The sequence below is a fragment of the Agelaius phoeniceus genome, chromosome 10, assembly GCF_051311805.1.
Source record: "Agelaius phoeniceus isolate bAgePho1 chromosome 10, bAgePho1.hap1, whole genome shotgun sequence".
In the NCBI taxonomy this organism is placed as follows: Eukaryota; Metazoa; Chordata; class Aves; order Passeriformes; family Icteridae; genus Agelaius; species Agelaius phoeniceus.
In genome coordinates this window covers 15,685,699-15,928,471 of record NC_135274.1, presented here as the reverse complement: position 1 = coordinate 15,928,471, position 242,773 = coordinate 15,685,699, and the positions used below count along the sequence as shown (strand labels likewise).

Genomic DNA, 242,773 nt, shown 5'->3' with positions numbered 1-242,773 from the left:
AAACTGGTTTTACTGAATTAATATAAAGTGGGATCAAACTGCAGCAGTTCAAGTTAAATTTCTACATGGGTGTGGACTCCACAGTTTGGGTATATCTACAGCTAGATTATTGTATTCCTTGGCCATTAAATATTGTCAATACAGAGTGTTTTTCTTATTTTAAATTCTACCAATTTATACAAGGCCTATTCAATCTGACAGATGAAATAAAATTCTGAAATATTCTAGTGTTTGAATTTAGAGATTCAAGAACACAGAGGTGAGCATAGAATTTGGAACTTGAGTTTGGTTTTACAGGGACAAATATGAAAGTGGAATCCAGAGATGGTAATTTGAACTGGACCCTTTTCCATGGCAAATTTAGGTCTCTCTGTACCCATAGGGAGCTTTTCTTGAGAAGTTCTGGTTCCACACCCTGAATGCACAGTTTGAATTCAGAGTTAGGTCCTACCTGGCAGCCCATTGACCTTGCTGGGAGAATCATATGAACTTGCCAGTGAAGAAAGAGTCTCACAGTGCCCTAACTGGGACCTTGTGAAAATTCATTACATTCTCATGTGAAAACTCCTCATCTGAAGCCCAAAGGAACTGAGCTGGGAGTCACCAGAGTATCCCATCTGTTTGTGAGATAACATTTTCTGCTCCCACAGCAGAAGTCAGTTTTTCCTATTAGTTCTGCTTTCTGTGCTGTCTGATAGCAGGAAGAACAAAACCCAGTGAAAATTAAAAATTGAAGATAATGCAAAGTTAAACACACCTCTTTTTGATCTTCAAATTGAGTTGATGTCAAGTAAAGCTTGTTCCCTATGCACTGTCTTGCTTCTTTGTTTAATGGTGAATTGAGTGAAACTATTTGATTTGCCAGCTTGTGCAGTAAGTTGGAAAATAAAATTAATAAGTGGCAGTGTCAGAGTCACAGCGTGTAAGTGACCCCCATGAGGCACAGTCGAATCAGAAGCTCCTCACCTTTGCAGTGTCCTGTTACCCTGTGATCAGATCACTTCATAAGCTTTGTGATCCCCAAACCCCTGCTCAGGGCTGCTCCTGGCACCACAGCCCAGGCTGGGCACAGCACAGCAGGGAGGGACATCTGTGCCTCTCAGATTTTGGGGCTCTTGCTTTGGGCTCTGCACAAATCAGGGTCCAGGGAAGCAGAATTGCTCAGGACAATGAGCTCTGCTTTCCTGTCTCTCCTGGCATGTTTGGAGGAGGCAGGAGGTGCCCTGGGGAGGCCTCTGTGAGGAGCCCCTCTGGCTTGGGGCCCCAGCTGAAAGCCTGAGCAGGACACTCAGCTTGGGTTCCCACTGCTCTGCCCTCCTTGGGCCAGGGACTCAGTGAGGAGGATCCCCCAGGGGAACTCAGAGCTCTGGGAAAGGAAAGAAGGAGGCATCACTGTGGGTAGGAGACAAGCCAGGAGCTGGACCAAAGTCCTTGCTGAGGCACTGACACTAACATGGACCCACTGGTTGCTTTTCTCCCTGCAATTTTTTTAGAGCTCGAGGAATTAAAATTCATCAAAGCCCTAATTTCTGAAAATTATTAAGTCTGACATATTTTTTTCCTTCACAATGTCATTTAGTTGGACTGACCAACATGTTCCTCCTCTCCAGTGGAGGAACGTTCTTTATTCCCCTTTATCCTTGTATCCAGCTATGAGAAAGAAGGGCTGTAACCAGCTCCCTAAGGTGCAGATTGCACACAAGGGTAGCACAGCAGAACCATCCTGCTTTCTTCTACCAGCTCTGCTCAGTATTTAAACAGAGTTATTTAGTTCCCACGGGAGAATTGTGCTAGAATAGAGAAAGGCACAGCATGCAGCTATTATTGGGGCAGTGATTGTAATGAGCATGGAAAATGGAACAATATATAACCTATTCTTAATAGACTCTTGGGAGGGTTATCCTCTGCTATTCCTCTGATCCCATATCCAGAATTTTTATTTTTTTTTAATAATTGATAATGCCTTGTTTTTTTATTATTTGTATTGCTCAGTAAACATTAATGGCATTTTCCACAGATGGATTATCCCTGTGTCTGCACCAGGAGTATTTTAAATAAAGCAAACCCCCTTGTTTCTTTTCATGCAATTGTTTGATGAGAGAGCCTGTCCTTTCCAGAAAGGACACTTGACCATGGAAGGTCAAATTTTTCTGCACTGAAACTGCAGTTGTGGCAGCTGGGAATGCTCTGGAGTCTGTGTGAGCTCCCTGTGTCATCACCACAATTCATGGTGAATGCTATGGTGAGATGGAGCCATGCTGGCCTAGACCTCCTCTACCATTGAGAAGGTGCCTGAACTCCAAGAGGGAGGCAGGCTGGGAAGATGTCCAACTTTCTGTGCTTGCAGCACTTCATTATGCAACTCTCATGAACAGAAATCCTCTGTCCTGGAATGGGAGTTATTAAGCTTTAACTTTGTGGTCACAAATGTATCAGCAGGTTTGAGATCTTCATGCTCTTAAACGTGATGCTAAGAATGTATCAGCCTGGCTATGGGATTTTTTGGGGGATTTTTTTCCCCCAGTAATAAAGGTGTGTGAAGAACATGGGGAAATTGAAGGGTGCCCATGACTGTAGCTCAGCAGCTGAAGCAGAGCAGTCAAGCTTAACTCCATGCAGGTGAGGAGGATGGGAGCCTTGATGCCTTCTGCTCCATGGAAACAGCCTTCCATCCACTTGAAGGCTGAAGCATTGCTGGTGGGAGAGGGAAATGGGAATGCCATGGAAACATCTCTGCTTCACGAAGGAAGTGCAGTGCTGTTTCTTTTGGTTTTACTCCTAGGTGTGTGCAGTGGGTCATCCCACAGCAGCAACTAAACATTTTGTTTCAGTTTTGGGAGAGAAATCTCTCCCTGAAGACACTCACTTGTGTCTTTTCTTGGTTTTTATTTTGTTGATGCAGTGACATACAAACTGATCCTTGCCATCTAGGACCAGGGATACACTATGCCCCAATTCATAGAGATTTAGTGCTGGACATGTTTTGGGGCCAACATCTCCCCCATGTTAAAAGTATTTTATTGCACGCCCATTAGTAAAGGTTGGGTTTATGTGCTTTAACTAATGAGAATTCTATGCCTTCTTTGTTTTAGGAAGTGTCATCCTCAAGATGTTTTTTCATGCCTATCACGCGCCCAGGCTGAGCCTGGCTGGCGAGGAACCAGGCAGGATGGCGCTCTTTGGCTCCTGCTAGTCCTGCTCAGCCTTGGGTGCTCACAGCATCTCCTCCCCAGCGTTGCTCAGGGTGTGGCAATGATACCTTTCTGGGGCAGGAGCTCTCCTGCTGCACAACCAGTGCAGTTTAAGATACAAAGGTGTAAAGTGAAGCCCGTGACAGCTTGAGGGATTGCGTGGGCCTTTATCAGCCAGAACCTCTCTGAGCGCAAACACAGAAATGTTGTTGACAGACAACTTTCATAAATTGCTTTGTTGAGTGTCAGCTTCACTTCACAGCACATTGTCACATGCCAGTGCTGACACTTGTGGCAGAACTTGCTGGCGCAGTATGGCATGCTTGTCTGTAGCTTTTTCTGCATTTTCTTCTTAGGAAAATCCTTATGATCCAAACTGGAGCCATTTTATCAGGTTTTGTCCTTGATGCATGGGTGAGAGGGGATGTTTTGCACAGTGTGTACAGCCAGACCCATGCCAACATCACAATTAAAAACGGGGTGAAACAAAATGAATGCTTTAAGTGTACTCATATTTCTGTGATATATTTTCTGCTGCTGGATTTCTAATGCTCAAAATCTTTTATAGGAGCATCTGTTTCTCAGAGAGCAAAGGTTTGCTGCAGCCTTACCAGAGTTAACAGTAGCTATGGGCCAGGTTAGAAGAAAACATCTTTCTTTTTTATCATTTACTTCTCTGTGCTAGGTGTTTGCCCAAAGCCATGCCATCATGGCAAGGAAATTTGTCCTGCTAGCATCACATAGAGCCAGACAAGGGTTGTGGTCACTATAATGTTAAACTGAGTCACAAAACCTCCTAAATGGTTGCTGTATGTGTGGCTAAAGAAAGAAAAAAAGAAACATCACTCATCAAGACTTTAACACCAAGCAAGAAGAGTGAGAAGCTATGAAGAGACTGTAAGAACTTCAAAGTAAGCAAAAAAATTCTCTGTGGATTCCCTTTTTCCCTGAAAATTGGGAAGCAGCAGATGGAAAATCAACAAAACCCACATCACCTCCTTGAGATAAGGCCTGGGGACAGAGCTTGCAAGGCACTTGAGTAACAAAAATGCATGAAGCTCTACATGGTATCTACAAGCTGTGGATCCCCTGGATTTTCCCAGGCACCTGGAGGGTGTTGGGTTACCTGGAGCCAAGCAGTTCCCAGTCAGCAGCTGGTGCAGGTGGACACTGTGCAGCTGGGCTCTGCAGCCTCACTGGAGTTTGGGCTATCCTGATGTCAGGAGTCCCTTGCATTACACCACAAGCCGACTTTTGCAGCTTCCCAGAGGTCAGGAAAAAGCCCAGTATTTCCTCAGGGTTTTTATCATGGTTTATGCCATAGTATGTGGCTCATGGTTAAGAAGGGAGCAAGGAGAGCCAGTGCTTAATTTCAGCACATGGCAGAAGATCTGCTCCGAGGTGGTGCAGACACTGGGTGAGGGCAGGAGCAGTTGGCTCTCCCTGTGGGCAAACTCAGTGAGTGTCACATGAGAGTGATTAGCTCAAACACCATGGAACAAAGAAGCAGATTATTTTGACATTCAGGCCTGAATATGGCACTTCCAGGGATTCTTGTGATGGATGATTTGGCCAAAGACTATTAACAAGGCAAAAGCCCAGTGGGGGAAGTAGCAAGTGAGTCCAACAATGGAAAAATTAGCACATGGTAGGACTGGGTCTGCTGTTGCCCACAGCTTTTTGGGGCTTAGGCCAAGGGTATTCTGCACATAAGGCCACAGTAATTTTTAGTCTCATGTTGGAGCTGCTCTAGATGACATCAATGCCCTTGGCTAGCTGCCATGGCAGGGTGCAGAAGAGGCTGGTGGTATCAAGGTGTGTTGAGGGTGTTCCATTCTGTGCTGGTGCTGGGCTTTCCCTCCACTAGAGCAGCTGGAAAACCTGTGCTTAGTGCCCAAACCATGGTCTGGTGTTTGGTGACTCACACAGTTCAGGATCCTGCTAGCTCAACATATTGGCCTTGAGACGTCATTTCTTTGAGTGTACATGTCTCCAGTGATCCTTTAATTTGGGGTGCTCTCTAGTGTGTGAGGGAGATGAAATGTAGGCAGTGAATTACATCAGATGGGGCAGCTGGGTGTGTGCTCCCAAGCTGAACATGTGTTAGTGACCTTGCTGCAGTGTTGTGGGGCTGGAGGGCAGCAGGAACTCGCTCTGACATGATGTGTAGCACAGGGGGGTGCCTGCTGCAGGTGCAGCATTGGACAGCAGAGCTGTGGCAAGAGGCTTTTATTTCAAGGTTTTAGCTTTTCCAAAACACAAAAGGACATGCTGGAAATTCATTCCTTCATGCTGATCCTGGGAATCTTCCATAACCTTGAGCTCTGGCTGTCTCTTTGCTCACCGAGCCCTGACGCGCCCCAACATCTCCTCGTGTGTGGGGAGGCTCTGGGGCAGATGTGGCTTTGCAGGAGCACCATGGCCAGCCCTGGCACAGCCCTGGCACTGCCAGCAGCAGCTCTGCCTGTGTGGCTGCCAGCCAGCTGAGGCACTGGCTGGGATGGCACAGGTGCCTCCACAACTGAGGTGGTATTTGGAATTTCACAGGTGCCCGTTATGAGCGATGCAAACGCCCATCCAGCCTGTACCTGCAAGGCTTTCCTTGTGTATAAAGAACTGTTCTGTTCCCTCTCCAGGCCCTTGGGTGATGGCTTTTTCCTCTTGTTTTCACCCCTTGCAGGACCTGTGCCCATGGCTGAGCAGCAAAGGCTTCCCAGGCCCCTCATCCAGGGCAGTGCCTGTTTTTGTCACAGCAGCTCCAGCACTGCTGCTGCTGCTGGTGCCCAAAGTGCCAGAGATGAGTCAGTGAGTGTGATCTGCAACAGGGCACCAGCCCAGCCTGCCCTGCTTCAGTCCCACCCAGCAGCGAGGGTTCACTGCTGACCCCCACCCACACGGAGAGAAAGCACCAGACAGGGAGAGCCTTGCCAGTCCCCACTAAAGCCCTGGTTGCTGCCTGGGCTCAGCACTGGGCATCCTTCACCCCACTGCCCTCCTGCTGGCCTTTTCCCATTTGGGAACTCATTACCTCTGAAGTGCTGCTCCAGCATCTGCAGCCCTGGCACTGCAGGTGCCAGGGACTCATTCCCACACCCAAATCCAGGCTGCTGCAGCATCTCAGGGCCTCAGACCATCAGAGTGGTAAGGCTGGGGACTGGAGGGGGTTTGCAGCCTCTGCTTTGAACATCTGTGGTATGTGTGGAGCCAGAACATTTAGGGAGACCCCAGCTGCTAGAAGGAAATGTCCTCACCTTGGCACAACTGGACAGGCACCACCACCCCTGTTCCTCTACACCTGCTCCCTCCTAGGCACACCCCATCCCCACATCCCTCTTTCCATTGCTCAAGTCCTGTTACCCTCTCATACAGCACATGCCTTACTATTTCCATCTGACAGCAAGGATTTCAGCAGCATTTCTTGATCTGTTTCATATTTTAAAGCAAGCAGCTATCCCTCCTGCCCTTTATCTCCTAACTCTACCCTAATAAATATGATTGCTTCATCCTGTGAGACCTGAAAACCCATTTCTGAAATTCCCCTGGCAACTAATACAGTAAAACAAGCATATAAATAATTATGATAAAAAGGCATAAAATGCCAGACTTGGGTCAAATATACTCAGGGAGTGACATTAGCAACAAATAACTACGCAGGGTTTGAATGTAGATGGAAAAGGCTGAATAAAGAGTAGCTACTTCATTGCCCATAACTGCCAGGCTCCTAATTCGGGCAGGCCATATTTTACTGATAGCAGAGAAAACACAGTCATAATGTACCCCTACCTTTCCTGCTTTATGAAAAATCCCATCCATCCCCAGGGAAGCAAGGATGTAAAAAATAGCAGTGTGAACGTGAGGTGAAAGGATAAGACAGAAAGCACAGTCACAGGATGTAATTCCCATGTGTTTGTTGCACATCATATGCTAAGTTCAATTTTCCAAAAGCTTTGTTTTATTTTTAAAGGTAACATCTTTATTATTATTATTATTATTATATTTATTAGTTATTATTATTATTATTATGCAGAGATGAGATTTTTCCCCCTTTGATCACAGAGCAAACAGTTTGCTTTTGAAAATGTTAATGGAGTCCTGATTTAAAACATTTTTTCTTCACTTTTTTGTTGTTGTTGTTGTTTTTTAAAACGTTGCAACAGGCAGGATCTGGGTTTCGATTTTCTCGTCCTACACAAAGAAAGATTCTGGAGTTCACACTCCAAGCCACTACCGGTAGGTCCTGCCTTGCCCAGTTGTCATCATCTCAGTGTGGTTTCGCCAGGTGGGGTGGGTAGGTGGGTGGGAGGGGAGGAGTTGGAAGAAGGGAGGGTATTTGTCAGCTATGTCGAGTCTTGGTTAACAACTTTGCCTCCATTCATGGTTGGTGTCCCTGAACTTTTCCTTGAGCGTCCTTGTTTTTCTCCAATTTCATGCAGCGATGGCTCTCTGTACATGCACACTGCAAACACAAGAGACTCCCGTTAACAGCCCTGAAGTCACAGACAGTCATGACCATAACAAATTATTTCTTTGTACATGATGCTGGATTCCAGCCCCATTGCAAACACACACACACACACTCTTACAAAACCCCAACTGACCCAGCAGCAGATCGTGTTACCAAGCAGGAACTGTTTACTTGCCCTTGCTGCCATTTGCTTCTGTCTCTGTATTCTTTCAAAGGCAGAAACAGCAGATTGACTGCTCACAGATAAATCTTTCTAGGTTTTATGTGCTTTATAGCTTTTTCATGTTACATTCATGTATATAAAATAAACATTTTAGCTCACAGAGCCATGTACTACCTTGAGATGCTGATTACCATCTAACAACAGGTTCAAGAATGACCTGGTTCCCAGCCCTTGACCTGCAACCAAAGCCCTTGAGAGACCTGAATCAAAACTACACCTGCAGCTGAGCCATGAAGGCTTTCTGGGTGTTGAGCTGTGGATCTGAAGTGGTGACTGAAGCCTATTTGCCTCCATCAGCCAAGATCTGCTCTCGGCACTTCCTATTTATTCCTCAGTAAATCAAGCCAGCCAGCCAAGGTCAGGGCTGTGAGCAGACACATGGGATGAGTTCAGTGACAGCAAGTCAGGAGCTGTCCCAGCTTTCTGTTGTCGCCTGGCAGCACCTGAGAACAGGGTGGCTGGAGGGCACCTTCTCTCCAGACCCTGGCTATGCAGTTTGTGTCCTATAAAAATGCACTTGCTGGAGCCCAGACAGCCGGAGGAGGCAACGTCTGCCCAAGGCATGGCTCATCCCCACGTCCTGGGCAGGACAATCATTTATCCAGCTCACCATGTGGACTAAGTCCTCACGGCTGTCCTCGTGCCATGTGAGGTGTGCCAGAGCAGGGGCACGAGCTGTTCACACCAAGGAGAGCATCTCTGATGAGCTCACTGCAAATGTGGCAGGGTGCAAATGAGATTGAAAGAGTGAGGCATCTCAAGGGCAGGCACAGTGGAGTTGAGAACATAAGGCAGGTCCAGACTGCAAATGTCATGTCCAGATCTTTGCAAAAATTAGGAAATGAAGAAATTATTATGTACTGCTTCATTTTGTGAAGTCATCACATCACAAACAATGGCACAGAGCTCCAACACAGGATAGAGCCTATCAGGGTTTGGTTCTGGGTAATCAACAAGAATAAAACTTTAAAAATTATCTGAAGAAATGAAAAAAACCACCCCATGTACAAAAAGGCAATGTAAGTGTTTGTATCTATCGTTTCCCTTGATTTGCAAATAAATCCCAGCAATTAGAGGCAGGCTGAAAATGACATTATTGCTCTGTGCTTTTACTCCTGACTAGATAAACAGTTACAGCACTGTGCAACAATACAGGACAAAGATAAAGTGCAGTCAACTGTGTATTAATAGGAGAGATATTGAATTGAATATATGAGCAGTGAAAAAATATTACTTTTCCCATAGCATATTTTTCATGCAAGGCTTTCAAAGCAGTTGAAACACACACACACACACACACACACACACACACACTGGTCCTCCCAGCAAGGCTGAAAGGAGGTATTGCTCTGCAAACTGTTACTGCTACTGGAGCCATTTTTCTTCATGAAAATTAGAGAAAAAATAAAAAAGAGAAAATGAAGGAGTTGTCCCATGGGTGTGGGCCAGGGTGAGCTGTGTCAGGACTGCCCATCAGGTCCAGACAATGGCTGCTGTCTGCATGCTGCAAGGACAATGTGTAACACAGCAGCAACAGATGGAAATAGGGCTCTCACATCCCCTTTTAGTCCTGAGCTGCCCCTCACACCTTGGGGAGGATCACTCAACAACATGGTGATGGTGAATTTGCCTGTTGTGGCGAAGTACCCAATAAAATCTCAAAGTATGGAATGGTTAACAACAGAGGAAAACCCATGCCCTTGTGATTTCTTAGCCTGAGCTGCAGAGTCTTTGGATAGCACTGAGGGTGTGCTTCACTGCTGTGACTCACCTTATTCTCAGATATGATGTTTGCCCAGCAGAATTATGTATTTGTGCCAGTGCTGTCCCAGTGCCCCTGACATTCCATACACAAAGTTTTGTCTCAAGTGCACTGTTGCCTTCATCCTGACCTCTCCGGTCCCAGGCTGGAGCTGGAGGGACCTCAATGAGTTCTTCCCCCAGAACCAAGCTCATCTCACTCACACCCATCCCCAGTAAGCCATCAGGCTGGGCCAGATGCTGAACCACAAGGACTGAGCCCAGGTGAATGCTGCAGCAGCACCATGGCATGCTGCCTTTCCTCAACTCCCTGCCTCTCACCACAGCCTTTGGCAAAAACCTTGAGCTGCCAACAAGGCCCACAGAGTAATGAATATAAACCAGGCTACTGAAGTAAACAACGTTTGCAGCTACAAATGAAGGAAACTCTGTACCTGGCAAGCAAATAGGGCAGGAATTATAAGTTTTATCTTCCAGTCTAGTGCAGGATACCAATACTGATGTGGGGCATCATGTGAAGGCTGGTCACACTGAGCTTTTCAGACAGAGCTGTCAAAGCCTCTGTACCAGACAGGCTGTGCCAACAGCCCATGCCAGAAAATCTTTAGCAGTATAGGACAAGCATATTTCAGTATTTAGATACACCTGTAGAATCAGTGCACGCAGTACTTACATGGCATCATGCACAGGAGATGCCTGGACATTCTCCTACTCAAGAGGCTTTGCACATGTGCTGAGCTGTGGCCATGGCTCAACAGGGGCTGTAAACCCCCTGCACTGTGGCACACAGGTGTGCACACCTGCACCTGCACAGGGCTTCAAGGACAGCCCAACATGTTGTGCACCACAGGCTCCTGGACTGCAGCTTGTTCCTCTTTGCACTGAGGAATTCTGAGCGTGACTCACGCAGGGAGATGTTAGTCATGGACCGGGAGGGGGTGTTTGCAAACGGACCCGTGTGAGTGCCCAGATCTTCACAGCTTTGAAAGTACATCACTGGGCTCCAGGACCTGCAGCACTCACTGGAGGTCTCTTTGGGATCCCTCTGTGTGTATGTGTGTGTAGACACACTTCCCTGTCACCTGCACTGAGGTAAAGCAGCAGCAGTGTGACAGTCATGCCCGGACAGCTGGGAGGTCTGCTGGAGCACACAGCACAAGGAGCTTTGGAAGGATGAGCAATTCAGCTAGAACAAGAGTTCCCTCCCTGCTTTGCCTTGCTTCTCCCACCCACCCACACCCACACACCTAGCCAAATACAGCCCTTAATGTCTAGAAACCAAGCTAATGCTTTGGAGTTTCAATCAGATAATCAGCTCCTATGCCCCAGATTCCAATCAACACATCCATATTCATGCTTTAATTGGAAAGTGCTGTTAGCTTGATCTGCTGAAGAGCTGCAAGCATTAACAGAAGGGGGTGAATGCAGTGGAGCTGTGCCCATGTCTGGTTCTTGGGGCTTTTGATTCCCTGCTCCCTTGTGAAGCAGCAGTGCCTGCCACTCACAGGCACAAGGGAAAAATTTGCACTAAGATCAAATCAAAATTAGGAAGGAGACTGAGGGTACAAGTGAGGAGGACGGGGGTGGCAGGGACCATACTTCCTGAAGGCAAAGGCGTGGAAGGGGCTGCCTGTCACCCAGAACAGCTCAAACTCTTGCCTACATGCTGGCACAGGATCACACTCTCATTTCTGCTTCCCAGACACGGCACTGGCACATCACCCACACGATGACACTGAAATCACCCCGGGCATCAGGGACTGCCTGAGTTTGGGAAGCATCGTTTTGTGTCCTGACCCCAGCATTTCTCACTTGGCATCACTGCAAGTTGAGGAGGTTCAGGGGATGCAACAAACTCCCTTTCCTTTCTCTAGAATATGGCAAAAAGCTTATTAAGCACATTAGATATTTCCCATCTATCCATCTTCACTCTGTGTCTTTCCTTGTCTCAGACCCTTGTGAGTCAGGAGGAACCAAAACTTTTTTAAGCTGCTGTTCAGCAGGTGGGCAGCCCTGCAAGATCACCATGTGCCCGATGGTGCTGGGCTGGATCTGGGCAGGGCTGGAAGCATATTCTCTGGTAGGATGCAGGCTCCTGCAGGCTCCTTACCTGCACAGATACCACAGCTCTGGGTGTTGGTATCTGCCCGAGTGGCTCTATTTGCCAATGCTTTGGTGCAGGGAATTAACTGCCTGAGCAGCAGCACTCAGGGGCACCAGGGAGTGAGTGATTAGGCACCCTCATTTTCTGCCTCTAATTACTGTGTTCTAAATCCCAGCTGATGCATTTCAGAGGCATGTGAGCTCATGTCTATCTGGAGTGAAGATAGACATGTGAAATGTGAAGGATGTTGCCAGGTGGAATCACACTTTGTTCAGATAAGAAAGGCAGCTCAGGATGGCAAAAAGCCAAGCAAAATCATGGTTAAAATACATCACATTTGCCATCTAATAAGATAATCAAGAGTCTGATAGATGAACAAGTGAGTTACTGTGGCATAGAAAAAATACCAAAGCCTTCCCACCTGGAAGACAGACCCAAGAGAGGAGCAGTGTTAGCAAAGACTTAGAGTGTGGAGATTTTGAGGTTTGATTTTTTAAGAATACTTTTTAGGATGTTGGGAAACTAACATTTTATATGGGCAGGTAGTAACAGGACAAGGGAGAACGGTTTTAAATTAAAAAATGAGAGATTTAGGTTAGACATTAGGGAGAAATTCTTCTCTATGAGGGCAGTGAGGCACTCCCACAGGTTGCCCAGAGAAGCTGTTGATGCCCCATACCTGGAAGTGCCCAAGGCAAGCCTGGATGAGGTCTTGAACAGCCTGATCTGGGGAGGGTGGCATCTCTCCCCACAGCAGGGGTTTGGGACTAGATGTTAAGGTCCCTTCCAACCCAAGACTTCCTATGATTTATGTATTAAGGTGATAACCTTTGAAGCATTTTCACAAGGCCTACTGCATTTTTCTGGTCAACAGTCTTGTACTTTACAACATCTGAGGACTCTGCCTTAACAAAACTTGGATGTTATTTCCCTGAGGAATGACACTGGGAAGGATCTGTCTGCTTGAATACTCATCAGTGGTGATAAATGGATCCAGAATAGTCATTAAGAGGTCACCTTTGTATCTGAGACATGCTCACATCATGAGGGCTGAGGTGCCATAAATTCAGAGTTAGGGACTGCTCTGCTGACTTGGAGGAAGTTTTCTGCTTCTGTGGCCAGATTTGCTGCCCTAAATGTCTTCTAGTTTGGGCCAGGAGAGAAAGGAAATGTAACTCTTTGGGAGAGTTAAATTTGGAAAATATGTCTTCAAGAAGAAGGAAATATGAATAACAGAGCACATCCACTGTAAGCATCTGATAATATTCCTACTTAAATGACTGGAAACTTCTCACATTGAGATAGACTTGGATATTTAGAAGAACAAAAGGCACTATGGATGGTAGGATTGTTCCAGCACTTATCATTACAGACATTTAAAGAGACTGAAATTCCTCTAAAAGATTGCTTGTTGTCCAAATGACAATTATACTCAAGCTCATTTCTTGTGCAGTCTAGTTCAATCTTGATGTCTTCCCTTTAGGGTTCATTTAGCTCGAATAATCAGCGATCAGAAATAAAAATATCAAAAGAAATGTGTTGCGTATGTGTGTTTTGAAGCAAAGCTGGCACCACACAGTCCATCAACTGCTGCCTACCAGGCTGTTTGCCTTGGCTTTGCCTGTGCACAGATGGGAGAAGAACTTAACGTCTCCCCTGTTATTACTTAGTAAGTTTTTTGTGCTTTCATATTGATTAAGCTTAATCTTATTTCCAAAAACAAACAAATCCTACCTACACTAAACTAAAAAAAAGTCCTACCAACCAAAACCCAAAACTTTTCCAGTTGGTATCTATTGAATTTTGTACAAAATACCTCCAGCATCCTGCCAATCTACATGAGTCAAAACACTGTGAGTGTTTAGCACAGCAGAAAGCTGTAGCTGCTAAAAGCCATAGATAACACACATCCATACATAGATGCCACTGTGTATATATGCATATGTGCTCCCATGAGTATTTAGAAATTATCTGGGAGGATGTTTCTTATTTACGTGTAAGTTTACTGTCCATTTGCAATTTCAAGGAGACTTCTGAATTCAGAGAGCAGGATGAAGCAATGGAAATCAAATGAGCTTAGGGAGCAATCTGAGCTTTTTTCTATTTCCATTCCCTGTGAACCCTTTCTTTACTCAACTGCTGCAAAATTTTTCTGTATATCAGAAACAGCTGGGAAGTTTCATCTCAGATATAACTGCTATTGAGTGGTAGGTGAAGTGATTCCTAGCAATGGATGTGGCAGTTCTTCCCAGGAGGAGCAGATTCCTCCTTGCTCACATTCCTGTGTCAGCCATCACGGGACAGGGCTAATGCTGGTGGTGATATCCAGCAACAGGAAACCTGGGGGTGTGACTGTGGATGGAAGCTGTGTCCTGAATAAGCAGCAAAGCCCACACACTGGGGCAAGCCACAGCATTCTGCAGAACTGACACACAAATACAGCAGGAGAGTGCTTTGAGTATTTCATTGGAGTCATAACAAAGAGAAAGAAGCTGTTAAAGCAGGGTAGAAATTGCCCCTTTTCTGTAACATCTCTGCTTGCAAGCTCTGCTCCTGGGGACTTTGATGGATGCGGTGCAGAGAAGTCACGTGGAGATGAGCAGGTTTTACTCCAACCCTCCCCACAAGCCTCTGCTACCTACAATGAATCTCAGGCTTGGGAACAGAGTCCTCCGTCTGGAGTCCCAGTCCCAGACAGCTGAATGCTTTGGGAAGCTGACACGTGCCTTGGCTTGGGAGACTGCCAGCTCTTTGATGCAGCAGCGCTCACAAAGCCTGACTGCAAAGCATGTGGAGGAGGGAAGGAGTGGAGGAGCCCTTAATTTGGCTGCCAAGTTCCCAAGCGCTCGCTGCTCGGGAGGTTATGTGACAGCTGTGATTGAGGCAAGTGTGGGAGGATGCAACTGCGGGAAAGGGAAGCTCTCGGGCTGGGCTGGGTTATTCAAAATGAAAGCCAGAGCGGCTTTTGCTGAAATGAGATCTCTGCTGTGGGTCAGGCAGCTTTGTTAAGGCAAGGCTTTCCACAAGGAGAGCCACAGCAATGGCCTAGTTTAATGAATGCAGAAGGAAACTATTGAGCTGTTCAGCAGACACCATGCATGCTAGATTAAAAAAAGAAGCCTGGATTCAAAGGATCCCACTGATCAGTGCCAACGCCCAGCCAGGCAGGGAAGAAATACCAGAAGGAGGTGGAAACCCAGCTGTGAAAGCTGGTGCTGGTAAAAGACTGTCCTCGTGGTCAAGGCAAGAGAGAAGCTGGTGACCAACCCCATGCCTGAAGCAGGCCCTGTTCCTTAGCAACACACCAGGGCTTAGGGTACCAATCCCACTAATGCCTCAGATAAACAACAAAGGGCTCCTGGCTGCAGAGAAGCTGTTGAAAACAAGCACATGACAAGCAGCTCAGGCCATTCTCTGCTCTTTCAACATTTCCATTTCCTGTGCAAAGCCCACAGATACTCAAGGAATGCTGCACTGAATTTCTCTAATGCTTTGCTTCAGATGGCCTTTTCCTTACACTCACAACTTCCCACCCCTGAGCTGGGAAGCTTTTACAAAGGCCACTGCTGTGTGGAGTGAGCTGTGGCCCCCACCACTTGTGAGTGGTACCTGTTAGGGGAGCATCAGTTCAAGCCTTCTCCCACAGCCAACATGAGGAGCACAGAGGGAGCACAGAACTGTGCAGCCAAGGCCAGCTCCAGGCTACTGTGTCCTTGAAGGAGACAAATGGCAGGACAAAGATGGGGTCAGAAAAGCATACCTAGTTTGGGGATCAAAAAGTAGTGCTTTTCCCAAGCAAGAGATAAAAGTGCTGTTTCCAGAATCAAGTTAGTACCTGTTAAGTACTAGGCTTACCACACTACCTCTCCATTTATTAGGGGCCATCCCACAAAAAGCAAAATGTCCTGGCAGGAGCCTGAGGCACACTTCAGAGAGTGTACAGGCATCTGCAGGAGGGCAGAACTTCAGCTCCATGACTTTCACTGAAGCCTCACCCTGTGATGAAGACAGATGGCATGACAGCATCCCATCTAACTTTGGACAACAACTCTACCCCCCAGTGACTAACTAGGATGTCTTTACAGATGAGGAAAAACAGATTTAATCTCAGGGTAGACATAAAAAGAACATCCACAGCTGTGCTGGTAGGACCCATTTTTCTTCTCTTACTATGAATGGAGTGCCAAAGTCTAAAATCAGGTGAGATTAATTCCGTCTCTACTGACTCTATATGGGACTGGAAATCTACTGAAATACACTGGCAAAATCCTCTGAGAAGACAACATTATGACCACTGCAGCATCACATTCCTTTGGAACTGCTGCTGCTTTTCTTTATCAGTAATTTCTTGTGTTGCTGGGATTTTAAATTCATCCTTTAGCAGCACCTCAAAGGTAAGAAACCCCTTTGAGGCTAGAAGGAAAACAGAGCTAACAGGGCAGCCCAGCACTTACCTGAAGTGCTACAAACACTTCTTCTTGCTTTCTGGTCTTGAAGCCCAACACCCGCACCCAGGAAACCCCAACTGTGAAGTTGTTACCTCCCCCTACCCAAACCCCACTGAGGGAGAAAGTGGGCAGATTCCATACCTTCAATGGGTTTGGGTACAAAATGTGATGAGGGTTTGGTTTTTTTCACTCGGTTTCCCTTCATAATTTGACCTTCTTTATTGAGTCCCAGGAACCACGCTCGTCCCGATTCCTGCTGCCGGTACAGCGTGGAAGAATAAATAACGTAGTAGTTTTCAAAGACAGATTCTTTAAATTTGCACTCTGGTGTGAAAACATCCTGCAGTAAGAGAGAGATAGAAGAAGAAAAAGCAATGGAAGAATTAATAATCACTGATCTTCTAAATTAGGCATCACTGAGTGATCCACAACGGTCACGCATTGCAGTTAGCAACAGAAAACAACAGGCATCAGCAGCGCCGGCTCCAGCAGTAACACCCATCTAGACAACTCCCAGCTGAAAGGCAAGGCTGTCCTTCCCTGGCAGAGCTGTGGTTTGCAAAACAGCCTACAGTGAACAGGCATGAAAAATGTGCAGGAAAAGTCAGAAATTTGCCAGGATTTAGACTTTAATACTAAGCAAGAGAAAGAAAAAGAGAGCTGAGAAGCAGACGCAGCCTTGCTGTTCCTGATGCCTTCCCCTGGCTTTGCTCATACCTTCTCTGATGGGCAAATGTACAATGCTTGTTGTCTAAAATATTGAGGTTTCTTCAAATTCTTAGAGGCAAAAGGCAGTTTATTGAACTATTTAAGAGGATTCAAAGAAATGAGAATACAAAAGCAAGTAAACCATTTAATTTCAAAAGTGGTGAGGAAATGCTTGCACAAAGCCTAGAAATCTTTCAATAAAGAGAAAGAAGTAATTTTCAAGATTTCTGGCCTAAGTATTTCTGCAGGTACCAAGAAGCATTTCCACACCTGGCCTGGAGCAGAGCACATATGGATCTGTCCAGGACATGCCCTAAGCCTGTGATGGCTGTGGGAGTGGCTGTGCCACTGCCACTTTCCCTTGCTTTGCCTGAAGTCTCCAGGACGAAACTACACTCAGCTATGGACTGGTACTTGTTATGTCACAGTATTCAATATTTTCAGAACAGAGAAACATTAAACCTCTTCTAAAAGATCTGGCTGGCCAGGGGATTCTGTAACAGTGAGCTCCCCAACCTTCAGTCAGTCACATGTGGTTGTTAGTGGGTTGGGTTTTGTTCCCAGACTTTGAGCAGAAGACCTATCCTGGCCAAACAAATTCTTCCACTAATTTTCTAAAAAACATTATTGTAAAATAAGTTCAAGCCACAATGAAAATTCATTTTCTGAATCAAAACTGCTTCAGCAAAAAAATCCCTGCTTACAGGTCCCAGACAAGGCATTTCTGAGGCCTGTGAGTGAAGGCAGATGCTTCTACAGGCAAGTGATGCTCCCTCCCAAACCTCAGCCACTCCCAAGTCTTTGGGAGCTTCTCCAGCCTTGCCAATGCAAAACCCATGACCAACATTGAGCAAAGCATCTGGAGTAATGCCACGTGTTTACTGCAGACCTTGTTTAAGAGCAAACATTCTGAACATTCAGCAACATTCAGGAACGTGTTCCCAAGTGATCTGGGGGTTATATAAAGTGATGCTGGTGTGACAATAAATCCAGTGTGCAACAGACCCGCAGAGACTGGCAGGCCTGAAGCACAGCAGAAGATAAAGCACAGCAGAAAGCACAGAGCTGTGCTGCACATGTGAATTTTGCATCAATCATTAGCACCACACAGGTAAAAATACCATCAGCAAAACGGGACATTTTGCCTTATCTGAGGGAGTCCTTTGTGCCAGAGAAATAAATATTTTTAAAAGAGAGTGAAACAAGTTAAGAGAGATCTAGATGACTTAGAGCACTATAAAATGGTGTTTGAAGTAGCTTCCCAAAAGAGCAGTGTTTAAGTGTTCCTTAATCTGCCCTTTATCTCCAGGCTTTGGCTTGCCTGGGAAGGCACAGCTCACCTGGGAGCTGGGTTTGCAGGAGCTGCCTCTGAACTGCTGGCTCGGGGGCACTCCCTGGCACCAGGCCCAGCCAGGCAGCAGCTCTCAAACCAAACTGGACAACTCAATCCCATTTCCCATGCCTTCATTACCCCATCAGTAAAAGCTGATCACGAAAATTCCCTTTAGGGGGACTAAAAAGTTGGTGGGCTGTGAAAGATAGCTCCCAACTTGACTTAAAACATGGAACTACGACTATTTTCAATGAAGAAGAAATATAAAAGCTAATATAGAAAAGAAAAGCTAACAAAGAAAAGGAAAAAAGATATTTTAATTAGAAGTTATTGCAAGTTAAGTTTTCAGCTCAATATCTATTTTAAAATTACTGCAGTGTAATATTTTATGACATGCAGCAGTAGTTCATAAAAGCAGATGCTGTATTGTATACCCACTTGTACCAATTACCTCACAAAATTCTTATATTATTTTAAAGTAAATGCATGTAAAGACATCAAAATAATGAAGATTTTAAGAAAATAAAGAAAAATCTATTGATTTCCTTTAAATGTTTACGCTCCCCCACAAGCAAACAAAAGCATCCCATTTGTTTTGTGAGCTGGCTGGTTGATTCCTCATCTCCCATAAGTCAGTGGAAACAGCACTTCAGGATTTGAACCATGGCAACACTACTATGAAATACCCCAGCTCTGTCCACTCAGCAGACAACAGACTGCCCAATAACAAAGCAGTTTGTAGCAGCCATTGCTGTACAGACAGAAATCTGAGATAACAAAAGGAATTTTTAAAAAATCGCTGACCTATTCACCAGACCTCTGGGTCATGCACAATTTAGGGGTTTTTTATTTGTTTGGTTTTGTTTATAAGATAAATTCACTGTTCATGAAATGTGCTAGATGGGGAGACCCGGAGTCCAATAGTTTCTCTTTATCTCAGATAAAGAGTGGGTAAACACAACAAAGGGATCCTCAGGCTGTGACCCCCACGTGCTTCTGACAGGACATAAGGACACCCTGCCCCAGAGGTAATGCTATGGTAAAGGCCTGGGGTCATGAGCACCACCTCACTTCCTCACTTGCTGCAGGGACCTTTGAAAACAGGGTTATAATGAGTCCCACTCAAGTAATTTTCCAACTCTCTCCTTGATTGAAATAGCATGACCAGGTAGAAGACAGTGAGAGGACAGATGCCTTCTATCTTTTAATCACCAGTCATGTTCAGTCTTTAAACAAAGAAATAAACAGTGACTCCATTTTCTGCACAAAGTCCACAGAGGTCCCCTGTCAGGACTGTCATGAACTCAGCTCATTCAGAAAGCCCATCAGTTCTTCTCATTAAAGAGTATGCTTGTGATTTGTAGAAAAAAAAGATTCAATTTAATTGAATGTGAAATATGTCTCTGACTGAATTATTTTTGCATACAAAGTAAATAAATACATTTATTTGTTTACCAGTTGGAGATTTAGAGCCTGAGGTATTTTGTTAAGTGTCTACAGATATTACTGAAAGTGGCTTGGAAAAACAGTTCTTTTTTAAATTATTAAATTAAAAACTTGTATGAAATATTTGCAAAAAAGCCCATTAGTTATTTACATGCAAAATTATTAGCATCTGCTTGCAACTTGTATTTTGCATCTCAGTCCAGTCCCTTTGAACAAAAGACAATTGTATTAAGAAGAGTAATTAGATTTGCTTTGAAAAAACAAACATAGTTCTGGTTTGTGCTAACTGTAGTTTTACTGGAAATTTCACAGTCCAAAAAAAAAACCCCAACACAGAAGCTATCACACAGAAAAAAGGGAGATCACATTCAATGACAGCTGGAATCAAGAGGAGCTAAATGGATGCATCTGCCATTGGGGGGGATTTGGTGTGTCAGACCTGCTCAGGGAGGGTCTGAGGTACCACAGATTGCCCCAGAAGCTATTTCTGGGTTAGAAAACCAACATGTTTCATATATCCTTGATCCCAGTAGTGTCTCCTGCCATCTGTAGATGGAAATATGGATGTGACTTCCAGGCACAAGCCAATCTCTGCATCACTTGAGCTAGTTTGGTTCTTCTGGGAGATGTTGGGAATGTCTGGGCCCATCTATCCCTCACCACAGCACAGACTGGCAATAGTTTGTGAGAGGGCAGATTTTTTTTTCTAATCCACCTCAGCTGTGACCTGGCCTGGTCAGGTAGATCTAACCCAAACTCTTTAAACACAGTAAGTTTGACTGGACCCTCCTCTGCATTTCTGTAAAGCAGAAGCACTGCTGTCAGACCTGTAGGCAGGAAGCTGCAGGGCATGCAGCGATGCACTGACAGCCTCAGAGATCTCAGCTTCTTCAATAAATGCCAACCCAACAGTGCTGTAGCCCTGGTGCAATCACAGAGCTGCCAGGACAGGGGACAGCCCTGGTGCTGCTCAAGAAAACAGTGCCAGCCCCTGGCATACCAGCCTGGGAGCATCCCTGCCACTGAGCATCCTCAGCCAGGAGGGGCAAAAAAAAGGGTCCTCAGAAAGTAACAGCATGGAGCATCTGGGTTCTGATCACGAGAGCCAGCAATCTGCTCCCCAGAAGCCCCTGGTGTCCCCAGATCATGGCAGAAATGGTGACAGGTTTCCATATGCAATGCTCAGGGAAAGCCAGCAGGACACTGTCACAGGCTGCTGTTGTATTCAAACCCAGCTGCTCACTCAGCGTCCCCCCAGATTGGGCAGCTTTGTTCATACTGCTCACCATTTCCCTACAAACATTCCCAAAATTGTCAGATAAATAAAGATATCTTTTTTTTTTTTTTAAGATCTCCTTTTGTTATAACCCAATGGAGAACAGCAAATACACACATACACAAGCAAACCTAATGACTTAATAAATTTAGTCACTGAAACTAGCAACAATAAAAGAAAAAACCCATTCCGCAAGTAGTTTGTGCCACAGTTTAGGAAAGGGATGTTAATTATGAGTGTTGAAATATCTAACTAACACACTCCCAGAGTAACAGTTTTCCTTTGTTTACAGCACTTATGGGTTTCTCTTTTACATTCTGCACAATTACTGAGCCAGACCTTCAGATGGGATAAAAGCACTAAACTGCACCATAGTCTATGGCATGGCAAGGCTTCCCTCCCAGAGAATCTGGCTCAGGATACTTACTGATGTTAGTGTTAATACTTAAGAGGTCATCAACTCATTTAAAACATATTAAGTAGGAATCATAAATATCAGCAAAGCTATCAGCAGTGGCACTTCACTGTTGTTGTGGAGGCAGAGCATGGAATGATCGGATGGTGTTCACTTGTCTGTGTAAGCACTGTTCCATGCCAGGGAAAAGGGTGGCACTAGAGAAGAGCATCTGTTTTATGGTGCTCTTTACCCAGTAAAGCCCATTCTACATTCCCCACTGACCTCAGTTAAGGCAGGGTTTCATCAACACTCCTCTGAGGCTAACAGCGCTGAGAAATTCAGCATTGAAATCAATATGGATGTGCAAGACACCGGATTCCTCAAGACATTTGGGCTTCCAGATGAAATGCAAATGCCCAACTCCCATTTAAACCCCTGCATAGCTCAGAGAGTATATTTTTGAATATTGGGGAATTTGTGACCACAAACCTCATACGACAGCACTTGATCCTGGCATACTCTGATTGCCAGGACAGGTCTTTAACCACAGAGGTTCCATTTGCAGGATGAGCCCTGAGCAGATCCCAGCAGCACTGCCACAGGCAGAGATGCCTTGCACAGAGTCCAGTGCAGTTCAGTGCCCACCTGTCTCTGTGTACCTTCTCCCCTGACCTAGGGTTGCATCTGTCTGGAAATGCTTTAAAATAAGCATTTTGTAGCTGAGCTCTCTCTTGGCATGTGATCAAGAACCGCAAATGTGCATCCAAACTTTACATCTCATCACATCTTTGTCCAGATGGCAGGTGATATTCTACTCTTCACACTCCACTCTTCCTCCCCCTTCTAGCTCTGTAAGAGATTGGTGACAAGTCTTCTTGGTGGCCTTTTAGAAGTAGGAGAGAGCAGATACATTTTAAAATAACAAGCTGCTACATGGGAGTGTACAGTGAAGCAATATGGTATCTGAAAGCATTCTGACTCCGCCTGGACCATCTGTGGGCTGGAGGGAACACATTTTCAAATAAATCATCATCCATGCAGGTCTGTTCTTCAGCTCTTGGAGATGGGAAGCAGCATTAGCAAGTCACCTAACTTACTGCCTCTGAAAATTTAACTAAAGGGCTATCTGCCCTCACTTTTGTGGGAACTCTCTGTGCTCAAGGTAAATAATTGTTCAGCTAACTTCCCTTTAAAACACCCACACAAGAAGTGGAGCGCAGATCTGCTAAGTCTTGTGAGCTGACTCAATATTCCTAGACAGGCAAAAAAACCCAAGTGCAGGACAAGCCTCTGTAATTAGGCTGCTGGTCTTTATATGCAGACAAAGGTTGTCCTCAAGCACCTTTTAATGTTCAAGGACTGATTAAATGATTCACGTCACCACCACTGAGGAATGCTGGAGACAAAGGTGTGATTGCAGCATGGACATGCCCAAGGTGTCCTGCAGCAGCAAGGACATCTGCCCACAGAGCAAAGCACACAGCAGAGTATTGACCAAAACCAGTAAGTTCTGCCAGACACAGAGCTCTGTTCCACCCCAGATAAACCAGTTACCTCAACCAGTGAGCACACACAGACCCACACAAGCCATGCTCTCCCTTTGGCTACAAAGCAAATGAGTTTTGGGGATCCTAATCCTGACCTATCCATCCCACCAGAGCTCAGTATTGTGTTCTTTTGCTTTCAGCTCCTGGCCTGCCTATTGTGCAGGCACATTCTCACCAAATACCTCATAAAGTGCCCAAATTCACTGCATTGGCCTTTGGTGAGCTGCTCACACAATCCTCACAGGAGCACAGCTTAATGATTGCTGACAAGAACATAACTGGGGATGACTCTTCCAGCCAGGCTGCTCACTTCCATGTTTCCCTGGAGAGCCCAGGGGGACTGGATGAGAGAACAGGCTCTGTCAGTCAGCTCTGGGTACCAATGACTGCACAGCTCCGTGGGCAGTGGGACCTGCAGAAGGCAGCACATCGAGCTGCTCACCCATGTGGCAACTGTGCAAGGCACATATTCTGCTCTTTGCTTCACTTTTTCTTAATGATGGACTTCAATGGTTGGACAGAGTAAATTTTCATCCCTTCTTTTTAAAATATAAGGTATATTTAGAATTTACTTGATTGATTTGGTTTTTAATTTTGGATCTTGTTTCAAGCTGGAATTTTAAAGCCTCTGAAAGTTTGGACTGCTATGAACTGGAGTAGTGATCACAGCACAGCTCACTCGTGTGGCACTTGGCCCACCCAGAGCAGCACTGCTCTTCCAGGAAAGCAACTGCTTCCCACAAAAGGGGTGTTTCCTAACACCATTGTCCCTGGAATTGCATTCCTGGCAGCCTGGGGATCTGGTGACACCCCAGGATAATTTCTAACCGGGAATCCCAACTCATCTATTGTCTTCTCTACATTCTGTTTTCCTGACAAAGTGTCTGAAATTGCTAACAATGTTATCAACTCTGCTTACTCCAAAACACCATCCAGAAATACATTTTTGCTTTCAGACATAATGATCATGAGACAAGATGGCACTAGATGAAGATATGTTAGTTGCATACAAGAAGAACAGATTTCCTAAATTAGCATCGTACTGCCTCATCTGCTACAGCCTGAAATAACTATAAAGAAAAATAATAATGTAAGAACCCTAGAAACACAGCCAGATGGGATGCTCTGAACCTATGAGCTCTGTTTCTTGGCATCCATCTGAATCTGAGCACATGGCAGAATAAATTGATTTATTGCCTTTGGTTATGTTTGTGATCCTCCTATTTTTATTATTGTTGATAATAATTACAATGGATAAACTAAAGTATTGGCTATGCATTTATAAACATAAGATTATTTTCTTCTGATAGTCAAAGGAAATCTTATAGTGGAAAATAAGCAGTCAATATTGGGTTTATCATGTTATTATCGATATGAAAATCATCCTCAAGGGTTCACAACAGAGTATAAATAAATGCCTTGACAGGAGGAGAGGGTAGACCTCATCATTCCTACATTTTTATGCTGAGGTCCTGAGCACTGAAAGACCAGACAGCTGGCTACGTGGTCTGCAAACAGGAGGTGTCAGTGAATGGAAAAACAAATTTCAACCAAGTTCCAGTTCAGTTTCTTAGGCTAACACCCTCTCTTTCTGACATAAATGAAATAATGCAATTATAACAATGTCAGCAATACAAGGACTGAGAATGAGCCCCAGCCCTTGTAAAGAATAGTCTTAGAAATATTTTATGGTTTTTAACACGCAGACAAAACTGCCCTGTTCTCACCCCATGGTACAGCCTGCACAGAGTGCAGGTCTGAGGGAAGAAAATGGCCTCAACCCAATTTTCTGTGTAGCTCATTTTTTCTGTGTAATTCATCGTCATGTGGGCAGAAGATAAGAGGACTTGCCAAGGAGCTCACCAGGCCTATTACAGCCCTGAGATGCTGATGTGCTGAGATAGCCTCTCTGCTTTGACTCTTAAATTCAAACTGTGAGACTCCCTGGAAACACACTGTCTTTCCTAATGCTGGAAAGATCTCTCCTGCATTAAACCAGTTTCAGAGCTGTCATGACCAGGGCTGGAAATTCAATTTCTTTGCTGTTGAAACATCCATTTTGAAAATGAGTGGTGCTAGATTATTAATATTTTGACAGTTTACTGACAGATTGGCTACAACTGGGCAATTAACAGAAAGTCCTGTGGTCTAGAGCATCAACTGGGGCTGGGGTGAGCTGGTGTTGGACCAGCAGGTTTTTGCAACCAAGATGAAATGTTACCAAGTGTGACAACTCATGTGGCTTTTCCCACCCCCTGTACCCAGTGCTGCAGCGCCTACACAGTGAGAAGGAAAGGTTCACAGAATATTCTTGGGAGGAGGCCAGCTCTGCTGCCCACTGGGAGAGCCAAGGGGAACCCTCTGACATCTGTGCCCCAGCAATATTTCTGCTGACAAAGCCAGCAAAAAAAGTCCATGGTGCTCCCTTAATATCTGCCAGGGTGACACTCAGGTGACACATCACACCCCTCTGCTCATCACCCCAACCCCCAGTGAAGGGAGGTAGGTGCTATAAAGGAAGACTGTGGCAGGCATGCAGGCACATTTCTGTAGCTTTTAGACATTTATTCACTGGTTTTCTGAGAATTAAGAAAATCAACCAACTGTGCTGTGACAGAATTTCCATCCACATATTGACCACAGTATCTATGCACAGCTTGAATGAGCTGACAAATCTCACAGCCCAAAACAACTTCACAGACAATACTGGGCTTATTAGTACCTTGAATGGATTTCCATGGTATGTATGTGCTGACAACCTGACTTGTTCTTTTCCTGTTAGTTTCCTTTTGATGTGAAATAACCCATGGACAATGCACAAACATTTTGAATGGACCCACACTATGGCACAGCTCAGACCTGACTGTTCCAGTGTATGCAGCCAGCTGACCCATCATGGCTGATGCTCTGCTTCCCAGGAATCAGACAGATGGAAGTATATCATAAGGGATTTTGCAGCAGTGGTTGTAGTGAAATTTTTCACTCTGTTGCACGCTTTGCTAGAGAACACAGATTAGCTTTGGCACCTGATCCTGTTCAGAAGCCAACTAATGACTTCAACTTCCAAACTAAGATAATATAGTCACTCTAGAGAGAGTAATATAACACACTAACTCTATTTGGCACAATGCACAGTAAAGCAGGAGACCATTTTATTGTGGGACTAGTATACAGAAGACCGTGCAAATGTCTTTAAATTATATGACTCAAAAATCAACAGAGCAATCCAGAGTTAAAAATTACTGCTTTTTCTTTGTAGCTACTTATTGCAGCATACAAGCTCAGTGAGATTCAGGGTTTCCAATTAGATCTGAAGGCATTTGATTGTTTTACATAGACTGTGTTTGCACTGCAGGACCAAATGCATAGAGTGAATGTGTTGGTGCCAAGGGCTGGCGCTGTAGACATTTAAGGATAGGTTCAGTCTGGTCTAGCTGCCACCTGGTCCCATGGTCTGACTATCTAGTATTTTAGGGACACTCCCAAACAGAACCCTTCAGTTTAGTTTCACCTAAAAGTGAAGCTAGTTTAGTTTAGCTTCACCTAGAAGGGAAGCTAGTTAGCACAGCCTGAACCACTCTGTGGTGCAAACCAAAGAGCTGCATGTGAAGGTGACTGGAGGGATTTTTCCAAAAGTGCAATCCTGGTCTAACTAAAGCACTAATCCCAGAGATAGCTGGAATAGTTGGCTTACTGCAATGGGGTATAATAAAATAGGCATGTGATGATGTGAAATGTCAATGCTCCTAAAAGGAGCTAAGGGCCCTGTATGCCCTCTGGAAAACAGAGATGTGAGCAGCCTGCTGTCACCTGGGTGGGGGCTGTACACAAGGTCCTCTTCTGCCATGTGGAGTTTACATTTCAGATTGTACTTTTATAATCTCAAATGCCTCAGCCACACTGGATGTAGTAACACAAAGCTTTCCAAACAGCACTTACCACCAACACCCACAAACAGCTACACTGGCCACAGTACCAACACAGCAGTTGCTAAGCCTGCTTATCTGAAATCAGTACCTGGCTTGCAGAAAGCCTGGAGTTTATTACATGTCACAGCTGGACTCTTCTGAGGTGTGAAAATATTTTCCTTAGCATGATAAATTTTAAAGAAATCTTATTTATATGTTTCAGCAAACATACTGAAGGGGAAAGAAATCTCAGAGTTGTTCTGACTATATCACTAGAGAAGAAACATGTTATTCCTGTTTTCTTCTGTGCTATTACAGAAATGGGAGAGGGAAAAAGGCCCCACTGAACCAAAAAAGCCCCACAAAAGAGAAACCATTTGCTCATGGGCATAACAGTCCTTTTCTTTCTTACCATTTGCAATATTTCTTAGTTTCCATCTGTTTTCATCAGTACTAAGCCCTGAATCACTAGTACAGCAACAGGAACACAATTGGATCCTCTAAGAATCACTAAAGCTGGACTAAATATTCTGTTCTAGGAATAAGTACTGATTCATGAATGTTTGTATTAAAATTGATATGATCACTTCCATAACAACAGAGATGAAGGCAGAGATGAGAAGTCCTGTGGAAAAATAACTTGTGGTGCTGGCAGAAACCCACAAAGATAACCTGTGCTAAGTGTCTGATTTAACTCAGCCAAAGGCAGGGACTTCATGGAGAAGAATGATCTGGCAAAACTACAACAACCTGTTCATACTAATGGACCTGAACAGTCACTTCTGCCCACACAATCTATGGCATTTGGGGTCAACAACAGCCAAGGTGTCCCAGGCTATCCTGTCACAAACAGTGTAGCCATGAACAATCATCACCATACGGCACAACAAGAAAGGATCTGGAAGGTGAAAACCTGTGAAGCAAAAATTCAATCAGGCAAGTGGTAGAATGCTTATCAAAGCACTGGGTTTTATTTACTAGTCCCACACTACTGCATCTCAACTGACCCGAGCAAAGCATATTAGCAAACTGCTAATTCACAAATACATGCAAGTGCACTTAGAGGATCACACAAAAAGTAAGAGCACCATGGGGATCATTTAACTTAGAAGAGGGCAGTAAAAAATATGAGGCAACTAAGGCACAAAAGAAAAATAATGAGAGTTATGAGATTTTGCTTTTTAAGCTGGTCATTAAAAAAATAAACTTTCAACTGACAAAGATGCATTTAAAAGTCTGCTTTCTAAATTTAACTTCAATATTGAAAAGTCTTGGGTTTTGTTCTTTTGTTTTTTTTCGTTAGCATACATTTGATAAAAAACCAAGGCGTGATAATCCTGGCGCTACACATTTTCAAAAGCAATTCTTTAGCTGCAGCCTCTTCAGAGGGTGCAGATAACATTTGCATGGATACAAAGCCTTTGCAGAAAGAATGTTCCTTAAGGGCAGAACTGGCTGTAGGGTTTAATATTGTAAGAACTGAGACTCAAAATCAGCAGCATCCACATTAATAGCCATTAAATTATTTATTCATATCAGGCTCTGGAAGGCAGTAGATAGACTAGGTTGTTCTGAAGGGCTCAACTCCCATAAACTTTGTTGCATCACTTACTTACCTTTTTAAGGAACATAAATTCATTATTACAAGTTTTGGCACACATTAATGCCTTTGGCTCCTTCTTTCCATGATTTTGTGAATGGGGAGAAAAGTCTGTGCACCAAGTAATGTCCATCCATATCCAGGAAGCAGATGCCATAGTGCAGCACAATCCATGCTCCAATGCAGCAGGACAGAGAGGGTGCAGTGTGGAAGAGGCTCCCTGAATTTTTTCTCTCCTTAACTATAAAACAACAGCTCTCAACAAAGCTCCGTCTACAACCTCCCAATTTCTTTCCCTCACAAATTGTGTGATCCAAAAAATACTACAAAGCTGTTTTGAAATATACCTGCTTCAATAGTTGTCACTTTTTGATTTCCTGCCAAAATCTAGCCCAAAGTCCCTATGGACACAGACCATCAGGTTCAGGGGTCAGGGGTCTCGAGGGACTCCTGTGGAAAAGCTCTGCCAGGAAGGCAAGGAGGCTCTTCAAATGATCCAAATGCCTGCAGCCCTCCAGCCAGCCACAACCTCACTGCTGGCTGCCTCACAACCATGGGAAAAGCCATCTGAAAAGCATCACATACATCTTGTGAGGGCAGAGGGACAAGCAGCAGGACCACAAAAACACTGACCTGGGCTGCTAAAGTTACCAACAAGGTGGTACTCTGCACTAAAGAAGTTCTCGGCCTTTTTTCACCCCCACTTATGTCCTGAGCCCTACTGCTGACCTTGATCCATTTAATTACATCCATAACCAAATTACACTGTAGCAGAATGCAATTATGCAATCAAGTAATGAGCTATGGTTTCACTCTTGGTCTTGTATGCAAAGCCACCTTTGAAGAGGGCGATGAAAGAAGAGATTATTGTAAAAGGACAGCACAGCCCCATGTACTAATTACTGGTCATGATGCAGGGGACAATGTCTGCTGGCAACATTGATCCATCAGCTGCTTTTAATGGGCAGCTGAAACCCTCCTCTGTGCTGCAGCCTCACAGCCAGAGCTATGGGTTTCATCCTGACACCAGACATGCTCACGACAGGCACGCTATGTGACAGCCCTCCACACCTCTGCAGCCACCAGCCTCTTCAAACACGCTTATTAAAACTGACTAAAGAACTGCTGCACTGCTGGCCACTAACAGATTGGCAGCCTAGCTGTGGCCAGCAATAGCACCAAGGGAAAGGTGTAAGAACAGGGAAAATGCAGTGAAAGCTCTTCCTTGCTCTTGGCAGTGGGGAGCTTGTGCCTGCTGGGTCCAGCAAGGGTGTCCTGGTGCTTAGGCAAAGCACCCAGCCTCCTGTGGGACTGCAGAAGTGTGGCAGGCACCCTGTGTTCAGAGCTGGGTGTGGGAGCTGATGGAGATCTCCAAGGAGAGACAAGAAGGACCTGAGCCAGGAGAGGCTTCAGTGAAACATCAGAGAATAGAGGATTCCTGGTGGGGCTAGCTTGGAAGAGCAGCTCTAGGATTGCACTCTGCTGCCCAGTTCAGTGCCTGTCAGTCTCAGCCCATGGAGAATTCACCATTGTTGATATTTCAAGGTGTTTGGGAGGAAATGGCAAAAGAAAACCTGATATTTTAAGGAAATAAGAAACTGTCAAAACCAATTCTGACCCTCATAGTTGTCTGTGTCATGCCATACTCACATTTACACAGAAGAAGGATCAAATCCATAATGTTACAAGCAAGAGTGAAGGTCTTTCCCTGTAGGTAAACAAATGGTGCCTAGAAGCAGAGCAACTGAGTATTTCCATTTATCCCACTCACACAAGGATCCAACAAGAAAGTCCCACTGTGGTGAGGAGGTAATGGACTAAGAGAAACGAGGTCAGTTGCATAAGATCCTTGAAAAGGCTGTGTCAGAGTCAGGATCTGAATTTTTTGAATCCTAGCTTTCACTGTAAAAGCTTTCCTCTACTGCATTCAGGACAGAACAGGGAAATACTGGTGTGCCAGACAGAGCAGGATCCACTACCCAAAAGCTGCACTCCACATCACCTTCTCAGCCCAAGATCCCTGGCACAGAGGCACTACATTGCTGTGCCCCATCTTTTCTCTCTCTAGCAGGAGTAGCACAACGTTTGGGAAAGTGAAAGTCACTCAGCAGTGATGCCGAGCACACGCACATCAAAAAGCCCCAAAAGGTCTCTGGAAATGAATTCACATCAAAAAGCCCCAAAAGGTCTCTGGAAATGAATTCCCTATCAGCAGCAGCAGCAGCTTCTCCCTTTGCAGAGATAAATAGCTTTTTATGCATGCAGTATATGTGCTAGCATGTACTCTCCAGCTGACAGTGTTCAGCCTCCAGTGTAACTTGTCAAAGCCTGATCTGCTTTCTCTTTATCACTGTGGCAAACTCCTGAACACCGTGTGCTCCAAGCAGTGGGCTGCTGTCCCTGCAGGCAACACAATGAAGCACACTGCCATGCTTGCTGCTGCATTCTGACACAGGCTTCTCCTGGTGATCAAAAGCCAAAACAGAGCCAGATGCAGCTCACAGCTCCACCAGCACACTCTCTCTAACCTGTGGATCCTCAAAAGGCTCTGAGATGGGATGCTGTGACATGCACTGACTTCATGTGAAGAAACCAGAAAAAGTGATGACAGGTGGGGTGGCCACAACGCTTCAAGGGCCTCTTCCAGTTAAGTTCTAACTGTGCAATTTCTCACTGTTCATTTTGAATTGAATAGGATCAGCCCATCCCAGCCTGAATCATTCAGGAAGCAAATTCCCCCAGTACTAAACTGCTTGCCACCCCTTTGCACTGCTAGCACAAAGGTCAGATCTGTGCAGATAGTGACTAGAATACTGCAGGATTAGGAAAATTTGTGGCCAGATACTCAGAAATTGCTGAAAGCAAAGAGTTGATGCAAATCTGATGACCAGGGAAAAGCTGGGGATTCCTGAAGTGTATCAGGCAATCCCTCAGCTCCAGTAACCATTTGAAAGCTGAAGGTGTGCACTCAGGGACAGAGCACTGGGGAGATGTGTTGGCATTCACAGGCCATGCAGAACAACTGCACTGACTGCACTTTTGGGAGAAATATGCTGGGGACAGCAGGGAAGCACAGGGATTTCATCTTCATCATATCTGACAACAGCCCTTTCAGGGATGACTCTGCAGAGTGTTTCTTAGGGCAGTCTGGATTGAGAGAGGGATGTGCTCTCTCCCATGCTTTTCAGGATGCTAATTTACTCTAGAATCCCCAAACAACTTGTCTCCTTTAGTCTCACAGTATGGGCAATGCCACGTCATACCTACTTCTTCCCTTTCCTTTAATTCATAACTTAAAATATTTTTCTTCCTCATCCCACTCCTCCTTCTTTATTCTCCGATGCTTTATTCCACCACAGTAAGGTTTTGTTTCTGAGACACAGTTTTAGAGAATTGGGATAATCTAGAAATCCAGCTACTCTGATGAGTCCTTCAGGCACAAGTCACAGGCACTATGCCCTATAAACACTCTCCCCCTCCATTTCAACTTCAATTGACTGAAGCAACTTCTTTTTGGCAACTTCCAACCTACAAAAACGTGAGATAGGAACAGGACTTTTCAAGCATAATGAGAAAGAGACATATTGTTCTCCCATGGGAAACACTGCTGGCATGATAGAGCAAGGACATACCAGCAGCAAGGCCTCTGTCAGCATCTCAACCCAGCACAGGGAGCCTGAGTCCAGCAGTCAGCAAGCCATCTTGAGGAACTGCACACTTGAAATTCAAGTTCCATGCAACTGATTTCAGCACATTGACTGCCCTCTCTCTGCTGCAGTCCTGGATCATCACACAGAGCAATGACAGATAAAGGCCCCTTGGCTGGCAGCCGAATCCCACACCACAACACTAGAACTAGGAGCTGTGAACTGCTCCAGTCTGGGCTAACAGGGCATCTTGTGCCCACCATGGGATGGCACAGAGGTCTCCCATCCCTCCCTTGCTCTCACATGTGTAGTTCATGGTACATAAACAGACTTTATCACCACATCTTACCATGAAATTATTTGTGATAATAGCAGAAATTTGGGAAATAGCCTCTGCAGAAACAGATATTCAGGCTCTGCTCAAGCCACCTTGAGAAGCAGCAGGGATCCTCCTGGGGATCCTCCACAGCCCTGATCCCCCTGCAGGCGAGCAGGGTGGCCCTGCAGCGATGCCATCCCGGCTGCCCTGCGGGATGTGGGAGCGCTCGTCACACTGTGCTCATCCATTCCTGTCACTCCCCCACGGGAAACAGGAACACACACAGCAGGCACAGACACTCAGCATGTCCCAGTGCATCAGTACTGTACAGGTGCTGCAGGAAAAGGCTCGGTCACTTCAACACATGCTGTATTTTAAATATTCTAAGCTGATTTGTATATATTGTGCTGCCTACACATGTGCAGCTGCTGCTTGCATGGGATTTCTGCTGGAAATCCCACCCTGGATGAAACCTCAGCATTGGTCAAACCTCTCTCCTTCTTCTTGGGAGAAATTTCAGTGCAGAAAAGGAGTGTCTTGTCCTGCTGCCTCACTTCTGCATCCAAGAACCTCTTGGTCTACACCTCAACTTTTCCAAACCTTCTGTATGCCATCCTTGCAGCAGCTGGGAAGTGGTGCAGAGATGTGGCTCCTGTCCAAACACATGACAGTTTATTGTTGTTGCTGTCAACTCAACACTTGAAAATAATCCAAACAGCAACAGCAAGCAACCTTAGCCAAACAGGTTAATTTCCATGAAAAAGCTGTTTCCAAGGAAGGAGTAGAGGCAGCACTCAGTGACTGATTGCTGGGAGCAGCCATAGGCAGAAATTCATCCCCCAAGTGTGTCACCAGGACTGGAAGGGGTTTGCACAGAACTGCCCCAGTGCAAGGAGCTGTCACTGCTATGAGGAGACAAGGAAAGAGGAGAGGAGCAGAGCTCACATGCTGTGGCCTGGCTGCTCTCCTTTGCAGTGTGCCCTGATGGCAACCCTGGAGCTGGGAGAGCACTGTGGGCAGTCTCAGCTCACAAAGAGGAGACAATCAGAAACTGAAACACAAACAAACCTCAAGCCTCCCTTCTGCTAGAAGATAATCCCTCTGGTTTGGCCATGTGGAATTGCATACATGGCCCCACAGCAAGTGTACACAGGGAGCAGCAAAAGCATTTTTTTCTCTTAGTAGGAAACTGCTGTCATATAATCACTCCCTCAGCTACTGGCTTTATGATGTCTTTAGCCTAAAAATGCAACAACAGATACACGAAATGTGCTTGAAACACTCTAGGCAGCAGAGGTATCTCCTCCCTTCTGTTTATCTCCTATTTAAGAGCAGGTCACTAGGGAATTTCAGTAACTTCTGCTCATCAATCCCTACCTTATCCAAACAGCAGTCTTCCCAAGACAGCCACACTGAGCCTAGACCTTGCCCTCAGCAATGACAACATTACCACTGTTGAGAGAAAGGAAGAGAGAAAAAACCCCTAACAGAGTTTGGGGTCCAGCAAATGCATTCAGATTCTTGTTTGACATCTGTCCTCTCAACTAAAACAGATATAGCCATATAGTGGAAAACCAAAAAATCTGGGCAGGGCCTGGAATACACAAGAGAGGAAGGAGTTTGGCTGGTAGAGAGAGCCTCATGTCACAGCAGGGTGACTCTGTGACAAAACAGGGGCCCTGACAGCTTAGGGAGAAAGGCATGTTTTTAAAAGAGGCTATCTGCACAGACAGCAATTTGGTGTCAGTGGGTTACATGGTTTGTGCTTTCTAGGTTTGATTTTGTCCAAATCCATATACTCATTGAGAGGACCAAAGTGGTGCTGCAGCTTGTTCTGCCTGTGAGATTTCATTGCAGTGTGCTTGGCTCCTCGGCACTTGGAGGCACAGAAACCAGGACCAGACTCTCCAGGAATTTACAATGTCAGTCATCCCTCCTGCATGTGAGGCAGTATTTAGGGCAATGATCCAGGGTCTGAATATTTTATTCATATTATGGAAAAAATATTGATGTGAATTGGAAGGGTCATCAGGGACCACATGGGATTTGGAATGTTCACCTTGGTCTGATGGTGCCTATGCAAAGTTGCAGTCTGGTATTGGATGAAGACAGCTGAGGTTTTTCTTGGAAGGCTTTCACTTCTACCAGGGAGAGGACTGGTTGTGCCTGGCAGCAGGATTTCCCTGCTGTTCTGTCAATACAGATATAATATTAATTTCAATCTTCTGTGTCTTCAAAGAAGACAAATACACAACCCACAGATTGCTAAAACTTTTCTGATCTCCTCTGACCTTTAAGATCCCTTGATGAAACTTTGCTTTGTATTTTAAATGCTGCTTTTATATTGATGAACCTTCCCTTCCACCTAGTGAAAATCCTTTAGGCATTCAGAGGATTGGAGATCAGCTGTTTGGACAGGTGACAAATCCATTTCTCCTAAGCCAATATTTTTCATATTGAGAGTCACCAAGCAATGGCAGTAAGAGTGAAACAAGATGAGAGCTGGAGATATCAGCCTGGCTCCCAGCTGATTTCCTGAGTGTCCTGCCAGCCCAAATGTGCTCTGGTGCTTGATTAATTTAAATTGAGAGTTTCTGAAAACAAAAGGTGTCACACTCAGCTTCTAATCAGAGCGCAAAGGTCCCACGACTGCTCAGCAGGCAGTGAACGCCCAGCTTCACTGCAAGATTTTCATTCCTCCAGGATCTTCTGCCAGCAACAATATTTTCACTGTGTGGCTCTTTAAACTGAGACAAACAACCTCAACAGCAGGGTAAAAAACCTCTCACAACTGTGGCTCTGAAGTAATTACTCCAGGGACCTCTGTGCTGTGACAGCCCTGCTCAGGCACAGCCCTTGCAGCTGGTTTCTCCTGAGGGATGGAGCCTGGCCCTGAGTATTCTGCTGCTCCTTCCAGCTACTTCCCAGGGCATCTCTACCTGTCTGAGTTTCATCCAGATTTGGGAAGATGAACTTTTCTTTATCCTGCATGTTCCTGGCTCCAGGCTATCCAGCTACCATGAAAATACAAACCAGTGGCTAACAGAAATGGTTATTACTAAAAGGTTTCTTGCTACATTACTTTTTCTACAGACTCTCATTTTACATCCAAACAGCCACCTTTCCAATGCATGCATGCACACTCAGTAAGCTATGAAAGTACAACTTTATTACCACGGATTTACCTCAAAGGGCAAAACTGAGCCAAAAATCAATTCAGGTTTGCTGACAAAAAGCAAAATGCTAATACTGGTGTTAGGAAATCAAAATGTCATTCCTTAGCACCTGCATGAATATTAATAATTTCATTTTTTATGTAACATTTTTGTTTCTTTTGATTCACAGCTACTTTGCAGAGCAGCTTAAACCTTTCTAAGGTTGGCCTCAAACCAATGAATGCCCTTTTCTGTGCCAGATGTGCTTTCAGGTTTGAGGGTCAGAGGCCTTTTGCATTAAAATTAATTGACTTTGAGTGGCTCTTTTAATTTTGTCATCAGTAATAACCCTAAGGTTTAGTGGCTTCAGATCTGTATGTGTCGTATCACAGTGGACGGTCACAAGTGGAAACTTGGCCCTGCATTTTTAAACTTCAAATCATCTGTCTTTTGTACTTTAATTACTGTCACAGCCAGGCTGTACCAGAGCACAGTACATGCTTGGATGCCCATCTCCCAAAGTAGATATTTAGCAGTTTCAACATGCAGTTCACTCACTTGCCCAGGAGATGAAACAGCTCTGGCACCTTAGCTCCAGCTGAGCATCAAAAGGGAATTAGGCACCTAAGTCATTTAAGCATGTCTGTAAATCCTATAAAGCTTCTGTAAGCATCTTTCCCCATCCAAATACTATTGGAAATCTGTGTTGTAATGTAGATGCAAAGTAGAGGATGCATAAAGATCTATAAGTACTCTTAACTATTAGTGCTATTAAGACTTACATGAAGACTTACAAGTGGCTATGCTGTTCTATACACAGGGCTCATTAAAAATAACAGGATGTGGGATGAGGCTGGAGTTCTAATGCAACAAAAAACATACAGCAAACAAATTTCTGTGTGCAAAATTGGATTGTAATTATTATCCTGTCCCAAACCATAGGAAAATCTTCAGCCTCATCTAAGAAACCAATGAGACTCCAGGAGAGCCAGCTCACAGAAGCACTAAACATTTGCAGCTATCTTTTTGCCTGGTCCTGATGGCCCTGCAGCAAGAGCTGGGAGCACATCATCTCTGCAGTGGAGACATTAAACTTGGCTGTGCTCGCTCTCACCATTTGAACTCTTTCAAGGGGAAATGTGCTGCTGTGATTAACTGGGGTTATTAACAGTGCTCAATGACTTGTAATGCCATTGGTACTCAAACAGGTCTCAAAAAGTGGAAGAAGAGGAATTGAACAGAATTAAAATACACAGAGTGCCTACAGCCTGCCATCCCAGGTCAGTGACGTGCCTGCGCCTACAGCCTGCTATGTATATATAGAAATTAATTCACTGACTGCAGATGCACAAGATGAGCATGGAATACCATTCCAAATGTCTTTGCTTAGAAGACATTCAAGCAGTCAAGCATCATTTTAATGTGGAAATACTGCTGTCATATAAATCACTGACTTCAGGGCCAGGAGTATCTCTATAGATCTCAAATCTATTGATCTGCTCTGAGGTAGCAGCATATATACCAAACCCCACACTTATAGATACTTCCCTGACATGGTCTTGATGCCTCTGTGCCCCACTTAACCCTCTCTCTTCTACAAAAAAAACAAAGGTAAATGCACTCCATCCTCCCAGTATTTAATCTTTTTTGCATCTAAACAATATTGTTTTCCTCCTAGCCTTTTTTTTTTTTCCAAGCTTTCCTGCCATTTTCCTAAGAACAGTACCCAGAACTGGCTCCAGTCTTTCACCTGAGAAGCAGAATAACAACCCTTCCTCCCAATGATATCCATTCAGAGCCAGACTGAAAAGCACTTTTTTATAAAAAGATTCCCAAGCAGTCTTGACTCGTGTTCAATTTGTGGTCCGCTGTAAGTTCCTGGTTTTTTCCCGCAGTGTTGCTGCCTTCCATATTTTTCATGCTTTATCTGTGCACTTAAGTCTTCTTTCTAGAGTGTAACTCCTAAGAAACTTCTCTTTACTGAATTCTGCTCTATTGATTTTGAGTACTTCTCCAATGTATCAAGATGATACTTTAATTCAGGCTATATCCTTAAAGTGAATCCCAATTTGGCACAAACCACATATTTTTTCTAGGAGTACAGTCTCCTATCACATACACCATTAATGAAAATGTTGGCTTAAATCAAACTCAACACAAACTGCTCAAGACTCCTCAGAGTCTGTCCCCCATTTAACTGCAATACACTTCTGTGCAGAGCAACTACTTTAATTATATGTCCTCCCACCTTATGTTAAGTTAATCTAGCCCCCCTTCATCCAGGGGTGGGAGCTCCTTGTGGAGAATTCTCACAGGGTTCACTGATACCACAGGTCATGGCATTCTCATTCCTTCACTCTGGCCTGTTAGTCAGACAGCTGCTCTGGCTCAGAGGGCAGGTTTGAAATGAAATGCTGTAGCATCTCCCATGCTTTACTAATGCAAGTCCACAGTCCTGGAAGAAGCACCATCACCTTGCACCCTGACAGCAGCTACTGCATAGATGCAGTGGGTCCAAGAGAGCCTAAGGCCAGGGTTTCCCAAACTTACATGCTTTTCAGATATATAACTCCTTTCTGTTCAGAAATACAGGTTTAGGCAGTTAATAATGGTAACTGGAATGTGGAAAAATCAGGGTAAGTCTATAAAAATTGGACAGACTTTCATGCAGCTAATTCTTTATACAGTGCTTTTTTTCCTCTGCTCTTCAGCTGCTGCTATTTCCCCTTGGAACAGACCCTTTGTGTCCTTGCTTTCTCTTGCTTTTTTCTAACCCATCTTCAGTTAAATCTTCCCAGTTCTGCTCTCCTTTGAGAGAAGGTTTGAAAGCTGCCTAGCTAAGTGATTTGCTCAAAGTGCTCTGTTTGACAGAGGTGGGCTATGAGAGCTGGGAGGAAGGGCAAGCCCCGAGGGGAAGCAGCAAGCAGGTCTTTGGAACCAGTTCAGATTTTGTTAATGAGCCTGGCAGGTAAATGGAAGGAGCCAAAAGCCTATTTGGCTTATCAGCAAGGACCCTTTCTCACCTCTACTTAATTAGCTTCTATTGATTTTCAGGATAAGAAAAATTTCTGTGAGATTCTGAACAATTTTAGGGGACATGCTAGACTGATGAGAAATTTGGATTCTTCCCCACTCATCATCTAAGATTCCTCTATTTGCATTTTTTTCTCTCCTTGGCTCAAGTTTCACATTTTTCCAGGGCTGAAGGCACAGGTGGCAAGCAGAATGACTGGAGGCAGCAGAGAGAGACCATGCTCTTGAGAGCTGTGTAACAAGAGTCTGGGTGAGTTTCAAGCCCATGCAACAGGCAGTAAATTTGTGTGCCCAGTCCATCCAGGTCTGTTGATGGACTCATGTCCAAATTGCTGTGGCAAAGTCAGGCTGCTGAGCCTGCAGAGCCCCTGTCCCCCTCTCCTGGGCTGTGAAAGGTGCTCCTGTGGCTCTGTCACACCATCACAATTAGCTGTGTGTTTCTTCAAGTCCTTGAAATAACCCAAGTGTCACAGTGTCACAGTGAAGCCCAGTGGGGATGGCTTTAGAGCAAGCATGGCCTGGGTTATAGATCAGGGATTTAAGAGGATGCAAGGCCTGCCAGGATAGTTTTGGAGGACTGCACAAGGATTGAAAGAAACCACACCTGTCTTGCTCCTTCCTCTGTTCTGCCTCCTGGAGAGCTGTCACTACCCCAACACCCTGGGGGGAATCACATTGTTGACTCCAGAAAATAGCCTGGCAGTAAGTTACCATGCATCCAGTGCAAACAGCTGGGGAAACTGGGACAGGGAATGCCACAGAGAGCAAAATTCAACAACACACTAAAGGGAAGGGTTGGCAGATTACCTCAATCCTATCTGCTGGAGAGTATTTTTTTGTCTACTCTGAATGGACAAACTACGGGATGAGATGGGAATACTGGGAGTTGACCCAGTCTGGTAGTTGCTGTGCTTTGGCTTTTTACTAACACAAGAAAGCTGATTCTGGCTGTGTTTGCCATACTAATGATGAGAGAGGCACCACAAATGACTGAGTTTTGTGAACTCCAAAGCAAAGATTGATATACAGTAACAAAAACTAAAAAGACAAAAGAGGAAGCTGACAAGACATGCTCTGTTCATTTACTTGCCACGAGTAGTTTGGTTTTTAATTATGCATGCCACTGCCTCACAGGGTGCTGGGGATCATTTCACCACAGCTTATTCTGGAAAGTAATTTAATTCTCAGTAACAGGAATCCTCACTGCTTCTCTGCTATGGCTGCTAAATCCTCATTTTGAGACTGAAACAGGAACTATCCCTGGCATGCAAGTGGACAGGCCCTGTGGAAGTCAGGGAAACACATACAGGGGCTGCATGGTGCTCACATGTGCTCTCACACAGTGAGCTACCTATTAGTCACAAGGGCTGTAAATCCAATTAATTGATCAAAACAACTTCAGCCACTAAAATTTTTCCTTTTTAAATGCACTAAAACATGTATTTGCACAGGCAAACATATATTACAATGTCTCTCAACAGAGGTCTTGCAGACGTAAGCAGTAGATGAATTATACCAATAAACCTAAGATGGCAGTGCTGCAAACTGAGGGCCCTGCAGTCAGAGAGGAGAGCAGGGATCCTGCTTCTCACCTTCCTCAATCTGAGTCTTCAGCTGGGCCAGCAGTGCCTGGTGCAAGGCACTGACTGTCTGGGCAGAACAGAAGGAAAAGCATGCCCTTTGAGCTTTTGATGATTTTTATCATTATCTGCAACTAATATTTGGGTTCTGTTGAGATCAAGAGTATATTGATTACTGAATCAAGGGCAGGAGAAAAACAGAAAAATAATTTCAAAAATCTAGTGACATGATAATTTCAAATCACTTCCACTGGGAGCTGTGCTAATGAAAGATGGTGCAACCAGCCGTGCAGAGCTCAGCTCAGTATTGATCCTGACAGATCAGAAAATCCTTTTCATGTCTAAAAGGGCACAAACTGTCAAAACCATCAAGGACTTCTTCATATTGTATTTCCCCATTTTAATTTGCCGACGGGGATTCCCAGTTAATATCTATATTGGATATAGACAAGTCCAGATATAGATAATTTTTTTGCATGCAAGTTCTTTTACTATACATCTTTTACTATATATTACTGAGCTGCCACATCAGATATGACCGAGGGGTTTCCAATAAAACCTCCCCTCTCAGAGCAGCACAAGCTGCTTCAGAGAGTGTGTAAGTGCTCCCACCAAGGCATTAAAGGTGTAACTTGCCTCGATAAAAATTACCTCTGTAGCCCCAAAATTTAAAGATTGGATTAAATAAAAAGTCACTGAATCAATTCACCTCCTGGGGAAGCCAAATCCACAGCTGTAGCATTTTTTGAACCTCCATGTCCTACCACAAAGCAGTTCATTGCAGAAAAGGAGATTGAACTGATGCATAAAAAGGTAATAGACTTTTAAGTAATAGAAGGGAAGATAATGTGGCCTATAAAGGGCCATCATAAAAAATGTCACACACCGATCAAGGATGGAAAATGACACTGGCACGTCTGCCCTGACATGTTGCAGCTACAAGGACAAATAAACAACAACAACAAAAAAAAGTGAAGAAATGTTACCACTCCATCAGACCCTGCCATTTGTGTCCACAGGACTGTGACATGGCTCCATGTGGATATCCCCCCTGCAAGGAAGCCCTGATCCTCCTGCAAACATGAGGCTGTGTCTGGGAGGTTCTCCCGAGCATGAGTGGGACGGCTGGATTAACCTCGAGCAGCACGTTTGATGTGCATGGAAACCCTGCCAAGGCAGCCTGTCACTTATTAAGAACATTTGTCAAGGTTGTTAAACAACCTTGACAACAAACCCAGAGGCAGCAGCAGCAGAAGGGGGCCTCCAACACTCCCTGAATCTGCTTTATTAAATGTAGTTTCATTTGATTCTAACATCAAATGAACTGGCTGTGATCTCTCCCATCTGAGGGCTAATAGGAAGGGTTTCAGAATCACAGCCTACACAGGTGGCTGGATGTCTCCCATGAGAAATCTTCCAAAATCCTCCCTGGAAAACACCTACACATACTAGCAGGGCACTGTGTTTATTCACAGTGCCTCCAACTCTCCCCCTCTGGCCTTCCATGAGTGGAACAGGGGCTGTGCAAGGAAGATTCTCCATTCCTTTGCAGCCCATCCATCAGCAGTTGAGGACAGGCCAAGGGCAGGTCCCCAGATGTGCTCTCCAGGTTGGAAGCAGCCAGGATGGATTAACTTGCCAAGGAGGGAGGTCATACATGGGAAGGCCTGAAGTGCATTCTCTGTGACTGTGCACCTGCCTTCCTGTCCCCATCCTCACCACAGCTACAGCCAGCCCTGCCTGCCTGAGAAAGGAGGCTTTGTGTCTGACCTGGGGACCTCCACAGTACATTGAGAACACCTCATGTTCTCAAACAGTTCTTTGGTGAATCTAAAGAATGATAAATAAGCAAAGTGTAGCATAGCCTAAAAAAATTCTAAAGCTTAAAAGGAACTTCTACCATTGAGAAGTGCTTCATGAAAATGAAAATATCTGTGCATTGTGCAGGGTTCTGGTGGGACGTCTGTGGTGTGGGTCTGGGCCTCCATGCTCTCCCAGGTTTGTGTTCTCCAGCAGAGACTGCCACCCCAATCTCATCAGCTGTCCCCAAACTCTCATGCTCATGTGACACCAAGAGCTCCACGGACCAGAATGATTTTCCTACCACCCTTTATCACATTGCTATTTGAAGTCTGGAAATCAGCTCCATGACAGGCAGGACAACCCCACACAGGGAGGGGATCATGGAGATGCTCTGGGCAAAGACCTAAGCTGACCTACTGCCTGGAAGATGGGGAGAGAAAAATGGGAGATGAAAACAGTCCTGACCATGAGAGTAACTGGAAATCAGTCCCAAAGGATTGTCCTAATGTATCACACAGCTCCTTCTCAACACAGATTGTTAACTGAGATGATATTTTTGGTTACTTTTCCTTCCTTTTTTTCCACTTAGCAAACAGCTGCTCGCAGTACCTGTTAAGAGGAGGCTTTTCCCAGCTTTACTTACCCTTTCATGTTCTATTACAAACCTGTCACCAGCAAATAAGGAATGGTTAGCTACCCACTGACACTCAGGAAGACTAGGACTCAACACATATGTGATATAGAATAGATGAAGCAATCATTTCCCTCCAGCAATATAGGGTAAGCTGAGAGTTAATTAATTCACAATTCATAAAAATGTTTGCAGTGTCTGGATACATTCAGCTATATTTTATTAGGGATTAATAAATATTGTAAAACAGGAGGCTGTCATTGGTTTAATTAAGAAAAATATTGGTATTGTGTTAGTCCACATACACAGAGTTGAGCTGTACTTCTACAAAATTCTGGGCATTAGTGTGGATTATGGCTTGCTTTATGAACTCAGTTCTGTTCACTTGCATATGCCTGTCCTTGTTTCTCCTCTCAAATACAGCCTGAATGGAACCATTTTCATCAACCACAGACAAGGAAATCAATGTAATATAGAATGTGTGTGAATGGTGACTGAGGAATTGTGTATTTTATGAACAGAAGAGGCGGATGTATTTTTCTAGATAAAGGATCTGTCTGTGTTTGGAACATCCTGTTTGGGAAAGAACAAGAGCCACTAAATAATATTCAGTCAAAATGTTCTGAGCTTTGGTTTGCATTTATATAAAAATATTGTTTCTTTATGCAAAGTTTGAACGTGATGTCTCATTTATATCCTCTGTAGTCATAAAATTAACACTGTTATTGTGGCTTTTGGCATCTTCTATTATGTCCTTTAAATTTCATCTTTTACAGAAACATTTTGTAGGACTCTGAGCGGATATTCTGTATTTAATAAAAGTCAATGACATAGTTATTTGTAATCATGAAAAGCAGACATGAAGAACACGATGTGTACCCTAACCCACCATTTGTTTCTAGGACACTGATGCCTCACTAGAAGTGAGATCAAAGCACATTATGTCTGCATTCCCCACTCTGAGACACACTCTTTACTCATTTCTGCCCAGTTAAACCACTGTGGTGGTCAGTGGGTAATCCACAGCCTCCATCAACCAGAGGTCAGATGGCAAGGGGAACCAGCTGGCTTTTCTTAGATTTGTGGCCATCATTCTTGAAGACTTCACACATGCCAAGTTTCACCCTGGCAGGGAACACCAACACCTGTATGCAGACAGGTGTAGATCCACCACAGAGCAGAAAGGCCTCTAGGAGAAGTGGGACAGAAATCACGACCTTCAACCAAGCTTAACAGGCAACCTAGTATAAAAAAACCTGCAGAACCCTTCTCACAATGCACACAGGGCTAAAAATAAGAGAGATTATGGACTTCTGAGGGCTTTTCCATCCCCAGCCACTCTGAAGATCAAAGGCTGAGCTATCTCCTCCCTGGGCAGGAAGAGGAACAATGTTCATGTTAGTGATGAATCAGCCATGAAAAGAGATACTGTTCTGTTTTGCTGACCTTTATTACGTATGTATGAGGGGAATATGCAGGATGAAAAATTATTCTTCTTGACATACAACTAAATAACTATCTTTGTGTTTAAAAAGTTTTTGTTTTCTTTATGCCTTTAAGCTTGGACAATTTAAAACTAGCCAGAGTGTATCACAACTGGAAAATGTTCCTGCAATGTGTGATGAATCTAAAACAACATTGTGCACGTCCAATTGCCAGAATTTTAGGGGTGGCTTCAAGAGAGACCTGCAAAAACAGGTGCTACACACCTGGGCCAAAATGCTGCAGAAATCTCAGGGCACAGTATATGGGGAGTTCCCATTCACATGCTACAAATGAGAACTCTACAAATTCTGTATAGCAGCAGCTCTGCAGAACCAAAGCATCTCTCTCAGCTTACACTTGATCACTATCACTATAATGGAACAGCAGCTCTTTAAACAGCCTTCACATTCTCCAAGAACTCACATTCCAGAGCAGACTCCTGTCTGCTCACTTCCCCCTCACATTTCAAATCCAGGAGCATGAGCTGAGTACAGATGTGTGCAAGCCAGCTGCTCCAGTTTTGGGGGGTGTTGAAGGATGACCACATGAAATGTGAATTTCCATCTCTCAGAAGTGCAAGTGAAGCTCACACCGAAGGGAGAAGCAGGAGGGCCCTTCCCATCTGACCAGAGTGCAAAAGCCATAGTGGTTCCACAGGAGGCCCCACCCCATGTGCTGGGGGACAGGGATGGTGTGAAGGCCAGGTGGAGTCAGGTACAGCACAGAGCAGACACACAACCAGGACAGGTAGTGGGTCCCTACTAAGATCGTTTGGGGCAAGATTTTTCCCACATATTAAGTAAAACAAGCTCTTTACATCTCTTCATCCACAAGTCCATAGTAGTTTGATACACTCCTTGAGCTCTGAACGTCTCCTTTAACAAGGAGACTCTAAATCCAAGGACTGGATCAAGCCTCAGGACGAGAACTGAATCACTGATGATCCAAACTAACTTCTTTTACCCATTTGAGGTCATCAAACCTTTTTTCTCTTCCATTTTGTCCATTCACTTGAATGTTTTATATAACTCTCATTTCACCAAGTGGGAGTTCTAGGCTCTTTATGACTTCTTTTTAATCTTGTATTTTAAATAGGAAAGTAGTTTTAATGGAGAACTGGGATTCTTGGTTAGCAGGGATGAGAAGGAATAGAGCACCCAGAGGGGCTGCTAAGATGGCAATGCAGGGAGCAAGCACACGTCCCATCCCAAAGGAGCAATCACTGGCAGTAATTCTGGGGACTTCCAGTAATTCTGGGGACTTCAGGAGTAGTAAAATGTCTCCTGAGACCTCTATGAAAATTACAGGAAATCTGCTGTTATTTGGGCAGTGGCATTAACATGTATGGCATCACACACATGTACAAAGAGACACAGGACCCAATCTACAGTTTATCCTGCCCCAAGGCAGGGAGGGGAGCTGGCTGCCCTCCAGGCTAAGCAAGAGGAACTGGTGGGGTGGTGTAGGCCCATGCCAACACTTGCTGTGTGCCAAAGGCATGGCCAGCCCACCACACCAGGACATGGCAAGTGTCCTGCTGCTGGGACAGCACTTCACTCTGCCACTTGGCTTAACCTTGGAGGGAGAGGGAGCCCCATGTTGAAGAGAGAAAAGTCTACTGCAACAGCTTCTGCAGTAAAGAAAGGCAATTTCAAATAATAAATAACTTCTGCAAATTGTGTGCCACTTCAGTGATGCTCTTCTTGGTAATTTATACCAGGTACTGTTCACAGGGTGATGAAAGATTAACAGCTCCAGTTTATTGAGGCCAGACTTCAGGATGTGCTATTTGCCTCTCCAGGCACCAGCCGCAGCCATAACTAGGGAAGACAACATTGTTCCTCCAGAACAGTCAACATGTTTTTGTTTTTCAGTGTTTCTATCTCAGCCTTGACTTTAGAGTCTTAGTGCACAACACTGTCCCTTCCTAATACCATCTGACAACTGGATCTGCAGATAAAACTGGCTATCTTTTTTTTCCACAAGTACAATGAAAATATAGGAAGTTCCCTTTATTCTCCAGTTTTCATGGGGGAAAAAAAAGTCTTGAAATAGCCAAGGATGAGTAGCTAAGGGAAGAAGAGGAAAGTAATCCCAAAGAGTATTCCAAACTGCATTGTTTAAACTTTACATTTCCTTGACATGAAAACCCAGAAAAAACCCATTGAGCTAGTTTTCTTTATTGGCAGCTTAAAATTGATTTCAGACTAATTCTCTATATGTAAATGAAGTAATTAAAATCTCCAGTTCATTGCAGTTAGTCTTTTATTGTATTTTTCTAATAAGCCAAGTCTTTGAGTCCAGCAAGAGGAAGAGGTGATAGATAGAAAAGATGAAGGAGTTTTATGCTTCAAATGCTTCACTAAAGTATCTCAAACAAACTGAGGTACAATGAGATCCAACTATAAATCCTCAGCCACATCTCAAAGGAGTATGATCTAAATTAGTTTAGTAGCTCTTTTTCCATCCAAAAATTTTGCTTCTACCTTTCTTTCACCTTTCTCTTCAGCCTTAAGAAATATAAAATGTTGCACAAGATTTAGTTGCAGTAATTCTTTGGATCCAAAGAGGTGGTGGATGCTAAACAATCAAGACACAAGACAGTGGGACTGAACCAACAGCCTTGCTAGGAAAAGTTTCTTCTGGAAATGTCTGGAATGTTCTCAGTTCAAAGCAGGATGAGATATTGATGTATTAAGCAGTCAAAAAGAAATCAGGAAGGGGAGAAATGAAAGTGGAATCTGTCATAGCAGAAAGGACATTTTCAATCAAATCATAATGTTATGACATAACAATGTCAAAATGAAAACTTTGTTTCACTTCATCTAATTGAAATATTGTAACATCTCATCAATTTGTCATTCTCCCTTTGAAAAAGCCTGGTTCTGTGAAACTCAGATTTCCCAACTAGAAAATGTATTAGATAAAAGTGTTGAAGTAGCTGCCTGCACCACTACTCAGACCTGTGGCTTGCCCTGAACGCAGCTTCACACGGCACTGGTGCCCGTAACCTTCAGATTGTTTCAGTTCTCATGGGCCTGTTTAAACTGCAAGCTTAAAATAGGTTCTTGCACTTTTACAGCATCTTTTGTCCCAACATTCCTCATAAATGACACACTGAAATGCATCCCTGCTGGCTGGAACACCACAGGAACACATACTTGCATCTATGGTGTGGTCACTCAGGCCATTTGCAGTTGAAGTGCCAGCTGATCAGAAGCATGTTGAACATTTATGTAAGCTGGGACAACAGGGCATCTGTTTTCATCATATCCAGGATAACAGAATTATATTCTGTGAATATGTTGTATTCTATTTGTGTCCCTTACTAAACCCAAGGCTGCCTGTAAAACGAATGGAGCCTGTGTTAATATTGTATGACACAGAACATTAACGACACAGAGAACAATTTCAGTGTATCCTATACAGAATGATTCGGAGATAAAGTTCTCAAAAGCCAGTCTGGCAAATACAACATCCTTTTAGTGTGTATTGTAAAAGGGCAATAAATTACAAACATCAATATGGATAGTAGAAATCGGAGCCTGTGGGGCAATCTTGCACTGAATTAAAACAAATATCTCCTTGACTACAGCTGAGGGAAACAGCAGTGGCATCATATTTCATTTTAATAGACTGCAGAGAGGTTTGCCTGGGGAGAAATCAAAGTGACTTGATTATCCCATCGTGTTAACTAACATCTTATCACACTCAGGCTCTGTCCCTAAACCAATTTAAAACCCTGCCATAAGAGGCTTTCAAAATGGAGATCTGGGCTAAAAAGCATTCAGAATAACCCCTCTGCTTTCACCCTTCATCCCATGCGTTATAAACAGAGTCCAGGTAGCTTTAGGTTCTGTAGCAGAAAGAGGGCAGAGGAAAGGCAGTAAAACAAGGTATATTAATGCAGGCCCTGATGCTGCCAGCCTGAATTCAATCAAAATTCTGTTGCTCGGGATCCTGGGAGGACCTGGCTGCAGAGTTTGACCAAAGTTCTGTCCAGAACCCTGCAACATCTTTGATTAAAGCTCTCCACCACCTCCTCCCAATGCTTTTGTTTTGTGTCTTCTGACTTCCCTTGCCCTCTGGGCCAATTGCAAACCGAGAGCAGAAAATGGACTTGGGCAACCTCTCTGCTGCTCACTTGCCTGCTGCACTGATAAACCACTCTGCCTTGTAGTTCTCAGTGTGACTGGGATTCACAAGGTAGTGCAGCTGCACAGACTGGGCTGGTTTCTCCAGGGGCCCGATGCACCTTTGCAGCAGGAGCAAAGGAAGAACTCTGCTTCCCCTGTGTGCTCAGCTGGCCATCAGAAGCAGATATCCATGAAGGAGCAGCTCACTGTTCTTCAGTGGAACTCCCCATGCCATTCAGTTTTGATACATTTGTACAGCAAAACCCAAGGAAGAGTTTTGTGATGACGAGAAGCAGTAAAAAAAGATATTGCTAAAAAAAATAGCATTTGACAATCAGCTTTAGAGGACAAAAGATAAGTGTTATGGGTTGATATTTCCCTTCAAGAGGGAAAAAAAGAAATAAGGAGAGAGAAAGCTTGACACTCAGACACTGAGATTTTTCATACCCTACAATCTAAAACTCAAGAAATGAGCTTCTTCTCACAAATTAACATCTTCACTTGTCTATTTTTTCCCCCAGAAAAATTTCACTTTGCCTTTTTCAGACAGCTCGGCTCCTTTTGCCACCTGCAGCAGGGAAGGCCAAATGCATGGCTAGTCCTGACTTTGAGGGAGCAGGAGGGAGCCAGGGCACAGGTGGTTCCTCCATGCCACATCCTGTCAGCTCATGTACAGAAAAGACAGGATATGTGCCAGCTTCCATCACCATCTTTCTATACATCTATTTTGGTTCTTATGCAGCACTCATAACCATGACAACTGCCTGCCCAAACTATCAGACATATGCAGAAGCTGTCTGGTTGTCTTGGCAGCGATGTTCCCAAAGTGGAGACCAAGAAGGAAGGAGAGCCCAGGCTGAACTCCCCAAAATGCCCTGCACACCTCAGCCCATTTAACAAGGAAAGTGAGTGGAAACAGCTCTGCTTTTCCCACTGATGTTACCCCACTGTAACACTGGGTCCCTGTGGCAAGAAGCAGGTCATGAGCTACCGTCACAGCAAAGCACTTCCAACACTTCTGTGCAGCCTTAGTTCAGCTATCACCATGCCCAGGATGACTCATGGAATCTCCTTCTTGCAGAATGTTTTGGAAAATACGGGAGCAGGCCAGGACCGAGGTCTCTCAACAGTAATTGGAAATGGAGAAGTACCCTATATTAGGTCACATCCTGATCTCTAGCAGTTAGTGAATGCCTTAAAGCTCAAATCATTTTCATAGTATCTCGTGATAAGTCACTGAGGAGTCCATAGCTCTTTCTTACTCCAGCTCATAAGCTGAAGATGGACTTGCAGAAGAGTCTGAAACATTCTCCCTGCAGCCTTAGACTGCTCCTCAACTGCTGAAAACTCACAGTCCCTTCTCTTTGCTACAGCCATTGCCCCTCTTCTACTACCACATTTTCACACAGATCCTATTGGAACATCAAAACTCATATTAAGTCAATGTTTCCTATTCGAAGGCAAAACAAAGGCAACTCAATAAACTGTCGAGAAACTGAGCAAGGAAAGTTGTACATGACTAGGAGGGATAAATTTGTTTGGTCCCACACTTTCTCTTCCATCTATTGAGCAAGGACAGGCTAAACTGACATATGGGCTCCAGGACTGATTGGTTCAATACACTTGAGAAGAGGACATAGGTATGCAGGAGGACACCTGCTGGGGATGGATTTCTTCTACTCCTGGCATCATCACTGAGAGAAGTGAGAAATTCTATCTTGCAAGCCTTAGATGGACTTGATAAATGGCCTGGAGTTGCTATCCTGGATGTTCTCAGTTAGATTTGCTGGCACAGCCTATGCTGTCAGGGAGGACATTTTGAAAATGGGATGGTGATCCATCAGTTTGGCACTGCCACAAATTTTGCTCAAATCCGAGCTGGGAGGTGGAAGAGTGGGCCAGGCGACGAGGCTGAGGTGTGACAGTGCTGGGACTGCCCGCTCACAGCACGGGTTTTGCTGCACACACATCCTGGGAGCTGCTCTCCACTCTGTGATTACCTTCAGACCCTTCTGAATACAGAACAGACCCAGGGCATTAAGTACCAGGGTACTCCTGCTGTTCTGCACTCTCTTAGGTCCCATTTATCTAATGGTGCTCATCCGTGCAGTGCTGATGCCTCAGAATTACATTGCATTACTGAATTTTGCTGTTGTAGGTGAAACTATTATTAAGGTTGTCTGACAAATCCCGTGATAACACCGTTTTCACACGCTTCTAACTTTGCCAAGTTTTAACCATTAAACTGATAATTTCAACTATTTCAAGATGAATTCACCTGGAAACTTTCAGTGATGACAGCTCAGACATTTACAGGAAAAAATATAAGAAAAATATGTTAATTCTGGTGAAGTTTTCCCGCAGAAACATCCCTCATCCTCATTCTTCAGAGTAAAGAATATTCACCCAAGCTTTAGCTAAGCTGATGATCTGTGAAAATGAGCAGTTCACACATGAGTACAGGGGAGATGTGCTATAGTTCAAGAGCTGTTATTTCCTACTGATTCTGTCCAAACTGAATGCATTCCAGTGAACAAATTCCTGGCAATTTCAACTCTGGATGGCTACAGGCTGTGCCAGGACTGCTTTGAATTGACAGCAGAGAGATTTCTTTTCATCTATCTTCTCTGCTGGATCCTGACAAAATGGATGAGTTGGCCAATTTGAATACAAATGAGAGAAAGTTGGACCACCAACCAGAGAGACAAAAGGAAATGTGGGAAAAGGAAGAAGGCAGGAGGCAAGCTGGGACTGAATGGGCACTGATCAATAAAAGGAGACTAAGATTAATCAATTTCAGAGAGTAAACTGAAGGAAGAATTAGTACAGACTCCTAAGGACAAGACATCAGACCAGTGGACAGGCAGGAAGGGAAGACCACTGTCTCCCTTACTCCATGGACCACTGATGCTTTCCATGAACTTGAGCACTTTCCTCAGGAGACACCCAAACAACCCCATCCCCAATACACCCTTCTTTCTCCCTGGTGGTCTTGGGGACTTGTTCCAACTCATGATCCACTGGATATTTATTTACATAAAGTGGAAGCATGTAACCTAAGTACCAGGTCCCAAACTCTGCTGTTTCACAGGATCTGCTTGGAGATGCAAGTCTGGATGCTCTCAGTAAACAAGGATCTACCTGATCCTGGTAATGAGCAACCCAACAAGTAGGGGAACACTCTCATGTGCTTCTCCTCAAGATTTTGGTTTTAATCTAGCCTTGTAAAATATTTTTTCATATCAGGTAAAATAAGAAATGCAGCGTGAATTCTCATCAATTCACAGAACAGCAACAGATATTGAAGATGAGAGCGACACATCTTGAAAATTAATATCTATTCACCTTCAAGAATGACAGTGAGCCCTTACACAAGCTTCTGGGGAGGAAGTCCAGAATCCACACACTGCTCGCCCACCCATAAAAGCAAGCCCATCACTCCTACTCACAATTCAGGACCTTACCAAGGGAACATCACTACAAACAGCTTCCTCTGGCACAGCAAATTTTGCCATCCAACCCCTTACACACTCCCAACACAGAAATGAACTGCAGAATACTCCCAGCTGAGCTCAACATCATGTTTTCTGCATTTTCTGTCTTCCCTGGCTCTTTTCCTACACAATTAACTCACCAGGTGGATATATTAGCAAGAGGAAGAAAAACAAACCAAGCTGACTTAAGTACAGTAAGTAGAGCAGGAAATCGGTACCCATAAGCTCAGCAACTTGCAGAATATTAATCACCAAGCCACAAGTGAGACAAAAACATCATAAACATCTGCATTTCTCAGCAAAGAGTGAGGGAGCCACAGAAGATGCAAAGAGATGAGCAAGTGATTAACTGCGTTTAGCTTTGGGGAAAATGAAGCACTGTTCTTGGCAAAGGTGTGCCACAGGCACAAAGGGCACTCACTGGGCACCCAGGTGTGTCCAGGAGACAGCCAGGGCATGGCTGGAGAAAGCCCCTTAGTGATACATTAACCACAGGAAAACACCTTCAGCCATTTACAGAGGCTTCCATTTCAGCGGCCTTTGGTAGCACCATGATCCATGGTTTATAATTTCATTGCTTTTGCCTATTCTAATTCACAGGCAGCATCCTACAGAGGCACATTTATAAACACTTTTCAATTTTCCAAGGGAATACTTACAGGGTTTTGGTCATTTATAATTTGCTTCTCTCAATGTCATTAATAAATTACTTCCATTTAAAAACCAATCTCACCATAACTGGACTTTTGGCAATAAAAAATGACTGTTCTAAGACAGAGGTAAATTACTAGAGGGAAAGTACCCTCCGAGTTCACCACTGCCCTGTTCCTGGCAATATCTCATCATTTCTTTCACAAGTTCATCAAGTTTCACTTTTAAATGAGTTATTGGATTGGATTCACTGCCAGGCAGTGACCATTTGCTCTTGTGCCAGCTTTGGCTTTCAGCATAAACACTGCTGGTATTTACCCCATTGTGGTAATTTATACAACAATTATAATGCATTTTCATCTTCCATTTGGGGACTAAACAAATGTGTTGAAAGCAGATTATATTAAAAGATTCTCTGAACTTGCTCAGCTCAACCTTTTTTAATACACCTAATTCACACACAAATAAGACTGAGTGTCTGTGGTGATTCTTTTAGCATTCCAGTATGTGTTCAGCTCTCTATGGCTGATCTGTGCCTATTACAACTTGTGTGGTGATTTGGCATTTTCTGGGTTGCATTCCCTTACTGGTTCACAGTTTTACAGCAAACTTAAGTCTGCAAATTCTTATTACTAGACCAAATTCTTTAATATTTATTTAACACAACAACTTCTTGCGTCACTGATGCTTCACCAACTCCAGCCCCCCAGAATTAATCCAGTGTTTCCTACACAGTGCTCCAGCTGCCCACAGCAGTGACAGCATCTCCCAGACCTGGCTTTCCACGTGCTTCCCTCAGTTAAACTCCAGCAGCTTTGCAGCCAGGACAGGCTCACCCTGCAGCACAACCTGTTGTCAGCTCCACTGCAGGGATCCTCCCTCCCTCCCTTTGCAGTCCTCCCTTCTGCTAATCCTGCCCTTCCCAACTGCACTAGTAACACGTGTGGCATGACAGCAAAAGCTCACTGAAATCCAGACAAATCAGATTTACTGCATTCCCCCTGTCTAGGAGACCAGTAACAGAATAATCTGAACAATCTACCTTTATTAAACTCAGGTTACATTTTATCTCATTATCTCCATCGTTTGAAACAATTCTTCCCTTTCTAGATTACACTGAAGCCAAAAGGATGAGCCTCTACATGTCCATAATGTTTATTTTGCTCATTTTTAAACAAAATTTCCCATATTCCCCAGTATGAAGGATTTTTCCACATAGCCTTCATAAAATGAGCAGATGTCTGTGTGTCAACAGACTCATGATTTGGGATGTCACATCCTTCAGCAGTCTGGGGCACCATTTCCTACTTAGATGCAATTGCTTCATTCTGCTTCCTAAACACTCACTGTCTCCATCCTCTCTGGCAACAGATTAAGTGATGAAGAGCACCATTCCTTCTCTTTATATACTAGTGGCTAAACAGCATTTCAGTAATTGTTTTCCTTTCTTTGTTCTTTTTTCTCTCACTTTTTTTTTTTGATGGTCATCTCACTCCTCTCTATATTGGCAATTCTCATTTCTCCCCTATGCTTTCTGACCAAAGAGCAGTACCTTTCCTCACTGAATCACATTTTGCATTTTTATAGACTTCCTGCCTGCAAATATTTCATTTTTTATCTTTGTGGGTTTTTCTGGGTTGTTTTATATTATTATTATCATTGTTACTATTATGGGTTGTTGCTTTAAAAAAAAATCTCTTGGACTAAATGCCTCCCCTAGCAGACTTTTCCTAGGTCTGGTATATTAGTTATACAGCTTTTTACCTCTCTTACAAAGAAAAAAAAGCCAGGCCACTTTTGTATTCAAGTGCAGAGTTTTACAGCCTAGTTTGCCTTTATAACTAGCTTTCTTCACTTTTATAAAATAATAAATCTTAGTTACAATTGAATGTTTAGCCTTCCATCTAATTTAAATTGAAACAACTCACGGTCTCTCAGCTGAAGGTCACTTTCTATGTCTAAGACTTCTATAATAATCTCAATAGTTTGCAAATCTGCACTGCTTTTTCTTAGTTTAATAACTATTTGGGAAAAGAAATCCATGAATTATCACATCCTGGTAAATCTGTGCCCAGCATTACGAGCAGTATTTGTTCTCCAACATCTATTCAGAAAATGAAAATCTTTCAAAATGACATAATTTCTGATAGTTTTTATCTCACCAATAATGCGACTGAGATTTGTGGGTCTCAAATATGCCTTAATACAATGAAACACTTTTTGTGTGTGTGACTGAGTTTAACCTAGAATAATTTCATCACAAAATTACAGCCAAATCTCATTAAAGCAGGCTGACTACATATCTCTGCACCTCTGCCTTCAGCAGAGCTCATTTGAAAAAATTCTGACAGGCTGTATCCTGCTTATTCCTACTGAAAGAGGGAATTATTTTCCCAGTTAATTCCAATTAAAATAATTAAATCATGCAAGCTGTTATGCCCTAGCAAAATTCTGTATGCAGAAGTGTTACTGGTACCTTTGGCTGCTAAAACTGGGAATGGAACAGCGCTGCCAGGAGCAGAGGGAGAGGTGCCTACCCCAGGACAGACCAAAACCAAAGCCCCGTGTGCTCCTGCTGCTGGAAACCTGCTCTGAGGCTCAGGGCAAGGATTCCTGCTCCATGGCAGGGCACTGGTGCTGGAGCAAAGCAATCCAGCATCCCCTTCTCCCCCATGTTCTGCACAGCCCACTCCCATCACACCACAGAGATTCAGACTGCCTCACCCGGAGCTGCAGTGAGTAATTCTCACTTTTCCCTGGTGAAAATAGAGCTGGGCTTGTCCGTTCTGCCTTCCCAGGGAGATGAAGAAAGGAGGTGCTGAGGCACCAGCCTGAAACACGCTGCTGCATCTGTGCTGATGGGCTGCTGACAGGCTGGGACAAGTCCTTGTGCACATCCCTGCTGCTTTTTTGCAGGTTCCCTTGTGCCCTTAATGGAGAAGCTCAGTCCCCCAGAAGGGAGCAGGGGGTGTTCACAGAGCAGTCACTGCTGCCTCAAGCACCATGATGCTTTCCCAAGAAAAGTGGCACAGGAGGCAAGTAACAAACAGCAATGGAGGGGAAGAGTTAAAAACCCTAATTAATGGAGGCCACAGAGCCTGCACACAGAGCAGGCACAAGGAGATGCTCTCCACCTCCAGCCACAAACACAGCAAAAGGAAAACAACCACATTCCCCTCCCTCCCACAATGAAGTCCAAGTGTCAAAAGTCAGGAATGCAGCACATGCTGTTCCTCTAATGAGCTGGGAGAACATAAACATGGCCTGTCTACAAGCTCCTTTAACTAGTAGATTTTAAGACCAGATACACCTGTCTTAGACATCTACAATTAATCCAAAATCCAGCAGACTAGAATACATGCAGCATAAACCAGAGACAGTGCTTCCAGGAAAAGCCAACAGGTAAAAAAGCTGGGTTAAAAGAATACTGTCATTGCTGAAATGAAAAGCTGCCAAGAGATCAGAGAATGGAGCTAGGATGGAAATGCTGCCAGCATCCTTCTTGCAGGACTGCTGCAGGCTCTCATCAGATCTGTGACTGGGCTTTACAGCAAATCCCAACATCTTTTTCCAGAGAAGATGCTTAAGAAGCTTCAGGGCATTTCACTTAAGCACCTTCTACTAATAGTTAATTTGTGAGAAAGACAGTTAATTAACACACACTTGGTGGATAATAAAAGCTTTCTCCAGCTTCCAAATTACTTGTTCTTTGCAAATGAGAGGGCTTTTTCTTCTGTCACAGCAAAAACGTCCCTTTTACAGGGGTATCAAAAGAGAGGGTACTACTAAGCCCTCTCTTCCCACCCTTGGTTATGGGCCAGGTCAAAGGGACACATCCCTAGCAGTGTAAGGACAGTGATTTCCATCACCTACCTGTATTTATATTCACTACACACCTGGAAAGCTCCATTTTCCAGCTCAAGTCACTGAACCAGTGCACTTCCATCACCGGCTGGAACTTCCTATGTAATCTGCAGTGTTTTATGTTCACTGCTGGTTTCCTGAAAACATCCCCCTTCTTAGCCAGTACAGCACATTACATGCTCAATTTTCTCCCTTAACAAATGCCAACACCTTTTCCTCTCTTAACATATCCCCTCTAACTCAACCCTCAGCCCCAGAATTGTTTCTGTTGCCCTTCTCTGAATTCCATCCAATCTCTGACTCATAAAGGAGGATTTATTGGACAAATGATCCACTTTTAATAATGCCTTCTGCTGTATAATTTCACTGCTGAAGCTAACTCAGGCACCTTCTGTCCTGTTGGATTGTGGCTTGGAACAATCCATGACAGCACGTCTGGAAGAAATCTGCTGAAAAAACTCACAGAAGCAAAAATGTCAGATACAAAACAAGAGGCAACAGCCATACAGAAAACTTGGGTGACTGGGGGAACCTGTCAGAGGAAGAGCAGGGAGACAGAACTACTGCCTTTAGTAAGTTTTGCTCTGTATGTGGTCACAGGTCTATACACAGAAGTTAAACAATTGCAAGCCCTCAGCCTGTGACCCCTGCTCCCCTTCAACTACGTGAACAAGTGGGAACAAACCCCAAGTTGTAATAAAAACTCACAGATGGTTTCTGGAAACCTTTTAATTAACACAGCAGTTTCCAAATGAATAAGACAATTTCTCTCCCTTCTCACTGAGTAAGAGTAACAAATAAGCTCCCTTTAAAGGCAGATCATCGGGAATGTTACCACCTCCTTCTGAAACAAGAGTGCAAATTAAGTGGCAACACTTGTATTACCCATGATTGCAGGATCATCTCAGAGCTTCTGGAGTGCCTGGGAGGAGGGCTGGTGCATACCAAGGGAAGCAATGCACAAAGGAACGTGTTACTCATTAAAACAGTGAGTATTGTCCAAGAAATGGGAATGCTGCATGGACTGTGTTGGGCAGCAGGAGCTGTACCAACTCCTAGGCCACACACCCCTGGCAGCAAACATTTCTTAGCACAAAGAAACTGATTTCTCTGCCATTCAGTCTGTTCAGACTGAGTTTCTATCCTGGCAATAATGACTAATAGTCCTTGTCAGCAGTGACTGATAACATGTCCTGGATGCAGACATCAGCCAAGAGGTGGAGATTTATTAGGGTGGTATTGAGTTGGACAGAGAGGAATCTGGACGTGGAGGTGATAGGTTTTGCATGACATAATGAATCTCTTCCACAGCCCACTTTCTCATGCCCAAGTCTTCTCTGTCCTTGCTGTCACTTTCCTCCTACTTCTCACAAAGGAAACTATTAACACAAATGCAAGTATGCAAAATTTTCGGGCGCAGGAGATTTTTTTATTGTTGTTTTTTAATGGCAACCAGATTGTTCCTTCAAAACAACCAGGACTTCCAGCAAGTTAATAGCCCCAGTCTATATCTGAGTGCTTTATTAAAATTGCTGTGCCTCCCTGTTTTTTCCACCTGAAGGCTGATACTGCAATACAAAAGACATTCATGTAGCATAATGCAGAAAGAAGCCCGTATGCTCCTGAGACACTGAGCACTGATTATTAACTCTCTTTTTGATTTCTGGCTTCCCTGCTAAGTTTTAGTAGTCTTTGCAGATGGCTCTGAACCTTTCTGCTGGAATATTTATGCACTAGCTTATTGTAGCAGGTTGCTCTGCTGCTGCACTTCTTTCCCCAGGTCTGATCTCAGCAACACATTTGCATTTGCACTTTAAAGACATCTAAAGACATTGGATGGCTTTATTCTACTCTGTGGTCCCCTAGCTTCCAGAGCCAGGAAGCCACTTCAGCTGAGTCTTCCAAACCACCTCCAGAGACATCTGCAGAGACCACTAATATATACCAGGGATGCCAGGACTCAAAAAGGGAGGAAATCCCTCCAAGAAGGGAAACTCCACAACCTCCCTGAGCAGCCTGTGCCTGTGCTCAGCCACCCTCACAGTAAAATAACATTTCCTGGTGTTCAGACAGAATCTCCTGTGTTTAATTTTGTGCCCACTGCCTCCAGACCTGGAGCCAGCTGAAAATTCCAGCTCTGCCAATAAAGTTTACCCCATTGTTTCCTAGCCATTGGGCTAATGCTGCCAGCACATGCGCCATTGAGAGAAAAATCGGTATGAAACATGATGAGATAGGAAAGAGAGCTCAATAGCTAAAGCAGGAGAGCAATGACTTTTCACCATGATTCAAAGTAAATTCTCAGGTCTTCCAAAGACCTTTTCTATCCCACTGCTCCTAGACCCTCTTGGATATTGGTTTCCTTCTGCTGGGGGTCCATCTAGATGAGTATTTTGTCGTTGTTAGGGATCAGTACTGGTTGTACTGGTGCAAATTTTAAGAACACTGCTGGCAGCCCTGAATCTCCAGCAATCTGTGGTATCCTTTACAGCCATCACATATTATGTGAAGAATATCTTTTTTCTCTGTTTTAAACTTGCCAATACTCTCCTGGAAAATGTCACAGATACTCAGACAGCGAGGTTCACCCTCCTTTGAGAATTCTCAGTGGGGCTGTGCTTCCAGGGACTCACCTTGATGCTTGAGCTCATCTCCTCTCTCTTGTCTGCACACCAACCTTTATGACACTTTAACTGTCTCTAGGACCTGCTTTGTCCCACTATGTGCCTACAGCTAATTAGTTCCCTATTTGCTCTGCTCTGTCACATCACATGAAACTTTGCAGGTCCCTTCCAAACTGCTGTGAGAGGACAAGCAGTCACTCAGAATACACTATCCTCCTACAGGATGGATGAAAACCTTCCAGTCCTGGCTCAATCGCTTCATTAAAACATTGCTCTAGGTAAAAATGACTCAACCAATTTTGACAGGGGCCTCACAGCTTGCTTTCCACAGAACAGGAGGGTTCAGTCACACTTTCTATCTTGCAACTGCTTCCTCAAATACATCTGCAGGTATTCCAACACTAAAGGTGATGGGATATCCCTAGGAGAAAAGGGACAGACTGACAAAGCTACAGAGGTGCCATTTGTCTGGGCAATGAAGGTGATCTAAAAAAAAACCAAAAAAAAAAGATGAAAACATGAAAATAATTGAATGTCAGAACTTAATTAGGAGTGTATATTTCATTTAGCTGAGGTTGAAAAGGGCATGGTCATTGAATTGCTGAAGGCTGAAAACACCCAGTAACACATTTCCCCTTCTCATTTATTCACTGTAATCTACAGACCAGGTTAAATAAGTCCTCTTTTGCAATTTGGACAATTACTTTCTGCTGACTCTGCTGTCACACACTAAAGAACTATTCATTGGCTTTTATTACAGAAAAAACAGAAAAGAAACACAAAAAAACCCCAAACCCATGAAAATTACTGGTAGGAAATTTTAAAAAGGTATCTAATCAGGAAATAGCATCATTTCAGATGCTTTCAAACCATAAAAGACTGTAGAAGGGGAAAAATAAAAAATTGCAAAAACTGCAATTTTTTATTGGATTAGTGAATAATCCCTCTATTTATTGAAAAAATTGCTTCTAAATCTTTATTTTTCTCTGAATACGTATATTTGAGAAGTCAAGTCTATTGTGTCCATCATGTATTAAGCTAATACATTAATACATTAGCTGATTTATCTGAATGGGCTAGAGTCATATGTAACCCCACTTTTTCAAATGTGTAAATCTGGTTTGTGCCCTCAACATTTTTGTTACGACAGCCTCAGAGTTACAATTTACCTACCAAGCATGCACACTGTACTTGCTATGCAATTACACATTCTGAGTGTGAAAATCGCCTTTGTCCTACTCAGTGTGGATTTAGCTTTGTACAGATGACAATGTAGTTCCTCTGAGCTATTCCTCCTTCCTTCCTCCAAACATTTTTGAAAGGAAACATGGTCAATGTTCGCATTAGAACCACAAGAATACGGTCATCTGCGATGGCAGTTTTAAAAATTACACTGCAGCTTTGAGTAGTGGAAAGAAAGCAAGGAAGCAGCTGTAGCCAGGCTGCACAGAGCTCACCATGCCCCAGCAATCATTGCATCATTGGCTCCATCACTCGAGGACTCTATTTGGATGGTCAAACTCTTAAGCACAGCCATCCGTTAGCCCTGGGAAGATTAGACAGACAGATGGCTCCTACAGAGAGATGAGTTAGAAAGATGCAGGGAGGGATATTTTCATCACATGGATGCTGCCAAGTTTTGCAGAGCACAAGAGGTGCCCTGAGGTCTAGATCAAAAGCTAATCCCCCAGGATCTTCTGAAGAAAAACACTTCCTCAGTTCAGCCAAGAACTTGACCAGAGGAGTAACGACAGATACAAGATTTCCTGTTGAATTGAGGATATGCTTGTGTCCCTTATGACTTAGTTACTGTATAAGCCCCAGAGATAACCAGCTTGCACAAGATGAATATGAACAGCTCCTGGCTCCCAGTGCTAGCAATGCATGGAAATACAGCAACAGCCACTGCAGCCTTCTCTTAGGAGTGTTTTCAGTAAAAAACCCAAAGAATAAAAGTGAACACAAGAATGTACACAAGGCCACCAACTTTAAAACACAGTCAGAATGCCGGTCAGCTTTTGCTCACTTCATGTAGGTTTCAATGACTCAAGATTCAAGAGCTGCAGGAGGGAAAGTCCATCATTGATAGTTACATCAATGTTCACAGAAACTGTGAAAAACTATTAACCATGAAGCATTTTACAATTTCAAGGGACACTACTGTGAGCAGATTATACCCAAGTATTTGAAGATATGATTGATGACTACAGGCTCAAAGAAAGGGGACACTGTGAAAGTGAAGATAAATAAAAGGACATAATGACCTAAGAAGTGCATGCTGCAGACTCTCTTGTGGGGTCTTTGGAAAGATGTACAGGCTTCTCTGAGAACTGTGTGGCTGAAGCTTTTGTTGCAGAACACACAGCTCTTCATAGCTTCCTCTTGCTGCCCTCAGTACACCCACACCCCTGCTGAGTATGGCAGTCCTCTGCTGTAGAGGATAATTGATCTTTCCCAGGGAAGACCCCAGGATGGAGATGAGTTCATACCCTGCCACAGATTTCAGTGGGGTCTTACAGCTTGACTATCTTGGTCTCTTATGTTCTAGAGACTTCCAATATTCAGTACTTTTAGAGAAAACCTTGAAAACATCTCCTGGCTATAGAAAATTTCTTTCGGACAGTCTCCAAACAAACGACAAGAAAGAGAGTCCTACATGATGAGCACAAAACTGAGCTTTTGAAGTCTGTAAATAAAAGGGGAAAGAACTGCAGGGCTGGTGATTACTTTGAAATCCCACTGAAACCACAGGGAGCTGCAAGTATATACAGCACCACTGGTAATGAAGTAACTAGGTGTCAGAACAGTAATTTAGCTGAAAAAGATGGTATCTAGCTTCTGGGTTCATTCTTTCAGGTGGTGTCAGGCCAATTTGTTCCATTTTGAAGTCAGACAGTGATTTCCCTACTTCCCTGCATCATTCCCACTTGACAAACCTGAAAACTAAGTGATTCTTTTTGCCATTTCTTTTAATGAATAATAGAGCAATCTTGAATAGAAGCTGCCTCCAAACACTGCTCAGGTATTGGAACACTTCTTTAGTAGAGCAATGTGGGGCAAATAGGTCAAATAGAGACAGGATGGCTGAACTCAGAGAGAAACCTAGCTAGGTTTGGAGCAATGTCAATGCAAGCGTCAGGTGTGAGAGACTCGTGTGAGCTCATCTTTTTCAGAGCACTGATAGGAAAAGGACATGTGAAGGAGAAAATCTTCTGAGGTAAAGAACAACGTGAAAAAAACCTCATGCTGTCATGTAGTCACTCTCTTATCTACTCAAGCTCTTGCACAGTGCCCTTACCACAGCATCCAGTGCCTGTCAATCACTCACACGCTTATCTCCACTCTGTCTCCGTGGCAGCAAGAAAGGAATCTTATCTCCACCCCATAGAGGAGCAGCTGAGGCAGAGATAAGGGCTCGATCTGGTTACCTCAGCACAGGTTTCCAGTGCCATCTAAGATGTCCTGGGGCATGCATGACATGCACAGGGCTGGCAGGTAGGACACAAGTCCCAAGGGAGATCCATGGTCTTGTGGAAGGCAGGCAGGGGATGCTGGCACATTGCAGAAAGAGAGAAATGTCCAGGTTTAGACAACTGAACTGAATCATTGAGTCACGGCAAGGCATTTCTGTGACAGCAGGGAGCTGAACCCTACAAATTGTCTTAAGAGCACCCTAAGTACAAAATTCCCATCTGCCAAGAGGGACACAACATTTTTTTTAAAATGTTGACTGCAGGCCTGTTTTATTACTAAATAGTACTAGCAAGCTTTGTGTGTTTGGGAGCTAAAAAAACCAACTACTGATGTCAGGAGCTTGCAAATTGTCTTCTGGGCTGAGTATAAACATCCACCCACACCTTTTAGCCACTATCAAGAAGATCCCTATGGATCTATGGAATATGGAGTTATTCTTTGTCAAACTCAATAAAAACACAGATTGTCATACAAGGGGCCAGAATCAGTATCAGAGCGGCCTTTGTCCACCAAGCCCACAAGCCCAGACCTCATGCTGAGAGGTGAACATACTTCATTGTGGCAGTATTTACAGAAAGACACTTTCATTTTAGCTCATGGCAAATCCCTGATGACAATTTAGGAGCTCATAATGAGCTTATTGAGGAAGAATGAAAGGATGCTCAAGGTCACAGCACCCATAGGAGTGCTATCAGTCTTGACATGAACAGCAAATAAGGTTCCCAAACGACTGCCAAACCAGAAATAAGCTGTATGCAGAGAAGCTGTGCTGGCCTTGCTACAGGCTGGCATTTTGGTGCATTAGGCTGAGGACAGACTTGCAGAACTACCCCAGCAATTTGGACACTGGGCTCCCCTTTGCAGCAGCTCAGTGCACGAGGTGGTGGCGAAGCGCAGCCCTGGTTGCTGGAGCAGCTTCCTGCAGCCCCACAGGCATCCCCAGGCATCCTTTCTCTGCCTTTTGTCCCCTTTGGGTTGGACTATGGCCACGTGCCTTGCAGGTCCACATCCCAGCTGCCACCTGAAACACAGGTTTAACCAAGTAACCCCCAGGGATGAGTCTGATTTCAATCCTTCCTTCTGGGCCTCCCTCTGAAGATAAAAAAACATGCATCAGACACAATCCCCAGCCACAACAGGTACCCTCCATGGTATTCACAGCTTCAACAGTGAGCAGAATCTGATCAATGTCTTAATTTACTTAAGCCTCACAAAGACTTGAAAGAGGAGAATTATTTTTATATTATCATTCTTTTGTATGTGAAATCTGATTAGAATAATCCTGGCAAGGCAGAGTGATAAGCAAATGGAGTAGTGAAAAAATGCAGTTTTGAAGAAGGAAATTGATTTCCTTCCATCCTTCCAAATTTGAATAATAAACTTTCACAAAGACCTTCTTTGTACAAAACTCCTGGAGATGCAAGAAACTATAAAATACTCTGCTAAACCTTTAATAAATTGTCTCTCAGAGCTCCTTACAGAGATTGTTGCAGCGTGCAAGTTTGAGACATTCACACTTGGAATCCAGAGAGAAAGGCTTCTATGGGGATACAGAAATATTTTACAAACTACTTGAAATTAGCCTGTGTCATGCAAGAAGCTGAAGCTATGGGAGCCTGGGTGCTTTGCCACTAAGGAATTACAAACCAAAGATAAGAGTGGCCAACAGGCACCTTTCCCTTTTCTACACCTCTCCTTTCTTGTGTAAAAGGTGGATAATTCTCTCCTGCTTCTGGCAATCACTTTGAGCTTTCTGGTAGACAGGCCAATCTTGCTATCACATCCCAGAAAGACACAATAATTTCCAGTTTCCAAACCATTCATATTTCTAACAAATTACCATTTTTTCACCAAAATCATCAATCAGTATTAACAAAGAACATTCACAGAAAATTCATACTCCAGTGCCTCAAAAAGGAGTTGGTCTTCCACACATGCAGTGACATGAGTATGCACCCACTCACTGGACATTACCCCAAGACTGGGCAGGAGTCTCAGGGATGCTAGAATAAATACACTCATCTCAGTTTACTAATGAATACCATGAATACCAGTTGGTTTGCTCCAGGTATGTCCCAGTAGTAGTGACAGCAGACACTAAAATACATCCTTCAATATCACAGAAATTGCACTGGTCCTTCCACCATTGATTGCCTTGATATGTGATGCTTTACAGCCATGCTTCCACCACTGAAAGAGAATTTTCTGTTGAGTCCCACCCAGTCCACCTCCAAGCAAAACCACCAGTTTAGAGCTGTCCCACAGCTCTCATTAGGTCTCTGGTCATGCCTGGATGGCACAAGATGCCCTGCAGAGTGGATGACACAGTGCATAGCACTGTACCAGCACTGCAAAGCACTACTGAAGCTCTGAGAATTCCAGACAGACTGCCCAGCAATCCACCTGGATGCTATCTAGAACTCAACCTAGCTCTGAAAAACCAAGTATTTCAGCACAGTCCAAGGTGTTTTTTCTCAGTGGTCAGAGAGCTCACTCTGCTACTGTCTGCTACTGTTTTCTTTCAGCTGTCACTGTGAGTGGCACTTACTGGAGGTGGACATTGAGTTAAATGCACCCACAAGGGCCAGCCTTACATTCATCCTAGTGAGAGCAAGGGGATGTACTGAGTGCTCAATACCTCTGAAAGCAGGGCTTTAAGCTATCTGAAAATCCATGCCTGCTTTTGTTACTGCACACACTTTTCTTGCAAGACCCAGCTGTTCAGCTCCTGGGGGCATCAGCAATTACCAAGTGCTTCTTTTCAGAGCACTGCTGCAATCCTGAGCTTCTCAGGAGCAGTTTCTAATTCTCCACCTGCCATCTTGTGAAGCCGACACCGTAAACAGCCCCGGCTCCTCGGGTGGCTGAAAAAGAGATATCTGTGGAGCCCTGAGCAACTGCACTTGACATATGGTATTAAGATGTGCAAGGGAAGATGGCTGGCAAAGCACGACTCTCCTGTGGTTCTTTTGCCTGCTCCCATTATCCTCAATGATGATTGCTAGGGACATAAATGCTGAGGAGCCAGAAAAGAAATGCAATGGGAAGACAGAGGGAAAAGCAATCCCAGCCTACACAGCACACAGCTTTGAAAGCAAACTGATTTTCTCAGACACAAGATACTACACAAATATGTTGTGCTGCTGCTGATGCACCAGTTCCCTAAATGATCACAGTGATACAAAAGAAAGCTTGTGATTAAGGCAAAGTATTAGGATCAGGGACAACAGAAGGCCTAATCCAGTCTCTACACATGACCTTGGGCATATCACATCACTCCTCTATACTGTTTCCTTAGCTACATGATGAAGTTTGCCAGTTTGAGGGGAAAATTATCAGAGAGCATGGGAGAGCCCATGAGGAACTGACAGGACATCCACAGACACTTCCTGTGGACAAGATTGTGGTGAGCCTCTATGAAGATAGACAAGCAGGAGGTAAAAAAGACACGGGGTATCTCTAAGGACAGCATAGCCAGTGCTGTTTAGCAACAGCTTCTGCAGCATGCCAGGAGAATCAAGGAGAAGTGCTTTGTCCAGCCAAAATGCCCAGAGCAGTAGGAAGAGGTGCAAGAAGACAGAAGTTGCTTTGGACAAGCCAGTGTAACAGCTATGAGACCTTTTCTCCTAAGAACTAGGAGGGCAACAACCAACATTTTGGAGCCCACTTGTTGTACATGTGCACAGCACTCTCCTCCTGAGCCGGCTGGATCCCTGGCAAAGGTCCTGCTTCCAGCAGTGAGCCCTGCCCTGCTGGGAAGGAAGGGGCTCTGCAGCCCCCTAACTGGCATGGGAATAGACACAGTGCAGAGGACTGGGCTGCAGGGAACAGACAGCAGGCACCAGCTGCAGGGGGTGATGGTTCTCCTTGGCACCAAGTACAGTCCAATGCTCAAAACCCATCAGCTGCCCCAGCTCCACCACCAGCAGTTATCCAGCCTTGGGAGAAACAGGGGAACCTCTGCAGTACAGCTGAATCAACTTAGAGCAATATGGGACCATGTGGGGACTCAAGCCACCAGAAACAGAAAAGTCACTTTAAAGGCATGTCTGGCATGAGTGCATGGGCTTTGAACACTGAGCAGGAACACCAAGAACTGCCCTTCTCAACCCCTGCTTGCTTCAGATTCCTGCTGTGGGAAGCAACAGCCCAGCACAGCCACTGTGCTTGAGGGGATGTCAGAATTAAGCTAAATCTCTCTCCTCATCTCACTCTGCATGTGTCTACAAAGTTGGACATTATCTTTCTCGGTGCTTCCTCACTTAACAGCTTTGTTCAAAATCCTGAGGTTCTATTTTCTTCTCTTCTACTTCATGCTTACTATGATTTAGTGGTGGGAGAGAAAAGGCTGTGCAGGAGATTCATACTGATTTCTATCTCAGGGGGTTTTATAAAGAAGCAGATAATCTTTGTCCAGCTGCAGCCATTGCTCTGCAGTGTTCCAGACAGCAGCTGGGAGTCTGTAAGGTGTACATGCAACTTCCAAGGGCTGCTATCAATTATGCATTTGATGCACAGCCTTCAGCAGCTGAGCAAGGAAGTGTCTTATAAAGAGAAGGAAATCCTTTGGTCTTCTCAGGAGGAAAGTGGTGAGGGGACAAAGACTTACCATCATTGTGTCATGTCTAATTTATGTCAAGAGGTTGTTCACGTTTCAGAAAGCTTTTAGCATGGGGCTGGTGCATAGGTATGTGTTTGGAGGATTAGGGAGCACATTGTGAATACCAAAATACTTTCAGCTTTCTGCAATCCCCTAACTTGTAGGGAAGAGCTGCATGAAGGGCCACCACTGCTCCTCTGTACCTCAGATACCATCAGTATGTGGGAGGTGGCAGGGCACCCTCACTGTCTCCTTACTGCCTTCTCAATGGCTGAGACGTTGAAGCACCTTATTAACCTATGACTTATGTGTGTGTGTGAGGGATTTATTGATTTCACAGAGGAATGATTAATTTAATGTCATTTAAACATTTCAGGGCTTGTCAGGCTTTTCCACAGAAGAGTAGAAACCTCCACACAACAAAGTATGCAATCCTTAGTTCATCAGCAGTGAAGAAGGTTCCTTTTGTTAATCAAGCAAAAGCTGTTGAGAAGGCCACAGGCATAAGAATACATAGTTTGCATCTGCTAAGATAAATCTGCTGGTTTGGGTATGTTGTCCAAAACACACATATGTGAGAGTAAGAAGTGGTAAAGGAACAGGAGAGAGGATGACAGAACTAAGGTGAGCAGCAGAAGCTGCTGGGAAGTGTAACTAAAGAACAGCAAAACTGCTGCAAGCAAATGAAATTAGTCATGAAAGATTAAGCATGTAACCTAATTGCAGGCAGAAAGGTGATGATACACCATAAAGGGCCTAATGGGTACCAGTCCAACTATGATTACTTGGTTCTCCAGTTCTGCAAGCAGCCTAAGAACAACTGCTGGTGCAGCAGAGTGTTTCATTTCAGTTTGGTAAAGAAGCACCAAGCTGCAAGTGAATCTGAATCATTCTGTCTGGGCTCAGCCTCCAGTGAAGTGGGGATTTTCTCCTCCTATTCCTGATGCAGAAGAGGCCATGACTTTAGTACTGGAATTCTCCAAATCCCAAATTTGTCATAATCCTGCATCTGTATGATTACACCCTCTACTCCCTCCTGCACTGTGTGGGGCTGGTGGCCATCAGCCATGGCCCTTGGGTCACTAGGCACTTCTCTAAAGGGGTCCTGAGCCCACAGGCTGATGAGAATTCCTGACAGCACAGAGAGCAATGTGCAGGCAATGTGCCCTGCTCAATACCCTGCACTGTCACAGCTTCCAGGGCAGGACAAGGACCAGCTGGTGGGATGAAGGAGCTTTGTGTGTGTTTGAGCTCACATTAAAGTTAATGTGTGAAACAATCTGCTCTGCAGAATGTTGGTTAACCTAACTGGCTGCAGAGGGTTTGGGATGATTGCTAAACTGACCTGCTCTACAGAAGGTCCAGGGTGAAGCAAAGCCTCTACTGTAATAATGATTGTCTTGTGTCATCTTTCTGCCCCGAAGAACCAAGGATCTCTGAATGTGCCTGTCCCCATGGTGTTGGATGGCATAATCTCAAAACCCTGTGGGCCCCACCCTAGAACCATCCCAGAGGCAAAAAAATACCATGGAAAAAAAACCCCAAGTGTTTCAGCAGATATTAATTAATTCAAAATTTACAAGTTGACTAATATAATTAAACACCCTAGAAATAAACAACCAGCAGATCTGACACACTCAGCCATTTTCCCTTGAGGCTGTCATTTTTAGTCTCCCAGGAGGGCTGGGCATATTTTTTAAGAAGTCAGGCCCTGTGGCAGTGGCTGTGGAGGGTGAGCAGGACAGGCTCTGCCTCTGCTTCAGGCTGTGCCCTCCAAGCCCTGTCACAAGGCCAGCATGCACAGGACACAGCTTTGCAGTGCTGCTCTGGCACACCTCAGGTGCCATGAGGCCAGAGGCAGGGACCAGGTGAGGCTCAGGAGGCCCTGGAGCAGACACAGGGCTGTGTCCTGCTCTGCTGCCAGGCTGCCTCTGGGCAATGCTGCTGGCAAGGTGCCCTGAGCTCCTCCCTGCTTGCACGCAGCTCACAGCTCCTGGCACAGCCCCTCTGGCCATCCTGTGCCTCTGCAGAGCCCAGCACGCTGTCAACACCCAGCACCTCCCAACACATGGCAGCAGGGACAGCAGCACACACAGACCCCTGCCAGCCCATGCTCCCTTTCAAGGATGCATGCACTGCAAGAGAAGATGGGTAGATTTGGAGTTTCCTTGCAGCAGGGAGTGTCTCATTGAGAATGATGCCAGAAGAAGCATTTGGAGGAGGCTGGTGTTCCCCACAGCCTGTGTCTCTGCCACAGGGGTGAGCAGGGAACACAGATTCACAAAAGCACCAAGGTGCTATTCTAGCACTTCACTGAATTGCACACACACGTTTCAGGCCAGGTTCCTAAACTGTGTGCACATCTACTTCAGCAATTTCAGGAGGTTCCTGTGCCAGAAGCCAGCCCTGTATCTTGGGATCCATGGGAACAAAAGTCTCTAGTACCTGAACTGAGTTACAGTGATCCAGAGACCTCAATAAAATTATTTTTGTTTTGCAGATGCTTAGGACATTACCCTTTGACAGCTAAGCAGGGATAGTTCAGGTTCCCATCCAGGCCTTTCTGCTACAGTACCCTGCATTCCCCACTGTTTCAGCCAGTCTGTCTTGAAATAGCCCAGGGACTTGGTCTCTCTTCCTTTTCCTTGGAAAACACCATTACAATTCAATATTCCCCATTTCTGAAGTTTTCTGTCACTTGGCTCACAGTTATAATTACATGCACACAGTCAGTAAAGTTTTTTCCTTGGATTTTTTGGCCTCTCTCCCGCTTTCACCTCCAGAACTGTTAGTCACTGTTTGGAAAAGGCACACCATTTCCTAGTTTTATCCATTCTGTATTTGAGTTTGGCATTATTAGAAAAGAGATCCAAATCATTTCATTAACACACACCTGACCTCAGTCAAACATATCCTCACTCAAAACTTCCCTTGCTTCTTTTCATATCAGTGTCCTGGACTCAGGAAGGACAATATTTGTCCTCTCTCCACTACAAAATAAAATGTTAATGACAGACTGTAACCCAGGATATCTTGGAGTTTTGTCTAAGTTTCACTTCTGGAAAACATATAATAGACCAATTATTTGATAATAACTTATTGCCAAAATAGACACTGGATAAATGGCATTAAAAACAAGCAAAGCAGGCCAGAGAGTTTTAGGAAAAGGCAAATATTAGCCAGGTAGTGGAGGAAGGAGCTCAGTTACCAGCCAATCCTGCATCCCCCAGCTAGCAAAAGAATGCAGCAAAAGGGACTTCTGCTGAAAATACCTCTCCAGAAGGACACTTTGACAGCCATCTTTTGGTTTTTGCCTGCTGGGGTAAATGCTCCACTTGAACATAATTTTTGCTAAACAGGGGCTTCACTGCACACTGTCCTGTCCTCAGTCTAGACATGTGTTAGAGTTTCCTTCCAAAATCCAACTCAGACATTGCATTGCCATTGACTGTTCTGCTTTAACCTCATCATTTCCCCCACAGTGATTGATCACACACAACACACAGGACAAAACCAGGTAAGCTCTGTGCAAGGCTACTGCTGCTCTGCACCTGCTCCAAAGGCTTTGCCTACCTGCTTATCCAGGGCTAGGCCTGTCTGGCCTCAAGGAAATCAGCAAAACAAACACCATGCAGGAGATGCCAGCCTCCACTGATCCATCTCTGGTTTCTACTCTTGCCTTCGCTTCAATTTACAGCAACCCCTCCCTGATGGTGTTTTACCCTCCCTCCACACTTCAAGGGAATCATGTGGGATTAAAATGCTCCACCAAAATCTAAACATTGTGTTCTGATTTTATTAGGAATGATAAGGCAATATAAACCACTCCAAGGTTCTTTCAAAATGGGAATCTGTAATGTTTCTTTGGGGAAGTATCAAAATGAGATGAGTCAGCACCTCTGGAGCATTTTCCCCCAGTCTTCTTCCAAAATGAAATTTCAACAAAAATCATAATTCATTCCAACACTGACAGACCACTGCTCACAAGGGGAATGGCCCATCCCTGCTCCTCAGCTGGTGTTAGGCAGACCATTGCATGCTCCTGACTATCCTGTGCAACTAAGGCTAAGAGAATAATATTTTCATTGAAGCTTACTTATCCTTTATAATTTGTATTGCTATCATATAAGACAAGGTAACAGCAGCTAGGAAAGCAGGATTAGCCCCTGCTGTTACTGATTTTTTCCTCTGAAGGTCTCTTGCTTGAACAGGAAAGTCTGCTCTAACTCATTCCAGATGTGAATTCAAGGTGCAAAGCCCCTTCCTCCCTTTGGGAGCTCTACCACGGTGTTGTGCTGGGAAGTTCAGGGAATACAGTCCCTCAGCAGGATGCCAGAGGAGAAACCTGCCCCCAAAGAGCCACAGAAATGCACCATGCTGCTCTCCTCCACCTGACAAGCTGAACAACATGGATGGCAGCATCTCACCAGGGGAAAAGGGCCCACTTTATTAATGAGAGCTGTGTTTACAAGTTTCCATGCTACAAGGATGGCATGGCCAGGGTGCCTGCCAGGAGCTGTATTTTAGGAACATTCGATGCAGGGCAGGAATCTGTTCCCAGGGGCTGGCTCTTCTCAGGACTAGCTGCTTCCTTGAATATTCATTCTGTTCCCATATTTATGAAAAATTCAGGGGACAGGAGGAGCTTTTTATCTCCCAGTTAATGCCTTCATTCAGTGAGTCCCTTTAAACAGACAGTGAAGAAGAGTGGGTACTCTGAAGAGAAATTAAAGGCACATTACATCAGTCTCATGCTGTGCTTTGCCTTTGAGAGACTTCTCTGCCCCTTCACTGACCTGGCTTCCCAATGAGGCCTGTAAACTAGGGAATCCCCCCCAACAAGTGTGCTTTCTTACAAGGTTGTCAAAATGTCCAGGGTACCTGCCTGGCCTGTCTGTACTTCTGACCAAATCAACCAGCACCACTGGAGATCAAACAGGAATTAAAGAAATGGCATTGGCAGGAGCAGGTTTAACACCCCAAGCCTATCAGGGGAGAGAATGCAGTATTATTGATTCCAGCCCCTGACCTTGGAGTGATGTAAACAGGAGTGCAGCAACCCTAGAGGAGTTGTAGCAAAATAGTTATAGCATTGCAAGCAGATTAAAAATACAGTTAATATACATACTTCCCCAGATGCTTGTTCATTATTATTCAAGACATGTTTATTATGCAAAATGATAAAGCAGAAAAAAAGGAGAGGAAAAGAAAATGCAAAGAAACACTGAGCTTTTAGCATGACTGGGGTTTTCTCAATGCTGCTTAGAGTTTTTTTAATCATTCCCTTATTAGCAGAAATCTTTGAAGTGATTCAGGCTCTAATTTCAGCATTTCAAACTCATAGGTTTATACTGAAAAACCATAGTGAGCTCCTGTAAGTGACCCATTTTTTTCCTCCGTATTCTCTATCTCTGCTAGGGTTTTCTACGTCTTCCCAATAAATTATGTATCACAATTTGCCATTTCAAAAATAATTAGAACTCCAAGTTAAACAACAAGGAATATCTGAGAGCAATACATTTTCGAAGAGAAGTGTTTTGCACTTGGGGCAAAACCAATCCCAGCTGCAATGCCACTGAATTATAGATATCATCATATTGAGAGATGCACTTCCAGTGTACTTGGAGTGATTGGGTGGACCTGGGGAGACTCTACAGCCCCATGGGGAAGATCTGCTCCAGGAAAACCAGGTTTGCCTCCCAGGCAAAATACTTCACAAGCACTCCCTTTCCCATGCCCCTGTATAGGGAATAACAGAGGGAAAGCTGGGAAGCAAGGGGAGAAACTTCACAAAGTTACACAGGAGTGGAAATTAATTTGGGAGTGAAACTATTAACTCCAGACAGACAGGGGAGCATGTTCTGAGTCTTCTCCTGTTAGGATTATTCTGTAAACTCACAGGAGCAGGACAGAACCTCTTTATTCCATGTTTCTGAATCCTGTACAAAATTCAGCCCCTGGTCTCAGAGTCTTCCCATGTGCTGAGGCACTGTAAGTTATACCCACTGCCCTTCATTCATTCTGTGCAATTTTACTTTGGCTTCAAATGCTAACAGTGGATCTTCAGGAGAGTCAAGCCCCTCCCCATAACAGGTGCTGATTGATACCTTTGTGCACCCTCAGGGAATTTACAGTTGCTGTAATTCCAGGAAATCCAAACTGAACACACCAATGACTCCCCAAGCTTGCTATGCATACACTGGCTTGCATCCTACTTTCTGCAAATCAGGATGCCTCCAACTAAAGCATGATTTTCTTGTCTGCTTATCACCTAATTCCCATGTCGACCTCAGAGATAGCAATAACCTAGTCTGGCAGAAACTAAATCAGGTATCTAGTGTGAGTAAGCAATGCACAAGTCCCAAGCTGCTTCCCAAACAAAGAAGGTTTAGCATCCAATAAATTTAGGCCTCTAAAGCTGGCTAGGAATATATGGTTGGCTTCAACCCAGCCTGACACTATCCCTGCCTGAACAGATGAGGCAGGGATGAGGAAACTCAATGTGGCCAAGCCACCAGAAGATCTTGCAAGTTTCTAGGAAATGCTGTCTCACCACATTTGGCTTTAGAGGACTCTACTCAGCCCTACTTTTGTGCTAATCAACACAAGGAAGACTTTTTCCAGGGGCTGGTTATTCTAAGCCCATTCATTCAAGAGCCCATTGGCCTAAACTCAGAAGGAGCTGGCAGAAGCCATCCTTAAGACCAGGCTGATAACAGCTCTGGTTTGATCCAGGGCAGAGGATGTCAGCCAAGACCTCATCTGTCACACAGAGATTAAACATCACTAAAAACCCCACAAAACAAAACCAAAACAAACCCACAGTGATGATGTGTTCAGTTGCAGCATCAATCTGGGTTCACGAGGAGCAAAAAGACCCCAACCCAAACCAAAAACAAACAAAGAGGAAAAAAACCATTACCCTGGACAATTTTATTTGAAACTAGTCCTGGATTTGAGGGTGTTCTAAGAAGTCTTTACAGAGCTTCCACGCAGCATGGAAGGCAGCCAAGCAATTCATTTCTCAATTGGCTCATGTAAGTGAACAGTATCTGTGGGGAATGTTGACCCATTTTTTTCAGAAATCCCCCAAAAAAAGGCTAGTGAAAAAACCCAGCTACACACATAGAGAACAAAGCTGTAGTTTAGGGTCTGCTAAGCAAAGACCAGGGACAATAAGTCCCCTTGGTGTAGTCAGCAAAGAGGTCCAGGCACCATGGCCTGGGGACCCTCACCCCACAAGGAAACCTGCAGCATCCAAAAGAGACGCCTAAACAGGTTGAGCTCTTTTCAGACATATCTTCTTTCATGGCATCCTGATCTCATTCCTTGTCCTTTACAATGAGCTTGACCTATACTCCCTGCTCCTAACACACTTTATCCCCAAATTTTCTATTTTCTTGCTTTGGGGTTTGCTCACAAGCACAGTGAATTCATTGATTTACTGCTGTAAGACAAAAACAGGGCCACCAGTCATCACAAGGAAATTATCCAAAAAGGTCCATCACCCTGGAGTAGAGCATCACACATTTACTGCAAACAGAAACCTTGGATCACATTGATAAAATGAACAGTTTCACTCTTATTAGCTCAAACAGAGCTCAATGCCATCAAGCTGTGGCACGTAATGAGGTTCACTTCATTAACCACCGGCCATCACAGTGCATCCTTCCCCATCAGCCTTCCCTGATTAACCTTCCTACTCAAAACAGGCACACTTGTTGGAAATAAGCAGGCCCATTAAATCTCCCTCATTTGAATACATGTGTGATCTGGTGCCTTTTAGGATACTTGAAATGACTAACAGATGTGTTTCCTGGACAGCATGGTCCTCCTGCTGTCTACCACCTCTTGGTGTGTCCCTCCCACCCTTTATACCGTGTCTGACTATTACTAGAGAGAGAAGATTTTTCTCTGCATCTCCTCTAGTCTCTCAGCCGTCAAACATCATTTTTTCCAACTCTCTATTTCTTTTTCTCAAGACCCACACCTTTCTCTCCCCTGCACTACTTATTCAGAAAACAATGACCACTCATTGGCTGGCTGTGGCCCTATGACACACTCTGATTTCCTGCAATCCTCATTTACAGGATACTGATAGTACAAAGAGTCTCAGCACTGGGCCAGAACTGTGTTCTGCACAGCAAAAACAGGGCAAAGCATCAGTCCTGGGCCCCTGACAATGTGCCCAGAGGGACACACACGCAATAATGCAGTATCACACTGTGCTCGGTATTACCTTTAGGACTTGATAGCTTTACAAAGAGAGGAAGTTTTCATTGTTAGTAAACCAATTTAATTTATTTAGAAGCAGTCAATTATGTTTACTGGGCTATGAAAGAACAGGAAGCGTCTGGCATCCACAGAGATCCAGACTGATCTCTCTGTCTCTTCTTGACAAGCAGCCAGTTTTGAGACCTACCTCGCCAGGCATACTAACACCTCCTCTTGCTTTCTACCCTGAGCTTCTGGGGAGATAGAGCCTTGTCACAGCCCAAGGGAAAAGGGGAAATCTCAATCATGTGACCAGTATAAAACTGACCAAAGATGGAAGATAAAAGTTAGGAAAAATTGCATAGAGCAACCCAAACTGCTGTCCTTTCAGTGGTCCCATCATCATGCTCACAATACTTCTGAAGCAAAAGTGCCCAGACAAGAGCAGAATCACTGCACTGTAAATTTACACAAAGGCAGAGGAGATTAGAATCTGGCTATGCTCTGTAAAGCTATCATAACCACAGAAATGAGAAGTGTATTATTAACTATCCCTTTTTACTATGTAGAACTAGAACAAAGTTATTTGAAGCATAAAAATTCTGGCAAAGGGTTGCCATATTTAATAAATCACCGAATCAATTATTCACTGTGAAAATCAATTACTTACTTTAAATGAGAATCTTATGAATAACCTCATGCCCTTTCATGCCATCTAAGAAAGTTATAAGGGAATTAGTCGGCAAAAATTGCTGCACTTATCTTTTACGTGCATTAAAAAGACCACACAAATACAGGGAATTTCTGCCAACAGAACAGTCCAGAACCCTTTTAAGAGAGTCAGGGTACTGCTGTGGATTTACACTGCAGTCAAAAGCAGAGTATGACCCATTGGGGTACCACCTATGATCAGTTATCTGGGTGCAATTCAGAAGCAATCCCAGCGAGTCCATGCTATTTCACAAATGAGAAATCAGAATATGACCAGCCAACTCTATACAAACGCCTCAACGTGACCTACATTAAGTACATACTTAAAGGAACCGAAAATGTATCTTCACAGGTCAGGAAATACTGCCATGAATCTCCATGGAGACACTATTAAGTGAATATTGCATGGCCTTGCAGCAGCTCCCCCCGCTGCTGCTTTTAAAGGTTTGCTGATCTGTGACTGTTTTCAGCAAAAGCTGGAAGTTCCAGTGCAGTCTGCTTCCTCCCACCTACAAAAGTCCAGGAGCCCAACAGTGCAAAGTACTCACTGAGCTGTAGAGATATCCCTCAGCGTTCATGGCAACGTACAGACCTGCCTTCACCCCTTGGATTGCCACCACGCGAAGACCCACAGGAATTAGATTGAAAAGGGCTGTGGAAGGAAAAGAAAAACAAATGTTATGGACATGTCACCCTACATGGCCACTGCTGCTTTTGTCCCAGGGCTAGCCCACCCCACTCCTGCCTCTTCACAAAAGTGACTGCACTAGGATCAAGCATCCTGCTTCCAGCTACAGGGAAGGACTGCAGCCATGGAGCTGATGGTGAAAGGAAATTTTTAAAAGTACTGAGTTTGGCTGCCTCCCAAATGCCTTAACACACCCATCAGTCTGTCTGATCACTGCCTTTGCAATGCCAAGGGCTCATCCCTGCTCCCAAGCAAGAGCATTACGATGGTTTTTTGAGGGCCAGCTGAGCCAGGGCAACTGCACATAGACAGACTTTGCCTGTGGCAAATGCAACAGCACAACTCAGTTTAGCTCCCCCTGAAACACATTTAAGCCTAGTCACACTTTCCTGCATTTGCCATATGCTAGAAGAGTACGCAGACAGCAACTATGGCCAGAAGAATGCAAATTAACTTGACTGTGTGTTTGCCCATGTGATCCTGGGCTGTCAAGGGAATGAAGAAACTCAAGAAGAGATAGTGCTTCATTCTGGGACATCAGCACTGCTCCCCATTCAGGACCAGCAATGGAGAGGACAGAAGAGGACAAGATCTTCTATTATTCAGTTTTACTGCAGTCTTATTGATTAAAGCATTGCAGCCGCTTCCTCTCAGTTAATTACTTTATTGCTTGATTCCCACCCAGCAGACCCTGTATCTCATTGAAAGACTCTCCCCATGAGTATATACATTAATGTGCTGTCAGGCTTTTGCTACATTTCTAACAGCATGGGCTCAAAGAGGAGACTATTATCAGCACTGATAGACTGAGCACTGAAGCATTAGCATGGCTTTGTTTCTACTGAGCTTTATAGGACAAGAGTATTTAGATGTTGCAGGATCCCTTGTGCTTCAGCTTACAAAGAGCTAATTAGAACTCATCCCAGGAAGATGAAGATAGGGAAAGATGGGCACAGGGTCAGGCAGAAATATAAGCACACAGTGGAAATACTTCACTCAAGGTCCCTTCCTATACAACAGCCCTGAAACAAGAATATGCAATGCCACTTTGCTCAGGACATCTACCAGGTGTCTTGGCTGTACTGGTTTCAGGGTTGCCTCCAAAAGAGGATCAATAAATTCCAGTGCACATGAATGCAATTTTTTCTTCACTTAATTCCCAAGGAAGACTGATGACTCCCTTCAATGACCTGCCTAAAATGGAGACGCCTCAAGTCTAGTGAAAAACCCCTCATCTCAGTCTCTTCTTGTGCTTTTATGCACCATATTCCATAAAACATCAAAGCATGTGCTGAAGTCTTACCAAATCCAGTGCCTGTATGTGTGTTTTTGGGGGAGAATGTCAATAGATGTAAATGGAAAATGCAGTCCAGGCTGGGTATTGGTCTGTGAATAACTGGAGTCAAGGACAGTGCTACTTTGGTGATGTCCCTAGACAAGACAAACACATCCCAGAGTAACTACTCAGCATTAAAAGTGTTGCCTATCCCTTTCTCCCTACCATGAAGGTCTAAAACCTTGTGCAATTAACAAGTCTATAAGCAATTCCCCTTCCCTATTTCTTCCTCCTACTGAAAAATGGAGCATATTACTGCTAATAATGAAACAAAATGGGCATCATCATTCATTTCCTATAGCCAATTTGTCTTGCATAGGAAACTTGTGACAGACCATTCAAAGCATTCATTAGGCAGCAAGGTGATAACACCCAGAATTAGTGGTTGAGAAGTTCCACTTGGAAGCACCCACATGTTTCCAAATCTCTTTCCACCTCTACATGCAAAGGGAGCAAAGGAACAATCCTATTGTGCTGTGGTACAGTAGGAGGACCACTGCCAGTTCCCAAACTCCCTGGGACCCTGCTGCACCCACAACCATGGCACAGCATCTCCTCCTCTAATGCAGGGGAGCAAGTGGGCAGGCAAGCATAAGGACACAACACTGACAGAGGTAACTGGCAGCCAAAAGAAGTTTTAGGAAGCAATTATCTTCCTCTATTAAAAAAACCCCAGTAGTTTGGGTCAATCAAGATTCTCTAAATTCCCAGAGCAATGCCTGCACTCAAATCTAGAAATACCTTTGTAGAAGTTGATGCCTTTTACTAGCACGCTTCCAAATAAATATTTCATATTTTGAACAGATTTAAAAGCTTATAAACTTAAAAGTAAGAATGTAAAAATGGAGGGAAACCCCTCAATCAACCTCAAAATCAAGATGACTCATTTTTTGTCTTGAAAAAAAAATATCTGATTTATTTGAAACAGCAGATTTGAAAATGGGAAAGAGGACTAGCTATGGTAGAATAGAACTGCACACCAGGTGTGTTGATGTGAGAAACAGAAAATTTAAAAGATGCTTTTAAAATTGCAAATGGCACATGTTCTATGCCATCTGCAGCTTCATGGAAGGAACATGCTCTTTTTTACTTCATGGGCAAAAGGGGAAAAAACTTGAAGATGCTGAATATTTGTGCCCCTTTTCTTTCATTACATCTTACCATCTTCAACCAGTGGTATTTACACCTGACCCTACTACTTCTGGCACACTCCAGTCCTAAATGCATGAGCATATTGTCACTGGTATATTATGGTAATTTATCAGCTAAATTCTGAATGCATTATTCCCTATGGGTCTAAGTTATCTACAGAAATGGAAGAGTGAGGCAAGACCTACCATATACAAGGTGTGCTCCATATGCTGAACTTTAAACAGCAGCAAGTCAGAGGAGCTAAAGTAATTTAGAACAGGTGATTTGTTCTTGAGCAAGACATTTGTGCTGCAGGTGAATAATAAAGAACTGATGGAGGATGCAATGGGCCAGAGCAGCCTCAGTGCATGAGGTGGTAAGGATTAAGGTCCTGAGGGGAGGGAGGAAGGCTGCTGAGATGATCAAGAGGCTCTGGTGCAACACATAATGAAAGAAGAAACAGAGTGAACTGCATTTTCTTAACTCAAAGAAGGCAAAGATTCTTCTCAGAGGAACACAATGAAAGGACAAGAGGCACTAGACAAAAGCCTCAAATAGAAATGAGGTCTGGATATGAAGAAAATCCTCTACAAGGAAAATAGTGCAGCACCGGAATCTGAGAGGTTATGCGAGATTATGGAATAGCTCATTCCTAGAAATGTTTGGAAGAACTCAACAAGGCTCTGTACAGCTGAAGATAACCTAAGTGGGATGCTGGAATAAAAGCCTCTTTAACCTTTTGGTGTTTCTGGCTGGAAAGCCCCCAAAAATATCCTAGATATGCTGGGCTGTTTCCACCTAGTCAGTCCAGTTCACCTGTCCTTTCTGTACCATCCATTTGTCAAAACTTCTCAGATGTTCAGCAGGATTGTGTGGGCAGACAGGGAAGTCTACTTGCTCTTATGAAGGGGCATTACCCAGTGACAATGCAAGCACTGACAGCAGCAGTCAGCCCTGAAAGGCCATTTGAGATCACTGGAGCTGGAAGGAAAAGATGCTGCCCCAAAATGGGGCTCATACATCACAGGAGGAGCACAAACAGGGGCCACACACCATGAAAATGCACTCCAGTGGGAAGAGAACTCTTCACATATGCCAGTGGCAGTAGCCAGGGAATGTGCCCCCTTGCTTACACTGAGATGGCACGTCTCTAACAGCATGGCAGAAGGAACAGATGTCCCAAGTGCTGGCTCCTGGGAAGCTGGCTGGATGCCCATTCAAATGCCATTAGAATTTGGCTCCTGGTTTTTTTTTTTCTTTAAGTGAGAGGAGGTGGAAAATAAATGCCATTAGCTTCAAGAACATACATAAAATGGGCAACAGATAATTAATTTTAAAATTGCTTAAATATTAGCAGTTCCTCTAGCATAAATAACTGGGTTTTTATTAGAACTTTTAATTCCATCAGATATATCTGAGGGACATGGCATGTCTCATTTTAAACATTAATTTTGTCAGAGTAAACCAACCTAATGTATTCCAAGAAAATTATGCATCCTTTCACAATGCTAATTTGAATAATCAGTGTGGGGATACAGAACACAAAGCAATGTATGGAACACAGTGTTCACCAGCTGCTTAACTGTGCTAAGATGACTTCTGTGTGGAGAATAGATGGTCATCTAGGGCAGGAAGGATCCTCTTGTGGCCCTCTAGAGTGCCCTTCCCTGCTGTGGATGCAAGTTAACCAACTGCTCTTCAGGGATGGGAAAATATTATTTATCTAGTTTAGTCTTGGATGAGTTTTACTCTTGCACACACTTCTGACTGGCTGGTCAGGAATCTTCTGCAGAACCACTTCAAAACAGAAAACTGCAGTGAAGCAAGTCTGTAAGCTGTTCACTTCGACAAGTAACTTTTGACATTCTTCTGGTCAAAATTTGAGATTTTTTTTTTTTGAGGAAGAGAAAAGAAAAAAGGAAATCTGCTTTATTTTGGCACTTCCAAAGTGCAAAATGTGATTTTGTTTCAAAGCTGTAACTGGAAGCTTTGTATATTCTAAGATGTTCATTCACACTGAAGATTTATTGATGAGACCATGTGGTAAAAAGCTATGTAAAATTGAATAAAGCACAGTCCTTATTTCATTTTCAGAAGCCAAATATTATCAGGTTGGATTCTTTCCCTCTTTTGAGATCCCTTGAGATCAGAAGATGGGGAATTCTTTGGCTTCAGTCTTCTCTCAAAAACTTGCCTAAACTTTCCAGCACAGTCCCTGACTTGGAGCCAGTGGCTTGGCACACTTCAGTGAGATGCCTCCTGTCCCACCAAGCTGCTGAGGCAGGGCTGCCATCTCACCAGATAAATTTACACTCTAGAACTGTACTCAGCCCATCTATTTCCAGTTAAGAACACTGGGTGGAAACAGCTCTCAAGTACTCAGCACCTGGCCAAACTCCTCTCTGACATTTCTGGGGGATATATAAATCACAGCTCTATGGGCAATGGGGGCCCAACCTCAGCCACGGGAACTCAGGAGGTTCCCCTGCATCCACTGAGAGTGCAGCAGCTCCCTCATCTCCCCTGTCACTCTGAAATATTGCAGAACTGCTCTTACATTTCTCTGCTGTTTACCTTAATTTATCCCTGCTCCCATTTAAGCCCATTACTTTGCTGTTCAGTCCTCCATGATAGATGAGGGCAATGAATCTCTGTCATCTCTAACATATCTTCCCATATTTTTGACAAATAGGCCTCCAATGGGATTTTCTGCAGTTTAAGAACACCCCAGGTCTTCTTCCTTTAAGAAAAAGCAGCAAATACAGCCCACTGAACTCACCCCATGTGTTGGTGTCTGTCTGAGATTATCTCAAGGCCAGACTCTTTTGAAGGAGACCTCCTGAGTCTCTGAGCATAGAAGTGTGTGTGTGTGTGTCTAAGTTCAGATTCTCCTGCTCAACACATAAATCAGAAATTGCCTTACTGCAATTTTCAGTATATAATTTGTTCAATATGAGGGTATGAAAAAGGACTAAAACCTGACATTTGCATTTGATACAGGCCATGTTTCTGGTGGATGCAGCCTCTTGGGTCATTCCACAAGGGCTGTGCCAGCCACCTGCAATTTCAGTCACCATCTTCCCACAGCTCATCTCTCCTGTATGGGCCCCCAGCCCTGAGCTGCCTGCAGCAGGGCAGCCCCAGAACACAGCATGCTCCTGCTACAGCACCCTGCAGCTTCCTGGGGATGGGGTACACACCAGGGATGTGGGGCTGCAGCCACCCTGCACCTCTGTCCAAGTGCACCTTCACATGACAGGGTCAATACTGCACTCCTACAGATACCCCTCACCTGCAGCCCAGGCCCTGCCTTCCTGGAGGAATCTTCAATCCTGCCATCTTCAGTCCAGCCAGGAGCTTCTTTGAATTAGACCAAAATTTGTCTGCAAATCAAGCAGGCTCCTCCTTTCACAAAGTACATGAAGTTTGCTTCCACCAACCCTACCACACAGATTAACATTTATTCACGTCTAATAATGACTGGGAAGCCAAATTCCAAGCTGGCCAGGTTAAATACCCCTTTAGCAGTGGTACAGGGAGATCCAATCCAACATAGATAAGAAAAAGCAAGAATCCTACCCTGTTGATGCAATTTGTGGCAGCAAGGATCTGAGCTTAACTGCCCACTCAGGAACAGCACTCTGATGCCTATGAAATGCAGAGATGCTGCAGAAAATATTCTACACCCTTTTAAACCTCTTGAAGAGCTTTGGCATTGACAAACCTTCCTCTTCAAAAGGAAAATTGACTCCTGCTTTGCATGCATTTAAACCAGAATGGCTCCTGCACATGGCCATGGCTTTTAAACTGTATGGCTCTGCTGCCCTTTGTCGTCCAGCACAAACCCAATGCTTTTGAACAGGGCTTTGGAAGATGACCTCCTTTGACAAGGTCATTTGATACCCTCAGCCCTTACACCAGCCTCAAAGCACGGGACTTCAGTGAACAGCTGCTTTTCTCCAGCCTAGAAATTCCTGATGCTCACTGAAATTTTGAGGCTAAAATAGTGAAAACGATTTTCTCCTCTTCTCCTTGGAGAGAGAATTCCCCGTATCCTTTACCCACGTGGCATGTGTATAAATATAATCTCCTTTCTCTTCTGGCAGCAATTCAAATCATGGGTTTTATTCTCCACCCCACCCAGATGGCAGTTACAGAATCGGGGCAGGAGGGAAGAAGATCGGAGAGGAAACATATGAAATTATACTGGCAAGATTTAAAGGGGACGGATAGAGAGAAAAAAATATGCAGAAAACAGCTGTCTTCCTCCTAATTTGATCCTTTCAAAAATGAAGTTGCACAAGTGAGACCCACTAGGTGATGCATTTGATTGTAATTGGGTTGCAAAACAGGCTAATTTTTCTTACTGTAGTCACTGTTTTCGTCCTTGGTCCCATCAATTGTACCATCTGGGTGCATCTGCAGGAAGTATTCCTGCTGGCTGAATAACCTTGTCACAATTCCTTTCAGCTGGGGTTCTGCAAAATAAAAATAATAATTATTACCAGATATACTGAGTAGCACAAGACCCAATTTGCTTGTCCCCCATTAAGCCCTGAGTAAATGTAGAAGTGCTTGGCAGGTAAGACTGCTTTCAGTGATTCCTTTCAAGCATGGCTGTAAAATATTCACATATAATACACAGACAGGCAAATACAATTGAGATCAGATGAGCAGGTAAAATGAAATGCATACTTGGTGCAGTAGAAACAGATTATGGAACATCAATTCTCTGAAAGTTACCTACCAAATGGAAGTATTTAGACAGTTGATGCATTTAGAATATGCCACTTGTTCAGAAGAGTATTTGCTAGCACTGTTGCAAAGAACGTGCCCATTGTTTCTTATCCTCCTTCTGAAGCCAACCACCTTGCTTTTTGTATGCTTGAGGCATTATCATGCAGTGCCAGTTTTATGCCAATGAAAAGCTACTAAAATCTCTGGCATTACAGTGGTGTAAATCCAGAGCAACTGAGTGCTGAATCAGGGCTACATGTGAGTGCAACTGCATGGGATTTGGGGAGAAAAATTTGGAAAGGGACAGACACAAGATATTTCCAAAACTGACCTCTGAAGCAGTTATGGGCACCACAGACCACCTCTGTTTTAAAATCCTGCATGTTTTCCCCCTCCTAAAACATGTGCCACACACACTGGCAGATTAGAATCTTTGTCTCCAACAGGGACCTTTCCCAGCCCCTATGTATCACAAGCCAGTCATGCCCTGGCTGGCTCTTCCCTATTGCCTCTACATTTTATACCTTCCTGCTGAAGGCTAAAAGGAAAACATGAACAAAAGCAAAATCAGCTTGGACTCCACATGACAGAAGTGTGCAGCTTTACCAGCTGTCTCCTTGTCACCCTACCAATCAAACACAAACTAAGTGGTCAAAACCAAATTCAATTGCAATCATGCAAGTTTAAAAATTTCTCACAGCCATTGCTGCTGGAACACAAGTGAGCTGACTGCCTGTGAGCAGACACACTTGCTGCATGGAGGAGATCCTCATCGTGTGACAGGACTTTGTGGTTTTATGTGACCACCCTCCAAAAGTAAATAAATAAGACCCAGTTATTGCTGGCTCAATGGACAGGAAAGAATCCAGCGTAGCATACCAAAATCTCATCAGGCTCCTGCCTTTCATGCCTCTGGTGAGGCAGTTTAATAAGCCATGGTTGTTACATAACCGTGGTCACGTTGTGTGTTGATGTTCCCATCCAGAGCCCCGCTCCCGCTGCATCCCTGCACGACTCCCCTTTGGGGAACCCTCACCCTGCTCTCCTGCACTGACAGCAGCAGGCATCTCAGATGAAGACAGGCTGCAGGTGCAAGGGATTTCAGTTTCAGCAATCCCTACCCTAGCCAGGGGAGAGTCAGGTACTTTCTCACAGCTACAAAAGCCACTGAATAAATCAGATCATAAGGTTTCTGTGCTGCCTTCAAAAGGAAGTGATTTCAGTGCAGTGAGTGCTGTAGACTGCAGTCAGGCAACTCTCAATGCTGGGACAGTAAATAAGTACAATTGTACCGGTCATCTACTAAGAGCTAGTATTGGTCAAGCCAGCATATGTCAAAATGACACCTAGCAAAACACTTAGCTCATTCTTCTTATCTAAATGAAGTACCTATTTTGGTGATGTAGAAGCTTGATTTAACTTGCTCTTTGTTAGAAAAGCAGATCAAAGCTAGAGGAAATGAAAAGCTGCATTCTCAGGCACAGATGCCTACATCATCCTCCTCAAGTCTGTCCCCTTCCTCCCTTTTATCTAATACCACAATAGTAAAAGCACTAATAGGCACTCTTTGATATGAGACACCTACATTTGAGTCCCTGAATGAATCTTAGCCTTAATTTTACTCACTGGTTAAATTTTAATGTTGAAGTACTTTGCATGAAATGGAAGAGCTCCCAGAAGGAGAGACTTAGAAGATGCTCCTGCAGTCTGAGGTTTTCTGTGTGCTGGAGAAGTGGGGAGGTCTTGTGTTAAAGCTCTCTGAAGAGGAGAGGGGCGAGAAAACAACCCTGACCTTATCTCTTCTCTTTGGAAGATGACTTAGCTACAGGATAGAATCAGAACAGCACCTTTTCCTCCTTCTTAGGGATGCAAACTATATTTCAACCATGCAAATAATTTTGGAACAGGAAAATCTCTCCCACTTCTACTAAATAGCCTACCATGTAAAACACTGACCAAATCTGCTTGTTATTAATAACTTATGACATTTTCAGAGTTTATCGGAATAGCACCCAAGATCCCCTGATGCTTCCTTGCATCCTTTCTATAGATGCAAACAGTAGCACCAGAAGGCTGTAACACCATAGCAAATACAGGGTAAACCCTTTCAGGTTCCTTTCTCTTGCTGACCTGACAGACACCTGGTCAGCTTTAACAACTGCCCTCTTCATAATGCTAGCTGTTTCTGAGTCACTGCCTACCTAGGGACAAGTTGGAGGGGAAATCTTGTGTTACATGACCTGGTTTTGCTGAACTTTGAGGCTCACACCCAAACTCAAAAGTAAAACTCAAAGGGAGTGAAGCAGGGAGTTCTCAGCCATACAAAAAACCACATTCCTCTTGGCCCTAACACAGTCTGAAAGCAGCAGAGCTCCTGTCTCTCCTCACTGCACAGATCCTCTTTTGCAGGAACATCCCTGCCCACACTCATTTAGGATACCCTCTAGCAAAAAAATGCCTTTTCCAGACACCCAGGTATCAGAGAGCCTTTTGGAGACACACAGGTCTCTCCTTCCCTCATTTTTTCATTTCCTTGGGTCTCTTTCTACAGCAGAGAAGCTGCACTTTCAGGTACCTTTAGCAACCTGAACTAAACCCAGAAGCAGCCAGGGAGGTGCACAGCCAGCACCGAGTTCTCTCCTCAAGCACAAGGAGGGCTGAGCAATGGGGTGATTTGTCTCACGCAGTACAGCCATCTCTCCACCTGAACTGATCTCTCTTTGCATCCCCAAACCCCCACAGGCTGGCCAGGCCAGGTGCAAAGGGTCCCAAAACCACCAGTATCTCTCCAGTGCCTGCAAAGGAAGCAGCTCAAACACAAACAGGTGCACAGGTGACAACAGCTGCTGGAGTAGCTGCTTCCCACCAGGGAACCTCTTGTCTTATGTCTGGGCATAAAGTGAGGTACTGGGATTTGCCATTCATATAGTAAGCAGTGCTGGAGGCCTACAGACAAAATTTTAGGCGAAGACAACTTTTAACAAGGAGCAAGGATTTACTCATCTTCCCCTCTCAGTGTGGAACTATTACTGGAAGAGAAAATTGTATCATCACAGGGAATTTTGCTGCTAGCCCAGAGGTAAAATGCTGCATGTGACTTTTAAGAGACCTACTTTTGTCATATCATATATTTTAACATCACTTCTTTCCATCTACAGAGCAATTCTATCAGTCTTCCAGCACTGCTAACCCTTATGCTGCAACATTTGTTCTGAAAACCTCAGTTTATAGAAAAAAACCAGTATGTCTCCTTGTCAATTAAGGATGCTGAGACACCCTGGTAAGTCAGAACAGAAAGACAATGAAATAGACAGAACTTTTCAGGTTTGCAATAAAGAGAACGACCCTTTCCAGCAGATATTATTGACAATGCTTATTGGAGTACCAGGGGGGAAAAATACAATAAAACCCCACAACCTCTGTACTTTTGTCTGTATTTCCTTCAATGGTACTGCTCCAGGCTATATTCAATAAAGAAAGAATCAAACGGTAAAATATAGGGAAAAAATGCAGCACAGATAAACAAAAACTCTGCTATGAGCATTTTTTTTCTATAATACTTAGAATTTATCACAAAACAAACCTACTGTCTAGCCTTGGCCTTGTAAAGCAAATGGGACTCAAATCCTCTTGCTTTTAAAGGTGCAATACTGCATAACACACTTGGGATAAACCTATTCCTCCCCCTCAGGCTCCTCCATGTGCACTTCCCTTCTGCTACAGAAGCAGCTTTCCCTGCAGAAATGGAACTGAACTAACATGGACAAGACTTCAGCACCAACTTAGTGTCTCCCTAAACACAAAGTCAAGGACTTCAGAATGGATTTAAGGAAGATGTTCTTGCCCCTGCCTTAATCCTAAACTACTGACTGAACAGAAGAGATTTCCATGCAGCTTCTACTCCCAGTGCAAGACCCATGCTAGCAGGTTTCCCATGCAATATGCAAAGGGATATTTTTATCCCCACTTTATAAGCAATACTACTATACTTCAGGATGTTTACTTTAAAGATCTTGCTCTAGCTGCTCAGATACAGCTGTTGAGGGCTGAGGAGTACCGGAGAGAGCTTGGTGGACTCTCTTTATGGAGATGCAGTAAACTCAGTTCCTTCCAATGTAGCAATTCTGGAGGATGCAAGGGAAGATCATGCTCAGGAAGCACCACAATGGGGACATCAGAGTGCAGAACAGAACAATAACACAGAGCAAGAGCTAAGCTGTAACTCTCCTAGTGTGTAGCATCTGTCAGACTGGGCACTTTACCTTCAGTGAAGACACAGTTGTCACCTAGTGCCCCTTCTTAGAGCAGTCATCTGCTGACAACTCACTGAACATCCCCTGAAGGGCATCTTGCTTGGTTACCCTTTCCACAGGCCAAACTCACCACTTCTGTCTGCCCTGCTTTTAACTTTCTGAGCCCTCTGGCACAGCTGAGGCCAACTAAATCATGATCTGACTGCTAATCTTCCTGTCTCTACTTAAATGGTAATGTGATGCTGCCATTATTCACTTCTGCTGTCCTGCTGCTGAGCCTTAAAGTCATCTCAGTTCACCATGAGCTGCTGTGCTTCCTGCCTTATTATGCAGCTCCACAGTGATCTTCATCCTCCTGGGGCTTGCCAAGGACATGATAGTTGCAGGGTGCTCACATGCACTTTGTTTGATCTCCAGGGGCATGCTCACTGAAGGCCAGAGGATCATGGCTAAATCAGCTACTCTGCAGAGTCATGTCCCTCACCCTCAGGCTGCAGGCATTGCTGAAGATATCTGCTGTGTGCTATGGGGAAAAGAGCAAGAGCACTGACAGAAATATTACTATTTAATGACCTTTTCATTTCGCTCTCCTATTTAAGGTAAATAAGGAACTCACCCCTTAAATGGAAAATGGAGAACACAGAAGTATAATAACTTCCCTAATGCAGAGGAGCTATGAGGTTATGCATCAATGCAGCATTTAGCAAAGCCCCACTGAAGGCACCAACTCCTGCTTATTTCCATCAGCAAAGCAGCAGCACTCAAGCCCTGGGGGAGGACCCCTACTCTCTTATCATCACTGTAGGGTAGCTCAATTTGCTCCAAACCCTGGTCTGAAGCAGCAAAGAACAGGGCACAACACCGACTTCCAGCTGCAACTTCACTATGGAAGGCAGTCTGGTATGGTCTCATTTCTTTCAACTCACAGAATGCCCCTTCTTACAGCAACACAATGACCTGAGGCTGCAGCAAGCCAGTCCCCACTTTGCCTTGGGCTGGGAATTATAAAAGAACTCAACCACACTCACAGAAGTCACCTCAATCTGAATTCTCCAAGTCAATGGCACAGAACTCAGAGGAGCCACTTTTCAATGAACTCTTAAAAAAGATGAAGGGCTTAGTGACCTTTGAGGGATTTGAGCCACTGGCTCCAAGGATTCTTGCAATGCACAGCAATGCTCTTGGTTGGCAGGCAAGCCTCCACTTGAGGTTACTGGTGCAGAACTGCTTCTAAATCTACTTCAGAAGTTACGGTGCTGGGTGCCAGTGGTACTCAGTGTGGGTTATGGCATAAACTCTGAGGCTCATGGGGTTACTGCTCTCTGCACAGCGAGCTGTCAAACAACAGATGACTCTGCAAGCTCAGATGGGAAGCAGCGATTTTCTATCCAGCAACCTGCAATAAGGTACAAGGAAGGCACCTACTGCAGAATTTCCACAGGAGACTTGCCCATTTGTTTGCTCTCTTTCACTGCAGCTCAGTGCCTCTGTCTGGTCTGAGCACAGCAAGGCTGTGAGAGATGCCAGCAGCAGGCTCCCAGAACAGTCCCTCTGGCACCTCCTAAGGACATCGGTGTGGTGAGGGAGAAAGCAGCTCCAGCTCTCCTCTGAACCACCTCGGCATGCTGCTGACTCCCTTCTGTGCCTGTGCAACAGTTTTGCTGAGGATGTGACTGCAAACACGGGAAATGTAATACATCTCAGGAGCATATTTCACCTAAATGTTCTTCAAACATTTGTTTATTGCAATTAAACATTTTAGCCTAGAATTTACACATTCCATTATTCTTATTTTCCCCCATTCAGGCTGCAACTGTCATAATGGGAGGCTGATTTATGACTCACCTAACCAGCACCCAAATCCTTAGCACACCAAGCCCAGCATGCAAGTCAGAGCATAAACTGCTCCTAATTTACTTAGATTAACTCCGCATTTTAAGTGCCACTGCAGAAACCGCAGTTCCCCTCCCCTAAAAAGGATGGGTTCCAGAATACTCGATAAGCCAAATTTTGTAGACAGAGAAGGGCACCAAATTCCCTTCTTCAAAAGTACAGTATTAATACAGGCTTGTAATAAATCGGCACGAGAATCAGCGAGCTCCATGCAGATTACTATGGTGACAGGCAGCAGCACAGAACTTGGGGATGAAAAGCTGAGGGAGATAAATGTTGGGGTTGTTTTCCCAGCCAGGAACTGCCAAATTCTCCAGGGTGTTTGGAGTTAAGATGAAGTAATCTGACTGTCTCAAATTAAATGCATCACTATCGACATAAATTTAATGGCTCAACACACTACAATGATTCACTGAATCCACCCAAACTGGGAAGCTCAGGAGTAACACCACTTGCAGCTATGAAAGGAGCTACTGCCCTTGAAGACCCAGAGTGTTTCCTCTGGCCAAACACCCTGACTAACTCTGCCATGCAGTGACTGTGTCTGTAAGCGCTCAGCAGATGCTGCACAGGGCTGGCTGTGGCTGCACCTGCAGTCAGTCACGCTTGGAGCATCGTGAGCCACACCAGGATCCTGGAGGACACTCCAACTGTGTCATGAAGGTGTGGAGGTGGGAAATCCTGCTGCAAAGTGCTGAGCATTTTCAGCTCCCTCAGGAGTCACTCAGTGCACAGAAGTGCACAGGCAGAGGCAAGACATTTATTTCCCAGTGTCACAGTATTTTCCAGCTTCTGTCACTAAACTCAGCACAATTGTTTGGAGCTGAAGGACGGCTATTCCTTGAGGAAGCCTACAAACAGGTGGCCAGGATGGCCTGGGCAATGCTGCCTGTAGCATCCTGAGTAACAGGCAGGGAGAGGGCAAAAGAACTGCAGAGCCAAGGGAAGTGAGCGACACAGGGGAGCATTTGTGTTTATCTGGATGTCTCCTCAGGCTGCCTGCACACAGGTCCAGTCACGGTGGGTAATAACAGCTGCCCAAACATTAGGGAGCTCTGTAGCAAAGCCAGGCATCCAGCCCCACCTTGCAAAGCTGCCATGAACCCCTCTAGTTTAGGTGCAGCCATTTGGCTTAACACATCACTGAGCCTATGAGTAGAATGGAGAGATGGAAACAGACTTACTGACATCAAGATTTGCTCAGATCTATGGTTTTGGGGGCCTCAAAACAGTCAATCCCAGCTCCTTTCCCTCTGTTCTGTATGGCAGAACAAAGGCCATACCCAGCTTCAGTTTAACATGATTACAGGGATAGTGTCACCCTCCAATTACAAAGCATTCATCTGGAGAAGAAGATGGCTCTGGGACAACAGGGCTGCATGGTTCACTCGTGTATTTACTCATCTCAAGTGTGAATCCCCACCCAGGGCTAATAACTACAGAGAAACAACTGGTGTTTCCAGGATGCACTACATGTAATAATGGGCTGTGCTGGCAGGGGTGGCCTCTCTGTTTGAAGGACATGCTTCCAAAAATGACATTTCCCTAACTCAGAGGGATGATGGGCTCAAGCTGATGACAGCACCATCAGTGCAATTGCCTCCTGTCACCATCACTGAGTCACTAGAGCAGAATGGCACCTTGTAGGCAAAAAGAGCATCCACAGAAGTGATTTCCTTCCCTGAGCTGGAGCCTGCCAGGAGGAATACTAATTATCTCTCCAGCATGGAGCACAGCTGCCTGCCTGCACCCCTCCACGATGCCTGCTTTGCTCTAACCAAGATGAGTCCCTCCAGGGAAGTCTTATTTCTCACTTGTAGAGTAGGTGGAAATGATGTGATTGCACATCCACGGCATTTATGCAGGCCCTCCCATATCCAGGAATCAGCTTTACAGGGATGTTAATACAAGTCTGATGTAAGGGGCAGAGAAATTAGTCATATAAAGCATTGAAAACTAGGGGTGCCACATGGAATCACTGCTACATCTCTGTGGATGGTCTTAGGACAGCCTATGGATGTTAGAAAGTAAAGAAGTCACCCTGCATCTCACCCACTCTTCAAGAACTGGATTCCATGTGACAGCCACCTAAGGTCAACAGCTCAAGGATAATGAGGTATGAAGTTGTGGATGAGTTTTTGCAGAAGGCAAACACCAAACTAATGTACATGACACATGAGCTATCCACTCTGCACAAACACCAAGGACAAAACAGCCATCACAGCACTGCAGGGCCAAAGAAGAACCAGAAGATCACTGCAGGTGAAACAGTGGGACAAAAAGTGGATGAGACCTGATGGCCCACCTGCCACCAGGTATCCTGGCACAGAATTGCTGACTACTTCTGTGTAAAACTGTCTAGCTGAATATTTTGCTGAAAAGTTCAGAGTAAGAGCAGATAAAGCTATATACAAACTCCATCTCACTAACAGAAAAAAAGAGAGGTCTGAAAAGAGTACAAGTTTCCATTTTTTTCTTTGGACATCATATTTTCTTTGGAAATGTAATGAAAAAAATGTTAACAAAGCCAGAGATTAAATCCAAAGTTTCATTTTAAGTACAATGAAATACTGCATTGAGTCTGAATACTCTTCTCCCCAGAAACTTCTTTTCTTTGACCAGAGAACTAAGAAAACCCAATTCTTCATACAGTTCACTGCCACGTTTGTCTTTGCCTCCCCCAGGACATGGTTTATGTTGCTTTGTTGATCCAGTGTGTTTTAGCAGCAGACAAAATTTCAAAACATTTCCCTTTCAAGAGCAATTTTCTACACCTGTATTGACTCCAGCTCTGATGATAAAACCAAAGCCAGGCAGGAACAAAAGGCATACAGAAGAGATGTAATGCTGTTCCAGAATTTATGCAGGATAAGCTTTTTCAGGTAAAGGAATTAAAAAAAAATAGAAATTTAATGCAAAATAAGTTGTAGCTACAGCTCCTAAGCTGTCATTTTCCAGTACAGTTAATGCCTTGGCTACTGAAGGTTAAAGCCTGCTCATAAGTATGGATAGCAGAGCATACAAAATGTATTATTTATTTTGAGGAACACCCTGCAATTATTCCTGACATATTGTGTAATTAGCCAAAATTACAGCATATTCACCTAGAGTGAAACAGAGGAGAGCATAAATATTATGTGTGAGCCCACAGCCACTGAGCACATTTCATCTGGGTGCAGGTGTGTCTCAGGAACCCACCAAGTGTGGCACTCCCTGGCCCCCTGGGCTGTGCCAGCTCCTGAGTCAACACCCACAAAGGGGAAACATGGGGAGTAAAATCCTGATTTTCCCCATGCCAGCAATGGGAGCTCAAGAGCTGCGTGAGGATTTAACAAATGGGAACACCCACACTGCAGAGCTTTCAGGATGACTGAGCCCAAAGCTCATACCAGAGAAGAAGGGGTATATTCCCACATATGTTATGCTAAAAGAGGTGGAAAGGAGAGCTCAGAGGATGTCTGCAGAAGCTGCTTGCTTTGCTGCCTCGAGCTGACAGGAGGAGAAACTGAAAAGCAGCAATGTCATCTTTGCCATGCTTGCAGCACCTCTTGGCCTGCAGCTTCCCAGAGAGAAGGTTTCAGACAGAGCTACGTGTCAGACCCATCCTAAGGACTTGTTTGATGGCTCAGAAACCCTGGGGAATGTTGTGGCAGTGCTCTGCCATGTGAACAGTTAGGAAGATTTTATTTTGTTCTCTTGACTCCAAAATGCAATATAAAACTTCGTTTATCAGATTTCTTCCTGGTTTCCTACAGAGATGTGGTTTGGATATTAGGACATTCTGCCCAGAATTTTCTCTCTGGGAGGATGCAAAAAACAAGTTTAAGAACATCCTTCTAAGGAATGCACATCTGGAATCAGCATAGGACTGCACATCTAGACTAATCAACAGTGAGGGTCCCTTTCAGCCCTGCTGCTGGGTGACCATGACTTGGTGGCATTAGCACATTCTGTACTCCAAGTTTTTGAGAGACTCCACAATAGAGTCCCCATCTCTGCTCACCTTGAAGTGCCCCATGCAAGGCACCTCATCACTAACAGTGCTCATGTGAGCAGGGCAGACACCATCCTGCCACAGTGCTGGGATTTATGCTATTCTCAGATGCTAAATCTCTCCACTTCCCCATCAATCCAGCAGGACTGAAATACTGCAGAAACACCGAGAAGTCTCTCACACAAACAAAATATACCATGGAAACAACCACATCAAACTTCCACTCTGCTCTGAATGCCTAGAATAGTAAATTCATTAAAATAGAAAAAGGACAGAACATACTACCAACAAGCACTGAGGAGAAACTAATCACTTCAGATACTATCAGTCTCAGGGAAGGTACCTGGTCCTACCAGCACCAGCTCACACAAGTGCCCTATGTTGTCATCTTATTGCAGGGGCTCCATACTGTTGTCTCCTTATCACAAAGGTTTCCTGCTTCCTTGGTGTTTCTCATGGGCAGCTCCCAAGAGCACTGACTGTTTCTTCTTCACAAAGCAGCCAACTGACTCCAGTTGCCCTACTCAATGAGCCACCCTACTCTTTTATAGCATCTTCTTCACATTGGTCACAGCTGTGGCCTGTTAAAGTCAGGTCTGTTCCTAATCTTTGATAATTGGCCCAGCTGCAACTCCTTAGGGGTAAGATTACTTTCTACACTATCTTTATTTTTTCATATTCTATCCCCCTACAGCCCTGCATAATCACTGGATAACAACTCAGGGAAAAATTTGGGTCCCAGTGTCATTCTGCAAGCTTTAAATAGTGCCAAGTGATAACATCTTCTTTTGCTACAGTATTCCTCAAGCAATCTTACAGCATTTTCCAATGGGATGAGCACGTGAAACTCCTTTATTTAACAGGTAATGAGCCTGTGATGTGGAAGAAATTAAAGCTTGAATCAGTCGAGTTGTATTACAAGAATATTTTTTGCTCACTGCACTAGTGCAGCTTAAGCATTTCTGTAGCAGTCTGGAAGCATTTTTGACTCAAAACAGTGCTGTTACTAAATTTCAACAAATCTTATACAACACCCAAATGCATAATGAAAATGTGCTGCTTATGCCATTCTGAAATATTATACTTCAAAGAGTAAGATCATGCTAAAAATGGCCAAAATTCCACCATATGACTTGAAGTTCTTTCCTTTTGCTTTGTGAAAATATACCTTTTTTTAATCTGCATAATGATTTTAATTTTCCATTAGAGCCAAAGGTTTCCTTCAAACTAATGAAAATGCTCCAGGTGTGAGAAAGTGATCATCCACTTAGTTCCAACTAAACTCTGTTTCAAATAATGATGATGTTTTATTGCTCATCTCTCAGCACAAACACCTGATTTCGGGTATCAAGCAGCTCTCAGGACTCCAGTGAGACAGGCAGGTTCACCTGCCACCCAACTGCCATCTCAGAAGAGAGGAGAAATCAGTAAGCTCCCTCCCCAGGGATGCGTGTGCTGAGGATGACACAGTGCAGATGGAGTGAAAACAGAAAATCTGCCTCTCCAACAGGTTTCTGAACAAAGCTCCTGCTCCCCCAGCTGCCCAAGAGTACTCAGAAAGTTCTAAAACTTCACTTGGTGCTTGCTAAACATTTGAGAGCTGCTATGGGGCCGTGGCTCTAAAATCTTGGAATTTATTTAATAGAAAGTAGAGTAGAAGAAGATACAGGAAGAAAAATAGAAGAAGAAATGTTTATGGAAGCAAAGAGGGTAGGAGTGGCACAGAATGAAATTAAATGAAAGCCAAAAGAAACGTTTAGAAATATTTCAGTACTGATGCTGTGTGCCTGCCAGCAGGCAGAGCCCATACTGATGAGCACCACACCTGACTGTAAAGGCCAGTAGAAAATTACTGGTTACACCCCACGCTCTGCCAGCCCTTTTAGCCCCAGTAACAGACACTCCCTGCCAGAGTGTGATGCTGATCACCACAGAATGAGCGCAGGGAGGGCTGCAGATCGATACCAGAGGCAGCCAGTGACTCACCCCAGCTCCAGTTACAGGAGCTGTGCCAGAAAACCACCAGCTACGGAGCAGGTGGATGGTCCAGGCCCCTCACCTGCCAGCATCTGATCCCTGCATCTCCTGCAGCCCAGTGGTTCCCAAGACCCCAGGGAACCCTTCAACACCCAACCCTAAGCTGGGTGCTGGAAGCCAAAACCAGCTGTCTTTTTGCTAATTTCTACTGCTTCTCAATGTTCTGGAAAATGTGGACTGACTTTTTGCAGCCTGGCCTCATTTGCAGCAGACCCATCCACTTGATCTTTTGCAAACAGTTTTGCTTTGGGGGATGAATGAAATGTATTTATTTGGCAGCTGAGGAAACATGGGTGGCAACTGCTAAGCAAAGAAACTATCTGTGCAGCCAACAAGGGAGGAGACAGCCAACGATGCTATTCTAGATAAATATCAATTAAGTGAGCATGTTCTATTAACCCCAAGACCTCTCTTTTCTTCCTTCATTCCAATCCAAAATGCTTAAGTATCTCAAGAAAGGAACATTTGAGGGGGATTTTATCTTTATCATAACTGCAATCAGGTTTCAGCCAGGGAAGAGGCACAAGTAACAGAATTACATTGCCTCTCTGTGGTTATTTTGCCAGTTCACAGCATGTAGCTGTCCACTGGAGGTAACATATGCCCTTAACAGAGCAGGCTGCTGGAGGGAAGGTGAGACAGGAGTGCACAGAGCACTCCACAGACGCTGCTGTGGGATGTGAGAGAATGTGGGATGTGAGAGGATGTGGGATGCTCTCCACCACTGCAGTGGCTGTACCTAGCCCTGGATCTTCACCCTCACGTACAGCCCCCTCCATGAGAGGCAACCAGCCATTTTCTGACATCTATCCCTGAAGCTGCACACTCCAAACAAGAACTATTGTGCTGAAGAGGTCCCAGGAAGAAAGACAAGGAACACAGGCAGGTGACCGCATACCTGCTCCTCTCCTTTTACCACAGCTGCCCACCTTCTGGCCAGTGAAGTGCCAGAGGTCCACAGCTGAGGGTTCCTCTTCAGGAACACAGCAGGGCCAGCCAAGCACCGTTGGAAATCGAGTTTGTTTTTGTGCTTGGTAACACTGCAGGAGGAGGGGGCACCAATACAAGTCAGACGGGATTGCACAAAATTCCACCTCCCACACAAAACTTCAGGTACAACAGGTGCACATGCTGCCAAGACAGGAGAGGCGCTGCTACTGCTACCTCCCCCTTGCTGTTGAACACAGGAGCTCAACAGTCTTCCAAACTTAGAGCTCTAGAGTTGCAGAACCCCAGGCAGCATCTCCTCAGTGGGCACCCCACCACAGAGGAACAGTCACCACCTCATGACAATCCCAAAGCCACAGAGCAGACGCAGCGACACAGCTGCACAGACCCCTTCTGTGATGCTGCTGCTTCCAGCATTAACCTTCATCTCCCGGTGCAGCCCACTCCACAGGGAAAGGGCAGAGAGCAGAAATGCCCAGAGGTGCTGCATGGAGCCTCATCACACCAGCAACCAGCCACAGCTCCTCCCAGAAGACTGGAAAGGCTCAGGACTCAGGTCACCACCCTGCCTCCAGGTCTGTGGCCTTGTCTCCCTGTCACCTTTAGCCAGGGCATTCTGGAATGAACACAGGACAGAAGAGGTGTTTGACAAGTGCCAGCTTGCATCCAGGTGCATTTTCTCAGCAGCCACATAAGCTCCATCAGAGTGTCAGAAAGCCTCATTTCAGTGCTAGAACGAGCACAGTTACTTGTCTGAGCTGCAGCGTGGGGGCTGGAAAAGCCAAAGTGAGTGGTCTGCCTGAACAGTGAATCCCACAGTCGTGTTCCACAGCTCTCAAGAAAGATGCCTTCTGCTTTACCATTTTAGAAATGTGTTGTAGCTGCTATTTTCAGAGGTACTGTTAAGAAGCTGTAGCCTTACAGCCCTGTGACCATGCTGCACAAACTCAGTCCCTGCATTGACTCCCTCAAAGCACAAAACCCCAGTTCCTGCAAGCTGGATGAGAGGCACCCATGAGTGCATCCATGGTTCTCCTGCAGCTTCTAAGAGAGATGCAAAGTAAAACCAGCCTCTGGAAAGACCGAGTTATTTCAGGATTCTGCTACATGTCAGAAGAGGGCAAAGATAAAATAGGTGTAGTAGCTTCATGCTCAGAAAGGATAATACATTAACATGAAAAATCTTGTGTTAGCTGGGGAATAGAGATGAACCACATATTAAACAGGAGAACAGAGTAGACTGCAGCAAGTACAGTCCAGGTACGGAGAAGATGACTTCAGTGCAGGTCACTTCTCAAAACATTTCCAAGATCAAGACACAACAATAATGCAGTCATGGCAATGACACTATGACAAAACATACGAAAATGTATCTGTATTCAATGATTAGTCTTTATTTAAAAGTTAGTTCTTTGGAGCTGCTTTCTCTAACCTGTTCTTGTCTATGTTCTTGGTTACCTTCTGCCAAGCCATGGAGCTTGCAAATATGAAAGGGATATCAATCTCTTACATGTTTTGCTTGATAACATTCTTCCTTTGATTTTAATAACAAATCACAGCTTGGTTTCAAGTGTGCAGGAGCAGAAAAATCTCAGAAGCAATACGCACATGACTGTTCAGAAGGATAGATCAAATGAAACAAACACCTACCTGGCCACTGTGGTTCATGGTAGTCCTTTTTGGGAGGGGAAGGAAGGAAAACAGATAAGCCCAACTGCATTTGCACTTGCTCCACCACAGTGAGACTCATGATTATGTTTGTCTCTCAAACAGTCTCATCAGCTCCCATGGCAGCTCTGCTCTCCTCACTGCCCAAGTCAAGCTGATGATTGTTTTGGTTAATAGGCAATTTATCTGTTAAAATATGAAGTAACTGGTCTACTGGAATTATTCTAAATTTGTGCTGAATTCAGCAAAGCAAGTAAGGAAGAAAGAAAACCTTGTCTCCATTTTGGTATTTTTTTGGAACTCAAGCTTTTGGGTTTATATTTCAAAGGAACATTTCATTTAGAATAATACCTGAAAGTTAGAGAAAAATACACATATCAGAATCTTCTAAATGAAATTGCACCATTATCCCCCCCCCCCCCCCAAAAAAAAACCCCAACAGTTGTATCAGTCAACGATAAATTGATTTATATGGATCTTTTATGGTGAAGGGAAATAATCACTCACAAACCACTTTTTCCCCTGACTCTCCCATTTGGCCGGTGACGGAGGAATCAATCATTTGTATTGATCTAATGGTGAGCCTCTGCTGGCTAACAATTTCCACTGCTCTCACAAGCACAGCTACCCCTGAGGCCATGGGGACAGAAGATATCCATCCCTCTCAGAGCTTGGATAACTTCCACGGATTTTCTTGGCATCAAGCACACTCGGTCCAGAACTAGTCCGAAGCAGCTTACTGACTGACAAGCTCACCCATAAGCTGTGTTGGGAAGCAGGCTGGCAGCTGAGTTTTCCATGCTCTGGAGAAAGCCAGGAACCTGCAGCTCTTCCCCAGATTTTAGGCACTGAGAGCTTGGAGTTGCTATCTGACCCCAGTAATGGAGCACAGCCATGCACCATGACATCACCACACCTGCAAGTGACAAATGTGTGTGATACCAACCCCGGGGATCAACTGGGTAAAATGAAACCCATCAGCCAAGCTGTCAGCAGCAGCAGGGAGCCCCTTCCTCTCCCGGTTATGTTGGCATTCATTAGCATGGGTGGTGCAGAAGGAGCTTACAGCACTGCCCCACCAAGGAGGATGCATGCCCTCAGGGTTGTGCCCTTCCCCTTGGTGTTATCCAGGCTCATGTCTGGCTGGAGACTTGCCATCCATGCCCTCATCTCAGCTAGCACTTCTAGGAGGTCTTGCTGTCCAGGTGATGTCACATTTCCAGCCATTTCCATTCCTGTCAGCCACTTCTTAGACAGAGAACCCAGCACCAAATTCTGCAGAGGAGCAGGGAGAAGAATGTGATGGACCCCCCTTGGCTGGGCACACACCCAGACATGCATGGACACACAGAGAAGGGCTGGGATCCAGAGGGAATTCTCTCCTGCAGGGAGCAGCTATGCCCTGGGTAATGCCGCCAGCATTCGGACAGTAGCAACAAAGTGGACAAATCCCACAGGTTGGGCAGGTATTACAGCTGTTCTGAGAGCACTATTCCACAAAAGCAGGCAAGGACTATGAGCTAAAAAGGTGGTTTTTACCCTGAGCTCCAATCATCATTTTCACCCTGCATGAAATCAGAAAGGACTTTAGGATTTAAGTCGGGGAATTTAACAGCTTGCAGATGACAGACTTCTCAAATGCTTTAAATGAATCTCTGAATGAACAAAGTCCTTCTATGTCCTTCAACTAAAGTTGCCCTTATATTTTACTTATACTGCTGCAAAAATATCTACATCCATATATTTTAAGTTCCAAATCACTATTTATTATTCAAAATGAGAGATACAGCAAATGGAAAACATGGTTTAAGTTACTGCTTTTTTCCTATGTGCAAGCCATTTCCTTCACTTTGGGAGAAGCCTTTATATATCCTTAAGGAAAAGCATCTTTCCCTGGAAGAGCACAAAGTATGCACCAAACAAGGAAAAAAAGGGAATTAAAAAAACACTTTTTTTTTTCCCTGAGGTGAAAAACCTGTTTGAGAATGAGCTCTGCATTCTGAGCTGGTAACTCACCTATAAAAGCAACATCTGAGGGGATTGAGACAATGCTACACAGTGCCTGGCATTGCCTGACCCAAAGCTGCCTCAATTCAAACATGATTTCCCCAAGTAATAACACTCCTTCAGTGGGTTTCACTTGGATAAAATTTCTAGCAACCCCCTCAGATATTGTGCCTGATGCTCTAGCCTGTTTCCCTTCATGCAAGGTTGCCAAACTGCTCAGCTTTGCTGTTCAGTGGCCATGGCATGATGGAGGGTCCCCTCTACCCCAGCTCTCTGGGGTGAGCTCTGCCTGAGAAGATGGCTGGTGAAGCAACAGTGACAGCTTTCACAAACAAGCTGAACCCACCAGCCCAGGCTTTTCAGACTGCTATAAAACAGCTGAAGGAGGGACACACTTGGATGCTTTAATTCAGACACCAAGGGATGAAAGTACTTCAAGGTTCAACTCCTTGTTGGCAGGGAAGTCATATGGAGAGAGCTCCTTGTCTCATCTCCTGCACTCAACTCTTGGATCCATCACTGCCTGAGGAAGAATCCACCTCTTGAACCTGCACTGACAAGCCATGCCATACAATAATGTCTTTTGAATCCTCTATCAAGTCACTATGGTTCAGAGCAAAATATATAATTTATAGATGCACAATTGCAGCAAATGACCTGTATTAAGTCACAATAATGGGATTAAGCCCATGTGTCCAAATATTCAGTTTAGTCCACAGCACTCAGTGTCCTTATTTGGCCTATCTTAAACTAGTAAGTCATCTTGGAGCAAAATACATCCAAGAGCTCTAAAAGAACGCAGTGTGCATGTGAGACAGCTGCTTTTGCCCATTGAAAAGACAGACAAAATTAGTTCTCATTTTACAACACAGTCCCTATTGCAACCAACAAATGAGATGTTTCTGCAGTCTGTTTTCCCCAGGAGCAGATAGCTTTGATTATACAAGATATCCCTGCATGGATCTGGTTCCCCATAGCCTGCCAAAACCTCTGACTACTCAGGCCCAGTATGCGAGACTCAACTGCTCCAGGGTGCAAATTCTCCCTTCCCATACAAGAGCAGGAGTATGTCACTCTCACTTCACACAGGCTGCAAAGTGGAGCACAAGGTGCCAACCAGTGCCAAGTAACTCTGCTCACCCACGTCTTTACTGAATATTTTAGTTACAGCACTGTTTGCATATTAAAACATGTATTAAACAGCTTACTTAATCAATGTAAGCTCACACAGTTACTTTACAGAAGAAAGGAGCAAAGGGAACATGAACCTCCACCAGAGTTCTATCTGTGTAATGTGCAAGCTGCAGCTCCTCCAGTGCTGCATCCTGAGCTCAGTGGCAGCAGGGCCCAAAGTGTGGCTTGCTGGTCCCAGCATTGGGAATTAGGTCTTTGTGTCAGGTAACTGCTCCATAGCTGGAGTTGGTCTCACCTTCTGTAACATGGGAAGAATCCTCTCCATTTGGTAGAGCTTGTTGAGTGCTATAGATGAAAACCACTTTGTAAATTCAAAGTATTTTGACAGTTACTCCCCATAGTCATAGGACAAGGTCATGTTTAAAAAGATAAGGAGAGATCCCCTAGCACTCAACGAGATGTATCATCTCCAAATACAACTGTACCTCTTGAACAGGGGTGTTTCTCTCATTCCCTTCAGTGACTTGCAAACTACTGAACCAGCATATCATTAAGTACGCATAATCACTGGGGTTGTGGGTCACTGCACAATGTATGCACATTTCTTTAAACCACTTTCAATTCATTTGCATGTCATTTTCTGTGCAGAAACTGGATTCTGAAATGAGCAAGTTATCTGGGCACAATACACTCCCCTGAATAAACAATGCCAGCAGCAGACTCTCTGTAGCATGCTGCTCCTGAGCGCCCAAGACCAGGAATACAACGTATCAGTGAAATAAATCCCTTGTTAAAAGATGGATGCAGGGAACTAAAGAAGACCCAGTCCATAGCCTAGGAAACCACACTTAAGATTTTTTTTTTCATAGCAACTTAATTCCTCTGGTTGTCTGATTTTATAAGATGAATACAATACTGGTTACAAGCGATTGACTGACAGCTCTGAAGATTGAGCAGCTCTATTTTTACAACACTGAGTAGCACTGATCCTCCTTCTAAGTCAATAAAAAGATTTCCTAAAATCACTCTTGCCTGTAAGTTATCAAAAATGTTCCTCAGCATGAAAGGCCATGAAAGTTGAGGGAACTCTTAAAATTCATTGATTATTCACAGGCATTTACTGAGTCCGAGGAAGCAGAACTGGACCTGTGTAGCTGGGAGCACTGGGGTAGGACCAATAAAAAGCCTTCCCAACCACATCCTGCTGGAAGTCACTAAAACTTTCATGAGACAAAGCATCTTGAAATCTAGCTAACAGATCTACGCTTCCCAGCCCTTTCAATCCTTAGGAGACTGCACTTAATAGCAGATTAAGATGGAGAGAAAAGAGGAATATAAAAAATTACATCAGTAAGACTCCCAGTTCCCATTTTTGATCCTGCAAAGAGTGATTCCCAAGACAAAATGCCAACATTTTTTGGGCAAGAGCTGTGTTCTAGTCTTGGCTCCCAGATTAACTAATATATAGGATAGTACAGCAAGCCATCACTCCTCATAACTTGAGTAGGAAAAAAATGATAGGCAACTTTTCCCCTTTGAATATTTCAAGTCACGCTATATTTTAAGTATTTTACAGCCTCTTGTGATACCTGCTTTAAAGCAGACCATTAAAGAAATGGGTTTGCACAGCCTAACCCATGCATTGAGTCTTCAAGCATTCCTGTAACTAAGTATGGTCCCTGCCTCACAGCCTGTGAATCTGGAGCACTGACAGCAATCCAGAGTAAATATTCTTTCCCCTTTGTTTGACAACAGTGCTGACAGAAGTGGCCTTCTATGGTGAGAGGCTTTGTCCCATTTCCTTTCTTGCTCAGATAAGTCCAGGTCATGTACATCAGTCTGTAGACAATAACAACAGCCTTAGCTACCTCCAAAACCGTGGTGGAGAGTCATTACCAACAGACCTCAGCTGTGGAGAAGGGGCTTCATGAAGAGACTGATAAATAAACATAATACGAATGTTTATGGAAAACATAGGAGGATACACAGGTTAATGGTACATCCTGAATGGCTAAGTGAATGAGTATCCCCCTTTTTTAATCATTATACTGAAGAACATCTGAGAAAATTACATCTTCACCGCAGCTTCTCAAATCAGTTTCTGTTTTCTTACCTTTATGGTGACTTATAGCAGTAAAATAATAAAGCAAGACATAATTCCACTCAGAAATTATGGAGGGCCTATTCTTGTCAGGTGCTGAGTTCTCACGCCTACCAAGGACAGCTGAGAACCCAAAGCAATGCTCAGAACTAAAACTGTGGGTGGTGGGACTTCATCGTGGGAGAATGTGAGCACTAGGGTGTACACTAGGGTGAAGTTCTTCACAAGGAACCAAGACTGAGCACACACAAGGATAAAAGTATAAAAAGAAAAAAGACAAAAAGGACTACCCTAAAGAGCATTTCTAGGTCCTCACAAACTCAGTATCAGGGGTAACTGCAGCTGCCATCAAGAAAGCTTTCTAAGCTGATGAAATTCCCTGTACAACTCAGCTCTTGAAGTAGCACTTGATGGATTTAGTAATCAAATGGCCACAATTTTAACTGATCCTCAGTTTATCGATTTCCTTGTCTCCATGCAGAAAATGAGAGACTATTTAAAAAACTTATCTACGAGGAAGTGGAAAAATACAACTCTGGGTGAAGCTTCGACAGATGAAACCGCTGGGCCACTCTTTTCAGAGGACCCTCTATGCTCACGCTTCGGACAGTCGTGAAGGGACGCTGGCAGCAGGTCACTGCCCACCCATTCCATCAGACCAGGGGAGGAGATCTGCCAGGACCCAGGCCAAAGTTCAGCTCGGAGCAAGCCTCGTCCCCAGGCGGCAGCCGGCGGTGCCGGGAGCGCCCCGGGGCAGCCATCCCCGCGAAGCGGTTCCCACGGCCCCGGCCCGCCGTACTCACCCGGTCTCCTCCTCACCGGCCTTTTCCTGCCGCTGCAGAAGCGCACTTTGCTGAAGACCCCCAGGACATGCCTCTCGCATAGGGAGCGCCCGTCCTTGCTGGGGCTGGAGCGGCGCTTGGAGGCGGACACCCGGTCGCTGTTGGACTCCCTCGCTTGCCGCTTCTGCCGGATCAGCGAGCTGGCGATAGCCGCTGCCATCGCCGCTCATGGGCCCCCCGCGCCGCTCCGCTCCGGGGTGCGCCGCCCGGGCGCGCTGGGGCCGAGCCGCCGCCGCGCCCCGCGGGGACCGGGGACGGGAACGACCCGCTGAACGCGCTGCAGCCCCGAGTCCCGGCGCCGGGGAGGGCTCAGCCGGCCAGGCGGAGCAGGGCGCCCGGGCTAACAACCATGGCTGGACGCCGGACCCCGCCGCCCATGGGTCTGTCCCCGGGGAGCGCAAATCCCGGCGCGGGCGGCCGTCGGCGAGACCCCCGGCCGAACTGGTTGCGCCGCGTAGATCCGGGAGCGGCCGCCCCGCTGGCGAAGGTGTCCGCTGTGTCCAAAGGATAGGGGAACGCGGAGGATCCGCGGGTCCCTGCGGCGCGGTCCCGCTCCGCTCCGCCCGGGCGCAGGCGGCGGCGCTTCCTCCCTCCGGCCGCCCTCCGGCGAGGGGCTGTGGGATGAGTCAGAGACCCCTCGGGCCGCGGGCAGCCCCGGCCCCGGCGCGGTGGCTCCGAGGCGCTGCGCGGCAGGGCGCGCACATGGACGCGGCTCCGCGGCCGGGCTCAGGGAGAGCCGCGCTGCATTTCTGTTCGCACTCCTCCTCTTTCTCCTCTCCCCCCCTACCCACTCTGCTCTCAGAGAGGGCGGGAGGGGAAGGAAAAAGCAGCCACGGGAAAAAGCAGCAGGCCAACAAACAAATTAAAAAGAAGGCGAAAAAATTAAATTCTTAAAAAAAAAAAAAAAAAAAAAAAAAAAAAAAAAAAAAGAAGCGCCCGGCCGCGAGTGCGGGCTCACATCGCCGCAGCTCGGCGCCCCGGGCTCACAGCGCCATGGCTGGCGCAGCTTCTCCTGCCCTGCTCGCCGCCTCTGCCCCGGCACCGGCTCTCCCCGACGGCAGCAACCCACATCGTCCGGCCGACCGGGCGGCCGCCGAGCACTCGGCACCGGGGCGGCCCCGGGCCCGGCTGCCGCGGCGGGGACGGCGGCGGGAGGAGCGATGCAAGGCGGGGAGGAGGTGGAGGAGGAGAAGGGCGGGGGGGTGCGGCTGCCACTGCTGCTGCTGCTGCTCCGTGCGGGGCTCAGGATGCTCCGCGGTGCCGCCCGACGGCGGCGGGGCGAGGAGGAGCCGAGCCGCGCCCGCTTCCCGCCTGCATCCTCCTGCCCGAGCCGGGAGGGGGGAGGCGAGGAGAGGAGGGGGGAGGAGAGGGGAGGGAGGGGCCGGGGAAGCCCCCCCGGACGCCCACGCTGCGCAGGGCTGTTGCCAAGGCGGCGGGGAGCCCCGCAGCCCCGCGGCGGCCGGGCAGGAGCCGGGCTCCGGGCTTCGGGCTCAGAGAGAATTGCAGCTGCTCCCGCTCGGCCTCTTCTACGCAATCCTACGTGATCGAGGTTTGGATGAGAAATATCGCGCAGGCAAAGCGAGGCAATTGCAGCTCCGCGGCGGCTCTGCCCCTCCGCCCGGGCAGACCCGCCGCCCCCGCCGGCAGCCGGGCTTCCCCGGGACCGCAGCCCCCCGGCGGAGCCGCCTGCCACTCGTGCAGCCACCCGGCTGCCTCCCTGGCCACTGCTGTCGACGCCCGAGCACCCAGCCTCGGCAGCCGAGCGTGTCCGTGGCTTTTCCTGCCTCTCCGTGGAAGCAGAGAGAAGGGACAGCCCCGGCATCCCGAGGGCTGCCCTGCCGGGGGCCGGTTCCTCGGCCGAGGAGCGGGTGGTGGAACCGGCTGCCCCCGGCCACAGCGGTCCCACCACACACCGCCATCAGCAGGTGCTGGGCTGGCTCCCGCACGTCTCCAGCCACAAAACCGCACCGAAAAAAACTGAAGGTGGAGATACATCTCTGGTTATCCAGAGAAGTAACTGCTGCTGCACAAGGACGGTGCTCTCCGGATTTCAGGTTCAAGTAACAGGTAGCGATGGTAGCCGCCAGGTTAGTTAGGTGACGAGCAAGACCCCTAGGGGAGCGCACAGGCGTCGGGGTGGAGGGAGAGGGGATCTCGGCTGGGAAGGGAGGACACTGCTACACTTTGGCGAGTAACAATGGCAGGACGGGATTAAGCCAGTCCTGAAGGTGTAGGGGTGATGCATGTTTGCAGCTGACAAGAGCATTTTAGACCAGTTGGTAACACACCCTAGGAATTACCAGATTTAGCAAAATAATCTTTTTAACTACTTCACTTCTAAGTTCTAAAAATTTTCTGAATTCTTCACCTCTAGATTTCAGCTCTAAATTATTATAATGTATAGGGAGGAAAAGACAACTGAAACAACCACCCACTATGTCCATAATGATTAAATTCTGGCATTACTTCCTGATTTTTACTCTTAGTCTCTATGCATACCAAAACAAGGTGGAATCAGGTTCTCCAGGCTGTTGATCTCTTTTTAACTACTGCCAACTTTTTTTGAGCAGATTTCACCATCCCAATCAATAAAGATTTTTCTTCCCTTTCCTGTAGCTAAAATGCTTCAGATTTTAATTTTCTCTATCGGATTATTTCACTTGACATCAAAGAATTATTGCAGTACAAGGTACAGGCATGGCCTAAAGAAAGCTGTTTGCAATCAGAGAATCACTGTCTGAAATGCCAGTGAATTATCCAAAGCTTCATCTTCAAAGGCTATGAGCATATCTTCATATCTTCTCAAGAAACAGATTTTCCATCTATATATAAAGATACTTTTTTTGCCTGTAGTCTTCAAGTTTGGTGAAAAAATGCCAGTTTATCCACTCCACATTAGATAAGTTCCAGTTATTTTGACGTGCAACTAATTTGTTTTGTTGTGTAGCTGTAAACTCAGAGCAGCAGCTCTGCACCTAAAAATGATCATAATCAGTGATAAAGTCGGTCACAGTATTTTTTTTTTCCTGATGATTTGTGGATCTGAAAAGAGAGTTGCTGCAACTCTTAGGAAGAAAGGCTTCTCCCAGGTCTTTCCTGCTTCTGCAGTGACTGAATAAAATTAAGCCAGAGCCTGTGAAACTGAATGTAGTGTTGCATTTGCCAACATGCAGGTCTGCCTTTATCTACAGATGGCCAAGGAGTCCACAGGGTTTGGTTCTGAACACGGGCACAGTGCCATGAGCTCCTGGTGACATTCCTGACGTACATCTGCACGGGTCAAATCACACCCCAGCTTCACAAAACTTTCTGAAGAGCCCAAGCTTTTATAAACACCAAGGAAGCTCAGAGTAGTCTTGAGCTGGAGAATGGAAGGCCAGTCTCATCATGCTCCTGCACTGTCATTCTCACCAGTGAAACATTACTTTTGGTGGGCTGCCAGGTGAAACAGAAAAGCCTCCATGTTGCTTTCATCTCTAACAGTAAAAGTTCTCTCCTTCAACTTCCATTTGGGTAAACAGGGCTCAAAACATCTTCCATTTTCATCCGTATCAGCTACTCCTCTTTGAGGGTTGTGCAGCCTACACTGTTCCAAATCAACCAGCCCCTGTGAGATTCACAGGCTGCCTTCATTACTACCAATGGAAGCTGAATTGTTTGAGCAAACTGGGCCAATATGGCATTTTTCCTTAAGGAACATAATTTTAAAACATATTTTTATATAAAATAATATCTATATTATATAGTTATTATGGCAATTTTTCTGGCATGCCCCTTCTCTCTGGGCTTCCTCCTCACTTCAGTACTACTCTGCAAAGCTGCACAGTGCACCCTATGAAAAACAGAATGCAAGAGTAGCACCAATTCATAAAATAACCAAGACAGACTGTTTTGATGATATTGGAGAGATATGCCAGTGCTCCTCCTGCAGTTTGTGGAGCAAGACCCCATCTGGCACAGAGGAACGGGCAGAGGGTTAGACTCACTGTGCTCACTAAATATCCCCACCCCAAACATACAGAAGCCTCTGCATGACCAATATCAATATTTCAAGACACTACCATTTTTGAGGTTTCACTCTCTTGATAAATAAACTCTTCTGTCCTTAGTGCTGAGGTTTAAAATGAATGCCTGGCTGAATTTCAGGGCTCTGGTGACTTGAGCAGAGAAGAGATCTAGAATTGCATTCCCTTACCTTCCTAAACAGAATGATCTATCTAGGTCAAAACGGAGGTTATTGGCATCTTTCCTTAGTGAAGTGCAATAATTCCCGCAGGGTTGCTAACAGAATATCCTGTTTATTTTTCATAGAGCCTTCAAAAGCCATGGGCTGTGTTCTGTAGATTCAGTCATTAGGCATATCTCTGTTTTACTAATTCTGTACATATAGAGCTAACTACAGATACAAACATATGCAGGGGTTTTTCTGCTATTTTATCTGCAGAGCTACTGAAAATGCATACATGAAAATTAAGGAAGAGATTTACATTTAATACCACTTTAAAATGTGTGTGCACGTTGCTGTAGTTGAATGGGAAAAAAAGAAAGACTCCCATCTCTGGCCAATAATTATGAATGGCCTAATTCACCATTTTACAGCAGCATAGCAACAAATCTCTTCCAATAGGAAGGCACTGTTGAGTTTGAAAGTCTGCATGCAGACACCTCTTAAGAATTGTACCAAATTTCCACGCTGTGTAAATTACATCTAAAATGTGCATTGCCAGGGCTGCTTATTAAGCAGAATTAAGCCCATATCCATGTTTTATTAACTTTATTCTCTACAAGGTAGCCCCTTGTTGCATATCTAGCATAATTAAAATTCATGCAGCTTTGGCATTCCCCAGTCTCTCTGCGTGGGCGGACTTTTTGAAAAAAAAACCATGCCTGGGTAACCTGATAAAGAAAAGACAAGACCTTACTGCATTTTGCTCGGTTTCTGTGCAGGGTAATTCTGTTTACAATGCATGAGTTTGTATCTATGTTTGGATGCCTAATAAGAATTCACATGGCCACTTTAAATATGCTATTCAGGGAGAGAGATCTGGCCCTTGAACAGCAGCAGAGTACAAGAACTGGCCGGCTTTCTGGGCTGTTCTCGCACAGCTGAGCTTAGAGCTGACTTGGCCTTTTAATAAACACAAAAAAGCCTGCATCACCTGATTGCTATATTGAAATAATTCATTTAATGGGCCCTTCACTCCCTTTTTTGCCTTCAAAGATTCAATTAAACAAAATTTGCAACTCATCACAAGAAGTATTTATTAGTTTAGCTGGTGTCTTTCAATCCAGCTCCAGCCTGGGGAGAAGTTGGGCCTGTCTAGGTGTTAAAGTGAGGGCAGGTACACAGCTGGCACACTGCAGAATGAAACCACTACTGCAAAAGGCAGGCCACAAGAAGTACCAATACAGCAAAACCAACTGCAGCTAGAAAAATAAATAATTCTGCTAGGATTTTATAAATTCACTTTTTTTCCCCCTTTTTAAGAGAAGGTTTTCTACTTAGCAGAAGCTTTTATTTCTCCTTGTTGACTGGTTGCCTATATGAGATGCAGGCAGGGCAACACAAGAAAGCTTCACCTCACTGAAGGGAACTCAGGCTGTCTAGAAATGAAAGTGTTGTGAAGCATTTTTCTTTAAGAAGCCTCCTGTATGGATGAATAGACTTTTGTCTCCAGGGTTCTGGAAACACCTGCTGGGATCATTTCCCTGAAATGAAGCCTGAAAAGGAGCAGTAGCAGGGAGCATCTCAAACTGTTCCCACATATAGAGACCTCCCTGCAGACAGGTCAGTGCCTGTCCCACATGCCATAGCCAGACCTGGGGCTTGTTCAAGGTGGGTTCATCACAAATCTGTTTTCATCACCTCAGCCCAACAGCCCTGTTCATCAATCATTCTATCATTGCCTTCCCCAATGGGATCAGGACATGAAAAGCTGCTGTCCTTGCAGTGATACACTTCATTTGTGGCTTCCTGAGTGGCAGGAGTCCAAGAAAAAGGGCCTGCAAACACCTGCCCAGTGACAGCTCCCACACAGCACTTCAGTCATAAGGGCAGTGCAGGACCAAGGCCTTGCTGAAGGATCTCCCATCAAGGAGTAATGAAAGGATGGACATTCTGCTTGCAGGTCACCTTGTTCAAGGCAGAGCCAAGAGCCCACCCTTGCTGAGCCAGTGGCACACAGACAACCAGCTGCTCTAGGCTTAGAAACACCCACCTACACATCTGGAAAGAAAACTCAAGTATTCTTGCCTGTACTAGAGAATTTAAAAGACAGGACAGACAACTGCCTCTCTTCCTTTCTTCCTCCCTCTACCTCTTCTTCCTCACTGGGGTTCTCCCAACACCCAGCAACTCCCACCATTCATTTCCTTAGGGATTTTTCACCTATGCCTACCTGTCAAATAGCCTTAAGCCACAGGAACCTGTAAGAAGAAAGTAAAGCGTGGACCTGACATTTCACTCCAGGTCTTGCATCTGCATTCACAGTGTGCTAGAAAAAGACCACATCCCTTGTGCTTTCAATGCAGAGCAAAAGCTTGACATGAAATAGGTGGAATAGCCACCACTGAGCCTGAGGCTGAATACACACACATCATGCTCCTCTGTCTAGAGCAGAGACTCAGTCCCCACACCTCAGGATAGCAGCGCTTTTAGGAACAGACAATTCCCACTCTTCTCCCTAGGAGAGGTCAGCCATCCCCACTGTTCTCTGTACATCCTATTTGATGACAACCTGTAGCCCATTTTGGCCTACAGTTTCAATAATGTCAGAGATGCCCAGGTCCCATGGACACTGAACATGGTTGTGACTGGATTTACATGTCACCTGCATGAAGGTGTGGTCTGGGTAGAGAGGGGAGTGAAACCCCACAGTGCAGCTCCAGGCTCAGGGCCTCCAAGCCCCTGGGTTCAGGAGGCCTGAGAGGCTGCCCAAACTTCTCCCTCTCCCTGAGAGGAAGGAAAACTCCTCATGTTGTAACCATGCAGCCAGACACCAATTTCAACCAAAACCATCTTCAAGTGTGTCAGGAAAAGCCTTTCAATTTAAAGTTTCCATCAAGCTGACTTTGCTGAAAGTCAAAGAGATCCTTCCTGATTAGATCTTGGCTGAGGCAAACCAACCCGATTATGTGATTGAGAATGATAAAAAAGGAGGGAGGGAGAGTGAAACCCCTATTGTGCTCCTCCAGCAGGGCTGTGGGACCATCTGCTCCACAGCAGGTCAAGGCTTGGAGACTGAAGATCCACCTCCTTATTGCACCTTTGTAGCACTGGCATAGGTCAAGAGGGGGAGGAAGAGCCAGAAGCTCCCAAGAGAAATATCAAACTTCCTCCAGACCTGTAAATCTCTCTATCTGCACATAATGGATTCTGACAGACCTAAAGAAGCCATGGAAAGTTCCCTAAACCCACACTTTGCTCATCCCTTCATCCAGCCTCCAAATCCACAAGGCCAGGATTTGCAGCCTGAGCTAGGTCAAATCTCAAATCCTGCTGGGTCAGGTCAGCAATGCTTCACTGGGGCAGCCCACTGCTCTGCCACTCAGCAAAGCATTCCAGTCTGGAGAGCTCAAAAGAAAAGCAGCAGCTCTGGCAAGACCTGGTACTCCCACTGCCATCCAGCTCTGCAGTCCAGGAGTGCTGGGACATTAATCCTGCCCTAAGGATGCCTCTGAAGTTACATGCATTCAGATTGCATCTCACTTAACAAAACCTGCTTATTTCTCCTGCATACTGCAAGAGCATATTCAACACTAAAAGTAATTGTGAGATTACAGTTGTCATGCAGCTAGGACAAGGTCTGAAGACTCCCTCATCCCCTGATGACCTAAAGTGCTGGGTAAAAAGGATCTGGGTGAATGCATTGCTTCCCCCACAAACCCCTGGCTTACAAGCACACCTCTTGCTATTTGCATTGTAATTTATTTCCCTCTCCAGCAATAAATCAACTCCTCTATCTCTCCAGCAAAATGAAATCCCATGTCCTCTTTCCCTGGACTCTGAGAGCTGCTGCAATCCAGACACCAATAAAGATATCAGTGGTCTGGAAGGAAATCTAAGTTTGCCAAGGATACAAAGCCTAATGCAGTAGTAATTAAGGATCGCAGTAAGTCTGGTGAAGAGAATAAACTGAACTGACATGGAAACTGAGTTCATAGAAGCAAGTATCCTTTTAACACAGACAGATCAAATCTCTGAGGATAAATTGTGAAGTCTGTATTACTTCAAGACTGGGCAATTTTTTTCCTCAGAAAGCAGTGACTCTGGGAATTGGGAACCATGAGAGAGATACAGCTAAGAGGAGCTTTCTTTCTACACAGAACTGCAGCTAGGAGAACCCAAGCCCATGCATACACAGATGGAGCAATAGGGAGAAAAATGAGCAATGCTCATTTTACCAAATTTGTACAAACACATTTGTACCAGTGCAGCAAACACCAGTATCACAAGTCATGAAGTCTGGTTACCATGCTTCAGAAGTGGCAGAAAAAAGATGGTCTGAGGACTACAAAGAATAAGGATATAGTAAAGGACATGAGCAGTTTGGTCTCTTGGTTGCAGTAATAGCACATCTACAGGGATTCACATGGGGCCACTCTTGAAAATGCTCTTGGTACTCGCCTGTATTCAGCCTGTTAATACTGTGGCCATTAATAGTTTGGTGTTGCTGAAAATCTGGCCACAAAAGACAAATGGTTGAGAGCCTCGATATCCAAGTAAATGACAGAGAAAACTTAGCCCTGACTGATAAATCTCTCACCTCTCAGTAAGAACATTTTTGAAAGGAGGGACTGTCTCAATCCAGCAAAGTCAGAGTGAAATCTGGAGGCAGTAAGTCAAGGCAAGGCTCATGTTTATTGTTAATATCAAAGGTAATCCATCAAGAGAACAACATGGCAAGAGTTGTGATGGATTTGCTATCATTTCACCCTAAGAGCCAACCTCTTTCAAAAATAGATGAGCTGATATCACAGGGCACAGGGTACAAAGGACCCTGGAGAAGTCACCCATGTACTGAGCCAGCAGTACCTTCATCATCACTGACAAGGCTTGTCTGATGGTCTGATCTCTGATCAAGCACCTGCAGCACTGTAAGTCCCACAGCTCCCTTAGGAATGTGGCTCTCTACCACCATCAGCTGAGAAAGGCTACTTCTAACATCCAGTCCAAATCCCACTTAGCTACAAGTTTCTTGCCCTATTGATTATGCCTGCCACACAGGACTTACTGGGCTTGCTTGGTGCAGTCCTGATTTGAGTCATGGTGGAGACCAGACTCATAATCACAACTGGTCCCTTCTGCCTGGCTTCTGACACTCACCCAGCACCAGTCGGTATTAGAGCTAAGATGAACAGAAATCTACCCTGCAGAAAATCTTGCATTCACAGTTGTGTTTCTTCCCCACGTGAAATGAAAAAGAGACCTTTTGGAGCTCACTATGAAATGCCAGAAGAGAGGAAAGCACACTGATGTGGTAGAAGTGGTGGTCTCACCACTGTTCAGACCAAGTCTCTGCTTTTGCAGTAGGCAGAGGAGTGGCATGAAACTTGGCACTGAAACCCCTGCACAACACACTCTTCTGAAATGATTATTTCCTTTCTCCCTTGCACAGTGTTGACAAAGTGGCATTTTTCAATGGAAAAAGCACCTCTGCTGATTGTTTGGCTGCTCCTTCTTGATGCATCCATCACAGCCTCCCAGCCTGTACCACTCATATGTGTCTCTGACATGAATTACAGTTCCTGCTTTTTCTGCTCTCAGACTGCTGAACTCCTGAAGTGCCTAAAGCAGAAGATGCAATAGCTGTTCTGACCACTTTCTATGGCTCTTCTAGGGCTTTGCAAGAACAGCTTTTGGACAAGGGCAACCCCTTTTCCTTGCATCCTTTACTCATGACGCCTCTACAGCTTCTATCTTGGACAAGGAATTCCTGTACAAGCAATTCTGATCCTCCTCTCTGGCCATGCTTGTCTGCCCTCCCCCTTCACATGCACAATCTTTTCTCACTTCAGGGACAGAGTTAGTGTCCCTTTGGTCTCCATCACAAACAGGAAAAAAATATTCTGCTAAAAGGCTGCTGGAGCCTGCTACAAACAGGTCACTATTGGACCTGGTGTCTGGAGACTACCCCAGTAAAACAGTGGAATTAAGCAGAGAGAGCAATGCCTTCTGTGAGTCATGGAGAAACAGGCAACAGACCCTGCTTACCCATATAGTCATGATCTAAAGCATTCCCTGGTGAATGCTGCTGGGTCCTACAGGACGAGAGGACAGGATCCCCTGAGCTTCCCTTTCTATTCCCACAAAGAAGGCTGCAAAGGTGGAAATGCTGCCCTCCCACCACCCTATGGGCAGTGTCAGCTGCCAGCTGTGGCACCCAGCACATTGTCTATGGCTCATCCTTGCCAGCTGCCCCCAGAGCTTTTACAGGAGCCCCTGGGCACTCCTGCCCCAGAGCAGGGGAAAGGGGCAGCCTCCAGTAACGAGAGGAGCTGGCAAAGGAGCCAGCAGCAGTCCAACAAGAGATGCTGTAGAACTGCCAAGTGTTGTCAGATGTAGAGTAACTCACAACAAGAGCTTTCATCTTTCATTATGATTGAATGCTCCTGCTCGAGCCTGTTGGAAAGACCATCTCCTGAGCTGCTATGGGCTCACTGAAGCTCATGCAAGGTAGTATAAACCAGGGGGCAGGGTATTAGCATTTTTTTTTGGCAGATGCTTATACATAAGACTAGCTGTGCTTGGCAATTGGAAAATGCACACGTGTGGGGGTGAGGAGCCTGAATTAAAAGCCACTTAAGTGGGTACTTGAGTAATTATTGGGAGGCTTCTGAAGAGACATTTTTGTCAGTAATTAAGGAGAAGATGGCTTTGTGCTGGGTACAGGTAGCAATATGGCAACAGAGATCCTCAGCACTCCATGGAGAGATGACCAGCTATCCATGAGCTGCAGAGGCATGTTGGGATTTTTTGCCCAAAAAGCATCCTTCAGTCTTGAAAGAGGCTTCCTTCAGAGGCATCCTTCAGAGCAGCAGAAGCTAAAATCCTAATATTCCCCTAGTCTCAGATTTTCCGCACCAGGGAAAAGGAGGCACAAAATTATTTTCAGGAAACTGCCTAGTTCCTGAGGTAGCTCTTCTTCTGCAGAGTTAAGCCCCACTGGTGTTTCTGTCCTCCAGAGGCCCTGTTTCAGCTTCAGAGGCTCTGTACTCCTGGGCAACCTCCCCATATAAAGGAAGGGAAGCAAAACATGCTGGGCAATTCCAGCCTGGAGGAGGGTTGACTTATGCTTACTTAGGGGCAGGGTAGTTGTAATCTGGTTAAAGGATGCTCTCTCTCCCCTAACTCATTTCATAAGTCTGATGCAAACTTTGTCACTCATTTTCTTGGCTTTGGGAACCCTTCTATTTGCTAAAGAATGCCAATTATACATGTTCCCTTCTCAGAGTTAAGAAACAAATCTATTATTTCTTCAGTCCATTACAGTAGATACTTCTAGAAACTCAGATACTAAACCAGATACTTCTAGTATTAGAAGTAATACCCACTTCAGCCCACCTCAAATGCTATAAAATGTGGAGTGCAAGAAGATGCCCTCAGATGAAAAACCAGATTTGACAGGGCAGTGACTCAGAGCTACTTTTAAGTCTGCACTGATGAAGTCGGGCACTTAGGAAATTAAGTGTGTAGATCCGTAGCTACCAGGGCAGTGTCTGTCTCCTCATTACAGATGCAGGTAAAGAAGCCTGAAGACAGTAGCAGTAAAAGGAGCATATGCAACACAAACATGTCCTTGTGAAAGAGCATAATTCATGGACACTTCATTACCTTCAATAACTTTGAGGTCCTTGCTTATTCATCAGCAAGTCTTAGCTGTCATGAGCCAAAAAGAACATGAGCTGGGATTATCAAAGTCTACATAAATGAAACAAACTTCCAGATCTCACTCATGCTCCAGGGATCTCCCCATAAGCTCCACCATCCACTCCTTACACTCCCAATGCTCTGTGTGGGGTGTGCAAGAAATCCCTGTGCAGCAGGCCCCAGCTCTCACCCCAGTTAAACATGCCAGACTGACTCCTGCAAAGTTCATCTTGCCAAAAAACAGTTGACATAAGGAGGTAGACACCAGGCATTTGTTCTAGAAAAGGATACATGCTACTCCCAGCCTTATTATTATTTGCACATGGATACCTCCAGCATTTATTTCAATTCTCTCACTTTTCTTCCTCGACTCCAGGCACAATGTAGGGTCTGAAAAGTCTTTCTTTTTTTATTTATTTAATCATTTGATATGGACTCTGTCAGCTTAAATTTGACCCAGCTTTGCAATTTTATGGGAAAAATAAAAATTGAAAAAAAATATAGAGAATTCATAAACCCTTGGTCAAACAGGAAATATGCCCACAATATTGTGCAGCTTCAATGAAAGCCTTTCTTCTTAAAACAAAGGATGCTCCCTTGTGTTGTTTGAAACTCTGGCACTAGAGCAATTAAGAAAGTGAAACTGTCTACAAACTAAAGCAGAATGCACATGTTTCATAGATCTTCATTGCCCAGGCAGAAAGAAATGTAAACAGGGCATAAATAACAGCAGTCAGAGGACAGATAAGCTGAAGGACAATGCTGGCACAAGAGGAAATGGGTAGAAACTGGCCAAGAATAAATTTAGACTAGAAATTAGACATGGTTTCTAGCAATCAGAAGAGTAAGACACTTCCAACAGGACCAGTGGGCACATTGCTGCTCTAATTCTGCTCCTTCTGTTCCAAGGAGGCTTTTTGTACACATTTGTGAAAAAATTATGTGACACAGCCTGCAATAACATGAGCCAAGAGACCTTTTCTCTGATCTGTAGCACTAATACTTTCGGTCTTTCAAAAAATCTCTTTTTAATACTCTAAGAATGGGGAGACATTTGATGTACATTCAGTAGGGTGTTTTATTTAACCTTTGCTCATTGACCTATCTTAAAATATATCTATACTAATAGCCTTGCACATTTAATTGATGAATTGAAGTAAGCAACAACAATTATTGAGTGTTTTCATTTAGTGGTGTCATTAAATAAAGTGAAAGCAAATAAGATCCCATAAAATAGAAATGGTCTTATCTAAGAGTAGTTAGGGATGCAGTGACAGGAGTGCATTCAGTTAAGTGTTTATATTGTTACCATTATTCAGACATCAGCTCCAAAGCTTATCTAATTTGAAAGACACTCCTGCAGATCTTTGCTATTGATTGGTGCAGCCTGCAGAGACACCACTCTCCACAAACTCACTCCAGAATAGGGAAGATGTCATCTCCCACTTGTGGGGTCCCCTGGCCAGCTGGTACCCACATCTGTCTGCACAGATCTTTTCTGCTTGCTGGATAATTTGAGGATACCCAACATCATCTGGGAGAGGAGGATTCTGTTGCTAGGGTGAGTTAGGAACAGATGTACCCTCAGCTCTTCACCCCACATCTCCCCTGACCAGGATGGCTGGTGTCTCGACTTAGCTACCACTCAGCCTAAGTGAAACATATGTTTATGCCTGTAATTTCTGCACTGAACTGCCATAGTGCCATTTAATGTTGCTCAGAAATGAATTGCTGCTGCATAATGTACAGAACAACAAATTCACATTAGCTACATATCACAAATCAGATAATTACCAACCAAGATATTTGTACGCGTGTTCAACCTCTTACACGATGTAATAGGACACTATCAAAAAAGAGCTCACATTACAATGACAGTTTTGGCTTCTAGCACTTTGGCTTTTATTGTAAAAAAATTCTAATTTTCTGATTTTTATCTGCTCCTCCCCCCTGCTCCTAGTGGCATAGGAATTATGATTATGCCAGCTCTAAAACTAGACTGCCTGCTTTTAAAGCAGTCTTTCTGCTCGATTCACAAGCACAGCACTGAAGCATTTGAGACACAAACACTGCAGATCACCCTCAATGCCAAGAGAAAGCACCAGCCTGACCAACTTCTCTCTGCCTCCTACCAGACCACGGAGTGACACAGGTGCGTGCCCTCCTCCCTGCACTGCCAGCTCCTCCATCCACGAAATCAGAGTGATGGCAATGCTTTTGTGAGCCTTCCCCAAGGGAAAGCTCACAAACACACATCCCTGGGGGGCAGATGGATTTCAGGGTGGGATTTTTCACGCAGAGCAGGCAAGAGCTGCTGCTGGAGGGGCCCCAGCTTTCCCCATGCTTGCACAGATGGAGCTGTCAGGAAGGGCTCCCCTTTCGAAGGGACCGACACTCTTCAGCTGACACCTCTGCCAGCGTCCCCTCTGCTTGCAGCTCAACTTCTCTGCACCTCGAGCAGAGACCCCAGCAGCCCTTGCTCCCCTCTGTGGGGCCATACAGAGGGAGCTGGGCACAGCTGCTGCAGAGCAGCCCTGGCCCCCAGCCACTCTTGTCCCCCTCGGCAGCTCTTCCAGGGCGCTAACAGGATCCCTGTATTTGCACTGCAATAAATGACAAGGTTGCCACCTTGCTTCACCAGGACTTTATTTTTTAAACCCACAATCCTTCTGTCCCTAGAACTATGAGCTCAGCAGCCTAGAGACAGGGGAGATGGAGGTGCCACCAGGCAAGCAGTGGGGACCCACTAATCCCAGCCAAGCCCACACCTCCCCAGGGCTGCACCAACAAAGCCATGTTCACTGGTGAGAGAGTCACAGGCATCACAGAAGCCCTGCCTTTCCAGTGTGCAAAACAGGGATTAGTCCTGCAGCCTCCATCCTGCTCTGGGGAAACACCAGGGCTTCACAAAGATGTTTCCCACTCAGATCCTTTTCCATCCTGAGTAAATAAGTGAGGAATCCAGCTACAGCAGCATGACTAGAGTGACTGTGTCTCACAGGGTTATAGGATTACAGCTCTGAGCGCATGCAATTTCAGATAATTTCCAGGCTTTTTTTATGCCCATGAGTAGAGTGAAAAATAGTAAAATACAGTATTGAACCAAGTTTCCTCTTTTCCTATGATGAATTTTTAAAAATGGAAAACAACATTGGGGTCACAGATATAAAATAACTATTTTATTTTACTTTAAATTAATCTTGTTTCTTTCCTACATTATTTAAACATGAATGGTTAGTCTTGAGGAAACCTCAGAAGGTTGTAAACTTTCCCTTCTTTTGGGGGGGTGGGGGAATTACAAAATATCTTGGAATATGTCTCTCATGGAAAAATTGGAAATTATTTTTGGGGCAAGGGGGGGGTGGTTCTAAAATTGGGAAAATACCTCATTTTGCCTTTAAATCCAATATTGATTTTTGTTTGAGGGCACCCTGGTCACTGCTGCACCTAGGCCAAAGCTTTCCAAGTTTTGTTTCCAAGGGCCTGTGGGTTAGAACAAGCCTATTTTTTTATTTTTGCATGTGGAATAGTTTGGACGAGGTACTTACAACTGAGATTGGAAGGGACTCAATTAATCCCTCTTTAATGAAGGTGAACAATCCCAGGGCACAGGGATCCCCAGACTGACACACAGCAGAGGGGGACAGCAGCTGAGTATGGGGACTGGAAAGGGAGAGCACTGCCATGCAAGGTGACCACACCAGAACTGCAGCTGAATCTGAGACACAATACAAGAATCACCAATGAAATGAGGAAAAAAAACCAAGTTTGAGTTTCTTTTCATCAAGTTACAATGCAGTCCCCCTGGGGCTGGCCATGCACCTTGAGGCACAGTTAGTGTTACCCTGTGCAGGAACAAGAACTCTTTGTGCTGTAAGAGATGCAGGAGGTTCTCAACCAAACACAGGGATTTAAGAAAATTAGGATAAAATTCACTGCCTACATAAATCAGTCCAGAAAATTAGGATAAAATTCACTGCCTACATAAATCAGTCCAGACTGAGTGTGCAGCCCTAAATTTACATGGGAAGGACACCGCTACCGACACTTATCTTAACCTAGGCCTTTCTTCAGCGCCGCTCTGCCTCCCTTTCTGCATTTCCTTTTCATTTTGAAGGCCTGCGAGCGCTCGCCACCAAGGCCCCGATCCCCGAGCAGCGCAGGCGAGCCCCGGGCAGGCGCTCCCCTCACGGCCGGCGGCGGCGGAGCGGCAGCGCCGCCCAGCGGTGCCCGAGCCGCGCGCTCACCGAACCCGCCTCCCCGCCCCGGAGAACAGGGAGCGGGAAAAACGGGGGAAAAAACAGAAAAAGAAAAGACATTAAAGAAAGGTAAGGACGGAAAGGAAAATATACAAAAGGAAGGAAGAAAAAAGGGAGAAACAAAGAGGACGAAAAGGGCAGAAAAAGGAATGGAAAAAGAAGAAAAAATAGGAAGGAAAAGAAATATGGAGGGAAGGGGAGAAGAAATAAAGGGGAAAGAACAAAGGGGAAGGGGGGAAAAGAGTGACAAAAGCGGGGGAAGGAAAAGAAATGAAAACTCAAACTTAGAGTATAAACACAGAGGAATTTTTTTTTTACAAGGACCTGAAAGGCCTGCATTAATAAACCAGGACTTTGCACACACCAGCCCTCTCACAAGGCACAGTGGGAGCGCTCTCCTTGTGCTGAACCGGGCACCTCTCCGCTGTCTGCAGGGCAGGGGGCTGGGGCTCCCGGATGCACCAAAGCTGCCCCGGGAGATTGTACCAGGGGCTGGGACTTGCTGCAGGCTCAGCTGGAGGGAAATGCAGCTGCTGGCAGCCCGAGATGCTCCTCTGAACACCAGCGTTTGGAGGCAGAGGGCCGGACCAGCTCCCACCCGCAGATCTGCAGCCTCAGACGCCTCCGTGCGACAAAACAGCGACAACTGGTCGGGCTCCAGGGTGGGGCTCTCTGCTCAAGAGAAATTTGAAATACGTAATTTCGGCTCACACTTGGAAAATACGCGTGGCCTAGAAACGGGTGAAAGGGGAAGGATGCTCAGCGCTCGGAGAGGAGGGGCGGAGGGGTTTGGTCGCGCAGGGCACTGCCGGTGCCCCAGCGCTCCGCAGGCGGCAGCGTCCCTGCGGCAGCGCCCTGTGTCCCCGCGGCAGCGCCCTGTGTCCCGGCGGCAGCGCCCTGTGTCCCCGCGGCAGCGCCCTGTGCCCCCATGGCAGCGCTCTGTCCCCGCGGCAGTGCCCTGTGTCCCCATGGCAGCGCTCTGTCCCCATGGCAGCGCCCTGTGTCCCCGCGGCAGCGCTCTGTCCCCGCGGCAGCGCCCTGTGTCCCGGCGGCAGCGCCCTGTGTCCCCGCGGCAGCGCCCTGTGTCCCGGCGGCAGCGCCCTGTGTCCCCGCGGCAGCGCCCTGTGTCCCCGCGGCAGCGCCCTGTGTCCCCATGGCAGCGCCCTGTGTCCCCGCGGCAGCGCCCTGTGTCCCCGCGGCAGCGCCCTGTGTCCCCATGGCAGCGCCCTGTGTCCCCGCGGCAGTGCCCTGTGTCCCCGCGGCAGCGCCCTGTGTCCCCGCGGCAGCGCCCTGTGTCCCCGCGGCAGCATCCCGTGTCCCCGCGGCAGCGCCCTGTGTCCCCATGGCAGTGCCCTGTGTCCCCATGGCAGTGCCCTGTGTCCCCGCGGCAGCGCCCTGTGTCCCCACGGCAGCGCTCTGTCCCCGCGGCAGCGCCCTGTGTCCCCGCGGCAGCAGTGCCACCTGGCGCTCAGGGACACGCTCACAGCCGCCCGGGCCACAGCATCCATCCGTGCCCAAACCCTTTCCAAAGGCAAGGGTTTCTCCAGCCGGGGCACCGCTTGCTCCCATGGAAATGTGACAGCTCTGCGTTGTTCTTTGCAGGGCTTTCCCCTCCATGTCACAAGCTTTTGCACTCGTGGCAGCTCTGCCACAGAAGTGCAGGTGCCCTGTGCTGCAGGTGACAGGTCAATGAAATGATCTGTTGCATCATCTCGACGTTTAAAAAAAAAAAAAGACATCTGCATGTGGTTTGACCAGTCCGTTGCATTTGTGACATTTTACAGTGCTAGTTTAAAAAAAACTTGGAAAAACTGAAAAGAAAGAAAATTTATTTCTCTGCAAGTCAAAAGCTTGCCTGTTCTTTTATTCACAAAGCTTTGTTCAAAGTCTTTTCAACAAGTTAAAAACCTAGTATATTTTTTTCTGTTGAAGTTTTGGACTAAGAGTGACAAATTTCATTCCTTCCCTCCAAACTTTTTGGCACTGCACAAACCCCCAGATATGTTGTTCTCACTAAATTAAACTGCCTTTCCCCTTTGCATCATGAAGCCTTTGTGCTCTGCACCCAGCAAATCCAAGTGCTAGAATTGCTCGCTGATAAATGTAAAGGTCCATAGCTGACACTGTAAATGCCCACTTGCTTCCACACATCTTGCTCTGCTTTACAGATCTCAAAAATCTGAGTGCACGTTAAGGTCACCTTCACTCCCTGCTGAAAATGCAACCAGCAACAGGCAGAACAAATCACCTGTGTAACAGCTCAGAGCAGCACCCTGCAGTGTGCCTGCCACACTGGCCAGGGGACAGCACTGCGAAGGAGGTGGGGACTTTGGAGCAGCCAGAGGCAGCCAAGGCAGAAACTGACCAGAGCCTTGGAGCGGGCATCATTAAACATCTGGGCCTTGGTCTACAGGTAATCAGAGAGAACAAAGGGGTTCAGTGCTTCCTTCCACACTTCCTTCCCCTCTTGCCTAGTCCTGGTCACTGCAAGCCAGATCACTCAGAAGCAGGAGGCAGCTGCCTAAACCTGGACCTGCAGTTTTTTCACACACAACATTTACAAGGGAGGCAGCTTTTGCCCCTCTTCCATCTATTTTAGCACAGTCATCCTATACAAAGATGAGAGAGGGAAGCTTAGGTTCTGTGCTTAAGCAGCCTGAACATACAGCCAGCAAAATCTGGGGAGTGTCTCTCTGCATATACTGCCAAGCTGTAAGGGACACCAATCACATCAATGTACTAACACATCAGCTCTGGATATTACCACCTGCAGGGTAATGTAGGTGCACAGATTACAAAGAAAAACATTAGCTAACTAGCTTGGCCTTAGCTGTACTGCTTGTTCATTTGTCTGCAAGCAAGTTGTGTTCATTTGTCTACTCGTAGATCTGTTATTCATAGCTATTTGTTTATGTTGCCTTGAGCAGTTCTCACTCTGCCAGTCATGCAAGCCCAACATTTGTAATTTCTCCTATAAAATAGGAAATTAACGTAGGAAAGAGGCTGCGTACAGCATTCCACCACAGCATTTATGTCAAGCACTGTATTCCATTTTAACAGAATAAAATGGGTTTTGCTGTACTGGCTAGTTGCTTGCCTAGGAAAAGGAAATTTCCATGGTTCCCTTGGTCCCACATCCTGACCCCACAGCAAGAACTGAGAATAGATCACAGGTGCAAATCTCTGAAGTTGTTCTTTTTTTTTCCACCCTCAGGAAACAGATCTATTCAGTATTAGTTTCTTCAGTATTTAAAGATGATCTTTAAAACTTGCAGAAAATGAACAGAAGAAAACTCACAAATGCAGCTATTCCTGTCTGAATACCCACTTTTCCTACTCAGAGAAAGGTGTTGGGTACTGCTTTAGCTCACCACAGAACAAGTACTGCAGAGCCTCAGTTTAAATGAACTTGTGTTGTAAAAAGCAATGCCTTTACTGCTATCTGCTCTCTGACTGGCAAATGCATTACAAAGTGAGAATGGAGCAGTCACTCATATCTCTGCCCTATTTAAATAAATCTTTGAGGTTACCTTGCCCAACAAAATCACACTGATAGAGCCCATTACTTCTAATGCATCACTGCTTTCTCTCCTGGGTACTATTTTCCCTCCCAGTACAGCCTGTTTATACAATAAGGCATTTCCTACCTGGTAAACAGCCTTTGCAGTACCATTGATCACAGCAAATAATAAGTACACACAGGATGCTGCAAAGTCTCGGTGGGCCAACACTAAGCTCTCCTCTTAGCAATTGTTCCAGTAGGTTTTGTTTTAAACAAGGTGTCAGAACAGCCAGAACAGTCTCCTATGTATCTGCAGCACAGCCCCAGGCACAGCACAGGTATAAGATTGACTCCATGTGGAAAAAAAGACTCCAAAAGAACATTGCTAGTGTTCCACCTTGTTACTTATGCTAGGAGAAGGAAAAGCTTTCTATGAGATAGTTGCATTTTAGAAGGTTCTTCTCATTTTCTTGTTACTAATTATAACGCATTCCCAGGCAATGCCTGTTACACCAATGTGAACAACATGAAGTACAGCCACTTTTGGCTGGAGCTGGACCCTGGCTCAGGCTCATGATGCTCCACCAAAAGCAAGAGGTGCAAATGCTGTTCCTACTCACACTGAAATCTGGGCAATCACCTCGGGCTTAGAGAGGGGCTGCCAGCAGCAAGTCAACCCCCACTCACACTTCTGCTGCTGCTGCTGTGGCTGGGGCTGGCAGCCCCAGTGCTGTCAGCTCCTGTGCACTCACCAGGGACCAGTGACAGCCCTGGCACCCAGCCTGCAGCTGGGCATGGCCCCCTGTGCCAGTGTCACCTCAACAGCAGGAATGCAGGCACAGCTCAAACCAGCCTTCTTAGCACTCATTCAGCTAGGAACCACAGCAGTATATTTACCACCATCTCGAATACAACCTGGCTGTGGGCTTCCCACTCCTCCTCTCACCTTACAATACCTGAGCTGATGGTTTCTGTCTCACAGCAGGGAAAAACGTGTCCTGCAGAGCAATAAACCCCTGGTTCCTCTGTGTGTCTGCACAGCTGGAAAAACATGGGTCCAGGACAGCTTTTTGCAACACAGTGCAGCAAGCCAGGCAGGCTCTGGGGGTCCCTGGAGGCTCCTGCTCTGTGCTCCTTGCCTCTGTGAGCTCATGGCAGGCTGGCAGAGTGCTCCAGCTCCCCCCAGTGCTGCCTGCACCGTGGTGAGGGGGTACTGGCCTGGCAGGAGCTGCCACTCTGACAGGCTCTTGGGGGGCTCTGACCCCCTGCTCCAGCATGGAGCAAGCCCCTGGCTCACTGCCATATTTGTTTTCCTGCTGTCCCACAGGCACTTTCTTGCAGCCAGTGAAAATTCAAAATGACTCTTAGTGAATAATTAATTGCCTCATCCTGAATCATCTTTAATGAATGAAAAGGCTGGAAACCTGCTGGGCACAAGAACATGGCTCCGTGATTGGAGCACAGAGGTGCATTTTGCATTTCTGCACATGCCCCTTGGTAGAGATTCTGTGGCTGCAGGTTGAAATCCCTGTGCATTATCTCCTTTTGGGACTCAGAAGCCTGAAAATGCTGCAGAAGAAATGTTCATTTTCACTGAAGATACCATATGCAGCACAAACTAGGCACAGAAAATGCATTTACCTGTGGAAAAGGCATTTTTGAGATGGGTGAAGAGAGAACAGTCCAAAGAAAGAAAACAGGCTGAGCTTGGCAGATATATTGACTTCTGTTTCAGCACAGGTATTTGTGCTGAGCCACATGCCCATTTTCAGGGCACCCCAGGGAGAGGGGACTCTCAGCCACCCACCAGCTGCCATCACTGCACTGCTTCTGCAAAAGAGGGTTAATCTGTCCCTGCCACCAACGCTGCAGAGTGCATGGCCCATTTATCCCTGCCCGGGCTGCTGCAGTGCTGCCAGCTCTGCTGGGGATTTGGCTGCAGACTCAGAGTCTGAGGCTTAGGCAAGGGCTCATGAGGGGTTCCAAACCTGTGCAACATTCTAGCAGAAGCAAGTGTTCTTGGAGCAATGAATTTCTTTGCATCTTTAAAAAATAAGGCACTAACTTAAGCAGCAAAATCTGCCTTTAGGAGATCACCTTCCCTGCCCAGTGCTGGGCTTTGTGGGTGATGGCAGCAGCCCCAGAGGCTGTAGGGGCAGAGGGCAAACCCACTCTAGTTCCCACCCACATGCAGCTCCCTGCAGCCACTGGAAGCATCGAGGGGATGCTGTGGCTCCTCATTAAACCAGGAGAAGGAAGGAAAGGCCTTGTGCACAATTACCTTAATGAAGCTGGCAGCTCTGCATGCTAACAGCACCTGACGCCTGGGGTTTCAGGCACAGCTGCACAAACACTACCAAAAGCACTTCCAGACCCCTGTAAAAGCATAAGCACACAGCAAAGCAAATACCTGCCTGAAAGGAGCCTGGATACCCACGCTGCAGAGCAGGTGGTGAGTTTGCCTCTTAATTAAGCATATGTTCGTGGAAAGCATCTGTGCGCTCTGTGAAAAGCCTCAGTCTTGCCCTGCTTCCACAGAAAGTGGCTGTCCCTGCCAGCAGCTGCCTCCCAGCTGGGTAATGATGTGGGTGGCATTGGCCTTAATGCCCATGGGGGACCAGCATGGTGCTGGCAGACACAGCACAGACAGCAGTCAGAAGGTGAATGGTGCATTTCTTTTTCAATTTCCAGCCTTCAGAAAACACCAGTGACTTGCAGGTGATGAAAAACTGCAAACTACAGAGGAAAAAAGTGCAGTGACTATTCTGGAGAGCAGAGAGAAAAGGAACACATGCTCTGCCTGGCACACATCTTTTGGACACGGATTTTGTTTGTGTTGCACGTGGCTGCAGGTCAGGCTGGCGAGCTCAGGTAGCACTGTGACATATGGCCAGGAATGTTTTAAAGCCATGGCTGCTGCCACCCTGCTCAGACCCCGTTGGCTGGCGGGAGGTGAGGAGGCTGCTCCTGCATGGGCTGAGCGAGCTGTGGGCAGCGTTCGATCGACTGCCTCGCTGCAGGATTTTCTGTTTTGTTATGGAAATATACCAGGACACATTCCTGTTCAGTCTGGCTGTCACAGGACATTCTTCAAAGCTGGCTTCATGGGCTTCTCTTTCCTGATCATCACAGGAATTCACTGCAAATCCTCCCCACCTGCATCTCTGCTCCCCATATTGTATGTACTTTCATTCCCTACTCTGGTATGTAGACATTTCAGTGTCAGGAAAAGCAAAAAGAGCACAGAATTTTGCACAAGTGATTCATTCTGATAAACACACAAAGCACTTTAACAGGGATCACAAAATTACATAAAAATGCTCTTTTCAGTTCCTCATTTTGTTTCACTCCATGAATATTACAGTACAAACAAAAACCAACAAGTAAATAAAAGGTGGGAAACATGGGCTGATATTTTAAGGCTGTGGATGCCTCCAGGTGTATCTGTCAGTCTGTATCACTAATTTTCAAGCTAGCTGAGGGTGGTCATTAAAGGAAAAGGCCTACACATGCATCTAAACTAGGCTGTAATTTGTAAAACTATCTAGCAGATTTGGATATGTATCTTTTGCAAGTTTCAAGAATAAATAGGAATTGAAATCCAGTAAAGAAACAGTAACCCCAAAGTTAAGAATATTTTATAGAACAGAATTTGGCCACGCTTTTCTGTCATGTGAAAATATCTGACATTCCCTTCAAGTGGTAGAAGCTGGGCACGTCAGGGGCTTGGCTGAAAATAGCTGGGTGCTCAAAATTTTTCTATTCTAGGGATGATCACATTAACTGGAAGAATACTAACTATAGTCCAAGACAGGAGTAATCCTTGTGTTTCTTATGGTATGTAAGTTTACCTGGAAAGTCCCATGGGGTATGGTTTGAGATGGAATGTTACTGAACCTAACTGAAGGTATATTTGAGGTATTGGCAGGCACAACTATGATCTATTTATTTTGAATGACAAAAATAGCAGAAAAAAACCCAAAATGCTTGAACTGCAGAATCATTTATACCAGCACACTGGCTGTTCTGGGTATGTGCTTATGTGACGAACATACCAACACTGTTACTGCTGCTGGACCTAGCTAGATTAAAGAAAATCTCTGCTCTTCAGGTCCTCAGGTTCACTACAAACATCCTAAAGGGAAAAAAGAAGACTACTACTACAAGAAAGGTGGGGAGAGGTACCAGTTCAGTGATTGCTAATGCCCACTCCAAGAGGCAGCATCACTGGGAGATGTTACTCACAAAGGTGACTCACCTCAGGTTCACTACAAACATCCTAAAGGGAAAAAAGAAGACTACTACTACAAGAAAGGTGGGGAGAGGTACCAGTTCAGTGATTGCTAATGCCCACTCCAAGAGGCAGCATCACTGGGAGATGTTACTCACAAAGGTGACTCACCCAAGGAGGGGACAGAGGTGACACAGAGCCCTAAGCTGGAGCTCCAAGCTCTGCAGTGTGAGGGATTTGCCAGGTCTGAGTGTCTGAGACTCCAAGGAGGCTGTCACTGCTGACCTATGATCACCCAAAGCAGCATAATGCAACAAGACTCCAACAGAGGTGCAACCACCACAATTGACAGGGCAACAGCAAAGCCTCTCTTGTAACCACGAGGGGCCAATACTCCCAGGCAGCTCTCAGGCAACAAACATGCCCTGCTCTCCTAACAGGACCACTCAGGGTCAGGGGAGTTGCTACCCCACCACAGCACCATCCCAGGTCTCTTCTCCCATTATCAGCCCCCTGTCCATGGTTCAAAGGACTCCAGACAGTCACCAAGAGCTGTAGGTCTGACAAACATCCTGCTCCTGGGGCACTGACAACCTCCCCTCTGTTCTGTGTGCTGCTCAAAGGACTGCACCACTCAACAGATATCCTGCACTCCAGTCTTTCCAAAACATTTCCCACCCCTGCCCAAGCTGGGGAGGCCTTTCTGCTGATGCTGCCAGGCTTATGACACAGCCAGAGAGAGCTCACCCCAGGCACTGGGAACACATGAACAAACACATGCACACTCACCTGCCATTCATTTCCTGACAGAGTGCAATTTGTAAAGCACAACTGCTCCTACATCCTCCAACATTTAGGGAAAGACTTTTTCCATCAGTAAAAATGCACCCACATTTTGCCAGAGGAGAATTAGATGTAAAAAATACCCCATGGAAAGATCCTTCTTTTTTCAGAAGAATTGTCACTTTGTCCCAAATAGACCAAGATGTTGATCCTTTTTTTCATTTATGTTGTCACAGGGAAAAAACCAAACCCAAATCAAAATGTTGTCCTCTCTCAGCTCTCCCTGCTGCATCATGTACTAGGGCAGCCATTTCTGAAGAACTTTTTGAATCTTTGTAAGCAAAGCCAGAAAATAGCACCCATGCCCTGCAGACTGCTGGGCTCAAATTATTTAGTGGATTATCTCTTTATGATTAAAGGATTTTGGCTCATGTTCAGAGATGTTGCAGTCCTTCCCACGAGGGGTCCTGTTTACTAAGCTACATCAGCAATTGATGCAAGTGTAAATGCTTGGAGAAAGAGGGACTAGGCACTAATTTGGGTTTGGTCCAGTATACTCCTGTGAAAAGCTGCCAGGCCATGGTGAGTTTGGGCATAGGTTGGCCACAAAATAAAGGAGAAGCACTCATGGACTTGTATTTAACCTCATATGAATTTGTTTCCTGAATGATATGAAAACAAGAAAAAAAAAAAAAAGCCATGTCCAGAAGGGGTACAAGAAATAATTGATTCCAAGAAAGCCATAGAATTGTAGAGTATTTTGAGTTGGAAGGGACCCATAGGAATAGGAATCATTGAATCAAGTCCTCAGGGACTTTCAGGTAGAAGCAAAGGCAAAAACATATTTGTACTTCTGATGCATCTTTTCTTAATTCAGCAGCTGTTCCATATAAATACTTATCCTACAACACTGGCTGCTCATTAAACACCATTTAATGAATTCACTTTAAACTAAAATCAAACAACATGCTTTCAGTCTTGTCACAGCCCAGGAGTTTTCTTTGGAAGGCACAGATCATGTGGGCAGGAGGAAGAGGGCTCTCATGCTCCAGAGCACCCATCTTCCTGACTAACACTTTTCCAGCCTTAATGGGATGGGATTCATAGCACCGCATGCCCTGAGCTCAAAAATAACCACTGAAGGTGGTTAGAAAGATTTATGCCTTTCAGCAAGTATCTTGCTTCCTTCCAGCCTGTGTATGAGCCATCTCCTGACACAGCACAGAAACATGTTTATTTTAGGAACAGCATCGTCACCCTTTTCACAAGGGCCATCCTAAACCTGACCAAGTACCTTTACTCCACCATTTGTCTCAAATGCCAGGGTGATCACGCAGTCCCAGTGGCCAGAAAGCTCCAGGCTGCCACGCTGGCCAGGTCTCCATAGCCAACTGCTGGGTGTAGGTTGGGGTTTTGCTGGGATAACTACACTGCAGGGGTAAGTGCAGAGACAGGTAAGTGACCTCGGTTTGCTTCACCATGTGGCCAAATGAAGCTACTTGTGAGAGCCTCCACCTGGCACTCTACATTTGTAACTATTCTGCCCTTCCAGGGGGCAGACAGAGCTCCCTTTAAGATTCAGGCTGCATGCTGGTGAGCGCTCCGAATGTGTGAGAACTTGCATTTCCAATGGAAAATGAAAATGCCTGAGTCACCATTTTATCAGGTGCTGAATAAGAGCAAATTTATTTTTTTTCATGCCTATAATTATATGTTTGGAAGGGGCTGGAGCAGCTCTCAGAATGAGGAGGGAAGATGCTTGAGCGAGCTGTGCTAATGGAGAGGGCCTTTGGTTGGACAGAGCAGGGGAAGAGCAGTGCTAGGGCCAGCAGAAACTGATGCTCCTTGGCAAAACCTGGTCTGCTTGTTCCTTTCCAAAGTTCTCTCTCACAGCACAATAAATATCTGAGCTTTAGGAAGGATCAGAAAGACTGGGCAGGAAAAAAAACCAAAGGTTTTGATTGGCTTGGGGGCCTTTTTGGAAAGGATACTACACTCCTTTAATTAAATGAGTCTCAACCCAGGCCAGGAACAAGCAAGTACAAACAAGAACCATCTTCCCCACTTAAATTCATTAACTTTCCAGAATTTCCTAGCTAGCAGACAGGCCAGGATTGACATATTTAATGTCTCTTCCCTAGAAATTGTTTCTTCTCAACAAGAAGATAAAGCACAGGAGAAAAGAACAAAATACACTGTCTGTATCATTCCTGACATATTGTTGTATCTGGGTGCTTGTTCTTGGCAGTTCAGTGCCTGCCACATAGCATGACCCTTCCACCAGGCAGCTGTCAATACTGGGAAAATTGAGTTTACTCTTAATGAAAGGCCACAGGCAATAAGCAATCAGGCAGTATGTGCTCTCCATCCCATGATTAATGAGCCAGGGGATATTTGTCTTTCTGTACACTGCCACAGCTCTGCCACCTCTGCAGCTTTAGGGCTGAGTCACACCCCAGACTGGAAGGTACACCTAATCTTTAGATCTGACTTAGTTGTACCCCAGGATGGAGAATATTTCAGGAGCAATGAATGCAATGTGAATGTCACCAGCAGTAGGGCTGTGCCCATTGCTTCAAACCCAGGTACGTGGGAGTAGCTGCAAACACAGGCAATTCCACCCATTTCTCTCCCTGCCTCAGGCTACACCTTTCTTGCTGATTCCCTCCCTACAACAGCAGCACTTGTGCAGCCATATGATGACTCAAGTAAGGCTGGTTTGATTAAAAGCAATTAATTTTTAAAATACCAATAATAAGAACAGGGTAATTTCCCACTGGTTTAATCCCCAGCACCAGCATTGGGAGGGAATAAGAGTACTGCCCCCAGAGGCTGGGGTCACAAGCTCATTCCCTTCTCTTACCCATCAGTGAAACCACTGAGGAACTGCAGCCTTGATACCATGCTCCTACAAAAAGGACTCCAAGTCAGCTCAAAGATGTCTTGGGCTGATATGCTCTTCAAATCCCTAAACTGAACCAGGTTTCACAGCTTCACTGAAGGGAATATTCTAGAGACTCATCTATCTTACATTTTTAATTCATCACATGCTTAAAACAAAGCAAAATGAAACAATTCCACCTTGTCACCAATAAATGTCCCTTGTGAGCACAGGTTTCCCCAGGAGGGAGTAAGAGACCTGACAGATGAGAACTGCAATATTTTGTGCACATCTGGAAACTACTTAAGTATTACTATGGCCATGTAAGAGTCTATAGAGTTGCCAGTGAGATCTGACTCTCTAAGTTGCAAGATCAACAACTTAGATGAAAGAACCTCTTCTACGTTGTGTCAAGTGGACTTGAGAAGGAAGCAGAAGGGAATAATCATTCTCAGCCTTTTAACAAACACCTGAAAGTGGAGAGGTAGGAGATGAAAGGATATCAATAAACATATTACCAAATTAAACTTCCATGGGTAATATTTAGACATCATAGGAGTTGGCACCTTAAGGAGGAGAGAGAGAAAACAGATCAGAAAAAGATGTAAGTCTCCAACAGTCTGTTCTCAGATGGCCATTTCCAGTGGCAATCACACTAATTGCACACACAAATTAGGCAACGATCATGAATGTATTTTTCAAAATCAAGCCCCATTTATGTTAGTCTCACAAGAATTTCCAATCAACAGTTTTCAATTGCAAATACAGAACAGTTTAGTCATCAAAAAGCAAAAGGATGAAGAATGTACTGAACACGAAAGGAAAACAATCTCTTCCCTCTCCCATATTTCTGTAACCAATTCCTTCTGAACATTTAAAAGAACATTTTCTATTGACACAAGACAAAAATACTTTGGTTTAATGAGCTCTGCTCATCTTAAAATTACAGAGATAAAAAGTGCACAATTCAATATTTTAAATAGCTTTGAAGGGTTATTAGCAAGTATGAGCATGACCATCAATCATCAGACATACTGACTGATACTAATGTTCTTCATGGGAACGTAAATAATTGTTTCAAAGCATAATATGTCCCTTCATCATTAAAATCACCTAGATGTTATAATTCACCTAGCTTGAGCAATGAAAATACAATCAGCTTTCTTTCTCTGAATAAGCACAGTTTTAGCAAATCACTTAAGCACGGGCTTAAAATTAACTAGCTGATTGAGGTCACAGCCCACTTTGCCCATGCGTTAGCACACTGCTGCAGGTAACATAGAGAGGATAAGCAAACCCCAACAACAGTGAAAAAAACCTTTTTCCTCTGAAATCTACCTCCTGAGATACCACCATTAACCTTTAGTGTGCAGAAGCTGTTAACTCTGAGCCCTTTAGAGAGCCAGTGCTGTTGCTGATTCAGTGTTAGAAACCTTCACTGAGCAAGGCTCTCTTTGGAGGAATGGGAGGACAGGGCACTTGTTATCCATCACTGAGCTATTCCAGCTGCTGGCTGGCACTTGCTAACGCTGCAGGCCTTGGCTTACCAGGTCATACTTAACCCTTAGAAAGCAATTGCCTTCATCTGTTTCTCTTAATAGGCAGCCAGCATATTCTCCCTGACAAGCTGCACTCCTACTGAACATTAAATACTTTTACATGAGGAATTTGTAATGCATGTCCTTTTAATGGGAGCTTACTGAATGGCTGGAAGTCTCAAATGCCTCTTAAAGCACAAATGAGGAATTTCAACTGTACTCTAAAATTCTCATGGTGCATTTTCTCTTAAATACCTAAACTCCTACCCCCTTTCTCCAGTTCCAGTGTACAGACAGAGTAACATTAAACAACTTTGAGACTCAGAGTCCTTTTGTTGTCGCACAGGTCCTAGGTTAGTCACACAGGTACTTTGCAAAGAAGGCAGCATTGTCTCCACACTACAGACAGGCAATAAGGCAGAGGAAGGTGTGGTGGAACCCAGGGTGGAGTTATGTGCAGGTACCCACAGCCTAAATGTCAAACTGAGCAACTCTCCCTGGCTTCCCCTACACTCAGTGGAGATCTTACCAACACAATCAATGGGGTTTACGCTGCAGCTCATCTCACTATGCAGATGTATACTAAAGCAGGAGTTGGATTTCCATGGTCCTTGTGGGTCCTTTCTAAATCGGGATATGCTACAAAAGGAGCTCAGTTCCACCCCAGGTATCCTGGTTTTTCTCTTCTGGATATGAGGGGCAGCCTCTCATATCAGAGTGGAACCAGCTCCCCCCCCCTCTTGCTCTGGTCCATGGGCAGCCAGCTGCCAGCACAGCTCACCAGGCAGAAGGGAGCTCAAGGCATACCCAGAGCTGAAGTCGTGTCTCAAGGTGATCCCCCACGCTTCGTCACACACGGAGCTTCCAGCAAGGCCATCCTCATCTCCTGACACGGCTCGGCGGCTCACCGAGGCTGTGTCCACCCACGGCTTGAGATGCCACTCTGATCACAAGCTTGTAGGGACTGACAGCTACAGAACTCATCATTTGGCCATAACAGCCTACTCACCAGCCTGCTTTCCTTTCTGTACCCCACATGACAACTGCTGTCTCTCCAGCTGAATTGACCCCATTGGTTTTGAACCCTTGAGCATAAAGAAAAGCAATGCCTTACTTGAGGCAAGCGTGTGATGTTGTGCTGCTCTCATTGAAACATGCATTTATTAGAACTGGAAATGGTTTAGAGAGAGGCAGCAATAAGATTCAAGACACTTCAAACTGTGAGAAACAGCTTAGCAGGAGTATGCTTGTGGTCTCTGCAATCACAAGTAGCATGAGAGGAGGATGGGGTCTGTTATTCACTATCTCCTTCAGTACTGGTCTCTGGAAAGCATCAACCCAGCTAGCAGGAATCAAGTTCAAAACAAAGGAAAAGACAGGCTTCTTCATGTAACAGGTCTGAGGAAATCCTTTCCACAGGACACTGTGATGCTAAAAATACATGTGTACTTAAGGGGAGACTGGTCAAGTACAGAAAAGAAACATCCACTGAGAACTCTTACATACATTGAACCACGTCTGACTCAGATAATTTTCTAAGCTGAAAATAGTTAGCAGCTGGGAGAGCATTTGGGGGACAGATCATATTTTCTTACTCTTTCCTGTTTGATGTGGATGGAGGACGGCTATTGGACTAGATGGACACTTTATTCTGGCCCAGATTAATTGCTCTTGTATTTTTCTGTTAATTGATCCTACTTCCTTATATTTTTCTATTGGTGACTTTTTCAGAGGTTTCCTTCATTTTTGTCCAAATAATTCTTTCCAGGCAACACTAAACCCAGTGAAGATCTGTCTCTATAACACAACACCATTGTGAATAAAGCAGAGATGAAGTAGGGAGTAAGACATATTGGCTCTTAGACTCAAAGCTTAACAAGCGATTATAGAAGCGCTAAAACAGACGACTGTCCTTTGGCAGTTAGTGGGGCAACATGTGCTCACTGAGTAACAAGCACATCATTCCTCTAACACTTAATCCCAGCAGCATTTTACCAGCCAAATGAACAACACTCCCATAAATAATAGAGATTCAATGCCTTTCTCTCCTCCCCAACACTGTCCTGTCTTCCCCTTCTACAGGCCAGGAGCAAAGAAGCATCAGGGAAAATCTATTGAGTCTGAGACTTGCAGTGAGTCTGGAGCTCACACAAGTGAACAGAGTGACAGGAGAGAAAGAGAAGTGATGCCTTTGGGCTAAGTGAGCAGGATTTACAAGTCCTTGGTCCCTGCTCTGGGTGGGAATTGGACCCATAAGTATCTTCCCAGAACACTTCAGGGCTCTGCATTTCTCTTTCTGTACCCTGCCAGTCAAAACTTGACTTTCTTATTGAAACACTTTTCTTCAGTGGCCATGCACATAAGCAATAAACTCTTCCCATTGTATAGACACAGCCTTATGGCAGGACAGCCCTTAGCACAGTCCCCAAGAGGTACCCATGGCTATTTCACAAAGCAGTGAGCCTGCCTAGATCTTTCTGCCAGTTCGGAGCTAGTTTTTCTCTCACAACTAACAAAGAAAAGCCTCTGGTTTGGATATTTTTATACTTAGCAGACTATAATTTAGAACATGTATTGCCTGACCTTCTCTGGGAGGTGGGAGCATTCCCTGCCAAACAGCATGTTAGACAGAGAAGTATCGACCCAAAGGGCATGAGCTGTGGATGAGTAGGAGAGAAGATCTCATGGGAGCACTCTCAGCAAGACCCACCACTTGCCAGAAATGCCAAACAAGTGTGAAATTCATTCACTAAAGTGTTTTCTCAGGAAAGGACATGCTCCCATTTAATTGCCCTCTTTATTCATGATTCACACACCATCTGAACAAATTTGATTGTTCTAACTCTAACCTTTTCTAACCTCAGAACCAAAGCCCCAAACCAACCCTAAAACACAGCTGCATCACCTTCTCAGCCAAGGTGCTGCAAACGAGCTGCAGGGCAGAAAGAGATCTCCAGCAAGATGCTTGAAGATGTGTGTCAGCCATTTAGCAGGGAAGGCAGGGCAGGGAAAGTGCATTTCGTTGCCGAGCAGCCTGCAAGCATCTGGGAGCATGATTTATATTCCCACAACTGCCTCTTCAGGTTAAGGGTGAGCACAGTAAAGGATTCATCACAGAAACTCCAGCAAATGCAGAAACGGAGGAAAAAGCAAACCAGGTTTCTTTGTCTTATCCATTAAAGGTAAATTAGAGTTATTAGAGAGGAACACCCAAGCACAGCCACAGAACATTAAGCCATATGTGAATAATTATATACATATTTGTCTGATCAACCAACTGAATATTTAAGAGATTATACCCTGCTTGCACTGAGCATAAATACCTGGGGAAATCAGCCTTTCAAAAGCACCACCTAAGAGTCCCTCCAGCCTCACAAATACACCACCCAGGATACACCTATGCTATTGCTAAACTGAAGCAGCAGGGAAATATAGGGCTTGGGCACACAGAGCTGAGATCAAGGGCAGCACCATGCACTGGGACACAGGAAAGGGGTCTGCGCTTCAATTTCACTGCTGCGATTCAACATAGGCTCACATGCCCCTCTCTCCACCACCAAAAAGCCACAGAAGAGGATAAACAATGGCAACACTAAGTCACAGGAACTCAGAAAAGCAGTGGCAGCACGTTGGCTGTCCAGTCCCATCAGCATTAGAATCATTATTTTCTTTGGCTTGGTTTTCATGTCACATTGCAACAAAAGAGGAAATCCAGAGCTTGTGATGGAACTTGCAGCATGGAGGATGTTGCAATACCGTTCCAATGGTTCTCTGTAGACACAGCAACATCATAGAGAGGCTTCAGCACTGTGGAGTGTCATGGACACTTTTGATCCTTGTGCTTTTCCAGTTTGAATGCTCTGTGCAAGTGTGTGCAGCTTCACCCTTGGCCCCATAAGGAAGACTGCTTTGCCTGCCCCTCCCTCCAGACTTATTTTGGATCCTCCCAGCAGACTTCCCCACCCTGAAAATCAGTAATGCAGAGGAGGGAACACCAGATTGGGTACTCCCGTACACAAAGCAAGGACTGCATGTTTAACTACATTTTAAAACCAGTTTCACTAGAAGTTCCCCTTTGTCCGTTTCTCTTTTTCAGTGCTCTCCGCTCGTTATTCCACTCCCATGCTCATGTAGGCCTCCCACTCTGTCCATGTCTTTTCCACCCACTGTATGTTGAAGTTTTGCATTTTAATCACTTCTATATGCTTCTGTATGCCCACACACATGCATTTTCCTACTCCTGGACCTTTCCTCTGCAGGACCCAGCATTTCCTCTGCATCCCACCCACAGTCCCTGCAGGGACACTTGCATGGTCCACAGCACATCAAAGAAGTCTGTTTCAGAAGACAGCCTGAAACAAGGGCTAGAAGTCAGGAACAAATGCACTGTTTGTCACAATCACAGCACAGGTCAGGGGCTTTTGTTCTCTCAACACCTTGTCCTACCTCCCCAAGGACCAGCAACTGCAGCAAGTGGGCATCAGGTATAAGACCCTGGGGATCAGGCCAGTGCACTCCTCAGATCAAAGATTCCTGACCTACAGCAAATGGATGCCCCAGCTGGTCCCACACATAGCTGTGGCTTCATAAAAGCACTCACTGAAAAACCAGCAAGGCAGAAGGGACAGAAACTCCCCACCTCAGCTCTGCCAGAGCCAAACAATGACTTCAGTCAAGTTGCCTCATCCTACTGTACTTACTGTTGCCCCCACATCGCCTTGGCAGCACAAAGCAAACTGATTAGGACCGAGCAGCAACTGCTGGGTCATGCACAAGTGGGTTTGCAAGTGAACAAATGGCTGTGAGTGCACATTAAAAGCAGGAAGAGAACATTAATAAGGAAACAATTATTTCATTTTTTAAAAAACAGATTTCTTTCCTATTCTTTCCTCTTATCTGGAACAAACAAAGCTTTGAGGGAACAAATACAATTCCAGAGATAATCCATGCTTTGGATCCTGGAAGCATTTGGTACCAACTTCTGGAAAACAAAACAATGATAATGACTCACGCTGGGCCTGGGGGTGGCTCATCACAAATTTAGCAGCAGCTTCCATGCTCCCAGCTGAGATTGGCTTTGCTGGGTTGTTTTCACAGATCCCCAGGACTGCAATTTAGCACATGCAAATCGGCCCAGCAGCCAATTGCAGCCACCATGCTAGAAAGGCATAAACATGCCATTTAGAAAAATGCTTTGCCATACAAAACATGATTACCTCCTTCCATGCCATTTCAGGCTATGGGAAGAAACACTATTTTTATTATTAAACATTACACATCTCTTTTCCTCCAAGGGGAAGAAGAATTATTTAAAGGCCTATTAATCAAACATTTATTCATACAATTGAAAGCTTTGCACACTACCATTGCATCTGGTATCCATTACAATCATCTTATGAGGCCACAGCTCAATTCCTGTATCCAGTTTTGGGCCCCTAACTTCAAGAAAGACACTGAGGTGATCCATCCAGCTCCAGAACAGAGTTGGGGAAGAGTCTAGAGAACAAGTCCTATGAGGAGTGGCTGAGGGAATTGGAAGTATTTAACCTGGAGAAAGGGAGAATCAGAGGGGACATTATTGCTCTCTACAACTCCCTGACAGAAGGCTGTGGCGAGGTAAGGGTCAGTCTCTTTAAGTAACAAGTGACAGGACAAGAGGAAATGGCCTCAAATTGCATCAAAGGAGCTTTACATTGTATATTAGGAAAAATTTCTTCACTGAAAGAGTTGCTAAGCATTAGAAAGGCTGCCCAAGGAAGTGGGGGAGTCACCATCCCTTGAGGTATTTAAGACATGCAGATGTGGCACTTAGTGGTGGATTTGGCAGTGCTGGGTTAACAGTTATACTCAATAATTTTAGAGGTCTTTTACAACTGAAAAAATTCTATATTCTACAGGAAATCTTATCTAGTTTCCAGACCATGCTGAACTTTTGATGATAAATGTACAACCTGGACTAAAAAATTTAAAACTAGCATCAGTTTGGTAAAAAATTAAACAGGTTACTTCTGGAAAGCAGCAGAAAGGGCTATGGGAAGACAAGTGGCTTGGTTTTGAGACAAAGTTCAGTGAGCCAGAAGTAGATCGCTCTCACAAACAAAGCAGGAAGACTTCAATTTCTTTAACAAACAGGGCTTTCCATCTGGGAACTGATGGCTGTGAAATACCTCCAGAGGGATCTGCTGGAAGCAGAAAACAAGCCTACTGTCAATGCTCTGTGGACAGGGCAAACATGAAGAATTTTTGGGATGATACATACCACTAATCTAATGGTTCAGTAATGGTTCTGGTTGGGACTAGGTGCACGAATAGAGTTAAATATGCACTCAGATGGTTCAGTGAGCTGAGACCTGTCGCCGGAAATACTCCTTGGTCTTCGATGGACACGACCTAACAGTCACACAGCTCTTAAGCTGAAAGCATCTGCTCTGAAAGTCAACTTTAAATATCTCCCTTTGACCCTGCATTCTTTAGTTACACTTCAAGTGGAAAAACAGCAACACAGAATTTTATACACACAGTCATTCAGGAAAACAAATGGAAAAGCTGAAAAAATATTTCATTATATTGTTAGCTAACATTTCCCATAAATGTTTCAGTTTATAATGCATTGCAATTGTACACCTCAGACACCTCTAACTCTTTTCTTGGCTGAGACTGGGAAACAAAGGAAGTTAAGCTTTATTTCTTTGCAAAACCATGCAAACCTTTACGTGAGAAGTGCCATAAACCAGCCAACCTCTGCTTCAAAGTACTGTTTATCATCCTGATTACAGGTACTTAAGAAAATTCAAATGACTCTTATTTTGCTTGTATTTCCTCATTCAGAGAAAGTAAAACATTTTTCAGATATGATTCAGTATCAGTGATGCTCTGGTAGGACCCAGACAAGTTTCAATACTCAGAGGACTGAGTTAAGATCCAGCAATTCCAAGTGCCCAGCTCTGTAATCTCAGACATCTGGCTGACAGCTCTGCATTGCTAAGCCACTTTACTCCCAGGGAGTTCCTGGACCTGCATTTCTTTTGAAGATTTATGAAATACTTTATTGCAAACTGAAAAATAAAATCCTGCATAATATCAAAGACTTTCCTTTGCATAACTACACAGAACTGGCTGCAAGCACTTAAAAAAGTTATATGCGTATATCTAAGTTCATTATCATTTGTATCTCTGGAATTTTTGTATGATAGAAACCAAGTAATTTCACCAAATAAAAATGCTAAAAAATTCATCATTTCTAGAACAGATTTTTTTAAAAAGATGCACAAGCACTATGGACTTCCAGGAGAGATGCTTAGCCAATGTCTGTATGAGAGGGTTACTTCAGAATAAAGGAAAGCGTGGATTTAAAATGCTATAGCTATTCTTGAATAATACCCCAGAGGAGTGCTCCTGTTATAATAAAAAAGAGTTTTCAGAGTTTTGTTTAATTCATTTCCCAGTTGAATTAAACTAAATCAGACAAAGATATTCTTTCCACTAGCATATGAGTGTCAACAATAGGCATTATCCTAGAACAGCACAGCTACTTAACTTCCACTGGTCAGCAAGTGTTACTTTTCCAAAAACACAAAACAGGAAGAGGGAGCCTGAAGAAAATATGTACCATACCAGTGGCAGAGAATGGCAGGCAACACACCTGGTGTGGGAAGGAAAATGTACTGATGACCCCCAGCCAGATCCCAGCGCTTCTCAGCCTTGTGACCCACTCCCAGCTCCAGCTCAGCCCCACTAAGGCACCGTTCCCATCTCCCAGCAGCACTGCACATCCACACTCTGAGCTGCCACAGATCAAAGCCTCTCTGTGCTCCCTGAACTCAGCAAGGAACTGCAGTCACTTACATACACAGAGCTGCTGCTTCCAGTAATTTGAAGCTGAACTGTGCAGTATTTGCTGCACATTGTAACTTGCTGTTTACTTGAATGAATAGCAGTGGGAAAATTTTCAAGAACTAGTGTATGTAAATAAAATGTAGATGGATGCACAGATGACTGCACAAGCAAACAAAGGAGTGCCTGTTCTGCTCATAAGCCAAATGCTATTCTTGAATATGCAATTGTACCTCCTATGTGTGTGATTCCATTTGCATCTGAAGATGTCTTGCACATGCAGACTCATTATGACAGTGCCCTAAATAGTCTCAGGGAAAATGCAAAGATTTATATGGGCAGCTACAGACTGGCTAATTAATGGCAGAGGCACAGCCTGACCCTGCCTACCTAGACAGAATGCTTGTTCCTGTTGCCCCAAATATCAAACTTAGTGTTGTGATGCCTGGAGAAATATGAAGACCCACTGCGCCAGACATCATTTCAATTTGCCATAAAGCCAGCATCAATCAGTATATTTCCAGGAGCATCTCCAAATTTCACCAGTGTGAGACTCCCATGAAAGCCAAGTTCAGGATTTACTTTCAATATGAGCTTAATTTGTACTGAAGGCATCAATTTGCAAAATAGAGGCTTAAACTGAGAAGTACTCTTGTGAATGTTTGAGAATAGATCAGTCTCTGGATACAACTAAACCTCTACTATCGAAAATAAAACTGAAAATGCACTGATGCTGAATGCTGTTGCTGGTTGATGTGAGAAGTATCTGTGGTTTTAACAATGATGCATGCCACGGGAGAGTCTGGCCAGAGCCAGGGCGAGGACAGGCATGAGACAGAACCACTCATAGAGCCGAGTAAGAAATCCTTTATGGAACAAGGCTAAAACACACTCACTAGCAGAAATCTCCATGCTGCTATTATGCAGTCTATGGGTACAGGGCCTTTTACATCAAAGTGGCTGCAAACCAGGTACAGGTCACTTAAAATAGTTTTTCCCAACTCTATTCACAGCTGCAACAACAATGCAGTCATTATTTAATGTTTACCTTGAATTTAACAGTGTAGTAGCTATCTGTTTCATAATTTTGGCTAGGAAGCCAAAAGCAAAAACAAAAACCTGGACTGGCAAACCACATCTCCTAAGCAAAGGGGAAAAGAGTGTTAGCAGAGAAAATAAATCAAAGGAAAAAACACTTAACAAAATTAACTGTGGTTGCACCATTGCAACGGGAAATATCTCTGCCCATGCAATATAATCAGTCAGCTTGCAAACTCTGAAACTAAGATAACAAGTGAAGCACCTGAAAGATGATACAGGATGTTGCTGTGCTAAAATACTTGAAAAAAAAATCACAAAGGAAGAGGATAAATCTCTTACTCTGCGTTGCTATGAATTACTAGCACTTTTGTGGTGGTCTGGAGACCCATTAAGCTCCATTTTACAAGGTGCTATTCAAACAAGCCCAGCCTGCCCTTAAGACATGATGTACACACCTTGGAAGTGGAGCATAAGAAAACAACAGGCTAGAGTTAGCTAAAGTAAAGAGGTGAGAGGTCTTTGCATAACAATAAAAAAAAAATCTTGCTAATATTTTTGCAAACATCACAATAGAGTTGTACAGTACAATACAACTACCTTCAATATTTCACCATTTCTCTTTGAAGTGTCATGCATTAGCTTCTGTCAGGATCAGGAGTGGTCTAAGGCTCTGAGTCAGCACAACACACAAATATGAATCTGACTTGAAATGTGTGCTTACATCCTTATGAGCTGTTTGCATTAAGAAAACACAGATATGAGGAAGGCAAAAGGCTTGGTCAATCCATCAGAATAACTTCAGATCAGAGGATCAAGGACACTGAGGTAGTTCACAACATTCTGTGCCACCACTGTGTAGTTAATGTTTCCACAGTCCTTCCACTCCCATAATTTTATAATCCTTTTGCTGGTGTACATCTCTGACTGGCTTGGCCCCACAGTGCCGCACTAGGCACAGCACTACACCTTTAGGGTTGTTACCAGAGTATACACCTGTCTCCTGGGGCATGCTCAGCTTTTGAAGAAGTTAGCAAGGAGATTTATCCCCCAGCAGGCCCACCCCACACTGACTCTTTTATAAGTGGAAATTTTCCTTTTTATTGACCATTTTTCAAGAACATAATCCCCAACCTTAACAGAAAATGAAAAAGCGCAGCCAAGGAGAGGGAATGTATTTTAGCATGCTGATTCAAAGCAACAGACCCCATCTGGAGTGGTCAGGCTCATGGTGGTATGGGGCTAGTACCTGGAAAATAAGCTCAGTTGGAGATTACAATAGGAGATCATTCCCACAGTCTGTCTCCTTACAGCACAACATCAGGAAATACAAAGACTACTCAATGTTCAGTATTACTCCTCAGAACAGGGAATGTAAGAAAAGATTCAAGCACCATATATGCATCAAGCACACTCCAGTATAGGATCCACCTGTAAAGCCAAACCAGCTCAGCCAGGAAACTATTAGGACACTATTGCTGACTTCTAGTTCTCCAAAGTTACAGCCTAGCATCCCCCATGGCCTGAGCACACCCCACTTTTACCAGTAGCATATTGTTCTCTTTACTGCTCTTCCAAAAGACACAAACCACACATTCACACATAGCACCACGGTGAAAACTCCACTATAGCTTTTCACTGGAGAGAGACTAGTGTGCATACGGCTTCCACGTGCAGCCACAATTTATTCTATTTAGTTAGCATATTGTTCTTCAAAGCAGGGCAGTCCTGCTTTGAAGGGAGTCGAGCGTTCTCTCCCAAAGATTGCCCCGTTGCCATGAGCTTGTCACAGACAGCAACTTGCACAACAGAGTGTCATGGGAGGGAAGAGGCTACTGAGGCATAAACAGGTGGCTATAACCATTAACAGCTTTTCCTTAGCAAGGCCATAAGGGAATCCTGGCTACCTCAGCAACAGTGGTCCCCTAAGAACAGCCTTTCTCTTCAAGAGAACACCAAGCATTTGCACTAGAGGCATGGACATTTTTTCTCTTCTAGGACCAAGATCTCACAAAAAAACCCGACACAAGCATTAGGAAAGAATACTCTAAGAGACACCCTCATAAGCATCCAATTAGTAGTTTCTATAGATGTTAATAATAACAACAATAACACAGGATTTCACTCCAGAAGCATTTACCCAGTGTTCTAGAGAGGGAAAGTCAAATTCATGGAAGAAACGTGTAGCAAGGAAGAAATTGTAGAAACACCACTTTAAAAGCCTCAACAAGATATCCTAAAACTCAGGGGTAGTACCACACCAAACCAAGGCACTCATGCACTCATTCCCCTCTTCAAGAAGTGCTCAGGGGAAGTGTTTAGGATCACAAATATTGTTCAGAAATTCGCCCCACTGCACTTCCTTCCCATCCTAGAGAAATGCTCTCTCCCCATCAGGCTAGGAGCTGAGAGATGAGTTGGGAGTTTCCTCAGGCCCCCCATCAGGAGCAGGCTGGGATTTCTCTTTGCTTGTAAGTATACTGCCATTCAAAAACTCATTCAACACCCTCCACCAGAAAACCACTGTGACATTACTACTACCAGAAGCACAAAGTGTAGAGAGCTCTCACTCAGGGGCCAACCCTAGAGTTGTTTGGGGCCACTGGCACTCTGGGGAGGGTTATCCCCATATTGGCCAGGTGCTAACAGAAGGCACAGTTGGGGGTTCCAGGTGGGATGAGAAATACAGGGGTGCCATATGAAGAAAAAGGACCAGAGTGGGCTGCAGGTAGGACGGGGAACAATAATGAGGGTCATGTGTGAGGCAGGAATCTCTGTAAGAACAAAGGACACACGTGGGGGCTCTGTGTGGGTGGGGGCTCCAGGAGGGATTAGCCACAGGGGTGGGGTGGGGGCCAGCCTCGGGTAGAGAGGGGCCGGGTTGGTAATCAGCGGGCGGGGATGCGGAGGGGAGCCGGGTGTGCAGATGCCGAATTAAGGGGACTCGGTCCGGGGATGCGCGGCGGGGTCAGCACCGCGGACAGCGCCCGGCCCATCCCGGCCACCTGTGCGCGGCGCCGGCGAGACGGAGGCGAGGGGAGGGAGGGAGGGAGGCGAGGAAACGGGGCCAGCCCGGGCCGAGCGGCGCCCGGGCGGGGAGGTGAGGGCGGCGGGGACAAGGACGCGCGCTCCCCACCTGGGCTGTGGCTGGATCTCAGGCGCCTTCCACAGAGACACTGCAGCATATGCGAGCCTTTCTCCAGGAGAAGCCCGAGAATCCTCATGGATTTCACTTTGTGGCGCCCTCCCGCTCCTCGGAAAAGGGACCGGCCCCGGAGCGGCCGGCTCTCAGCGGCGGGGCGCCGGGCCCCCTCGCCGCCAAACTTCCCGGCCCATCGCCGCGGCCCCGCCGCGCCCGGGGGAGGGAGGGGGACCCCGCCGCCACTTCTCGGGACTTGTCCGCCGGCGAAGGGCCGGCCGTGCCGGGAAGCGGGGCGGGCTGGCTGGAAGGACGTCAAGCCCTAGAAACACGCGCGGCCGGCTCCCAGCCCTGCCCCCTGCCGGCACAGCCCCCGCCGGGCCGGGCCGGGCCGGGCCGGGCCGCGCCGCCGGGACCCCCCCGCCGCCGGGGCTCGGCCGCTCCGCTCCTCCGGCGGGGGCTCTGCCGCTTTCCCCCCTCCACCGGGGACCCGGTCCCGCCGCGCTCGAGTTGTGCGAGTCCCGGCGGAGAGGGAGGAAGGGAGGGAGGGAGGAGACAGCCCCGCCGCCCGCCCCAGCAGCACCGGGGCCGCCGTGCGGGGCCTGGCAGGGCTGGTGCCCGCGGTGCCCCAGCCACAGAAGGCACCGAGCGCGGCCCTGCCGGGGCTCCCGGGGCTGGAACCAGGGGCCGGCAGCGGGGCCGGGAAGAAGAGACACCTCTGGTCTTAAAGCACCGCTGGGTGCGGATGCCCAGACGGGAGGGCTCCCTGATGAGCGCGCTGTAAACGAGGGAGCCTCCGTCTTCCCACCTGCCCCAAGGCACCAGCCTCCTGCAAAGGGCGCTCCATTGAAACTCAAGGTACCTTCTTTTTTACCTGTTTTTAAACTGTCGCTGTTACAGTGCTGCAGAATCAAGTCTCAGTGTTGGCGCTGCACAGAGAAAGGTAGGGCTCATATTTCACATGCAAGGATGGAAAACTAACCAGAACTGTCTCCAATTCATGAAATTACACAAAACCCACAACACAAGGCTAGAAAGGACAGGAGCACAGAAAAACTCCTTCAACAAAACAGTACTATCACATACAAAAGATGTTCAAAAGAACTCTTTCACCTGAATGAACTCTAATAGTGCACTAAAAAGCAGCTCCCTCTGGGACAAATAGGAACCCAGCACAAGAGTGAATTTTTAACTGAATTACCTTGTGCTCAAGCAGGGTTACCTACTTACACATAAGCTTTCAAAACCTTCTCTGCTTTTGTTTCTCTAATACCTGGAAGAAGTGACCAGATGTGTCTGACCAGCTCATGAGATGGATATTTTTCCAGAGACTGCACTCTAGGATGTAACAAGCTTCTGGCCAGCACTTCAGTGATATGAGAGAGTGGGGATACAAACTTAGATGTTAACATCTAGATCAGAGTACTGAGGCACATAACCCAGGCATAACAAAAGAAATGCTGTTTAGGTGTGAGAATCTATGTGTGGCATGGTGTGTTTAGGTGTGAGAAGCATGTGTGGCGAAACTAATATTTTTGAGAGCATCTGAAGTCTTTCATGCCCTCAATAAATATTCCACAGTTTCAGATTTACTCTTGAATATAAAAGGGGAAAAAAAACAGTTAAAATGCTAAACATTTCATGAAATGGTAGCTCTTATTTTTCCAGTCAACTCTAATTCATATGCTAAAAAACAGCACTTATCTGGAAGCAAAGCCAGTAGCATACAGTTCAGGACTGTTAGAAGGATGGAAGATGTTACTAACATCCCTGGGATTCATGTTAAATTCAGTTTTTGTTGTCTGCCGTGACTTAGGCTGAAAAATCATCACTCTGTCTTAATTTAAGCTATTTTAGACAGGACCTTGCACATGCACCAAGTCATAGCAAAAAGCTCAATGAAACTGCCCTTCCCCATGTCCCCATTTACCCAGGATCATTGCTCCATTGCACTCCTTAGCAGTCCCTGCTCCACAGCCATCATGAAAGGCTATGGTGCCATGTCAGGGCACATACCAAACTGAGACTACAGTGGTTACCTCACCCTTCTCCACCCTTCTCCCAGAGCTGTCCTTCAGTCCTCTGCTACTTCTGATCACCTGAGAACAAGCCTACAGCCCTGTTGGAACAAGGCCAAAAGGAGTGTGCACAGTGAAGCCCTAAAACAGAACTGGTGGTTCTCCAGTACTTCAGTAATAGCATAAAAAAATAATAGTCCTCTTTCTGCAAATGCTTCAGCAGCATGTTTGAGATGAGAACAATTCTGGATCTGGCTGATCAAGGACAGTACAGTGAGATCCAAAGTCAAGGTGCCCTCCTTGCTTAGCAGCCAACATGGGGCTCTAAATGAGGGGCTCTCATTTAGGGAGGCCAGGACTGAAGTGCAGCACTAGGTAAGAGGGAAGAGTTGCTTTTAGATGTTGTATGTATCAACCTAGCATAGAAATGGGCAGATTTATCCCATGAACATGCAAGGACAAGTGCCTTGGACATGATACAGATGTTTGTTTGAATAAAAAGTGAAAATGCAACAGCTAGCTGAATTTTGAGACCTCTGTTCATTAAACTAAACATAGTTGTTCCTGGAAAATCTACTCAAAATAGCCCATAAAATCCACTAATAAAATAATCCCCGTTTCTTTGGGGAATTTCCATCACCTTGCAGCAAGGCTGATAATCCAGCCTTTGTGGGCACATTCTAAGGGGTTGGTTCCTGAGTCACATTAGAGGAAAAGAGGGCAGACTCAAACCAGTGAAAAGAATGACTGTTACCTGACATTTCCAAAGAAGGGCCGTAAGGACTGCAACAAGCATGTGCTCTTTCAAACTGAGTAGGTTTAAGCAAGTTTAGACAGCAAAATGGAAGCATAAAAATGGTAAAGGAAGAACTGTGATGCATATGACTCAAGTGTTTACATGCTACAAAATACTCAGTAATATCATGTACCCAATTAGGTAAATCTTAGCCCAGTAAACAAAGCTTAAAGAATTTGAAAAGATAAATGGAGCTGACTTAAATCGAGACATTGCTAGATGTGTCAACTCATTTTAATCTGAAAACAAGGTAAACCAAAATAAAATTTACTTCAGTGCAGAGAGACAGCATGTACCCAAACAATACTTCAATGGGACACAGTGGTGCATAAATCTCACTATGGCTCCATTGATGAGCTCACACTACTAAATAATAATGCTAATAACATCTCAAAAGTTACTGTGAAAATGCTAGAGATATTTAAATTTTTAGCCACTGGTAGAACACAGGTATTAGAAATGATAGTGTGCTTGAATAAAAGCAGGGATTGCATTTGCTGGAACACAAAGAAAGCTGTGAAAGCTTTATTGAGGTCAGAAGACATTTACAGGGAACACAGTGTCATGTGTGTTTCTCCCTTATTAAATTAAAATGCCATTGGCCTTCTGAAGCACTGAACAGAAACGAGAATATGTTTAGGATTATGGAATTTAAATTAATACCTTCTGCTAAAAAGAGGAATGTACTGCACTCTGATCAGAGAAAAATAAGGTGATTTAGCCGACAAGGCTCTTTGCTAAGTATTAAAATAGCATAATGTGTATGAGTTCACTAGTTACAAAAACCAAGAAAGAAAGAAAATCTACAAAAGCTCCAAGAAGAGACTAGCCAGGAAAGCTTTCCTTGTGTTTATACAGAGGCAGTAATAATCTCTCAGGGTGCTGTGTCTATGCTGTTCTGTTGTCACCCATACTGACTGGTTGTTCTTTGAACATTGTGATGGGTGCACAGACAAACAGCTCGTGCAGGTGTGTTATTTCTGGTTGGTTGGTTTGGGTTTTGCTGGAAGTCTCTGCCCTTGGTGCATTTTCTGGCCAAACACGGGCGGATATGATGAGAAAGGGCCCATTAACCTTAAGAGCTGGTGCTGATGCAGAGTTTGCACCTTGTCCCTCTCTCTGTAAATTTACAAAACTCTTGGCACTTGGTGCTCATTTCTCCAAGCTCACTCCATGGGTTGATATGTGATCAGTGACTGCACATTCTTCAGTGGTGGCAGAGAACCACTCCACAGCACCTCTCCTTGCAAGAGCAAAATCTACCAAAACTGGCCAAGCCCTTTTCAGTGCAAACCACTGTCACCACTGTGCTCTCTGGCTATTTCTGTTTACCCTTTTCCCCTTCTAGATGAAACTGGCAAGGGACATAACAGCCACATAGAGCTCCTACTGCACCCAGCTCCACCAAAGCACAGCACAATCACACCAGAGACAGTGGGAACTACAGCACAAAGTTGAGAGGTTTGCTGAAGGTCACACAAGAAATTTGTGGACAAGTAGGGAATCATCTGTCAGTCCTCATTCTGGTGATTTAATGAGAGAATTAGCCTCTTCCTTATCAGTATAAAACTGCACTAAGGCAAAGAAAGATTCTTCTGAAAACTCTACCATGGATAAAGTGTACCACACACCTTCTGAGAGCGAATAGAAGGTTAGGAAAAAAAAAAAAAGGAGAAGAGCTTGATTTCATACATCAGACAAGAAAGATTAATTTCTTAGTTGCTTTTCTGAGCAAGAGTGAACAGAAACCACTGACTTCAGGTGACTTCAGGTCCTGCTGGAGAAACTGACTTGGTAAAATCTCAGCCCCTTCTAAGCTCACCAAAGCAGGTTCCAGAGCCAAAGAAAAGATGTCCCATGGCCTTGATCATTTAATAGGTTTATCCTCAGACACATAAAACGCTTATAGTAATGAGCACTCAGGAGCTCAATTTCCTGACATTAAGAAGAAATCTAATATTACATGTAAAGAAGGCTTTGTGTATCAAACGTCTCCAGTCTGAATTAGGGAGAAGTTGTTGTTCTGAATGTTTTTCAGTACAGTGACACTTCCTCAGAACCTGAACTTCTAGGGCATCTCCAAACATTTTAGCAGTAGTATGAGCAGCACAGAACAGATACTCTGGAAAAAGAGGCAGCCAGACACTGTTCCTTCCACCCACTGCCACTGCCCAGCAGGTGCCCTCATCTACAGGATGTCTCACAATGTGTTTAAGAACCCTTGATGGATTTCTCCCCAACTACTTTTTATACTAATTTTTGGAAACCAGTAATACCATTGGTCTCCTAACCATCTTTTGGCAAGGAGTTCCACAGGTTAATAATGTGGCAGGAAAAAGCTTTTATTAGTTTAAAACTCTTTCTCGATAGCTCCATTTAATCATTTAATGCTCACCTTATAAGTTAAGGTGAGCATTATAAGATTATATTGTGAAATAGTAATTTTATGTTCTCCATAACAGTCATGGTTTTATACACCTCTGTCGTATTTCCTTCTTCAATTGTTTCATTTCTGAAGGCACCTGAAAATGCCTAATCTGTTCCATCATTCCCTGGGCAGCAGCTACTCTTCATGCTCCACTGACCTTGTCATTGTCTCCTGTGCCTTTCTAGTTCTATCACATCTTTTCTGAGACAGGATAACTGGAGCTGCACACAGTACTCAAGGTGCAAGTGCTCCAGGGATTTCTAGCACAGCAGGATGATAGCTCCTATTTGCTTTCTGTATCTTTTCCAATAATTTCTGCTTGCATCTGCTGAGCTAGCACTTCTAGAGAGATTCACTGTCTCTATGGTCTTTTACCAGTGAGGAAATGTGTGAAAAGGACCCCAGTAGCACCTCTTATCCTTACCATAATATATATATATATATGTATATATAATATTTATATATACACCTCCCATATATTTAAGTTTCATCAATGGGTGCATTACCCTGCACTCCTCCACAGTTTATACAGTTGTTAGTTCAGCAGATGTTCCATATCAGATGCTCCCTCTGCAGCTCTTTTATGTCCACTTCTGTTTCTCTTACTTCAAAGATTTTGTCTCTTCTTCACCCCCTCACTCTTCAAGATCATTTAAGAGCATGTCCAGGACTGCACAGCTCAGTCCCTCTTCACTGGCAATTTCCCCACTGATGAGACCTGCCTTTTTTCCTTTAAGGGGAACACCCAGTGAGAAGGCATCTTAGAGATCCAGACTTGTGTCTCACCTTTACCCAGCTGCTCAGGGAACATTAAGGAATCTGGAGGGATGTTCCTCCCCCAAGAGGCATGCAGCCCCTTACCCAGATGACCAAACCTGACTGCCAGTCCCCCACAAGATGGCTGCTTTGATTTTTTGCAGATGTAGTTCATGGAAAACCTCCAGAAGTTGCCTTGTCCTTTGAACCTGAGAGCTGCAGAAGCACCTTCTAGGTGCACCTCTTTGTTGGGTTCAAGTCCCCTGCCAGCTGTGGTTGCTGTTCCACATCTGCAGCCCTTCCGAGGGAAAACACGCTGGAAGGCAGAAGATCTCCCCTGCCTGCCAATCCCTCCAGGCTCAGAGGTTATGAGAGAGGAAAGCAGATTAAAGGGCTGTAATGCAGCCAGCACAGGAAGATCTGACCCACAGGGCTCCAGTAATTGAGGTTATTAATCCACAGTAGGTAATGATGGCTTTGCCTGAGGCCTGACCCAAGTTGAGCCAGGGTTTGGAGGTGGGCAGCAAGCCAGGCCTGCTGGCCAGCAGAGCTCCTGGGCTCTGCCCACTGACAGCACCTTGGCCCTTCTGTTTTCAGCAGGCAGCTACCAAGGCACAGCCAGAGCTGGAATAGGTGCAGCTTCCAAATTCAGGATGTGCTCTTGGCTTTCCCCCCAGCTCCCTGCGTGAAACATGAACAACTGGCAGGCTGCTTTCCTCATCTAGGAGTGCAAACAATCCATCCACCTCACAGGGAAAAGTTGTCAGGCTTAATAAAGGGGATTTTCTGAGGGTAAAAGTACAATAGACCAACCATGCAAAAAGCCATCTCCCCTTCCCCTGCAGCAAACTCACTCCTAATGTTCCAGAGGGCATCTGAGGTTGGGAGCAGCATCTGTGGAAGCACAAGCCTCCCCATCTGCCTACTTCCAGTGACACTTACAGAGCCTTTTACTGTTGTCTAGACCTGAAGTGTATTTATTCTGGCATGCTAATACAACACATGTGGCACAGCCTCATCGAGACAAGCAAGTACTTGCCTAACTGCCTGCCTTGGGAATGATGGTACAAGAAATGCTTTCTGCTCCAATTCACAGCTCCTCCAATGACAGAAAAGCCACTATCAGGACAACACAGATCAGACCCTCACTCATTAAGTGGCCACCATGGCTAAAGAGTGCACAGAGAGACATCTGAAACAGATTTCTCTGGAAAGACCACTATTCTGGAACATGCAATTCCCAGTGCCTGCAGTGTAGCATAGCTACAGCTCTTTATCAGACCTACACACAGACTTGTCCCTGCTGGTTCTGAAAGGAAGAAAATTACAAAAGCCAGGTATTAAATAATAATATTACAGTGCAGTTATAAAGGGGCTATGTAGGCAAAGGAAAATTAATGTTTCAAGAGATTTGAAGATGGGATTTACAAAACCTTTATAAGAGCCACCCTTGAAATCCTGGGTTGTTAGGACAGGACTTCCTGCTGGGCACATTTTTTTCCAGGTGAACTTAAGACTTTTTGTCTGGAAAATTTCCTTTTCTGAGACTCATATCATGTAGTCCTCACCAGAGACTGCAAGAGAGCTAAAAAAAATAAATCTGTCTCTTTCTAAGAGTACACTATTGCTTTGGGGAAGTTGTAAAAAAAATAAAAATTTAAAAAAAAAATAATGTTATTTTCCTTAAAATGACATTTTTCTAAAGTATCTCAACTTTCAACTTTGCTGTAGCATTTTAGCAATATTATTAAAATAAAATTGCAAGGAAAAGCTTTGACCTCATCAAAGTAAAACATTTCTGTAAGATTCTCAAACAAAGTCAGACAATGAGGAATACCAGGAGTGTTTGGCTGACAGTGGTATGAACAGAGAAGAACTTGACTTGTTCCCCATTAGCCCACGAGTGCCCCACTGCTCTGCAGCCACCTGGATATCCACATACCACACACCAGCTTCATGGGATAGAGAAGATTTTTTGCTGTTCATCATTTCAGGACAAATGGTGAAGGCACCTGGTATGGCCAGGCTCAGACCCTCCCAGCTACAAGCCAGAACTACTTTCTCCACCCTCTGCTGTAAGAGAAAACCCAAACCTGAGCAACACATTTTAGGTTCTTTTTTGCATTTCACTCATGGTCCAGCACCTTTAAAGGTTTCTACTGTTAGCTTTTCTCTGCAGCCATTAGAACCAGGAAATCTAAATATGCCAAGTTACCATTCTTACATAATGGCTCAGGGATTTAAGAAAGGCCCCAAATCTTCTAAAAGTTAGGAACACCAGTTTGCAATAACCACACCAGTGACAGGTAACATGGTTGGCTCCCAGGGACAGGAATCATTGCTGACATGTGACATACTCAGTAATGGCCTTACCCTGCTTTTGCTGAGAACACAGCAGTGCCAGCCCACAGGCAGCTCAGAGTGATTATCAGCCTCTGGGGAACTCTGCTCCCCTATAAGAACATAAAAATCCTGCTTTCCTCAGCAGCTGAAGATATTTCACTTAAGATAGAATAAAGATTCTAGCAAATCCCATTCTGAAACATGCATAATCTGGCAAATCAGGGGGGAATAAGAAGTGTTCAAGTCAAAGATGAAGCACTATTTATGTGATTATTGCTGTGGAGCGCAGCAAGAAAGAGGAAATCACAAAAGATGGATGACCAATGGGTGGAATTTCAAAAGAGGAGTAAAATACAGGAGGAGAATGCTTCTGTGAGTGAGCAGATAAATCAACTAGGCATTCTTTATCAGGCATTACCAGAGGCCTTGAGGGTGAAGCACTGCACTGATTGTCTACTTCCCACAGGCAAAGCTTAAAAACTGAACCACAACCCACACATGGCACATGAGATGGACCTGGCACAGCACAAAATGCAGCTCAGCACAAGCTAAAGCTGTAACTGCAACCACAGAATGGACTGAGGAAGGGTTAAAGGAGACAAGGGTGGGTGCAGAGGATTTTCCAATAATGTTAGAGAGATGGGGCTAGATTCTGATCTTCTATAACTGATACTGCTCCAGGAGGTCTGAATTTAGCCCGTACATTTCAAGCACTGATACTTTATTTTTTTTTTCTAACAGGCACTTTAGGGATGCAAAGCTGAAATCATAAAGCTGAGCTGCTGCTCCGTCAGCATGTGCTAAGCTATTTATGAGTCACTAAAACACACCTTTTCTAATTCTCACCTTAGCTTGTGAATGGCATGTGGCCAGGATGCCTTTTCCAGCTACTTGAGAAAAGTCACCACGGTGTGCTGTGTGCCAGGCTGTTGGCAGGGCCACTGCACTGGCTCTGCTACAGGACATGCTTGACCTCCAGCCAGACCTGCATTAGCCCTCTGCCTGTTTACACTGGGACAGTCACAGACATTATCTAAACAAGTGTCACCCAATGGCAGCAATAAATTTTAGGAATTTCCCTCAAATGAGAAAGCCTCTGCAGAATTAAAAACCACAACTGCAGGCTTGAGTTGTCCCAAGTCCCCAGTGCTGCCTTAGCCTCACACACCATTTCTGTCCCTGCACAAAGGATCCTACCAGGTACAGGGAGCTCACAAGTGAGTGGAACCTCAGCCATCCCCTTCCACTCCCAAAAAGCTGCATCCTGCAACTCAGCAGTGAAACAGTAGTTACAATGGGGAAAAATGTCCAATTAAAGCACAGCTGTTCTGAGCCAGTTCTCATGTGTCATGCATCCACATCCTCAGACCACTGACAAAATTATTTCCTTTCAGCTGGCATTTGCTTAAGGCCCCAACACAGAGGCAACCTCAGCTATGCAGCATTCAGTTTCACATAAACCCTCCTTAGATGTTATATCCCAGCAGTGAGGATTCCATTTGCTCCATCTAGATATCTTGAAGGCCAGCCCCACATTCAAATCCCTACACTCAGAGGCTTGACTTAATTTTTCTCCATCACTTTGTTTCCTTGACTGTTACCCTGATCCCAAAGGGGATTTTCCATCTCCCACTCCCCTTCTCAGCCAGCTGCTGTGCACAGATTTAGCAGGATGACTCAGAACCAGGGAATGACAGCTCAACATTTTCCTGCTGTAGAGCAATCACTGCCTGTCTCCAGAAGGTCCTTGGGTCAGGATTGGAGCTTCTGCACAAGGGAAAGGGAAGCAATGGCTGCTTTCTGAGGAAAAACAGACCCAACTCCATGGGACCTCCTGCTGCTTCCCTCTGTCACAGCCCCAACTTGTCCTTGCCTAAGTCTCACTGGACCAGCTTGTTGTAAAACACAAGTTTAGCTATTTGCTTTTCATGACAGCAGAGCCCCAGAGTTCCTGAGGTCAGTGCCAGGCACTCTGTGAGCAGCACACAAGACTGGAAGCTGTGAGGAATGGGAAGGGGGGCTCCCAAGGTGGTGTCTTTTCCTTTTCCCCGCTGAGTTACAGCAAGTGTCACAGCCACATCATCTGTTTTTCATTCCCCAGTGCTCAGTGTCAAGCCATAATGAAGCCATAAGGAATCCAGCACCACTCAGCAGTGCACAAAAGCACTCTGGCTCAGCTCTGCAGAGCTGTATGCCATAGTGTGCAGTGTTGCAGGAAGGAGGAGAGTCTGACACCAAGAATGCTCTCCATTTTTATACACTTCACTCCCAGAACTGCAGCAGTGGCAAGTGAGGGCGAGGCAGGGCACAGAAAAGCCTGGCTCCTCAGCCTGCTCCCTCAGTCACCCCCTGGGTACAGCAAGAGCTGTCAGGCAAGGCCACCAATGCCCAAGGTGGTTCATGTCACCAGCCAGCTGCACGAAGGCAAGCAGGCGGAAGGATCTGTCTCAGGATGATGCTCTCAGAGGACAGATGGTCAAAGATAACTTCTGAAAGAGTGCATAAGTGGGACTCCTGGCTCTCCACACAGCTGCAGTAACTCAGCTGCCTTTCCCCAGACCTGAGGCATCACTAAATCTGGCAGCTGGGGAGAAGAGCTTTGCTGCCAGAGCCCACGGATGTGTGCTGGACACAGCATGGCCATGGGTCAGATATCCATGCAGAGGAGCAGGCACCACTCACAGGGAGAGCCAGGGATCCCTCCTGGTGCTTGGCCAGCTCCACACTCACCACCCTGCCCCCTGGCAGAGCTCCCCTGAGCTCAGGCAGGGCACCTGAACTGTCTCTCTGCCCATTTATCCAGCCCAATTCTCAATGGGCACAGAACACCTGGCTGCCCCAGTCTCCAGGTAAAACTTGCAGTGCTTTTGATGAGCTAGAGCAGACAACAGCTTTACTTGTACACCACTGGGGCAAGCATCTGGTAATGGGCCTATATTAAAAAAGTAAATTAACAATCAGGTACAACCTCAGAGCTGACATCTGCTCCAGACTATGGCATAGTCTGAGCAGCTAAAACTGAAACAGAGCAACTCCTGGGGAACAGCTCATAGGGGAAAGCCTGCTCTGGTCTGTCAGGGATGCAGGCAGAGTGCTTGGATACTCTCACTTTAAACTATTGTTCTGCTCTTCCACAACTTGCTTTACCAGTTAGGCACTCGCCTTATAGAAACTGTTGGGCCATGTCTCTGGTACCCCATAATTTTTCTTCCACAGTGGCACTCTCACCAAGGAAGGTTTCATGGAAGATGCCTGCTGAGGCCAATTATCATTTTCCTTATGGGTGTTTATACAAACTAGGATTGATGGAAATGGGCACTTGGCCATCCTGCCACACACAGCTGTGTTTGCACTGCACTTCACTGAGACCCTGCTATTTACATCTAATATTCCAACTTTTCAAACTTCCTTTTATTCCATGTTACAAGTTTCATATTTTCTCACCATCTCTTTGTAAGTCCTGTTAAGATCCTAATGTCCCTGCTAAGATTTTACACACCAGAAAAATCCTGCTGAAAAGAGAGCTCAAATAAAGAAGGTGATGGTTCAGCCCAGGGTCAGGGTAGTTAACACAGACATGAAAGGCTGTGTGCAGACCAGTATGAGGTTCTTAACACATCACAAGGCATTACAGAAGACAGAGCAGCTGCCATCCACTTTCCTAAGGGCAGTAGCCTTGAATACCCTTTCATATTCTTACTGCTGTCAGGATTTTCCTACCCCACAAGTGCTCCTGAAAAATAGGAGATTCCTGGCGGCTGGGACCAAGCAGGAGCACAAGGATGCTGTTTCTGCATGTGCTGCAGTACAGCAGTTTTGCCATGTGGGAGGCCCAGCTGGTCAGCATGCCTCCCCAGTCTTTTTTGGAAAAGGGAGAACAGGTTTATTCTGAAGGCTTTGGCTGATTCTTATTCTTTACACAAAGACTTTACCCACAGTTTAAGCACCACAAGGGTTTACAGAAGCTTTCCTCTTTGGTGATGTGGAGTTTAGCAGCAGACTTTCTGCATACTTAAGGGTTATAAATGATACTATCTGTTTTTAGGACTACAGGCAATACTTTCCCATAGTTTCATGGTTGTACTGAAATGGGTTCTTGACTACTGGCAGCAGTAGGGGTCACTATAGTGCGCGTTAAGCGGGAGAATTCAACTAAAAATAAAAACCTAAAGGGAAAAAACCAACAAGCTGAAGCATCTTGTGACAACTCACCCCAGAATCCCTGTCAATCTGCCAGGACTGCATTACCCAGGAGCTGGGAGTGAAGCTAAACCATCCACTGTATAATGCTCAAGAGCTCTTTAACCCACTCCATCTTCAGCTGCTTTCCATTGCTGGCTGCTTTTAACCTAGTTTTCAACCTCCAGAACTCTTATTTCTGGCTGCAGCTTTCATTAGCAGAGACATACTCCCCATTCAATTCCTTCCAGAGATGTAGGCTACATCCCCAAAGTGCCTTTTTGGGAAAGTTCTCGGATGCACTTGCAGCCAGAGGGTGCAGTGCCCTGGAAAACAGGGAGGAATCCAGCTTGCAAAGTGCATTTTTCCCCTCAGTACTAAGAAGCCAAACCCCACTGGTGAATTTTGTAGATGGGATTGTTCTTTCCTAACCACTGCCAGTTTTGTTTCTAAAGCTGATGGGAAAGACTGTTTTTTAAGGACTTGGAGAGCTCGTCCCCCTTTGTCTCTTTCCCTATCCTTTTGAAGTGGTGGGTGATTCATTGCTTCTGTCTCTACTTTTTCACACCTCCATTATTGATGCCCTCTTATACAGGCAGCTGCAGAAGAAACAGCTTTCAGGAAGTCCCAGTGATCACAGATATACCCTCATCCTCAGCTTGCAAAGTGCTTTCTTGCTGAACTGCCAGAAATACTGATTTCCTGAAATACTCATGATTTCCTGCAGGAAAATCATCTCCTGTCACTACACAGAGAGGCTGTATCAGGGGGAATGCAGCAGTCTGGGGTCTTCTCTGCAGAGGTGCTCACATTCATATCTTGTGACCTCCTTTACTGCCTGATTTAGAGGCTGTCAGTCTGCATCTTGTCTTCCTCCAGAACTAGCTGTGGTCTGACAAGATCAAGATGGACATTGAAAAGAAAAGTGATTTTAAAGTGTGAAACACTTCAGTTGAAGCCTTCTCATTTTCATACTCCATACCATCCCTGTAGTGTTCCTGGGAAGGGGGTACAGAGCTTTCAAAGGCTGGGGCACATGCTTTCTTTTCAGTAATGTTCACACTCTTTTATTGTCAAGTGACAAGTTTCCCTAAGAGGGGAGGATGTAAACTCTCTCCAGCCCGAAGCCTTGTAGCCATGTCAGCAAAGCATCACACTTGGCCACCAAGGTCTGCTGGGAGGCTGGATTTATCAGCTCAGACTCCCCAGCTGTATAATTACACAGCCTGCAGTCTTCAAGCAGACTGAGTCCAGCCAGCCCAAAACACAGCCCAGACAAGTTTGCATCTGGCTGCACAAGATCTTGTAAGACATACCCATGACTACTGGCATCAGCTCAAAACACTTCTTTGGTTTAGAAAGCATCAATGCCAGAAGATAGACTGGGTGTGCTGAACATCAGCAGCAGAGCTGTTCCCACAACAGCTGTGTACGATCACAAATCCTCACAGCCCGCCTTGGCACAGACGCTGAGCTTGGCATTTCTGTCCCCACTTCACAGGCATGGATATTGCAGCAGGACTGCAATAGGCAGCTCCCAGAGCCTCACACAAGCAGCCCACAAGGCCTGGAAGGAGCTGTATTACAAGAGGCTTTGCACTGAGGACTCTTGGTGCCATGTGCTGGGCTCAGCACCCTGCCAAGAAGAGGCAAGGCTCTGAAACCTAAAAGCCTGTCCCACACCTCCACACTGACTGACTTCCCACCATCTCCTGTGGGGTGTCCAGTGGCTTTAAAAGCAGCAAGTTGTGCTTGATGGAAGTCAAGCCACAGAAAGAGTTTGGTTATCTGCTGTCACAGCACATTCTGTGGTTGAAGTAACCCAAATCTACTGCATGCCTGTCCTGTGCCTGACCCACAAGAAACTGTTTTGCTTTAAGATGGCCTTATAGCTGGGCTTACTGCCCACCAGGCTTGTGGTCATACTCTCTCTCAAGCTAATCCAGCACAAAAGGCACTGGCTGCTCTCCATTCCAAACCTCTGCCAAGTTGTGAGATAGATGAAGCTGCTTATAAAATGTATCATAAATTGGAACAGCCTAAGAAGCTAACAGCAATTGTTGTGCTGAACGTAGCAGCCTAAGTCCCAAAGGACCTCAGCACGGCTGATTTACAAAAAAACACACTCAAAACAACAAATGTTTTTGTAATTCAAGAAATTTCCTGTAAAACTAAACCTCTGCAAGACTTTTTCTATAAGATCTCATTTAAAAACCTGTATAAATCATTCTTAAGTGTTTGCTTTAAGTATGTAAACACTAGAAACACCCATTGCAGACAAACACTGGGGTAAAGCACACACACATCATGCCCTTGTATTGCTTTTTTTATTCTGGGTGATGAGTTTGTCATTTCACATCCTACCCCACACCTACCCAGTCAATAACATTTACAACTTTACAACTTTTCACTTCTTACAACCAAGGTACCTCTCAGAGCTCCACCTGGTTGGCAACTCTATCAAGACCATGAATCCTACATAGGACAGAGTTCTGGCAATACATGGCTTCCCAAATGCACAAAGCAACAAAAAAAAAACACCAAACAAACAAACAACAAAAACAAACACAAACAAAAATCCCCAAAAAAAACAACAACAAAAAACCAACCAACCAAACAAACAAAAACCAAAGACAAAAATAAAAACAAACAAAAAAAACCCCAAAGCTGGCAGCTGAAACTAAACAAAGCAAAGTTCAGAAGTATTTAATGTTGAAGGTGATAAAGCATTGGAACAATTTAAGAAGGTGAGTCTTCCATCACAGGAAAGTTCTGAAGCAAGAGGGGATGTTTTCTCTGTTCAGCACTTCAAGCAGGAGTCAATTGAGGGCAGTCCTGTGACTTGCACTCCACAGGAAGTCAGACTGAAAGATCACAAGAGCCTCTCTGACCCCATAACCCAGGAATTAATACCTGGGAGGAGTTTCTTGTAAAATTTGTCAAACCACTGCCCTTTAAATCCCTACCTACAGCTTCTCTGCTATGAAGCCAAATGGAAAATCAATTAAAGAACAGGGAAAATGGAAAAGGGAAGAAACAAGAAGCTACTGACTGATGAAAGCACAGTGAAGGATGATGGAGGTTTGAACATTGCTCCTGCACCAGGCTGAGCAGGACCTGTTCTGAACTCCTGGAGATGATGGGATGTTGGCTGTTACTGATTCCACTGTCCTCTGCAGGTATTAGAGGACAGGGTTTGCATTCTGCAGGACTACAAAACCTGTGTCACTCCCAAACTCTGAACAGCCCCACTACACAGACAACCAAGCTACAAAGCTATTATTCTTTCATTTGAAAATCCCAACTAAGCTACCTTTGTGATTATAATTGCAGACCAAAAGAGAGTGCATACGAACAACAGGGGAAAAAACCCAACACAACCCAAACTAGAAATCCAACAAACCACAAAACTGCTGTTTCATTATTATTGTACTGCTGCTTTGGAATCAGAGAAAATATAAACCTCCATCAGCAGATCTGGATTCCTCAATGCAGCTCAGAAAGTTGGCAGGGGACTGTACAAGGAACGGGAGCGAGACTGCACAGATCCTCAGGAAGCCACCAGAGGGTAGCAAAGCATTTTAGAGAGCAGCTGACAGAGGCCCAGGCAAAGCAGCCTGATCTGTACCTGCTTCTCCCTCCTCACTTTCTGGTTGCTATTTCAGTTATTCAGGAAAATTACAATTTTATTCATGCCTATCCATTCCATTTTCAATTGCTGACTTGCTTTCTTCGCAGATGAGAAGGAAAATTTATATTTCAATTATTCCTACCCTTCTCCCTGAAAGAAGCTGGTTTCTCCCCTATTTTCTTCATAGTGTCTGCATCCCTTCCCAGCCAGCTCTCCCCTGCAGTAGTGGGCAGCAAGCCGTGTCCTGTGGGCATGGCCTGTGGTTCAGCAGTGGGGTACCACCCTTGGGGGAGCAAGAGGAGGGCAAGAGGGTCAGGAGGGCAAAAAGCTGTTTCCAGCAGTTTCATGGAAATGGTTACACCAGTAGCTCCCCACATTATGAGTCTGGATTACCCCAACATCCTTGCTAGTACAGTGTTCAGATAGCACTAAATTGCTGATGGCCAGTCCTGAGGTTTTGATTGTTTCAAAGCTGTTAAAAGTACAGGAGAGGAAGAGACACAGTATTTTCGTAATGCTTTCCTTGCCTCTCCAAAAGTCTTCATTCTGCACTTTGCAGATTCCCAGCCCAGTCACAGGGAAAGCCCTCAGCTCCACAAGCACTCAAGCAGCCAATAAACCAACCTCATCCTGATCCCCCTCATGCCCTCTGCTGAGTGTAAGAGTAGGAAGACTTCCAATAACTTATTTTATTATTATTTTAGGGTTCCTGTGTGTTAAGTCTCAAGGCAGGATGCAGGGAGTCCTGCTGCCCTGCTCTGGGAAGCTTATATGGGGAAAGGAGACCAGACAGGAGGACAGGGAAGGGGGCGGGGGGGGACAAGAGTCTGGCTTTTAAATAGCTAACTTTTCCATGCACAGTCTGCAGGAACCAAAAATAACTCCTGAATATTTCAGCAAATCATTCCCAATAATTAAAATTTTGATGTGTTTTCTGTCAATCCCAAATGCAGTGAAAGCCTCGAGATATATTATTCACTACAAATTATTCATCCAGCTGCACTTGCAGAGTTGAAAATTTCTGTTCACTTAGACCTAAGCGCAAAGAAATCCTCCAGCCCCTAAACGACAAAGTCTTTGATATCTGCCCATTGCTAAAAGATAAAACAAAACTAACCTTCCCTGATCTATCCTATTTATTTATTACAGGTATGTATTACCCAGTAGGTTAACACTGTAGTGCAGCTGACACTTAGCACTGATTAAGTTGTATCTGTTCAGAGCAGCTGCTTTCAGTCCCTAAAACAGACAGGTTTAAGTCACTAAATACATTTTCCACAAATTGTATTCCTAATTGGACTACCCCACGTGCTCTACTCAGGTGCTGAGGACCAGCCACATTGTCAGGAAGCAATGGGAGGTAGAGGAAAGGTTCTTGCAGACTTCCAGTTCTGGGGAAAAGTTTCTGCCTCCATAGAGCACTTGATTATCAGTCCTGCCCCACCAACAGCAGACATCTTTGTTCACAGGCTCCTCAAAACAGACACCAAAGCTAAACATGCCAGAAGCGTCACCCTCTTGTAGTGCTACGAAAAATCTGTGGCATCCTTTAAATCCAGCCCACTCCTCCATTACAGCCTCTGCATGAATTACAAATATGAAGCAGCAGACGCTCAGCACAAGAGCACAGTCTGGGCAAGATCTGTTTACAGACCTTCTTAAAGAAAGTACCCAATATATTAAGGTGTTTTCATTCTCTTGGAGCAGGGTCAGAAGACCTCAAAGGGACAACATATTTTGGAAGCGTTGAGCATCCTTGATCAGGTAGTCAGAGTGTGAGTATCTCAGTTTGAGATTCCCCATCTGTCCAATATGTCTGGACATTTAATATAAATTAATCTGTTATTACAGATCATTCAACCAAGTTCTCCTTGACCTGCAGTCTGAGACATCCTGGGACAAGACAAGGAGCTAAAACAGGCCCTTTCTCTGTTTGAAGGTACAGCTGTTACGTGGATACAACTTCTCTCCATGATTAAAAGGATGGTTATTAGGAGTGATGCCACAGGAAACCCTGGAGAATTACAAACATTCCCTTTGCAAAAGACTGGCAATATGGGGAAACATCACATTGAAGGTGCAGTTCCTTGTTAAGCACTTCTCCTCCTCCTCAGTGACGTGTCACACTGTCATTCCAGAATGTCACCTTGATGGAGAGAACGACTTCTTGAGAGGAGTCATCTGCTTGGAGCAACAAAAGCCACCTCCTTCAGAAATACACCCACAGAAGTGTGCAAGGCCAGGACAATATCGTCACGTCAGGGCGTAATTAAAACTCCTGAGTAGTTACAGCTCCTCATTGACAGTCTTTTATGTAATGACTGAATGCAATTAAGGTAACGACCTTCCCCATACTAACATGTCTGCACAAACATACAATTACCACAGAGATGGAAAGCAGCCTGACAAACATTTTGCTCAGGGAACAAGAAAGCCAGCTAGGAGGTCCCGAGCCCTTTTCCAGCCTTGCTGCTCCTGACTTCTTCAGGACATTGCGTCAAGCCCTGAAGGCAGGGACAGAGGCCAGAAGGTGCTTGTACATTAATAAGTCCTCCTTGCCCAGCAGATGCCCTTTCTTGGCAAAACTCTCCCTTTCTATAGAAGATGGAGCACGTGTTGTTGCACAACTGACTGGCAATTTTACAGAACAAGCTTGGACCGGCTTTCTGGGGGCACAGAGACATGAGACAAGAGAGATACTGACAATGCCCTAATAAACAAACAAAAAAAATATAAGGACAAAAGCTACCCATAGTTTCTCACTCAAGAAACATCCACCCTTAGAAGCCTGTTTTTTCCTCGTCTTTTTAGTTCTTGCAGGGTGAAAGTGGATAATCAATAGTAAGGATGGAAAGATGATCAAATCAACAGAAAGAGAAGAGTTAAACTCAAGTTTGAATGACAGCAGTTGCACAGAAGTGCTGTGGGAAGACAAAGGCATTCATATTCAGATCTGAATTAGTGAGAGCTAGATGAAATCTGGACCAAAGGATAATAAAAGCAAAAGTCTGCTCACGGTGGTTAGATCGTGTTCTCATGGAGCCTGTCTGGGTGACTCAGACAGCAGGATTTTAGACAGAGGGTTTGGAACAAGCCTTAGTAAAGATAAAAACCAGCAGCAATACAACACACAGCACTCTTGCACAACATCATATCTGTCCTATACACCCTTTGTCTTGTCCTGCAAACAGTGGCACATCTGCCCATGTGGACCAGCAGTCATGGACAAATCACACAGCCAGAGACTGGCACTGTGAGCTCTTTGGGAGTCCTCTCTACAAAACTTCTAAGATCTCATCATAATGGAAGTTACCCAGCCAGAAAAGTCCCAAAACACTCAGCAAGAAGAGAGCCTTTTTAACTATTTTAGTCCTGGCACCTTTGCACCACTGTACTAATAAAGATTCTCCGAGTAAAATTCTTACCACCAACTTAACACCCAGTCCTAGACTCGGGTTTCACTCATGTTGGTCTGCAGGCTGTATTAGCCCTGCTTGCACTGGTGCTCCATCTGCCCACACTAACATCCTACATGTCTTGGGGAGAGTGAAATGGCACTAAACATCAGTGCTTGGCAACTGAACTTCACCATAAAGTCTTTCTGGGCAGGCCTGCTTTTGCCTTCAGTCAGTCAACATGCAACTGAAGCCATTTGGTCAGCATACACTTGTGCTCCTGCTAAAAGCCTTGTGTCAGGCTAACCAGTGAAGTGCTAAGGACTTCACAGTCCTTGTTTCATTATGCCATTCCCTACAAAAAATGTGCCATTGGGCTTGGGTTCCCTCCCCCCAGCTTGGAAGAAGTACAGTAGTTTGGCTGGGTAGGGAAAAATGTTCACATTTCCCACTATGAAAAACTGTGTGAGAAAAAAGCATTTGCAGAGCATGTGGTGTAACGGGAAAGGATTGATCAGATTACCTGGAGAACTGATACTTGCCTCTACTAAAACTCTATTTCTGTTCAAAGCCCTGCTTGCAAATTCTGAGAGGAGATAATACAGGATTTTCTTATGGTATTTCCGATTAAATGCTGCATAAGAAATGCGGTATCTTCAAAATGTTGTATCTATAAGCTTCTGATTCACACATTTGCTATTTGGGGATATTAGGTATGATTCTAGTTTTTAATGAAGATATAAAACATCAGAAGGAAAAAAATCCAATTCACAATTCTGTTGAGTTTAGTGTGCAGACTCCAGGTTCCACAATAACATCATGCTGTGAGTGTGCTTTCAACAGCAGCTCCAAGTGCATTCACATCAGGCAGTGGGGAAGGCACAGGCTGAGACAGATGACACCCAAAGCTCTTCTAATGCATTAAAAACCTTTTTGTCTTAAATTGATCCCATCTCAGATATGCTGAGTGTTCAGTCTCTTCTTTTTCTGGCTGATTTAATTATAACTTTCGAACTGGTAAAAACTGTGATATGAAGCTTTGTAAATGAGCATTTTAAAGAGAAAGTGGGATAGAAAAAGACTTAAATCAAAATTCTGGGGACAAAACACACTGACTACATCCATACAGTTTAACACAGTCTCAAACACAGGCACAAGGCTCTGTATCACTTGAAATGTGACTTACAGTTTAACCTCTGACCCCCCAAGCCACTAAGTCAGCCTGGCACACCACATGGTGGGCATAAAACTGACACAGAGCACCCATAGAAAACACCTCCTGTATTCACAATCCCAGACTCCACATCTACATGAACAAACCATGTCAAAATTCCCTTCACACCTCCCACCCCTCCTTTTCCCTAGGTCCCAGTTTTACTTCAGGAGGTTTTCCAGAACAGTTTTTTTTTTTCAATATCTGTATGTACAAGCAACAATTTTCTTGTGTTTTTTTATTCAATGGTGAACTTAAAAGAACAAAGGTTGCTCTTTCATAATGCATCATCTTCCTGAACAGACCAAATTAGGTCTCAATGAAAAACCACAGGCTTTTATTCGTACCCATCAACATACCAATAAATGCACAGAGACTAACCACAGAAGTAAGGAGCTTGCCACCCTTGAAACCTTCCTAAGTGCCTTCCAGAGATGTGGTGTACTCCCTTACACCAGAGGTGGTTTTCAAAGCACAGTATAAATCATTTGGGGTGTGAGACAATGGGGAGGGCATCTTCAGAAATGTATGTTCAAAGCAATTAGGAAAGGTGATAGAGCATGACAGCCACAGAGATTTTCTTACTACTTCTCACTAGAGACAGAATTGACTCACCTTAGTACAATGGCACAATCCAAACAATGGCACAATCCAAAATATTACACCTATAGTTGTTTTTTTTTTTAAGCTATATACTTTACATGTAGAAAGAAAGCATGGAAATAAACATGAAAGAAGTTAATCATCTCATGGCCCCAACTCAAACTTTTTTCCTTCAGCAGACGTAGGCATGCAAAGTGGGATCCCAATTTAACCAAGAGCCAAGCTTGGCATCAAACAAGTGCTGATACCACCATATGGTTTGGAAGAGTTTTCTCTCCTTCTGCTAAGTACCCCCTCACATCTTGTAGAGGACGTGTCTTACAGCCATTATCAGCAGCAATTATAAAAGGCATCTGCCCTTGGTGACAAAGAGCTGGAACTGCTGTGCTGGGGTGCAGGGAAGGCTCCAGGCTGACGGTGCTTCCTGCAATTCCCATTGCTCACTGAGGACACCAGCACATGGCAAGGGATCCTTTTAAGCAGCTCTGCTGCAGGCAGTGAGGTGTGGGGTAGGGACAGGTGACTGAGGTGCCAGGGAAGGGGGGAAATGGAAGGGATGAGGGTTTTGGGAGCAGCAGAGGGAAGTGAGCAGGGATTTAGGCAAAGGAAAACCAGGGGACTGGGGGATGCAGAGACAGTGCAGACACTTTCCTGGCCTGTTTCAGCTGCTGCCCCACCAATCCTCTCTGCCCTACACAGCCAAGGAGGAGGCTGCCCTGGCCTTTTTCTCATCATGAACTCTTTTCTAACTTCAAGACTAAATTCCTTAATGTAATCCCAACACTGACACAATACTTCCTGCACATAATTATCAAGACTTGTAAATAATTTACAAGAGACATGAATAGGCTGCCATCTGCACACAAGGGAACTGCTCACTCCACAGCACTCATGCATGTATTGGCACCACTGGGGAAGGGAGAAGGTGAGATGGGGACAGCTCTAGGGTCGTGCTGGGAAGCTGCTGCTATGTGGTGGCTCTTTGGTGACTTAGGTAACATAAACTGGATATATCTGACTAAATCAACCAGAGCAGTGGGTGTTAACATCTGGCATGTTAGCATCTGCTGGCAGATGTAGCAGAGAGGACAAGCATCAGCAAACAGGTATAAGAAAGCAAGGTCTGACCCCAAAAGATAGCCCAGACAAAGGCTGCACATCACCTCTGACAGTCTGGTGTCACAGTGGTGGAACATGAAGCATCAGGACTTTGAACCCACGTCTCTGTGCAGCCTGGACTGGAATAAGTGAGATGGTTTTCCTTGACTTTGGGGCTCCAAAAAGCATGAAGTTCCATGGAAAATTAAAATGAAACCAAGGTATCAGTAACTCCTCACATTGCAGAATCTAATTCTGCTCTCCACTTTCAAGACCTTTAAAATCTCAGGTACAGTCTAGGGAGCAGCTGCCTTGATTTCAAACACAGGGCAGAGAGCTACCACCCAGCCAGATAAAAAGCAATGGGCTTTCTAAATGGATGCCACAGGCTAAATTAATTGAGCCACAGATTACACAGACAAGTACACAAGGCCAGGTCTCATCCCAGCAGGTTGCACCATTGGAGGGGCACTATCAGCATCTGGAGGGTGTGTGAATTCAGCTCTGCAATAACAAACCTGTGCAGAGCTCAGCAGGTTGAGGCCATTAGGGGACCAGGGCACGAGTCCCAGGTTGTTCAGCCTCTGACATCTGCAACACAGAGTTACATCACTCACAAGGTAAACTTCATAAAGTTTATGAACCTTGCAGGATTGGCAGAGATCTACTGCAGCACAAATAACTCTTCAGGGCTTGGATTGGCAGAGATGGGCCCTTTTTCAATGGGAATTTTAACTGTGTTTTGATTTAGGTAAGTCTTGACCAAATACTTCCACACACAAAGCAAATATGTACAAATCATAAGTCCTTACATAGAAATGCAGTCATATCCTCACATAACTACTTATATTCCCTAAATGCAGTGATATGTGACGTATTTAGTCACATGTGCCACTTTTAAAGGCACACATTTTTTCCTGATATATTTACTGAATTAGTGGAAGAGATCCATCTGAAGTTCTTGTGCAGAGACTTTTTTCCATCCAACTTCAATAATTTAACCTATTTTTTAGAATTATTTTTTAAAGACTTTTTGCTTTGACAGGGAGCAGGAGTTACAGAAGTGTGTCTTCTTCTGGAGGCTCTCCCTCCAAACAGATTTCAACGGGGACAAGGAAAATGGTCATTATAGGCTCAAGACTACTTTTCCTTGGGTGCTCCCCAACTCCCAGTACTTATGCTGGTAGTACTCCTAGACACAGTAGGACTACAGCATCAAATCAGACAGAATATATAAAGGAGTACACATTTGGAGGCCTATCCCAGGAGGCTCAGGAATTGGTTTGCTATTTCAGAATGTTTAACAGAGTGAGGACAAAGGAATGAAGAGATGACAGACTGAGACAAACTTGGGTGTGAAGTGGGACAGACCAAAACCAGCTGCCACTAATTGCCATTCCCCTTGGGCAGCCCTTAGAAACATCATGAGTGGCTTGAATTGCTTTATTGATATTTACTCTGCCTTCACCCTTGGTGATTTATACAAATAAGAGATTAGAAGAAGGAAGGCAGGAAGAGCAGCAGTAGCAGGAGGGAAGAGAAGGGTAATTAGTGCTGTGAGGATTCAGAAGATCAGTAAGGTCCTAGTGAGTAGGGAAAAGACAAGAGGAAAGAAAGAGACTGACACGCGTTTAGTATTTCAAGCACAGAAAGGCTCTTGCAGCCAGGGATGCTGAAGCGAGACTTGCTTATTATTATGACTATGACAAAGCAGAAAAAAAAATGGAACACACATTGATTAAAGCAGCAGGCATCTCCCTTGGATGCTGAGACTCAGCAAGGGGCTGCAGCTTCCCAAGGAGGCAAGCATTTAGATTTCAGCTATTCCGAGACATGGGCCATATGCTGGGGCCATCTGGAGACTGCTTTATCTGATGGATGTTGGATGCCTCCAAAGGCACCAGGGAAGGGAGATGAAATATTGGTAACTGATTGATGCTGAGGGCACTTAACTAAAGATGACCCCACTTCTACACAGTTCACACCTGCTCCACAGGAGCAGCTCAGAAATTGCCTTCCCAGTGGAGATGATCACTTCTGCAGCTTCCAGAAGGCAGGGGCTCCTGATGAAGTGTGCAGCCAGCACTTAACTGGCACAGCTGCTGAACTCAGGGGGATGGCCCTAAGTGTGCTCCACAGCTGATCCCTGGCACCCGCTGGAGTGTCCCATTCAGCGCCAGCCCTGAATCCCCCTGCATCATCAGAAGGTGTGCTGTGTCAGTGGATGAAGCCCACCATGCAGAGCCCTCCATGCCTTCAGAGGCCACCCTGCCCTTCCAGCACCTCCTGAGAAGCCTTGCCAGGATGAGAAGCTCCCCTGAAGCACCATCACAGTGCAATGCAAAGATGCAGAGGAGAGGACACCCATGCTGCAACTCCTGGCTGACAGCTCTGCAGCACAGCTTTTTCTTTCATCCCCACAAGAGAGGAAGCCAAGGCCCTGACATGGACAGGTCAGACAGAAAAGAAAAAGGCATGCCCCTGTCTAAGCTGCAGCAAAGCCCTGTTTTGCAGTGAGAAAACCCAAAATGAACAGCAGCAAAAAACACCACCAAAGAATCCCCAAAACCCAGACATTCTTGAAGGCAGGCAGTGTTTCTCTGTGAATATGCTTCATATCTAGCAGACACCAGAAGAATTTACAAAGACCAGCAGGGAGAAATCCACCTGCCAAACCATAACTAGGCCTTTCACTGAGACCTGTGCAGGGAATTAGGTTTTGTCTTGCACCAACAGCAGGTGAAAGAAGGCAGAATGCTCTGTCTCTATACAAGCAGAGAACAAGCAAAAGAGCCCAGTAAACACATCTCTAAGAGCAGCTTTCAGAAAGCAGCTCACTAGACCACCCTGCACTTCATCTCTGCCTGAAAAAACAACAGCAATCACTTTCTTCCACAGTGTTCAACACCAGAGCTTGGGAAATCATCTGAATACAAATGCTCACTACCCTCAGAATATGGATTTTACATCCAAGGGCAGAGTGTAAAACATGCTTTTACAGCTCTTCCTAACAGCCTCCCACCAACCCCAATGCACAGTTTTTGTAGCCCCTGGGATTATGGTGCAGGAATTGCTGAATTATAACCAAGGCTTGGCATCGAGATGCTGTCCTGCTTTGTGCTCTGCTTCTCAGGGAGAAGAGGGACCTTTTCAGAGGAAGCTGTGAGGCTGTCAGCACCCTCACTGCCACAGCCTGAGCCTCAGAAACTGTGCAGGCTTTGCTCACTGACTGGGGGTGCAAGATTGCAATTTGCCCAGTGTGATCCAGACACTGGGAGCTGTCTGACAAACCCCAGGTTCTTGTTCCTTGCCAAAGAGTGAGCATGAGCCCTTTGTGAGGGCAACTGAACCAGGGGATGGAGCTGTGACAGTCAACACAGGCCAAGAGCTGGCCTCTGCTCTGCAGTCTCTTATGAGTACACCTCTGGAAAGAATGTGGAGGCAGCCCCCCTTCTGTAGGGGGACTTTGCCATGCAATGTTTGCTCACAGAGGACCTCAGATAGCTGTGCAGTGACAGCCAGGTGTCCTGGAGCTGGAGGGATTTGAATAAGAACAGGTTTCATCCCACTGAATGTCTTCCTTAGCAGGCAACGAAACAGTGCCCCTTTATACATCTGGAGCTCAAAGTAGATCAGAGTAAAAGCAAAGCAAGAGAGTCCTTCCAGTCCTCAACCCCACTCAGGCTGCAGCTTGTGCTTTGTATCCCCAACTCAGGCAGGGACTGGGATTTGGTTAAGTCAAGGGAGAAGAAAGTACAGAGGACGGGTTATAAATATGCATCAGTGTCTCAAGGCTGGAGATCAAGGGCAATTTTATGAGAAAATCATTTTAGAATTTAAAAAAAGTGGTGGTGAGGGTGTATGGGAATGTGTAAAGCCTCATAATGGCAAAGGAACAATCCTGTCCTTCCTCCTGGATAGGAGGAGAGGAACACATTAACTGCCTCCTGACACAGGAACTTTGGAGGCTTAAACCTCCCCTTGCCCTCTCCAAGCCATCAGCTTTTTGGGGTGAAGGATGTCTTTAGCATGCAATTATGCACCTGGTAAAATCAATGGAATCTATTTCAGTTTCTGACAAACCAGAGCAGTAACACAGGTTTGGATGCAGCTGCATGTCTCTGTCAGGCACCACAGTCCCCTGCTGAGCATGGAAACCAACAATTCATCCATAAGTGAAGGCTCTAGAGACCCCAAGGCTAGAAGTGAGGAGGTATTGATGCACTGAGACCTGACCAACCTCAATACTTCAAAACAGGGTCTTAATCAGGTTTAGAAAAATTGAAAAGTAAAATGCACAGCAATAGTCTTTGTGGGATAATTTACTTGAACAGACTTTTGGTTAGTCAGCAGATCAGATGGTGATTTATTACCCCTTGGCCTAGGAAACAAAGAATCAGCACAAAAGGTGTAAGCTGATAGTAGTGCTTAGTCCTAATCTACTAACAGAATAGAGAAACATTATTCCACTTGCCAGAAATACTCCACTTGGTGACACCAGTTACCACAAAACACATCAGATAAACCTTGCAACATTAGCTTACCTTTCCAGAAGAGCCAGCCAGACCACTGCAATGCACAGGAGGCAATGCAGAGCAGCCAGAGGTGCTGCACTCATTTCCATGGTGCTGGGACTGATAACTCCTCTAGCTCAGCATTATGAACCATGGTGAGTCAGTGTTCAGCTTTATCTTTGCAAGTAGTTTCTGCACACTTAAAAAACAGATAGCTTGGAGGAATGCATGAGGGAAACAAGGCACAGGACAGAACCCTACTCAGCCAGGAACTCTCCACATACTGCATTTGCTCAATCACACATAGCATCAAGGTGTAGCACTCACCTTAGTGAATTTTTGACGAATTTGGGTCTTGGATTTCTTACAAATTCCACTCCCCCACTCCCACCTTCCCCCAGGTGCTCCAGCAGCACCTGGACCAGGTGAGACCACACACACACAGCAGCAGCTCAAGGAGGGTCAAGGCAGCTGCTGTGCTGCAGCTGAATTGTGATCCCTGACTGTCCACGTGAGCCATCCACTCTTGAGCATATGTGGCTTGTACCTGGGCCCATATGTTAAAACAAATAGTATCTGTCTCCCTTCTGCAACATCCCTTCATCCAGACACTTCAAACAGTGCATCTGGTCTTCCTCCCACTGCAAGGAGAGCCATTAAGTTCAGTAGGTGCAGCTACAGAGTCCATTAAAGCTTACTGTGTAATTGTTGCCATTAGTGGGAGGTAAACTGAGACACAGAAGGACACATTTTCCTCCAAGGTCATACAGTAAATCTACTGCAGAGCAGAAACAGAAATCAGTGCTTCTCATTTCCAGCCCAGGCTTTGACCATAATTACAAGAGATGAAATTTGGCTCCCATTCTAGAGGTTGGGGAAGTTCAGGACCCTGAATCTATTCTTGGCTTTTGCTTCCTGCTTCAATGTGTGACTTTGAATAGGTCAAATTTTGATGCCTGTGCATTTGGAGTGACTGGTCATGTTCCCATATATGCAAGATGTATCCATTAATACCAGGTTAGGCAGTTTGTATGCAAATAAGAGCACTTTGTGCACACAGGGTCTCATTTTGATACTGTCACCTTCTGGTGACACCTCATTCTTTGTCTGCTGCACCAGAGCAGAGAGCAGCCTATCAGCCCTGCCCCTCATGTAGCAGATACCCTGATGAGAGAGGTGAGTTCAAGCAAACCAGAATAACCTCAAGAACACAAATCCCCTTTATCCTCTCATTGTGCACCAGGGAACATGCACACTAAAGCAAGGAACACCTTCCCATCCCTACACAGCTGGCCTGCTTCAAACCATCTCCCTCTCTGTCAGAGGCTGCAGACTCCAAAGGATCTCCCCCCCCTTGACCAGGGACCATTCTGCTGTTACCAAGACTCACTGAGGTAAAAATGCCCCTGTTTCAAAACACTAGCTCATTCACACAAAACTGTTTCAGTGCAATTGCTGTTAAAAACAGAACTTAGAGTTTAAACAAAACACTGCAGAACAACAAAACCACACACATACTAAAAGCCACAACAAGCAAAAAAGAAAAAATAATAAAATAAATAAAATCAAAACCAAATCAAAAAATTTGCAAGAAAACAGGGAGAAGAGATGCTTGATTCTCCTCCTGCAGCACTGCACGTTCAGAGTCCTTCTCTGCCTACTTGGAGCAGTGCTCGGATGCAGCACTCACACATCCTCTCCTCAGGTTTTTACACAGAAGCATTTACAGACAACACACACCAGATCCTGACTGTTTGGGTTTGTTTTTTTTTTTCTTTTTGCAAGACAGCCCTGGTGCTCCCTGGGCAGAGAGCAGGTCAGCTCAGCATCAGGCAGCTCTGCCAGCGTCAGACACCGGCAGCGCCAGGGGGACAGGGACAAGCGCAGCCATCCTCCCATGACACTTGTTCCAAAACTCATGAGGTCACACAGCTGTCCTTGGGAGACCATGGTCAACATCAACTCTCGTTTCACAGGAACCTAAACTTGCCCTCACAGCAAGGGTAAGGCAGAATTTGTAGATGTGGGTTTGAAGGCATGGTTCTTCTTGACCTCCAGTGCTGGAAACACTCATTTTTCCAGCTGACTGCTGTATTTTCACAGCTGCTGAGCAAACTACAGTTGAAATGAAGAGACTTTGGAGGATTCAACATTCTTAAAAGTCAGCACCAGAGAAACCTTGACCCTGGCAATTTCAGTCATAATTTTGCCTTTGAACAACCCCTAGAGCTTCGACTTCATTGATAGCACTTAAAATCACACACCCCCCATTAAACCTGCCCAAAACAGTGAATGAATAAAGCCACTGTTGTTATATGTTTGGGTCTTGTACCTTACACATAGTCCTGAACCAATTTTGATGAAAGCTGGATTAGAAAAGCATTTAATCTTCATTTTAACATTTCTAGAGATGAAGAGGTCACCATAATCCTCAGCATCAGATACAGTTCCCATGGCTAATTAGGTGCACAGTTAAATCTCATTTTATTCCTGGTCAGAATGTGCCCAACTTCTATTTCAACCACTGGATCTTGCAGTACATTAAAAACTATTCTCCATCTAGATACCAGACAGATCAAATCAGTCTTCAATTAATCAAATTCCTGCAGCTTCTCATTATAAGTCATGCCTTATGATCATTCACATGCTATTCTCTGACTTATCTCTGGTATGTTTTTCCCCCCAGTATCTTTTTTCTAATTACAGGTATCAGAAACTGCCTCAGGTATTTTACAAGAGATCTCACCAGTGCTAATTTCAGAGAAAACATATTCACCTTCCTACTTCTCCAGATTTCTGTTCCTTCCCTCCCACAGACAGCATTTGCTGTGCTCAGTTCCCAGCACAGAGCTCCCTGGGCTGGACTCAGCTGCTGGGGCAGCAGCATCACTGCCCTACCACAGGCACAAGGGATGGGAACAAGTCCTCAGGTCAAGTCCTGAGGGCTCTGCCTCACCTGACTAGTGAGTGAAGCAGAGCCCTCTGTGCCTTTGCATACTTTCTGCTTCCCCTAAACAGGCCACCCTCTCAGTTCTGTGTCCAAATCCTGCTTTTCCAAGTAACACTCTTCATACTGCTCCTTGTGCTAATTCTCTGAGCAACTCCATGGCTCTCCATGAGAGACCTGCCCTCATCTGCCTTACCCTTCCCTCCAGGTCACTCACAGTGAGCAGTAAACAGCCACGAGTTGACCTCAGACAGACCCCAAAAAAAGCCCCAAAAGCTGAACCAAATGTCCTGAATTGGTGTTTGCTACTCTAGCAGCCACATCATGGTCTCACTTCTAATTCTAAAGAATGGACTCAATTTCACAGATTAAGCTATTACTTTTCAAGCCTGCCATAATAATGATACTTAGCATTCCTGGAGCAATTTACATTTCCAAAGCACTGCAAAATGTTAATTAACAGCATGCTTACACCAGCTTGGGAAAGCAGTCACCTCAAAACTGCTTCTCTGCTGCTTCGTTCACATTCACTCATTCCACACAAGTATCAGAAATCATTTAACTCCCATGTTCCTAGCAAATCTTTTATCTACCAATTATTTAAGCTTAATTTAAGGTTCAGTAACAAAGTGGAACTAAGGATATTAACATTAGACTTAATAAATTCACATAATTCTAGTTGTCTATTAACTGACCAAAGAAAAACTCATATTACAAAACTCTCAGCCTTCATCAAATGTGTTGCACAGTACTATGTGCAACTATGTTTTTCAATAAAAATTCATAAATTTAAAGAAGTCTGACTTATAACTGGATCACAGCATTTCCAAAATTCACCCTATTTTCTCCTTGCACGATTCAGCTATAACAACCTTTGAAACTCAGTGTAATAGTGCCTTATATTGGAAGAGACTGGCATGAATCCACAAAGGATCATCTATTTACAAGAAAAAACATCCAAAGGTACTGGCTGACACATTTTATGAAGAATAACACTCCTGCTTTAGGGAATAAGCCAAATATTGGAGGTTGGGAAGACACTTTTCCTACAGAACCATTGAGCTGTGGCTGCTTTGTGAGAGGTCTGGTGAGGCATTGGCCCTTGGACACGGCCAGAGAGATAATGGACAAAACCAACCATAAATCTCAGCTTCTGTGACAGCTTCCATTAGTTGGCACTTGCCAGACTCATAGCTGGATCTGAACCTCATAAACCCTTTAAGGTGCTAGGATACAAGTGTTCCTACATTCCTCAGCCTCTGTGAAGGTTGGCAGAGCTAAACAAGCACTTCAAGAAGTGATGGTGCAAGAGTTGAAAATGAAATCACCAAAAAACATCCCCAGCTACAGATCTGGGAAAGGGTTGCCAGTAACTCTTGAAGCCTAATTTCATCCATCACTGAGAGCAATACACAACAGAAAGCCGCTTATGCAGTGCCCTGCTGAGCATCATCTGTTTACTGTGTATACTGCAATTTTTTAAAAATGTGTGAAAAATGAAAAACTATTTAAGTCCAAATGCTGAAGTTGCAGACTCCAGCCTTATGCCAGACAAGATGGTGATCTTTAAGCCCATCAACCTGAAAGACTTTTATATTTAAAGAAGTGGCTTTCTTGCATTGCAGCTTTGGGGTGAGATAGAGCCCATCTGGAGCAGGAGCAGAGCAGGGTCAGCTGCAAGCAGAGCTCTGCACAACAGAGACTAAAGCAGCTTGGCCCACTTAAACCCAGCAAAGAAGAATGCAAGAGGGAATATCATCCTCCCCGAGGTATTTATAGGACAGCACTGGAGCCCAGTGCAGATAAATATGGCCAAGAATACACATAACCTAGAAATAAGCAAGGTTTGATCAGCACAAGATGGCTTCAAAGCAGGTTCCCAGCAGGAATATGGATTTTAAGAGGGCACTTGAAGTTCATGAACATGGTGTACAATGAGGTTTTCAGCAAGTGGAGGAAGAAGGGGCAGCTGGCCAGGGAGGTCTTTGCCCCTCCTTGGCTGGCATAATGGCAGGTTGTGAAGATGAAGGGGGTTTTTAATCAGACCCTTCTTTATAAATGTGTTTCCTTTTTCCCCCTATGGCCCAGCCACTGTCTAAACATTTTCTCTTTATTTTGAAATACAAATACCTTGAGGGAAGATTCACGTTGATGTTTCTCTCAAGATAACAGCTGCTCTCAATTAGTGTTTCTTACAGATTTACTCTTGCTAAATGCTCAATCAGCTCAGCACAGGTTTGATAGGAATAAGAACAAACAAGGATCTCAGGAATTTGTTTAACAGAGGGCTAGAACCAGCTGCAAATACAAGCCAGCACTGGAGACTTGCATGGATGCATGCAGGAATAAACCTGACTTATGTAAAAGCTCTGCTGTCCTCAATCCTATGCAGGGGAAAAAAATAGCTACTGCATCTGTTGGCAGTATTTGCAGACTCTGGACAAAATTCAGGCAGCCAGCAGCAAAGCAGCCACGACTGAGGAACTCATCTGCAGCAAAAGCACCTGCAACAGCCTTTTGCTGCAAGAATGAAGCAAATACCCAGCCATGACACTGTCCCTGCCCATGGAGCATTTCACCTCCAACTCAGGTCAGATCCTAAAGTACCACTTGAGTCTAGCAAGAGCTCCCAGGCAGGAGAGGACACCAGCTGGATGGTACGTGACCAAAGGCTAGGTGCACACGTGGTCATATTTTCTACTTAAGTGCCTGCAAAATAAGGAATCTTCCACTTGGAGACACACTTTCGTACTAGGATTATTCTCTGTGCTTCCTTGGGAAACGATTCCAAATGTCTGGATCTCAAAATCCCAAATATCCATTGCAGATGAGCTTGCTGCACAAGGGGCTGAACATTTAAAACCACGGGGTTACTCCATCATGACTCTCCTTCAGAGAAGCCAGACTAGGACAAAACCAGGTTAACTGGGGACAGAGTAAACCAAGAAAGAAGTGTATTTGGGATTTGTGCTGAGAAATTAAAGTATCACTTATTCAGTCTGGAGAGAGATTTTTCTGGAAAAGTGTCCAGGCAACATTATTTGGTTTTTCTACCATTAGCTTGTGTTTCTTCCCACCATCCAGTCTGCCCCACTTCCCTAGGCAAGTTACAGTATAGGCAGAAAACTGATTTTTCTGTCACATTTACAATGACCAAAAGAAAGCATGCTTGACCTCAGGCAGCCCAACTTATTCATAAGATACTCTCACACCAGGTATCATAGCTATGACTTATTTATAAAGAATTCTTGATATGATATTACCAGAATATGTTCTACTCAGCTCTGAAGTGCCTGTTTATTGGAAATCAATCCATATAATTGCCCTGTACATATCTATGGAAGTCACAATATCAAACACATTGAGAGATTCGTGGCTTTACATTAACACTTATACCATGGCCTAAGGAGAGAAAGAGAAGCAACCATGGGCATGATAAGCCTGTTGGGTAAGCACCAGCAGTACCTGGTTTCTCCCACCTGAGGGGCATGATGTTTTTCATTGTTTTTTCCATGTTTTTCCTCAGCAGGAGCCCTGGGATGAGCTCAAAACATGATGGTTCAGCCATGCACTGAAAGGCTGCATATGCAGTGCTGGATCAGACCCATCCTCAACTGGGCCAGTTATCTATTACATAATTACAGTATTACTTTACAAAACAAGTCTTCATACAATTGGCTTCACTGACCCTTTGCTTTTCCCTATTGTCCTGTGTGCACACCATAGCTCTTGATGCTGTACAAACAAGTAGGTCAGAGAAGATGGATATGCAATGAAGAAAAAAGTCTGGGTTTACATCACCCTTGAGTAAATCCTCCATTAAGCCAGTGAGATTGCCTAAGAGATGCACCATGATGACTCAAGGGCAGTATCTGACGCTGACAGGTCTCTTTGGGCACACTAAACATGTCTATCCTCCCCTTTCCTCATCCCCAGGCTCACCAGCAGTGCTGGTGCTGACTACTGGCAGGAAAGGATTGTCTCAGCAACAGTCCCCCAACATCTGCCACTGCTCCACCTCTGGTGGTTACAGGGTTTTGTGAAACAGAGCTTGAGAAACCCTAAATACTTCTGTGGTTTTTACAGGCTCATAAAACACAACAATTAAACAAGAAAATAGATGCCTTCTAACATCCTGCTGGAGAACTAGAGTTATCAGAGTTCAGGAAAACCTTCCATCTGTTTCTTCTTTTACCTCTTAAAACATAAAAGTCTCTTTGGCTGCATTAGGAATGGACTCTTGCTTCTCCTCCTTCATAAAATTTTTCCAAACTTCCCTAGCAGTCAGTACAGAAGCAATGGCAAGCATATTCAAAAATCCTAGTAGGTATTTGAAAGAACGACTGGGAGAAAACTTTTCTGATGCCCAACAGCATCAGGACCTGAGCAGGTGGTCCTGAGCTCACAGGAAGAAGGCTGAAGCCAAGAACATGTGTTCCCTCTGGTTCAGCGTGCCCCTGCTCTGCCAACATGATCTAAAGTTCACATGTAACATTTAGGATTGTCAGGGCTCAAAACCACCATCAGAGTATAATGATTCTGCCACCAGAAGCCTGCAAACTGGTACCACAAGCACCAGCAGAAAGATGCTTCTGTCAAGGTACATTCAGGGATGGTGTGGGGAAGGGACAGGGGCTCTGAACACTGGTGTCTTCATCCAGTAAACCTGTGACATGCCTGAGAGTCCTGGAAGAAGAATCAACTTGTTTTTTCATGAAGTTGTGGATATGCTTATCACAGCAATGAGACCTGCCAGGACCACAGAGGGAACACAGCTGAACTTGGCAAAAGGCAGCTCATATCAAACTCCTTTTTTACCATGTCCTTAGAAGGCTGGCTCTGCAACACAGAGAGCATCCAGCAATCAGCACGAGATGGGATGATAGGTAAGAGAGCAGCAGATCTTCAAGTCCTGAGCCACCACACCTACAGCAAAAGATTTTCAGCTGCTGTCACACCTCATCCTGGATGGGCTTGTGGTGGTGGCCTGATGGAAAAGAAAGCCAGGAAGCTCAAGACCCTTTTATCCTCAACTGCCCAAGCAGCCCAACTCACTTACATAGTTTTGAGCCCTTCTGGCCCTTACCACAGGCCGAGCTTTCTCCACAGGCCCTTGAAATCAAGAACCACTACTGAGCAAGCTGTCCATGTCAACTGAGTTGTGGTTTTACCCATCAAGGACAGGACCAAGGAACCCAAACTCCACCAAACCCGCACTGAATCCCCAGGGTTTAGGGCTACAAATAATTATTATATTTTGCATATCAGATACCTTGGCGTGGCCTAATGTGGGGTCAGCCAGAGACTTTTACCCTGTTTTTGTTCCTGCCCTTCTCAAAAAAAAAAAAAAAAAATTTCTTAAAACGATTAGTTGTCCTCAGCGGTAATTAATTATCCCCAAGAACTGAACTGAAATGACAGTGATATTTCTGCTTGAATCCTCAAGGGAAAATCGGGTTGTCTTGCTATGCTCTCTAAACCTGACATAAAGTTAAAAATAGGAAGTTTAATATGCAGTCTGCAGGACTTTTTCTGCCTGTAAGGCAATCCCAAGGGATGTCTCAGTTCAACTGCAAGCTCACGAAGTCCTGCTGTCCTAGAGAAGGCAGTGACATTTATTTCCCTCTTAGGCAGCTCAGGCTCAGTGAAACACTAGCAAGAACTAAAGAACTTGTCAATTAATACAGCTGAAGATAATTTACAGGACAAGCTTTTAAACATGTTAATCTCCAGCGAAGCCTGCTTAGAGCTATGTGACAGAAACAGCATGAGGAAAAGCAGAGATTTTGGCTTCCAGTGACTGGGAGCAGATGTCATACCTACAGATCAGTGGCAACTGGGTGGGCAAGGACAAATACAAATTCATGTCTCTGCTGTGTAAGTAGCCATGGTGGGTTGGAAGCTGTAACTTGGGCAGCAAATTTGGATTGCCTTAAGGTGATTTTCCAGCTCAGGTTTCTGGTCTTAGTGTAGATCCATGCTTGTTACCTTTCCCACAGTGATAAAAAAAAATCAAGACTATTTAACAAATATTTTGGTTAATTCATATCAGCTCTTCATTCAAAATTAAAAGTTGTTACAAGCTCATTTTATCACTTTTTTTTGGTGAAGAAAAAAGTCTGAAATCCCCTATTTTCCTCCGTTTCATTAATGAAGCAATATCTGGAGTAAGAACAAGAAAATCCCCAAAGGATTAGTCTAATTTCCCTCCCTGCTGAACTGACAGTGCATTTCCCTAGCACAATCCTAATGAGAAAGCAACCACTGAAAGTGAACCAAGCCTTCACTCAGCATTGAATCCCAGCGTGCTGTAAAAGCCAGGCTGGTTGTCAGGTGTTCTTTAAAGAACTGGGAGTTTATTCAGGCAATATCCATTTTCAGAAAAGAGGAAAACAACTCTCTTTTTCTAGATCACTGTCAGTAAGAGCACCTCTGTCTCCTTGGTGTCTGCACAGCTCTGCCAGAGAAGCCCAAACTCTGCCCTGGGCAGGCTCCCCAGGCGCAGATCAGTGGCACCACAACCCCCAAAACCCCTTTTGGGAGGCTTAGCTCACACCTAGCAGGGTTTGTCACAACTGGCAGGACTTCTGACCTGACTTAGCAGGTCCAGGAAAATCTGACCTGTCAGCCAGACCTTCAGCACTGTGCTGATTTAATAAGCCCTCCCAGAACATGGAACAACAAGAAACAGTGCAAAAGCAACCAGCTGAGGTTTGGAAACCCTCTAGTAGCCAGGGTCTTTTATTTCGCTTGGAGAGGAGTTCTGGGGGATTTTTGTTGTTTTTTATTTAATGGGGTTTCTTTCTTTCTATTATTCACAGTATCCTACATCCCCATTACTCTCAACCACAGTTCTTTAGGGCAATTATACAAATTGCTTCCATAACTCCAAGTTTATATCTGTAGCCCTTCCAGCTAAAAAGTCTCCTGAATCCTTTAAGCAAAAGATCGTCCTGGCACAGGCATGCAGATCATTCTCCCACTCAGCTTTCCCTAGTCCACTCCTAGCTGTGACAAGGGTGTTGCTACAAGCTGTCTAACACTGATCTTCTCTGTGGCATCTGCAGCAGCCCTGCTTTGTCAGAGAGAAAAAAACATTGCCACGCTTTTTGCTCCTGCCACAGGGCTTGGAGACGCTTGCTTGAAAACACAGCTGGCCCTGCAGGGTCTGGTTAAAAACCTGCCTATAGTCCCAGGCTCTGGGCAGGCTGGGTTTAAGCCAGGCAGGCAGTTTGCAGCATTTATTTTCCTGGCAGGATGGGACCCTGGCCCAGCTGCAGCATCCAGGGACACGCTGTCCCACATCCCATGGGGTGCTGGAGCTGCTCCAGTGCCCGTGGCCAGCCCAGCACGAGCTTGGGTCAGGTGCAAACCCTTATGGAACAGCAGAACTGACTGCCAACACTGACCCCCACCCACCTCCACGTGCTTCCCTCACCTTGCTCAGCTTCCAGATGCATTCCTGGGAAGCCTGCAAAGTGGCTGCAGCCTCTTGGAGCAGAACCCTTCAGTCAGCCCCATTCTCTACCTTGTGCTGCCCTGTCCTCTGCATTAACCTCCTTTCTGGAAAGACAGGGTGACAGACTTCACCTGTGCTTTCAGATTTAGGGGTTTTTGTCCCCTAAAATGAAAACAGTGGTGGGAGGCATAAGGCTTGAGCTGAACTTTACTGCCTAATATATCATAAATTAATTGTCTGTGCATCCCTTCTTGTTTCATGTGAAAACGCCACTATGCTCACAGCCAACTTGGTTGGCTTTATTTAATCTGCTTAATGAATTGATGTGTAACAGAAATTTTGTGCCCACAGATGAGAAATAAATCTCTTACTAATCAGAAAGCTTCCAATCCCCCCAAGCTTTTTAATACGTGCCTTTCTAGTGCCATCATACTGCCACTACTAAAACCCTTGTAAGTGATAAACAAGAGGTGCTTTTTTGTTTCAGTTACATGCTAAGGCAGTAGGCATAAGAGCAAAAGAAGAAAAAGATCAATTTTGCAAAAGAAAGTAGCTTATATTATGCTTAAATAACTCTGCTTGAGATACAAACACCAGGCCAGTGCAAAAGCTGTGTCTTAGAGCAAATGGCACTTTGCTCTTACATCCAAACAATTTAGGCTACATAGCACAAATGCAAATAAACATGCAGGGCCACCTTTTGGTAGGTGGCATCTTGTAACAGAGGCAGAGAGATCTGTATTCCAGAAATAGACACTCAGCACCTTGACTACATGCAGCCTAGAAACCTTAAATAAATAATCAAATTCCAGCCCATATTTCAAATCCACTGAGCCCCCAGAACCCTAAAGTCCCTGCATTTGGTGCTGGAGGTGCCTTTTGCATAGTGCATGACAACAAACCTCTTACACAGCTCACACCAGGGGCTACTTTTGAAAACCTCCTTGCAAGACACTCACTGCAGGTTGTTGGCCACACAGGAGCTCAGAAGAATGAAATCCTTGAACCAGCCAGAAACTGCTGTGGTCCCTTCACTAGCACAACAGCAGCACTGCATCATTTACTACAGATTTCCTGCAGCCACTGCCAAATATGGCACTTTGGGGACATTTATTTTAAGCGTCATTGTTCTCTGTGCATTAACATATGCTCCAATCAAACCCTGTATTCATCATTGCCAGATATGATGAGCCTTGTTACAGCCCCAATTAAAGAGTTTTGAAAGCACTGCCTTAATTTATAACCAGGAGAAGAAAAAAAGATTTTAATAAATATAGGGACCTGAAACCAGTCAAAATTCCTTTCCAGATAAGCGTATCTGACCTGGCTTTCAGCTCTTCAAGAAAATACCAAGTTCCTCATGGGATTGTGCCAAGCAGCTGAGATGGGACATGGACAGCCCCTTTTGCCACTCTCCCAGGAAGGGACATGAAGTCCCCCTGGATTCTCTGGGCATCCTCACCATTCCTCACATCTGCCTTATCAAGCCATCTTTCTTGAGGGCACATGAGCTTCCTGATGTTTGTATGGCAGGAAATCCTCAACAGAGGCAACACCATTTTAAATTGCTTGAAGCATCAAGGCTCCAGGCAATCAGAGCTATTTTACAGCTAGACTAAAATTACTGGAGAAAACTGAGCCACAGGACATCCTCCCTTACCCAGAGCAGCCTCCAGCACTTTTAAGTTCAGTAACATGAATTCTTCCTGAAAAACTCACATTCACAGGATCCAAGTGCCTCACCTAAGGTCAGCTGGCAAATTTCACTGACAGCCCTGGGACGCATCACCCTGAGTGACAGGTCCAAACTGTGCACATGAAAAGCCCCATAAACCACCACAGCTAATATCAGCCTAAGGGAGGGAAATCTAGTTAATGGCACATTAAAAAGTTAAATTCCATTATTAATGAAAATACCTCCAGCAGAGCAATTATGCAGCACCCTTAGAGAAAGCTGCCAGGAGATGGAGCACAAACAGAAGCAGGCCTGGCAATAGAGTGTCTCTTATGGACTGGCTGAGCTGCTGCCACCCTGCACCTCCTGCAACCTCCCCAGGTAGAAAATACTATTGCAAACATCCCTTCTGTAGCTAATAACAGATCTGCAGCAGCAGGCCAATAAAAAGTCTTGTGTAGAGGAAGAAAGAGACATTTGGTGCTTACAGAATTACAATTCTCCACTCTGGGGGAATGTGGGATAAATAAGCCAATTTCATGCAGAAGCCTAAGTGCTGAGAAAGAAAAATTCCACAGTAGAGGCTGAAAAACGATTTGGGGTTAATTAACATCCATGAGTCAAAGCTTGCCTGACAGCATGAGCAGGGGAGATGGCACAGCCTCCCTGAGTAAAGCCAGAGCACTGCACAGCAGCCCTCCACTACCTGCCAAGCCCTACACTGAAGCAGCATGCACATGGAAATCATAAGCAATCCTGGAAAATCCTTCTCTCCTTTTGTGGGGAAAAGGGAGACAGTGGACATATCTAGTGGAATATTTAAACAGTACTCTGCATGTTCATTTCACAATTAAATGTTTTTAGAACTAGTGACTGGTGACACCATGTGCTTTCCCCTTCTCTTCCATCTTTGGTTTTGCCTGGACACCCAAGAAAGTCTCCATAATCAGGTGCCAAAAGCATAAATTCCTACTATCAATCTAGAAGAAAGAAAAGTGATGACTACCTGGGACAATGACAGATCAAGAAATAACTGGCATTAAGTAGTTGTCACAAAACCCCACTGAGTGACGTATAATAAAAGCTGGCTTTGCAGTTGTTTGATTTTCACACTAATGAACAAATTAAAGTTTATTTCTATCATCTTTAAAATCCATAGTGGCAGGCAGCTGAGGAAGCACTTGCATTTTCAATGCATCAGCTTATAAGCATGTATGCAATTTTTATGGCTAAGCATTATGTCTCCTACTGTTACTTGTGATCCAGACCAGCCTCGTGTTTTTCCTCTCTCGATGTGAAGAGTCTAGCTTTAAGGAGTTTTTGTTGAGCAGGTTGTGAACAAAATTGAAATAACCACAGCAAATTAATTGGCAGAGACAGAAAAGCTCCCTGAGGTGCTACAAAATGTTGAAGAGATTAGAAAACTTCCTAGAGGACAATAAAGATGTACATACATGACCAGGTATTCCTCAGCCTTGTATCCTATAAAGGTGGTTGTGAAAGCTGCAGTCCTGCAGGTCTTCAGTCTGACCTTTGTACAAGTGCAAAAATTAAAAGGTGGGCATGGAGAAACCTGCCAGTCAGGAGAATCACCACCATCCTGCTTTGGATCATGACTCCAATTGCACAGCAGCCCTTGGAGTCACCTGGCACCCACTGTGCTGACGTGCAAACACCGATCTCTGACCCAACAACGTTTCCCTGAAATGGCAGCAACATCAGGAAGGTGTGATCAGGGGGATTCAGGTCTCTGCTTCTCTCAAGATGACCCCTGAAATGCTTAGCTCGTGATGTTATGAGCATCAGCAAGCAAGGAAGCCAGCCAAGAGCAAAATGTATTTTATCTTTCCATCAGCAGCTGAAGTGGGCCAGCGTTCAACAGCACAGTGTGCCAGCATTTCTTCGAACGCCAAACGCATCCTCCAAACTCCGGCAGCACAGGGAACAGGCTGAGCACTGCAGCTCCTACATTTCTACTTCAAGGCAGATACTGCCTCTACATTACATGCACAGATAAAGTTTTCCTACTCTGGGCCAATTTTCACCATCAGGAAGATAAGAACAGGCTACTCAAGTTAAATTCAGACAGGCCAGTAGGGAGCCTGAGCCTGCCCAAGTCTCTCTGCGATGGTTTGACCCAGATGAACACACATCAGGCCAGTCCTGGCTGCATGCAGTGTCTGCAGTCTGGAGAGACAAAAGCACAAGTTCACTGCTTCAGAAAGCTAATCTGGCCTTCAGAAGAAAATATCCCAGAAAGAAACAAGCTGTCTTCATAAAAATAGATGAAATTGGGATTTTTGTATTCTGTTCCCATGGAATAGCATAGGACATGGGAAGGACTCCTCTAGGTATGTGGGTACACCAGTGAGACCATGACCATCTTTCACCAATAGACTGATCCAGATGGTGTCTTTGCTGAGCAATTCAATGCACAGACCCCAAACCCACCTATATCTGGTCCTATGGAGCTGTGCAAGTGAGGAGAGATGTCCTGTGGCACTTACCTCCCATAGCTGTAAGGCCTTCAAGCCCACTGGCACACTTTAAATGCAGCTCCACAACACCTGGCAGCTATTTTACTCTAACACCCCCCTCACAAAAGCCCTGACACATTCACTCAGCAAATCCCAAGCAGCACTCCAGCCCTGAGGTGGGAGTTATTCCCACTGCAGCCCCCAAGGACACAGATGTCCTGTGGCAGCCTGCAGCAGAGGGCAGCGCTTTGCACGCACACCAAGGGAGAAGCAGAGCCCTGCACAGCTCACAGGCTCTAAGGAGTGTATGCAGGCAGCCCTTGGGCACTGCACACTTCAGCCACAATGAGCTCTAAACCTTTAAACACACACCACAAGTGCTGCTGCTCAGAGGCTGCAGGCCATATATCATGCACCACTAAATGACTTTTGTCTCGACAGAACTGTCACTTCACATTGTAAGAGCAAAAGAGCCAGGTAATGCAGGTCTTTATGAGTGCTCATAGTGTGCAAAAAAAGGTACATATTGATGAACCCAAGATACTGAACAAAACATAGCATCATATCCATATCCATTCCCAAAGAACAACAAATAAACTTTCATTTCTGCAAAAAGCACTGACAAGCTGTTCATTTAGGAGGTTTATTTTGTTTAGAAAGGCTGCTTTTATCTTTTCCAGACTTCTCAGCTATAGTTCATTTTTCTTTAATTAGTTTAGCTCAACCAGCAAAGAGCAGGAGTTGAGAAACAAGGGTCTGCACATAAAAGCATTTAAAATCTCTGTCTGGCTAATACAGTCTAAATATACACTGCAATCTGCCTGTCAGACTTATTAGAGGGCAGCATTTTGTTCTGTATACTACATTGCTATTATTGTGTTTTCCAGGAGAACGAATTATCCACTGATAGTGATTTCATGTGGGTAAATGAGGCTGCTAGGTGTGCTTCATTAGCATCTTTTCTGCATCCACCAGCATTTAAATTAGAGATTCCCCTGGACCATACAAGGGAACAAGTGTTTACTCAAGTGTTTCACCAGCTTGTCAACACAAGGACCTCTCCTGCATCCCACACTCCTGCCTTTGCTGGGGCTTGTGGAAGCTACAGAAACAGGTACCTCAGAACTGAGCAGCTCCTGACAGAGATGGAATTCAATCCCCACATTTCATTACAGAAGATATCCTGATGTGACTTTTGAAGCAGACCAAAATGAATATTAAGGGTTTTTTTGGTGCAAGTTGCCACACTAACTGCCCTGTGAGCGCTTCTGGGATTTCCCATCAAATCACACCCTCACTTCTGCCCTCAGACCCTCAGTCAAGGGGATGGCACATCTCCTGCTGCCCTGCCTAGAGCCCATTTTGATCAACAGGACAGGGCTGTGGGGAAGCCTCCAGGCCCCAAGGAGCACAGAGCTGGGATGCTCAGGGCTGACATCACCTTTGCAGCCCCCTGAACCACCAGCCTCCCTCCAGCCTCCAAGCTTGGTTATTTCTACTGCCCCAAAACCCCACACAGCCAACAGCACAAGGTGAGATGCAGGCAGTGCTCAGCCTATGAAACACTGCAGGAAAACTCACAGCAAATAGGGACGGAAAGAAAAATGGATTTATCTCCTCTGATGGCTTGGCTGGCAGTAGGGAGAAGAGAGGGAGGATCCTTCTGCTCAGGCTTTGTCCCCATCTCCCAGACTTCCTCCACGTTGAGTCATTCACACTCGAATGGAGCAACATTGAAGTCAGTGATAGGACTGGGTAGGGAGGGAGAAGGGAGAACTTTGTGACAGGATATGACATGGTGCAAAACCACATGTGAGATCAAACAGGCTGCTGGTGGGAACGGGAACATAGGCATATGGCAAAATCCAGCTCCTGGAATGATTTATTAGACAAAAATATTTTTAAAGGCTGCTTTAAATTCAGCACTTTAATGCCCTTCTGCTCTCTTAGTGAGGCAGTTAGTTGGCTGTAGCACTGGATTAGAAAACCTAATTCCTTTCACATACAGAGCATGTGAAATAGTGCTAGTTGTGACTCAAAGGGCCCCTTCAAGTATATGATTGGGTAAGTAGCTGGTGTATTCCCAAGGAAAGTTTACTTCAGCAGTGCTCCCCATGTCATCAGCTAATTATAGAAGCACTGCAGCTACCTGTGGTGTCGTGGTGATTGTGGCTGGTGTGCACAAAGGAGCAACAGCCATAAAACTGCTTCTCACTACCACTTCACAGGAAAGGTTCCCAGAGCACTGCAGTTATTTGCACCTTCACAGCTCCACAGTTTATCAGTCATGTCACAGTCATGGAAATCCAGGCAAAGATGAAGTGAGGGAGGCATGAAAGACTCATGAGAACTTCCCTTTCCCAGAGAGGGGTTCATTCTCACTTGGACAGAGCACTAAGCCAGCTCTCAAACTCCACTAGCATCAAACAGAGAGCTGGGCTACAAATTACAGGCAAATCAGTTGGTCTTTAATCCTAAAAAATGCCTTAGAGTAGACAGAAAGCCCCTATATTTAAAGGTGTAAGCTTTAGAAACAACTTCAGAGGCAGGACAGGGAGGCTCTGTACAGCAGGTCCGTATATCTAATGAGACAATAATTAAACATTTAATTTTCTAATCATGTTTTTGATCTGGTGAGCACTGCTCTGGGTTAAAAGCACCATCAAACCTACAGATGCAAAATAAAACCTGCTTAGCATGGACACCAGCTCCTCAATTCAGTCAGCAGCAGTGAGGACAGGTGTCTGTTCTATATCACACTCCTAGCTCAAGGATCCACCTTCTCCAACAGATTTAGATCTTCTCCACTTCTCCAAGAACACTTGGCTTCAACTCCAAGCTGAATCCCGAGTTTTCCAAAAATTACAGCACTGATTAGATTTATGAGATGATTAAGAGTCTTTCCAAGTCCAAAATTCAGGTAGTTAAACTGTAACAGGCTGTTCCCCTACAAACCCCTGAAGGCACAGCCAGTTTTGGGTCTGGTTTCCAAGAACAGAGTGTGCTCTGAAGGCACACTGCAAGGAAGCCACACCTGCAGTCACATGCCACAGCTACTGGGGGGCAGGTGGCCCTGACCTTTACAGCTCTGACACGGCCACAGGCACTGCAGCATCTCTGACTCCAAGCTCTAAATTTTATCTGTGAAGCACCAAAGCAAAGCTGAGCCCCTGCAGCAGTGACTGACCACAGCTGGAGCAGCCCAGGCACAGCAAGATGTGCCCTACACAGCACCAAGAGCCTGCCTGGGGGTGCATCAGAGCCAGGCAAGTGAGCCTCAAAGCACTGAACTAGGGACACAGAGCAAGTAAAGCAAGGGCTGAGTAAAGCTCAGCACAGACTTAACAAAACCAGCCTGAAAAACCCTTTGTGGCCCTAACCAGGCTCTGAGCTGCTGCGTGGTGATGTAGCATCGTGACAATGCAGGATAAACCCAGACCCTCAGCTGCACCAGCAGCAGAAAACCCTCCTTTGGCTACAAATGGTTCTGAAAAAGTAATTAATTTTCCCAGAGTTATTAGGAAAGTGAGTAATTGTATGCACAGTTACAGCACTGCTGTAGACACTGCACTCCAAATGAGGAAAAGGCAGAGTTGAAGAGGGATTTGTTTACAGTTGTAATTGTTCTCTGCCCTGACTTTGCTCAAGCAACTACAATTATTAATCTGTAAATTCAACATCAAAAGCTGAGATAACTAAATAGAGGCAAGGTCACATGGAAAAAATAATCTAATTTTTTACATTACATTAATTTTTTTTCCAGCTGAGATAGCTTTCTTTCTGAGCTGATATTAAGAACTTACATATTTTAAGTAAGTCCCAGTGGCCACACATGCCATCAGTAGAGTACAGCATAGCAAAAATAATTGAAGTAATTGTTTTTAAGAACAAAGTACATTCCCTTTAGCTATGAGAACAGTTTTCATCGCTGAAATCAGATATGAAACTCCACGCTGAATTTATTTCCTTGCTACAAGTAGTTCTTTAGATTCTTTCCTGTGAAGAGAGCTGCTCCAGTTTAGAAGGGAGTGAGCCCTGGATATCATTACCTGTGTTGTAGATCAAAGTAGCTTGGTGGAAAAAAGCCCTATTGATGCTAAAGCTTTCTCACGTGGAAAAAGCTGAAAAACACAAGACACAGACTCCAAGACCTATGTTCAACTACAGTGATGAGGACAGGAAAATATTCTTAGCCTGGAGATAAAAATAAATGAATATAATTACTACAAACAGAAAAAAAATCTATTACAAAACAGAAGGGAAAATTTTGTCTTTGTCAACTAAAGCAAAACAGTTTAATATTTCCTACATTCTAGCTCAAATGTAAAGTGAAAAAAAAAAGAAAGGAAAAGCTAAGTGGGGAAAAAAAAATCAAATAACTTCTTCCACCCAAATTCTAAAACTAGAAGCTATTTCCAAACATTAAAAGCTTTTCAAGGAGCACAGTGTCTGGGACCATTTCACACTGAAATCACATTAGCACATCTCTTTCATAGTGCAGCCAGATGGGTTCTCACTTCTTTAATAACTAAGCTGTAAAACCTTTTCTATCCACGAAATAAGCAAGTTTGTGCTGTTACAGAAAGATAACACTGTAAGGACAACAAATCTGTCTTGTGATTTACTCCACACTGGCAGAATCCCACCAGGGATGAATAGATCATTTTTCCACCTTTTCCAAAATGAGGACTCAGGTATTTTCAAAATCCTTTTCCATTCATCTCTGCTCACAGCATATGCAGCATGTGAAAAAGTTCCCATGTTCTACAATTAATTTTCTCTGAGGTGGACAGCAGAAAACAAGAGACCCATGAGAACCTCGTGCCTGGTCTGCAGGGAACTGCAGCACCACATTCCTGAAGTGGCCTCAGCAGACTTGGCATATTGCTGCACTGATTCATTGTCCTGTCAATGAATGTAACTGGATGTTTATTAACAGTGAAAACAAATACATTTTATCTTCTATGCCAAGAACTGTCTTTCTGAACAAGAGAGAACAGCAAAGAAACAGCTGAGATATTAAAATGCTTAAAATAAAAATACATTGTTGGCATCATGGTATTTGATTTAATGTTTAGCACATGAGGAACTTGAAATTTAACATGAAATGTGAACTGTCACCAACAGCTCCAGTTTGTTTAGATTTCTCCATTCTCAGCACAAAGATGGGCTGCACAGATCAGTATCCTGTTTCTAAAGGGTATTAGCAGAGAGAGGGAGAGGGATCTAGCTATACACACCACATATTAGCTATTGCCACATAATCTTATATTCACTGATGATTTTACACTTTTTAGCGTGTCCTGAACCAGTGATTCTGTGCTTTGATAACACTCAGGGAGCTCAGTGTTCACTAATCCCATTCACCCCTCCTTTGACAAGTGCAGCTGCCCTGGGATGGATGTACCACCACCACAGGAGAGCTCACACCCCTTGCAGGGTATCTCAGGGGAATTTCCTTCCTGAGCCATTTCCCAGGACAATCTCAGGCCAGGATCTCATCTCCAAAGTCACCTGTAGTGTCAAGGATTTAGAAGCACAGAAGAGATGATGTGGGAGGGAAGGTTCTGGCCACAGTCAGCACAGGCCTGCAGCAAGAGCCTGGTGATGCTCAGAGACACCCACTCTGTCTGGGGGACTGCAAACCTGCATCCCCCAAAGTCACCTGTTCTGCTGACAGGATCCACATCTTCAGAGCCAAGAGCTGCTCTGGCAACAAGGGTTCCTTGAGCCTCAGTGCTGGGTGGCTTTGTGACATCAAGCACACAGTGGCTTTGAGACCAAACCCCAGGAACAAACGCTCCAGCTTCCTGCTAAAGACAGGCAGAATCCCAGTGTCAACTGTGTCTGACCTGCCCCTGACCATGTCTTGTACAACACACTCAGCCTCCATCCTGCTCCAGCAGGAAACATCCCAAAAATCTGATCTCAAACCTTGAACATTAAGCATAGCAAAAATACAGCTCTTGAAGGCAACCTGGATCGTTTACCATAAGTCACTTCTGAGGTGACTCAAATAACATCTCCCCTGCAATGACTTCACACCCCACTGCCAACAGGGTGTCAGAGAGACTTGCTTATGGGCACAGAGTACTTTCTCCAAAGCAGACAGGAGCCATCTCTCATAAATCATCACACAGCAGATGCACCATCTGCAATAACAAATGAGACCTCTGAGGCATCTTTAAAGTCTTGGGCTTGCTACATTAAGTTTAAAGCATATAGATGTGTCTTTGGTAAAAGAAAATTTTCCAGCAGCATACTACTGTGCATGCCACTATTCAGGGAATGAAAAGATCCTGCCACACTGCTCTAATTAATAGAGGCTCAGTACCTCCAGCTCATGGCCAACTGGACAATTGAGGGTGCCCTCTCCAACTACTGCTTTGGAAATGTAGGGTACATTCAGATGAAGCAGACTTACAGCACGGGAAAAAGCACTATGAAGCAAAAGGGTAAAAAATGCTGTTTGTTATTGCCACCTGCACAAAACTACAATTTAAAGCATCAGTTCCTAACCACCCACAACCTGAGACTGTGTTCTCCAAAGGACATCTTCCCTCTTGCAGGTACAGTGTGTGCTTGGCAACACCTGCAGCTGCTCTCAAGGGTTCTGACTTGCGAGTGCACCTCAGTAGTAGCATTGACAAGGGCCATATTTCATTCTGTGTGCTTTTAGTGACTAACAGCTACATTACAGCAGAGTGCAGAAGGCAGGCATACCTATAATACAGACTAGCCAACAATACAGAACATACCAACAATATAGAACTAACAGACTTGCCCACTGTGGGACATTGACTTACAAAGAATCTTCTGCAGCATCAAGCTGGTAGATCTGAGTTCAACACATCTCAATTGAGATGGGAGGGTCAAAATTAAAGGGGGAAAAAGATCCATACAATTTTGAACACTTGTTTTGTCTGCCAACATGAACAGTATTTGCAGTTATCAAGTGTAACAACTCCCATCCTCATTCCCATCACATCGTGGCACAGGGAGAGAATTAAAGAAGTCACATTTGCCAGCAGCCCTTATTGAAATCACATGGCTGATGTATAAACTTTCAATTATGGAGGATAGAAGCTGAGGGTAGAGGAGATAATCCTTATAAGAACTGCTTCAAAGGTAGAGCATGGATGAGATTTCAGAAAGGCTAACTTAGAAGCTGTGTGATGTGTCTGTTGTTTCGATATCAAGGTCATCCATAACGCTTAGACGTGGTTTTCTCAAAGGAAGCCTTTTAAAAATATTTTCTTTATTTGTTTCTACAAATCAGCTGATTCTAGTTATAAAAATCCCACTAATTGAGTGCCACACAAATAATCAAATAATTCCTTCACTGTTTAAAGAATAAGACAAATGAGGCACAAGACAAACAAGGAACCCTGTTTACACCAAGCTGAGGAAGCCCTAAACTCAAGCCCAACACAAAAAAACTTGAATAATTTCATCTTTCAGTGAAAGCAAGCTGAGCATGCCTGAGTTGCTTTGCATTTGCTCCCCTGTCCCAATGCTTTGCACTCAGATGCTGTGGATTACCTGATTTTCTCACTATGCACTGCACTGACTTGTGCATAGAGGTGAGCTCAAGCTACATATATTTTGGGAATAATGCACTATATTCTGTCCTTCTGAAATCTGTCTTCAGCTATTAACTATGCATGGTCTTTCATAATGCATGTACTCGGGAGGAATTTTCATCCCCACAAGCCCTCTGCACTAACAGCTTTCAAACCTTGCATGGAGGGTTCTTTAGGATGGCAAGACAACAGAACAGCCTGCTGTCCTACCAGATCTAGGAGAAGAGGAAAATTTCAGGGCTCCTGAAGCTTGCTGGCAAATATCCCAAGGGCCTAATAGTGCTTCACTGCATACAGCCACATCTGAGCAATTTACTGGAAGGTAACACCTCTCTTTTTCAAACATATTTATCTTTCTCAGCTAACAAGTGCTCCACCAGGGAGCCCTGTGGGGCACAGAGAAAGAACATCCACTTTGTGCAATGATGCTCCACCAACTGTTAGAGTCTGATGTACAATTTAGTACAGGAAAGGTTTTTTTTGGGGTTTCTCACTGGAAACCAACAGCAAATCATAGATTCCCAGAGAAAAAAATTGAAGTAAATAAACCTCAGAATTGTTTCCTCTCTGTCTCTCATATGGTTAAAATTAATTGGTTTCATCTGTCAAGGCAGCAGAAGACTACAACACACCAGAGAAGCCAGAATTGCTCATTTCTGAAACTCCACTCCTCAGCGGTGCCATAAATGGCTTTAATGTATTTCTGAATGGCAAATACAGAAGAAATGGAACAACTCTCCTTGAGTCAATGATAGCTCAGATAAAAGATAAAGCTGAGATTTTACTCTTGTTCTTTAACAATCATCAAGAATGGATAGAGAATAAAACCTGAGATACTGCAGGGGATTTCAGCATAGAAAACCTGAAGGTCCCACATGGCTGCCACCGAAATGCCCTCCAAACATTATCACCACCACCCAGATGACAATGCACTAATTCCAAACTGCTGTGTCCAACAATCAGCCACTTGGAAGCACAGGATTAAACACACATCACCCTGGAGAAAGGGAAAGGTGATGAAAAGGGACCAAAAACCAGCAACTGTAAGTTTAACAAAGGAAGGCTCAGAGGTAAATTTAGCTAGAAAAATTAAGAACCATATAGGTGGAGTTTAGGCAATTGAAGATTATTCCACTGCTGTTTCAATCAGTTCCACATGGTAGGGGTCAAAAAATGATAAGATATTTTTAATGCTTTTCATTGCAGAGTGGCAGCAGTTAAGTGGTGCCTGCATGTGTTACATCATCAGTTCCACACTCCTTATTCTACTACCAACTAAGCAGAATCTGAAAGTGCAGCTAATTAAACAGAACCTAAATTCAGCAGGTTTGGATTACTTGCACCACAGTTTTAAAAGAACATCCTGAAACACTCTATTATTGATATCAATTTTAAATATGTTGGGTACATGGAAGTCACAGTAGCTGGGAAAAAACACGCTGATGTGCCAAGTATTTTAAGAATTAAATAGAAAATCCTAAGAATGATCTCCAATAAATGAGTGTGATAAAATTAATCTGTATAAATTGGAAATTCTCCAGAATGCACAGTACCTAGGGTTATAGATATTTTTAAAAGTATAAAATACACTTCAACATGGTTTTAGTCAATTAAATGACATTGTGGACTGTCCATACAGAATTTAGCTTCATGCTACACTATGATTTGATTGAGATGAGGAAATAGTGACACATGTATTAATGGATGAAAATCATTTCATGCAGTGGTGACTGAAGAGTCACAGGTGTACATGCATGTTCCTATTGAGGACTTGGCAGAGGCTGCTCCTTGGCTCTGTGGTGGTGTAAATGAGTGGAAGAGAATTTAAAATCATTACTTATCAAGCCTGAGGATGGCAAACATTGTAGGACTGCTAAATAACTGAGAAGGGAACAACAAATGCACATGGCTAAATAACCTCCACCAAAGAACACAGCAGAGACTTCAGTACTGCCACCCACACAGAGCAACACAAACAATGGGGCAGCCTCCTGTGAGGCCATTGATTTTGGCAGGAACTTCATGGTCAACATGCAATTAGGGAAGCTGAGCACACTGTGCTGGAATGGTCCTCTGCTCAAGGGAAGCTCAGAGAACTTTGGATGTGGGATGCTCAAAATAAAAAATAGATCAGCATATGGGATTAGCACTATCAAAATTATAGTAAGTTTTAATGCTGGCAATTCAAGAAGAATATTGAAAAAAATGAATCCAGTGCAAAGAACCTCCAAGAGGATGATTAAAGGACCAAAAGGGCAGCTTAGAGAAAGGCTCCAGAAGCACCATCTGTTCTCCTTAATGAAGGGAGAAGGTTAATAGGACAATCTGATCACAGTTTGCAAGTGCCTACGTAAGGAACAGAAATTCGATCAAAGAGCTCTGTCCTTTAACAAATCTGGTCTAACAAGAGGTAATACAAAATTCAGACAAACTGAGGCCCAAACAAAGGTATGTTTATGATATTTAACCAGTTAGAGCTGATGTTGGCAGTATTACCAGTATGGGTACCTGTCAGTAAGGCTGAATGCAGGACAGTAAAAGCTATCATGGATTTTCAATCACACATGAAAAACATGATGGCATGATTTTTTTCCCCCCCTACTCAGAGTCAGCTTTCTAGCTAAAAAAGAATTGAGTCAGAGCAGCCAGGGAATTTTACAGCACAGCCTTTACACAAGCAGCCCTGTGTGTCCCTTGAGGCCCCTACAGCAGGAGCATCACTCCAAGGTAGGGACTGTGATGTGCACCAGGGATAGGCTCTGTCATTTTGGCATCTATCAGGAATTAAAGTTTTAAGACTGAAGCTTCTCTGCTCTACCATAAGCTGGCCAACATTACCACACCAAGCTGGTATTTATCACAGTACCTCATCCCTCAGCATCTCCCACAAATGTGACTGTTTGGGATAGAACACGCACATTCCCATGGAGCCTGGAGTCCATGAACCTTCAGCCCAGGTCACATCCTGCAGCATCCTGAGCCATGCAGTAAGGTAACAGTTATAACAGGCATAAAGTGAAGAATCCAATCTTTATTTAATCCCATTTTAAAATTAAATATTCATTGCTTACTGTGGGTTGTTTTTAGAAGGACTGGGGGATGTGCTGTTCTTTCAAATGTTCTTTGGCTCTGGAAGCTCAGGGAGCAGAGCATCAGCTGCAGGACCCCAGCTGCTGCTGGTTCCATAGGTTTTACTGAGGAGAGCCTTTAGTATAAAAACACCCCAGCCACAGGCCTGGGCAGCCTATTCAACAGTCACCTTGTTAATAACCCAGCAGCACTAAGGAATAAGTAGAATTATAGAAGGGCTTGTGTTGTAAGGGACCTTAAAAATCATCTAGTTCAGGGGAAGGTGTTCCAAGCAACACCTTCCTCTAGACCAGGTCACTCAGAACCCCATCCAGCCTGATCTTGAACACATCCATGGGTGGGCAGTCCACCACCTCTCTGGTCATTTAAGCTCTTCACTTTTCTTAAGAAGCTCTTTGACTCCTGGGTGCCAGAGGTTTGTATCCTCAGGGCTTGCACTGCAGTGTCCTACACTCTGAGAAACCCTAAGGATGCATGAGGGGCCTTGGACTCCCCATGTTAAGCCCCAATTCTCTCACCACATGCTATGAAGGCATTTGCAACCTTTTGGTACAAATCTATTCCTCCTCTTCTGCCCCTTACATTTAAGTACAAATCAGTGTGTCCTGCCCTACAAACAGCATTCAGGCATTGTTTTTAAGGGAAACAACTACAGAACAGAACCTAATACCTCAAATCAGAAGTACAAAAATCTGCTGGTGGATTTCTAGGAATGAGGGCCTAGGGAGAAGGGGAGAGAGCTTGGCTAGAGGCAAAAGCAGCCTGTAGAACAACCAGCAGCAGGCTGGCAGTGTGTAACCATTTATTAATTACCTATTTATTATTTCAGTTCATAAGAGCCACAGCCCACAGTTGAACTCCTTTCTGAATGTAGGTGTACCATAAAGAAGCCTTCACAGCAAAGGCTCCCCTGAAAAATTCTCAGCCCTGTCCCTCTGCTGAGCCTGCTGCTCCACTCCTCGTTCCTGCATGGAGCCACTGATGTTTTGGAGGGGGTGGGAGCCCATCCCTTTCTGGCAAGGCAGGCACCTCATGTAAATTCATTGAATAAATGCAGTCATTTCTCTCAGCTGATCCATCCCCACGTGCATGTGCTGAAGCTGTGCCAGACCCTCAATGCAGCCAACTCTCCCACAGTTCATCACTCCTGAAGGTGAAACTGTTCGTCACCCTTATCAGCATTTCCCCCTTCCTTCTCCTCCCCAGCTGCCTTTTCTGAATTTCCTGGCCCTCCTTTCTCACAGGAGCCTGACTCCGCACAAGTCAAAAATCAAACCCAGGCAGAGCCTTGAAAGAGACCTTGGAGAGTAAAGGACATTACAAAGTTATTTTAAGCTAAGGAAAACTGCATTTCCCCTTAGAGGTTGATTTTGGTCTCTAGAGCCCTTGAATTTTTAGATTTAAACCTGTCTCCTTGATAGGGCTCCATAGTAGCTGAGACCCACAAAGAAGTTTCCAAAGCATGAGCAGACATAAATAACTGGAAACAAAACTGGAGCATCATCACTAGATGCTCACATGAGCTCTGGCTTCTGCAGTCAGTCCATGTGAGCCTTTAGTCATCTGAAACAGCACAACCCTCAGCTCTCCATGGACAAGGAAAACTGTGCTGGATCAGCTGGAGCCAATTCATTCCTCCCTCTATACTGGAGTAAAGACCAACTCCTAGTCCCAGCCAGAGTTGAAGAAATTACTCCAATTAAATGAGAGACTGATGGGCAGAGCTGCAGTGTGGGGCCCACCCCACTTGCTGCTAACCCCAATACCCAAGCAGGTCAGCATCACCTTATCCCATCCCACAGGGCTGCACAGAACAGGAGGGACCTCCCTGCAAGGGATGCTTGTCACCTCTGGGTGCTGCTCTGAGCAGAGCCCTCCATGCACACCAACCACACACATCCAGGGCTGGCAGGGCCTGTTTTGCCTTGTGCAGTGTTAACTACTAGAAGTTAAAAACACATGGTCAAAACAGACTTCAGAATTCACAGACTCAAAGCTTCTATCCAGCTGTGGAAGCTCTATGGGTTGAGGTTTACATCATCTTCACTTTCATTAACTTCAGCTGCTGCAGAAGCCTTCTCAAACAAGAAAATGAGGGTTTGGCTCTCCTATATCAAGAATCTTGGAGCATAAAGCAAGGGAGGTACTCAGAGCATTCAGTGAGAGATCTTTCAGAAAAGAAGATGAAAATAATGTATTATTTTAAAGAACACACAAGCAGTCAGCCAGCCAAGAAACCTTTTAAATTTTTAATTAGAGATGCTTTTCTGTCTTTTTTGAATTTGGGGAGGGAGTGATAGAGATTTTTATCAGACTCTTTTCCAGATTCAGTTACATAGCTCTAGCTCTGTATGCACTTCTAAAGAAATTAAACATTACTTACTTTCCAAAAATGATTGGTGATTGAGGATGCCTTAAATTGAGACTTTGAGACTCTTCATATGGCTTCTAATTGCATTTAAAAGAGTGTGCAATCATTTATCAAATCTGTTACCTTTCAAAGCATCGTCAACTTCATTTCTTCAAAGAGGCACTACATTCCCAACCACCAAAAAATTCCTGCCCATACCTTGCCAGCTTTCCAATGTACATTTTCACACCCAAGGCAGCAATGCCAGAAGTAATCCCATGGGGACACCCATAATACTTTTAAAAACAGGGTGCATTAGATTTGTTCCCTACAAAAAGGATCTCTACATTTGGAACCTATGCACAATTCAAACATGAGAACAGCTAGAAGCTTGGCATTACAGCCCAGATCCATTTGGTCCCCTCCCTGATTCCCTCTGCTCAGAGAAGCAGTTTTTTGCATCTGCTCAGCACATGCAACCTTGCCATGCTGCCAGAGCCAGGAGCCACACGCCCCTGCCAGTGGCAAGGAGCCCATCAGTGGTGGCATCTCCCTCCTGGGAAAGGCACAGCTCCAGGCCCAGCTGAGCTCCAAACCAGGGGGAGCAGATAGCCAACAGCAAGAGTAGAGAAGCTCCTTGCTTTTCCTCCATGTGTGTTGTACCAGCTAAACTGTCTGTCCCTGGTTTTTTTTGGAATCAAGATGACATCATCATTTGAAAACCTAGATCCTGAATCCAGCTAAAGGGCTCCTGGTAAACCAGAGATGCTCCTTTATCACAGCATGATGACACAGTAATTCCTGCACACATGCTGCTCTGACAGGGTGTACCATGACACACCAGAAGCCAAGCCATAGTCACTTCTCAGCCTGAGAGTCCAAGAGAAGCTGCTGCAGTAATTGGGTTTAACCTGCACCACACAAAGCACAGCACTGTGTGTCTGGGTTGGCCATATTGAAGCAAAGCTGTGTTTTGATCTCATTATCCTGGGATCAGCACTACCTTCTCCTGAACAAAGTTAATGCCTGCTTAGCTCTCTGCAGTCCTCACCCTCCAATGTGGACAGCAGCAAGTTTACCTCCCTCTGCATGTGGCTCCATCTGCACGCTTGGGGCCCAGATGTGACACATCTGCTTTGGAATCTGTAACCACACCAAAAGCTCTCAGTGAGATTCAGGAGTCAGTCACTCAAGACAGCCAGAAATACCTGACCAGGGAGTCCAGGCTGTGAGGCTGCCTCAGTGTAATGCTGTGCTGCAGCTCTGAGGCACTGAAGGGAGGCTGCACATCTGCAGGGAGGAGCTGGGCCACCTGCAGAGCTTTACAAACCACTTCTGCTTCCAGCTGCTCTGAATGAGCCACAGCCACCTCTGCCTGGCCTCAGGCTACAGGGGTGAAGAGGCCTGAGCTTGCAGCACTTCTGGAAGTTAAAAGTGTTGAAGTTTTTCCCACTGTTTTCTATGCTCCCCTATTTCATGCATCAATAAGACCAAACCACCACCTCCAGATTTCCCTCAGCTTTAGAGAGCTTGTTATTAGACACTGCAGAAACATGTAAACCATTTTTGAGCTCTCTAAAGACATATTCCCTGAAAGGGGGAAAATTTCCCTAGATGGTCACATTCAGCTTCTTTATGGACCAGAACTTGATCCTTTTCAGCAGGAATGTCCTGAAGGGATGACTGGAACCAGGACTGAAAGCACCAGGTATCAGACACAGACACACAAAAGGGACAGCACTTGTCAAGCGTTTGCAGTTTAACAGGTAAATAAAAAAAGCCTGACTGCACATCAAAAGCATGGCAAGGGACAAAACTTGATCAAGGGTCAGAGCAAATAAGTGGACAGACAAGACTATTACCACCATGTCCTGAAACCCTTCCAGCAGCATTTTCCCCTTCCCTGATCAGCTGCCTACCTGCTGAACGTGACCCTTGGCTGTAATTTCTGTGTAGACCCATCTTAGTGATGCAGAAATGTAAACAGTAAGTGGAGCTGCACCACAGCTGCAGTCATCATCAGATATTCTTCTCAGCAGCCACGGGATGATTTGTCACTTCTGCATCAACATTCATTTTGGGTGCTCAGCTCCACAAACAGTCCAAACAGTAGTCATTCATTCACTATTTGATCCAAAAATAGACTTGGGTTGGCAAGAAACAGGTCACCAGGAAAATGTAATTCAGCAGACAGAATCAGCAGCTATCACTACCCCCAGCAAACCAAAGTCACCCCTGGCAACTTCAAATCAATGAGTGCACAAGAAAAACCAACCCAGCTCCTGATGCCAACTTGTTCATCATAAATACACTTCCATTCATTTTTCCATCTCCATTGTTGAGCCCCAACTCAAAGTCATTGTCCAGCTCTCAAGTAGAGACAGAGAAGTTCTTTTCTAGAATAACTCAGAAGGTCCAACTTTGTTTCTGCTTCCAGGTCAGGTTATTTCTCACACCCCCACAATGTCTATGCTACATCAACTGAATGTTGTTGGAGCTGCACTCTCAGTTCTGAAGTGCTGATAGAGAGATTACCTTTGAATTTACTTGTGTAACTTTATAAATGCTAGAAGCAACTTAGAAAAAAGCCACAACCCAATATTTGCAATGTAGCCCTAAATAAGCAAATTTGCTATCAGAGTTCAGGTAACATTTGCCATCACTACTTCCTATCAGTGGCACACAGTGTGATAAACAGCTGCTGTTGTAGTTAATAACCACAGGTATTTTTTGTACTTGTGTGTAGACACAAACATAAAAATGCAGAGTGTGTATGTTCTTGTCCATAGTCACTGGCCAAAGAGAGCTGCTGTTTGGTACTACCAGAGAAAACCCTAATAATACAAGAGGACAAGACTGCACACCTGGACCAATTCATGGTACCATCCAACAGTACTGAAGCAGCTCAGTGGACTTCTGGTGCACTTCTGCCATTTGACACAGACAACATGTGGAACTGCTGGCTCCCAGGACTCCAAGGGGAAAAAAGTGCTCCCAGCTAGCTCTTGAAGAAGTTCTTTGGTCATAAATGCATTTTAATTGATGCTTAATTAGAAGAGGCAATCTTGATTAAATTTACTTGAGGAAAAGGTTTCTCGGTCCAGGTTAGAAAGAGACTTGTACTCTGAACAGATGGGTTATCCAGGTATCCAGACCATTTCTCTCTGTGTAAATAAGGAGTGGCAAAGCATCTATTACCAAGAAAAAGCAGCAGAGAAAAAGAAAATACTCAATTTAAGCTGCCAGTAACATAACCTGCAGCAGTTGCTGTATACATGGCTGCAGAAACACAAGATAATTCCCAAGATCTTAACTTGGATTTAGCAGACAAGAGACCAGCATTTGATTCCTTGCTCACCAAACACCCAAGGAGCCAGAAATGCAAGAACAGTTTCTGTGAAGCATATTGTTATTGCCAGGCTGCATCTTGCACGGCTGTGCTGGCCAGAGTCCCCACTGAGAGGGGACTTTGGAGAACTGGCTCCCTGATCCGGCCCAGGCTTCCAACACTGCAGCAACTGCCATGAAAACCCTCCTGCCAGGCTGCTATGGAGAAAGCAGACATTTATGCTTGTCATGTCCACAGAGAAAGTCTGATGGCTCTGTGCTTAGATGCAAAACATCAACAGCTATATGAAGAAAATACATATATGAAGAAAATACATTTATATATAAAGAATATGTATATAGTAAGAATTTCCCAAACAGCTTTTATTGTTCAGGCACTAATCTCAACACAGAATTTTACTAGGCATTACCTGGTATTTTCTTTTTTATTTTCACAACACCTGCAGGTGATAACTGTCAGATTAATATTAAATGTTTGGCTTAGAAGTGTCTGATTTTTTCTGGAGAGTAATTCCAGCACCTTTGTTCTATGCACTAGGAAGATGCCAGTATTTTTATGTGTGTGCTGTGTCAACAGAGACATCTGGGGACCATTGTAAGTGTCCTCTGCAGCAGGCACCATCCCAAAGTTCAGAACATTTCATAAACACTAACTTGAGCCTTAAGGCATCCACAGTGACACATTATGACCTCCCTTTCACAGATGGACACACTGAGGTTGTGACTTGCCAGTGGACAATGTTAATTCTATTTCTGCTTCTGGCTCCAGCTTACAGAGCATCCTGGCACAGGTCCCTGCACCAAACACCTCCCTGGTGTGGGCAGAACTTCTCCACACACTTCCAAAAGCTTGCACCAGGCCTGCTGCTAATTTAGCAAAGACACAGGATCAGCACATCAGGAAAGGAGCTTTGGCAGCTCCCACAATGACTTTTCTGAGAGGCTGGCAACCATCAGGGCTGCTCCTGGAAGCCTCAAGTTCAGGGCTGCAACTGTGCTTCAAAGTTTAAATTGCAGCCCATAGGAAATTTATGTGTATCCATACAGAAATGCAGCAGAATGAACCATCTTGAATTAGTTTTTAAGCTTTTTTTAAAAACACTCCTCCCCACTTTTCTCCATGTTAACTAGCCCAGCAACACTGCCAGCACCAAGTTAGAGCTATGAGACACATTTATCAACAGCAATTCTTCCAATAACTAAGTGAAAAGCTGCATGGAACCCTGCTGTTACCACAGAGAGGCACTTACCCCATCTCAAAGCTTATTTTATGCTCACGAGCTTATACCCAGATTTCCTTCTCTGCTACAAGCAAGCTGTTTAAAGGGTTTCCAACTTAAAATGGAAAATGGCTTTTTTAAAGCTTAAAAGTCACAACAGAATGCTCCACACGCCCAGCATGTCAAGCCAACACACACAGAGCAAGACAACCACAATGCAGGATCTTAGGCAGCTTCCTAACACCTTCCTGCCTCAGGAGAGCCTTCTTTAACTCCCTGTTTTCCCCTCCTGCCTGGCACATCTTCTCTAAGCCCCTCAAGCATTATCCCAGCATTGTTGCCTCATCCTGGTGCACCAGGGTGCTGCTGGAGGTGCTCAAGGGTTTTTTAGCAACCTCAGAGGTGTGCACAACTAACCTGTAGCTTGCAGCCTTCCTTCTCCCAGGCAGACAGATGTTGAGCTCAGCTGAAGCTATTAGGGAAGACAAACCAGGTTTCCATGGTTATGGGAGCCTGAGCTACTCATCTCAGGGAAAAATGCAATGCATGAAACCACTGGTTAGGAAGCAGCAGAAACAAGGCCAGACTTCTGGGCAGCTGTGTAGAACAGCTCCTTGATGTTTTACATGCAGGCACCAGCACAAAAAAAACAACCAAACAACTTTCTTGACAGCCTGGAGATCTGCAGGCTTAGACAGCAGCAGTGTCATCCACGTTCCTCTGCACTTGTGCTGGGGCAGTATCTGCAGCACAGATGGGCAGGGCTGTGTTTCTGGCCCTTGCTCACCTGGGAGAGCCTTACTACCCCATAAAGGGGGTCCATGCTGCAGGATGGGGCATTTCTTTATTACCAGAGAGAGTAAGCTGTCAATAGATCTGAGCTGCTGGTCTCACAGGAGAGATGAAGCAGGTGCAGGCTGCTCTTGGGGCATGAATAAAAAGCTTGTGCATGAAAACCCTGTGAAGGCAAACTCTGCAGGTGTGAATTTGCAAATCTGTCCCATTAAATTAGAAGGTTTTGGCTCAGTATGCTGCAAAAATACACACAGAAAGGCACAGACCCCTCCCTCCACTTCTCTGAGCAAAGCCTAACACACTTGCCTTCATGCTGTCCCAAAAGTAAAATGGTTTATGATCAAAAGCCCATGGTGCTTCAGACTGAAACTGATGAGGCTGAGGATGCTGATACAATGTGCAAGTGACAACTGCACAGCCCCAGCAAATTTCTGAGGCAGTGACTCTCCAGGGCAGGGAACATCACATTCTCAATCCCATTTATGGTGCTAGAATAGCATCACAGCTATGTTAATTCCCAGGCAAGGAAATTATTCTTTCAGAGCGGAATAAAATAGATTTCAGGGTTATTTTGGGAGTTCAGACCAGGGAATCAGTTGATCACCTTTCCCCATCCCCCTGATATTTCTCTCTACAGCTACTGCCTGTCCTGACATCAGAGCAGTCCAGGCTTAACAACACCTATGCCTGATAATCAAATTCTACCAACACCTTGGAAACCTGTGAACCCTGTGCTGCCAAAGCCTGTCTGAGCAGCAGCCACCCTAGACTGAAGCTCATGACCTTCCTCCAGGGCAGGAACCGTGTGCTCCCCCAGCAATGGGCACTGCCCACACACACTCCCAGCCTCAAACTCCTGTTCCATGCCCCCAGGCCACTGCTCCATTGCATAGCACAGGGGTACCAGAGCCAATAATGCTAGAATAGGGACACTTATCCAGTATGGAATAAGATCAATGTAAGCCCATTACTTTTCCACAGTGTTTGACCCTGATCTGCAATTAACAAAACAATTAAAAAATTATTTTCTCTTCTTCTGACAAGAAACAAGCTGTCAACATCAGTAATGCTGTATCCTAGTCTCTAGGACTTTCCAGAAGAGCACAAAAGGCTTGAGGAGAAGCAACTCAGAAGCATCCAAGACAGAAGGCTTTTTTTTCCTATTTCAGGGCAGATTTGGCTGGTATTGACCACTCAAGGATGACTTCACTTTCTAAAGAGTCACCTGTGGGACACTAATTTGTTTGACAAATGAGACTCTGTGGGGGGCAAAAACACAAACACACATACAATGCCAAGGCAGTGCTTAGATCCACATTAAAACTTCTCCAAAGTGCCTAGCTGGAAAATAGGCTTTAACAGATCCATATTCTGTAGGACAAACAATGATTTTGTAATTTCTTTGACCACACCATATTGCATATTTTAGAAGACCTAAGCAATCTCATGATAACCACACAGAAGAATTGCTGGAGCTCAGCACCTGCCCATCAGGGTGTCTTAGGCAAACTGCTTGCTGAGGCAGACATTTGAGACTCCACTTAAAATATATTTGCCTTAGCAAGGGTTATTCCTAAACAATTAGTGCTCCTCTCCTCAAGGTTGTACATTATTCATTTAGCTCCTCTGAGGCACCCAAGGAGGATCCAAGATGTACAAATTTTATGGGCAATTCAAACTCAGGGTAGGGATCTGATGCTGTTTTTTCCAGTAAAACTGCTGGCCAAAGACACCCAAGAGCAGCTCATCAGTGCTCAAGATGCACAGCATCAAATGCTTGGGGGTTTTTAATTTGTCCAGTCTGCCATTAACAGCAATGACTTGTGTGCTCATCTGCTTGACCTTCTCACCCTAAATCCCTGCAATAAAACTGCAGCAATTTGTGCTCCTTGCAACCAAACCTGACCCCTCTTCTCTTTATTCAAACCAAGTGCATTTTAACAGCAGCTCACTGGGAATGCCTTGGGACACTCAGGTGCATCTGCTGTGGTTCCTTCTCTTCTCTTAGGCAGGGATAGAAAGGAAAGCCATACACACACACAGGGCACTGCTACTCTGAGGGGCTGCAGAGGCTCAGCAAAAGGAAATGTCCCTTCTGCTGACTACAGCCCTCAGCTCAGCTTGGCTTTGGTCAGGGATTTGCAGGACCCTCTCAAACATCCATCTTTGGTTGTGCCCACACTTTGATAAAGATAGAATTGGGAAGAAACCATCCTGCCCTGGACAGATAAGGGTACCAAATGTCTGTGTCTGCATCCCACTGGGCATCCCTGTTATGGGCATCCCTGATGGCCTACAAAGGAGGGAAGGTTTGGGTTGTCACCTGTTTTGTCAAATAACTATGCAGAGACTGAAAGGGAAGAAACTCTAGATCTATCAGATACTTTTCAATATAATCCTTCCATGTAATATGCTAATAAGTATAGATCAAAATAAATCAATAAACCCAAGTAACCAACAGAGGAAGGGATTTCTTGATGACAGAAACATCCATTAATGTCTTGTTGGTTGAGCTTCAGAAAAGGCCTGGCAAATCTATAAATAACTACACATAGTGTTTCCTGTCCAAAAACAAGAATGAAGTGCAAAGGCAAATTAATCAGTAAGGCTGGTGCCCAGTGACTTGGAGTGCTGGCACACTTTTCTGTCATTCACACAGGGCCAGATGAAAAGTCAGTGTCTACATGGTTAAACAGCTTTCCAGAAGCAGTGCTGGCACAGGGCAAGGCAGCAGTGGAAGCAGCTCTGCTGTCCCACAGCACCTGTCACAGAGCTGACACTTTTGATAGCTTTTCTCTCACAGCTCTGTGCAGCAGGTTTGTCCCACCAGGACTGCAGATCTGGGAGAAGGCAAACCCTGCCAGCACAGCCCTACACGCAGCTCTGACACAGCCAAGAGGGAGAAAAACTCCAAAATCAGGCCAGCATCCCAGCCCCACCTGCACACCCACCCTCTGCCCAGGGGCTCCTGACCAGGCACTCCCCTGAGCAATGGGGAGCTGCCACAGGGCAATGCTCCACCAGGGCAGCCCAGCACAGACCTCTGTGCCATGAGACCCTGGGCTAGGAAAAGCCCAGGATAAAAGTGAGATTGCACCAGCTGCATGATTGCTTTTGCAGCAGCAGGAGCTCCCAGGAGCTCTGCACCGACTCAGGTAGCTCAAAATAAACCTGCTTTTCTGCTGCCCCCATGGAGCAAGGACCACTGCCCACACTCACACTGGAGCTCAACCCTTTGCTTTTAAGACAACATCATGAAGAAAGTATCCAGGGTTTAAACTAACACGCTATCCATGGTCCTGACAACCTACAGTGGATGCAGGAATGTACTACAATAACACTCCCATTCTGCCCTAAGCTTCTGACTGGTTTCTATGTGGAATTTAACAAAACCAGGGGTTTTTTTGGCTTATACAAGAAGTAGCCTGTCACCCAGGTAAAAGCACTGAAGATAACTAGCCAGCAGCACAGATCTACACAAATCTAAGAAATCATTTCATATGGATACAATGCTTTTTGAAGAAAGCACACACTATAAAGCAGTTCTTATCTTGAGCCTTTTCCTTCAGGTTTTGAGAAGTGTCTTAGTATTTGTTTGTTGCTTTTCAATACTATCTGAGCAGAGATTAGACAGCAGTTGATGTTGTGAACACTGTGCATAGATCTTTGAGAAATATCCATCTTCCATACAGAGCAATCAACCATGAGACACTGAACCACTGAGAGTGAACAGTTTCAATTTAGAGTAAAAGCAAAAACTAAATCTGCCCAGATATATCTGTTATTTTCTAAATTAAGTGCAGGCTTTCAAATAAATTACACTTCATAATAACTGGGGACCAGCAAAGCTGTATTATCTTTTCACAAAGTATCCTTATGTGTAGGCTACAGAAATAAACACTGTGATTTGGTATCTCCTTTTCCATAACAGGCAGGAGTATCACCTACACATAGATACTTCTGCATACTTCTATTTCTACTAATTTCTTAGGATCCAAGGCCCTATTACTGAAAGCCACATCTTAATGAATGTGTACTCACCTCTCAATCTCTGAGCAGTTCACACCCATCTTTGGCAAAAACACACCTTTAAATCTGCATTATGTAACCATTTCCCTATACTCCCTGATTTTCTAGCAGGTAAGTTGTTTTTGAAGTTGCAGTTCAAAGGCTATTTATCTTTGAAGGCTGGGCCATGCCTCCAAAAGCATAGCCTCCATGCTTGCCACCCTGAGCAAAGGCATTGCTCTGTCCTCAGAGCAGCCCTCTTCTGAGTCTGTGTTACTCCTTCAGGGAGCCTGATGCTTGGAGGCAAAACAAAACCCTTGCAGGCACTGAACTCCAATTTATAAGGACCACAGCAGTCCTATGGGAATGCTCAGGATGCAGGCAGGTAGGAAAAGTGAACACCCTAGAGATCTAGCTTTCCCTGAACTCCACAAGAACCTTCATTTAAGACTAAAAACCACATCCTTTAATCTCTGTATATCCACTGAGATATTCACATATGGGTAAATAGCAGAAAACATCACATTTCCTTAAAATCCCTAAACCCAGGAATCATATGTGCTAAAAGCAAGCATAATGACTGTATTGACTTACTGCTGCTCCATTTCTTTCTGCCAAAGGAAGGCAATAATATTCTCACTCAGAGGGGTCATGTGCATAAGAACCAGGGCCACAGGTTCTACCTCAACAAGCCCCCTGACTTTCTTTATTACCACTATTGAGAATTATCTTTTGGATTTCTACCCCCATCCCTCCAATTACACAAGAACAACTCTGCATTTTCCAACAATGAGACAGTCTCATCAGGGTGACTGCAGTGAAGTATCATACAGGGCCAAATAAAAATGTTCTGCCCTCTTCAACTAACCCAAAAATAGGCGAAGAATATTTTTAATAAGTTCAGCTGCCTTTCCCTACTAACACACTGCTTCAAACTTGTGGTTCACACCCCCATTCTCTTATTAAGGGAAAGTCCCTGGAGAGCTACATCTTTCACATTGCAATAAGGAGTCTCCCTGTCGTTCATTAGAGCTATGAATTTTCTGATGTTCTAGCTCAGAGTATCATGGAAAAGGTGTTTTACTCCTAACTGTGCTAGAATGAGACTTTTCCTGACACTTTCAAGGGTGACCTTGAGTAAGTGGCTCTACTCTGTGCCTCATTTTCCTTTGCAACACTGATAAAGCTCTTGCTTTCCTTTTTGTAGCACTGATATCCACAAATGCAAAGAGCTATGCAACAATTTAGTGTTGTATGTCACAAAGGCTGGCATTTCACCAGGCAGGCTGATTTGAGAGGAGGGAAGAATGGAGTCAGCTGCCAGAGTCAGCTCCAGAAGCCATGTGGCATTAGGAAAAACATTGAAACCTATGAGAATGAAGTTTTGGGCTCCTTTGACAAAACATGAAATTGCACATGAACATGTGTCACCTGAACATCCTTGAGATGCTGATCTAGGTTTAAACAGAAGAATCAAAACAAAGCAATTCCATACTGATGAAGTGGCTTCAAGTCCCACAAATTCCCCATTCCATCTTTTCTTAGTCTGGACAACTGCTAGTATTGAAATATTTGAACTTTTTAGGAAATAGGTATTTCAGAAGATATTCAAGTCTCTACCAGAGCTGAAAGGCCTTGCCTTTGCCAATATTTCTGTTTAACTCCCAGGACAGTTACATGGTGAGCTGCACCACCACCGTAAGGAGCTGTCCTTGCTTGTTCCTGACAGGGCTTTGCAACTGAACAAAATAGATTATTTTCAGAAAAAGATGCTGGGTTCTTAGGGTTCTACCCTGTATTGACGAAATAGCAACATTATTCAAACAGACAGTATCAGGTAGGGAGCATTACAGTACCTTTGCTTAAGCACCAGCAGCATAAGATGCATAAGAGCATGAGATGCTGACTTGAGATGTGCCAGTCCTATTGCAGGCACAGGTGGGGAGTGCCAGGACAGGGGTGACTGCAAAAGTCAAAGGGAACATGACAAAACAAATACAGGAAAAGCACCCACTGATACATGTGCTTATTGATTTGGGCCTCTCAATGCCCATTTTACACTTTTATGTAACTGTGAGTGGTGTGCCCCCGTCAGGGTTTGGTGAGATGGACTCACTGACCTCTCTGAACAGTCCCAAATACATCCATCACCCACAGAAACAGCCAACTAGTACCTGAGACACCTCAAATTAAAACAGCATAACTCTTCTTCCCCTTCCTTCATAGAAAGGTGATTAAAAATAGCCACCTGTTAGAAGCACACAGACCCACAGAGAGCCCTGGGTATTTACCTCCAGCAAAGAGCCATAAGAAAAAGAAAGGAAACAATTACCCAAAGAATAATGTTCTTCCACATAATTTCTCTATGCTAACTTTTCTATTACTTCAAATATTTGTCTTTGAAGATCTTTTTCTGCATGAAAAATTAGATTTACTGTGCATGGAACCTTTACAGATTACTAAGTCAAACCAACTACACTATTTAAAACTTAAAATATGGTCACTATAATAATTTCATAAAACATGTAGATTTTAAAATTAAGAGTGATTATATCCACAATCTATAACATTTTCATAGCTCTATAAAAATTCCCTGATATTTTAAAGTATTAAATGTTTTATGTAAGAGGAGCTCTCTCTTATCCCAAGGATTTCAGTCCCACGAAGAAGAGCCTATCAATCAGCTCTTTCCAGTAGGAAAAACATTAACAATATCTTTTACACAGAAGTCTGGTGTACCCTGAAAAATGGTGCAAACAAATGAACAAGTCCTTCAGTCCTGGTTAATGGAAACATTACACATGCAGGACAAAACGTGAAGAGGACAAAACGTGATGCACTCAGCATTTGGTCACATGCACTCCTAACTTCATTTACCAGTCAAGGGAATTTTCATCTGCCAGGCTCACAGCAAACCAGCTACAACACAATTATGGGACTGCAATCTTCTGCCATCCCAATGACTGCAAGATTGTACAGCAAGTATTGGAGCTGACAGTACAGGAGGAGAAAAAGATGTTATGAAATGCCAGGTGATTAGCAATTGTAACAGAAATGGGACAACTACAAGGACTGCTGCTTCTGTCCCTTCATCTGTGTTTCTGTAAGGGTGTCCTTCTGTGAGAGCCCAGATCAGCCTAGAGAACACAGCAAACTTACAGGAACACTTCTCAGACCCCATGTTTTCCTAGTGCCTCTGCATCACCATCTTTACTAGGGACAAGATTAGGGCTGAGGCACAGCAGGGACATCATCACCCCATGAGACCCACGCCAGGTGACTGCCTAAACATACAGCCCTTGATAACAGCTAAGAAAAAAACCCCACAGAATACAAGATGTTACAATAGTGATCACCTGGAAAATAAAAAAAAAAAAAAAAACAAAAAAAAAAAACCAAAAACAACAGAACAAAGGTTTCCTTGTGTCCCTGTCTAAAAAAGCTCCTTCTACAATCTTCAACCACCATATAGGCTGCTGCAGCCCTACTGCAATGCCTCCAGGCCCAGCACTATGATCTTACCCACAGGTACTGAACACTGCTCCCTGTTTGTTGCTGAAGTGGTGAAAAGCTATTGGGATTCATCATCCAAGAAATAACTGGTAAACTTCAGCTTTGCTAGTCATGATGGCAGCTGGCATGGGATGCATCTCCCCAGTTTAAACTCATCTGAGATGTTTCAGAGAACAGCTGTGAGCTATGAACTTCAGGAAAAGGTACAGAGGGAAGCTACCAGCACCCCACTAGGCTGGGGGTGAACATGTGCTTTAGTGGTATAATGGCTCAAAACCTTTTGGATTAGCAGGAGAAAACAAAACGTCAGTGCCCTGGTTTCAGGGCTGCATTATGCACCAATCTTCATTCCACTGAGCAGCACAGAATATTTAAAAGCAATTTCAACAATTTTAACAATTCAGAGGTAGAATTTAACCCAAGAGTTCTGCTGCTCTGCACTATCCTCTTCCTTATGACTGTAAAGATGATTTTCCCAAAGCTCCCAGAGCTCTCCAGCCAACAACACAACATCAAGAGCTGGATCCAGCTACTCCCAAATTGTAAATGCTGCCCAGGCAAGGTCTCAGATCAGCACTGATCTAACACTAAAGCCACGTTGGGTTCCTGATATTACTCCTACATAAGATAACGAAGACCTCAACCCCAGAGCAAACATCAACACGTACTGTCCAGCCAGCCTCAGCCTAAATCCAGAGCCAAAGTCAGTCCCCATGCACAGTAACTCCACTAACCAGAGCTCTGTAGCCATTCTTTCTTTATGGAATACAGACATAAGGGGCTGAACCCAAGTGATTTAAAAACTGGTGTATTGAACTTGGCACAGCTGTGTAAAACTCTGGCTCTCCATCCCCACGCTTTTTTGCCAGCATGGGTTGAGCTGAGAGCCAAGGGGTTTCTTTTCCAGAGGAGCAGGAGCTGATTTATTGCCTCATGTAGCTGTAATTAGCCCTTCCAGGAACAGAACTGACAGTCCAATATGTCTTTCAGCAAAAAAGAAGGATCCAATATCAGACCCATCCAGGTTTGTCTAATATAAAGCAAGTTCACCGAGTTCACTGCCCATGCTGTGATATTTCTGGATTGCTCCATCATTATCTGGGGTCATAATTAGAGACAAGCTGATTGTATTTTCCCCTCAAGGAGGTACATGAGATTTTCAATTCATTACACTCAGGGCATTCAGCAGCCATTGGCTGATGGCCACCTTGGTCACTATTTCTGGGACCAAGCAGCACCACTATAAATGTATGGAGTCCATAGCCATCAGTGCCAGCTGGGGCTATTCTGGGACATGGGGGGAAAGCCACATAGTTCATAAACCAAGACAGCACAATGTGGTTTGAATGGTGCTTTTTTGGTAAAGCTACAAGATAATCTATCCAGATGAGGTCACATCTTCATGGAACTACACCATTTCACATGGCCTTGCATGACATTTGAGCCAATAACCATTGGCAAACAATGGGCAGAACATTTGCAGCTGGGACCTTCTGCACAGAAACATGTGATAGAGTCAATTGTAACACTTGCAATTTAGAGATCAGTTCTGTTGAACTGTCCTGGGAAACCCTAAGGAAAAAGTTAGTTTTAAAGCTTTCAATAACCCATTACTGTTTGTTAATAGTATTAATAACAGTAATTAATAATATTTTCCCCCAGAGGAAAAAATTTCAAAACAACTTCAAACTAACATGTTATTTAGAAATGAAATTCACTATTTTTGAAGAGAAGAATACACAGGCTTTTCTGATGATGTACCTTTCCTTGCTGGCAAACAGCACCGTGTCTCTTTTACAAAGGAAGATGAAATTGAAACCTGGAAACAACCATTTTTCCCAACAACTTAAGCTCCATACTTCAACAGCTAGAAGATGTGTAAAGTTGATTAGGGAAACAGTACAAAAGCTAAAAACACTGATAAAGCTTTATGGTCCATATGTACCTCCACCTGGAAAGGCCTTAAAAGCATCCCATGAAATCCCCAATCCCTCAGAAATCTGTAAGACTGGCTATTGTGATACCTCCTTCCAAAAACAGCACACAGTAAAATTGTTTAGCTTACAAAACATGAGTTCACTGTCATTTGTGCTGTTTATACTACCACAGGTGCTGACAAACTGTTGTGAATCTAAGGAAAGATCCATCAGAAAGTGCAGATTTCAGGAAGCCCCTGCCTGGCCTGGATGGTAAGGGAACTATTGAGTCTAATCCAGTTCAGCAGGGAAATTTCAGAAAATTGGATTTCCTGCAAAATAGATCTGATTTTTAGGCAGCTTCATTGCAAACAGAAGGGAGAAGACTGTTCCTGACAGACAGACAACAGCCCAAAATGTCCTGCCTTAGGCTTTGCTAGAACACTGACTCCTCCCAAGGCTGATGTCCCAGACACTGAGGAGAGGGACTGTCCAAAGGCAGGGACTCCTCAGAGCACAAAGTCCTAACACATGTGAGGAGAGAGGACAGAGGCCCAGGCACATCTGCTGGGTGCCATGGGCAGGCTCCAAGCCAAAGCCAACTTACAGAACTGACCTGAAGGTACCAGGGAGGCACTCAGATGGGAGATATCCACCTACATGGTCCAATTTTCTCCAAGCCAACTGCCCACCACAGCTACTTTCAAAATCAGCAGGAGCCACAGTCAGGACATGCTCTGTTTGGTTTGGATTACCAAATCACCATGCAGCTTCTGGGTGATAAAGCTGACTTCAGGAATACAGTAACAGCCCTGCCTTTGAGATTGCTGAGCATGAGTTCACATGAGCATAAATACATTTCAGTGGTGGCAATGCCAGCTTTAACAGTGCTGAGATTCAGTGAGACTCTTCTGAATTCACTGCTCCTGAAAATCTTTAAATAAAAAAGGACCTGCCTGTGTTTTCATGTATACAGCAGTATGTCTATCATGGGCCATCCACCCCAAAATCCCCACTGTTTGGCTGACTAGCACAGCACAGAGCACTGCTTGCACTAGAAGATCCCCCTGCATGCAAAGCTCAGCATCAGCCTCAATGCCCTGGTCTCCATTTCACAGACAGCAGAGAAGGAGGCTAAACTCTGCACTCAGATCTGCTGTCATCAACCTTAGGGTGATGCCACAGAAGGGACAATTTAACCAAAACCAGTATTTTCTTACTATAAATAATTAAGATTTTAAACACACTCTGTTCTTTGTCTCTGTATACTGCCCACGGCTGTATGCTTTAGTATGTCAGGCTTGTCCTCACTATTTCTGGGAACCTTCTAATCAAAGGAGGTGAGAAATTCATCCCTAGTGCCTTTATTTTCCCTTTTTTAAAGAAACAAACAAAAAACCCCACAAAGTCTTGCTGTTCCTGGATGTTGATATTTTTTGAGAGGGGAATGCACTAAAAGCACCATTTAGGTCTGAGAGCCTGCAATGCATGTTACTGAGAGATGAATCATGCAAATAAAACTGACAGGTAAATCTAGATATCCAGCACTATGTTCAGTAGCAATGGCAGAGCCATGTCTCAGCACAGAGCCACTTGTTGTAAGTGTAATTCATAGTCATTTTTAAGATGGGGTGGATAACCTGACTGTTGAAGATACTACATTGTAGTAATGACATATCTTCTGAATAGGAAGAGACATGGTTCTCCCAGGAAAATCCTGGGAAGCTGTGTAGAAGCTTAGAGAAAAGAATTCAAACAATTATCTCTCTTTCTGTAACCACTGTTTATAGATATGGTTCTCCAGAGTGTACCATTCAGAGTTCCCCAAAAGTATAAGAGAAGATTCCTAAAGGCCAATCAGGTCTTAGGTTGACCATTGTTTCTATAAGAACTGTAGATTTCTAATAATAAAGTGTCTTTTCATCCTTCTGATGATAAAGTTTTGTATCACCTTTAGCTGTCCTCAATACCCCTTCTGTGATACCACGTAGCAATTTTAATAGCAGCTGCTAACACAAATGCATCAAGGCTATATAATTTGTACCAATAAAGTAAATTGCCTTCAAAGTGGCTGGAAGAAAGTAAAAGGTAAATAAGCCACAAATGTTTGTTAGTTTACTATTCCCTTGAACCAATACAAAATGACTTCTTCAAGCCTTTACTAGTTCTTCAATAGTTAATAGCTGAGGTCTAAAGGCAGTTAAATAGGTCTCACACCATATCATCAGTATTATTTCCTTTGTTTTCAGTTCAGTAAAGCATTAGAGACCTGGCCTTTGCCTACTGATCAAATGAGGCCTTTACCTCACCACTGCAAATCAAGAACAGCTCCACGTACTTCATTTAAAATCTTGACTGGAAGAGGAGACACGGGACAGTAATTTTTAAACTTCTCTGCTGATTCCCCCAGCACTTCTCATATTGCAACAAAATGGTTATAATTTACAGTATGATATTTCTCCACTGGGCACACTGATAGGAATAACAAGTTTAAAAATTAACAGATGACTTTGTCAATGCAATTATTTGATAATGTATGGCACCAGTTAACGGGCAGTCTCAGAATAACAGGAGCGCTGGTCAATACTAAAAGGGAATGTGAATTCAAGGCCAGAAAATATCTCAAAAGCTCAGATTCAGCCTTCAAAGAGATCAAATAAGCTGGAAATATAAAAAGCAGGTCTTGCTGAGGAAGCTTATTCTACTGTCAACCCAGTTATGCTGCAATGGCTTGTTAGTATCAAATTAGGAAATCCAAGTCTCCCTTCATGTATAATTAACTTTTTTTTCCCCTCCATTTACTGAAAGGTGCTGGATTCTACATTTTTCCTCATTTTGGCATTACTGCTGTTCCTCTGTCACTTACAGTATGGTAGAGCCACTAGCATGTATAAGACTGACTTCAGAGCCATTCTAAAGGGGCAGAGAAATGAACATTTCCACATCATAGCAAGCACAGTGTGTGCAAAGATTCTCAAGCAGAGAATTAATTCATACTCTATGTGTTCTCCTTGAAAAAAATCAGAAAACTAAAGTGAATCTTAAAATAATATCTATGATGAAACAATAATTCTGGATATGTGGAATACACTGGTGTTTGTTTCTTACCTTTCTAAAGCCACCGCTGCAAAATATCCATAACAAATTTCATACTCACTGAAGTGCTCCCCCAAAATATATATTCAGGACTGCACATCAATAAAGGATGAAGCTCTGAGGGCTGTCCTTCAAAGAAGAACTTTATTTCACTCTGCTCAATTTCATACAGGTTTGATCTTTCAAACTGTACAGACCCCTGTAATTCCACTCCACCCCAAAAAAATCAACAGCCAAACAACCACCACATCTGGATCCTGCTCCTCAATGGCCCAAGTAATGATAAACACAGAATGAGAAGAAGTAGAGACCAGAGTGCCAGTAAGAGGAGGAAGAGGTGAGGTCCAGAATCTGGAACCACAGAATTCAAGCTCCTCAGTTGGGTCTTGTTAGAGACCAACATCAACTGAAGATCCTTCAGGGTCTCCAGTTCCACAGCTGCTTGCATAGTGGTATCACAACACTCAAGCACACCCATCCTACCAATAAACTTGTCTGCCTGGACTTGGAGAGAAAAATAACCAATGATAGCACTTTGCATTGGAGTAAGCATTGCATACAACTCTCAGTGACCAGATGGGCCTCAGTCAACATGAAGAGGCCTTCCTGCTTGTCAGCCTCTTTTGGAAATAGCATTAAATGCCAGGAAAGTGGTTTTGCATTAATAATACATTCCCAGTGACTGAGAAGGAAAGCAACTTTCCCTCATTATACCAATAAGAAATTCAGCACTTCTGGAGGATTTATGAAGAAAATCCAAGTAGCTACATTCAGCAAATTAACCTTACCTATTGAAGGCTGATGGCAGATAAAGCCAGCCTTAAGCCAGCCTCCAGTGGGGGGGATGAAACACAGAAGGAAGAAGCACAGCTCAAGGAAAAAAAAAAACCACAGCTTTCCAAATTAGAAATGCTGTTCCATGCTTCCCTGATTTCTTGCTTTGCACATGCTATTAAAAATAGCAAGCAGAAACGCCTTAGTTCTCCTCTCCAAGTGCACATCCTGATGCACACACAGCCTCCCTCGGCCGCGCGCGCCGCAGGATCGCTCCACGGAGCAGCCATCATCCCCAGCCACAAGATCCCTACTGAAACATGACGACACCAGAAATGGCTTAATTCAATCTGAAGAGAAAAGCCAGAGCTTTCAATGTGCGTCCCCACAGAAGTATCGAATCATAAGGTTCATCCAAACCCAAGACCTGAGAGAAGAAACTCAATGAATTAGCCTGGTGATTTGTAGTCTTATTGACTATAAAGAACTCTTTGAAAAGGCAGGGATACAGGAGTTATATTAAAAGGAAACATCCTTGTATCACTGACAGGAAAATAGTCAACTTTTTCTTCAATCATTTTAAGCATAACAGCATTATTAAAGTCTTTACAATTTGAGTGAAAGCATTAATTACTATACCCATCAGGAATATTTTTCATTGTCAAATTGCCTTTTACCATGCTAATAAACACCATGATTTGCATGTAAAAATTAATAATGTTACCTCATTTATAGGTCAAAACACACAGACTAAAATAGTTTCTGCAATTCTCCCTAAATAACTAGCTCTTGCATATCAAGTTTTATGGCACATTAAAAATGAGTGCAATTCAGACAAGATTTGAATAGCTGAGTAGATAGAGAGGGAAAGATAAAACAAATAACGAAAATCTTCTGGTAAGCTAAGCCTCAAAAAAAAAAAAGCTTACCAAAAAAAAAAAAATCACATTTTTTAAAAATTTCTGGATCCCATGTGACCTAGGAATGAAACAGCTGTATGCAGGTCATTACTCAAAGTATCCACAGATTATGCCTCCAGCCATTCTGGGTATAAATGGTATGTCAGAACAACTGAATGCATTAAAAAAAATTACTTTCAATTACTCTCGCATTTCATTCAGTCCAAAAGCAACATCCACAGTTCCCATGTAGCTTGTGGAAAAGGGTTGAAGGATTTGGGTATTTTCATAAGAGCTTGATGACCAAGTCTTGAATCAATTTTTCTAAGATTTAAGACTATTAATAGGGTCCTCCTCCCACCTTTGTTTAGTAACATGGTGGGTTTGTTGGTATGGAGGACGATGAGCATGGCCACTTACTTTTCCCCCTGGTTACCTGCTTGAGCATGTTAGCATGTTAGAGGCCTGCTGGAGCTCAAATGCTTCCTGGGGTACCATATCTACTTCCCTCAGCATCAGATTGGCTTGGATCACCCTTCTCATTCAGAAGCTGCAGTTGCCCACCCACAGTATTTCAGCAGCTATCAAATGATGGTTGATAAAGGTATTGGACACCTACCTGCTCTTCTAAGTGGCAGCAAATAGCCAAGGTTGGCTCATTTTGCAAGAGCCACACAGCAACCCAAGCTCTTATCTTTGAGCCCTCCCAGGACAGTCATATTTTTGTTGATTTCTAAAGCAATGGGAAAAGACATTTTTCTCCCTTTCTGGAATGCATTAAAGAAAAGCAAGACTGCAGTGCTAACTTAGTGCCTGACATTCCCCTCCTCTTTTGGTGGAGTCTGAAGCACAGCACCAAAGTAGTCTCTCACAGCACCCCACTCCAGCCTCAGGGATAAGGTGATAAGGTCAGGCAATCAAAGTGCTCCCCTGCTACACACAAAGCTGGTACCTACATTGAAATGCACAGCCTGGGGCATGGGGGAGCGAGCAAAAAAAGATCAGGCCATTTATTTACCTCCCCAAATATGCTTCCCTGTGTCAAACTTCAAGCAGCCAGTTTGAGAACTGTGGCCTCAGTGGCATGCCCTGGATCTCACCCAGCACATCACTGCAAAGGCTGAGAACATGGAGCTGCCTCCTCTGTGCAAAATGCACTGCTCAGAGGAGCCTCTGACCATCTTGACAGAGGTGCAAGCACTCCCTGAAATAGAAAACAGTTTTGTAACAAAAGTAACTGTGCCACTATTTTGTTTGCATTACAAACAAGCACCTAAGGAGTCTTGTGGGACCCAGACTCGCCCAAGCAATCTGCACTACTCCAACACACGTGACAGTATGTGCTGCAGACTCACCTCCAACAAACACAGGACAGGTCAGGAAGGTGTATTATGGGGTACAGTTTGACATAAGCATCTCGGACAGCTTCAGGACATGAACTATGTCTTGGATCTTTAAGATCTTTCCTTTGATTGTTGAAGAGAGCCACAGAGGTGGGAACAGTGCACAGTAACCTCCAGAACTGCATGTTCTCACTTGCCACCCTCTCTCACCTTGTCCACAAAGCCTGTCTTCACTCCTAACATTCACTGGCTCTTGTTGGGTTTTGATCACAAGTTCTTCAAGGTGAAGATTCTGTCCTTTACAGCATAGCATGCACAGAGGAAGCAGGCCCACAATGCTGGGGGCTGGCCAAGGAGGCTTCAGAGCACCTCTGGTGGGACAAGATGGTTCAAACCACTCTGCCCATTCTCATACCCACAAGACAGCACAATGCAAAGAGCTCAGACCTGTTTGCCAGTCCCAGGAAGGGGAACTCTGTGCTCTGAGTAAATGGGATCTTACTGCTTAAGGCCTTCCACTTAAAGGCCTGAACATCCCATGTCTATGAACAGCAGCATTGTGGCTTTTCTACATTAGCAAAAATCCTGCTCCCAGCATTGTGACTGGGAAGAGAACATGACTCAGGTAGCACTACTGTGGCAGCATCTGCCTAGGACAGCCACACTGCAGAGATGTCTTCTGCAGACATCTCCTCAAAGCCTGCTGCTTTGGGACCCTGAGCAGAAGAGAGCTGCAAGGACAGGTTCCCTGGCTTCTCCCACACAGCCCCCTGAGCACAAGGATGGGAGTCCTGTGGGCAGACCTACTGCATGGAGAATGTCTCTCCAGCAGGGCAGGACCATGGCTCAGGGGACTGACAAGAGCATCTCCACATCTCAGCTAGCATGCCTTCACTTTGCTGTCCCCATAGACCATCTGACAAGAACAAGTCCTGCTGTATTTCCCAGCTAACAGCACGCATCCTGTGCTGAAGGCAGCCTGCCCAGCCACCCCAGAGCCACCAGTGCCCAGCACTGACTTCCAGGGATAGCAGAGAGCACCAAGAACTGGCTGGGCCCCTGAGGAAGGTTCAGGCAGGCAGCCAGGCCCTGCCCCCCATACAACATTGACACATCAGGACCCCAATCCCCACCTCCAGCAAGATAAAAGTAGTAATCTGTGTTTTCTAGCAGTGAGGGAGAATGTGATTTCTGAGTTTTCAGGAGTACAGAAAGGGATACTGCACCTTCAGAGGAGGGGAGCTGTCCCTGCTGCAAGGCCAGCCTGCAGTCCCTCTGTACTCCATCCAGATGCCCGGGGATCCATTCCACACTGTGCAGCTTGACTCTTGTTCGGCTGATTTCTTCTCCGGCCTCCGAGTCTGAACATCACTGCATGACGTTCCTTCCTCTGCTAAGCATCTTTCTAACTGTGACTGAAGAATCTGGCAAGTGACCAAGTATTCTTTAACCTCCACATAAACTATTGTTAGCTTTGGCAAAGCCCAGCTCCCGGGATGCCTGGTGTGGTATCGCTTACTGCTGCAGCCCACAGGAACTGCTGTAGTGGCGAGATTCAGAGAACAGGGATCAGGTAGCAGATGCAAAACAGAGCTCTCACCCACGGTGCCCTGCATCCCCCACTGCCTAATGAGCTTTGGGAACAGCTACAACTTTTAAGCTCCTTACTTCTGCAAAAGGTTTGGAGACGGTGAATGTGCAGAACAGAGTCAGAGAAGCTGTAAGTTAGATGAGGCCAAATGCTACTTTTAGATCACCAAGATGTGTTGGTAACTTTGCAGCTCCATAGAGTGTTATTTATTTTTTAGGCATGGTGAGGAGATAGAGACGTTTGGCTCTAGCCAGCTTTGTCTGCTGGAAGATGGCACAGGCAGGCTGCACCACCTCCTCAAACCTCAACAGAGCCCTCTTGGCTTGTACTCTTACTGCTACATTCCCAACAGTAAAGTCCTTAGTCCCACATCCCACTGCACAAAAACTAGGATATGTCTTTCTCCCCTCATTCTCATGAGTAAGCCCAACCAGTGAAATCAGTTATGGCTGCTCTAAGCAGTGCCAGAGATGGTTCTTTAGCCCATTTTTTACTGCAGACTGCAGGCTTTGCAAGGCACCAGCCCCAGCCATATTCAGACAACCAAGTTCTACTGATGGCAAATCCTGTGCAGAAATGTCCACAGCATTCACCAGGGATAGCTGAATTCAGGGACCAGACGGCAGGTTTTCTTAAACAGACTTTATGTTGCTTAATATAGCACACACTCTTCCTCAGTATCTGCACAACACTGAGTTGGAGATGTTCTGAGATTTGCACTGAGGAAGACTGGAGAGGTGGGTGAAAGGCTGCAGGAGGAAGCATTTAAAAAGCAAGAGATGACTTTGGAGAAGCATCATCTGCAAGCAACAATCTCCTAACAGAGGACTGGCAATGCAGAGGCCTGGTTAGTAATGAAAACAAAATGTAAACCAGTGCATAGTCAGGCAATGCAGCTGCAAATCCATCCAGGATTAGACTCAAAACCTGAAGATGTGAAGAGTTTAGTCTGGCTCACACCTTTCCTCCGGGGAGATGTCCTGCATTGTGCCTCACTGTACACCTACACAAAACTGCTCTGTGATCCTGTGCACCACAGGCCTTCTTGTGCCACTCCAACACTACCCAGGTCACAAAAACTACTTCAGTGCCAACACAACTGGAGCCCTGCCGTGAGAAGACTTCCTTTGCCTTCTCATTTATTCATTGAGATGCCAAAGTTCCTTGTGCATTTCCTTTATGGTCAACCCTACTTTGGACCTGTCCCATTTTGGTACCTTGATTTCTGCTGGGTTGCTCTACACAGCCCTTCTTTTTACACAGATAGAGGAAACCCAGAGAGTATTTGTTCCCTTCCTCTACCCCATGAAGGAAAATCTCTAGTAACAGCAAACTGCTCTGAATTTTTTTTGCATCAAAATGAGTATTGACTCTTGGGCATGCCTCATTCCCACTAGCCCTTCCACCAAAGCCAAGCACCCAGAAACATGGACTGCTGTGGAGCCCATAAACACCAGTACCAGCAGCCCCAAAACCTGCCTCAGCAGACACTCACTGCCAATTCAGGCAGCAACTGCAGCGTAACAGTCACTGTTTGCACAGGATAGGAGTTGGGCAACCCTCCTTCTGGAGGTGCTTTTGCCACCAGCTACCTGGATCCTTGTTTTATTGCAGATGTTTCCTTCCTGCTCCCTGCATAACTCCTCCGGCTACACGAGCTCCATCTGAAGTTCCACGGAGAGCCTTTTGCCTGCCCCTGTAGTGCATGACAAGGCACGCAGTGTGTTATCCTAAAGTCACAGTCCATTTGTTTCTCATCAAGGCAAGTACCAACAGGACATTCAAAAGGCAAAGGTGGCCATCTCAGGTTAACTGTGAAAATAGCATGGAGAGTACAAAAAATACCTCTAGGGCTAACATGACTGCTGTGAGCTTTTTAATTTAAGTAAAGTCTTCGCAGATACGCCTTCTTAAGAGGTACTTACGTGTTCCCCAAGCCCTGGTATGTTTATTGATCACTGCCCACAAGAAACTGTACTTTATAGGACATACTGCCTCCTTATGATTGAAATAGCTTCCTTCCTTAATCAGCATATAATCAGATATTCCCACACAGGAGAACTATAGCCCTGATTGACAAGATAGTTACAAAAATAAACCTGGGGTTTAAATATAGCTTGCTCGTCTCCCTGGAAGGTATGTAGTATTGTGTTATACAAGTCTACCATAATTTTCCTTGAATTAATATAGTCCATATTGCCCCACTGCCCTGATCACTATCAATTAAACTGCTCACAGATTTGTGTTGTGCAGGAGAGCTGGCAGCTACGTTGGGTGGGAATGGCAACTCGCCTTTCCTCTGCATGGACTGACTTACCATCAGTACTTCCTTGGCAATTAACACGTACAGGCTTTGAGTTCACGTACCAGTTGAATGTGTGATTTCCAATGCAATTGTAGAGGTGGATAGGTGAATAAGTGTGCAGGACCACACAGCTATGTATGGAAACAAAATGCATATGCTCAACCTGAAGGGATATATGTGGATGAGATATCTCCGTATGCAAACACACAAGCTAGCCAGGCAAGATTTAATTATCTCCTCTTTCTAGGGTGGACAGTTCAATAGCACAATACTCATTGCATTTCTTCCAATCTATCAGGATGTTCTGATGTATTAAATATGCAGTGTAACGAGGGCAGAGCTCTATAGCCCGATCTCGTTTCAGAAAAAAAGAAAAATGAGATTTCTTTTTTTCAAACCCATTCTAATCATAAAACGCTTTTCATCTGTTAAAAACCTCCCCGTTGCTGACTGGCTAAAAATCATGGGACAGACCTCATATTTATTATGCAAATCCTTAGCATTAAGAAAACAAATCACTAACTAACATCTGTCTCGCCCTAAAGGAAAATAAATTTACAAAACCAGCCGCCTCTCCCCTCACTCCGTGGGCAGCGGGCCGAGCAGCCCGCGGGATCGGCAGGGACGCGCCTGCCGCCCGCTCCCCGCGGGTGCTGCAATGTCCCCAGCACAGCGGCAGCCTCGGCCGCCCGGCCCCGCACCAGCCCGGCCACTGCGGTCCTTCCGCCGCCGCCCCCCCGCGCCCGACCCACCTTTCCCTTCCATCGCGGAGCCTTGCGAGCGCCGGCAAGTTGCGGGAAGACGCGCACCCTCCTCAGCCGAGAGCCCGGCGGGCAGAGCCGGCCGCCGCTGCCTCGCTCCGCGGTGGGGACGGCGCTGTCACAGCCCCGGAGCTGCAAGCAAGCAAGCAAGCGGCGGGGGGGACGGCGTGAGCGGCCGGGCCCCCCCGGCCCCGCGGCGCGGGGAGCGGGGCTGGGCGCGGGGGGAGCGCGCGTTACCTGGCGGGAGCTGTCCCTGGCCGAGCGGTGCTGCGGGGGCGAGTGGCTCCCGGCCCGCCGCGCTGCCTGGCACCGCCCGCATGCGCGCCCCGCCCGCGCCCCGCGCCCCGCCCCCGCACCGCGGCACCGCCGGGCCCGGCTGCGGGATCCGCGCACCCTGCGCGGCTCCGGCACCGGCCGCGCACGGAGAGCGGCAGCGCTCGGGTGCTCAGCGCGGCCGCGGACAGCGCCGGCGGAGCCTCCGGGCCGGGCACCGCGCTGCAGGAGCGCGGCCGGTCCCGCAGGTGTGCCCCGCAAACCCCCAGACCACAACACCCACGCCGGGCGGGTCAGGGAGAGCGCTCCGCTCGGCCCCAGCCTCCCTGATCCTGCACCAGGCTGAGCCCGCACACCTGCAGACTCGGAGAGGAGCTCTCAGGAGACGCCCGGTCTCAGGTTCAGGCCTTCCCTGGATGTGTTGTTTCAAGATTAATTATGCTGATTCATAAAACATCCACCTCTTGGTTAGTTTATGCTTTTCCACCTTTGCATCCAGCCACTGGATTTCACTCATCCTCCAACAACTCATTAATAAAATAAGCAGTCACCTGCTAATAAGTTGATAAAACATTCATACCAGGATCAAGTCACTTTTTTTTTTTTTTTGGAGAACAAAGAGTTCATCCCTGTTAGAAAGTTTCTCCACACTGGAATTACCTCTTAAGTTTTTTTTCAGATTTTTAACTTTTGCGCAATGGGGATGGTAAAACCCAGTTCTGTGTTTATGATTTGTGCTACTGAAAAAGCAGCTCATGGCATCCTGGGAGCTACACAAATAGAGGATAGATGGCTCCAGCACAATGTAAGTTTCTAAATACAGGAACATTAACTCCTCTCTTTTACTTATACCACTGTATATATCCTGGTGTTCATATCTTCCCTTCTTACCTAGGACTGGCGAAACACTCAGTAATTACATGGTCTCTCATCCTGAGCTACTGCAAACCATCCTGCAGACACTACCTAGGGGCATTCACATCCCAAAGCCAAACCCTGAATTTGGTTTTGGAGGTGAACACTGCACACATCATTCCCCCTTAGCACACAGCCCAGGCAGTTCAGAGCAGCACCTGCTCCAATCTCAGCTGCCACCCCACAAGGTGCCAGGGAACTTAAGTTAGAAACAGTTTGTTAGCCCAGGATGAAGACGCAGCACATAAAATTCACATTTTAACTGGCTCCTATCCATTTATTAGGTCCTACACTATTGTGATGAATGACATTAGGGTTTTTTTAATTTCAGAACTGAATAGTCAGGTACTGTAGGCAAGCTGTGAGTCAAACTGTGCTATAGAGAACTGATGAAACAGACTTAGAAACTGAAGATGCAACAGACGTTTACTTTGACCTTCTAGTCAAATCATCAATTCTTTCTTTGACTGATGTGGGATCCTATTTCCCTGTTGCTATATCTTTACCCACCATCAATGCAAAACTGACTCAACTACACTTCCAGGGTCAATCTGTGTGCTTTTTCTGAAAAGCAATGAAACAATGACTCATTCAAGGTCTATTAGTCCTCACTAACATTTCAAAATACAATCAGATTATACACGAGAGTGCTCCACAACTCCTCAGCCAGTTTTTTATAACTCTTGGATTCAAATAATCAACTCCCACAAAGTAAACATCAGGCAAAATCTCAAAGGACATTAAAGTTCCTGGCATCCAAGTTCAAGAACAACTTTCAACAGACGGAAGAGAAGGCAAAGAAATACCCTAACTTTTAAGGTACAGCCAGGCTGTTTACCAAGAGCACAATCTGAGGCACCATTTGTAATAGCAGGCACTGGACCAATGAACCAAGAGCCTCATTTCAAGGCTGTGCACTCCCTGGAAAGCTAACAGCCATCAATAACTCAGCTCCACTGAGAAAGCTGTGCAACAGTTCCTAGCTGAAGGCATCAAGCTGAGCCCCACTGCTTGTCAGCAGAATACATGGAGACCAAGTTTCCCAAATAGAGGAAATGTATATTTTTCCAGTGTCCTGACAGGATCAGCCATAATATGCTCCCCACTGGTGAAGGTAGGTTGAGGTTTGGGGTTTTTGTGGAGGTCCTGTCAAAGGAGGGAGACATTAATTAGCTGTTCAGAGGTTTCACTTTTGCAGAGCAAGGCGAAATTAACGTTTTGTTTTTGAGATGTGAAGTATTTCTTCCTTTGAGGTAACAGAGGGTAGAAACATAGATCAAGCAGAGCATCCAAACCCGTTAATCCACACATTCAATTTTCAATCACAGTTTATCAGAGGTTTCTGGGTCACATCTAGGACATGACAATTTCACTTCCAAATCATGAAACCATCACAAGGCCTTAAGATTCACGTTCTTAAAAAGCCAGCTTGAAGAGAGAAGTCTCTCCCTTTGCTCCTTCGAGGCTTCTCTCCTCAATGCAAAGAAGCAAATTCAAGGGAATAAATCCAGTGAATATTTTCCCTCCCCTGCTATTTACAGGTCATCTTTCAAATTACTTATCAGTAGAGAGAAATACAATATTGCCTGTGCTCCATTCTACATTAAAGTACTTCCTGCATTAAAGTTTCAAGCAAGCTGGACCAGCTCAAGTTAGATCACTGTTTCTCCTTTAGTCCCTCAGGAAAGTCTGAGCCTACTCTGGCTTTGCAAGTATCAAGCATCAAATAACACCACACACATTAATGGCATCTCAGTAGTGCATCAAGTTCTTCCCCAAACCACAGCAGGAGAAAGCATTGCAGCACTCAGGAGGTGCAGTTGTGCTGAGCCTGGAATCCTTCCTACTCACACCCTTCAGCCAAGATGGAAGAGCCCCCTTTGAAGCACTGCTCTGCTGTCCTGAGCCCACAGGCCTGCCAGGGCGGCTTCCTTCACATGCTCAAGCTTTGGGAGTAACCTGGAATCACAATCAACAAAGTGGCTCAGTCCAAGCACAAGCCACCTTGTGCAGACCCTGCTCTCCCAAAATGCCTCAGCATATCCTTGGCCCCTGTCATGGCAAGGAGATGGCTACTTGGGAAAGGCAGAGTTCCTCCCTCTTGATCTTAGTCCTGAGTGGTTTTTGTGGGGCTGCAAACACAGGGTTTCTTCATGGCCACTTGCCCTGTTGTTTGATCAGCTGGGCTTTTTCTCAGCCTGTGCTGCTGAAGACCTGCCCTCTCCACCAGACTGACCCACTCTGAAGAGCAGAGAGCTGCCCCCTCTTCCCAGAGGTGGCAGGACAACGTGTAAGGTCCTGCTGCTGGAGGCAAGGTTCACAAAGAGCTCAGCCTGTACAGGTGAGAGGGAACAGCAAGGGCTCAGCTTTGCTGCTCCAGACAGAAATAGAAATGTTTCCTGGGCCTTCAGCACTCGAGGAGCCTGCTGCTCCATACCTTGATGGTGGAGGCCCACTGCCTGCCCTTGCACCTTTCCATAAGCTGATGGCTTAGAAACAGCCCTGACCACAGACAGGATAAAGACAAGTGGCCATTTTGGCATTGGTGCAGATTGTAAGTCCACATGATGATCATGCATGGTGTCCCAGCTGCTGCTGCTCCTGCCCATCTGCTGCCCTGGCACAGAGCCTCCTTCTCTAAGAGGGAACCTCCATTCCCAGGGGCAGAGACACCAGCCAGCCTGCAGGGCTGTGCAGATAACCACACATGCTGCCACGCATACATGGGCTACTTCTGCATGGGGCTGGAAGTGCCAGGAGGGAGCAGATTGCCAGTGCTGGGATATCACCTGCCCAGTGCCAGTTTCTGGTGATGACCACCCAAAATAGAAACAAAGGCAAAAAGGCACAGTCTCAAGGGCCAGGTGACCTACTGGCTTCTATAGCAAGCTCTGCACAAAAGCAGCCACAAGTCAGCTTTGCCTTCATTTCAAGAAAGAGCAGATTGAGGTACCAATGTTTCAGCCTGTTCCCAAATTGCCCAGAAGCCAACTTCAGCACCCAATAAGAGTTCCCAGCCAGAGACAGAGCTGCTCTCACTGCAGGCAACAGGATAGCATTTGTCCTACACCAGGTTTAAATACCATGTTTCTTAAAGGCAATGAACAGCTCAATGAAAAAGGAACTACCCTGAGCTCTGGCCAAGAGGGAGAAGTAACTACAAACTTGGAGGTTCAGAGTGGGTCTGACCTCAAAGCCAGCTGCAATGGCAAGCAAGAATCAGCTAAGTGCTTCTGAAAGTCCTTTTTTGACCTCTGAAGCATCTATCCAAAGCTACCAATGGGCATTGTTAGCTAGGTACCATCATCAGCCAGCAGAGCAGATTCCTTAAGGACAGAAAAAGAAAGCAGCTCTGTACCACACCATGCTCAGAAGATGTCCACGTGCCGTGAGCTGTGCTCAGATAAGCACAAGCCAGAGCAGCAGGTTCCAAGAAAGTAGGCCATGACACAGCAGCAGCAGGAAGGACCTCTAACACTACTGAGAAAGCAAAGAACACAGTGGGGAGGGAAAGAGGAGTAAACAGAGACCATAAGTTTTTAATAATATAGGTAGAGTAAAATACAAAATCATTTTTACAAACTTTAATCCATCACCCTGAGAATGATGTACATAAGTTCTGATTATGAACAAAACACAAATGATTACTACATCATCACCTCCTTACATCACCCAAGTAGTTGCTAGAAGCAGAAGAAGTGCATTAGGAGCTGATGTGTGAAATAAAGACCAAAGTAAGCCACAACCTTTGAGCCAGCTCACAGTTTAATTACATAAAATTATTGATTAAATGTTGTTGAGATTAATTAGTCAGTATTTTATTAAAAAGGGAAAAACACTAATGTCCCAAAAGTACCAAAACAAGGGAGAGGTTTTGCAATTACTTGCAACGAAATCAAAAATTACTATGGAAGACAATCCTAGATGGGGGAACCATCCTGTTATTGGCACAGGAAGGTCCTTCTGAGCACCAGCTTTCTTCTGCTACTATTCTTCATAAACATCTGTATACACCCACTTACACTAACAAGAGTATTGGTGTTGATTTTAATGGTAGACAGCTCAACTCCCAGTTTTAGTTTTCTGTAAGATATTGAGCACCCCAAGCTCACCAAAACCTATAGAAGGTGGGTGCTGTTCTCAGTCCTTGCAGCAAAATGCTTTGTGCTTTCAGGGCTAACTCTCAGCCCCACTGCAGGTTTCTGGTTACTCAGTATAGTAAATAACTTTGTCAGATCCTCACCAGTTGGGGACAGGGAGGAAGGTGTCTGAAGTTGGGTTATTATACCATTATAAAAGCTTAAGAATTTCATGTAAGTAGATAAAACATGAAAATTTGCCGCTGAATGGAGCTCTTTAAGCTCTAGTCCCTTTTTGACTTGATTGGAAAAGGTAATTACCTGCATTTGGAATTTATGCAGGATAAAAAAACTTTACAGGGCAGAGGCAGGAAAGAGCTCCCTGCTGTCAGCTCAGCCCTGCTAAGAGCCAGGTGCTTGAATGCTTGCAGACAATAGACTATTCACCTTAAAATCCTATTTGCCTACATCTATTTCCTACAATTAAAAAAAAATTATTTGCTCATTACTATTTTACAGCCATCAGCTGAGTAGCATTGACAATCTTTATCTGCTATTTCAAGAAATTACAGCAAGCTGACCTCTGCCAAGGCCCAGAAAGCAATTTCTTTGCCCTATTCCTACCCCATAAGAGCCATTTCTAGAACATGGATCTCTGCCCTCAGACACCACAGTCCTGAGATAGCCCCTAAGATGGCTGTTCAATGCCAACTGATAACCCCCAAAACCCTAAGCATGTGTCAGACTGCTCCAGTGACCCTGATGTAGGGGACAACAGAGCCTTGAGCACAGAGTCATCTCCTGTCTAGCTCCAACATCTTCCATTTGCCTGTGTTTACCCTGTTCATTTTAATGCTATGTTTTCCAGAATGTTAGAAAATAACAAATGCAATAAAACCCACAGAGCCAGGACTATTATCATCAGTGTATTCATAGTGCAGCTTTTCCATGCCTCAGGGACTTGGATGTCTGTGATATTTCAGGCTGAAACTCAGTTTGTTCAAATACAAGAGACAGATAAGCACTGCTTGATACCAGCACCACTGACAGCCTTTTGGCTGGACCAGTTCAAAGCTTAAACTCCTCTTGGCCTGTGTCATGACAAATAGTGAGAAATGAAATTCAAATAAAAGTGAGATGCACAATCGAAAAGGCAAAGACAAGTGAAGAAGGGAAAATTACAAAAGCAGAGGGCAATCCTAACTGAATTCATTCTCACCTGAAAGAATGGCAGAAGAGTCCTTAGGAGTGAAGCTCTTCCCTGGGGAGTTCAGCTGCCTCACCCCTCTGCACAACCAAAACTCATGCCTTTAACCCAAACCTTGCAGAGCATGACTGCTTAGAAGGAGCTCAGCAAGTGAGTACAACTCTTCTCTTTCTGAAGATTGCAGCAGCATTTTCAAAGTAACAGTTAAATATAAATGTACAAAATAGTGGAGACTCAAGAAAGAATCTGGAATTGCACTCAGTGTAGCCAGGAAGTTACTTCAATTTTGTTCACTCTACAGCTGTTCCCCATCTCTGCTCTGTTGCAGGCCTTTCAGCAATGATGAAGCAAGACTGAGCTCGTGGGCAGCATTTGTAACCTGCTGCCTGTTAGATGTTCAAATAGACTGCAGCAAGTGCAGCCCTGAGTTGGAAGAACCACACGCTCCTGGGAAGAGTCTTCCTTTATTCTACAGAGCCTAACACATGTCAAGTGTGAGAGGCTGATTTTCCCATCAAGGAGAGATGTCCAAGCTGGGTTTGAGAGGCATTTTCAAGAACCAAGTTCTGAAAGCACTCAACACCCAGGTGAGATTAGAAAGGCTCCTGTTTCTCTGCCCATCTTCCACCCTTTCCCTGCTGTGGCCCAGAAGCCCTGGAACAGCAGAGGTTTTTAGCTGTCAGTGCTACATACCTGCCATGAAGACCAGAGCTGGCCATAACTGCTTAGTCAGCTAAGAGGGTGCCCAGGAGCACAGTCTCCTGCCCCTGCCCAAAGCTGATCTCCAGGAGGGTCAAAATACCATCACTATTGCCATTTCCCACAATTTTCTTTTCTACTGCACATAATTAGCCTTTTCTGCCCAGCATTTCTTAGCTGACTGATGAGCAAAAAGTATATTCCTCTTTCTTAGTCAAAGCAGTTACCCTTTAAAACTTAAATATCAGAACCAAGCAGCAGCTTCAGCAAACAGTGCTAAGAGGACATTCCTCTCTTTGTCAGAGGACCAGCTGCACAGATACTGAATGGTGAGGAAAAAAACCCAGCAATCCCCTGGGCACGTTTACAGTATTTGCTGCATTAGGGGTCAGGTTTGTAGAACACCAACTCCACCAGATATTTCTTCTGGGCTAAGGAAGGGATCACCTTGAAATCAACACTCAGCATAGACAGAAGAAGCCTGGGATCACTCTCACCAAGAAGGAAAAACTGTGTCAGTAAAAGAAAAAGGTGCCAGTGAAGATCTGTGTGGTGTGGGAGAAACATACATTAAAATAGCTGTGACCTGAGACTCCAGTGCCATATTCAAGTTAAGTGACATGCACATTGAGGGCCTTACAGCAATGACAGTTGTCACTGGAAAAGCAGGAATGGACTGAAGGTGAGGGGACACTGGAGAGCTCTGATTGAAGCAAACACCTGGATCTGCACAGAGATCTTCCAGATCTTCCTCTCCCCTCCTGTTCTCAGACTGAGGAGAGGGGACAATGCAGCCACAAAGGCAATTTACTGCTTGGATTAGAGCAGTCAAATCAGATGTAAAGGGAGGAGAGAAAGAGCCCAAGGACAGAGTGATATAGGACACTTGAACAAATTTAGATTGGAAAAGGCCAAAGGGAAAAACAGCATCCTCCAAGGAACTTTGTGGATAACAGTCCAGGGAGAGAAGGGAAGAACAGAGGAGTAACATCCCAAGTGATATGAGTAAGGACATGAGAGGAAAGAAGGGCTGGCTGATGGAGGCACTTTGCAAGTCAAGGTGCAGTATTTAGAGAAACATGTGGGGGTTTGAATAGCAAGTTTGTTTTTTAAGGAAGAGCTGCCAGAAGAGAGGGTGGGCTGAAGGGAAAGAATAACAGCATGGATAGGAATAGATATAGGGAGTCTGGAAGACAGGAGAAGGTGCTGGTGCTCACATCCAAGAGACAAGGACAAGAAAGAAGAGCATATCATCTTGCATTTCTTTTTAAATGTAGAAGAGATTTTGGTCAGAAAAAGAAATGAAGGCAGAGGAGGAAGGTTTGGACTGACTCAAGGTGGCAGGAAGCCAGTTGTGACTGAATCCCATGCCAACAAGAAAGCTAGAGAAGGAAAACTATATAGTCAGCAAGGTGGCAAAACTGAAAAAGTTTCGCACACTCAGCATGCCAATACAGTCTGAGACCCTCCAAGTAACAGGAGCAGAAGCCCAGGTTAGAGCAAAAAAGCACTGGGAATCAACAAGTGCCACATTGCAGTGGAGAGGACAAGAGGTTCAGGATGAGATCAGCTGCAGCAAACAAGAGGACTGACAGCAAGGAAACAAGAAGATGCATTGTCAAGGCTGAGAGCCCTAGAAACACCAAGTGATGGGATGTACAGCCAAGTGGGGGGAGCAGGGAAAAAAAAAAGCCAGCAAGTGGGAAAAGCAGAAAAGCAATGGAATTGTTTTCCCGAGGAAGACGTTTTCCTGTCAGCATCAAGAAAGGACCGTCAAAGGGCTCCAAACTGAAAGCATTTGCTGGAAACAATGCTTGAGCTTGAAGATTTCCCACATCACGAGTACGTCAGCAGAAAAATAACATCCTCAGTGCAAGGGTCAGAGCTGCACTCTGAGGTGCCAGCCCCGGTAGGAGAGGTGCTGAACTGGAGCTCCCGGGCCCTTGCAGGCTCTTCCCAGGCAGATTCCCGGCTGCGAGCTCCAGCCAAGCTTTTCCCCCGCTCCCGGTGCGGGCCTCCTACGAGCGCCAAGCGCTGCAATCCCGGCAGCTGCACACAGACACGAGCCACGCTTGCCACACGAAGGCAAAGCTCCTCTCCCTGCCCGCTGCCACCTGCTATCCCTCCCTTTCCCGCAGCACCCATTCTGTCCTCTTGGGGTTTTTTTCCCCCCCCAACTCCTGCTCTCCGTCCTCTTTCCACCGCTCCAGGGTCCCCAGGCACAGCACAGCGCCCTGGTGCCGCGGCTGTCCCGCTCCGGGCTGGGCATCCCGCTCAGGGCCGGGCATCCCGCTCCCCATGGGGCCCCGATCCGGGCCGGGCATCCCGCTCCAGGCCAGGGATCCCGCTCCCCCCATGGGCCCCCGCTCTGGACCGGGCATCCCACTCTCCCTGGGCCCCCGCTCCGGGCCAAGGATCCCGCCCACCGTGCCCCGCTCCCGGCTCCGCTCCTCGGACCTCCCCGCTCCCCCCGGGCCCGCGGGCGCCGCCGCCCTCTCCCGGCGGGATGGGGAATTCCCGGTGCCGGCGGCCGCTCCGCACCAGCGAGCATCAGGCTCGCTTCAACAGCCCTCGAGATGCCGCGGGGCTGCGCAGGACGATACAGGCTTGATACCCCTCCGAGTAGTGTAAATGGATATTGGCATTTCGCAAACGCCTTTCGATAAATCGCATATAGGCACCGCGGTAAAAGCCCGGTGTAGCTTGTGGCACTCGGTTGTGCATGGAGCTGCTCCAAGCACACCCATTATCTCAAATGCTAAGGTGCAATTATCCCTGAGTAACACTCTGCTTAGCTACTGAAGCCAGGTTCATTTCGTACATGAAAAAAAGTTGCCTCTTTATTTTTCATTTAGCAGTTCTTATTCCCATATGCACATGTTTAGGTGGCTCTCACAGTAATTAATTTCTGGTTTGGGGAGATAAATAAACTGTGTGCCAGTTCCTCTGTAGGACCTGGTGCTCCAGGTGTCAGGAACTAAACCCCTTCCTTTTGGCCCAAATTCAGTTATAAGCACACAGCACCCCTTTTAGGCACTACTACCAACACATGCCCAGGCAGCTTCTTTCCCAACCCACAGTGGGAGAGCCTTTGCCAGAGATGGGATCAGGACATGGATCACTTCACCCAGCGCTCCTGTAGGAGTAGGCAAGGAGTCCTGCCTCAGCTGAAAGCATCTGTTCCTCTTACTGGACTGGGTCATTGTCTTTACCATCCCAAATCGTTCAAAGCTGGCATCACATAACAGCTCCCTCACACATGCACTTCGTGAGAATTAAAAGAAAGTAAATGCAGGAATCTCTGTAGCCCCCAAACTACTTGATAACCAACTTCACAAACTGTGAGATACACCAGAGACTCCCATTGCAATACCAGTGACAACAGAGCACAACCACACGCATTCCTTTATTTAAATGCATTACAGATATTGCCACAAACAAGGAGTTCCAACTGCTATAGATGTACAAGGGGGCAATCACCCATTATTTCTGCCTGATCCTGGCCTTGAAATCCCCATCCCAATTAAATTACTGAGGGCAGGATTATCAGCAGGATAATCAGATGCAGTGTCTAATCTGGATAACCCAGCATTACTGGGCCTCACAACACAGGATTTCACTGACCACTCAGCCAGGGCATTCCAGAGCATTACATCTCATTTTCACCACTTAAAGGATTCAGACACCCTAGAGACTTGTGCAGAGGGGAACCTAAGGAACACAGTCACAATTTCAATCAAATGCAGTAGTATTTGCATAATTTGTGTGTTTCCAAGAACTCACAGAACCATCACAACCAGAATTTTCTGAGTGATCATTTATCTGAACAACTCACTGTATATTTGCAGGCTTCAGAATCTACACCTTTGGGTTTTTAATAAAGCTTCAAGTTCTCAACCCATCTGTTAGGAGCAGCTACATGCAACTTCATCTGTCTCAAAGCAATGGCACTGCCCAAATACCTTTTTTTGGTTTGGATACTTCCCTTGACCCTCCTCCAGGCTCCCCATTTCCTCAGCCTTAGCCTTGCTAAATAACAGATGTGCTTGTAGGCAGCCATGAAACCTCCTGAGAGGGAGATCTTGAGTATAGGGACAAGTCCTGGAAATAAGAATTGTCTTATACTTGGAGCACTTCAAAATCACAATTGTCAAAATTTCTTGCTTATCACCAGCATGTAATTGCTCACCCCCAGTCTGGCTTCCTCTCAGCCAAGACCATGGCTCTACAAGTTTCTCAATCTGGAACAGAAGGCAGGACCTCAGTGATGTTCTGAATAAAAGATCCAGCTTTGGGAATCTGAACTTGCTTAGCTCTCATCACACAGCAAGCAGGGCTTTTGTTCAATAACAAAATGGCCTGGATTGGGCACAAAGACAGAAAGCAAACCTGATCTTTCACCTAGTCCTCCATTGTTCACAGACAGCATGAGAGGGTATTTTAAAATCTCTTCTGATGATCTGCACAGCCTGAACTCCTGTTCTGCTCAAAACATGAAACACTTAGAGGCTTTCATCACCTTATCAAAGTCCCTAGTGGCCCCTGCCTGCCCTCCTATGAAGAGTTTGATCTCCTTTTAGGAAGGGGATAAAGCTGTCCTTGAGCAAAGCTGCTTTTCTGTGAAGTATTGTGCTGTTTTTGTGAGAACATCAGACACCTCCAGGTGTCCCTCAGACATGTATCCCTCAATAGCTGCAGCTCAGATTTTTTCCAAGCAGCTCACAGAAAATAGACTGTAGGCATCTGACTTGTTTGAAGGGCACATTAGAAACGTGCTTCATGGAAGAGATGTCTAGATTACATTTCTGATGCTACATAACTGGGTGTGTCCATCTTATCTCCAATTACAAGGGCAAATAGGAAAAAGAGGTCTGGGAAGGAAGAAGTTGAGCTGAGAACAAATGAAAACATTGCTGCCTGCCTTCAGTTCATACTCACTGCCAAAAGCAAGGTCATGCAATACTATCTCCCTGCATTGTTAAAAATCTCAAAGGTAAAAGGGTACTATCATTTCAAGAATAAAAATGGCTGCATGAAATAACCTTATCTCCTGTGAGGGATGATGACTCTTTACCCAGGATAACCACATCCTCCAGCAATTACAAAAATGCACAAGATCTAGAGAATCACTGCTGATTTAGCTCCTCTCCACACAGAAATCAACAGCCCTCATTCCCCAAGCATCAGGGATAGGAAACAGAACAGCAACTGGCTGAGTCAGACACCAAGAAGGGAGCACAATTATGGTGAGAATGTTCATCATGCACTTATACCCATCAGGTAAAACAAAAGTTGATCAATAAGCACCTTTCCCATCTGGTTTTCACAGTCAACCAGAGGCTGGAATACAGAAAAGAGAAACTCCCATTTTACCTCCTGTAATGGAAAGTGGTAGGTAAAGGCAGTGGTTGGAGCATCATAGAAGGGAGAGCAGAGGCAAAAGAAGGTAGCAGCTTTTATTTTCATAGTCTCTGATTACAATTCTGAAATTGAGGACTCTGATTTCTGCCCATTTGCACTGATGTACTACTCAGGCTATGCAGAGAGCAACAACAATGAACCTACCACCTGGCTGAGACACCTGCCTGAAATTCTTACTCCAGGGCCAGCAGAATGAGCCTCTCCAGCACTTGGTGGATTTGCTTCTTTGGAGTTTTGTTTGCATTTTTAACCAGTCACCCATAGGGAAGCTGTCCCTTGGCTCCACACCCTCAAATAAGTCACATGAGTGTTTCAGTAAGAAATGATAGCAGCTGCTCTCATCTCCATGTCTAGAATCAGCTGAGATAGACAGCATAACCAGACCCCTCAGCTGTGCTCACAGGCAAGGAGAGCCATAACAGGATAGGAATTGTGGTCTAAACAACACTTCTCCAGAACAGGACTTTGCTTTCCCAGGCCATTGTTTTCTTTCTTTAAGAAAGGTAGAGAAATTAGGTAGTTTAGCATGGAGAGGAATTACAGCCTTTAAAATACAACAAAGGCCAAAATCAGGCTGCATTACACAGTTTCTGCTTTTAAAAATCTGAAGACTTCAAGGAGTGAGCAAGGGCTTTTATAATACAGCCTAGGACACTTGTGCATTGCCATTAAAACCTACACCTGTGCTCTGCTGAGGCCTCTCACTCTCCTGGGGTCAGTGAAGTCATTCCTGCAAGTGTTTCAGGCAGGGGTAATCCTAGGCCAGCCTGCAGGCAGCACACTCCTCAAGTAAGGAAATACCCAAGCTACTGAATTCATTTGATCAAGAGACCTTAGGGTCCAGCTGGGCAAACCCTGGGCTTCACAGCAGGCTCCCTGCAAGGCAAACAAACAGCCCCTAACCCCAAGCACCCACCTGAGCAGGACACAGACACACCTGTACCCAAACTGCCCTGGCTGAGCCCTGGAGGACACACACAAAGCACATGGACACAACACTTGGCAGGCTCCCTCAACTCACCCTGCCAAAGAGGCACCTTCACAGCAATTGGAAACATAAGCCATAAGGGAACTGTTCACCTTCTCTCCATGGCACCTCACAAGGATTTACAACCACCTGGGAATGTCCAGCTTACTGGTGAAAGCTGACTGTGGGCCAGGATGTGCCCTTTCTTCCCAGTCTGGCCACACAATTCCCCACCAGGGAAGTCTGCAGGCTGGGCAGTGGCACCACACAGGTACCAACAGCATCAGCCAGCTCAAGCCCAGCAGGCTTTCCAAGGCTTCTTGCCCTCAAGAGCAAACCACCCTCTCCTGCTCAGCTCTCCCCAAAGCAGACTCCTCCAGAGAGCACATCTGGAAGGCAGTCACAATAACTTCTTGCTTTGTTTCCTTGATCCTTTCCTAGGGAAAGAGCAGGCAACAGGACAGTTGCTACTGCAAATTCCCAGAGCATTGCCTCAGGCTCTCTGGGCACCTCAGCTCCTGGCACACACAAGCAAACCCTGGCCTTTCATCTCACTCAGCTCACAGCTTTGCTGTAATCTCTAGATAAGAGAAAATGGAGAAGTAGGAAAGGCAAGCACATACTTCCACCAAAATGAGAGTTCACCTTTTCCACCATTTCACAGCTCAAGGTCTATCCCCTTTATGATCACAGCCTCTGCCTGACGCTCAGGGGCCAGACTCAGGACACAGAGCTGCTTTTTACACTGTGCACAGAGTCACACCAGTACTACAAAAAAAGCTCACTTACTTCTCCAGCCATTGTAGACCTTCTTCTGAGCACAGCCCCCAGCCAGTCACCTCCAGAGCACAGAGACCTCTCCCTACAGGGCTCTCCTATGCCCCTCATTCCCTCTTTATAACCCTTTAATGGCTGCTAATGCCCCTCACCTGTACCCAGCCTTGCTGAGCAATCAGTCCCCTGTGCTGGAACCAGCTCCAGCTGGGATGGATGAACCTTCCCTGGCACAGCCATGGCCAGGTGTGCCACAAGGGTCAGGGCTGCCCTGCAGAAAGAAATAAGAAAACAAAGGGATTTTTTCTCCTTCTAATCTACTTTGCTGTGTGTGACAGAGGGAGAAGGAGGTCAGTACTGCAATTGCTCCAGCTTACAGATGGAATAAAATGGTGATCCCAAACCCTCAGGGCCTGCCTGTCAAAACATTGGTCTCCCTCCATGTGTCACCTGTGTGTTCAGAGCAGATGAACTGGTTTTCAGCATGAGCACATGCCAGGTCCAGCCACTCCTGAGGGCATGGAGCTCCAGCTAAGCTGGTGTGAGCAGCAGGTTTTGGCTCCAGGGGCAGTCAGGTCCAGCTCCAGGCTGAGGGGCTGGTTAGTGGCAATGCTGGGTGCAGTGTGGGGGCTCAGGGGCTGCACAGGAGCATGTAACAGCCATGCACTAGTTCTGCCTGGAGCCAAGTCAGGGATAGGTACCTGCTTTGGTCAGAAGCAAGACAGGAACTGGAAGGCACTAAGCAGATGAGGAGCCAGAACCCAGTGAACTCTGTCCTGATAGCCCAGGAGATAGCTCAGGATAGCACATCTGTCCCTGAGTGTGTGAGCAACAGACATTTGTCCCAAAAAAAGAGGTGCTCTTTTCTTAATTTTGGCTCCTACAACCTTCTGCACATTCAGAAACTCTCTCTTTTTTCCCCCATAAGATACACAAACTACAAAAAATAGGGGAAACATTGGGAATTATTTAGGGAATAGAGGAGTCAGTCCTGTTTCTTTGCTTGTTTGAGCAGGTGTACTCTCTGGTGGGAGGTAGGGTTTGCATAAGGAACATTAAAGCTGCACTTAACAGTTCCAGCTGCTGCATTTCCACTATCGATTGGCACCATTCAAGCCCAGCTTTAATGCCTGACAGCAGACATAAGCTATGAGGCAGCTATGTCCCTACTGGGAGCAATGATATATTATCACTCTCTTTAAATGAACCTGGAGCAGTACTATATATATTTAACAGAAAATCCTGTCTGTAACTGACTGCAAAGGAATTTCAGGGGTTGCAGAAGTGCAAACCAACATAGCCTCTCTGTGATTAGACTGAAAATCATGTACTAAAAGGGAGTTATGCATACAGGAGATTATTTTACAAACACGTTCATTAATTCATGTTGCTATTCTGTCCTCATGCCTCTCTCTTCATCTTTTGAATTCAGGTTGGCAAATGTGGACATTTGCTGAAGTATTGCATGTAAAGTTGACAGCTGGCAGGGAATCCAAGCCTACCCCAACATTAAAACTGACCATGTGAAGCTCCCTTTCACTCTTGCCTCTGCTCTGTGGAGGGGCTGTGTGTTTTGGGGTTTTTCCCCACCCTCTTTCTCTCGAGCTATTATTCAGAAATGGCTTTCAAACTGAAGCACTGTCTGTATTCAACCAGTTCCACAATGAAGCACAGTACTGCAATCACAGGTGCCAGTGTGCAGGTACTGCTCCCACACCCTGCAGCCTCACTTCACCCCTCCACACAGCCACACTGCTGAGTTTGAACCTGCTCAATGAGCTGGAAGGTCACAGGCTGGAGGCTTTTGCTCAGTTTCCTCCATATTTGGCTTTTCCTTGGGAAAGTGTGGTTTCTGTGCGTGCTGGACCTGTGTGCCCTGGCAGCTTGGGCAGCTCTGTGTATCAGAACAACAACCAGAGCCTCTGAATTATTTACTCCAACTCACATGAACTTGCATTTCTTTCCTTTTCTGCCCAGTCACCATGGTGTGTGCTGCTCCATGAGTAAGCTGGAGAGACAGATGACACAGATGATGAAGTCACAGTAGGTGATTATAACAAAATATGACAAGGCATTTATGCAGCTCCATTCAGCAGCATTTAATTTAATTTTATTTCATTACAGTTCATTACTGCATAGCAGAACACCTCTGGAGAGTTTATTTAAAGATGGAGAGAGGAATGGGGCAGGCTGGGTGCAGTGGCAAAACAGACCAGAGGAAATAGTTAAGACATATTTCTTTACATACCTCCTGCTGCACTGGCTTTCACATTCTGCCTTCAGTGGCTTTTTGTGTAAAGAGCCATGCCTTGGGGAAAGAACAACTGAGGAACTGGTTTTGTGCTACTAACCCTGTAACATAGGCCTTGGTGGACTCAGTCCCAATGGGCTGGTGGGACCCAGAACAGCTGAGTTCCATTTCTAGAATCTCCTTTAACTGGTGGGCTTGTGCTCTTTCCTAGCAACCTTCTGTAATGACTTCCCACCATTGTTCCATCCATTTCAATCAGCAGCAGAGATGATGTTAGTGCAACTAGCTCAAGAATTCCACAAGGTAACATCTGTATGCACCCACAGCGGTCTAGGGGTTAAGTACAACACTTGCCAATCCCAGTTTTGCCACCACTGATTAACAAAACAATCT

The 242,773-nt window shown here is 45.1% G+C and overlaps 1 protein-coding gene across 3 annotated transcripts; it reads right to left on the bottom strand.

Annotated features, from left to right (window-relative positions):
* Positions 1–7,069: 7,069 nt before the first annotated feature.
* On the bottom strand, positions 7,070–226,181 carry FGF12 (fibroblast growth factor 12). Of its 3 annotated transcripts, XM_054639616.2 has the most exons (6): positions 226,032–226,181; positions 225,786–225,926; positions 83,351–83,461; positions 76,377–76,480; positions 16,334–16,532; positions 7,070–7,647 (listed from the first exon to the last, which is right to left on the bottom strand). In XM_054639616.2, exons 2-6 carry the CDS (start codon positions 225,796–225,798, stop codon positions 7,529–7,531), a joined length of 546 nt encoding a protein of 181 aa, XP_054495591.1. In that variant the 5' UTR covers positions 225,799–225,926; positions 226,032–226,181; the 3' UTR covers positions 7,070–7,528. The 3 variants fall into 3 exon arrangements, with proteins under 3 accessions (XP_054495591.1, XP_077040106.1, XP_054495590.1); XM_077183991.1 differs by lacking the exons at positions 225,786–225,926; positions 226,032–226,181 and adding an exon at positions 145,668–145,920; XM_054639615.2 differs by lacking the exons at positions 225,786–225,926; positions 226,032–226,181 and adding an exon at positions 104,559–105,401.
* Positions 226,182–242,773: the final 16,592 nt, after the last annotated feature.

Bases quoted from the DNA above. Each gene is read 5' to 3' on its own strand.
- FGF12 (XM_054639615.2), bottom strand. From the start codon at position 104,757: ATGGCAGCGGCTATCGCCAGCTCGCTGATCCGGCAGAAGCGGCAAGCG. The intron at 83,462-104,558 runs GTGAGTACGGCG...TTTATTTTGCAG, and splicing joins GCCGGTGAGGAGGAGACCGG to AACCCCAGCTGAAAGGAATT. The intron at 16,533-76,376 runs GTGAGTACTTTG...CTCTTACTGCAG, and splicing joins AGGGATATCTCTACAGCTCA to GATGTTTTCACACCAGAGTG.